Source organism: Hippopotamus amphibius, chromosome 2 (genome assembly GCF_030028045.1).
Source record: "Hippopotamus amphibius kiboko isolate mHipAmp2 chromosome 2, mHipAmp2.hap2, whole genome shotgun sequence".
Classification (NCBI taxonomy): Eukaryota; Metazoa; Chordata; class Mammalia; order Artiodactyla; family Hippopotamidae; genus Hippopotamus; species Hippopotamus amphibius.
In genome coordinates, this window is record NC_080187.1 from 25060351 (window position 1) to 25348708 (window position 288358).

Here is a 288358-nt window from a genome sequence, read left to right on the forward strand (position 1 = left end):
GTCTCAACTGGGTTGGTTAAATCAATTTGATAATTTCTCCACTGATCTTTTTATGAATTGGTAAAATTGTCTTTGTTGACATGGTTTGGAAGGTTAGCTACAGCTGGATGGTACCAGCCAGGACAGGAACCTAGACTGGATGAACAGGAGCCTAAAGGCAGGAAAGGCTATACTCCACTCAGTGAACTGGCAGGACTTGGGCTGTAACTGGGGGCATTTGTCCCAGTGCAGGAACAGGAGAGAGAAGCAGGAGTGGTCAGGCAGGGCCTGATGGTATCAGACTAGTTTACATCATTTTTTCTTTAGCCACTGAGATTAAAAAAAAAAAAAATCTCTTAGTAATTTCTCACATTCTTGCTAAACTTAGCTTCCCATACTCTTTTCTTCTAAACCACTTACTTATGTTTTTAGTCTGCCAGTTTTATCCAGTATCAGACAATGGATGGTTAGTTTAGTGTAGAAAAGGCAAATGCATTTCATCTTTTTTTTTAAGAACTTTTATTGAGATACAGTTAACAGACAATAAACAGCTCATATTTAGAGTGTACAATTTGGTATCCCAATCTCCCAATTCGTTCCCCACAACCCTCCCTGCTTTCCTCACTTGGTGTCCATATATTTGTTCTCTACATCTGTGTCTCTATTTCTGCCTTGCAAACTGGGTGATTTGTACCATTTTTCTATAATCCACATATATGTGTTAATATATATTTGTTTTTCTCTTTCTCATTTCACTCTATATGACAGTCTCTAGGTCCATCCATGTCTCTACAAATGTCCCAGTTTGACTACTAACTTTGGGTTTTGTTTGCTCTTCTTTCTCTAGTTTCTTTAGGTGTAAGTTTAGATTGTTTATTTGGGATTTTTCTTGTTTCTTGAGGTAGGATTGTATTGCTATAAACTTCCCTCTTAGAACTGCCTTTGCGGCATCCCATAGGTTTTGGATCGTTGCGTTTTCATTGTCATTTGTCTCTAGGTATTTTTTTATTTCACCTTTGATTTCTTCAGTGATCTCTTGGTTATTTAGTAGCATATCATTTAGCCTCCATGTGTTTGTGTTTTTTACAGTTTTTTTCCAGTAATTGATTTCTAATCTCATAGCGTTATGGTCAGAAAAGATGCTTGGTACGATTTCAATTTTCTTGAATTTACCAATGCTTGATTTATGACTCAAAATGTAATCCATCCTGGAGAATGTTCCATGTGCACTTGAGAAGAATGTGTAATCTGCTGTTTTTGGATATAATGTCCTATAGATATGTATTAAATCAAGCTGATTTATTGTGTCATTTAAAGCTTGTTTGCTTATTAGTTTTCTGTGTAGATGATCTGTCCATTGGTGTAAGTGGGGTGTTAAAGTCCCCCATTATGATTGTGTTACTGTCAATTTCCTCTTTCATAGTTGTTAGCATTTGCCTTATGTATTGAGGTGCTCCTATATTGGGTGCATAGATATTTGTAATTGTTATCTCCTTCTTGGATTGATCCCTCGATCTTTATGTAGTGTCCTTTCTTGTCTCTTGTAACATTTTTCATTTTAAAGTCTATTTTATCTGATAGGAGTATTGCTACTCCAGCTTTCTTTTGATTCCCATTTGCATGGAATATCTTTTTCTATCCCCTCACTTTCAGTCTGTATGTGTCCCTAGGTCTGAAGTGGGTCTCTTGTAGACAGCATATATATGGGTCTTGTTTTTGTATCCATTCAGCCAGTCTGTGTCTTTTGGTTGGTGCATTTAGTCCATTTACATTCAAGGTAATTATTGATATGTATGTTCCTATTACCATTTTCTTAATTGTTTTGTTGTTGTTTTTGTAGGTCCTTTTCTTCTCTTATGTTTCCTGCTTAGAGAAGTTCCTTTAGCATTTGTTGTAGGGCTGGTTTTGTGCTGCTGAATTCTCTTAGCTGTTGCTTGTCTGTAAAGCTTTTGATTTCTCCATTGAATCTGAATAAGATCCTTGCTGGGTAGAATATTCTTGGTTGTAGGTTCTTCCCTTTCATCACTTTAAATATATCATGCTGCTCTCTTCTGGCTTGCAGAGTTTCTGCTGAGAAATAAGCTGTTAACCTTATGGGTGTTCCCTTGTATGTTATTTGTCATTTTTTCCCTTGTTGCTTTTGATAACTTTTCTCTGTCTTTAATTTTTGTCAGCTTGATTACCACATGTCTTGGTGTGTTCCTCCTTGGATTTATCTTGCCTGGGACTCTCTGCGCTTCCTGGACTTGGCTAGCTATTTCCTTTCCCATGTAGAGAGTTTTCAACTATAATCTCTTCCAATATTTTCTCGGATCCTTTTTCTCTCTCTTCTTCTGGGACCCCTATAATGCGAATGTTGGTGCATTTAACATTGTCCCAGAGGTCTCTTAGGTTGTCTTCAGTCCTTTTCATTCTTTTTTCTTTTTTCTTTTCCACATCAGTTATTATCACCATTCTGTCTTCCAGGTCACATATTCGCCCTTCTGCCTCAGTTAATCTGCTATTGGTTCCTTCTAGTGTGTTTTTCATTTCCATTATTGTGTTGCATATCTCTGTTTGCTCTTTAGTTCTTCTAGGTCTTTGGTAAACTTTTCGATCTTTGCATCCAGTCTTTTTTCAAAGTCCTGGATCATCTTCACCATCATTATTCTGAATTCTTTTTCTGGAAGGGTGCCTATCTCCTCTTCGTTTAGTTGTTTTTCTGGGGTTTTATCCTGTCCCTTCATCTGGTACAAAGTCCTCTGCTTTTTCATTTTCTCTGTCTTTCTGTGGCTGTGGTTTTCAGTTCCACAAGATGAAATACTGCGGATACTACTTGATAATGCTGTCTGCCCTCTTGTGGAGGAAGCTGTCTAGGAGGCTCGTGTGTGCTTCCTGATGGGAGGGACTGATGGTGGGTAGGGCTGGGTGGGTGGAGCTCAGTAATACTTTAATCTGCTTGTCTGCCAATGGGTGGGGTTGTGTTCCTACCCTGTTGGTTGTTTGGCCTGAGGCCACCTAGCACTGGAGCTTACAGGCTCTTTGGTGGGGCTAATGGCAGACTCTGGGAGGGCTCATGCCAATGAGCACTTTCCAGAACCCCTGCCACCAGTGCCCCCATCTCCTCGGTGAGCCACAGCTGCCCTGCACCTCTACCAGCAACCCCCAACACCAGCAGGTAGGTCAGGTTCAGCCTTCTATGGGGTCACTGCTCCTTCCCCCTGGGTCCTGGTGAGCACACTTTTTTGTGTGCCTCCAAGAGTGGAGTCTCTGTTTCCCCCAGTCCTATGGAGGTCCTGCAATCAAATCCTGCTGGCTTTCAAAGTCTGATTCTCTGGGGATTCCTCCTCCTGTTGCTGGACTCCCAGGTTGGGAAGCCTGACGTGGGGCTCACTTTAGTGGGTGGACTTCTGTGGTATAACTGTTCTCCAGCTTGTCAGTCACCCACCCAGCATTTATGGGATTTGATTTTAATGCGATTGAGCCCCTCCTACTGTCTCATTGTGGCTTCTCCTTTGTCTCTGGTTGTGGGGTGTCTTTTTTGGTGAGTTCCAGTGTCTTTCTGTTGATGCTTGTTCAGCAGTTAGCTGTAATTCCAGTGCTCTTGCAAGAGGGAGTGAGCGCAAGTCCTCCTTCTCCGCCATCTTGATCCTATCTCTGCATTTCATCTTGTGGGCTTACTTTGTGGAGTTGGTAGTGGTTTCCTAGCATGTACTGCTGAGAAGGATTTTGAGGCTGTGGCTAGGCTCAGTAAGAAAGAGTTCAGTGATTGATTAACAATGTCTGCTATGGGCTTAGAGAAAGAGTGGTAATTCATATTTGGAATCTGAATGCATGTCTATTTGATTACATTTTCACATGGCTTCTCCTCCTTCACTGTACATACTGCTTTATATGTGATATACACACTCCACTATAAGCACCGGATTTTGTATAAAGCAGGTGCTCATTATGACTCAGTAAACACTCTAAGATAAACACAATGCCCTGGAGAATCCTCTCCCCACCTGTGTTTGTTTTGTCTCTGGGGCTGTTATCTTGATACCTTGGGAGTCTGCGACATTGACTGTTGTTTAAGGGATGCTTCCTGGCTTCTCTAGGACAAAATAGAGAGTCACCCTGAGAGCCACTATCAGATTTTCACCATGTCCCAGGCACTGTGCTGCTGCTTTAGACACACTCTCCTATTTCATCCTCATAGCAACCAGTGATTTAGGTGTTATCATTTTATCAGCCAGAAAGCTTTCTGTTGCAAGTAATGTAAAACTGAACTGAAACTGGCTTACATGGTTAAGCTCATTCGTTCATGCAACAGGAAGGCCAAAGGCAGTGTGCTCCCAGGGTCAGCTTGATCCACTCCTCTGAATCTATCTCACCTCCACTGTATCCTGGATGCTCATGGAGGCTGTTCGTCCCTGAGGTCATTGGAGTGAGTTGCTATGCGGGACCGAAAAAGAAAACCCAAGTAGCTTCACATTTTGGAGGAGTTGTCTAAAAGCATATGCCCTGTGAGGTAGAGATTTGAGTAGACTCTGTGTGTGTGTCACTCAAATTTAGTTTGCACGTCCTACATGCCAGTATTTTAATTCTTCTCTGTTCTCAACCATAGGGATACGTAACAGAAACATCCCCAGTGTTTCAATACTGTTTCTCACAGGGAGCACAGACAAGCTTTTTTGAAAGGATAGCAAATCATCCGTTCACTTGCTCAGAAAACAGTGAGCTTGTACTCTGTAGTATAAATGGACCATGCCGTGTCAGGTGCTGGGGACACAGAAATGAAGCAAACCCACGGGGATCACTGACTGTAACTGCAGTGTAGTGAGTACAATCATAGAGCGCTGAGCAAACTCCTATAGGAAACCAGTGTCACATTAGGCCATATAAATGTTAGTCCAGTGAGTTTCTGGTATTTCAGGCTTCATTTCTCTGAGTTCCATTCTTGACTAGAAATTCTGTTAGAGACCTGCCAGTTCTTTGGCCATTAGAACAGTTTTGAAATGTTCTGCAGTTTTGCCTTTCATTGAGACTCAGAAGCAGAGCACCATGACAGGGTATTTTTTAAATTAATTAATTAATTAATTGTTTTATTTATTGGCTGCACCGTATCTTCGTTGCTGCACATGGGCTTACTATAGTTGTGGAGAGTGGGGTCTACTCTTTATTGCAGTGCGTGGGTTTCTTATTCTAGTAGCTTCTCTTGTTGTGGAACATGAGCTCTAGGCGCATGGGCTTCCATAGTTACAGCACGTGGGCTCAGTAGTTGTGGTTCTCAGGCTCTAGAACACAGGCTCAGTAGTTGTGGCGCAGGGGCTTAGTTGCTCCGAGGCATGTGGGATCTTCCCTGCCCCGGGATCAAACCCGTGTCCCCTGCCTTGGCAGGTGGATTCTCAATCACTGCACCACTAGGGAAGCCCCGTGACAGGGTATTTTTGATTTGCTCATCTGGGACCCCAAACACAATTTAAGCAACATTACCCCTGTCCCCGCCTATCCAATACATAAAGTATGTCAGTTTCTCTTTGCATCCATTGATAGATGCTTTCACTTTGTTACATGGGATCTTTTGGTTTGTAACTAGAGGAAGAGAGCCAAATCTTTGGTTAGAGATGGACAGAGCAGTTGGTTTGGTCTTTGTTCCCTCACTGACCCTTTGGATGGGTTTCGGACCTCTGTGGTTGGAGGAATGAAGGTCAGACATGGAAGAAACTCTTCATGAGAGGAGTTATGATACACTGAGCACAAGAGACCTGGTTCAGGGCTTGGGTGACAACAGGGTACAGAATCCTCAAGTAAGGGAGAAGTATTTCTCCCCCGTCTCTGAGTGGAAACCAGCTTTGCTTTGGCACCCTGAGGATTAAAAGTTTGGGAATATCCAGGATCTGGGAATGATGGCACAGCTCTGACAATCTTATCATGGGTACTGAGCTCAGGGAGGTGTGTGGGCAGAGGGTGGACATAGGGGGGTTGGTGGTTAACTTATGTCTCCAGGTATATATGTGAAGCACCCCCACTGGGATTCCCTAAAAATTACTGAGGACTTTTTGGGATTGAGACTGAGGCATTGTTGTTACATAAATGGGAGTTTAAGTCAGTGTAAAATGGTAACTGAAAGCAAATGTGACCATAATTTGTAATCATGATCTCAGCTGTCCTAGACAAAGTAGTTAAGAAGCAAAGCAAAATGTAGGACAACTGAAGCAAAATATTTACAGAGTCGAAGTCCAAAGACCACTTGAAAAACAAGGACTGTGACCCAAAACCCAAAAATGAGATAGAGAGGAATTACTTTTTCTTTTACTTGAAATTTTTTTGAAAATTGAAGAGCGGTAACTTGCAGAGTTTCAATACTCTCATATTGAGTACTCAATAAAGGTTTCCTTCTTCCCTTCCTCCCTCCCTCCTTTATTTCTTCTCTTTCTCTTAGTTCTCTTCCTCCCCTTTCTCCTCCTCCTCCTCTTCTTCCCCTTCCTCCTCTTCTTGCTCTTCCTCTTCTTTCCCTTCTTCCCTGTCCTCTCCCTCTTCTTCTAAATAAAAATGCTGTTCGAGGTATTTTACAAGTAGTAGGCTTGGATCCCAGGACCTTTCCAGCAGGAAAACAGAAGTACTGTGTATTGCCCCAGAGCTTCCTTTTTCTCTTCCAACAAGAGTTTCTATTATCTCTCCCATGCGGCAGAGAGGAAATTAGGATTGGAGGATTAACTGACCTGACCTCAGGTCTCAAAGTGGAACAGTGGCAGTTTCAGACTCTGACCTAGTGCTCTTTCAGGAGGTTAGATTGCTCCCCACTGACACCTACATGGTTGTCAACAGTAGCTGTGCATTAGAGTCTTTTGAAGAGCTTTAAAAAACATGCTAAAAGGATCCCGTGTCAGACCACTTAATGAACATAGTAGGTAAGAACAGGCTTAGGAGCCAGACTCTGAGTTTGAATCTTGCCTTTGCCACTAACTAGCTGTGTACCTTGGCAAGGTAGTTAATTTTTCTGTGCCTCAGTTTTCCTCTTTGTAAAGTGGGGATAATAACACTGCCTTCTTTGTAGGGTTGTTCTAAGGATCAAATGAGTTAATGGGAGTGAGACATTTATAACAGGGTCTGCCATATGGTAAGCTATTTAAAATCCTGCCAAGCATACTGGAGCAAACACTTAAGTGTTTATTGAATAAATCAGTAAAATAGAATCTGGTGATTGGTCTTTCGTAAGTACTCCCCCACGGAATCTAATGTGCAGCCTGGGTTTTCAATCTGTGAATGTAGTGCCTCTTTTGGGGATTCTGCCTCCCCAAAAGTTGACATTAACCAATGAGTGAACGGAGTTGCTTGTTTTTTTGTTTTGTTTTGTTTTGTGTTAATGACGATTCAGGGTGTTTTTGGTAGTGACTATAATACTTTAATTGATGGGAAGGTGGGGCGTTTGTTTGGTTTTTGCCTCTTCTAAGACGTTGAGCCCAGAAACCTGTTACCTGGATTCCTCAGGGACCAATGAACAGGGAGAGCCCGAGGGCGAGGGAACGCTCTCTACGCTCTCTGGGAGTTGTAGTTCACCAAAGGTCCTGTAAGCCTTCAGTGCCCAGCTAGGAACTACGAATCCCACAATGCCGCATGCCGCACGTCCTTCCTCTCGTCCGTGCTTCTCTCCAGGCTTCCCGGTACCGCCTCACGGCGGCGTTGGCGGCAGAGGCACCATGGCCGACCACGGTGGCCCTGACGAGGCGTCCAGTCCGCGGGGCTCCCCGGGCCGGGCGCCGCGGGTTCAGCGTGCGGTCGGGCCAGGCGGCGGAGGCGACAGCGGCAGCGGCTGCGGGGAGACCCCGCGGACGCCAGCCCTGGCGCTGCGCTTCGACAAGCCCATCAAGCAGGCCTTCTACAACACCGGGGCCGTGCTGTTCGTGTGCCTGTGCTGCGGCGCCGCCGTGCTCGTCTACTTCATCCTGGAGGCCTTCCTGCGGCCGCTGCTGTGGGCCGTGCTGTGCGGCACCTTCCTGCACCCCTTCAAGAGCTCGCTGACGCGCCTGGGCCGCCACTGGCTGCAGCGCCTGCACCGCGCGCACACGCCCATCGTGCTGGCCGCGCTGCTGCTGCCGATCTGCTTCGCCGACTACGGCGTGGAGGCCCTGGGCGAGCAGGTGCTGCGGCGCCGCCGCCTGCTGCTGCTGCTCGGCGCCGGCGGCCCGCTCCTCTACGGCCTCTACAGCCTGGGCAGCTTCCTGGGCGTGCAGGTGCTGCTGGCGCACGCCGGAGTGCTCATCTGCCGCGGGCTGGACTACTTCAGCAGCCTGTGGGTGAGTGAGCCTCGGCCCGGGCCCTGGGCGGTCCTGGTGGGCGCGAAGTCCGCCCCCCGCCCCCGGCCTCAGCTAGCTGGGCTGCAGTCCTGCCGCCTCCCCCGCACGGGGCAGGGGCGGACAAAGGTCCAGAGCCGCGCGGCTGGCAGTGTTCGTCTTCACCTTCCTTCCCGTGCACTCGAGGATCTTGGCGCGCTTCCTTCCAAAGTGAGGGCGGCTGTGGTTTGAAACAATTTCCCCGTTCCCGCCCCTCATCCTAACAGACCCTCTTATGGGGATGTGTGCCCTGTGGGGAGTCGTTGTTCCGCTTTGCAGGTAGGGGCTTCAGTGCATCGGCAGGGGGACATGAATTTACTCCGGGTCAGGGAGAGGGGGTGCTCCGGCATCTTCAGTTCTGCTCACGTGGGGCTTTCCTGGAAGGGACCTTAGAGATCCCTGTCCAACCCGTCATCCTACAGATAGGAGAGGGGATTTCTTACCAGGCTAGGGCTAGTTGGGGACAAAGAGGGCACTGGTGGACTCAAGTTTTTTCAAGTCCTGGAACAAATCTTAGTAGTTCAGAGCTGCCTCTCAGGTGATTTCAGTATACTTTGTGCCAGGCACCTGGGTGCTGAGTCTCCTGGGCCTCTTTTTCGCCACATTCTATTCTTGGGAACGTTATGCAGGGAGTGTTGTGCGACATTACATCTCCTCCCGCCAGGATTACTTAAGCAGACTGGGTGAAAGAGAGGTATATTTGCGATTCTTGGATCATCCTGAGCTTATTAGAAAATCAGGGAGCTTTAGAGTTGGAAGGGGTTTCAAGGATAATCTAGTGACATTTCCTAACTCAGACCAGATTGTAGACCGGTTAATTATCCATATATTTCACTGGGGACTGTTAAAAACAAGTGGATATTTAATGCATAAGAATGCGATTTCGTCAATATGCAGTACCATTTAAAAATAAATTTATTCACTTTGTCAGTGTTCAATGCACCTTGATATCAAGTTGTAAAATAATTCCGTTTATCCGTCAAGCAAGATTTTGACTTGCCTGAGGTTATTGGTAGAGTTGGTGACTGATTCCAGAGCTCTTGTCTTCTCTTGCTCTATCAGGACAACCTCTCAGTTCAAGCTAAAAGTTGATTGAGTATATTGTTAGGTACTGGGGTTTGTGAGGGATTTGAAAGGAGTAAGATGCAGGCTCTGTGTTCAAGGTACATACAGTCATATGTGAGCATATTCTCATGGAGATGACAGGCACACAGATAAGTGTTCATTACCCACCAGTTAGGGGCCAGCAAGGTATTGCAAGGTATTGGGGAGCACCTCATCCATAATTTTGGGATGCTGCTTGCGTGTGCAGCTTGGCCTCCAAGAGGCCTGGGTTATCTCACTTGTGGTAGGAGGGAGGGATGTGGAACCACCCTCTTTCACCTCCTAGGGCTTGACAGGTTGTCAGGTGGAAGTGATCCTATTCTTTATTGCCTGCTTGCCTGCCACTCTTCAGGAGAGGTTTCTGAGATCTAGAGAATGTGATTGCCCCAAAGTCGCTCAGACTTTGAACAAATACATTGTTCATATTTATGGAGTCCCAGTTCCGTGTTATTTCTCCTTTACCTTGTTGTTTCACAGTTCAATTAAGTTGACTGAATGCCTCTTACATGGAAAGCACAATACTGTGTGTTGTTAAGAAATATAAAGATTACTATAACTTGATTCCTATCCTCAAGAAATTCAGTCTTGTCAAATTGAGACATATTTATAGATTCTGCTAACATTTTTGACTGTTTATACTGCAGTTTACTGTAAATTACTGTAGGCAAAACTAAGTAGCATATCCATCAAACTAGGCAGTTAGGAAAGAAGGCCTAACATATGTGAAACACTGTATTTTCATAGTAAAGTAAGAATTGAATACATGGTGAATTGGCATGATTAGTGGAAACTGGGGCATTTCTGCCAGTTACTGTCAGATAGTGGAAAGAGATGAGAAATTGAATAATTGTGAAAAAGTGCCCACAGCCCAGTGTATGTAGCTATGAATATCTTTTTACTGAAGATAACCTCCTCTTTCTTGTATTTTATTTACATACCCTTGAATGGGTTGTGGGTGAGCAGAAGAGAAGTAAGGGCCAATATTGATTAGCTTAGAAGAGGGGAAGGAAGGTCAAGCCAATTACTAATTTTGAAAGGGCTTGAGGACTTCCTAGGTGGCACAGTGGTTAAGAGTCTGCACCAATGCAGGGGACATGGGTTCGATCCCTGTCCCAGGAAGATACCACGTGCCTTGGAGCAGCTAAGCCCATGCACCGCAGCTGTTGAGCCTGTGCTCTAGAGCCGGTGAGCCACAACTATTGGGCCCGTGTGCTGCAGCTACTGAAACCCTCGTGCTTAGGGCCCATGCTGCACAAGAGAAGCCACCACAATGAGGCGCCCACGCACCACAATGAAGAGTAGCCCCCACTCACTTTAGAGAAAGCCCGTCAACTCAGCCAATAAGTAAATAAATAGATAAATTTATTTAAAAAAGAAAAGGCTTGAAACTCAGCTGTTTCGTTAAAGTGATGGGGGTAAGGGAGAAAGAGGTAAAAAAACCCATTGTAAAAGACATGGTATGAGTTAATTAGAAGTGAGTATGGAGTGGTAGGGGTCCTAAATTGAGGGAGTAGAGCCTGGAGGTTGATCTGAATTGGAGGGAAACTTGTGGTTGTGTTTTCTCGAAGCAGTACTTAGGGGCGGGTGGTTGGGTGGGGGTGAGCTAAAAGTGTACCTGGGAAGCAGAGACAGGGAGTCCCCAGCTCTCAGGAGTGCTGATTAAGGCCTGACATGAAGTGAAAGTAGGTCATGTGACCCGGCAAGGTGTCCGCTCTATAACTTTTCTATCATAGCTCACAGGCGGTTTGGTTTTGTGAGCCCAAGAAGGGCTGCCTGTGATAGGAAAGGTCTTTATGCTTTCTAGACAACTTGTAAATTTGAGCCTGCTGCTGTGAGAGGTATGGCTGGGGTAGGTAGAGAGAAAGGTGAATTTAAGCAAATCTACATTTTGCAGAGCTGACAGTTCATACATTTAAGATCCAACTTTTGAGCATCTACCATGTACTTTTAGGTGCTTTCATGTGTGTTATTTTATGCTCATAACAGTCATGTGAAGTAGAAGGAAGGAATTTCATAGGTGAGATTTTGAGATTGATCTGTTCATTATGTCAGTAAATGATACTTAACAGACCTATCAGCAATTGAAGGCCCTTTGTCATCAAAACCTTCGATAAAGATTTTTAAAAGTTTCCCCTGATACATTGTGTTTACATTTTTTAGTTTAATTTTTTTAGTAGAAATTGATTTTAGTTATTAGGGAAAAAATAGAAGAACGTCAGGATTGGACTAACCATACATATTCCCCCAAAGGCACCTGGATTCTAGTCATCTAGAAATCTTAGTCATCTCCTTTATGCTTGTATCTGTTCAGTTATTTCCAAGTCATATGCTCTTTTCCTTTGTGTGTCTTTAGTTCCTGTGTTTTCCTTTGTTACCAGTTCAGTTCCTAGTCACCCCACTTTGGGGTTCCTTCAGTCTCCTAGCTGTTTTCTTCTCCTAATACTCCATCCTGCTTGCAGGTGAAAGAGTAATCATTTATGATGTGAGCAATTTTTTAAAACAGTTTCAAATACATTAGAATATTGTACTGACTTAGTGATTTCTAAACACTTAAAAAAAGTCATGTGTTGCACCAAACTCACATGTAACTCAGTCCTTAGGGTCTTGGCATCTTCCCTTGGTGTAGAGCTATCAAGATAAATCTGAAAAGCTAGCCTTCCTGCTCCACCATTTTTCTTTGCTGGGAGTGTTTTGGGTCTTCCTCTCTCCTTTAGTTCAGACTTGTTGGGACATTTGAAGACATTTACAGTTTTTGTAGTAGTAATGGACTTGTTTTCTCCCTGGTCTCTGATCACATTGTTTCCATTTTACTTTATAAAGAAGCATGAAGTGAAAGGAACAGTGGCTGAAAGAAAAGAAGAGTGTAGATTCTAAACTGAACTCTTGTCAGTAGCTTGCTTTGTGACCTTGGACAGATCAGGGCCCATCTCTGGGCTACTCAGCTATAGTTGTGCGAAGTGTGGGGTTCCTGGATATTCAGTTTTATAGATCCCAAGAGTTTGGTAGTACTGCCAGCAAGACTCTTGGGAAGTGCACATTAGCCAGCCCGCCAGGCCTGTTCCATTCCACTTGTAGCTGTGTTTTACTTGCCTGTCGACAGTAAGGAGGAAAGTTTCCGGTGCTTAGGTTCTTTCTCAGTTAAAGACTTTGATTGTAAAAGATTCTTGACTCCAGGTTGCCATACCATAAAGAGAACAAAGTTTTCAAATTAGAATAAAGCTGTTTTAAAGGAGAATGAAGTGCCTGAAGCAATAGCTGATAAGGGCTATGGTTAGGGCTGTGGCTCCATAACTTGGGAAGAAATCAGTAGTTTTATTCTCTCTGTAAAAGGCTTAGGAAACTGTTTTGCAAAATCATGCAGCAGAAGCAAGCCAAGTTGTTTTTCCAGTTAATACCCAGATGACAATAAATAATAAAACAAAGACATAGTCAAGGGCAAAGTCTACTTATGTTTTATGCATTTACTATCTTATTTTTTTAAGCTCTTTATTGGAATATAATTGCCTTACACTCTTGTACCAGCTTTCGAGGTACACCAAAGTGAATCAGCTGTACTTATACATATATCCCCATATCGCCTCCCTCCCGAGACTCCCTCCCACCCTCCCTGTCCTGGCCCTCTAAGGCATCACCCATCCTCGAGTTGATCTCCCTTTGTTATACAGCAACTTCCCAGTAGCTCTCTATTTTACAGTTGGTACATTTACTATCTTATTTAATCAGAAAAGTATATGTGGTTAACAAGTCAAATGAAATAGCTAAACTGAACTCTGTCAGTAGCTGTAGTCTCACTTCCCATGTGGTCATATATCTGGGGCTTAAGATCTCTCTAATATTTTATCTTATTAGTTGCTTAAAGAAGAATATTTTAATATCCTTTTCATTATAAAAGAATTAGTGCTCATTAAAGGCAATTTGGAAAATACAGAAAAAAGGAAAAGGGAAAAACAAAATCTTATCACCCAAATACAACTTTTTAGTTCATTTCCCTCCCTCCCTTCCCCCAACAGTCAGTAGATATAATCATGTCAGGTATTTGTTTGTTTGTTTTTTGCTTTTTCCTTAATAATATCTTAGGAATATTTTAAGTTATATAGTCTTTGTTTAAAAAAGCCTATTTTAATGGTTGTGTAACATTTTATTGAGTGAATCATCCAGAGTTAACCACTTCCCAGCTATTGAACTTTGAGGTTATCAACTTTTCAGTGTTCTGAATTAGGCTATGATGAGCTTCCTTCTATTTAACCCTTTTTCAGAATTTATCATCATTTAGTAAGGTCCCAAAGCTGAATTCTCAGGTCTGAAGCTATAGACATTTTTAAGACCTGAAGAGTATTTTGACAGATATGATCAAAAGAAAGTAGGAGGTAGTTTTTTTCCTGTCTTTTGTAGTAACCATATCAGTTCCTTTTTCTTCATTCTCTGAATTACGCTTAAAGTCCTTTTTTTGTTTTAATTTGCCTATTTTTTTTTTCAAGGTTCAGGTTATTTTAATAAATTTGTGGTGCTCATGTTTGTTCTAGGTTATGTATTCTTTCCATCTTTTGTGTATGTTCTATTAAAATATGAGGTGATTAGAGAGTTTCTGTGCAGGCTACATTGATGCTTTGTGATTACTAGAGTCATTTAGTTTTATTGTAGGGAAAACTGAGGAGGGGACCCTGGCTGGTTCTTCTGTTCTCAAGTCTCGCTGCTTCTTCCCCTGGTAATATTTTTTTCAGCTACACTTCTTTAACTGCGTGTAACTCCGGACTAGGTTTTAACCATCTGTTACCTAGAGGATTTCAGCAGGGTCACATTTCAGCTGGCTGCCTTCCTTTTAGCTTCTAAAAAATTCTCTTCATGATAACAGCGGCTTGGCTTGCGGAGTTCCCCGACCAGGGATGGAACCTGGGCCCCCAGCAGTTGGAAGTGCAGAGTCCTAACCACTGGACCACCAGGGAATTAATTTCTCTTATTTTTTCTTTTCTTTTGTAAGCATTAACCTGTAGAGAAAACTTTAAGAATTCCACAAGGTGAAGCTCTTAATTTAAATCCATGGCTTAAAAATTGAATATTTTACCTTAAGTATCTTTATGCATACAATAGTTTTTGAACTTTAACATATCAAATCAAAACTATATTTATTGGTTTTTGTTAAAGATATTTAATATCACCGCATGGGGTTTCAAACATGTTTATTTCAAAACTTGATTTATCTAAGCAGAAGAGGAAAACCTATGCACACTCCTTTTAGCACCACCAGCTGTCATCTGTGTTGTATCCACAGCTCTCATGCTATGTAGATGCTTGCAAATTTTGTATAATTGTATGTTTATTTCATGTGTATATATTTTACAACTGTGTCTATATTTCATTTATTTAAGATCTGGACCTTGGTAGTTGGCTATGTGTTGACTGTTTCATTCAAGTGGAATGCAAGCACTGAACGCTACTTGAGAGCAGTTTCAATTCCTGTCTGGATTATATTGCTTTTTCATTTAGGTGGGTCCCTTTTTCTAAGAAAGTCTAGCTTAAAGTCAGCAGAGGCTGACCGTGTGAATCAGAGTGAATTTTTTGAAGTTTTATGTGTTGTATTTAAAATTCTTTAAAATAATCCTTCAACAATGTTCTGCCTTAATCTTTCATTAATCTTGAATGAAAATGTTATACTTTAAAATGTCTACTTTTAACTATATGGAATGTTCATTTTCAGAAAGGCCTTTTAAAAATAAGTATATCTTAAAAAGTAGAGCACACACGGACTGTCATGGCCGTTTCTGAGCGTCTTAGGGAGGTTATAGGTGAGCAGTCAGGGATGATAAGAGGTGCTCAAAGTCAAGAGAGAAACTGTTAAGGGAACCAGAGATGTTTACTCTCCGTAAGAGAAGAGCAGGGGGGCTGCCGGCGTGGGGAGGAGGTGGACTTGAGGAAGATACCAAATATGGAAGCCGGTTTCAAGTATCTGAAGGATTGTCTGTGAAAGCGTGGTTTAAACAGATCTCTGTAACCATTTGGGAGAGTTGTCAGAGCAGCGAGTGGCTTCAGAGACACAAGTCTCTGTTCAACATAAGGATGATCAGTGTTAGAGCTGCTCAAAGTAATGAGTTCCCCATTATCTGAAACTCTTCATTATTAGCTGAGTGGCTGCTAGGAGGATGTAGAGTGCTTTTTCAGGGACTCATTTATCTCCAAGTCTTAAGTATATGGAAACATCAAGTTCTAATTTAAAAACAAAATTCAGTAACCTAGAGCAGTGTATAGCCTATTAGAGGTAGTGTTTAGAGCTACTTATTGTTAAAATAACAACAGAGTTGATTGAAAGTGTGTCTTTGCTTAGAGTCTGATATGGAACAAAACATTACTCTCTAGCTCTGCCAGCTTGGAATGCTGAAGGAGTTTCTCAGCAGGACCCCCTAATATCTGATGGGACTCATTTTGAATTTGGGGAAAGTAGAGGAGGGAGACAGGCAGGTATGTTCATAAGGCTCTAGACCCACTCAGGGAAATGCAAGTGGCTTTTGATCCTTGGCCACTTGTTAGCATTTTCGTTCTGTACACTGAGGATACATTAAAGCTTTTTGCTGTGCTCTTGTGGGCCATTCTACCCTTTCTTGAGAGGTGGAGTTCACACCCAGTGGATATTTACAGGAAACCTAGTCAGGCACCATGACTTAAGGTTCTATGCCTGATGCAGGTCATTCTGGGGTTAAACAGGGGGTTTGGTGGTCTTAAACCCTGGATGTGCTTTAGAATGGACTTGATTGCTCAGGTGATGCAAGCCGGCACATACGCAATCCTTTAGACCAGGGCATCTGAGAGCAGGGCTGCATTTCCAGAGAACAGCCGTGAACTGAGGTTCCAGTTGTCTCGTGGCCTTTTAAAAGATTTTTTTCCCTGTGAAACAATTTTGTTATTAACTTATTTGCCAAATTGTTCTGTCAGTCTACTAAATTGAGTCTTTTAAAGACAAGTGCTAGGTTTTTATTTCACTAAAAATGTTAATTCTTAATAATTTGCAGCATCCTTGGCTGGCTCATGGAGAATTCCAGTATTCCTGGTTATTGTTTTCCTGATGTCCGTGGGCACCCTCTATGAAAAGCAGAGTGGAAAAGAGGCTTCTGGTAAGAAATAGGGCATTTATTAATATTACTCTTAAGAAGTATTTGGGAGAGTAGCTTTAATAAAAAGCATGCTGTGGTGAACTGCTTTAAATCAGTGGTATTTTCTGAACAGAAAATAAATTTGTTTAAAATATTTTAGGTGGTTAGACCATGTCCCACCCCCTACCCCCTTTTTTGCATTTTTAATTGAGGCTTAATTCATATAACATAAAATTAACCATTAACCATTTTAAAGTGGCATTTAGTACATTCACAGTGTTGTGCAACCATTACTTCCATATAGTGCCAAGACATTTTCATCACCCCAAAGAGGAACCCTGTGCCCATTAAGCAGCTGACCATAAAGTTAGGTTATTTAATTATTTCTTTTTTCTTAATGAAGGTATTTATTGCTATAAACTGCCCTCTTAGAAGTGCTTTTGCATCCCATGAGTTTTGATATGTTGTGCTTCCATTTTCTTTGGATCAAGATACTGTTTGATTTCCCTTTTGATTTCTTCTCTGATGCATTGGTTAATCAGAAGTATGTTGTTTAATATCCACATGTTGTATCCTATCTAACAAACCATTGCCAAATCCAAGGTCCTGAATATTTACTGCTGTAGATCTTGTATCCTGCAACTTTGCTGAATTTGTTTAATAGCTTCAGTAGTTTTTGTGGCATCTTTAGGATTTTGCATATATAAGATCATGTCTCTGCACATAGAGATAGTTTTACTTCTTCCTTTCTAATTTGGATGCCTTTTATTTCTTATCTTGCCTGATTGCTCTGGCTGAAACTTCCACTACAGTGTTTTTGTTTTTTTAAAACTTATTTATTTATTTATCTATTTATTGATTGATTGACTGTGTTGGGTCTTCGTTGCTGCACGCAGGCTTTCTCTAGTTGCGGTGAGCAGGGGCTACTCTTCGTTGTGGTGTTTGGGCTTCTCATTGTGGTGGCTTCTCTTGTTGTGGAGCATGGGCCCTAGGCACACGGGCTTCAGTAGTTGCACCACTTGGGCTCAATAGTTGTGGCTCTCGGGCTCTAGAGCACAGGCTCAGTAGTTGTGGCACACAGGCTTAGTTGCTCCAAGGCATGTGGGATCTTCCTGGACCAGGGCTCTAACCCGTATCCCCTGCATTGGCAGGCAGATTCTTACCCACTCTGCCACCAGGGAAGCCCCCCACTACAATGCTGAATAAAGAACAATCTTCTTTTTTTTTTTTTTTTAAGAACAATCTTCTTTAAAAGATTATTTTTTTAAAATTATTCTTTAAAAGATTTTTGTAGTCTTTTAAAATAATCTTCTTTTAAAGATTATTTTTGAGGTACCCTGGTTGCAAGTGGCCTTTATCCAGGAGTTTGTTAAGATACAAATTTCTAATGAATTGTAAGGGGGTTGGGGGTGGTGGTAGCCAGATATAATCATGGTCCCGAGATCATCAGACTGGACTTTTAGTTATTCAGCCATGTGGAAACAGCTATGACCAGAGAGGTAAATTTGAACAGCACACAGTTTCTACAGTAACTGACATTTGTCCCTTGCTTCTTTCTGATAGTTATACACAAACTGCAAGAACAAATTACTAATTGGAGCAGATTTTTTAAAGGAAAACAAATAATTTCTCAAATGCCAGTGCGTTAGAGTTGTTAGAAAGTACAGAGTAACAAAAAGAAAATAAAAATCACTAAAAATCCTGCTGCCCACAGATTATACCAAAATGTTAACTAATGACTTTTATGCCTTCGCACTTTTTAAAATACGAGAAAACTGGATCATAGTGAAATTGTTTTGTAACCCACATTTTAAACTTAATGTCATGAACACCTTTCTATGTCCATGAATTTACTTCTACAATGTTATTTTTCACATCTCCTTTTTAAGCTAATCACAAGGCTATTTGTGGCACTCTTGTATTTTATAGCTACTTTATAGAAGTTTTTTTAAATTAAGTTGCTCCTTGTTTATTATTTTATTTGGTAGATAAGTAGTATCTGACAATTGTAAGACATCTTTTATTCATAAATATTTGTTTAGAACTTTATAATAACTACCTGAAACAAAGAAACTTTTAATTACTTATCTGTCTGACCAGTGGAAAATAGAAAAGATTTTATTTCATTTTGTATTTTGCTGTCTTCTAAGTTTTCTTTGCTCAACCAGTCTTCCTGATCACAATCTGTTAGACCCTGTGGTTATATATCAAACCAGTAGATGTAAACTTCCTGTTTTGGCAACTACTATAGAAAGCTTGGTGGTTTCCGCTTGTTCCTCTGATTTTGTTCCTCTGATTAGCTTTGTCTCTTTTTTTTTTTCCCTTTTCCCCTAATAGTAATGGTTCAGTCAGCAACGCTGATCCTTCACCCCAGGACAGTTTTCTATTTTTTTGCTTCTGGCATTTCTCTCCCTTTTTTTTTCACTTTTTCTTTTTTTTTAAATTTCAGTATATTTGACATATATCATTATATTAGTTTCAGGTGTACAACATAATGGTTCCCTGTTTGTATATATCACCACAGTATCTAGTTAACATCTATCACCTTACATAGTTACCAAAAAATTTTTTTCTTGTGATGAGAACTTTCAAGATTTACTCTCTTAGCAACTTTCAAATCTACAATAAAGTGTTATTAACAGTAGTCACCATGCTACACATTACATCCCTGTGACACTTATTTTATAACTGGAAGACTCCTTTCACTCATTTTTCCCACCCCCACCGCCAGTTCTGGCAGCCACCAATCTGTTCTCTGTAGCTGTGAGCTTGCTGTTTTAAAATTCCACATATAAGTGAGATCATACAGTATTTGTCTTTTTCTGACTCATTTCACTTAGCATAACGCCCTCGAGGTCCATCCAAAACTTCCTTCTTTTTTTTATGACTGAATAGTATTCTTTGTGTGTGTGTGTGTGTTTCACACACACCACATTTTCTTTATTCATCCATCAGTGGACCCTTAGGGTGTTTCTGTATCTTGGCTATTGTAAGTAATGCTGCAGTGAACATGGGGGTGCATATGTCTTTTTGAGTTAGTGTTCATGTTTTCTTCAGGTATATATCCTGAAGTGGAATTGGCTGGATCATATGGTAGTTCTATTTTTAATATTTTGAGGACAGTTTTGTCTTTTGACTGCTTTTGTCCAGGGCCAAGTAAGTACTTTACTGCAAGTATATGAATAAAGTAGGTCTAAACCAGGGGTTTCAGAGGAGTTTTCTCTTGGGTGTAAATTCTAGTCTGCCGGTGATGTGGGAGCTGTGAGGACAGGAGTTCTAAGACCAGGTGTTGAGCCTGGGGAAAAAGAAGACTGTGTTTGATTATTATTATCTCCCATAAGCCCAGGATAGTGGTGTGTTGGCACGCAAGCCAGATTTTTGGTATTTGTATTCCATACTGTTACAAGAAAGGACATCACAGAGACACAGAATAAATGTTGAGAGCAGATTTGGAAATGTTGGTTTTCCTTGTTTTGTTTACCCCTATTCCAGCCTACTTCAGAATAGGTTAATCTTGATTTAGAATGCTTTTATGGACTTTGGGTATAGATAATCCTCATCATAAAATAAATTTGTTTACCCATTTTTTTCCTAAATTTCTGAATATTTTTTTCCTCTTGCCCCTAGACCCTCGTTTCTTTTCAGCATCGGAACTCAAGACATATTGGGACCACCTTTCCCTTTCTTGTAGCCAGTTGCCTCCTGTAGATGTCACTGTAATATAGTGAGGGGAATGCTTCCGTGTACTGCCATGGCAGCGTGTGCGTTTGTTTCTTCCCTGTCATTTCCACTGTCCCATTGTAGCACTTGCTCCTGTGTCCTAGTCACCTGTGTAGGCATCTTTCTCTATGTCTTCTGAGCTTTGAATCTTTGCTGTTTTATCATCTGTGTTCACTGGATTCACAGAATTAATCCTTTGGATACCATCAAACTTCAAAGCATGAATTTGTTTAGTTCCTAGATCCAGAAAACTCTTCTTATGTATCATTGCTGAGTTAGTATCAGCGGTTCTTTCTGAACCCAGGGACCTTACTCAGTGGCTTTTTGCGTAGACCTTGGGAGCTCTTACTGCATATTTCTTGGAGCCCCAAGATAATGTAGGGAAAAGTGTTACTACTATGCTTTTAAGTGTTCTGTCTTTTTTTAATTCACAAACAAAACATCCCCCCTCCCCCCCCCCCCACACAACCTTGTAAAATAGGTATCTCCATTTTGCAGATGAAGACACTTAATAACAGGTTAACTGACTTGCCCACAGCCCCACAGGTGACTGGTGGAGCTAAAATTTAAACCTAGGTCCTTGACTCTAACCTGCACCCAGTGTTCTTTTCTTTCACAAGGCTCTTTGACAAGCATCAGCCATCCTGAAAAAGTATGGACTGCTGATCTCTCTGGCGCTCAGTGGTGATCATTAGCTCCTTCAGGCTTCATGCTGGCCCTGGTGGCTTACGACAAGTACAGCACCTAGCTTCTCTGCCTCCTGGGTCCCAGAAGTCTCACCTGGCAGAAACCTGGAATCCAGCTTTGTTGTATTCCCTGGGCCTGCGAGAAAAGAGGAACATGAGCATTGTGGTTCTGTCCTGTGGGTGAGGCCCTGTTAGGCTCTTAGAATGTGCTGTCTCATTTAATTTTCTTAGTACACCAGTGAGATTAGTGTTATACTTGTTTTGCAGATGAATAAACTTAGGCTTAGAGAGCCGTTTACTGTGAGTATGAGAAGTGCTTCTTCCAGAGCTGGGCAAACAAGCATCAGTGTAGTTACAGCTGGGCTTGCTCCTCCTAACGTTGGTAATTGTTTCTGAGTGACCAGAAGTATCTTGGTGAGGAAGGCTTCTTATTGTCGTAATTGTTTGGGATAGCATGCGATATGAATGAGCAAATTTGGTCCAGTTAAACCCAAATTGGAAAAAGAAGAGGAGCAAACTAAATTTCTTACTGCTTATCTCTCGTTCCCCAATTCTGCTGCTGTCAATTAAATAGACCTAGAGAAACACCTAGTGGTCCATAGCCAAGCCCTTGTTACTGACCAGTAGTATAGGGAAGTGATACTACAAGCCGTTGAGAAGGAGATGTATTTTCCACATTAGGAATGGAAACAGAAGCCTTCTTCAAAGGAAACTTTACATGCTTGGGATATTTTACTTGATATAAAGGGCCTCCTTCCAGTAAGCATCTTTAGATGTATTCCTGGCAACTTCAACTATCCCTGTGAAAGAGAACAAAGTAGATCAAATATCTCCTTATTTAGACTGGCTTCAAAATATGTTTCCCTCTATTGTTAAAAAAAGATTATTCTGCCTATTGTTGATTTAGCCATATCAACAGATATTATCTCAACGTGTGATCTATTTCTTATATACCAGACTATTAGGAGTTTCTGTCCCCTGGTGCTAGGCTGCTAATGTCAGTGGTCTGCTTATTTGGACTTGTGTGGATTCCTGTTCTTTGGGCCTCCAGTTAATACTGGCCCTCTCCCTGGGTAGATTGACACTTGAAACCTTGGATACTCTTTCCTTTCTTTGTTTATAGTTCTTGGGTCCCAAGATTATGGTCCCGAGTCTGTTTGCCTATTTTTAGCTGGGGCTTTTTTCCCAGTAGCATGAGTCTGCCTAGATTCTCGGTCCTGGCGTTCTGTCTAGTTTATCATCTCTCTGCCCAAACCCTTGGGGTTTTTGAAGTGCAAAAGGATATCACTAGACAAAAGTCATTAAAGTACATATCTGTTTGATACGTAAGAGGACTTGCCAAATCTTATATCCATAATTTTCAAATACTCTGTTGATTTTCTCTGTGTGCTCTTCCTTTTGTTCCTTTGTGAAGTTTCAGGCATTCTAAAAATTTGCTGCATCATTTGTGTACTAACTAGGATGATATTGCATAGTTTTCATTGATTTAGCTAAGCTTTATTAAATATTTATTCTATATTTTAGTGACATCATCAGCAAGTTGGAGAAAGAGTTTTTTAAATCATAGTTGTGAAGATTTAATCTATTGGTCTTAACTTTTCCTGGTCTTTCAGTGCTGTGTTTTGCATAACTATGTGGGGAGAACTAAAAATGTAAGGATAAGATTTAGGGAAATGGCTATAGTATAAAGCAGGAAGGGGATGAGAGGTACAGGCAAATACTACGGGGGTGCTAGTGGCTTGTAGTTATAGTTTATCCTGTCAAAGCCAAGAGTTTTGATGAAGATGATGGTGATAATAAAATCATTTATTGAGCTGTTGAGTCCTACATACCAGGCATTGTTCTAAGCATTTTATATGTATTGTTTCACTTTAATTCTCACCTGAGATAGGAGTTTATATATGCCACAGTTTACACTTGAGGAGACTTAAGGCACCTAGATCCTAAGTAACCTGCCTTTGGTCATCCAGCTAGTAAGGAGTAGACCTGAGATTTGAACCTGGGCAGCCTTGTTTCCTCACCTGTGATCCCAACCACTGAATTGTACTGCCACTGTACATAGTAAATATATGAGCCCTTCCATTCTCTGGTCCCATTCTTCCTCTGCATCCTCTTCTCTCTCCACTCTTATCATTGTACCCTGTGTTCCATCCTTATTAGAGTTCTTTGAACAGTGTGCTCTGCTTTTTCTTGCCTTTGTGTCTTAATACCTGCTTTTTTGTCTTCCTGGAAAAGTTTTCTACCTCTATCCTCTAAGATACCAGCCTCTTCCTTTCTCCTCAAGATAAACTTGTTCTGTCTTCCTTATCTGGCTAACTTGCTTAAATGGATTTAAAGGATGGCATCTTTTACCATTCTTATCAGATAGCCCCTTTGGGGACTCTTCCCTGACCTCCCAAGCTCCCCAGTTATTCTACACTTACATCTACATTATCTCTTACCATACTGAATCATAGTGATAGTTTAAGCATTAGACTGAGCTTGAGACTAGGGTCTTACATAGTCTCTCATCCCAGCACGTATCCTAGTCCCCTGTTTGGTGAATGAACGCTCAGGGGGAGTTTAGAGGTATAAGTCAAAATGCTGCGAAACTGAAAGCCCATATTTGAGGAGCTATAAAATGATCTTACTATTTTGGAGCTACCTAACCATCAGGGGACTTCTTGTTCTGAGTCTCTTAAAGAGGAGCTACCACTTCATTAAATTACTTGTGAAGAGGTCGACTTAGTAACTGAGGACCCTGGACTAGTCTTTAATCTTATGTGAGATGAATCTTATACTTTGTTTCTTTGAAGTTTGATTGGAAGCCTCCCCCAGCTTGCTGTGCTGTCCCAGGCCATGAGTCATTAGGTGTTCCCAACCTTCGCTCTGGAGTGGAGCCCAAGAAATCTCTCTGGTCTCTGGTGTCATCAGTTTGTGTTTAAATTTCTGTTTGGAAGTCTAAAAAGAACTTCCGTATATCCAGAATCTTCATCCGTGTCCCCTACATGTTGTCTGTCTGATCATAATCCAGAAACTTGGGGGGGGGGGGGTCACTGTTGAACTGTTTATTGTTTCATCACCAGGTCTAGTCCACTTTGACTACTCCATGTCTCTTAAATGCAGCCACTTTCCCCACATCTTCCCTGTTAACTACTGCAGACCATGCTGTCATCATGGCTTGCCTGTAGTAAGGCAATAACTTATTTTCCTCTACCTACCCTTGGTCTTCTCTATTCTGTTCTTGACCAAACAGTAAGAATGATCTTTTTATATCTCAAAACTGATGATTTATTTAGAGTGGGGAAGTGTGGTCATAAAAGGAAAAGTTGAGAGATCTTTGCAGTGATGAAACTGTTCTGTATCTTGTATCCAAGCTGATACTTGGTCATGTACTACAGTTTTGAAAGATATGACCATTGCGGGGTAGGGGGGACTGGATAATAGCGACACAGGATTTCTCTGTATTATTTTTTACAATGGCATGTGATGTTATAGTTATCTCAGTAACATTTCAGTAAAAAAAAAATTCTTGTTTTATTTAAAACTCTTCAGTGCTTTCCTGCTCCTTTTGGGATAAAGGCTGAAGTCTTTAGTGTGGTCTTCTGCGGCTTGCACCATCTGGCTGACCATCTCCAGCTTTATTTATTTGGTACCAGTTTCCTACTAGCTGTCTGTTCTAAACGCACTGACCTTTCACTGTCTGTAACATGCCAGCTTCTTCACTTACAGCCTTCCTATTCGTTTCCTCTTTTGAAAATAGTATTCCTCACCTTCCTTCGGTTAATTCCTCCTCACCCTCTGTATGTCAGCTTCATTTTTACTTCTTAAAGAGAAGCCTTTCCTCATTCTCCAAACTAAGTCAGATTTCTTGTTAGGAGCTCGTAAAATACCCAGTATTTTTCCTTTATAGCAATCATCATAATTTGTATACATTCGTATATTTGTGTGATTCTTTAATTCGTATCTGTCTCTTCCACTAGACTCTGGGGCCAGGGTCTATGTTTTTATCCCCAACATTCAGTACAGTGAGTAATGGAAACATGTAAGACATGAAAGATACTGTGTTTCTCTCTCAGCCCTTGTTCTCTTACTGGCATCAAAAAAAGCACTTTAGAAACTTAGGCCAGGAGAATATGTCCCCATCCATATAGCTGACTTATGCTGTCTTCCCAGATCATGAGTTTGAGTTTCTCTTGGATTGCCTAAAAATAAACCTCTTTCAGGTTACAGAGACATTTATTAGAGGAGGGATAGGCTATGATTGAGCAAGATGAGTGTTCTTGATCCTTTTTTTTAAAAACGTTTATTTATCATTTATATATTTTATTTTACTTATTTTTGGCTGCGTTGGGTCTTAGTTGTGGCATGCTGGATCTTCGTTGAGGCACACTGGATCTTCGTTGAGGCATGAGGGATCTTTCGTTGAGGTGCACGAACTCTTCATTGTGGCCTGGGGGCTTCTCTCTAGTTGTGGAGTGCAGGTTCCAGAGAGCGTGGGCTCTGTAGTTTGTGGCAAGCAGGCTCTCTAGTTGAGGCGTGCAAGCTCAGTAGTTGTGGCATGCAGGCTTAGTTGTCCCTCGGCATGTGGGACCTTAGTTCCCTGACCAGGAATCGAACCCACGTCAGCTGCATTGGAAGGCAGATTCTTTACCATTGGACCACCAGGGAAGTCCCAGTGCTCCTTTTTTTTTTTTTTTTTTTTAATTTTATTTTATTGGCTGTGTTGGGTCTTTTATATTTTTGCTGTGCGTGGGCTTTCTTTTGTTGCAGTGAGCAGGGGCTACTCTTTGTTGTGGTGCGCAGGCTCCTCATTGCTGTGGCTTCTCTTGTTGCAGAGCACGGGCTCTGGGCACGTGGGCTTCAGTAGTTGCATCACATGGGCTCAATAGTTGTGGCTCACAGGCTCTAAAGCGCAGGCTCAATAGTTGTGGCGCACGGGCTTAGTTGCTCCACGGCATGTGGGATCTTGCTGGAGCAGGGATGGAACCCATGTCCCCTGCATTGGCAGGTGGATTCTTAACTACTGTGCCACCTAGGAAGCCCGGTCCCAGTGCTCTTGATCCTCATGGCTGAATCTACCAAAGAGGCATCTGCTTACCTCCTGGCCTGCTTACTTCCAGGAGATGGCCAGCCTTGGATTTGTTGGGTATGTGGAGTTTATCTGGAGCTGTAATTCATTGACCTTCTGAAGGTCATGGCTTTTTTCATTGGCTTGGCAGAACTTTATGTTGTCACATTGAATATTGGGCTACCAAAAGGTCCCGGCTGTATGAGTGTGGGTGTATGTATGATTTGGTGACTAAGAACGCTAGTGTTCTTAGTTGGACAGTGGAATCCATGCCAACTAGTCTAAATAGAAAGAGGCATTGGTTAACATAAAGAATTTGTACACGCAGAATTTTTGGAAAGACCAGACAGTTAAGCTTGGGTCTGACATGCAGAAGCAATGCAACCAAGAGAAATGATCAGTGACACCAGAGGACTGTTTGAGCAGAAGTGCCACAGCTGCTGCTGCTTGCCACAGAGTTGGAGATCAGACAGCAGAACCTCTGGAACTTCTGCTGAGTTCCTGCAGAAAAACCATATGCCTCCATGACTGTGTTTGACACGAGAGCTTCCAAATGACAGTGAGTCACTTGGAGCTTCCCTGTCTGCACAGGTGTGCCTGCCCAGGTGTTCCACTGCATCACATGTGGAACTGTAGCTGCAGAGAAGTCCAAGAAATAACAGTCTTTAGCTTTCCAATCTCTAGGGCACAGGAAAGCACACTAGAACCAAGTGTTACGTGAGCTAGTCTGTGTTATCTGCCATAGCAAATTAAAGCTTGACCATTACAGGCAGACCACATTGACCAGGGAATGTTCTCTTGAATCTAGTGCAAATGGTTAAGCTTGATTTACTTTCTATTAGGAACTTAACATGAGAACCTGTAATGTGAAACAGGGTAGTGATGATTTTTTAGATTTTCAAGTGGTGGATTTTGCCTGTGCTGAATTATGTACTTTATAGATAGTCAGTTGACCCTTGAACCATGTCAGGGTTAGGGGCACTGACTCCCCCATGCAGTCAAAAATCTGTGAACTCCTGTCTCTGCCTCAAAGACAAAGGAATTGATAAATGACTCACCCAGGGACAGGAACCTGAAACAGTTTGAGTAGAATCAGAATTCAAATCCTAGTTCTTTTAATTCTGCATGTCGTGATCTCTCATCGAACAAAAGCTTTTCCCCACACTTAGTTAATTTAAAGATCTGTAAAATGAAAATATAGATACTATATTTATTGAAAAAAAATATCCTCGTATAAGTGGACCTGGACAGTTCAAACCCATGTTGGTCAAGGATCGACTGTATATGGTTTTGCATGATACCCATACATTTGCACATTCAGTTGTGGAATGTTGTTATTGAGAGCAAGTATGGGCTGTTCCATACTGTGCCAGGAGCTAGTAATACAAAGGAAAGTACGTCTGCATTCAAGAAGCTCACAGACTTGTTGTGGCAGTGTTTTTTGACAGAGATGTATGTTAAAATTAACCTGTGAAGTTAAAAAAAAAATAATCGTGGCACTCCACAATTATATATCTACCATCTGCCATGTGCACCAGCATCAAGTTCCCAAATGCGAGAGATACCCAGAGAGTCCAGGAACCTGCATTTTTAGCAGACTTTCTTGTTGATTCCTAAGCACTCTCCTTTGCTGAAGAACCACTGGTCTGGTGGGTCAGTAATAACCATTTTGTTTTATTGCTGTTGAAAACTTAGGAGTGTGTTTCAGTTTGCAAGTTATTTCCCATTTCGTTCATTGCCTTTAATAAGTTTTAAAAATGCATGTTTGTTTTACAGGAGCAGAGTTACCAGGGCAAGTTATCTCCATGGCAGCTTCTACCCTAGCAAACTTGGCCATCTCTATCACAGGGTATGAATCGAGCACTGAGGACCAACCTTCTACCCAGCCTGCAGGTGACTGACCTTCTGAAGGAATGCCTTCAAAATATTCTGGAAAATGAAATATACGTAGAATATAAAATTAAGAAAGACACGAGTATCACAAAATGCTACCTACTGGTCCTTCATTTTTCTCTCTGGTTCCTATTTTCACACTTTTTTCCCTCTCATCTTTGTTCTCATATATCACTTTTTTCATACATTTAATTATTTATCTTCTTAGATTTCTTACCTTGATTCTTCATTCTTTCCTTTTTTTTTTTAAAGTGCTTTTCTCATTTTTCTTTGTAAATCTCTTCTCACTTTCCTTTCGTATTATTTTCCTTTTCTTAGTGTCGCATTTACCTTTGTCCATACTTTCCCCTTTTATTTTCCATTTCTTCTACAGCTGTCAGTTCTCCTCCATTGTTCTATTTTGCTCTGACTCTTTATGTTGCTTTTTTGGTTATTGTTCCCTTTCTCCAGCTCTTTCTTTAGTTTTTTATTTTCCATCTTCCAGTCACTCATTTCTCTGGCATTTCTTGCTTTTCTTCTCAAAGTTTGCTTTGCATACCTCATGCTGTTGGTATATTGACTGTTTCCCTTAAAATAGAGCCCTCTGGTTGTTCTGCATGCTAAGCTCCCTAAGATCCAGCTGGTAGGTTTATACCAGCTTTAAAGTCACACTATACTTGCACAGAATTCAGGAATGTAAAAGGCCTCTGTCTGTGCCAGGAGGTCCATTAGTGCCAGAGGTTTGGGAGTTAAGGAATATTTTTCATGAGCTCTTTTTGAAGAACTGACTTTAGAGAACTCTTGAAAGAAGGGATCAACTAAGAAAAAGGCATTTGGGGTAGTAGGAAAACTCATTTTTCTTGCACGTTGAATCATGTTTTCAAAGTGGAGAAGGGATAATGTTTTGGTTATGGACTTACTATTCTTCTAAATATCAGACACATCTACCAACATGAAGTTTCCAAATTAGGAAGATATTCAGAGAGCAGAGTCAAACAGAAGCATACTATAATTAGCTTGGGCTTTAGCCCCAAACCTCAGGGTAGAATGTTAGTTCTGGTGAGGTGGGCTGACTTACCATGGTGCTAGTTACATCAGAGGTAAAAATGTACTCACATCTGAGCATTTAACATTAAAAAGAAACACTAAGGAAATTATAATGTAGCACTCAGAGGGCTACTGTGTGCTTACTTATGAAAATTATGAAATAACAGGGAAGGCATTCTTAGAACAAATATTTAGTGAGTACCTTCTGTATGTCAGGTGCTATTGTATGCACTAGGAATACAGTGGAAGGGAGAGCAAGATAGACAAGGTCTTAGCTCTCCTGGAGCTGACATTCAACTGAAGGGAGAAAGTGAGAAGGGTTGTAAGTGGAACATGATACCGCTGTGTAAAACTGTGTAAAACCATGGGGCAAATAGGGTATTGCAATTAGGGGTGTTCATGGTTTTTTTTAACCTAGATTTTAAGAAATGTGGTATATTTTTATCATTAACTTTTTATGGAAGGCAAAATGCAGGTTTTAGGATCTTATTCATTTCCATCATCATGGTATATTCTGAGTAATAGTGAAATGTAACGGTAGTTGCATTGTTAGAAAACTACCTCACAAAGTATTTCTGTGTGATATCCTGTATTTGAAAATTCCTCACCCCCAGGAATCTGTCACTTTTTATATCTCATTCTAAGAGAAAGATATGCTTCAAAGCCCCAGGTTCTTCGTGTAAGAGCAGTTGGCTCCATTTCGGTAAAATGACACTGAAAAGCCATATTGTTTCAGAAATACACGTGAATACATCTACTATAAAGTTAAAAGAGGAGGAATATTTATTTATTTATTTATTTATTTATTTTATTGGCTGTGTTGGGTCTTCGTTGCTGCACACGGGCTTTCTCTAGTTGTGGCGAGCGGGGGCTACTCTTTGTTGTGGTGCGTGGGCTTCTCATCGCGGTGGCCTCTCTTGTTGTGGAGCACGGGCTCTAGGTGCATGGGCTTCAGTAGTTGTGGCACATGGGCTCAATAGTTGTGGCTTACGGGCTCTAGAGCACAGGCTCAATAGTTGTGGCGCATGGGTTTAGTTGCTCCGTGGCATGCGGTATCTTCCTGGGGCAGGGATCGAACCCATGTGCCCTGCATTGGCAGGTGGATTCTTACCCACTACGCCACCTAGGAAGTCCGGAATTTTTAAATAAAGAATTCTGTATGTTAATATTTGTTGCTTTATATGGTTTGAGTAGTTTTCATGGGCTAATTATAATTCTCAGTTACTTTATCATGTGTTTTTCTTTAATTTTTTGTCTAAATGATATAAATATAAATGATATATATGTCATAAAAAAACTTGAGCAGTGTGAAGTGTATGAAGTAAAAAGTAAAACATTTCTCATATTTAACGCTATCCCTCAACAAACTTAATTTCCTTGGATGTAAACACTATCAGCATTAATTCTCCACACCTTTTTCATTGTGTATGCAAACAGACATCTGGGTCTTTTTTTCTTTTTTAACCCAGTGAAATCATACTATCAGAATACATTTTGAAGGCTTAAACTAGGATAGCCTAGCTAATTGCTCTATTTTTTATTAATGTTTATTAATGTGGACTAATATGTGGGTGATTTTTTTTTTTCTTCCCCTCTTCAGAGACAGAAACCATGGATAGAGGAGAACCCCCTCCAACACTGTCCTCCTCTTCTTCCCCCCCCTCCCCTTCACCCACCTTGGGCAGACAAAGGCCTGAAGTTGGAACGTTTCTTAGAAAGAAGAAAACTAGTGATATCTACTTCGTGTCTCTCCTTTGGGCCATCGTTGGTGTCCAGATTTGGTTGAACCTGTGGATTGTACAGTTGCTGCCAGTGCCTGTTGCAGGTAATTGGTTAATTATGATCTTGTCTTGCCTTTAAAGACTTTTTTTTCTTTAACTTTTGGATTTTAATGTTTGAGATGATTATACTGTCTTTTTTTTTTTTTAATTTTTTTTATTTTATTTTTCTTGGGGTACATCAAGTTCAATCATCTGTTTTTATACACATATCCCCGTATTCCCTCCCTTCCTTGACTCCCCCCCCCCTCGAGTCCCCCCCACCCTCAATACTGTCTTTTTAAATTAAGAGGGAGAGCAGGCTGTGAACAAGGTGGCCCCCCAAAAGTTTTTATAACTGTAATTACCCTGGGCTTATTCTTGAGACCATAGGAGCTTTCCTAGGACCTCTCTAGAGATTTAAAAATGCTGACGAAGGTATTGTTGCACTGGTATGTAACACTGAGCTCATGGTTCAAAGTAGTAAACTGTGAACTGTTAGATTATAAGGTAAACTCCCTGGAGTTAGGGAAATGATAGTGGTTGGGATCAATTATCTAGGGTCCGAACTTCAAGGCTACCCTCACAGATAAATAGCACTTCCTTCTAGCCTCTCCACCTTCTTAGTCGGCCTTTAACAGAAGGCTTAACCCCTGTTTGCATGGCCACCACACTGTCATGTGGCTTCTGCTGAAGTTACATAGTGCACAGCTATCTGTGACAGCCCTGCTCTTACTCACCCTGCTTCACTACTGAATCCTGGTAAAAGATTCAGATGTACAGAGCATCATCAAGTAGAGAAATAGAAACACAAATGAAAATGTTACCCTGCGGTGGTATAAAATCATGATGCACGTGGAATACCTTATACTTACCTGGTTACTAAACATCAGACACCTAAGGAAAAGAATAAAATTTGGCAAGAGCAGCTCTAATAGTCAGTGAAGTTAGGACATGTCAGGGGGTAGTATTCTTTACCTTAGAAGGGTAAGGTGTGAGGGGCCAAGTTGGTAGTCACTGAGATAGAGCTTCATCATCGAAGTATCTTACGTTTATATGGGCTGTGAATCCCTGACTCCTTCAAGGATTCAGACTTCACAGAGAAAGTAGGATATAGGTGAGTGGGGATTGTGTGAAAATTGTCCCAATTACATCAATTTGGAATATTTTGAACTTTCTTTCCTCCCGCCTCCTTTTTTTCTTTTTTCTAAAAAAACCAAACAACTGTATCTTTATTTTTAACACTAAGTATACTGTTTTAGGAAGGTTATGTGAAATCGAGGAATCCTTTCATGTTATAACTTTGTAATCTCTTTTTTATGTATGTAATTCATGTCTTCTGTACAGTCTGGATACTCAAAAAGCTTATTATTCACTTTGGCGTTGTGAACTTCTTGGAGAAGCGCTGCTTCGTGTGGTGGCAGGTTATAGAGCACTTCCTGAAGGAGCGGCAGGAAGCCTTGGCACCGTGGCCAATTATCGGGCTTGGAAAATTCTTGTTAAAAGTTGATAGCAAGGTATTGTATTTTAAGAACTTGAGCCATTTTAATGGAGTTTATGTATTTCATTGTCTAAAATATTCCATTTTATGGTATAGTAGTACTTATGTTGTAATTGTTAACACATTTAATGTCTAATTCTATGATGAAATTTAAAGTTTAGAATTATGGTTTATATAAGGATGGGATAGATATAGTTTGAAGAAGTATTGTGTAAGTATTTTTATATCTTAAAAATGGGAGAAAAGGAGCATCTAGTTCAACTCTCATTTTGTAAGGACCAAGTTGAAATCTAGAGGGGTTAAGTGACTTGTCTAAAATTATATAGCCAGGTGGTGGCTCAGTTCAGTGAATATTTTTGGAATAATTCTCATGTGTCAGATATTATGCGAAGTCTTAGGGAAAATCGGATGAATCCTAGGAAACTAGATGCAGAAGCTCTGTTTAATGGGGAGACAGCAGTACATTAAAATTTAGAGGGTGCGTTAGATTCAGAGGCTTAGTAGTTAAGAGCATAGGCTCTGAATTCAAACTGGATTCAGATCCCAGTTCTGCTACTTATTAGCTATGTGTCCTTGTATGAGTTTCTTAACCTTTCTGTGCCTTGGTTTTCTTACCAGTACAATGAGTATAATAGAATGGTCGTGAGGGTTAAATGAGTTAATGCATGTACAGTTCTTAGGTCAGAATCTGGTACACAGTAAGCTCTATATAAGTGTTAAGCTGTTGTTATAATTTGGGGAGGAGAAGTGTGTATAGGATACAGTGGTAGTATTGAGCAAGAAGTGACTCACTGTTTGGTGAGCAGTGGGAGAGGGAAGGTTTTGCAGCAAAGGTGATGCCAGAGCAAATTTTGAAGCATAAAATAGGAGTTTATTAGGTCGACATGGCAAGAGGAGCAGGAGGATGGAGCAATGCAAGGGCAGAGACTCCCCTATTATGAGTTCTTCGGGACCACTAGGAAAGTGGCAGTGGCTGGAATGTGTGAAATGGTGATTAGTGGGAGGCAAGGCTGGAGAGTCAGGGGAGACTGGATTGCAAAGGCCTGTTGTGTGCCACGCTGGGTAAGCTGGGCTTCCATCACAGGGCTAGTGACTGCTTCCGTTAACAGGTCCATCCATGACTTAAGGATGAGAAACACGGTTAGATGAAACAAATGTAGATATAGATGGGAACAGTAACTAGCATTCATGTTGGCGGGAGGAAGCCGAAGGAGATGCAGGGGATACATTTTCTTACATATTGCCTGATGGTCTTCCAGAAAGTTTGACAGTTTTAATTCCCACCACTGCAACATATGAGAACGCCCATTTCCTTGAGCTCTTGCCAATACAGGATAGTATAGTGTAACAAAAAGTCCATTTTAGTTTTGCAAAAAGAAGTATCTCAGTGTTGTTTTACTTCGAAATTTTTAAAAATAAAAATTAGGTTGAACATCCTTTTATTTGCTTGTTGGCTGTTTATATTTTTCTTCTGTAATTTGCCTGTGTTCTTATTCACTTTTTTCAATTTTTTAAATAAGAAAGAATCTAGGACTTCTCACAAATTTCAGCATACTTATCACATCTCCTTGATTAAGGTGAAGCTTTATCTTATTAGAGCAGATTTTTCACTGCAACTGTTTAAAGAGGGTAACTCTTACTCCAGTTAATTTCTTTGTCTTACCACTATCGGATGGGATAGAAACTAAATTCTGTTTTCAGTGTTCCCATGAACTTGTGTTTGGAACCCTTCACTTAGGAAAACTCTACAGTTGTGTCAGTTGAAGTTCCAGGGGTGTCAAAAAATATTTGTTATGGAGTAACCTTGTGAAAATTTGTCATTTTCATTCTAATTTGTATGTCAATCTGTCCTTAAGGAAGAGAGACAGTAAAATGTATAAACCTAGCATTTTCTGTTATATATAATACACACCAGAATAAATGGCTATCAGAAACTGAATATTTGTTTAATTATAATTGATGCCAAAATTATGTTCCATGTAGTATAATAATATATCTGGGCTTCTGCTTTGGGGAATAAATCTATTTTTCTTGTTTCTATTTAATTTCAGTTGATTGGACCATTGTTTTTGAAATGATCCATCTACAGGAGATTGTTTTAAGTATGTGTCTAAACATTATTGGGTGTACGTTAGGGAAAACTCCGTAAAGAGCATTTAGTCACTGATGAAATTATACTTCTTAGTTTTTATGCTTTTTATGTCACTAATAATGCCTTAAATCTTATGTTTACTGATTTTTAGATTGTGTATCCACTAATCAGTATTAGTTATTATAGTGCTAAATATTGTGAGGTGCAGACGAGGTAATGTTTACGTGAAAAAAAGCAGGATATTATATACAGTAGGAAAATGTGTGCCTAAAAAATTGGAAATGGAAGGAAATGCACCAAATATGATCAGAATCATAGATTTGTCTGCTTTTTGGCCAGGTGTTCATTGTTCCAAATGAGCACTGAAATGTTTTACTCTAGGAAATGTGAAATCAGTAGTATTATAAAGCTGTAGCTACAAAGTTCAATGAAAATGTGGTATAGGAACATGAATTAGTTCATGCAGGGACTGAAAGTCCTTTTGGTGCCTGATAGGTGAAAAATCTGTATTATCATTTTGATCTTAGGAATTTGGTGTAAAAGTTTAAGCCTGTAAGCATTCAAATTATTTTTCTGTATTTTTAATTATTGAATTGCCCGCAAAGCTTGTGGTTATCATTTCAATCGTGTATCTTAAAGGAATACTACGTTCACTTGATTTAAAACCTTTGTTAATGCATTACAGTTTTTTTCCAGTTTTTCCTTTGTCTGAGATAATTTCCTTCTCATGCTCTCAGTGACTTTCTTTTCTTTCCTTTTCATACTGTTACTGCATTCTCTAATGATATGCCACTGTTCTTATCTTCTCTCTCTCACCTTTCCCCCCATCCTCAAGCTCTGGCACTGGCTAAATAAGAAGGTAAACAAACACCCAGATGTTGGTTTTTACTAATTGAATTCTGTAACCTCCCCCCACATCTCCGTTCTCACCCTGTTTCTGTCCATATGTCAAACTAAGTCTTTGTTTTTAAAGTTCTAACTATAAGCTATGGAAGGTCGTGAAGCATTAATATTGTCACAGTGCAGTCTGCTAAAAACTCAAAGCTGTTTATTTAGGATGTGGATGATATCTTCTTGCCCAGGTGTGTATAAGTTCTGTCTTGTAGTCCTTTTGTCCACTGTGATTTCCATTCCTTTTTAGCTCTATAATGTGGCCCAGTCTGATACTCTAGTCTCCTTTCATGTGTGAGAGCATGTTAGGCCAAAGTTACTGAAAAGGAAAGAGAACTCTTTATGGCTACTTTTTCTATAAATAACAGTTATTTTTTAAAATTATAAATTTGTGAAATATTTATATGATTCTCTTGGCTGCTAATATATGTTGCCTTTTTTATAACTAGTATTCCAAAATTTTATTTTTATCTTAAGAAAGATCATGGTCATGGCCTGTGACATCTAATCTGAAGTATGAGGTTGTATCTGTGGTAAATGCCTCACATGATCGGGATAGAATTTTCAACAACTTCAATAAAGTCTAATCCTGATATATTAGGAGTGCTATATCCCTGATATATGGTCCACATACAGTAGTTCTGACTTAATATCATCAGATCCCTAGGGCGGATAGGAAAAGATAACATCATTCATGTGTATTGTTTTTAAACACAATAAGACCTTAAAAATCTTATGTGAAAATATTCAGCAGGCCTTAAGAAAGATGTGGTACCTCTTTGAAACGGATCAAAATGAGACTCTTGGGTGTAAAGATTAGGGTTTCGTTCTTTCTGTTGAAACAGAAGAAGGGGGAGACTCTTGACAATGCTTACACTTTTAAACTTTGGATGGAAAATAAACAGTGTATAAGATAAATACGCATATCACCACCACCACACACACACACACACACACACACACACACACACACGTGGCTATGTGTACCTCCATTTTCCACAAAACTAGGATGAGTAAGTGCAATCTTTGGCGAATGATAGTGCTGCAAACATGAGTTACCTTTTCTTACTTTGATTAAAGTAGATGGTTTTATGTATTTCCCCAATTTGTGTATATTGAAATGAGATTGTCCTCAAGAGATGTGAGAAAGGAGATTTAAAGCCATTAGGCTCAGGGACTTTGCCTTCCAGTGCAGACGGTGCAGGTTCCATCCTTGGTTGGGGAGCTAAGATCCCACATGCCTCATGGCCAAAAAACCAAAACATAAAACAGAAGCAATATTGTAACAAATTCAATAAAGACTATATATAAAAAAAGTCATTAGGTTCAATCTGATTTAACCTTTGGTGACTAAAGGAGTTAGGTTACTTAATTCATAGCTGACTAGTTGTGAGTTTTAAAAGATTCCTAAGAGGTCAGGTAACTTTTTCCTTTTCTTTGATGATTCCGTGTAGCATAGGTAAAGCATTGGTGTAGAGTAGGCGTAACTGCTTTAAGTTCTGAGGAAAGCACAGTTGAAGTCTATTTTGTTACATTTCATCCAAGGTCAGAAAATTTGCACCACTGGGTATTGATATTCGAAATTCAAGTGGAGTGAATTAGAGACTAATTCAAGAGAAGTGCGGATGAGAGACACATCTGTGATTAATTGAAATGTAACTGTTTCTTAAGATAAATTGTTTTATCTCTTAGTATTTATTATTTGCACTAAAACTACTAGAATTTGGTTTAAAAAAAAAAAACAAAGCAAAATAAAAACCTGCAGGTCCAGAATAACAAAATAGAAAATTCAGTAGTGGAATGACACTTTCTTCATAGCTTGATAAATAGGGCCAGTCAGTTTACAAGTTTCAGAGTGTCTTTTGGTATAACTATAAATTTACTGATATTGCTGCATTACATTAAAAAAAATTTATGCCCTTCATTTATACTTGAAACATTCAGAATGTCATTTTAAAATTATTCCTCTTCCACTTTTAGAAAAAAAAGTTTAAAACCTAAAATAATTTCTCTTGGCGTGGAAGGCTGGGAAAGTTACTAGATGACTATGCACTTTCCACAAGCAGGGCAGGGTTTAACAGGTGGTGTGGCTCCTTTGTCCAGAGCAGAGTACAGAACAGAATGAGCCTCACGGGACAGCGCATCTGGCATTCCTTTACTGATTCTCTCCTCCTTCCCCTTCCCCATTGCTTCCTCTGACCATGTTTCTCTTTCTGTGTCTGTCAGTTACTGTTTCCTTATGAGTCATGTTCCATTCACTGTTTCAGGGGGTTCTTTTCCTCCATAAGTTTTCTATCTGCTTTTGTCCATTGGTCCTTAGTTTGCCGTTTTTTAAAAAAATTGGAGTATAGTTACAATGTTGTATTTCTGCTGTACTGCAGAGTGAATCAGGTATAGGTACACATATATCCCCTCTTTTCTGAATTTCCTTCTCCACATTTTTAAGTCTTTCCTGTCCCTCTTTCCTACTCTTTTGCTCTTTCACTTTTGCCGTCTTCCTTTTCGTTGTATTTTCTCACCTTATCTTAGCTGGCCTTAATGTGAATAGAATCCCCCCCCCCCCCACAACTTTTTTACTTATGTATTGAACATCTTAAGTGATTTGATACACAGGCACACCTCAGAGATATTGCGGGTTGGATTCCAGACGACCACAGTAAAGCGAATATTGCAAATAAAGCAAGTCACACGATTTTCTTTGGGTTCCCAGTGCATATAAAGTTTGTTTACACTACACTGTAAGTGTGCAATAGCATTATGTCTAAAAAAATGTAAATCTTAATTAAAAATACTTTATTGCTAAAAAATGCTGTCATTTAAGCCTTCAGTGAGTTGTAGTAACATCAAAGATCACGGATCACAAATCACCATAGCAAATATAATAATAATGAAAAAGTTTGAAATATTGGGAGAATTACAAAAATGTGATACAGCGGCACAAAATAAGCAAATGCTGTTGGAAAAAAATGGCGCCAATAGACTTGCTCAAGTAGGGTTGCCATAAACCTTCACTTTGTAAAAAACACATCTGCGAAGCACAATAAATTGAAGCATGATAAAACGAGGTCTGCCTGTATTTTAAATTTTGAATGAAACATCTGACTCAGTATTATCTCTTGAGAATACATTTTTATTTAGGTGCCTCTTATTCCAACCCTTAGGTATAAGCTTGTGGTAGGAAAATTCTACCCTGGTTTAAAAAGTTTGACTTTTGTAATGTTGTTGTACATAATGTGTTTGTGAATATTCTGTTTTTTATATGTTAAAAATATCCGTATCTAAATTTAGGTATTAATATTTTCCCAATAAAGCATCATTTATGGTAGTATATTTCAGGACACGACTTTTCTAAAAAAACCCTGAGGCTCCTAAATTATTTTCAGAAATTATAATTTGTGAATACAAATTTGGTCTTAATTCTGAAATTATTTTATCTTGCCTATTCAAATATGTATTAACTGAACTTTTACCACATGCCATGCACTGTTAGGTTTTGGAGGTATGAAAAGGAGTGATACAACACTAGCTCTTTCCTCAGGAAACTGTCTCAAGAACTAGATGTAGAGTTAGTTTCTGATTGTGGAACTTTTCAGTTTCATTAATTTTAGAATTTATATTCAAAGTATGACCTCTGACCTTCCATATCTTAGAAACCTGTTATTACTTTTTTTAATCTCTGCATTGTCTTTGATGCTTTGGTAGCATGCACTGAAAATTAACTCTTCTGTTTGAAGCTGTAATTGTCAAGATAAAAGATGCATTTTTTTAATCTGTGAGTTCACTATAGCATTGATCTCAGTTACAATGTGCTTCATGAAAAATAAGGAGATGCAAGCTTACAATCACTGAGTGGAAAATAGATGTTGTAGAAGTCATGTGTTAACTACTATGTTTTGCTCTTGGATGTTTAACTCTGTTTGGAGAGCATAATTCAGATTTAAATTAAGAGTAACTTATTCAGCAATGCTCATGTTGGAGTTGAGGGGTGCGATGTGTTATTTCAGTCATTAGTCTGATTGTCTTTTTGAAATGTTAAGTGGGAGCTTTGCATGGCAGGAATTCTAGAAATCTATCAGAATTACATATTCTGAAAACAAAAATTTTTTTAAAGGTAGGATTATTTGTGATTGTGAAAGATGAGTGAAGTTATACTCAGAATGTCAAGTAGCATTTAGGGGAAGCATAATTTTGATTATTGATTACAGAATAACCATTAATTTAATGATTATTCTTTATTTACAGTCAATTATAATTTGTCATAAAGCTTATGTTCTAAAAGGAACAGAAATTTCAAGTGGACTATCAGATTTTTTAAAGTATTTTATGAAATATTTCAAATATAAAAAGATAGAAGAGCACCCACATACCTGTCTTGCAGCATGACAGAATATTACCTATACAGCTGAAGCCTGTCGTGTACCCCTCCCTGCTTGTGCAGCTACGTCCCAACCCTTTTGCCCACAGGGTAACTATTATTCTGAAATTGGCATTTATCATTGGTATTTAACATTAGATTTTATTCTTACTGTTTTATAACCCTAGTGACATTAAAGGGAAAAGATATTTTGAATGTAATTCCCGTTTTAATTTGCTCCTATTTTATCTGTATAATTTAGGACATACTTGTAAGAGTCATACTTTTTCTAAAGTCATCTATATTTGCTAACTGACAGTAAAGTTTCATGAAATTTGAGGTCACTGATGGATTGTCATTATTTTGTTTAGAATATTTATCAGATTGTAAATTATAATTCAAAGTATAAATGTGCCGCAGTATGAAAATCCAAGCATAGATGTAGGTTATATTCAAATTGACTGCATTTTCTTATATATGACAGTAATAAACTATTGTAACAACAGTTGTAGTTAATACTGTTACTTAATTTTCTAAAGTGGCTTATAGCTTTCACTGCTTTAATCATTATGCCATAGTTTGCTTTGCAATGCTGAATATCCTGTTTTGTCTTCATGACGTTTGGATACATATGTGTTTTTATTAAGTTGTGCTTGAAGGATAACTAATGCTCTTTTTCGTTTCTATGCAGATGATCATCTGGTTGGAGAAGATGTTAGACAAAATAATTAGCATTTTCATCATATTCTTGTTAGTGATAGGAACCCTTCTTTTAGCGCTACTGCTGACTGCAAAGGTAGAGTACAACAATTACTGTTACCATTAGTAAACTCTTAATTTTTAGAATTTGTCATATGGATAAGAAGCTAGCAGATGCAGGCATGGGAAATGTTACTTTGCTTATAAATATGTATAGCAGTTAGTATTTACGATTTTCGTATTGCTAGTTTTGCCACGAATTTGCCTAGTATATTTTTATGTGCATTTTAATTTTATTATCATAAAAATCCTCTGAGGTCAGTGCAGATGAAAAATTGAGGTACTGAGGAAAAAGTGGCTTCTTCTGTCAATAGGAGAACCACGATGTGGTGTCTTGACTCCTAGTATAGATGCTGTTTACCAGATCAGAATGATTCCTTTCCTTCATGTCTCATTGATTTTTCTGCTGATTTACCATTAGGATGTTTCTCGCTGTCCAGATCCTTGCAGCTTGCATTTCCTCTCCCCCTTCTTAGTTTGGACTGCTATAACAGAATACCACAGACTGAGTGCCTTAAACAACAAACATTTATTTCTCACAGTTCTGGAGGCTGGAAGTCCCAGATGAAGGTGCCAGCATGGTCAAGTTCTTGGTAAAGGCCCTCTTCCTGATTTATAGATGGCTGTTTTCTTCTTGTGTCCTCACATGGTGGGGAGAAAGAACGTCTCTTTGTCTCTTCTTTTAAGGGCACTAATCCCATCATGAGAGCTCCACCCTCGTGACATAATTACTGCCCAAAGGCCCTACCCTCATGTTGGTTGTTAGGATTTTGACATACGAATTTTAGGAGGATACAAAAATTTAGTCCATATCACCCCTTTTCCATCAAAGATCATTCTCCAAAGTGCAGTTAAAATTTTCTCTATAGTGATGTCTCTTACTGGCTTTAAAAAAAAACTTTTATGATCTATCTTAATCTTTATTTTATCTGGACTCTACTGAATTCTGCATCCCAGATTTTTATGTGTTGTTCTCCAGGAATTGTGAAGCTTACATGAAATCATGGATATGAAAAATTTTCTTATAGTACTGTAGAGATATGTTAGTACCTATTATCAATAGATAATCTAATATGCAGCAATTTACTAAAGGATTACACTGTTTCCTGTTATTTGACTTCCCACTTGCAAGTCCTGTTCTCAGTCATTCTTACTTAGCCTCAATATGTCCTGATCTTGGGGCTTCCTAGGTGGCGCAGTGGTTAAGAATCCGCCTGCCAATGTGGGGGACATGGGTTCGATCCCTGCTCCAGGAAGATCTCACATGCTGCGGAGCAGCTAAGCCCATGCGCCACAACTATCGAGCCTGCGCTTTACAGCCCGTGAGCCACAACTATTGAGCCCATGTGCTGCAACTACTGAAGCCCACGCGCCCAGAGCCCGTGCTCTGCAGCAAGAGAAGCCACAGCAATGAGGAGCCCACGCACCACGATGCTGACTAGCCCCCACTCACTGCAACCAAAGAAAGCCCACGCACAGCAAAACAAGACCCAACACAGCCAATCAAATTAATTAATTAATTAATTAAAAACAAACACACACACAAAACTTAAAAAAAAAAAAAAAATGCCCGGATCTTATCAACCTGCTCTCTGCGTACCTGGTTCAGTTTCAGTGTAGTTTTTACCTGTTCTTTGGATTTTAATCATGTATAGTCACTTATTTAGACTCTACAGATTTGTTAGAGACCTTTCTTTGTTTTTGTCATATTTCATCTAAATCTGCCACTGTACATTTTTCTAGTTCTTAGAGAAACCTTTCACCAGTATGGTTTTTCATTTTCCTTTTTTCTCTTTTTCCTGTCTCTCCTTCTGTTCCACTTTCCCTTCATTGTCCATTTGAGTAGGGTTTTCTTGCCTGCTCACCTCAATTATTCATCTTTCAAGTTCTTTTTCTTTGTTCATCCCATGCTTCATTGAGCTTTTGCTCCCCTGAACTTTGATAACAGGTATTACTGAACCACTTCTTTGTGGCCTAGGACTCATGAAAACAGAGCTTTTGAAGGAAACTTACTGATTATCTAGTTCATTCTCTCAGCCAATAAAAGGATCAGTCTCAAAAACACCGTGACAGTATCCATTTGAATGTCTAATAGACATTTCAAATGTAACATGTCAAAACTGAATTTCAGACCCTCCCTTGCTTGTCTGTTTTTCTCAGTCTTCCCGTTTCAGTAAGTGACAGCTTCATTTTGCTTGCTCAGGTGAAAAGCCTCAGGGTCATTCTTGACTACTTTTTTTCTTTTATATCCACATCCAGTTTGTCAGAAAATCCTTTCTGCTTCCATTTTCCTAATATATCTTTGGGTAATAGCAGGGTGAGGATGTCAGGTAATTCCTTTCTACCTAAAGTAAGAATAAAATGGTATAAAAATTATTATAAACACCATATCAGGGCATTGGAAAATGACCAGTTAGGCAGTAATTTGAGGAGTATTTGCTCATGAAAAACTGCTGCTGCATCTGTTAAAAACACGTAGTTTGTGGCTTTCTTGCTTGGAGTTACTTATCTTCATCTGCCTGGCGTGGGCAGCAAAAATCTGCAGCTTTTCTTATGTGAGGTGGTGAATTTAGCTTGAGGCTGGCAACAGAGAAGCTGTGAATTAAAAGGGGAGATTCTGGAAGCAAGAGAGCCTTATAAGGGCTGAGATTAATAAATCGTACATTCTAGACTGGTATATGGGAGATCCTAAGGAGTCCTTTGAATATTGAAAGCTTAGGAGATTTGCAAATTTGTTGTGCCTTTGCTTGCATTTCTCAACTCTCTCACATCTCAGTCTGCAGAGGATGGAACTTCCTAGTGTGAAGTGTCTGAGTATAATTTCTGCCAAAATTATTTGCTGTCTGTTAAGCTATTCAGATTCAGGGAAAACTGTTAGGCTTTTCAAAACATAAAATACACTGAGCAGAGACATTAATGACAGGGAAGAAAGACTTTGCAGTTTGATTACAGATAAGTTATTTGCTTACTGAAACAAAATAACAGCTCTCAGAGGTACAAAACAGAATCCAGAGTTTCTACAGCACGTTTTATTTACATCCAATTTTTAACCAAAAATTTCTAGACATACAAAGAAACAGAAAAACGTGACTCAAGGGGAAAAATAAACAGTCAAAGAATTAGACACTTAAGTGGCCCAGATGTTGGATTTAGCAGACAAAGAATTAAAAGCTGCTGTTGTAAATATGTTCAAAGAATTAAAGGAAAGTATACTAATAATGAGTAAACAAATGCAGACTCAATAGAGAATTGGAGACTATAAAACAAAACCAAATAGAAATCCTAGACTGAACTGAAACTAAAAAGAACAATGACAAATGGAAAATCACTAGGTAGGCTCAACAGCAGATTTGCAATCTAGAAAAAAGAAACTAGTGAATTTGAAGAAAGATCAGTAGAAAGTATACAATCTGAAGAAGAAAAATTTAGAAAATATTGGAAGAACAGAGCCTCAGAGATCTGTGGGACAATATCAGAGTTTCTATTAGAACCTAACAGACATGTAATTGGCATCTGAGAAAGTGAGAAGAAAAAAAAAGTTGAAAAATATTGGAAGAAATAATGGTCAGAAACTTCCCAAGTTTGATGAAAAACATTAACAGATTCAAGAAGCTTGACAAACCCTGAATAGCATACACAGAAACACAAAACCACACCTAGAGACATCATAGTCAAGCTTCTAAAAGCCAAGCAGAGAGAGAAAATCTTGAAGGAAGCAAGAGGAAAATTACACATCACACGCTGGAGAACAATAAAACAGTTAATGAGTTAATTTTCATAATAAACAGTGAATCCAGGAGACGTTGGAATGACAGTATTCAAAGTCTTGGGGAAAAAAGAACTGGTCAACTAAGGATTTTATAATCACTGAAACTATTCTTTAAAAGTAAAGGCAAAATAAAAACATTTCTAGGTAAACTAAAACTGAGAATTTGTTAATAGAGACCTGCACTATAAGCAATTCCTTCAAACTGAAGAGAAGTGATTTCAGAGATAACTACCCAAAGGGAGAAGTGATGAGCGCTTGGTAAATACATAGGTATATGTAAAAGTTATATTTTCCCCTCTCCTTCAATTTATTTGGATAACATATGACTATTTAAAGGAAAATTGTTACACTCTTGTAGAGTTTGTAGTATGCATAGATAAGTTATGTACGTGTAACCACAGCATGAAGAAGAGGACTGGGAAATGGAACTGTACTGGTGTGAAGTTCCTATAGATATTTTACTTGAAGTAAGTTGTGATAAATTAAAGGTATGATAAATTTAAGATAAACAGCAACTACTGAATAACACAAATTTTAGGGGAAATAAAATAGTATACTAAAAAAATAATTGCTTAACACAAAAGAAGGCAATAAAAGAGGAACAGTAGAGATGGGAGAAATAGCAAATAGCAGGATGGCAGATCCATATCCAGTCATATCAGTGCTTATATTAAATATGAGGCAACTAAACAATGAAAAGAGATTTTCAGACCGGATATGCAAAAGTAAGTTCCAGTTAAATGGTATCTATAAGTGATGTACTTTAAATTCAGAAACAAAAAAGATTGATAGTAAAAGGATGAAAAAGGATATACCAAGCAAATTGTAAACGTAAGAGATGTGGAGTGATTATATTAATATCAGACAATGTAGTTAAAACACATATTACTGGAGACAAATAAGAACTTTGCATCATGATAAGAGTTGAGACCCAGTAAGATAGAACAGTTATAAATGTGTATCCTAACAATAGAGCTCTAAAATACATGAAGCAAGATGTTCAGAATTAAAAGGAAAAATAGATAAATCAGTGGTTATAGTTGGGGATTCATTAATACTCTTCTTGGACTAATTGGCAAAATAGTTAGATAGAAAATTAGTAAGGATATAAAAGCATTGAAAAACATTGTCAAGCCATTTGACCTAATTGACAACAGCAGAATCATGTTCTTTTCAAGTAAACATGGAATACTCACCAAGATAAACCTTGTGCTCAATACATTTAATACATTTGAAAATTGTCAAATCATATAGAACATATTCCCTGACATTGTCTTCTTCCTTTTTTATCCCCCTCACTTTGTTGATTACTGAGCAAGGTAAATTCTGAGATTCATTTTCAGATGGCTTGTTTTACTCACAAATCTTACTCAGTTGATTATTTGCCTGTATGTTTCACATTGTGGTATAATTCTAAAGCCCATGTAGTGTTGAGACACACACACACACACACACACACACACACACACACACGTATATATGTAAGCTACATTTATGTGAACTAAATATATTATATATTTATATTGTATATATTTGGAGGTATTTGTATCCATTTACATCCCCCCCCCACCCCGCCGCCCGCCCCAGTTGAAGACAGGGATCTGTTATGTACAATTTATTTCCCGTAGTGTGTGTCATAGGGCATTATGGATAGCGGCTATTCAGTGCAGGTCTCTAAGTTAATTGAAACTAAGATGTGTAATTACTTGACTCTAAAAGCATTGTTCCAATAATAGTGTCGAAAATAAATGTTACATTAGGTTTAATTTTTATTGAGATTCTTTTCTCTGCTTATCCATAATACAGGTACATCAAGAGAGTGTACACATGATTGAAGTCACAAGCAATTTGATTAATGAAACTCTAGCAAATCACCCTGAGTGGGCAAAGTAAGAAGGTGGTTTTGACAAAAATAGAGATGGATGGCCTAGGTTCTATGTTTGTGTGCATGAAATGATCTTCATTGATACAGTTACCTTGGAAGAGAAAACAAAGAGTTTACCAAAGCTTTCATAAATGTTGTCATTTTTGCATAATAATAGCATGTAATGGGCTGGTGGGGGAGGAGTGTCCTTATATTTGAATTGAGATTGTCTACCGCATGTCTGTGATTTACTTAGCTTTCACCTGCATTGTGTTGTGTGTTCCTCGGCAGATGGAAGAAATTATCCCCATTTCACAGATGAGACAGGATCAAAGGTTAAGGAAGTTGTGATAATCCCCCATGGTGCAGTCAGCAGTGTTCCCATGTTGTGTGGCAGGGTTGCAGACTATGGCTCAGGGCCCAATCCAGCCACCTGTTCTTATAAAGATTTATTGGAACAACCTGTACCCATTCATTTACGTATTGTCTGTGGTTGTTTTGGGGCTGCAAAGGCAGACAGAATTGAATGAGTTGTGATACAGATTATATGTCCCGAAAAGCCTAAAATATTTATTAACACTCTGGCCCTTTATGGAAAAAATCTGCCAACCCCTGTCCTAGCTTCATGTACTGGTTTAATTTGGCTTCTGTGAGAGGGTTTTTATGTCTTTGTGGAGCGTGTTCAGCTGGGCTATGCTGTTCACCTAATTGAACTCGATGACAAATTACATAACATCCCTTTTTTACTAACTCCAAGGTAGTCACTAATTTAAGTTAAGAAATATTCTGCCAGTTTTAGGATTGTAAATTGAGATGTAACTTGGTTCTTTCCTTTGACTTGACTTTATTTCTTTATATAAAACCTATTTAGGACATTTCTTGACATTGGTTTAGAATCATATTTGAACATTCTCAGAAGGACTTCTGTTTCTACCCACTTATCTCTTATTACCCAGCGCATACTCAGTGCTTGTTCTCAGTATTTCTGATTAGTTACAAACTGTAGTATATCCATTTAAAGGAATAATACTTAGCATTAAATAAAAATGAATTGTCAGTTCATGCAGCAACATGAATGAATCTCAGAATAATTATGGTGAATGAAAGAAGTCAAGCAAAAGAGAGTCCATATGATATGATTCCAATTATGTTAAGTTCTAGAAAACACAAACTGATCTAGTGGCAGATCAGTGATTGTCTGTGGATAGCGGTGGGTTCCAGGAGTGGAATACAAAGGGGCGCAAGGAAACTTTTGAGAGTGAAAGATATGTTCATTATCTTGGTGAAGGGTATAAGAAGTGACATTGATCAGATTTTATCCTGGAACCGTCTCCCTCTGTGCTGTGGAGAAAAGGTGGAAGGTGTTCCAAAACCAACCAGTTAAAAGCTAAAGTAAAACTAGGTGAGAGGTGGTTAAGCTCCTAATTGTGGACATTTGTTGTGGGGTGAACAGGACAGACAGATCTGTGAGATCTTAAGGGGAGGTAGTGGGTGATTAATTGGATATAGGAAAAAGAAACCTAGCACGACTCTTGTGTTTCTAGCTTTTGGAAGTTAGTGGATGATGGTGGATTCACCAAGGTAGAAAATAGAGAAGCAGATGTGGTGGGAAAAATAATCCACTTACTCTTTACCTAATGAGTCTGAGGTGTTTGCGGTTAAGTGTCAGCAGAGGTGTCCAGTAGGCTATTGATTATGTTGGTGTACAGTTCAGGAGAGTGATCCGGAGTGAAGTTAAAAAACTGGCAGCCTTAATACCTCCTTAGAAGACGGCTCTTTTTCTTTGGTGGTCATTCTTCTGTAGTGGAAATAAGTCCAAAGCCCTTCTGTACTGGTTTTCAATTGTAATAGAACTATCTCTACTGTTGTTTTGAAGGCATGCACAAACTGAGGAGCCCCAGATCAGAGTAGTTTAGAAAGTTGGTTGTTTTTGTTTTTAAAATTTGGAATAATTATAGGGCTCACAGGGAGTTGCAAAGAAATGTACAGGGAGGTCTCCTGGACTATTCACCCCACCTGTCTCTGCTGTTGTCATCTTGTATAACTGTAATACAATAACAAAACCAGGAAATTGACATTTCACTAGTTTTGCATGCACTTGTGTGTGTATATATGTGTGCATGTATATTATATGTGTTCTCTGCAAATTTATCATGCTTCTTGTCAGGTGTCAACACCATGTCAAGATACAGAACTCTTCCGTCACCACAAGTCTCCCTCATTCCACCACCCCTTTTAGCCACACCTACCCTCTACCACCTCCTTCAACATATCCCTAACCCTTGGCAACCAATATTGTGTTCTCCATCTCTATAATATTGTTGTTTGATGAATGATATATAAATCGAATCATAGAGTATGCAGCCTTGTGAGATTGGCTTTTTTTACTTAGCATAATTCCCTTGAAGTCCACTGAAGTTGTTGTATGCATTAATAGTCTGTTCCTTTTTATTGCTGAGTAATATTCTATGCAGGAAAGAATTTAAAAGCTATTTGGTAATTTGTGGGAGGTCTGATTCTTTTGCAGCAGATCAGGGGGGTGGTCATGAATTAATACTAATAGTTTCTTGCAAATCTCAGTACTCAGTGGCTTCTTGTCCTGAAGATGGCTGTTGACCTTGTGGGAAATTCATGTGGGTGCTCTTAGTGGAGGAGATACAGTTAAGAATTGATTAGAGAGACTTTCTTCCAGTGTGGTACACATTTTATGTGGCTTGTGTAGGTACCTTGACTTCCTGTGGATGTGCTTGCTGAGCTGAAGGATAAATTGGAAAGACTCAGGGTAGGATCAGCCTAGTAGAGCTTCAAAGAAAATGAAGTTGAAGTTGGAACACATCTTAATTCTTTTCTTGGACAGTATTGTTAGTCTGTAATTCATTTTCTGCTTACTACTGACTAGTCTCAGGCCTGTTGCTTCTCAGGACCTGTATTAGGCAATGGCTCTGCGATGATACTGAACGTCACTTAGCCCTGCCCTTAGTTGGGAGGAACCTAGTAAACAAAGCTGTCTTTAACTGGGGCTGTTCTCTTGGCAGGTCACACTGTGATAGAGTTAATCTTTATCCAGGAAGACGAGGGTAGGCCCGTCCTAATTGTGGGAGCTTGGCTTCTCCTGAGGGAGACCTTTTGACTGAGGCTGGGAGAGTTATTGGCTGATGTAGTAAATGTCTGAAGCAGGAAGCTCAATTTAGAGACTGTGGTTGGCATACGACCAAGGTGCATCCCAGTTCATCCCAGAGAAGTTGCTCAGGTTGTTTCTGGGCCTGTGTATCCTAGAGGGCACTGGTCATGAGGAGGTCTGGACTGAGCCAAGGCCTCTGACTTGGCCTCACGACAGCTGCTCTTTATGTATTGCTCTTAGGACATCTGCATGAGTACAGTGGCAAAGTGTTTTCACAGCAGCCAGCAAGACTTTTTTTATCAGGCCTGATAGATGTTTGTTAGTCATTAAGGATCTATCGAGGTACCTCTGTGAATTTCACACTTTAGAATAATAATACAGGCTATAATTTTCCCTAAAATGTCATAGCATGTAATTGAAAATATTCACCAGTCCCTTCAAACCACTAATGAATCTAGCAGTACTGGAGTAATTTAAAAGCTACTTAATTTCTCCCAAGTCACATCTCTATTTAGAGATCCAAATTTCCTGTTCATATTATTATACTATAAGATTATTGCATTTATAAGTGTATGATGTCAGTTAATGATTGTTTAAAAAATTAAGTTCCAAGAGTTCTGGTGCAGTACACTATATTAGGTTTCATTTTTTCTTTCTTTATTTTAAATTAGTTGGCTTCCTGAGGCTCAGGTAGTCCAAAGAGCCCTTAATTCTGCGGCTAACAACGTGTATCAGTATGGACGAGAGTGGATAACCCACAAGGTAAGAGAAGAGCCTCTTTTAGTGGCTTTCTCTTTGCAGGGTCTTCATTGGTAGTGACTTCTTGCTTTGATAAACCGAAAATGGAGATTCCATTTCTGTTTTTGAAATAGGCTTAAATCTGCAAGTCAATAAGCAATATACGATGAAAGTTAACCTTCTGGATGGTCATATTGATTAGTGCTGGTAGGCTGAACAATCTGAGAAGTTGACCATTTGCTTCATGTTCAGGATAGTTCTGATTCATCATTTGTACATTAGGACAGAATGATCACTAAGCTTCGTGGAGAAAAAAGTGTTAACATATTTTATTATCTGCTGGTAACTGTGCTTGGCAGTTTCCAATTTGTTTCATTTAATCTTTCCAAGAAACTTACAGTAGTCTGAATTATTTTATCCCCTTTATAGATGAGGAAACAGACTTAGCAAAGCTAAGTAAATTCCTGATGGTCATGTGGTACATTGCGGAGCTTGGTTTCAAACAAGACCAATTACAAATCCCTTGCTCTTTCTACTGTGGTATGCTAGCAGTGTGTGCCCGGAACTGAGTTCAGTGCTTTAATGTGGCACTTGAGATAAACCCTGAAGGAATGGAATGGTAGGTCCTGGAGGAATGAAGATAAAGAAGACTGTATTTTAAGAAGGGGTATTTGGGCTTCCTAGGTGGCGCAGTGGTTAAGAATCTGCCTGCCAATGCAGGGGTCACAGGTTCGATCCCAGCTCCAAGGAAGATCCCACATGCCGCGGAGCAACTAAGCCCGTGTGCCAAAAAAAATAAAAACAAAATAAAAAAAAAAAAAAAGAAGGGGTATTTATGTGATCCAAAGTGTAGAGGTAGAAGTGTGCTGGAGGCGATGAGTTTGAAGCTTTGTGAAGGGGAAATGAAAGACAGAGGAAAAGGCACAGTTATCACAGCTAAGGATCAGACTCCATGATGTGGATTTGGGATGTCAGCTTCCCCCCCCCCCCCCACTTTTGCTTATGGAAACAAAGGTGATTTGAAGTTTTAATATATTGAAGTAATTAGGGGAAAACGTATTAGTGTGTGATTCGTTGTTTAAAATTCCCAAAACAAAATCTCAAAAAAAAAGGTATCTTGGAAGTGACGCTGTACATACAGTAATCTGCTAACCTAAGAATGGAATCATGGTCAAGTTAAAAGTTAAGAGAAAGATGTGTTACTGATTTTTTTGGGTCCACACCAGATAACCAAATCAACTATCACATGGAAGTTTTAAAAAAATATTTATTGAATAAATGAAAGATAAGTACAGTTGACCCTTTAACAATGTGGTGGTTAGAGGTGCTGACCTTCCCTGCAGTCAAAAAGTCCCTGTATAACTTTACAGTTGGCTCTCATATACCTGGTTCCACATCTGCGGGTTCAACCACCTGCAGATCGTGTAGCACTGTAGTGTGTATTTAATGAAAAAAATCCACGTGTAAGTGGACCTGCACCGTTCAGACCTGCACTGGTCAAGGGTCCACTGTATGTGGATATACATCTCAGAACTATCATAGAAGGAAGATCCAGTCATTGCAGAAGGCTTTTAGACTTTTAGACATATGTGTGCCTGACTTATTCTACGGAAAGCATAGCATTTAATTCCTGAATTATCTGTTCAGGAGAAATCTTTATTCTGGAATTCTTACCTATTTGGGAAAAGGATAGAGAAAGGGAATTTGGATAGCTGGAGAGATGTGCCTTAGATTTTAAAGAAGTAAATTTTAACTTACTTAGAGAAAAGAAAGGTTTGAAATCTTTTGCTTAAGAGTCTAAAAGGGAAGACAGCTGAAGAGAGATGATATTGCTACGAAAAATTGTAAAATATTTGTGATCCTGATTTAGAAGACAGAGGGATAATATCTAAAAGCACCCATTGAATGTCCATTAACTGATGAATGGATAAATAAAATGTGGTATATCCATATGATGGCTATGGATTATGCTAATAAGTAAAAGAAGCAGTCATAAAAGACCACATAAATATGATTCCATTTATATAAAATGTGTGGAAGAGGCAAGCCTATAGAAACAAAATAGAGCAGTGGTTTTCAGGGGTTAAGGGGATTGGGGAAAAATGGGGGAGTGATTATTAATGAGTATGGAATTTCCTTTTGTGGGGATAAAAATGTTCCAAAATTGATTGTGGTAATGGTTTCATAACTGTGAATTTACTAAAAAACTGTTAAGTTATATAGCTGGAGCTCAGGGAATAGATCTGGGCTGTAAATGGAAGTTTGAATATCAGATAGTACCCGTATGATTGGTAGAGATGAACTGTATTACTTCTGGTAGGACTGCTATAACAAAGTACCATGGACTGGTTGCTTCAACAACATAAATTAATTTTCTTACAATTCTAGAGGCTTCAAGTCCAAGATCAAGGTGTTGGCAGGATTGGTTTCTTCTGAGGCCTCTCTCAGCTTCGCTTGTAGATGGCCTGTGTCTTCACATGGTCTTCCCTCTGCGTGTGACTGTGTCCTAATCTCCTCTTTTTATAAGGACACAGTGATATTGAATTAGGGCCTACCCTAATGATCTCATTTTAACTTGATTACCTCCTCAAAAACCCTTTCTCCAAATACAGTCATATTTTGAGATCCTGGGGGTTAGAACTTCAACATAAGAATATAGTGGCGGGGGACACAATTCAGCCCATAACATGGCCTAAGGAGAGAGTGTAGCTAGAAGAAGAGCAGTGGTACTCCTGCAGCACTTAAGCTTTTGAAGGTCAGAGAAGAGTGCCAGCAGAGAAGACCGAGGAGGTGTAGCCTGTGAGGCAGGATTAACACCTTGTGTTGCACCCTGTGTGTCATAGAGGCCTAGAGAAGAAAATGTTTCTGTTTCAAGAAAGACTTGGTCAGCTATATCAGATGCTGCCAAGATTTCAAGCAAGATGGGAACAGAGAATTGCCCTCTGAATTATCCCCATTTGTGTAGGTGAGACTATTTGTCCTAAATTACACAGCTCTCAGATGGCATTCTGACTGTTTTTAGTGCTGTATTGTCTCTCATATACAAAGAGCATCTCATACCACCAACAGTTATGTGCCTTAATGATTATTATAACAGCAGTGATGCGTCTGTTAGACTCTGTTCTGTGGCCCAGTCTTCCTTGCGACTTTTGATAATGTATTGTAATGTTGCAGACTGGTATTTGGGGTCTTTAGTGTTCTACTATGATTGATAGCACAAGTTTGAAAAGAGTGTTTTATAACGTGCTGTAAAATTATCCTGAACTCTCCTTTTCTTTAATAGTTGTAGTATTTTAGTTATTCACCGTTGTGCTAGAAATGAGACCACAAAAGGAGATGCCAATTTGAAATAGTGCTTTATTGCAATACCGGCCACTGTGCGGGCAGCCGAGACTAGAGGCTGTCTGTGACCATTTTAGGCCTCTTCTGGTCAAAGCAGATCCCAGAGGCCTAGAGAATGGGCAATAGGAAGACTGTGAGAATCTGACAGTCGTGATACATAAAAAACACATTTAAAGTAAGTAGAGAGAGTTAGAGTAGGGGCGATTGTGGTGTTTAATTATTGTGAATGATTTGCTCTGTTAGGTGTTGTTCTTTGTGCGTAGGCTATGTATGCTATAGTTGAAAGAATATTAGACAACTTTTAATCCTAACTCTGCCGCTTAGCTGAATGGCCTTGGGCCTGTCAGATTCTAAGTCTGTTTTCTCATCTTAAAAGAACAAAGGTGATAACAAAACCTTTTTCTGTCTGTCTCTTGGGGTTGTTGGAAAGATCACAGAATGTAGGTGAGAGCCATTTGTAAGCTGTAGAATTCTATGCAAGGATAAATGGCTTTTATATTCACTAATTTGTCTTTGGTTTATGAATAAATCAAATATAAGGGGAAATATTGAGCAGATATATTTGTATCAAATGTGTCTAAAAACTCGTTCAAGTATCTCTAAGGCCAGCATCAAGTGGAAAAAAGGAAATATGCATTGAAAACCAACATGGAAAATGGTCACTCTCATCATTAAAGAAACGTGTAAATAATTACCATTTCACACCTATTAAATTATCTAAACATTGATTAGTTCATAAGGTTTTGGGAAAATTGGTTCCTTCGTACAATATTGGAAAGTATTAATTGGTACAATCCTTATAGAAGACAATTTAGCAGTGCCTAGCAAGAGCCATTAAAATGCTCATTTCCTTTGATTCCTATATGTTTATCTTAATGTTAATAATAAGAAAAAAGTTGCATAAGGATGTTTATTGCAGTGTTACTTGTGACATTACAACTTGGGAACTGTCTCTATGTCCTATGATTGGGTAATTATTAAGTAATAATATCAAGACTTAACTAATATGAAACCATTAAAAATAAACATGAAGGTTCGTATTGAAGACTAAAGATGAAATACAATGCAAAAGAAAATTTAGAATTCTAAACTGTGTGTAAGCAGGCAGAAAGTTGCAGAGGAAATGGAAAAATGGCAACAGTTACATTAAGTGGAACTACAAATCACTGTTCGTCTTTTTAAAAGTGTCTTTAATATTGCCATATGGTTTTAGTAACACATAAATTGTGGGATATTATAATGAATAGCTTTCTCCAAGCTGTCTTGTCTCAGTGTTTTTATTCCCACAAATCCTGAAGCCAGTCTGATCGGTCATAACTCTGAGACCTGACATCTCTCAGCATACTCAAGGGAAGATTTGTGTTTATAGCTAATGTTCTAAAATTTTACTGAAAGTTCTGTGGTAATTCTTAATACTAGTGATAAATGTAACATGACGCTTCTGTATATTGGATGAGCCGGAAAAGATTTTTTTCTTGGAAAAGATTTTTCTCTGGGCAGATAAGATCAGAAAAGTCAGTGAGCATGGCTTCATTCTTTTAAAACCTAAAGAAGCTCTCTTAGAGACTTGAGAATAAAGGAAAGAGAAAAGAAACAAAAAAAGACAGGAGAGAGGAAATTTACTGGGAATATTGAGGAGTAGAGTTTAAGGAAAGAACATAATGTGGTTAGAGGCAATTAAATAGTCTGGAACATTTTATTTTGATTAGACACAAAGGTAAAGATCCAGCATTATTAGTTTTACTTGATTGTTGCTTGAAATATTAACCCAGATTATATCTGTATTTATTCCAGCTTCATAAAATTCTCGGAGATAAAGTGAACAATACTGCCATAATTGAAAAGCAAGTACTAGAACTTTGGGACAGACTGTATCATTCTTGGTTTGTAAAGGTAAGTTATCTTAGCTAAGGAGTTCAGTTGTAAACTAATAGTGTCCTTTTATTGTGTAGACTCATTGACTAGGTAGGATTGTGTTAACATTGGAATTTTGTTTATTGACATTTTTAAGCTGTAAGCTCTTAAACCTCAGGTCACTAAAAGTCAGCCTGAGTTGGTGGTTAATCTCCAGGGCAGAACCCACCAGTCTCTCTGTATCAGTATTCCATCCTCCCTTCCTTACCATCAACAGCATCTCATCCTCTAGAACAGATTTGTGCAGTGGAAATCTAATGCAAGCCCCAGATATAATGTTAATTTTTCTAGTGGCCACATCAAAAAAAAAAAAAAAAACTAGGACAGGTGAAATTAATTTTAATAGTGTATGAGGGTGGGTCAAAAATTATCCTCACTCTGGTTATAGTAAAACTTCTGTTAAAACTACAGCCAGAGTGTGGCTAATTTTTGAATCACCCTTGTATTTTACTTACCCCAGTATACCCAATATGTGTCATTTCCATATGGAATGAATAAAAAAATTTAATGAAATTTTATATTTTTCTCATTCTAAGTCTTAGAAATCTGGTTTATCTTTTACACTAACAGCACATCTCAGTTTTTGAGCTAGCCACATTTTAGGTACTTGGTAGCCACACGTGGGTAGTGGCTACTATTTGGGACAGTACAGCTCTAGACATTAGGAACTTTTCTCTTTGAGGAAGTGAAAATAGATCCAGAAGTTTAGAGATATTTATTTCATTTTAAATAAACCTTTAATGCTACTCTTGCTCTTCCTTCAGCATTTACGACAAAAAATAGTATCATTTTTCACTAAATATAAAAATGATGGTTTGAAAGCAGCTCGTTGTGCCAGGCCGTTCTATACACTGGGTTGGCAAGGCATCTGCGCCGTCAGGAACTGTGCTATGGAAGGTGCCCATCCAGGGGAAGGAGATAGAGTGGGTCAGAGTTGGTGGTTGGTTTTTCCCAGGGTTGAACTAAACGGAAGAGAAACAGAAATGAATCTCTTAACTTGGGGTGGGGGGTAGGAGGGCTCAATTTTAAGTTTGAATTTATTGCTTAGTGACCCGTATGCCATTGCATATGCTTGCCCCAGGAGGAGTTGATAGAACGATGATGGTTTTTGTGGGTTTCAAAAACTGGGAGTTAAAGCTAACCCGGGAATCTCTGGGTGGATATCTGTTTTAAGAGCCAGATGATTAGAAAGGTTGGATCTATTTCTCTGCTGACTCTGAGGTTCTGCATGCAAACAAGTAGTTTTTACTGTCCCTCACCCCTTTGAGCTTCATTTATGGTCCAGCGTAGGTTTGTAAGTGAGTACATGCACTGCTTTCTTTACCTCTTTTATTAGGACATAATGTCTTCATTGCGTCATGAAGATTGGCATCCCTGTGCTTTTTGAAAAAGTGTGAGAATGGAAACACATGCAGAATGTTAAGAATCTACTTCTGTTTCTAAATTTTAACCTTACCAGTCACTTTGTTTATTCATTACTCCTTCAAGTCTATTATTTCTGCATTTCTGCCAGTGTAATTCTCTTCCAAATAGACGAGTTAGATTTCCTGGACCCTTGTTTCTTTTTCACTTTCTATTTTTCCCTATCTTATTGAGATATGGTTGAAACATAACATTGTATTGGTTTTACCTGTACTTTTTCATATTCTCATTTCCCCTCTGCTCCCTTTAGCTTGTATGGAAGAGTAAAAAGGGAGATGAAGAAAGGAGGGAAAAAGCAAAAATGGGAGACCAAGAGAAAGGTTAGAGGGGCTAAAAAGGGGGAAAAATAAGATGAAAGTATATGCTGTGGGCGTGTTCAGTTGAATATACTGGCGAGTAAAGTGTGTTCATGAATACTTAGAAGGGAAGCATTTAAGCTAGGCTGAGACAGTAGCTAGAATGTAAACAGAAAAATATATTATAGATCTTTCAGTGGAGTTCTTTGTTGATTTCTTAAATAATACAAAGTTTTTCACCTTTGTGTACTTACTACACAAGGCTCAAGTGGGCCTAAAACAAAATAGGCTATTTATACCTTCTATTCTTTAGGTTAAGTTGGAGATTTCATGTCTGAACTGCTTAATTCCATAGAACGTAACGCACTCTGGAAGGCACAAAGGACACAAGATGCACATAAGTCGTCAGAATAGCTGGCTGGGAGACATTCTGGACTGGCAGGATATCGCTTCCTTTGTCCACGAGAACATTGAGACATTTCTTTCGGTAAGAAATAATATTTATAGTTAAACTGGACTCAGGAACAAAAATAGAAACTCTAATTCCCAGTTTTCTTCACACACTGAAAGGCCTTTCGTTACCCTTTTTTAATGCCATGACATTTACAGTTTTGAGTTCTAAATGCGCTAGAAAGATGTCCAAAAGCCATAGGCCTTGGGTGTAGCTCCCCGGATGCCTCCTCTGTGATTGAAGAGTAACCAAGAGATGCTGACTCAGGAAGCACACCTGATGGCTGTGGCTCTCCCAGATTCTGAGGTGGCATCCTCATCCCCTAGGCTGACCAGAATGTACCAGTTGGACCACTAGAGAGGGGGCTGCCTTTGGTGGGTAAAGAAAGCTATTTGGCGGATGGAAATATGGTTCCAGTCACATTAGAGAGACTGGATGTTTAAAGGCTTAGCTTGTTATCATCCCACCTGTCCTTGCCTCATGCACCATCCACCTCTGCCTTGTTTTCCAGAGGATGGAAGGCAGCAGGGAACAGCTTGCAGTGTTGCCAGGTTTCAAAAGCCATTCTTCAGTTCATAGCGTACTTTGTGAGGTACCTCAGCCTGTGGCTTTTCAGAGATGAAAAGACTTCTCTCGTGAATAAACGTGTAACTCTCCTCATGTTAATAAAAGTGGAGATTTGCTGTGGTAGATATTTCTTAAATTTAATTTTTATCAAAATAATAGATGACCATAGCTGAAAGGTCAAAATGTTTAAGGTTTTTAATAAAAAATAGCAGTGCCCCTGCTCTCTGCTTCCCCACTTCAGTTTCATTCTCCAGAAAGAGCTCTCCGTTCTTTTAGCTTTCTCTGTGTAGCTCTAAATTTCTAAAATAATGATTATGCTGCTCTCTCTTGGTTTTGCAGTATTATCTTCAGGCTTCCTAACATGGGAGATGAAGATACAAGTCCCTCAGTGCTTCCTTACAGCTCCCGTGGGGTTTTCTTACGACTTCTTTGGTCCCTTCACCCATGCCTGCATTCACACTTTCCCTTCCTCCCAGTCACCTAATATAGCTGCAACAGGTTGAAATTAAATCTAGAAATTCATGTCCTTCAATTCTAAGAGTGTCGTTTTTGATAATCCCCTCCCTCTGTTTTCTCTAGTCCAGTGGCTCTCAAACATTTTGGTCTGAGGACTCCAAAGAGCTTTTGCTGATGTGGGTTCTATTGATATATATTGTATTAGTAGTTAAAACTGGGAACTTTAAAAATATTTATTAATTCACTAAAAAATAATGTTACTTGTTGACATAAAGAACATGCTTTTTGTGTCTGAAAAATAACCATTTTCCAAAACAAAAAAATGATGTAGTGAGAAGAGTGGCTTTCTTTACATTTTTGCAAACCTGCTTAATGTCTGGTTTCTCATATTTGTTTCTGCATTGTCTGTTGGAATATGTTGTTTTGATTGAAGTATATGAGGAAATCTAGCCTCACAGAGATATGTGGTTGGAAAAGAGGGGAGTCTTTTAATAACCTTTCCAGAGCATTGTGACTATTCTTTACTACACCAAAACTCAACAAGTGTTATTTCCTAAAGGTTAGTTGCAGTGTGGAATTTGAAACCATATCAGTGAACTTTTTCTACTCTCTTATATTAAGGTCCATTGATCTATCTTGGCTAGGAATGGATCTTTTACCCTTAAGTGATTTTGTAATGTGCACTAGTCATTTGGAATATTGGTTCACTGATATCTAATCATAATATATATATTCTAAATATTGACATATTTTGTTATACAGTATTTAAAAAATCACATTCTTTAATATCAGAACAAATTTTAATAAACTGTCAAGGTCAGCCCTTGATTGAATTTTTTGGTTTTATAATACCCAATGTCTCTTTCTTCTTTTCTAAACCTTTCTTCGTAATCCCTTTGAGTACGTAGAAAAGTTATTGGATTGTTGGTGACTACCAGTCTACAATTAATATATTCAATTAATTTCTTAAGAATTACCGCAGAGTATTTCCTATCAGTATGACCCAGAAAGTATGTAAAAATTTTTTTTGACAAAAATTCCAAAGTGACTGAATTCCCCAAAAGAATGTTTGTCAAAATTACAAGTAAGGGCATTGTTGGTTTGTTTCTTAGAATCAGTGGCATTATTCATTCATTCTTTATCCCACAAGGTCAAACAGTCATGCATATTTTTGTAAGCATTGTGAAGCATATTCAAGATTTTATGTAAGGAGTTATTGTAAATGAAACCAGCCTGCCAAAGTCCTCTTATGAAGGCTGAGCTGAGGCTTGCAAGAAACGCCGAGGACAACAAAATATGCCTTTATAAGTGGTACATTTGAAGTAGGAAAGGAATGGATAGGCCTTTCATAGAGCAGATGGTATAACTTGAGCATACGACAAAAAACAGAACTTTTCTTTTGGAAAGGGCACCAAAATAAAACCAGACATTAGGAGTTCTGGTCCCAGCTCTAGTTCCACGTATTAGCTTCATGCCCTTGGCAAGTTTTAAAAACTCTCTGAGCTTCAGTTTGTATATCTGTAAAATAAAGATGATATCCTCCTCATTGCTTCCCTCACTGCATTGCTGTGAAGTTTATGGGAGCATTTTGAAAACTATAATGGAAGATGTTTTTCTGATCATCTTGCTTCCATGTTTTTTATGAAGAGGAAGGATAGTCCTCTTGGGGAGAATAATAGAACAACATAATCATGTGGGACTTTAAGTTCATGAAGAGATAGGAAATGAAAACATGTAGGTGTGCTGTAGATATTACACAGCTTCTTTCAGTAATATTTAACACATATTAATATCTGATTCTAGTGAATTTGCAGGTGATGGATCAAATGAACTTAGTAGGTCTTGATATAGGGTCATTATCTATCTGAGGAAAGGTTTTCACCTGCAGACCTCTGACCCCATCTGTTCATTTCTTTTATCATGACTTTAGTGAAGTCAGTGACGTGATGCTTTTGTGTTTGTTGATAGTTCTAAGTTAAAGATGGCAGGGCAGTGGGGGAGGTAGCTAATAAGACTAATGTTAGAATTTCACGGCCTGCGCTTGTGGTCCTACAAGCTACTTAAAACCACAGGTTGCATTCTGGCCTATACTTCTGTAGGTATTTTTTCTGTGTGTGCCATTTTCACATAGTTATAATCATGCTATAAATAAACATCTTGTGTCCTGTTTTTTAAACTTAGCATTATATCATAAAATATTTTTCTGTGTTATGATAGAGATGTTTTAATGGCTGCCTAATATTATTTGTAGTAGATTCACCATAATTTACTTAACCATTTTCCTTACTAAGCAATATTCAGATGTTTTCAGATGATTTGTTTTTTTCATTTAAAATAATACTCAGTCCTTGTTGTTTCAGCTTATAGCACTAAAACACTACATTAAGAGCCTACTAGATCGCTGTAGAAACTTCTTTCCTGAGGATCGGTTCTAACATGCAGCCTTCCCCCCTCACCAGATCTTAGAGTCTCTGTGGATCGTCATGAGCCGGAACGTGAGCCTGCTCTTCACCACTGTCACCACGCTCCTGACCATCCTCTTCTACAGTGGGACCGCACTCCTCAACTTTGTTCTGTCTCTGGTACGTACACACAGATGAGTACATGTCTCACCTCTTCCGCAGTAAAGCATATTCTCGGTTCCACTTGTGTTTCCTTCCTGTAGTTTCCCAATGTGATATTTTAGGAGATACTGTCCTTTGTTTTGCAGATAATTTTCCTGACCACACTATTTTATCTGTTAAGTTCCAGTGATGAGTACTACAAGCCAGTGAAGTGGGTGATAAGCCTGACACCACTGTCTCAGCCAGGTCCTTCTTCTAATATTATTGGCCAGTCTGTGGAAGAAGCTATCAGGTAGGGGTAAGATTTATGCTGTTCTTACTCCCTTCAGAAACTGCCCTCCACGAGAGGCCCATTTTTCTGTCTTGAGCCTTGCTAGTAACATTCAGTGCTAAACTAGTGAGGGACACTGGTATTTTCATATTTTTAAAATCTCCTTTGAGAGGATAATGTAATACAGTTTCAATATCTGACTCTCAAGCCTGTGATGTATAAAGGTCTAATGGGCTGTCCCCAGGCTCTTGCTCCAGCTCCTAATCGTCACGTGATTTGCTTGGGAGAAGCCCCTCCTATACCACACATACATCTCACCTTCTCTCAGAACCCTCCTTGTATTCTCAGGAATTCTAGCTTTGCTTGGGGAGGAGAGGAGATGGCCTTCCTGTTTCTTCCTCTTTCCCTCTGCAGCCAGGCTGTGCCCTCTGCAGGGGCTAGTTTAGATACTGGAAAAGCAAAATTTTTGGTTATTTCCAAGTCATGGTCTCTGTGTGTATCGCAGGTTCTGGCCAGAAATTTCTGTCATGTCTTCTGGAGTCCGTGTATTGCAGGCTTGACGTCTGAATGAGATGATTGTTCAACTTTTATGTTTTGTGTCGTTTTTCCAAGTCACTGACTCCCTGTTCTTTTTCCTCTTCGTCATGTCAGGTAGGGTGAGGCCTTTCTGCAGCCCTGTCTCAGCGCCTTCCCAAACCTTTGTCCCTCATTGCTTTTAGCTCATTCATAAGACTTTACTTCATTTCGACGTCATATGAATAGCTACTCAGATTAAATCCTCATGTTATCCATTAGAGCTCCTTTTTCTAGTGAGTTGTTAGTCAAGCAGTCTAAAGCTTCTCTTGAATAGTGAATCTTTGGCTGGCATTTCTGTTTCCACATTCTTTTAAGAAAATGGTAATTGCTTGGAACTACTCTTCCACAGAAATCTTGATTTGACCTGATAATTCTGTCTGACTGATTTTGGCTTATTTTTTCACTGTGTTCATGTCACAGCTGGTGAGGATACCACTTTGATCTTTGGAAAACCCTTGGTTACGCTCAAATAGCATGCATGCACCTAAAATATGTTTTCCCTGCAAACTTTTTTAGGTTTTCTGTTTTTCCTCCTAGACTTTATTGGACAGTAGGCGGGACTGAAAACAGAAAAGCTCTTATCCCCTTTGGTGCTCCCAGGTATCCAAGTGGAGCCATCCCTATAAAGATTCTAAGTTTGGGAGTATATTGTCTACTGTAACAGCTGTCAGGGAGAAGTTGTCTTCAGGAAAGATGCTTGCTGGCTTTAGCATCCCTCCTAAGCTTATTTGACCTTTGGTTATCATCTTTATTAATCTATCAATAGATTAACTTTAGTGTATCTAAGTGACATCTGTTTCAAAAAAGTTTATGCAAATACTCTACCAAAAAGGAAAAATAACTTTCTATCTTCCCAATAGGATAAAGCTATGGAATCAGCCATGTCAAAGGCTGATTCCATAGCTCTAGTCATAATCCTCTAGTCAGTATGACTTAAGCCAAGTCTTACAGAAAAGTATCCAGCTTGTCCAGAAAGAACTTCAAGAAAGATATTTCATTTTCCTGAAGTAACCTTTATTAGCACAGCTGACCATCCTCTAAATGTCTGTCATTGAGTCATCTTTTTTTCATACCAGATACACCACCTCCTTTGTTTTAAAATTATTCTTTGATGTCGTGGTTCCTTGGAATTGGTAAGCAGAGCTGTGATTTGCACCTAGGTCCAGCTGATTGAGGTCATGCACTCTTCTGGTATACCATGATGCTTCTTCCAGGAGGAGATGGTCGGAACAGAAGATGATGGATTAAATTTGTGGTACTGTTAAGACTTTTCAAATGGGCACATGAGGCTGGCAGCTGCAAATTTAGTTCTTTGCAGAGAAAGACAAATATATGATATCACTTATATGGGGAATCTAAAAAAATGATACAAATGAACTTATTTACAAAACAAATAGATTCACAGACATGGAAAACAAACTTATGGTTACCAGAGTGGGGGGAGGGTTAAATTAGGAGTTTGGGATTAAAATATACATACTACTATATATAAAATAGATAACAGGGACCTACTGTAAAGTACAGAGAACTGTATTCAATATCTTATAATAACCTGTAATGGAAGAGAATATAAAAAAGAATATATATATTCATATATATGTATAACTGAATCACTTTACACCTGAAAGTAACACAGCATTGTAAATCAACTGTATTTCAGTAAAAATTTAAAAAAATTTAGGTCTTTGGTTCAGGAAGGAATTTGAGGTTAGAGAGAGTACTGTCATCTACAGAGATATGAGGAAATATGTGTCTTTTTATAGGTTAGATTTGCTTTATCTTCTTGGGATTGTACACACTAATTATGTGCTGTAACAGTAGCCCATGCCTTGGTTCTAATGTATACTCATACAAAAACCATTCATTGTATTATCTTATTTTTTTAAATGTTTTTTTATTGTGGTAAAGTCACGTAGAAGACTTATTTTTAACACACAAAAAAATTTAACAACCCTCAGTACCAGCCCTAGAATCCTAATTGTTCTCAAAATTGATAAATTTCTGTGAGTCTGAAAAATATGGTACAGACGAGATAACTTGTTATAGGCTGGGCCATTTTTCTAACCACAGCTATATCAAGTTATATAAATTATAGATTATAATTCAGGATGATTTTTAGCAGTCTGAGTATTTCTTCTTTCTTACTGGTCAAGTTCAAGACCTAACATATACAGTTTTACATAGACGCCTCTGAAGAACTTTCTCATATATGTAAGATAACGAGTTCTAGTTCTATAAGCGCCTGTCAGTTTTTTTATTTTTAAGGATTGAGTTCGAGATGGAATATGTTTCTTCATGGAGAAAGATTTTGAGAGGGAAAATATTATACATATGATCATGAAAATATTATAGTGTCCTGAGACTGTAGTTTAGTCTGTAAATTATCAGTGATATCAGGTTTTATAAGCATCAATCATTAGTCATCATCAGTGTTGCAGTTAAGTGAATTATTAAAGTAATTTTATATGATCCATTAATGTTAAAAGAGGAATTGAAATTGGGAGTTAACTGCATGTTCAGACAGTGAAAGTGTCTTTGTCCTTCAAGCTTTGCCTTCTGAAATATGTGGCTACTTGATAATCGCTGTCTCATTGAATTTCTGAACGTTAGTTGTTTTTCTCCATTCTGAATAAGTATTCTTCTAAACTGAATACATTTGTGGTTGGGTTTTCATTTCATGAATTTTTGAGTTAGTGGCATGCATCCCTTACCCCCAAACATCTTCCTCCCCTTAGAGCATGTTGTGTCCTGAATGTTTGCATCACACCCTTCTCCCCCGATGCTCCATTCTGCTTGCTCTGGTGGAGATATTGCACATTACTAAGTTGCATGTTGTCACGGCCTCAGTGCAATTTAGTGTGTGTGATATTTTCACATGAGTGCATGCACACGGGTATGGCTCTTGCTTGTGGAATTACAGCTTTTCAGGGCCCATGAGTGGGAATCCTAGTGATGAATTTGATGGGAGATGTATGTACTGTGAGATTATCATTTGGAAAATGAACATGCTTCCCACCTCTACCCTCCAGTTTTGCAGAATTAAAAGTGTTTGGGTTAAAAAAAAATCAGCGTCGATCACTTAGTAAATCAGTATTTCCAGTTTTTACTGGAAATATTAAATATTCATTGGAAAGAAATTCTTGTGGATTTAAGGTTATCAACATTATTTGTTTAAATTAAAATCTATAAGGAAGAGTTTAAAGCTGTAAGAAAATATATTTTCACTTATTTGAAGAGAGCTCCTAACACTGAAATAGAGAGGCAGACTCTCTTTTGCATATTTGGGAAAACTCACTAAATAAATTTATTTAAAGTAATTATTAAAGTAAGCTGGAGTTCTTAAATAATAACAAAGTCAGTAAATCTAATGCATTTTTCACTTACTCAATTAAAGTTGAGTCTAGTAAACCTAAATCTTTGCTTCAAGTTTCCGAGGGAAATGACCTTTAAAAACCGTCTTGTGTTTAGCTCCTCTGTGGTGCTTTAAAAATTGCTAAATTCATTTTAATAGGCCTCTGAGAGAACTAGTGTTGAAATACAAATGTTTGCTCTTTGCGTATGTAATTGAAACAACTTCTTATTGATTTTTTTAGTTAGCACTAGCGTAGGTATCCATGATTGGTAGGCATTGTCAAAGACACAAAACCATGTATTAATTACATAAAAATATTGAATTGCTATTTGCTACTGCCATGGACTCCACAGGATTTCATGTGATGCCTCTGTCGTACGCCTGTGTGTGACTCACAGTTATCTCCAGTGGGAATGGAAGGCTTCCTTGGGAGCAGCTCCCCCTGAGCCCCTCACCAGCTCACTGGGTCTGCCTGCCCAGCATGACCATTTCCCTCTGGAATGGAAATCCAGTGTCAACCAAGTTTCTGTCACGTTTCTGTACATTTTACTGTGGCGCTGCGTCTCGGGGGTGGCTGGTGAATCAGGAACGGGAGGGAGTCGCAATGAAGAGATTCCCAAGTGGCTTTTTCTGTGCCACGTCTCTGCAGGTGCCTGCGACCTCCACCAGCTCACCTCTGCTTGAGGTGCGTTGTGTGGCGGTGAGGGTAGACTGCGTTCTCTGTCAGTCAATAATCGCTGTTCCGTGGGGAATGATCGTCTAGTAGTCTTCCTATCTGACCTCTAGGAAGAGAAGAGGGGAGAGCCCATGTAAGGAGATGTTGGGAGTAGGCACAGTTTGATTGTTGGCTCTTCACTCTCCTTTTCTTTCTTTTTCCTTAGACTGTGCTTCCTACTTGTTTGTGGTCCAGGGCCCTGTGTACCCTCAGGGCACAGAGCTTCTTGACTGTGGTTTTTCATTCCCCACCCACATCCTTGTTTCACATCTCACCCCATTAAAAGCAGGTCATCTGCTCGAATCCGGAGTTGTCTGGCTAGATCTCTCTCACTCAGTTTAGAAAAGTAACACAGATACTCCTTCAGTCAGAAACGAGAGGGGGCTGATAGCTGAAGTAAAAAATTAGGAAACTTGTGAAAATAACAGTTTCATCTTAGAGTTTATAAAGAATAAAGACAGCTGGTTAAGAATTAAAATTCAGTCATTTGAAATCAAGTCTCTGGTACAGAGGAGTTAGATACATAGTTGTATAAACGAGACATGGACAAACAAACCTTTATGTGTCATACAGTATAATTATACAAGTGTTTATTAGGGAAAAACTTAGACAAAAAGCTGATTGTGTATGAACTTGGAACTTTTATTCACAGACAGGTGTGCTTAGATGAGGCCTAACTGGATGGGACGCACTATGGCCTGCCTTCCAGCAGCGGGGACCCCAGCCCTGTAATGGTGTCTATATGGCATGGGGTAGGGGAACATCTATAGGACTGTCTGACAGTGGAAGGTCTCTGAGTGAGAATGTGGCTTTGTTAGAACGGGGGAGCCTCCGGCTCAGGGGCTGGTGTCAGTCTCACCCGTTGAGCTAAATCAGGCCTGCTGAGCCAGATTGACTGAGCTACCAAAAGCAGAGAGCAAAAGAGCCTCCTGAGGCTTCTGAATTTGATTCTCTCCAGCTGCTGAGTGCTAGGGAAGCCCGGAGATGTAGTTAGAGAACAACTGTCCGTCTTTAAAGAGTCACTGAAAAGAGGGGTCCCAGAAGATGGAGGACACGCAGATATTCTTCCATTCAAAAGAAAAGATTGAGAAGGAGAGTGGAGGAAAACTATATGCTACATACATATGAGACTAGTGATCTTGATACCTGATAATAGTAGCTCCAAGAATAGCTACTGTTATTGAGCACCCAGTGTGCATCAGGTCAGTTACTCATTGCTGAATCATCATTTAGCTTTTCCTGAGCTGATTTGCTCTTTCTGCCAGCATCCACCTACATAATACCGTAAGTACGACGAAGTTAAGCCTTACGCCTTGAGGAGATGTGGTGCGATGTAGCAGGCAGTAACTTCTGACTGGGTGTCCATGGACTATAGGTTGTCTCTGAATGGAGAGAGAAAAAAAATTGCTAATGTTCCTCAAAATGTTAGACACCATATGACGCAGCATTTTCACTCTAAGGCATTTACTGAAAAGCAGTGAGAGCGTGTGTCGAAATCTTGTGCTTAAACGTTCATAGCAGCATTATTCACAATAGCCCCAAACTGGAAACAACTCAAATGCCCATCAGTTGGTGAATGGATAAACAATTTGTGGTATATCCACATAGTGAAATACTACTCGACAATTAAAAAGGAACAAACTACTACGCGGGTGAACCTCAAAAGCATTGTACTAGGTTAAAGAAACCAAACACAAAAACCAAACACAATGACAGTGGGAATGTACTTGACACTCCTGAACTGTACACTTAAAAATGGTTAAATAGTAAGTGTCATGTTATGTGTATCTTACCACAGTTTTTTAAAAAGGTAGGTAGTGTGCGATTCTGTTAATATGAAATTCTAGAAATGGCAAAACTGTAGTGACAGAAAACATGTCTAGTGGCTGTCAGAGACCAGGGCTCAGGGAGGGATTCACTGTGGAAGGGCATGAGGAGACTTGCTGGGATGATGATAAGGTTCTGTATTTTAATTCTAGTGGTAGTTATGCAACTGTGTACACTTATCAGAGTTTACTGAATTACACACTTCAAGTTGGTGAGTTTTATTGTTTGTAAATTATAGTTCAATAAAACTTATACGGAAAAAAGAGAGGAGAAAAAAATGGCTAGGAAATTGAAGGAGTTAAAAAATTCTCTTAGTAAATTATTAGAAGATTTTTTTTCTGGTTTCTAAAAAGCTTTGTGCCAGATCATGAATAATAAGGTGGGGGAAATATATTGTCTTCCCTCATTAGGATACATGAAAATATTTAGTTACTGCAGACAATAGATAGTGCATTTAGAGTCTACAAAATTACTTAAAAGTTGCCTTAGTGAGAATATTACCAACAGACAATATTCCCAGAAGTAGGAGACTGTTTTCCTACAAGTGGTCCTTTATGGATTGAACTTTGCTTACTTGCCACCTAGAGGGGTGATTCAGTTGTGATTTTCCATTGCACTTTGATGTCAGCTTATTTTTGGCTTAAAATTTTTAAAGCACCAGGGGGTTGATTGAAGAATCACATCTGGATCTTTTCTCACTGGCCCCCCTTCCCCATTCTAGTCAGATTATGCACTTTTTTTCTTAGACTTTGTTCTCATTAATCTTTCCATGATATTTGATATTATTATTCCCTCATTCTCAAAAGCTTCCTTCTCCCTTGGTCTCTGGGAATAGTGTACCCAAGTGATTTTCTTCCTACTAGAGAAATGATTTCATTATCTCTTTGGCTGGTGTATCTTTGTCCTCAGGTCCCTTATGAGAACACAGCTCATTGCCCCATTTTTTCTAGGCTTGCCCCTTGGGATATCTTACCCTTTCCTATGATTAGTATTTTCTAGTGTATCTCAAATTTCTTGTCTCAAGTTCACTATTAAGCCATGTCTCTTATTTCCAGCTACCTCCAAGGCATTTATTTCCCTCATCCTTTTTTGACTTAACACTGCCCCAACTAAGCATATTCCCTTTTCTTCCATGTCCTCTCCCATTCTGGGGTCCTCCATGACTTTAAGACACTGCCATTCTTTCTCCCTCAGATTTAAAATCTGAATCTCTCATGTTCTTTTCCCTCCATGTCTTCTATTCAGTTACTATTCAGATCTTTTATATTTCCTGTGGGCTCTCTCCCTTCCTTTCAGTCTTTTCAATACCTCTTTAGTCTGTGTCCTTATTGTTAGAGGTCATATGGCACCTTTAAGACATTTTTGTGAAAGGTGCTGGTCAGTATGACAAGGGTTCATAATTTGGGGAGCCACTCTGTCACCAAATCCATGCCTCTGAATCCTATGTGAGTCACTAGATTCCAGGGTTTGACTTTACCCTCACAGTACACCTCTTGGGATGCTTTGGAAAAGCTTGTTGTGTCCTTTTGTGTGTACAGTGTCACTTTGCTGCCATGGTCTCTTTTTTCAGTTACAGACAGCTTTTCCTCCTCTCATGAGTGTATGAGTGTGCCTCCCACGCACCCCACAGATGCCTGGTTTTTGTAACTTTGTGGTACCTTGGGATAACCTAAGGTTTGCTGCCTTTGTGCTGTCTCTGAGCAGTCCCTTATTTCTCCTCCTGACACAGTACTACCTTAATCTTCCAACTGAAAAGCAAAAATGAAGTACCTGAGATTGCATATTTTCATTCCTATTAATCACCGTATATGTGTCTGTTTTTACACCTCTTGTGTTTTCCTCTCTGATTTTATTTTGGAGTTAATAAGATTTTTTTTTTTTGTAAATTCTCTCCCAGTGACCTGCATTCTTTCTTTGATAGCATTTTTACAAGTTCCTTTTGTAGGTTGGGTTGCATGGTCTAAGAAATCTGGGAACATTTTGTTAACAAGAGAAGAAGGGCTGATGAAGTACTGTTTATATTATCCCTCACTTGCTCTTCCCAAAGGGGAGGGCTGACCACAGCCCAGATGTCTCTGAATTTAACTACATCCTCAGAAATGAGATATTCGCACTTATTTTTCTTTCTCTTTATTTTGGTGGTGAGCGATCTGCTTTAGAAGTGAAGAGTTGACAAATTATTTCAGTGAATAGGGTATTTTAAGGTGTTTTATTTCAGTTATCTTTTCATTAGGGAAATTTAGTGAACAGTTTAGTAAATCTATTTCAAGGTTTCAATACAAGATTTTTATGTTTCTTTGAAATAAAATGAAGACAGCATTCTCAGGCCATTGGAAAAATTAAAGCTATTATGAGATTTGAAATAAAGTAGCCAGAAGCCTAGAAATACTGATTTTTCTGAATCACAGTATGATACTGTGTTTATTTTCTTTCCCTTTTATCTTTGGACATCCTAGAGGGGTGTTCGATGCTTCCCTCAAAATGGCCGGCTTCTATGGATTGTACACCTGGCTGACTCATACTATATTTGGCATCAATATTGTCTTCATACCAGCAGGTAACAACTGTTTCATAGCTTCTGCTGTCCTCTATTTAAGGGACATTAAGCCATTCTACACATATTTTCAGCTTCCTCAGAGTTAAAATGCTAAATTTTGAGCTCTAATCTAGTCCAGATTAGGAGCATAAATATGATTTGGAATGTTTGTTTATTGCTGTATGCCCAGTAGCTGGAACAATACCCAGCACATAGGAAGCACTGCATAAATAATACTTGTTTGTTAATTGAACATACTGTTCTGGAAAGGGATGAGTGTGAAGCAAGGGCCTCCAACTAGAGGGTTATTTTTGGTGTTTTTATTGCAATTACACTTCATTTTTATTAGAAAGAAGCAAGGTAGAGAATATACATTCTTAGCTGAGATTTAGAAACTAATTTCTGATGTGGCTTTGGAATCAGTACAAATAGTTGACCAATGCTCTAGTTATAGAACTGTACAGTCCTTTGGTAGCCCTGCGGGAGTGGTTTCGGGGCCCCCTGAGGATACCAAAATCTGTGGATGCTCAGGTCCTTTGGCCCTCTGTATCTGCAGGTTCCACATCTGAGGAGACAGGGCCAACTGCATACATATTAACTAACCATTGACTGGGAATAACAGCTGCGGGATACTAAAATTTTGTTGCTTAAGAATAGATTCATGAAGTAAACACACACTGCAGAAAGATTTTCATGGTCCAATTTTAAGATCTTGGACCTCATTCAACTGAAAAATTCAGTTAAACAGGGCATATCATTCCCCTATTTGAGTTTGTATTTATTTAACTTGTTTTGGTGGAAATTTTTAAGTAGTAGAAGCTAGTGCTTAGATTCTGCTGTTTTGTTATTGCTTTGATGATGATGTTAAGTTGCTTTTTCTTCTTTTATTAGCTTTAGCAGCAATCCTTGGAGCAGTGCCATTTCTGGGCACATATTGGGCAGCAGTACCTGCAGTTCTAGACCTGTGGCTTACACAAGGCTTAGGATGCAAAGCCATCTTACTGTTGGTTTTTCATCTCTTGCCAACATACTTTGTAGATACTGCCATCTATTCTGATATATCAGGGTAAGTATTCCACAGAACTTCTGAAGTTGATGATGAATCATCCAGGAATTTCTCTGGCCTTTTTTAAGAAGTTTTTTGGTGGTGGTTTTTTTTTTTTTCTTTTGGGCATGGGAGAAAGGACAGGTGGTAGGATTTTCAGTGGAATAATCTTTTATGATCCCACTGATATAATCAAAGTTTAATTTAATATAATTAATATCATGTACAAGGTATGCTGTTTAAGTATTATTTACAATACATGAGACCATGGGCTAAAATAAAATTGTGAATAAGCCTCTGGTTTAGTGACATTTAACCTAGGAAAAAAGTATTACTGTACATACTTCAAAATAAAAATATCTTAAGTACAATAACAAGTTAGTAGTTATTTTCAGAACTTATTTGCTTTTGGAGAAACACATTATTAGGTTGTGTGTTTAAGGATTTCCGTGTAAAATGATATCTCATCAAGTTTGTATCTGACAAGCAGTGCTTTCTTACTTTAGATGTTATAGTATGGTTCTATGCTGAGTACAGGTTAAATTTAAGGCAGAAGCCAAACTTTGGCGATGTAATAAATATGTCTGTTTTTGTAGGTTTTGATGTCTCTTTTAGAAATTGCATTCAGTAAATCAAGCTAATTCTCATTTAGTCATGTATCCAGATTAACATTGCTTATTAGAATCTAGGATGTAACCAAATATTGAATTTTATTCAGCTACTCAAATTCAGAATATGGCCTACTGAAACTATCATAACAGTTAATATATTAAATTTTCATTAAGTAAAACTCAATAAGGGTAGACAGGGTCTAAGTTTATAGGAAGAGGACTCTTCAGTTAATTTGAAATTACGAAGAGATAAGTCATATGCTACCTTGTTTTCCCTCTAGTAACTTAAAATAGAAAATAAATGATATAGAACTACTACAAAACCACAAAGTTCCAGAGCAAAAAGAAACAACTCCATAAGCAAGCCTTAGGGGAACTTTTATGCCTAAAACTTAAAGATAACAGGAGAACTTCAAAGTGTGCTTAACTAACATTTAAAACAGTAAGAGTAGTTACATGATTTATAGTTGTGTTTTCATTTCTTTGAACTTTGCTGTAAATTTTATATCAAGGTTTTTAGCTAGAATTTAACTTAAATATAGTTTTATCTTAATAATATAGTAATACCTTCTTTAACCAACATTATTAGGAAATGAAAGAATTTACATAAATTGCTTTATTTTATTTTGTAATAAATTAAGCTTTTAACAGCTCCCACACTTTTTTTAAGCTGTAAGCATTTTTTATAATTTTCCTTAAGTGTATTGTTTAGGGAAAATGATTACTTACATAGTATGACATGGAATACTGCCCTAAATCCTTTTTTAGAATGGGCAAGACAGATAAATTACAAATATAATTTATTGGTTTCCTGAAGACTGGCTCACCTTAAACGTTACTGAATTGTAATATAGTATAGGGTATCCTTCCAAGGTATTTAGTTATTTGCCCTTCACTAAAGTTTTCTAATCATCTGTGTTTAGAAACTAGAAACAAACAAACTATACTGTATTTCTAAGTCCCTCTTATGTCAGTGGTCATATGTTATTATCAGTGTGCTGTGCTGTTGTAACCTACAGGTATGCCTCATTTTATTGTGCTTCACAGATACTGCATTTTGGGGTTTTATTGTTTTTTGCTTTCTTTGTTTTTTTAACGAAGTGAAGGTTTGTGGCAACTCTGTGTTAAGCAAGTCTGTTGACTCTGTTTTTCCAACACCGTTTTTGTTTCTTTGTGTCTGTGTCGCTTTGGTAATTCTTGCAATAGTTCAGACTTTTTTATTATTATGTTTGTTATGGTGATCTGTGATCAATGATCTTTGATGTTACTATTGTAATTGTATTGGGTACTATGAACTACAGCCATATAAGGTGGCAAGCTTAAGTGTTTTATGTGTTTTGACTGCTCCAACCAACCAACCGTTCCCTTATCTTCTCCCTTTCCTTGGGTCTCCCTAGTCCCTGAGATACAGCAATATTGAAATAAGGCCAATTAATAACCCTACAGTGGCCTCTAAGTGTTCAAGTGAAGGGAAGAGTCAGACGTCTCTCACCTTAAATCAAAGGCTAGACATGATTAAACTTAGTGAAGAAGGCATGTTGAAAGCTAGGCCCCTTGAGCCAGGCAGTTAGCCAAGTTGTGAATGCAGAGGACAGGTTCTTGAAGGAAGTGAAAAGTGCTATTCCAGTGAACACACAAATGATAAGAAAGCAAAACAGCATTTTTGCGGATATGGAGAAAGTTTTGGTGTTCTGGATGGAAGATCAAACCAGCCACAAGTTCCCTTAAGCCAGAGCCTAATCTGGAGCAAGGCCCTAACACTTCTCAATTCTGTGAAGGCTGTGAGAGGTGAGGAAGCTGTACAAGAAAAGTTTAAAGCTAGCAGAGGTTGGTTCATAAGGTTTAAGGAAAGAAGCTGTCTCCAGACATAAAAGTACAAGATGTAGAAGCTGCAGCAAGTTATCCAGAAGATCTAGCTAAGATAAATAATGAAAGTGGCTACATTAAACAGATTTTCAATGTAAATGAAACAACTTTCTATTGGAAAAAGATGCCACCTAGGACTTTCAATGCCTGGTTTCAAAGCTTGAAAGGACAGGCTGGCACTGTTGCTAGGGGCTAATGCAGCTGGTAACTTTAAATTGAAGCCAGTGCTCATTTACCATTCAAGAAACCCCAGGGCCCTTAAGAATTGTGCTAAATCTACTCCGCCTGTGCTGTAGAAATGAAACAACAAAACCTCGATAACAGAGCATCTATTTACAGCCTGGTTTACTATGTATGTTGAATATTTTAAGCCTACTTTTGAGACCTACTGGTCAAAAAAAGATGATTCCTTTCAAAATAACTACTGCTCATTTGACAATACACCCAGTCACACAAGAGCTCTGATGGAGATGTGCAATGAGGTTAATGTTGTTTTCATGCCTGTAACACAACCTCCATTCTGCAGCCTGTGGATCAAGGAGTAATTTCGACTTTCAAGTCTTATTATGTAAGAAATACATTTCATAAGGCTATACCTGCTACAGATAGTGATTCCTCTCACAGATCTGGGCAAAAATCAATTGAAAACCTTCTGGAAAGCATTCACCATTCTAGATGCCATTAAGAACGCTCATATTTCATGGGAAGTGGTCAGAATATCAACATTAACAGAAGTTTGGAAAAAGTTGATTCCAACCCTCATGGATAACTTTGAGGCGTTCAAGACTTCATTGGAGGAGATAACTGCAGATGTGGTGGAAATAGCAAGAGAACTAGAAGTGGGTCTGAAGATGTAACAGAATGACTGCAATCTCATGATAAAACTTTAACGGATGAGGAGTTGCTTATGGATAAGCAAAGAAAGTGACTTCTTGGATGAAATCTACTTCTGGTAAAGATGCTGTCAAGATTGTTGAAATGGCAACAAAGGATTTAGAGGATTACATAAACTTGGTTGATAAAGCAAAAGCAGGGTTTGAAAGGATTAACTCCAATATTGAAAGAAATTCTACAGTGGTAAAATGCTCTCAAACAGCATTGCGGGGCTTCCTAGGTGGCACAGTGGTTAAGAATCTGCCTGCCACAGATGTAGAGAACAAATATATGGACACCAAGTGGGGGAAAGCAGGGAGGGTTGCAGGGGGATGAATTGGGAGATTGGGATACCAAATAGTACACTCTAAATATATGCAGTTTATTGTATGTTAACTGTATCTCAATAAAAGTTCTTAAAAAAAAAAAGAACCTGCCTGCCAGTGCAGGGGACATGGGTTCAATCCCTGCTCCAGGAAGATCCCACATGCCGCAGAGCAAGTAAGCCCACGTGCCACAACTGTTGAGCCTGTGCTTTAGAGCCCATGAGCCACAACTGTTGAGCCCATGTGCTGCAGCTACTGAAGCCCACGCGCCTAGAGCCTGTGCTCTGCAACAAGAGAAGCCACGACAATGAGGAGCCAGCACACCACAACGAAGAGTAGCCCCCACTCGCCGCAACAAAAGAAAGCCTGCGCACAGCAAAAAAGACCCAACACAGCCAATAAAATAAATAAATAAATAAAATTGAAAAATTGAAAAAAAAAGAACAAAAAAACAAAACAGCATTGCATGCTCCACAGAAATCGTCTGTCAAAGGAAGAGTCAGTGGATGCAGCAAAACTTCATTGTTGTCTTATTTTAAGAAATTGCCACAGGCACCCCGGCTTTCAGCAGCCAGTCATGCTGATCAGTCAGCAGCTGTCACGATCAAGACAAGACTCGCCACTAGCAAAAGGATTACAATTTGCTGAAGGCTCACATGATAGTTAGCATTTTTACCAATCAGGTATTTTTAAATTAAAATATGTACATTGTTTTAGACATAAGGCTATTGTACACTTAAAAGACTACAGTACAGTGTAAACATAATTTTTATATACTCTGGGAAACCAGAAATTTCATGTGAGTCACTTTATTGTGATGTTTGGCTTTATTATGGTGGTCTGGAACCAAACCTGTAATATCTCTGAGATCTGCCTGTGTCTTATTTCATTCCTGTTATGTAAGTGTTATGGTGATAAGCTGGAAGACAATTATGACTCTCCTGTGAAATAAAAATCTTCGGATTTTTAACAAATTTTTCCTCATGAGGGCTTTTATCACTGCCTGTGTTAGAATCTATATTTTAGGAGGTTGCTAGAAGTCTGACTTATGAGTAACAGGGGTGCCATTGTGTGTATTGTTATCTTTAAAAAAGCATAGTTAGTTTAATTGTGCCCACTTAATTATCCTAGATAGAGGTAAACCTAACAGGTAGTCTATATAACCAGTCCTAAGCTATCAGTAACCCACCTCAGACAGCCCAGTAATGGTACCTGTTAACATTGCTGACTTCATTCCTTCAGTTGCTGGACCTGTAAAAGGGCAAATGTCACACATGAAAACAAGAAAATGTTTGTGTCTTGATGATATTACAGTTAATATTCAGTTATCTGCATTGAGGTAATCTGAAGAAAGCTGATAATGCAGTCAAAAGGCCGGTGTATTAGAGAGTGAACATTGTGTTAGAGAATGTATTTCCGACTTACTCCAAGGTTTATGTTGGTTGAAAGTCACGAGTAACCTGTGCTCTCTGTTCCAGAGGTGGCCATCCTTACTTGACAGGCTTGGCAGTGGCCGGTGGAGCGTACTACCTGGGCCTGGAAGGAGCAATCATTGGGCCCATACTCCTCTGCACACTTGTGGTCGCTTCCAATATCTATAGTGCCATGTTAGTGAGTCCCACCAGCTCCGTGCCCACGCCAGGCCAGACCCCGTGGCCTGCTCAGACTCAGCGGTGAGTCACAGCAGAATGAGCGTAAACTGTGCGTGAAATTGAACTCACCTGTCTCGTCGTTTTCTTACCTGCATACAGTCTGATAGGATACAGAGTTTTTCAGTTTCCCTGCTCTGTTAAAGATTATAGAAGATACTAAGTAAAAAGAAATCATTTGTGTGTAGACTTTTGGGTTTCACATATCAGCAACATTTAAAAACTGGTTGGGTCAGAATTGTTAATGTCATGGAAGACCAAAAATAAATAAATTTTGAAAGACCATCTTGAGACACAGTATAATAGATTGGAGGAGACTCAGGAAGTAGGGCAACCAAATGCAGTGCACGAGTCCGTGACAGGACCCTGGACTGGGGATGGAGAGAGTCTGTAAAGAGCGTTTCTGGAGCAGTTAGAGAAATTGATTATGGACCATATACGAAATAGTACTGTATTGATGTTAAATTTATTAGGTCTGATAATGATATTTCAGTTATGTAGCAAAATATCCTTTAAGAATGAGATCGAACTGAGAGGGAAGAAGTGATTTTGTAGCAAAATGTTCACAACTGGTGAATCTAGGTAAGGGACATATGGCTGTTAATTGCACTATTCCAGGTTTTCTGTAGGTTTATTTATATACTATTCAATTTATATATATTTATTTATATACTATAGTATTCCACTGTGTGAATATACCACAATTTATCTATTTATTTTACTATCGATGGACATTTGGGTAGTTTCCAGTTTAGGATTGCTACAAATCAGAGTCCGCTATGACCTTTCTGATACATGGCTTTTGGTGAGCGTGAGTGCTTACGTAGGTGAGTATATACCAGCAGTGGAATGGCCAGGAGTACATCTGGTTTAACTTTAGTGGATACTTCCAACACAGTTTTTCTATGTGTCTGTACCAGAAATTGCACTTTAACAACAGAAAAGTAAAAAGGACTTTTAAGGAAAAACAAGTCTCAGAATACAGGATTTTAACTTTCCAGAGACTATACTGCATTGCCCTTTTTATTGTCAGTTGGAAAAGAATTTTTTTGTTGCATATTCTAGTGTAATTAAGGAGTCATTAACAAGTTGATTCTGAAAACGTATTTAATGAAACTTTTTATTTAAAATTCTTCTAAAATGTTTTGCATGTTTCATTTTAAGTGTTGTATTTTGTGAAGAAAGACAGTCCTTTAACCGAAAACGAGTAGAATAACGTTTCTGAGAAGGACCATCTTAGTTAATTTTAGACACTTAATTGATGGCAGTGAAATATCAGTTTCCTGAAGAAGAATGAAAAGAGAGGTACTTAGAGGTTTTAACAAAGGCATCACCATTTTGGGGGTGGTTACACATGATATCCTTTCCTGCCTTTGCCTCTTAAAGGCAGGCACTAGGGTCCTGAGAAGTCAGTGGACAGTGGACAGTCACTCGAAAGCAATAGAGCGTTTGCTGAGTGGATACCATATTCCTTGGGCCTACCAAACAAGAAGCAAAAAGAAAATTGGTTGATCAATATTTTGCTGTTGTTTTAGAAAAAGACTTTTGATGATTCCAAGTTGGTAGAGCAAGAGTTAGTTTCTAAGGTGAAACAAATGAAGTTAATATGAATTCTTCTAGAGGCAAGTGACCCCTTTCTCCTGGTCCCCTTCTGAAGGCAGAGTGTTGTTAATTAGGTGGTATGGGGGGGTTGAAAAAATAACGTAAGGACTGATATAGCTATAATCTTTTTTCCTTCAAAGATATGGATGTATGTAGTTTGAGTCAAAAAGTTCTATAAAGCTTGTGAAAAATAGCAGTCCTTTGCCTTCTCCCTGCCCCTTCCTTTCCTGTCTAAGAGGAACCACTTTCGACTCTATTTGATGTTTACCTCCATATCTTGAAATTACGTTTATTTCTTGATGTGTTTTTCACTTGTTGGTGCTGTCTGTTTACTTCCCACTTGGAAAGTGAGAAATTATCTCTTTTACTAACCACCCTCCCACTGTCACTAAACTGTGAGATTAGTTAGATCAGTATTCAGTGTTTACATTATTATGGCTCTGTAAATGACATTCATATTTAAGCCTTCTTGTGTATTGTCTACAGTTCCTTACCTATACAACGTTTTGCTTTCCTTTGTGTTATAAAGATACTGTTTATTATCCGCTTTGTTTTCTGTGAACTTATAATTAGTCCAGTGCCAGGCTTTGCACCAGGCATTTACATCTTCTCTCACTCAGCATGCTCAGGGGCGTCTGGTTTGCTACAGGTGTTCTCTTCCTGAAGAAGTTGCTCCTGGAGGGTTCTGATCTGCTCCACCAGAGTTGTCCTTTTGCCTGCTGTACAGATGTCACCCTGAGGATTCCCTCAGCTTTCCCCTCGGTTGGAATCCTTATTTCCCATATGATTTCCCAGTATTGTTTTCTTTCTTGATTTATTCATGCTTTTTATTGGAGCACATCCTCCTGTAGATTTTTGGTAAAGAATGCATGAGAGGTAAATTTGGTGGATGATACATGTCTGAAAAGGCTTCTTCTAAGGTCATAATTATTTAGTATCTTGCCTGGGTACAGAATTCTGTGTTTAAAATTTTTTCCCTTTAGAACTTTATTTCTTTATTGTTTTCTAGCTTTCATGGTTGTTAAAATTCTGAAGCCACTCTTGGTACCTTATTCTTTGTAATTTAACTGTTTGAAAACCTATAGTATCTTCTTTTTTGTTGTTATCTATTTTGTTGTTGTTGTTCGAATTGGCCCTTTTATCAAGTGCCTTTGTGACCTTTACAACTGGACATTTATGCTCTGCAGTTGTGAAATTTTCCTTTATTTTATTAATGAGTTCCTTCTCTCCCTTTCAGAAACTACTTTTATTTTGATGCTGACCCTCATACACTGGTCATGTCATGTTTTAGTCTTTTCTCTGATGTTCTTTTGGTTCTGTCTTTTGGGCTTCCATTTTCTGGGTGATTTCTCCAGCTTTATCTTCTTACACCCTCATAGAGGTTTCCATTTCTGCTGTCATATTTTTGGGAGTTCTGTTTATTGAGGTATTATTTGTGTAAATAAAGTTTACCTTTTTTGGCATATAGGTCTATGTTAGTTTTCTATGATACATAACAAATTTCCACTAACTTAGTGACTTAAAACAACATACATTTATATGAAAATCTATGAGTTAGGCGTTCAGGCACAGTTCAGCTGGGTCTTCTGCTTAGGATCTGCCAAGGCTGCAGTCAGGGTGTGAGCTCAGGCTGGGGTTTCATCTGCAGATCAGGGCCCTCTTCCAGGCTCGCCTGTGGTTGGCAGAATTCCTTTGCTTGCAGTTGTAGAACTGAGGCTTGTAAGCTCCTAGAGGCTGCCCCTTTCCATAGGCCTTTCATAGCATGATGCTTGCTTCTTCAAGGCCAGCAGGAGAGTATTTCTCTGACTTCTGTTTCTGACCACTAAGACCCTTTTGTAAAGGGCTCACCTGAGTAGACCTGGCCCACCGAACATATTGCCGTGTTGAGTAAAGTCGGTTGCTTAGGGACCGTAGTTCCATCTGTGAAATCCCTTCACTGAACTTCACGACGTCAACACAACATAATCACAATATCAGGTATCAGATATTTGTGACTATCGGCTTATGTTAAGAGTGAACCACTCAGGATCTGTGGGTTAGTTACCATCGTAGAATCCGCCAGGACCGTTGTCTTGTACAGCCCTTGATGCCGGTGCTTTTTGGTTTCCCTTTGGAGCTGCTAAATTCTTCAGAGCAAGATCTTCTAATCTCCTGCCCAGAGGCTGATGGCTTGGTCTTACTGCTTTTTGTTTTTTGTTTTTTTTTTTTTTTTGGCACACGGGCTTAGTTGCTCCGCAGCATGTGGGATCTTCCTGGAGCTGGGATCGAACCTGTGACCTCTGCATTGGCAGGCAGATTCTTAACCACTGCGCCACCTAGGAAGCCCGGTCTTACTGCTTTTTAAGCACACTTTAAAGCAACCCTTCTGTGTTTAGTCCCCTTCAACCCCACTTCCAAAGTACCTTGATATCACCATTTCCTGAGCCTTATGGGCAATTTTGCTGACTAACTCCTGGCTTAGGATTCAGCTTTTTAGGTTATGCTGGGTCATAGCAGTTGTTCGTCTGCTTTCCACCTTCTGAATGTTTGTTGCTCTTAACCTCTTATGGTCTCTTTTTCCTCCTCTTTTTTCAGGTTAGGTTTATGCCTTTAAAGAAAACACTTGTTACTGTCATTCTAATGGGGTTTTGAGAAGGCCTGAAGGAACTGTGTTTTCAACACAGCACTTTCTACTGGAAAGTCTAAATGACCTCTAAATAGTAACAACCACCGCTGACATTTATTGGGACTCAGTGTGCCAAGTTCTGTGATAAAATTTTACCTGCGTTGTCTTATTTTACTTAAGGTGTCCCGTGTTTTCATGTGAGGTGAGGAATGATTGTTTTCCATATTTTTTAAATGAAGAAATCAAGGCTTAAAGAGGTTAACTTGCCTGTAGTCACATAGTAATAAGCAGGTGAGCTGGTGCGTTTCAACTAAAGATCTTTCTTTTCCTTAGCCGTCCCTTCCCCTCCCAAGAAAAAACATTCTCCTCTGTCTCCTTCCTCAGTAGATGTAACCCTCCACTTACATGTGCCACTGTGGGGTCATCCTTATGACTTTACATCTCCTCAGTCACCATCTTTACCAAATCCTATCATTTTTAATCTCAAATCTGTCGTTTCCTCTTCTTCTCCAGTGCCACCTGCCCTGGGCCCAGCTGTTAGGTCTCTCACCTGGACTGCTGCGGGCGTCTCAGTCTCCCAGCCAGTCTCTCCGCGTCCACTCCTCCTGTCCTCAGTCCTCCTCCACACTGCAGCGGCTGTGCTCTTCTCAGAGTGAGGCATATCTGGTTGTGATGCTCCTTTACCAAAACTGGCGTCCCTTGTCCTTTGGAGGAAGATCAGAATCCTTCCAGCGCCCTACATGATCTGCCTGTGCCTGCCTCACAAATCCTGAAATATTTTCACCTTGTCTGAGCTGCAGCCACACTTGGCTTTCTGTCAGGGCCTCAGCGACACCAGCTGCGTTCAAACTCTAGGTCTTCAAACACGGCTGCTGTCTCTGTCTGGACACTCTCCCCCTCCCCCATCTTTCCTTGCCTGATTAACTCCTAATCATTCTTCAGATCGGAACTCAAATGGCAGTTCATCCGAGAAGCTTTTCTTAACCCTCAAGATTAGGTTGCGTCCTTCTGCTAGTTTAATGCTCTTACAGATATCCCCTTGGACCTTTCCTTTTTCATACAGCTTTCATTTATACACTCGATTCTTTGTCTTTTCCCACTTGACTGTGGTTGCTATTACTGCAGGGCTGTTGTCCATGTTAGTTACTGGTGTATCCACAGCACCTGTCAACCTTGGAAAGTGCTCTCTTCCTAGTTGAAGGAATGATTGGGCTGTGAGGGAATAATCTCCACAGAGTCATGGGCTGTGGAAGGGTTCAGCTTGTCTTAGGAACTCTCATGTTGTTTCAGTACGGTGATGGAGGGTGGACAGTTCATTCCATCAGGCAGACATACCTTCTGATTGCAGATGCAGGCGCCAGTGGCTGAGAAGACCCATTTGCAAGACTGTTGCTGTGTACTGCCATGTATCTTCAGATGGATGGACTGTCCACCTAAGGAAAGATGAAGGACGGTGGACCCCTTTTCTCTGCTTCTCACTGTTGATAGTGGTGGATGCACGCTTTCACGGGGCTGAATGTCGTAGACACAGCACAGCTTTGGTCTCCCAACTGTTTTGGCCTCGATTCGATAATCAGAACCTATTGTTTCCCCTGCTCTCTGTTAACACTGGGGCTGTTTGCGAGGTGTCGGGAAGGACCGGAGTACCCTTGCAGTCACACATTTTCAAGTACTTTCTTGACTTTTGGACAGGATAATCAGAATTGATTTGATGTACTTGTTTCACCCCTTCTAAAAACTGAGCAGCGGTCTCTGAATATTAAAGCTCAGAAAAACTTGTAAGGAGAGAGTAAGGGCATATCCCAGGAACTCCTCTGGGAATGCTGTTCTCTGTATTCATGTTTTCCTTTGCCCTCTGCCACACCTTGACATGACCAGAGGTGACAGCTGGAATGTGGCCCTTTAGGAACTCAGCTTTATCTTTTTCTAGGATAAAGTTATTAGTAACTCATTGCTGTTTTTAGAAGCATTATCTTAACTTGACTGTGATTATCTTTCATAATTTACTACCCAGAGTTCAATCACAGTTCAGTATCTTTTTATAAAAGAAATGACAAATGATCTCCAACTTTATGATTTTTCAACTTTGTGATGGCTTGAAAGCGATACATATTCAGTAGAAACTTTACTCACATTCCGAATGTCGATCTCTTCCTGGGCTAGTGACACGCTAGTGACATTATATAAATGTGTGTTGAATTGTCTTTCCAATAATTGGTAAGCTTTCTGAAGGTAGGAACTATGTCTAACTTGTTTACAGCTGTGTTACCATTCCTGGCACGGTGTTTGGCACATAGAAAGTGTTCAGTGAAAATTTGTTGAATTAATAGATTAGTGAAACCAAGAGCAGATCAGATTAAAAGATTTTTGCAGTATCACTGTGAGGCTGATGAAAAGAGGAGGGGCCATGATAAACTCCAGCCTTAGAACTTTATTCCAAATTTTTAGAAGGGAAGGAACGTACATAACAGTGATGACATGTGCTCTGTCACAAGGTGTGCTGGTGAGTGTTTAGGAAATACACGCTCGCTTTCCTGAGCCAACTAAAGTAAGTTTAATTAGTTCAAGCTTTCCATTTTTAAACATCCACAATTTACTCTGTTTCTCTTGGAGGCTGGGATTCAACAACTCTTGAGTTGTTAAATCAGAAAAGATTTAAATATTCACGTAAATGGATTTTTAAAAAATCTCATTGAAAACTTTAGGGGAAGCAGGTCCCAGAATATCTTCAAGGAGCAAGAGGATTGTAAATGAGAAATCACACCGCACGATCCCCATTGCTGTTAAAGGAACTGTGAAGTGTTAACAGCAGTCCTCTGCTCCCTGTCACACGTGGGCCCCTTCTTCGTTGCTTGTTCTTGAGAAATCCTACCATGTGGTTCCTACCAAGCAGCATAACAATACTTACGGTTTGGGAAAGAATACTGTATTTAGGTGGTTTAGGTAGGACATTTACCATTTTTAGAAATACTGTCAAGAGAATTCCCTGGTTTTCCAGTGGTTAGGACTCGGCATTTTCACTGGTCGGGGAACTAAGATCCCACAAGCCATACGGCGCAGTTAAAACAAAATAAAAATTAAAAAAAAAAAAAAGTTAAAAAAAAGTAAAAATTAAAAAGAAAAGAAATACTGTCAATGCAATGTTTATTCCTTTGTTTCTTCCTAATCTAGAGAATTACAGTTTTATGAGCCCTACGGATTAGTTAGTGCTGTGCCTTTTGATGAGGTCACAAAGAAATTATTTCTCTATCTCTAGGTTATGGAGTTTGTTTTCTTGGAGATAACTGAGGTTCAGTTAAGATCAATGTTACTTCTGTAGGGTTTTACACACACATACCCCGCACCATCACACCCTAAACATCTAGAGAAAATATACTGTTGAGTTGCAAAGGGCTTAGTAACTGTTTTCTTAGCTTGCTTCACTTTGTTTTCTTTCTTCTGAGTCCTTCTGGAGGCTTTCTTGGCCTGAAGGCAGAATTGAATAGCAGGTATGAATTTCGAGGTTACAGCTAAGCTTACTTGTCAATAGAAAGCAGTCACCAGGCCAACCACAGTCTTAATCCTGTTTCATGCATCTTTGCCCTGAGGCAGAAATTTTCATTCATAATTTAGGGGAATTGGAGAGTTAGAGATTCAGACTTGCAGATATCTTAGAAATTTGAAAAGATATCAAAGAATGAATTTACAAAGCGTTTGGGTGTTGGAAAACGCTTTGTAATATTGACCAGTTTTTGGTTTTAAAGATTTTTCAGGGCTTCCCAGAATGGAGTGCTACCTGAAATTCGTTTGGTCTGAGGCAGCTTGTAGCCAGCTTTGCCTGTACACAAATGTAAAAACACAAATTTAGGTGAGACTGTGAAAAATAGTTATGGAAATAAATGGGTAGATAGGTATGTAGAGCAGTGGTTCTGGGAGGAGGGTGTCAGTTTGGTCCCCTCAGGGGACATTTGACAATGTCTGGAGATGTGTTCATCATCACAGCTGTAGCGGGTGGAGGCAGGGATGCTGCTAAACATCTTACAGCGCACAGAATGGTCCACAGTGCTGCTATCAAGAAACCCTGATTTGATAGATACAGAGAGACATGGATATTAATACATATGAAACATTTGTGTGTGTATAAATCTTAGTTTGGGGGAATTTTTTCTCAGGGTATAAAAATATTTAAGGAAACAAATTCATTCCAGTTCTTTTGCAGACTTTTTTTTTTTTTTTCCTTTTTCTATTTTTGGCTACGCTGCATGGCTTGCAGGATCTCAGTTCCGCGACCAGGGATTGAACCCGGGCCGCAGCAGTGAAAGCCCGGAATCCTAACCACTAGGCAAGCAGGAAACTTTGTTTCAATTCTTTGACCTGTCAGCATATATTCAACATAGTGGGTTCAGTCATGTCACACATAAACTCTTTCAGAGCCACAGGAACCATAGCCAGGAAGCTTATCCCTTCCTCAAAGCTATTCCTTTAGATGTAGAGCTGCGCTAGTTAGAGGTGTGCTTCAGAGGAGTAAGAGGCTTAGAGCCCGTCCAGTGAAAGAGCCTTGAGATAACTGGGCATCCTTGAATGTAACCTTTTTTCTGTAACATTTTACCTGTGCCCCTCTTAACATTAAAGGACGTCCTACATTGTGCTAAAGGATTAGTCTTTAATTTACCTTTGCCCTGCCTGTCTAACTCTCCTAATTGGTGATATTGTTGTAAAGGAGTAAGGCAACCTCTATCTAAAAGGATGGTGATAAATTTGTGCTTCATATCTGCATCATTTAAGATTGATTTTCCTGTATTATAACCAAAAAACAAACTCAAAAAAATCCAGCATCAGTGGAACTTAAAATAACAGTGACTTAAAGGAGCTAGAAGTTTATTTCTCTCTTGGGTGTAAGAATGCAGAGGCAGGCAGATCAGGACTAGTGTGTCTGTTCCACAAACATCCATGCCAAGCTTCGCCCCACCTTGATGTTCTGCCAGCCTTGGTGTGAGGTCTTTTCATCTAAGATGGGTGCTTGAGCTCATGTTCATTGATAAACTCTGACCTGGCCATCTGACTGCCAGTACAGATGCAGACCTGGCTGGGTGACATCATCATTCTATGCTTGGGCATAGAAATTATGTAGCAAAGGCCACCTAGCTACTGTAGTCCTAAGATAGGCACCACAAAGATGCAACAGACCACCTCCATCCAACCCAGATTTTACCTGCCAATTAGCTGCATTCACTTGGCCTACTTGATGTGTATCAGAGACCGTACAACTACAAGGTCATTTGATGAAAAGAGCTACCCCATATCTCCTGCCCTGAACCACAACCCTCAGAGCTTGGACATTGCTGGGTCAGTTTTCCTATTTTGCAATAAAAATTATCCCGCTAGAGTTTAATCTTTGGTCTCTTAGTGTCTTTCTCTGTAACATCATTGTGTCTACTTTCCAGTCAGCAAGGAGGGGGAAGTGTTGAAGAAGATCACCCTTCTCTTTCAAGTACACTGCCCAGCAGTCACTAAACACTTTGACATTGGCCACATCTTAGTCACACGGTCGTTAGTTTCAAGAGAGTCTGGGGAAATAGTCTTTTGGATGGACCCTCATAAAAACTAGAGTTCTTGTTACTAAAAATTGAGAGACAGCTATCAGACATTGAAACAATATTCAGTGAGAATATTAGGAAAAAAATAGTGACTACATAACCTCATCAAGGCTCTCAAATTATAAAAATAAGATATTCTATGGCAATGAATTACTGGTTAGATGCTATTTTTCTTTCCTTTTCTTTCTTTTTTTAAAGTATCTCGATTTTGTTTTTCCCCCTTTTCCAAAAGCAAAGCTAATCATTCTGTCTTTTCTTCTTAAAGGACTTTCCACAACATTTCTGAAGATCTGAAGCCTTCAGTAGACTGACTTGGTTTCCAGCCACAGTGATTTCTCTAGGAAATTCAGCCTTGACTGTGAGTTTAGCTCAGCTGAGGCCTCCTGTCCTTTCAGCTGTGCCTGGCAAACAGAGCCCAGGAAAAGAAGCTGAAGTCTCCTGGCCTTCCATACAGAATGCCCGAACAAGAGAGGACTTGCTGTGGGCTGCTTTTGCGTTTTAAAGCACAGCTTTAGAGCTCAGAAATGTGGTTTACTCACTTAACTGTTCCTAAGATGGCTTGAAAAGTTTCAGTTTATACACTGGTACCATGGCTTGAAATTTTCCCACTTTGATTATCTATATTATAATAGGTATTTATAAAGTTTTTTTAAGAGCCCTAACCTACCTGCTGTATACAGTGTAATTTTCTCATATTTTAAGAAATCTGTCCTTAAACTTTTCTATGACAGTCACTTTTCAGGGAAGAGGGCTTTCACTTTTGAGAATGTAGTTGCTTGTGCAGGAAAAATGAGTCTTCTCCCTTCTTCCAAAATGTCTGGTCCTCTCTGTAAGAAAGAGCACACCTTCAGTGTAAGGGCAGGTGGCTTATTTGAAGTTCAGTTAGTTGTATGTTGCAACCATAGGAGACGCAGAATGACTGAAGCTCTTCCCTTCTTCCTCCATCCCCTCCTACACCATTGCCAAATTTCTAAAACTTGGCTGACCACATTGAAGTTAAATTCTTACTAAGCTGCTATTAATGGTAACAGTATGATAGAATTCATGTGATTTTTTTTCTTTCCAAATGTTTTAGGTAAAAAATCTCAGGGGCAACAGTGCTCTAATTTGTTAAATGTATCCCTGTTTCACTATTTGGAATTCAACCAATTAGTTACTTATTAGCAGTAAAATTTTGTATATGTGTAGTATTTTCCCATCACTTAGCACAGTGCCTTGCACATAGACTCTACATGAATGCTTGTTGAATTAAATTGTGACTTTTTAAATGTCTCAGATATCACAATAACGAGCATAGTGTTCTACATTTGACAAAGTCTTTTTGGCACATGTTATTTCACAACCACTTCACATCAGCTTTCATATAGCTTTAGATTATTTTACAAGTTTCACACAGTTGGGGAAGCTAAGGTTCAGAGAAGTGACCAACTCAAAGTCATGAAGTTTAGTAAAATTTGGCCTCAGATCTTTCTGACTCCACAGTCTGCCAACTCTGCTATACTATAATGTTTCTTTTAATATCTTACACAATTTTCCCGTGCTATGAGGTAGAACAGGTGTCCTGCTCTGTTGCATAGACTTGTCCTACAGTTAATGGCAGGGCTGGGACTAGAACCCAGCTCTTAGCTTTGTGCCCTTTCCACTGTGTAAAACAATCTTCAGGTTCTTTCTCTGCCCCCGTAGGAGTACGGTGTAAGGAGGAGGAAGGATTCTTAAGTAACAAACATCTCATTTTTGGAAAACGTTTAATAAAAGTAGAAATTATTTCTTCTAAAACATCTTCTCAATAAGAAGTATAGTTAATGATAATTACCTTACATTTATTCTAATATTACTTAAGAAAAACTCCATCTAGAAAAGAGGCTACCATGAGGTCTTTATCTTTACGGTAGACTACATACAGCTCTCATATATCTCCTGTGAATCCTTCAACAATTACAATTTGCTGTTCCACCAAGTGTCACATTTGGCACTAAGGAACTCATTCTTTTCTTTAATCACTTGCTCAGTCATTCATTCAGTAAAACAGTGGTTGAGAGTTTGCCAGACTCTAGGTTCCGTGCCAGCCCCTGTACAGGCTGCTGTAGGGATAACTCATAAGAAGGCCTTCTCTCACCTTAAATAGTAGCCAGATCATGTGTATTGCTAAAATTAAAAATTTTGCATTAAAAGTGTTAAGAAAGAAATCAGGTTTGTTTTTGTTAATGGTATACTAAGTTTACAGCTGTGATTAGCACATATTTATAAGAGGCAAATACTACGCACACTGAGTTAGTGTGCATATACAAATTATGTTCCTCCAAAGTGCTTTTAGCTGTATAAAGTGATATTGCAAAGATATAAATTTGAGGTAATATATGGCTCTTAGTGGTCATAATTATTAGTATGAATACCAGGTCCTTACAGGGGGACTCTGAGCCCTAAGAGAGTAGTTTAGGGCTGCCGAAATTAGCAATGATGTAATATCACCCTGAAATATCAGGAGCAGAGCTGCCCCAGAGTACTGCCCAGTCCTGTCAGGAAACTTGAACTGCCCCGGTACTCCAGCAACAGCCTACGGATTTGAAGTTCCTTATAGCTGGTGGGGGGCGGGGGGCAGTGTTCCTGGAACCCTTAAAAACAGAGATAACATGCTCCCTTAGATACAGTGAGGAGGTTTTACAGATCTTCATAAGGCATAGAGATCAAATTATATGAACAAGTAGGAGTCTCAAGCTCAAATCTCCAAGATGATTCTCAGGATTCGACCCAGAAAGAGGATGTTTGTCTAGAAACATGCATTGATGAAATAGACGTAGCTTCAGTAAAAACAGTACAGAAATCCTATCACAATGTCCTGCATTTTATAGCTTTATTAAAGATGAGTTTGAAGGTCATTATTCAGTCGTAAGCTGCATGGAGGGGATAGAAGCTTGCCACACAGTATGTGTGAAAGAGAACGAGGCTTGGGATTTTCTTACATGTCATTGTAAGTCCAGCTTCAGTTCCAAAATTCCTATCACACTCTCTGTTTCTGGAAGTGATCTCTGCCAGACTGTCTCAGATTCCAGTTTTATTTATTTTTAAGTTTGCAAGGATTCTTAACTCCCATTTCCATTAGAGGTGGTTAGCTGGCAGAGTTTTCCCTTGACTTCTGAGACTGGTGCAGATTGACTCTTGATTCCCAAGAAGTATTATTTAAACAAACAAGTAGCTTTGGAAATAGTTTATTCCAGTTAAAGGGCTTGCAGATGAGGTCCTCTGGCTAACCTTGATCTTAACAAGAACCATCGTGACCCATCAGGACTTGCTAGTACCCCTAGTTCCCACGAGGTTGTATTTAGCGCTTCAGGATGTGTCACTACAGAGCAAGAAATACTCAGAAATTGATGCCATGAGGGGTTAGATTAGAACAAAGTAATTTGAGATGAGCTATTCAGAGCTTTCAACCTCAAGGTTTATAGGAAAACCCCTGCAGTCTCCTCTAAGGGTCTTTCCAGATCCTGACAAAAGTATTAGACTAGGCATTTCGAAGTAGAACTAGCCTCTGGCAGCGTACTTCCAAATGTTAGTTCCAGCCAAGAACAGGTGTTTTTTTGTTTTTTATGTATTTCTTGTCTTTACACATTTTACCATTAAAATATATTCATTAACTTATTGAGGACTGCAAAAAATATTCATGCTATATGAAACTACTGAACAGTTCATTTTTTTGGTAGTTTTAAAAATTATCAAGAGAATTATAAATCTAGATGTCCTATCTGCCTCCTGGAGTCATAGAAATTCTGTGCTAGAATGGGCCTTATATAATTAGGTGATCCTGTCATTTTCTAGAGGAGGAAACAAATCCATAAGTTAAAATGTCTTTTCTAACACAGAGCCAGTCAGTAACAATTCAGTGTAGAGTAAGCGCTTTTTTCTCTGTCCGTTGTTCTACTTCTCTTTCCTTTCCCTTGTAGTTGAGTAGTTTTTGGAAAAATGTGTTCCTTATAGCAGTAGTTCCAAGGGATGTTATTAGATGTTACAAGAGAACAAAAGTGTAAATGGGGTGGGGGGAGGGGACTCCGTGGTCAGAGTTGAGGAATGCTGAGTTTGTTTCCTTTCTGTAGGACTTCGAAGAGTTTTTAATGTGCTATTATATATTGTGAATTTATAAGAGGGGACAAAGACTGTGTTTACGAGACTTGTTTGACCTTAAACTGCTCCGCCATCCTCCTTTTCTCCAAGCATCTCAAAGGACTCCGTGTCCTTTGGGAAACATGGCTCTCAAAAGTTTACAGGTCTTTTAGAAGACACCCCTAATGGAATTCTTAATGGTACATCTACCATGTAAACTGTAATTATCTCAAAGTTTAGTGAGATACCAGAAAGAAAACATATTTGCCATTCAGAGCTATACATCAAGTATAGAGATCCTTTTCCACCTATGGTGTGTAAAATCAGTATTTGTGTTTTAGTTTTGAAAGTTTTTCAAAGATCAATTAGTGTGCAAATACAGTGGTGATATATTGATATTACATTTTAATAATGCTTTTGTATGGCACTGTATGGTTTTCAAACTGCTTTCATAACAACCCCATGAGATAGGCAGGTATAAGTATTATCAGATGAGGCACTGGAGGCTGAGAAAGGTTTTTTGTGATTTTCCCTTAAGTTTATACCACAAAATGATGGAGCCAGAATTCAGTTGCAGAACTTCTGACTCCAAGCCCAGAGTTCTTTACTCCACACCTGGTTTCTTACTTTTTCTTCTAGTTTTGCATTCTACTATGAAAGGTGTGAAAACAAACCTTAAACATCATTTTGGCTTATTATCAAATGCTGTTTTTTATGGTAGTGACCCAGAAAGTGTAACTCCAATTATCCCAAAGAAAACCCTTCTTTTGTGCTTTGCAGTGCCACTTGTCTAGATGATTAGAGTGCATTTCAAATACCATTTGATTTTGAAACCAAGATTGGATATCTAGTTGTAATCGCTTATAACTTTAAAATGTATCATCTCTGCATTTTCAGGCAAAGTAGAGATGATTTGAAAGTAAAAAAATTCTTCAAATACAACAATACGTCTTTATTTTCACAAATGCTGTTTCTTAGCTTTAACGTGCTTTGCCAACCTACTGATGTAACATCTTTGTAAATGTAAAATATTTATATTTTGAAATAAAATTACTAGTGTTGAATGAATGAAGTGGTAAACAGTCTCATTTCTGTTAAGAAATTTGATCTTTACTGAAGTCAAACTTTCATGAATACATCAGTCTGTCTCTTAGGCCTTATATATTGTCTTTGATACCAATGCCCATACTGAATTTTTATGAAATATGGGCAGTGTACATAAGGGAGGATGTGTCTGTGGAGTGGGTGCTGGGCACTTTAAGGAGGAGAAAGGGTCCTAGGCTTAGAGCACAGGAGAAGGTGACCTTGTGGTAGATAAGGAAGTGATGAGGTGAGTGCTGGGCAGTGAGACTCAAAGGAAAAAGAAAGTTGGATAAAGGAACCACATGTTTTGAATGAAGAAAGCAGACATAAGGTATGGCTGTCTTCAACAGCAAAGCTAATCTATTGCAGCACTAGCAGATGGAGTTGAACCCCTAGTGGACGTATTTTGAAACACATCTCAACAGTGCTTAGTAAAGAGCTTTCTGACACCTCGAGCTGGTGTGGTATTCAGCTCATCCATCTGACATTATAGGTGGAGAAAATCAGATACTGGCAAAGGTGTAAGGGGTGGATTAGCCAGCCTCAGATTCAGATTGTTTTCTACTCTGATAGTTTCTTATTGGCAAGTATGCTAGTTCACAAAATATTTTTTCTTGCTTCTCAGTCTGTTGCTTAAGCCTAGGACCCTTTCACAGGGTATGTGCTTCTGACAATCTCTGGGTTTGCTTCTGGAAACTTTAGTCAGAGGAGTCTAGCTCTCCCTCCCATCTCCATCACACAGGGGCTCCTTGATTCTTAGCCTTACCCTTAAGTGAGTTTAGTCAGGAATACACACTAATGATCTTTTCAGTTACTGAACAGCAGTTGAGAAACTGCTCTGTGCTAGGCACTAGGGGAAAAGTAATTTTGAAAAGCAGTTTTAAAAAGTAATATTGTTGAGCAGAGGTGAATTTTTTCCATATGTTCTATTTAATTTCCTTTTGAAGAGTAATTCTGAACAGGAGCCTGAAGATACCCAAATCTCTGTTTTCTTGCCAAGTACCCAGATACTCCTTAAACGACTGCATTATCAAAAGTTTCATCTTCAGACCAACTCAAATTGTGAGAAAGATACGGTCGGGAAAAGAGCAGGGTGGAAGGGAGAAATGGGACCTTCCCAAGAAGCTCCAGAAAGACTATATAACCTGTAGAATTCCCGTCTTAGGGTAAAAGCCCTTCCCTACAGGCTTGACTCTGGCCCCCGTCTACCAGTTAGTTTCACTCCCAGCGCAGCTTCCAGGAGTCGTGGGGAATTCGGAGTCAGGACGAGTCACTTCTCGAGAGCACGGGAAACTTCGCTGGGCGTGGATGTCCTTGCCCTGGCAAGAGGCCACGTGGCCGTGGGAGGCCCTCCGGTGTCCTATTTTTCTGTTCCAGCCGGGGCGAGACGCGCGTGGAAGCCGCTAAGGAATAAGCTGAGCGAGGCAGGGTAGGGACCGGGGGCAGGAGGGGCGGGGCCCGGGTTAGGGGGTGGGGCTGCAGGGCGGCCCACAGGCCGGAGCGCGCGGAGGCGGGGAGTGGGCGGGGCCGGGCCGGGGCGGGCCCGGCGGGGGCGGGGCCTCGGGCGGCGCGGATGCCTCGCGGCCGAGGCGGCGGCGGCAGCGGCGCGCGGGCTGGCGGGCCCGCAGCGGCGCGGCGTCCGGGGCTGCGCGACGGGCTGAGGGCCATGGCCGCCTCTCCGGGCCCGGCCGGCGGGGGCGGCGCCGGGGCAGCGCACGGCTCCGGCCCGTCGGGGTTTGCCTTCGACTCCGGACTCGAGATCAAAACGCGCTCGGTAGAACAGACGCTGCTCCCGTTGGTTTCTCAGGTAAAGCGGCGGCGCGCGGTCCCTCGTCTCCCTGCGGCCGCGGCCCGCGATGGCGGCGGGGGCTCGCGCGGCGGGGGCCGGGCCGGGCAGGGCGGGAGGCAGCCGCGGCCCCGCGTTCCGCGCCGGGACTCCGGCGTCGCCGTCGGCCCGCCTGTCTGGGGCTTGAGGACTGGCCTCGGGCAGGGGGCGGGCGTCTGGACCATCCGAAATCCGGCTGCGGGGCCGAGTGGGCTGAGCGGCCGCCGAGGCTGCGGGGCGGGGAGCCCCGTGCGGACCTGAGCGGCGGCCGCAGGTGCGCAGCCCGGCCTCCCGGCGGGACCCGCCGCGGGACTGCGGCTCCGGTGGCCCCCGGCTCCCCGAGACCGGCTCCCCGGGGGCAGAGGGGACCCCCGCGGGGGCCCTGCCGGCGCTCAGGGACCCTCCTCGCTGCCGCTACCCGCACACCTTTGCATCCGCAGTCCAAACCCCGACTGGGGCCGGTCTGGCTGGCCTCCAAGTCCAGCGCGCTCCCCTCTCCCCCAGGCCTTTGTCCCTTTCCCCGGAGTGTGTGTCGGCTCGCCCGTCGCCCATTCACCCCGGGCCACCCTGCCCCTTCCCCCTTAACCTGCCTGCTCACTTCAGTTGGCTTTTGTCCGGCCTCGGAAGGGTGAAGTGAAGGACCGCCTGATAGTTAATCCGGGTACACATCTTTTTGCCAGATCCCCTTTGGGATGTATGCTTTATTGAATTTACTGGTCACAACAGAAGTCTGGAATCAGCTAATTGACGCGCGTAGCTTAGAAAAGTTTTTGTTACTCTAAGTCGAGTTTGCGCGGCCTCAGGGCTAGAATTCCTCACCTAGATCTGTTGTGATGTGCCAGGCACTGTGGGGAGTGCAGAATTCTGTGCCTTCAGGAGCTCTTTGGGTCTGTGACTCACAACTAGATTGTAACACATTAGTATTGCTAAAATTTTAAGAGGTAGAAAAAAGTTATCTGAACCTAAATTAAAACATTCTTTACAGCATCCTTGACACCTGGTCACCAGTCCCCTGCTTAAACATGCTCCATGAGGGGGAGCCTGTAGCTAATATTCCATAGAACTTCCAATGCTATCTCTTCTCCATTCCAACCCTGCAAATATTTGAAAACAGCAGTCAGACATGTCCCTAGATTCCTGTTATGCTGTTTAAGTAAACAGCCCTATTTTCTTCACCTGTGCTCATTTTAGCCTGGCTAACAGAACAATGCATGAGTAACATTGACACTCCCCATCCTCCATCCCTTCCTTGTCTGAAAGAAGCACTGATAGGTGGGATGAGTTGAGGCTCAGTTAGTGATGTCTGCACTGCCCCTTCCACAAAAGAATACCACTACAACCTCCAACACAACCATCACACAAAATGAGAAATACTGCAGTAGTTTTAAGAGAGTTAAGAGAGTGGTATTTTATCCCTTTTTTTTTTTTAAAACAATCCAGATATAATGCTTACTATGTGTCAGGCCATGTTCTAAGCACTTTATACATATTAATTCATTTAATTCTCATAACAATCTTCTGAGGTAGAGATATGTTTATTCTCATTATATGAATGAAGAAATTGAGGAATAGTGAGGTTAAGTGACTTGTGGGACTTTTCACCTGTGAATGTCAAACTGGGGTTTGAATCCAGGCAGCCTGGTCCCAGAGTCAGTACTCTTAGCTACACAGTATTTGTTCTCTCTAGAGATTAGAAGTGGTGATGAGGTCAGCTAGTAGTAGGTGCAGAGAAGAGAGTCCACAATGGAAAAACAAGCTGTAAGGTTGTTGTAATCTGCAGAAATGGTAACTTTTCACAGTATCATTGCTAAAAATGCATCCTACAGTTCTGCATTGTGTAATTCTGGGGTAAGAGAGGGTGGAAAGAGTAGGAGAGTGGAGGAGGAAACGTGAATTGGCTGCTGGGAGTTAACTAGAGGTCACTGCTAAAGGGGGAAACTACCAGCTCCACCCCCCCCCCCCCATCCCTGGCCATAGCTGAGGTTCTGCATCCCACACATTGTGTGTCCACAGCTGTATCTTTAGTATTATTATAACTGATATTCCTGATGATTAACTGTACTCAACAAAAAAAAGCTAAATTATGCTTAAAAATCAAGAAATATATAAAGCACTCACAAAGCAGTTAAGTGTGAAATACAATTTAGAATGACTTTTAAGTTTTAGTGAGTATTAGTAGATTAAAGTGCAGCTCTCTAGAAAACTCATGTCCAGGAGTCTCATTTTCTAAGGATGCTGCATTTTTACCCAACTTTTGTTTTACCACCATATCCACAAAAATAGTTTAAGCTTTTTAGGCAAGCATTTGTTGTAAGCTTTTTAGTTGCTGCTCTTTGAGGGACTTGTATTCTAGTTGGGAGACAGGACAGGTACAGAATAGCACATGGCAAGTGTCAAGTGAACATCATCAATAGTAAATGCTCTAAGAGCTCAGAGCAGGTGTGGGTGAGTCAGCAACAATGCCACAGAGGAGACAGGGTCTTGAGTTGAACAAGTAGGGCTAGCCTTGTACAGCTTAGTCAGTTTTAAGCAGAATTTCTACTCTGATATCACTTAACCTCTTCTGACTCTCCAAGTAAAAAGTTCTGGGTTGCTGGTGGCCTTATTCTAGGAATGCAGGGTTGCATCAATATTAGACAAATGTATATATACAACTTTCTGTATTTGCATATTAAAGATACATGCTTTTATCAATAGATGCAGAAAAGCATTCAGTTAAATTCAACTTCCAATCATGATAAAGAGCACATAGTAAACTAGTAATAGAAGAAAACTTCCTTAACCTGATAAAGAGCACCTATAGTTAACATCATAGCAACAAATTTAAAATAAACATTTCCCTTAAACTAGAAACAAGAGGAGGGATATCTGCTATCATAGCTTTATTCAACTGTACTGGAAATCGTAACCAGTGCAATAAAACAAGAAGTGAAAGGTATAAAGATAGGAAAGGAAAAATCAAAATATAATTATCTCCATAGGAAACTGGACTCTGCAAATAAATTATAAAAATTAGGAGGTTTAGTAAGTTCACTGAATGTAGGCTTCTAAAGTCAACTGCTTTCTCTCTACATTAATAACAAACAGAGGACTTCCTAGGTGGCGCAGTGGTAAAGAATCTGCCTGCCAATGCATGGGACACGGGTTCGAGCCCTGCCCTGGGAAGATTCCATATGCCATGGAGCAACTAAGCTGTGCACCTAAAAAAGAAAAAAAAAAGAGTGAATAACAAACAGAAAAGTAGTCCTAAAAAATGATGCCGATTAGAATAAAAATGATAGCAAAATATGTGTATATATATGTATAGCAAAAGAGATGCCAAAATTCATGGAGAAAATTTTAAAATTTTATGGAAAGCCAAAGTAGAGCTAAATAAATAGGAGAAAAGTACCATGTTCCTGGGTAGATTGACTTGATGTTATAGATGTATCAATTTTCCCTTTTGATATATAAATTTAATGCAGTTTCAGTGAAAATTTAAACAGGATTTTTTTTTAGTAGAATTTGATAAAAGTAAATCTAAACTTTGTATGAAAGAGCAAAGAGCCAAGAGTAGCCAGAAGAAAAACAAGGTGGGTGGACTTGCTCTACCAGATTTCAAGTCTTATTATAAAGCCAGAGTAATTAAGACAGTGTGGGTTTAAGAACAGAGATGGACAAAGACTAGTGAAACAGAATGGAGAACCTGGAAACAGATTCACATATATATGGAAACTTGATAATTTCACAGAATCGGCACTGCTCATCAGTGGGGAAAGGAAGAAATTTTTTAAAAATGGGGACAATTGGTTATCTAAATAGAAACACATGGTTTTGAATCCCAATTCTAAATGGATTAAAAATATCATTATGAAAGTAAAAACTGACAACACTTTTAGGGAAAAAAATTGAGCAATATCTCTACCGCCTCATGGTGGGAAAGGATTTCTTAATACACTGAAGTACAAACCCTAAGCAAAAATAATACATTTGCTCCAATAAAATGGAGAATCTTTGTTCATCAAAATTGAAGGATAAACTTAAAGTGGGAGAATATGATTGCAACACAAATAACTAACAAATGTTTGGTAGCACCCAGGATAAATAGAGGACTCCAATGAATCAAAAATAAGATTACCCATTAAAAACTGGTAAAATCAATACTCATCTTGTAGAAGAGGAAACAGATGTCTAAAAGATATGTGCAAAGGTGCTCAACTTTATTAGAAATCGGTAAAGTACAGGGTTAAAACGGCACTGAGAGCAAAGGGCAGTGAGGAATGTGGAGCTGATGGAAATGTCAATAGTACAGCCATTTTGGAAAACAGTTTGATGTAATATATTAAAGTTGAAGGTGGGTATTACCTATGGCCCAGGAATTTCACTCTTAAATCCATACCCTAGGGAAAATCCCCCACGTGTATTAGAGACATAGATTGGAATGTTGATAGTCTTTTTACTTCTAATGGCCTCAAACTGGAAACTACCCAAATGTCTTTTAGCAGCAGGATGTGTAAATAAAGCGTGCGAAGTTCATACAATGAGGTACTATGCAGCAGTGAAATGAATGAACCATAACTGTAATTATCAGTATGGACCAATCTCAAGAGCATAATGTTGAGAAAAAAAAATTAATGGTTCAAAACAGGCAAAACAAAACCATGTATCATTTAAGGGTATAACATGTGCAGTAGTTATAATAATGTCAAGAATGATGAACTCAAAATCAGGACAGTGGTTTCTTCTGGGGGGGTGCAGTAAGGGGGTGATGTAGAAAGGGAGAGGCCCCCTGGGCACATGGGTTGTCCGAGGTGCTGCTAATGTTTTCTTAAGCTTGGTGGTAGGTTTCTTATGTCTTCCTTTCATTTCTTTAAATGATATGTATATCTGTTATATGCACTCATTGGTCATATATTTTTTAATTCAGATAATTTTTTTTTAAAGCCCTGGGCTAAGTCCCAAACACAATTTCTGCAGAGCAGCTCCCCACCTTCTTTAATAATCACTTTATTCTTCCTGTCAAAACTCCCACTCCCAGTCTTACAATGCTTTTATCCAAGGAAAGGAAGAGCGATATCTGCCACACAGCTCCACCCTGGCGTGGAATGTTATTCTACCACCCACTAGTCTTTTCCTGTCTGTGACAGATTTACTTCACCAATATACAGACCCTTTAAATCTCTACAGTAGCTCCCCTGTCCGTCACCTTCTCCTTTCTCTCTGCTTTGTCCTGGAACCTTTTGAGGATCTTTATCTTACTAAGTTGGAGATGAATTGAGTACCTATGGGGAGCTCTGCTGATTTGTGTATGTGAATATATATGTTTTTAATTGCAAAGATAAAACACATATAGTGTATAAAATGAGTGAAAGTGCCCTTTTTCCTGGTTTTAAAGACCTCCTCATGATTTGGTGTGTTTTTTTCTATGTTGTTTTCTATAGCTGATTAGCTGATTTATATATCTAATAATTTTGAGAATTTGCTAATAAGTTGAGCCCAGAGATGAACTTCTCTGTCCCCGGCTGACTCCCTTGTCTTTCAGGTTTCAGGGAATTAAAGCTTTGTTCTTTTATCTGGCCTACTACCATTTTTTTTTCTCCCTGGGCCTTCATTTGCTTTCTTATCTTCCCACAAAATAAATAAACTAAGATAATCCATTTTAATCAAGAGATTATTGTCAGTTATTCTATAAAATACGAGTAACATCAGGAACATGAGGAAAGAACAGAGATGCTAAAAATGTAAAACAGGCAATATCTAATCATTATGTAATGTTACTAAATACCAGACACTATTCTAAGTACTTTATTTACATGTACTAATTTATTCTCCACAATGACCTTATGAGATGGGTCCTATTATTACTGCTGTTTTTATAGATGAGAACACTGAGTCACAGAAAGGTTAGATAACTTACTACATAGTCACATGACAGAGCCAGAACTCAAACCCAGATAGAGTGACAGTGAGGCCAGAGTGCATGCTCTTAACTGCTACGATATACTTTGTTGCTGATGAGTACTTCTTGACACCCTTTGTTAGAAGGTATCAAGTAAGTCCTGGTTCTTATTCTTTTATTACACAACAGAGTTCTTCAATATACCAGATCCTCTTTCTTCCCAATGGGTTACCTTCTCTGCCCTCTTTTCCCATTCATTCAGGCATTCTCTAGATTCTGGTGTTAGGGCAACTCCAGGTTGTGACTCCCAATTTAATATGCCTCCTGTTTTTGCAAAATAATAGCTAAATATTTATTTGGCACATTCAAGGCAATTTTAACAGCTGTCTTTCCCCTGATTCTGAACATAATCCTGGGAGAAAAGAGACTGTGTCGTGACTGAGAGGCAGATAACTGGCTTTGTGACCTTGGGCATATTCTTAACCTCTTCTTATTTCAGATTCTTTATCTGTAAAATGAGGGTAATAACAGTATCTACCTCATAAAGATGTAAGCATTAAATGAATCAGTACATGTTAAAGCACATCAGATAGTATCTGCTATTGTGTTTAATGTTAAATGTTAACTAGTCTATTTTTTGCTTGATAAGGATATTGAAGTTTGCTCTCACTTGTGTTAAACTGTGTTTAAGTATATCTATGTATAAAGCAACACTGCAAAGAATTATGTCAAATTGCTCACTGGGTAGTGGGATTATGGGTGACTTTTATTTCTTTAGGCTTTCCTATATTGCCCCTCCTTTTTTTAAAAAACAATCAACATGTATAATGTTTTGGACCTCCCTTTTAAAAAGTTTGAAAATAATTTTAGGACATAAGTAGACTTTTTAATAAGAAATTTTATAAATTGGCTTGGCTCCTCCAAATTCAGTTTGAAATGCATAGCTGTATTTGGATTGAATATTTTCCAGGCTGCTTCAAGTAGGAGGAAGATAGCCGTACCTAATTATGCACTGGGGAGGATGCTTGTAGTGAAAGCAAAATGTGTGTTTCAGAACTGAACAATAGTTGGTATTTTAGCCTAATTGCAGGATCTTGCCCTTACAACTGAAAATTTTAAACTTTATATATATGAAGGATTTAATAAACACAACTTAAACTTCTTCTCTCCAAGGTGGTTGTTTGACATAGTCAGTGGTGGTCAAGTTCTCTGTTCTTCAGGTGATGCTAAGCGTTCCCTTGGGTCTGTCAGGTGTGGAGAAGGACTAAGCTGGTGCTCATGGGGTTCATATTTGTGTCCCTGCTCCCCATAAGCCATAGTTATCCTCAAAACGCAACCGTAGAAGCTCTTCTTTGATTGATTACCTGGTAATTTTAGGTAATATTATATTTTGAAGAAAGTATTTTCCCCTCCAAAAACAAAAACAAAAAACAAAAAAACTTCAAATAACCCACTAAAGCTCCACTAAAGGAAAGAGTATGGGGTTGGCTTTGGTGTCATATAAGCCCGGGTTCAGATTCTAAACTAGGCCACTTCTTAGCTGTGTGAGCCAAGTACTTAATGTCAGTCAGCTTCAGTTTTCTTGTCTTGAATAGTACCTAAGGATTAAATAAGAGATCTAATGATAATATGCCTTTGAGTACTTAAACTGGGTACTATGTTAAACACGATACTTGCATCATTTTGATTAATTCTCTTGTCAATTGAGAAGTCAGAGGCAGGGAAGTCAGTCTGGCTAAGTGGTGAAGGGGCTAGGCTCTGGAGTCAGCGTATCTGGATTTAAATCTTAAATTTCCTACTTTTCTCTTTTTATTTGGCTTTTGATTTTTTTTTTTTTTTGACTGCGTCCGGGCCTCCTTTCGGCATGCGGGATCTTTCATTGTGGCATGTGGGCTCTTTGCTATGGCGTGTGGGCTTCTCTCCAGTTGTGTCACGTGGGCTTCAGGGCACATGGGCTCTGTAGTTGGGGCGTGTAGGCCCCAGAGTGTGTGACTCTGTATTATGCCACTCGCAGACTCTCTAGTTGTGGTGCATTGGCTTAGTTGCTCCATGGCATGTGGGATCTTAGGTCCCCAACCAGGGATCAAACCCGAGTACCCTGCATCACAGGACAGATTCTTTACCACTGGACCACCAGGGAAGTCCCCAAATCTCCTACTCTTCTTGATGTCCATTTTCGTTACTCTCCATGCTGTCTAGTTTTCTCATTTGTGAAATGGGAATGATGTTAGTACCTATTTCATTGGGATTTTGTGGGGCATTATAGAGTAATATTTAAAAGTATGGGACTTCCCTGATGGCGCAGTGGTTACGAATCCACCTGCCAATGCAGGGGACACCAGGTTCAATCCCTGGCCTGAGAAGATTCCACATCGCGTGGAGCAGCTAAGCCTGTGTGCTACAACTGCTGAGCCTGTGCTCTAGCACCCGTGAGCCACAACTACTTAGACTACATGCCACAACTACTGAAGCCTGCACATAGAACCTGTGCTCTGCAACAAGGGAAGCCACCGCAATGAGAAGCACGTGCACTGCAACTAGAGAAAACCTGCACGCAGCAACGAAGACTCAAAGCAGCCAAAAAAATAAATAGATTTATTAAAAAAAATAAAAACTAAAAAAAATAAAAGTATGGCCTCTACCAGTGTTATCTTGATACCAAAGCCAGGTAAGGACTCTATAAGGAAAAAAACAAAACAAAAAAGCAACAGCAAAAACCCTACAGGCTGGGACTTCCTAGGTGGTGCAGTGGTTAAGAATCTGCCTGCCAATGCGGGGGACATGGGTTCAATCCCTGCTCCAGGAGGATCCCATGTGCCATGGAGTAGCTAAGCCTGTGAGCCACAACTGTTGAGCCCGTGTGCCGCAGCTGCTGAAGGCCTGTGCCTAGAGCCCATGCTCCACAACAAGAGAAGCCATGGCAATGAGGAGCCTGCGCACCACAAGGAAGAGTAGCCCCAACTTGCTGTAACTAGAGAAAGCCTGTGTGCAGCAATGAAGACTGAATACAACCAATAAATAAATAAATAATAAAAAAAGAATTTATTAAAAAAAAAGCAAACAAAAAAACCCTGCAGGCCAATATCCCTGATGAATATAGATGTAAGAATTATTAACAAAATACTAACAAATTGAATTCAGTGGCACATTAAATGAATCATACACCATGATCAAGTGGGATTTATCCCTGGGGTGCGAGGATGGTTCAATATATGCACATCAATAAATGTGATACACCACGTTAATAAAATGAAGGAAAAATTATATAATCATCACAATAGTGCAGAAAAAACATTTGACAAAATTCAACATTCTTTCATGATTAAGTATATGAAGAATGTACCTGAACAGGATAAAGGCCATATATTATAAGCTCACAGCTAACATCATTCTCAGCTGTGAAAGGTTGAAAGCTTTTCCTCTAAAATCAGGAACAAGACAGGGGTGTCCATTCTCACCACTCCTCTTCAACATAGTCCTAGAAGTCTTATCCAGAACAAACAGGCAAGAAAAAGGCTTAAAAGGCATCAAAGTCAGAAAGGAAGAAGTAAAATTATCTCCATTTGCAGATAACATGATCTTATATATATAAGGAAATCCTAAAAATTCCACCAAAAAACTGTCAGAGCTGATAATCAAATTCATAAAGTTCCAGGATAAAAAAATCGACATGTAGAAATTGGTGTTGAGTTTCTACACACTAAAAACAAAATATCTGAAAAAGAAATAAAACAGTCCTATTTACAGTAGCATCAAAAATGATAAAATACTTAATAAATTTAACCAAGGAGATGAAAGATCAGTACACTGAAAACTCTAAGACTCTGATGAAAGAAATTGAAGAAGACACAAGTAAATGGGAAAATATCCCATGTTCATGGGTCAGAAGAATTAGTATTAAAATGTCCATACTACCCAAAGCTATCTATAGATTCAATTATATCTCAATTCCTATCAAAATTCCAATGGCATTTTTAACAGAAATAGAAAAACAATTGTAAAATTTATATGGAACATGAAAGACATCCTGAGAAAGAAGAACAAAGCTGGAGGTATCACTTCCTGATTTCAAACTGTACTACAAAGCTATAGTAACTAAACAGTGGTGCCAGCATAAAAATAGACACATAGTCCAATGGAACAAAATCCAGAGCCCAGAAATAAACCCATGCACGTATAGTAAACTAATATTTGACAAGGGAGCCAAGAGTACTTAATGGATAAAGGATAGTTTCTTCAATAAATGACTTGGGAAGACTGGATAATCATATGTAAAAGAATGAAATTGGACCCCTATCTTACACCACTCACAAAAATTAACTTGAAATAGATTAAAGACTTAAGTGTAAGATCTGAAGCCATAAAACTGCTAGACAACAACATAGGGAAAAAAATCTCCTTGACACCAGTCTTGGCAATGATTTTTGGATATGACATCAAAAGCACAAGTAACAAAAGCAAAAATGGACAAGTTGAACTACAGTAATCTAAAAAGCTTCTGTACAGCAAAAGAAACAATCAACAAAATGAAAATACAACCTACAGGATGGGGGAAAATATTTGCAAACCATCTATCTGATAAGTTAATATCCAAAAGATACAAGGAACTTGTATACAACTCAATAGCAAAAAAAAAAAAAATCTGATTTAAAAATGGGCAGAGGAACTAAATAGACATTTTTTAAAAGGTGACATACAAATGGCCAACAGGTACATGAAAAGATGCTTAAAATCACCAATCACCAGGGAAATTCAAGTCAAAACTACAGTGAGATATTACCTAATACCTGTTAAAGTTAACTGTCATCAGAAAAATGAGATAAGTGTTGGGATGTGGAGAAAAGGGAATGTTTGTACACTGTTGGTGGGAATGTAAATTGATACAGCCACTATAGAAAAGAGTACGAAGATTCCTCAAAAAATTAAAAAATAGAACTACCATATGATCCAGCAATCCCACTTCTGGGTATATATCCAAAGGAGATGAAATCAGGATCTTGAAGAGATATCTGCCCTCCTGTGTTCACTGCAGCATTATTCACAATAGTCAAGATATGGAAACAACTTAAGTGTCCTTGTGTGGGGGAATGGATGAAGATGTGGGAAAAATATAAAATGGAGTTATTATTCAGCCATGAGAAAGAAGGAAATCCTGCCATGTGCACCAACATGGATGGACCTTGAAGGCATAAATGAAATAAGACAGGGAAGGAGAATACTGTATGATCTCATATATGGAATCTAAAAAAAGCTGAACTCATAGAGAGTAGAATGGTGATTGCCAGGGGCCAGGTGGTGGGGGGATGGGGAGATATTAATCAAAGGATACAGATTTCTAGTTATGAGATGAATAAGTTCTGGGGATTTCATGTATAGCATGATGACTGTCGTTAAAAATACTATATTATGTACTTGAAAGTTTCTGAGAGAGTAGATCTTAAATGTTCTCACCACCACCACCACCAAATAAATAAATAAATAATTACGTGAGGTGATAGAAGTGTTAACTAACCCTATTGTGGTAATCAAACACAATATATTGTGGAAGCATTTGCAGTATACATGTGTATCAAATCATCACACTGTACACCATAAACTTTCACAATGTTATATGTAAATTATATCTCAGGAAAGCCAGAAAAAAAGAAGGGTGGCCTCAGAGCCAAATTATCTGACTGTGAATCTTGGCTTCACCACTTAATAACTATGAGACCTTAAATAAGCATCTTATAATGTCAGTTCCCTTATCTGTAAAAAGGGATAAAGTGGTGCCTACATCCTAAGATTATTGTGAGGATTAAATTAGGTTATTTATGCAAAACACATTTTTTTTTTTTGGTGCCTGCCACATAGAGATGTTAGTGTTATGCCAAAGCAATGTTTCTCATGCCACAAATTTAGGGGTCATCTTTGACAATATCAGTCTCATCCATCAAACAAGTCATATTCAAGACATTCCCCAATTCATCTTTTTTCCTCCATCTAATGCCACCTTATTTTAGGCCAACAGCATCTTTTACTTAGACTGTTGCAGCAGCTTCCTAACTGGTCTTCCCACTTCTACTTTTTATTATAGAAATCCACTCTTCCCCTAGAAGAGAGTATTCTTTTTAAATATATACATTTGAGATTGCATTCGTTATATACCATTGCAAAATAAGTTACCTCCAAACTTAATGCCTTAAAACAACAAACATTTATTATCTTAGTTTCTGTGTGTCAGGAATTTGAGAGTGGCTTACTTGGGTAGTTCTAGATCACTCGTGTGTCTTTTGGCAGGAGGCCTCAGACCCTTGCTAGCTGTTGGTCAGAGGCTTCAGTTCCTTGTCACGTAGCTTCTGCATCAGGCTGGTCAAATGTCTTCATGACATGGCACTGGCTTCCTCTAGAATAATTTCGGAGAGAAAGGTGGAAACCAGAGTGTCTTTATGATTTGCCCTCAAAAGCTGCATACCTGTAATAAAAAGTAACATATTTTATTAGTTAGAAGTAATTCACTAAATTTAGGCCACACTCAAGGGGAGGGGAATGAGGCTCCACCTCTTGAAGGGTGGAATGGCAAGGAATTTGTGGACGTATCTCAAGACCACCACACTCCACTGTCTGGCCAGATGTTTACATTCTTCCCATCTGCATATAACACCCCTCACCCTGCAAAACAAACAAACAAACAAACAAACAAAAAACCTCTCATGCCTTCATGGTGTCAGCTGGAAGTCCAGGATGTTGCCATTTAAATCTGATTCAAATGAGCCTTCTTGTTCTTATTATTCCTTAGGTGTAATTTCTTGACTATAGTTCCTCTTAATTTGAAGACCTGTGAACTAAAGAGATAAGTTATCTCCTTCCCACTCAACTTACAGTGGTCGGCATAGGATAACTACTATAGACATTTTTGTTAAAAAGGCAAAACAGACAGGAAAATAGGAGGCATGAGATGACTGCCATATACTTCTGTTTGCAAATGGGGAAAATAGGAGCCACTGGTTCATAGTATTCTGCAATCCACCCAGGGATAGGCTAACAGTCCCTTGACCAAGACTTAAGGCCTGGGAATAATTCTTCATGGCACTCAGCACTGTCCTCTGAGTCATCCTTTTCCATGAAAGGGAGCCCATGTTTGCAGCTGCATAGTTTTCTTAGGCTGTTCCCTTCCTGTGGAAGTATAGGGATGCAAAAGCATCTCTTCATTTTGTATTGATCCATATCTCTTTCAGTTCAAGCTGGTAGTGTTTCTGTCAACGTAATTATCTTAAATATTGTGTGGGTCTCCAGTGAATCTTATTGGATCCACTCCACTTGATAAATCATACCCACAGGTCTTTTTGCGATAAGCCCTTCTTTAACTTGGGCTTCTGCTGGGACTCCTGAAGGACAACACCTTTAAACTTCTTTAACTTATTTTTTGCCTGGAAGCCATTCTTAAGTTTAGCATTATTTGCCCTCTGGAGAAGCTGGGAATTTCAAAATCAGCAAATCCTGGCTTTTTATTTAACAGTGTTTTGTTTGTTTGTTTTTATTGTCATTTGCTTTGTTTTAAGCTTCTGTCTCACCTCTTACATTTTACCATAAGCAGGAAGAAACTGGGTGGCACCTTCAAAATCTGCCTTGAAATCTCCTTAGCTAGATCACCCAGTTCATTAGGTATACTTTTAATTTCCACATTACCGAGAGCGACTTTCTGCCACTAAATAACAAAAATCCTCTTTTCTCCAGTTTCCAGTAAGATTTTTCTTGCTTTTGTTTCAGCTTTTATCCATAGCTTCCTCAGTGATCACCACTCTTCTACAAAGTTTCTTCAGCACTCTTCTAGCTTTACTGACTCCTCAAAATCCATTCAGCTTCCACTGCCCAGTTTCCAAGCCACTTCCACATTTTCAGTTTTGTTATAGCATTGACCCAGATACCAAAATATGTATTAATTATCTACTGATGAATAACAAATTACCCCAAATTTAGTCCCTTAAAATAATAAACATTTACCACCTCATGGTTTCTGTGGGTCAAGAATTCTAAAGTGGCTTACCTCATGGTTCTGGAATGAGGTCTCACATGAGATTGAAATCAAGATATTGACAAGGCCCACCATAATCTGAGGCTTGACTGGGGCTGGAGAGTCTGTTCTCCTGTTCACTTATCTCACCATTGGCAGGAGGCCTTAGTACTTCACTACCTTTTAAAAGGCCAGAGGCCTCAGCTTCTTACCATGTGGTTCTCGCCACAGCACTGCTTTGTTGTCCTTCATGATATGGTAGCTGGTTTTCTGACACAGGGATTGATCCCGGAGAGAGAGAGAGAGAAACAGAAGTCACAGTGTGTTTTATGACCTACTCTCAGAAGTACAGCATTGCTTCCACTTTATTCTATTCATAAGAAGTGGGTCACTAATTTAATCTCACTTATGGGGAGAGAAATGAGGCTTCATTCACCCCTTGAAAGGAGAAATATTGAAGAATTTGAACACACATTTTATTTTATTTTCAGCTCTTTATTGGAGTAAAATTTCTTCACACTGTTTTGGCAGTTTCTGCTCTACTACAAAGTAAATCAACTGCATTTGTACATATATCCCCTCCCTCTTGAGCCTCCCTCCCACCCTCCCAACCCCACCCCTCTAGATCATCGAGTTGATCTCCCTGTGTTATGCAGCAGCTTCCCACTGGCTATCTGTTTTACATTTGGTAGTGTGTATAAGTCAATGCTGCTCTTTCACTTTGTCCCAGCCACCCTCCCCTCCCCCGCCCCCCGTCCCCGAGTCCATTCTCTACATCTGCATCTTTGTGCTTGCCCTGCCATTGGTGAACACACAGTTTAAAACCACTACAGACATTGTACCATTTTCCTGCTCAAAAATCCTTCAGTGGCTTTCTGTCACACCTAGTGTCAAATACAAACTCTTTAATCCAATTCATAGCTTTAGATGGCTGGTCCCTGCCCACCTGTTGGATACTGGTTTTACACTTGTCCTCTTGCCCACTGTTCTTTAACCACTTCAGGCCTTACTGTTCATTCTTTGAAAAAAACAGTCTCATTCCTAAAGGATGCCCCTCCTTTTTCTTTTCTTTCCTTTTTTTTCCCCCCAAACAATTTCTTCTCTCTAGAATACTTTATCCCCTGATGCTTGCCCGCCTGGCTACTTGATATCATTTAGATCTCAGTTTACATATCACTTCTTCCTAGAAGGAAGATCAACTAATCTCAGGTAGCTACACAGATACTTTCTATCACATCATCCTATTTTAATATTTTGCATAGCATTCACATTCATTTTTTTTAACCTATTTGTGTGATTATTGTGTCTCCTGTCACCCCACTAGACTGTAAGCTCCATGAGACTGTGGGCCTTTTCCTTCTTGTTGGTTGCTGTTTCATCACTGCCTAGAATTTTATTTGGCAGATGATAGGTGTGCAACAAATATCTTTTGTACAATTGAATTATTGTTATTTTGTTAGACTGTAAAGAGAACCAGGGCAGGATTGTGTTAGTCTTGCGCAGTGATACATCCTTACAACCTGGATTCTAGGAAATTTTCTAAATTTGAAAAGCAGTATTAGAGTTGAGGAAATTTGGAGAGATTAAGTAAATCTCCCTAGGTCATTCAGTTAGTAATGGCAGAGCCAAGACTCAAACCCAGGCCTTCCTGTTAAAAGTACTTGGTGCATAGTTTTGTCGTTACTCAAAGAGCAAGTCCCTCCCTCTTCTCTTAATTCTCTATTCTGGTCTTTGTTAATATACTTACATAAATCATTTCAAAGGTGCACACAGTAGACATGTACTATTTGGGATTTGTATTTTTCATGTAGCATTCTTTAAATATTTTTATGTGTCAGTATAGCTCACATACTAACTTTCTAGGACATTTTGAGGAGTTATGTTTGTTTCAACCAGCTTAACTTGTCACCTTTTATATTTTATTTCAGGGCCTGGAATCAAGTGTTAAAACCTTCGGTATTTCATTTCTTTTGAGTCTACAACAAAACTTAGAGAAGTGTAATGCATAGATCATAGTGGTCCTTCTAAAGTGTGTAGTTATTTCAGTAAATATGTACGGTTCACGTACCATTTTGTACGGCCTGCACACTGTGCCAGGCAGTGGAGTGGGATGCACGGTGAGAATGCTGTCTCCTCTCACAGCAGCTCAAGTCACAGGAGAGGAATCTAGACCTGAAGTGCTTTGGTTTTCTCTGGATTCTTTGAATGTAATAATCCATCCTCTCCCAGTTTTCACCTGTCTTTAAGATTTGTTGAACTATCTGGAGGGCTTATAGAACTGTATGCCCAGGATAACTACCCTCAGGTAAGCCTGGAATTGTTATTAATGGAAATGGTGTCCTCAGGAGGGATGCAAGATGATTTGCTGGTTGTCTCTGAGTTGAAGCATTAAAACTATTAATTAATTTAGTCTATTAGGCTAGTGTGGTATGCTGTACTTAATTTTCTTAGTCTTTGTGATATAGCTTTAAAAAAAAGTATTGAGTTTAAGCAGGTTGCTTTTATCTTTTATTTTTAGATCACCACACTTATTAACCATAAAGATAATACCAAAAAGTCTGATAAAACTCTGCAAGCAATTCAGCGTGTAGGACAAGCCGTCAACTTGGCGGTTGGAAGATTTGTTAAAGTAGGGGAAGCTATAGCCAATGAAAACTGGGACTTGAAAGAAGAAATAAATATTGCCTGTATTGAAGCTAAACAAGCAGGTATGTTGAAGCCTATTTATACCAATTTTATTGCTTTGACTATGATGACACATTGTCTTATTTTGAGTAAAGATGTGTATTGTGTTTTAACCCTGTGATTACAGATGCTTAGGTCATTAAAGGCCTGGATTAGCTTTCAGGAATATTGAACTTCTGTTGGATTAAGTCCTAAATCTGAAACATTGAATTCTTTCACTGGGCAGGTAGAAGTCCACCATCCTTGCCATCAGCCATCGAATGAGAGAGGTATAGAGAATGTGGGGCATGGACTCTGCTGTCAAGGAGCATATTAGCCTATTTGCCACCATGTGGGAAATGGAAATAAAAATAAGCATGTTCCTATCTCTACAACAGACACATGTGACTTCAAATTTCCTGATGTCTCACAAGTCTCTATGACTGGTGGCATAGAAGTTTGTGAGAACCTGGGGAGTTTTGATGCATACAAATAGTTCAGCTTTGTTAAAGTATCATTTATCTACTTATTCTTTAAATAAATATTTACAGAGTGCTGGCCATATGCCAGGCATTCTTCTAGACCAGAGGGATATAGCCACGTAGAAATCAATAAAAAGTCAGCCCTCATGGAGCTTGCATTCTAGAGAGGGAGACATATATAACTCTGTCTAGTGAGGGAGACCATAAACAGATGAATAAATAGGTATGTGCCTAATGGTAGCGATAGTTATCATGGAGAAAATAATAAAGCAGAGTAAGGGTTAGGAGACCAAAGGAGGTATATTTTAGGGAGGGCAGGGTTTCTCGACTTTGATGCTGTTGACATTTTGGGCTGGATAATTAGTTGTTGATATTTCTTTATTGGGGGTGGGTGCTGCCCTGTAGAATCCCTGACTTTTACCTATTAGATGCCAGTAAATCCCTTCTTCCCCCATTGTGACAACCAAAAATGTCTCGGCGTTTTACCAAATGTCCTTTGAGGAATAAAATAGTTGAGAACTACTGAAAGGCGGGGGGAGCGGTCAGGAAATCTCTCTAAGGAAGTAACATTGGAGCAGAGATTGCAATGAAGTGAGGACCCCAGCTATATGAATATCTGGAGGGAGGACATTCCTGGCAAGGAGAAGAGTGAGAACAGGTATGGTGTTTTAGGCAAAGATAGGAACTTTGGACTGTGTTCTAAGCATCACAGGGTGGCTAGTGTAAGGTTTTGTGCAGGACGATGACATAATCTCATTTATATTTTAAAAGGATCCCTGGTGGCTCCTGTATGAAGATAAATTTTAGGACGTATGAGGGTGAAATCAGAGACCAGTTTGTAGGCCGTTGCAGTGGTTCAAGTGATAGATGATGGTGACTTAGACCTGGTGATAGCATTTGGGGTGGTGAAAAGCAGTCGTATTTGGTTATATTGAAAAGGTGGAACTGGTAGAATTTGCTGGTAGTTTGAATGTGGGATGTGTTGGGAAGAAGAGTCATGGATAACGCCGAGGTTTACCGGGTGGTGCTGTTAATTGAGATGGGCGACCCTGAGAGAGGAGCTGGAGTGTTTGGAGGCTTATCATGGCAGGAAGGAAGTGGGTGCGATAAGGCCAAGTAGTATGGAGGGGCCAACCAGACAATACACGGCCCTAATGTTATGTGAATGACTTCAAGTGCCATTCTGTACTTGATAGGTTGAGGAATTTGGGGCCAGGTGAGAGACAGTAGTTCTGTGTTAGAAAGATTTCTATGGAGGAAATGAACAAATGAGGGTTGATTGAGAGAGAGTTGAGACTAAAAGCAGAGAGATTAATATGGAAGCTTTTCCAATAAACCAGGCTAAACGAAAACAGTGTTTTAGGGAGATAAAACGTGGAAAGAGTACACTAAATATTCATTAAGGTGATGAAATGATAGAACTTGGTTATTGATTAAAGCAAAGGGAGGATTCTGAGTTGACTCGGGTTTCTAGCAATCACTAGGGTATAGAATACATTTTATGTAGGGAAGGGGGATGGCCTTATTCTATTCATAATTTATGTTTTGCCTACATATTAAAAGAGACTTAAGGGAATTCCCTGGTGGTCCAGCGATTAGGACTCTGCACTCTCACTGCCGTTCAGTCCCTGGTCGAGGAGCTAAGATACTGCAAGCCCCATGGCATGGCCACAAAAAAAGAGAGAGAGATGTAAAATAGTTACAATTAAACATATGTTTAATAAACCCATTAAAATAGGAGATGATAGCACTTGTGTTTGTTTTTGTTTACTTTGTAGACAAAGACTTATAGCCAGCTGCAGAAATAAATCCTCTTTTGCAACCCGGAACTCATTATTCAGTGTGAGTTTTGATACAGATAAGAAGGAACATGGTAGTTAAAACAGAATCAAGTGATGGGGGTGTATTGATAAAACATAAAGATTACCTACAGGACTACAGAGCTGATAATCTCCCTCATATCTTAAGCTTTTAAATTATCAGCTGTGTTGATTTAAGTGACATGAAACAAAGATGGCTTCTTTTTTTAGACTTTTATCTTGAACACAGTGTGTGGATTTTAAAAAGATATTGGCATATCCCAGTGATCTGTTCTGAAGTGTGATGGCTTAGGAGTGAATATGATTTGAACTTAATACATTTTTAGAGGGTGTCAAACTCAGAACCAGGCAGATCCATCTCCTGCCCCTAAATATGGTCCTAAAGTAAATTGCTTGAAGAAATTGGATCCCCAAAGGTGGGGAATTTTGAAGTGTGTCTGTATTTCACTGGAGATGAAAGAAGCCCAACTAAAAGAATTGTGGGCTGACTCACATGACAGCTGTAGAATGAGCAAAACTTCTTTTTGAAAGGGCTGTCTTATTTTGAGGATTATGACTTTAGAGAAACTAAGGTGACTGGCAGTGGAAAGAGTCAGAACATGTGACATTCCTTCAAAATGTATTGACTTAAATAATTTTGCCCATGTTACACATAATAATAATTTTAAAAGAAACCTTTACACTTTGTGCAGAAAAAAAATAGATTAAAAAAAAGTATACTAGAAACTTTTGCCAACATTGTTACTCTAATTAAACATGAAATTTATCTTTGTACTTCCCAGAAGGCAAGACAAAAAATGTGGGAAAGAAGAGGTTATATAATTCTCATTGTTAGTTGAAAGGAAACAAACCAGCTTGTCAAGAGGAGAGCGACTTATTTTCCTGGAACTAAATTGTGTGGGCACTTATACAACAGACATTATTACATAATGCAGTGGACAATTCAACAGAAAATGTAGAGATGTTCTTCATATTATTGTTTCTTAAGCAACCCCTTAGTTAAAGCAAGAATAAGGGTTTTTAAATGAAAGGGCAGCCTGAGTCCTCACCTTATTGGCTTCATAGCATGTCACTGTGTTCAGTGTAGGGTGAGAGAAGAGGCCATGTACACCTACCCAGCTCTAGTAGACTGTGATGTCCTGCAAGTCCTGTAAGCCTAGGCGCTCCATGCAGGCATCTTTTGGAAGCTGTCTGGTGTCATGGGCTCCACATGTTGTCTCTGCTCATGTGAAGTGCCCTTTCTGTTCTTGGGAACTGCCTCTTATAGTCACTCAGGTAAGAGAATGAGAATGGTGTCTCCTGGAGTTGTATGATGTGGAAGGTCTGTTTTCTCTTAATATGTACAAATTTAAGACTTAAATCACTCCTGAAATGTTTCTAGCCCACTCAGCCCATAGAAAATCATTTTCTGGACCAATTAATATTCGTTTGAGGGAAATAATATAAAGTAATGATAAAGAACTTGAAGTCAATCCCAACTCTTCCACTTGCTAGCAGTGTGCTATTGGGCAAGCTACTGAACTTTTTTAAACCTCAGTTTTCTCGTCTATAAAATGGGGATATTGTTAGTGTTTATAGAAGTGGTTTGATGTAATGCGTGTATGCATTTGGCACATAGAAAGTGCTCAATAAATATTAGTTGTCATTATAGTTATAATTTTTAACTTTTCTTCCACTGTGTTGCACTGTGTTTTTACTTTTTCTAATAGAGGTATAATTGACATACAACATTATATTAGTTTCAGGTATACGATGTAATGATTTGATATTTGTGTATGTTGTGAAATGATCACCGAAATGGGTGTAGTTAACATTCACATAGTTACAAATTTTTTTTTTCTTGCAATGAAAACTTAAAATTTACTCTAGCAACTTTCAAAAATGCAGTGCAGTATTATTAACTATGGTGGTCAGGCTGTACATTACACCTCCATGACTTATTTATTTTCTAACTGAAAGTTTGTACCTTTTGACTACACCCATTTCGTCCACCCCCCCTCCCCCCCCACCTTTACTTGACTTCTGGTCAGGTTTTACGTTTTCTGTGGGCGCGTGATAAATATTTGCATTTGACTGACTTTGAGTTTTTACTTTAAGACAAAACACTAGTTACAAAACATTAACAAGTTAAAAAATGACAACCATAAAACTATAAGGCAGCTTTGTGACTTTCCCAGGGAACTAATTTCTGAACAGTCTATACTGGAACAACTTTGTAATGTGAAGGAAGCATTTAATTTTGTTGGTGGAGCTCACCAGATGCTACCATCCCACATACTTAGGGCTAAATGCCTGGGATTTAGTCAGAAAAAGCAAAGGGTAAATAATGCCCTATGTGCAAGCTCATATGTAATATCTTGATGAGTGAGAGCTACTGGGAAAAGTAACATTTTCCAGGGGCACAGAGGAAACGTTTTTATACTTCCTGCTATTGCAAAGTGATACTTTTCCTCCTGTTCCCTTCTCTGTACATTAAAATTTAATTCTAACCTTTTTTTGTCTTTATATTTTGCTATATAAAATTTGTATTAGTTACCTGTTGCTGTGTAACATATTAACCCAAACTTAGCAATTTAAAACCACAAATGTTTATTCCCTCACATAGTTTCTGAGGGTCAGAAATCAGGGAGTAGCTTAACCTGCTGGTTCTGGATCAGTGCCTCTCTTGAGGTTGCACTCAGGGTGTTGGCTGGGCCTGCAATTATCTGAAGGTTTGGCTGGACTGCAGGATCTGCTTTCAAGCTCCCTGTCTTGGTTATTGACAGACTTCATGTTTTTGCCAGCTGTTGACCAGAGAACTCAGTTTCTCCCCATGTGTGCCTCCCTGTAGCAGTGGGTGCGTGTACAACATGACAACTGGCTTCCCTCAGAGAGAGGGAGAGCAACCAAGATGGCAATCTCAGTGTCTTTAACAACCTAACCTTGGGTATAACATACTATCACTTCTGCCATACCAACCCCAGTGTGATGTGAATGGAGACAACACAAGGATGAAAATACCAGGAGGTGGGGACCATGGGAGCCATCTTGGGGGCTGGCTACCACAGACTTCGTCTGTTAGTAGAACTTCAGCTGTTGTTAAGATACATAACCAATCCATATGTAGTGGCTTATCTCTTGGGTTTTCCTGTGTCATTTCAAACTCCTATTGTCTGAAACTAAATTTATCGCCTCCCTTCCCATGCCCTTCTGACTTTTTAAAGTGACTTAGGTTTACAAGCTTGAAACCATTTTTTTCACTTTTCCTTTCCTTCTTATCACTGTTAAGGTCCTAATTTTATATTTTCTTCCCTCAGTATCTCCCAAATCATCTTTTTTATATTCCTATGGCTATCATCCTAGTAAGATCCTTACCATTTCATACCCACAATTAAAATTGCTGCCTGATTAGTAGCCTGGCTCTGAATCTCTCCTTTCCAGTCCATTTTATATGCTTCTATCAGACTAATCTTCCTGAATCTTGACTTCATTATGTCATACCTTGTGATATGTCCATTAAAATTCAGATACTTTTACTCAAGATCCTCAGCCTCTTGTGTGTATGTAATAATATTGACAGGAGGGCTTTTGTGAGAAAATCAATCTATAGTGTACTCAGACTTATTTAGGACTTAAAAAAAAGGTCTTGAACATTACAAGGTGATGAAAAGTTTATTTTTTTAAACTTTTAAATTTAAACAGTAAGTTTTGGGAAAACATTACAGTCTGGTTTCATTTGGGGGGGACAAGAAATATTTGAATTGTTTTGTTGATGGATAATTGCTATTACAGAAATCAAAAGATTTTCATAGCACCAGTGAAGAAGAGACTTTTTCTAGAGGGTTGAGAGTTGACTTGGTAGAATGGTTTATTCAGGGCATCGTAAGAAGCATACATTCACACAACAAGCCTGAGGGTCAGCCTGTGATTTGAGTTCTTAGGAGGAACACTTTTGTTTTGTTTTCCCAACTGGATCCCTGGCTGACCAACAGATGAACTTGCTTATTGTTTCCCTCTGCCTACAGAGGGGCAATTTTCCTAGGCCCCCTTTTCACCGAGAATGCCTCATGTTGGGGCCCAAAGCTTGTCTTCTCTCTGGGTGTCCATAAAAACCCAAGCCCCTTCAGGCTGTGGAGATGGGCAGGGACACCCACCCCCACGCCCCCCCCCCAGTGCTCCCTCTGTCTCCTCACCCCTGGCCAAAGCCTGGGCAGCTGCTTACTGCTCTGCTTTTAGATTCTTCTTTGCTTATTGGCTCCTGGGATCTCTCTTACTTAGTCTTACAGAGCAGGAGGCTTTGGGGATTGTGTAGTTTGCCATACCACTGGCAAAATACCAAAAGTTAGAATATTGTTTAAACTCGATGAAGGCAACAATTTTTCACAGTTCTTAGGAGTGTACCATTATTTTGCCATTAGAGAACCTTGTATGATAATCCTTGGGTTCATCAAGAAGAAGCTATTTCTTATTCCTGAAATAAGACTCCAAAGTCAAGTTTCTACCCATTGAGCACATTACCTGAAAGATTAGAGGAAAGTGGACTTTAATTTATGTGACTCATTCCCAATTTAAACCCCCCACCCCCTTGCCTTTTCTTCTTAGGAGAAACAATTGCAGCACTTACAGATATGAGCAGCTTGAATCATCCAGAATCTGATGGCCAGATCACAGTTTTTACAGATAAAACAGGAGTTATAAAGGCTGCAAGATTACTTCTTTCTTCAGTGACAAAAGTATTATTGCTCGCTGACCGAGTAGTCATTAAGCAGATAATAAGATCAAGAAATAAGGTACTCACCTTTCTAACGTTTCTACTTGTGTCTCTCAGGGTCATTCAAAAAGTTTTTTTGTTTGTTTTTGTTTGTTTTGTTAATTGCAGGTAATTCGGCAATGCTTGTCTTTAATTGTTTATTATTCTAATTGTGTATAGTTTAAAAGTGGCGTTTCATCTATACCCGTTATTCCTAAATGTTGTGTATACTTGGCCCAAACTTTTGAATGCAAGTAACATTTCTTCTCAGAAAACCATTATCTACTTGTTAAGGTTTGTTGAATACTTTTTGTGTATACAAATTTGGGAAGAAAAGCCAAACACCATGGCAATGTATATAGTAGAAACCTAGCTGATAAAAATACTGAATTCCTCAGTGCCCTTTTTCCTCCAAGTCAGAGCGTAACAATTTATATGCTTAAGAAAAACTCAACCACCTGAAACCACAATTATCCACACTATAAAATTTCTATATGCGAAGTCCCTAAATATTACTGAATAATCACAAAACTTAGAGAGTAGATTTTTATCTCTTCCAGTCTAGACCTCTTCCAGTCTCTCAGATAATGGCCATACTTCTCCATCAACTGGGAAGCCAGGGTGTGTACAGTCACTTCTTTCCCTGGATAATCCCCTGGGCAAGGAGGAGGGCATTCAGTCAGGGAAGGGATCCTCCCACTGGTTTGAGGACAAAACTACCTGGCTAGTATTGAGTGAATTGAAAAGTTTAAAGAGAAAAAGAAATTGGAGAGTTGGATCGGGCAGTGCTAGAGGAACAGGAGAAAAACCTTCTTCTCTTTGGAAGGTGGAGGTTCTGCCCAGTGGTGGCAATCTGCCTTATCTGCGTTAGTTGCCTGGACTTCCTGAGCTGCCAGGGCAGATTAACATGCCAAACATCCATCATATCCTCATTAAAAATAAGTAAACACAGGATATCTGTGTTTTCTTTACCTATCTGGGTCTGACTAAAGCTAATCCAGTACTGTTATTTTAGAGAAAAGTATTTGAAAATACGTTTCACATCTATTTAGTTTACTTCTATTATCAAGAAAATAACATACCATTGTCTGTTGGCTGTGTTACAAACATGCTCTCTATCCACCCCTGGCTGCCCAAAGCTTTTTGGCAGTTAACTTATTCACCACAGGCAGTTTCTGACTGATCCAAATTTTTCCTGCTCTTGAAGTCCCAAATCTCCCTTTCTACTCCTCACTCTTTGGGCGACCTTCCTTCTGCTTTCCTGAGAAGGATGGGGTTCCCCTAATTCTGGTTCACTGCACTTTAAAGCTTCTGTGTATCATCTTTTATCCTCATCCCCTTCCTAGTTCTCTGAAGATTTGAGTACTTTAGTCCTGCACATTCCTGCCTTCTTCAGACTTTGCTGCATATTTAGTCGTTTCTTTTACTTTTTCCTTTAATTTTCAAGTAAGCCCAAGACTTCCCATCCTAAGAAGAAATCATTCCATCGATGATTCTAACCTTTGGATCAGCTTCTATTTCTCTGAGCCCCTCCTTTTCTGCCTTCTCTGATTCCTCCTCAGCTTTCCCCTACAATTTAGGATTTCCCTTTTGTGCTTCTCTTGGCTCAGGCTTGATGTCTCTTTCACATCTAATCCTGGTTATAAAATATTCTCTGCTTTGCAGGTTCTTGCAACTATGGAAAGACTAGAGAAAGTGAACAGCTTTCAAGAGTTTGTCCAAATATTCAGCCAATTTGGAAATGAAATGGTGGAGTTTGCACATCTAACTGGAGATAGACAAAATGTACGTATTTACCACATTTAAAAATTTTGAGATACACGCATGCTTTTCAGTTTGGATAGAGGTGGGATCTTTGTGATCATTAGGGTTGGGTTTTTTTTGCTTATTAAATCTATGACCTTGCTTTTGAAAGCCTTTCATAAATAAGCCAGGATAAAGTAAATAGATCTGTGTGTCTTTTTTTGCTCACAGATAACAGTTAAATATTTTCCCTCCTCACACACTGGGAAAGGTCATACTTGCCCTCAAGGCCCAATTCAAGTACTTCCTCTTTTGTAGAACTTTCCTTTTGGCTCTTCTACCAGGGCTCAGGCAAATAAATGAGTTGTTATACATATCCTGATAGTATTTTGTTATGTATCTCTGTTATTATTCTTTCTGTAATTTGCTATATATTATTATTCTGTTATTATATCTTTCTATAATTGTTCTACATTAGATTAATAGTAATAACCCAAACATTGGGTTATTTGCATTGGCTATATGTTAGCTGCTTCATATTCATGGTCTCATTTAATTCTCAAAACATCCGTGTAAGAAGGATATTGTTATTACTGTTTCACACGTGAGGAAACTAAACTTGAGAGGATAGTAACCTTTCCCAAGGTCACTCTTCTAGCCGATTGAACTCAATTATGTCCGATTCTAAAGTCTGTAGTTTTCAAACTGCATCATGATATTAGTTCTTTGTAGGTCTGTTCCCCAATTCAGATTCTAAGTTCCAAAGTTTAGGGAGATGGAAGACCATGTCAAATGCAGGATTGACTTTTTTCTCGTTGGGGTACTTGTGCATGAGTTTATCTTCTCAAGTTAAATATATAATAGGCCTCTTCTCCAGATGCTTTCGTGTAGTCCCATAGGCCATAGTTTTGGGTGTGAACTTTCCTGGTTGTAGCTGGAGTTGGAAGGTGGGTATCGGCCTGGAAGGTGGCAGGCTGGATTGCATGCTTTCCTTAGTGCTTCTTGGACATCTGGATTTAATGAGGCCTCTGTTTTGTCCTTGTGGACTAGCCTTCTAAAGATTGAGACGCCATCTTTTCTGATCACTTGCTGTCACCATACAGCATAAGGTGTAATGTGTGGCTTACAAGTGCTGTGTATACACACTTGAGGTATTGTCAACTAGACCCACAAGCTTCTTTTGCCAGAAGTCCTGCCCAGTATGTTAAAGATGAGGGATGGGTGGAAATTTTAGAAGTGACCTCAACCTTTATTTTTGATAGATACTGCTAATGGATGAAAATCACAGGTAGGATACAGTCCTTTGGAATGTTACCTTGTGACCTGAATTAGCTTTGGGGTTTTGTGCAGTTTCTCATTTACTAGATGTAACTTTGTTTCTTTCTTTCCTATTAAAGGAAGCTGTATCGGGATGCAAGTGAATGAGAGTGATATTATTATAGGGATAACTTTGAATCCACTCTAATTTATTAAAACAAATACAAGGCAAATCATTTTCAAACTTTAGGTCTTTGTTATTTGTAAGAAAAGGCTTTTCATCCAACTCACAAATGAGAAAAAAATTGACTAATGTAATAGGTGAAAATTTTATGTAATCCAAATTTCAGTGCCATAAGTAAAGTTATTGGAACACAACCGTATTAATTTGTTTATGTGTTGTCTAGGGTAGCTTTCAAAATACGCTGGCAAAATTAAGTAGTTATTTCAGAGACCAAATGAACCAGAAAGCCTCAAAAATTTATTATCTGACCTTTTATTTAAAATTTTTGCTGACCTCTGAGTTAGATGGTTACCAAACTATTATGAGAGTATTTGGCTGTAGATTTAATCAGCACTATTGGGGGAGCTTCTGTGATAGCACACATTCATATCAAGGGCTCTATGAAGAGAAACCAAATTACAAAAAAAAAAAAACACAAAAACAAAAAAAACCCGAAATATAGTGCCTACTTCAGAGTATATTCTAGCTGGGGACAGTTATATACCTAAGAAACATCTTAAGAACATTTTAGAGCAGCATATTGGCTAAGTTTAGGATATATTTAAAAAAAATATTGAGATGAATAAACACGTAGATAGCATTAATCAGACATGATCCCTGAAAGAATTGACTTCTCAATGTCTATTTTGAGGGAAATAATAGTCCACAAATGCTCAATAAATAAGTCACATTTAATTAAGTAAAGCATAAGATGGTAATTTCTGGTTGGGAGTGAGGTGTGTTCACGTGGGCAGATGTGAGGTGTGCAGGCCCGCAGAATGTGAGCCACATGGCAGCCTCCTCCTAGGTCTCAGTTCCTGGCTCTGCCAACTTTAGTAAGGACAGCTGTTTCTTTCTATTCTGTTGTGTTAATGTATTTACATTGAAGTGGTGACATTTTATAAAACTCTTATTCTGTTTTTTTTTCCACCTTGTCATTTTTTAAAAACACTGTTACTTGATTGTTGAGTATTGTTATTATTGAGTAAATGATTCCTCAAGAAATTTAGTTGTTTACATGATCCTAGACTGCTGAGTGGTTTTATTCCATGTTTAGGATTTGAAAGATGAAAAGAAAAAGGCAAAAATGGCAGCAGCTAGGGCAGTTCTCGAAAAGTGTACAATGATGCTTCTCACAGCTTCAAAGGTAAGAAAATTTTTGTTTTACTGTGTTGTGAACTAATTAGAAAACCTGATTAAATGCATCTAATTTATATATTTTACACTTTAAAAAGATGAAAGTGAGGGCTTCCTAGTTGGGCAATGGTTAAGAATCCGCCTGCCAATGCAGGGGACACGGGTTCGATCCCTGCTCCAGGAAGATCCCGCATGCTGTGGAGCAACTAAGCCCGTGCGCCACAACTATTGAGCCTGCGCTTTAGAGCCCGTGAGCCACAACTGTTGAGCCCATGTGCTGCAACTACTGAAGCCCACATGCCTAGAGTCTGTGCTCCACAACAAGAGAAGCCACAGCAATGAGGAGCCCGCACACCACAATGAAGAGTAGCCCCCACTCACGACAACTAAAGAAAGCCCACGCACAGCAAAAAAAGACCCAACACAGCCAATAAAATAAATAAATAAATAAATAAATAAATAAATAAAAATTAAAAAAAAGATGAAAGTGATATATTGGAATATAGGCTATAATAGTCAAATTTCAGTTATTCTTTAACAGGAATGTTAACTTCCATCCCCAGTTTCAAACATCAGGTAATCTATGAGTCAGCTCTGATTGAGCAACTAAGCAGAAAATAGCTTATTAGGTGCTGTGAAAGGAAGCCTGTCACACACAGTCACTGCCTGCTGGGTTTTGCTAGTCTCACTGGGGAGCCAGCACACGTGCTCTAGAAAAGGCTAGGCAAGTTAGAATCCATTAAGTAACAGTGGAGTAGTAAATCAGCCCTTAGTTTGTTTATTCTGTAAATTCATACCTCTGAGTCCTTATTCTACTTTTAACAGAGTTATCAATCAAGAGCTTGTAATTTCAAACGGCAGTTGGCCAGCAAATGGGTCCAATTCAAGAATGAACTAGTAAACATCTCATTAGCAATTTGTTTAGAGTTGCCTTTTCCGCTCGGAGTGTTGCCTCTATGTGAGGATCAGTGAGTGAAGCCACAGAAACAGGGTTCACTGGAGCCTGCTTGGAAGGCTCTGTTCACAGCTAGGCCCTGGAGTAGTTTTTCCTTTACATCACTTTTTTAGAAGTCAAAGATGCATCCACAGTCATAAAACATCTGTTCATTTTTCCTCATTCTTTTTTTAGCTCTTGCATGTATTAGGCAACATTTTTAAAGTTTTAATCATGATGAAGATATAAGGGTTTTTTTTTTCCAAAAATTTTAAGTAAACATACTGAAGTGTAAAGACGTAGTTTTGCTCTCTGCCTTTTGCACTTAACCTTGCTGTTGCTTTTTACTCATCCTGCTTCCACTTTGAGGAGAAGCAGCTGGGTGAGCCAGGGACACAGGAGGTTCTGGTAAAGAACCGTTTTTATTAGCATGACATGTTCTCCTTAAGATTTTGTGTATTATAATATGGGCCAAATCTTAACGTAAAATTTTTCAATTGTTTCAAAGACATGCCTCAGGCATCCCAACTGTGAATCAGCCCATAAAAACAAAGAAGGAGTATTTGACAGAATGAAGGTGGCACTGGATAAAGTAATTGAAATTGTGACCGAGTGCAAACCAAATGGAGAGACTGACATTTCATCTATCAGTATTTTTATTGGAATTAAGGAATTCAAGGTAAGAATAGAGAGAATATATTTTGTTTTTTTCTTGCCATTTCAGAGAAGCATCATTATATGTAGTATCCATAGTGTTGTGTAATATTTTAGAGTAGGTGCTTCACAAAGGCAGATATTTGTCTTTAAAACAATGCCACAGTGTACAAACTTAATCTTCAGTAACATAAAGCATAGCGTAGTTTGTATGGAGAACACTGGTCTAGGGTTATAGTAGCTGTTCTGGCCCTGTTTAGCTGTGTGGTTTAGCTGTAGCCTCTCGTCCTCTGTCTAGAGAAGTGTTCCCTTCCCAGCTTTAGAGCAGTGCCATACCACTGTGGATGGTGGCAGACAGCAGATCGTTTCTGCTGGAATTCCTGCTCTTCCTTGTGCTATAGAATTGATACTTTGAGACTGTAGTAATAGTATTGATGGTTAAAAATTTTAAATGAACAATAATACATGCTAACATTTATTAAGCACTTACTCTGTACCAGCGAGCCCTGTGCTTTAAACGTGTGTGTGTGTATCTCAGTCTCACAAGGACTGTTATCATTATCCCCTTTATACTGTTGAGGAGACTGAGAAACAGAGATTAAGTAACTTGCCAGCTAGAAAATGCCAGACTTAGGATTTGAAAGTTGGCGGCCTGACTCCGGAATCCTCACCATTTTAGGGCAGAACTCATCACAAGTCAGAGATGATGACAGTCTCTTTAGTAAAAGTACTGTCTAGTCGGGAAGACCCTAGGAAGTTGTCTAACACAACCCCCTCATTTACTAGGTGGGAAAACTAGGGCCCTAAGAAGTTCTCTAATATGCTAGGTCACCTACCTCTCTAGTAGCCAGGGCTGTGACAGGGATAGTGTTCTTTCCATCTAAGTAGGAACATGGGGTGGAAGAAAGTAATGGAAAGAACATTTATTTTTGGGGGTCATGCTCTCAATAAGTATTTTCTCATTTAATCTCTAACTTCCCTTTTAGATGCATATTATTGTACCCATGTTTTTGAGGAGGAAAGCTAACGTGGTAGAACCCCTGATTCGAACCAGCACTCTCTGATCCCAAAGTCCATAGTCTTTCAGTTTACACCTTTGGGTTTATGTGCTGTCCGTCCTCACCCACATCTGCAGATTCTTTCCTCCTCATTCTTTCAGAGTTTTTATTACTGAAAGGAATCTTAGCGATTATTTTTCTAATCACCTCTTTTTGTTAAGGCTGAGAGGAGAGATGTCAAAGGATAATTAGGGAAACAAGTAGGGGGTAGAGCCAGATCTTTGACTTGTCAACGCTGCATTTCTGGCTCCAGGTTGGCTAGGGGCAGTGCGGTACCTGTGGCCACTGCCGAGCGCTCCAGCTGCTGGTCCTTTCACCAGCAGGCATTCTGCAGAGCAGAGCTGTTATGAATGAACGCAGTCTCACTGTCAGTGGTTATCTTTTTTGAGTCTGTAGAGGGAAACTGGATACTTTAATGTATTCATTACTTTGAATATATGGGCAGATCTTATGAAAACATGCAAATGAATGGCTTTCAAAAAAAAACTCTACTAAGTTGCTGTTTAAAAACATATATATGTTCTCTTTAAAGGAAAATAAAAAACTTTAACTTAAATGGTATGTGGACTGATTTTTATGTTATAATTCTGTTTAAATCCTCAAGTTCTTGGGGTCTTATTGTCAATTCCATACCTTACTTTTTTTTTTTTTTCTCGTACCTTCCTTTTATCCACGTTCTTTCCTAGCTTAAAAAAAACAAAAATCCAGACTCCATAGGACAGAGTGATACCTGGACATAACTCAGTCTAAAAGGAGAAGGGGAAACTATTATTTCCCTGTGGCCTCTCAACCTTCCCAAATCTTGGTGTTTTCAGGCATCATGTTAAAATGGGTCATATGTAAGGGTTAATTTGAAATAATAGTTGCGAAAGGACTTTGAAGTATGAAACAAATGTAAGTTATCCTTATCCGCATAAGAACTGTGCCCACAATCGTGATCATCACCACTTACTGCCTCCCAGGTTGTTTCTGTGACATATTTCAAGGGCTAGAGGTTAAATCAGGTGGAAGCGACATAGCACATCTTAGAACGCTGAGAGAGAGAAGACTGCACTAGTGAACATGTGTTCGTCACACTTTGAGGGAACTCTAATTTAGCACAGGATGGCTGACATGAAAGGAGGTTCGGGAACTCAAAGAGGTGGGAGAGACTGTTAGAAAGATAGGTAAAGGCAAGACCCTGGAAGGGTTTGTGCTATGCGGTTCAAGTGCGGGCTTGGCTTTACAGGTGGTGAGGAGCCAGTCAGGGGGAGGTGGCAATATCCGAAGAGGTACGTTTTAGAAAGATTATCCAGGCCCCCTGGTAGAGGATGCTTTGGTCAGGGAGGTACTGTTGGGGACATAAGACAAAATGTAGGGAGACCAGTTTTGCTGAATTAATGAAGGAAAAATTCATCCCTTTCCCAGTCCCTGCTATACCCCACACCCTCCACACCCTTCCCTCTGGGCGCAACATATTTTCGTTTTTGGCTGTAACATCTTCCAGGACTTGGTCTTGGCATTTTGTCAGATACAAATCCTTCACCTGGAGGCTGGTTCATTTTTCCTACCAGTTGCTACACGAGCATGCTCTGTCTGCCTTCGTGTTCGCTGGTCTTAGGGAGATGTTGGATTAGCAACTATAGGAGTGAAGCTCTGCACGGCCGCTGGAGGCTCCTGGGCAGCGTATCCTCCTGGGTGAGTGAACAATAAAGTCATCCCTGGAGGCTGTATTTCTCCTGAGCTTTCAGACAGGGAAAGAAATTGCCAGTGTCTTCCTGAGCCCTGGGAGAAAGTACAGCCCATCTGGTTAGGTGGGAATGTTGACTCATGTGGAGGTATATCCTTTTTGTTCTCAGATGAATATTGAAGCTCTTCGGGAGAATCTTTATTTTCAGTCAAAAGAGACTCTCTCTGCGATGTTGGAAGCCCTCTTGGAGCGCACAGAGGACTTTACTGATTGTGCCTACACCAGCCATGAGCACAGGGAACGCATCTTGGAACTGTCCGCTCAGGCGAGGATGGAACTGCAGCAGTTAATTTCTGTGTGGATTCAAGCCGTAAGAGCTTTATTTCATCAGAGTAAATCTTCTGTAATAGCTTTTCCCTAGAGTTCTGAGAGTTGTGGCAGGTACCGTAATCACCAGGAGTGTGAATGTGGTCCAGAATGGACCAAGGATGTCTCATCCCTTTCCTGCCTCCTTCTTGGCCAGAGTATCCTTCCCATCCAGCACTCACAGTATTTGACATTCCTAGGCCTGTTGTTTCTCATCCTGGCCAGTCTGGATTCTGTGCCACCCTCACATCACTAGTTCACCCTTTTGTCCCCACTCTTCCATCAAACTCACCTCTGGAAAATTCCTCCCCAAAATGCATCTTCGAAGTGAAGAGCAGAGGAGTACACCCCTACCTAGAGGTTCTTGGGACCTGTGTCTTAACTGCCAGAGCCATTCAGATGTGTATAGTTCTTAACTCTGAGGACAGCTGCTTTACAGACACAAGGATTTAGAAAACTTATCGAGGTTTAGATGCAGTGAAGACAAGGGTAGATCCAGCTGGCAGGTGAAAGATTTTTCACCCTCGCACAGATTCCTGGTCTCAGATTGGTGGGCAGCCACCTGAAGAGCCTTAAACAGGCTGCTGGTGTGCTTCAAACATGGGAGTTATTTGGGCAAGAGTGGTAAAGACTGACAGAAGTGGTATAACACAGGAAGTGTGCACCCAATCTCTTATAGAGGGTGGACTACAGATTTGAAAGGTAGAGCCCTGAGACATGTCTCTGGTACAATTTATTTGTTTCTTAGACCTGGTTTATAACATACAACATGGATAGAACAAATCTGGAAATCAGGGACAAAAGCTTAGGCAGTAAAGATGAAGGAGGGTGAGTGTGCCTGAGAGGATCCAGCAGTCAACTTCCTTGTGAAGAGATTGATTTATGAATGAAGAGTAAGATAAATCAGAGATTTCCCTCGTATTTTCTTGGCATCACAACATTGCAAATGCTTATATTAACAGGGAAACCTAACTAGGGTAAAATGGCTTCAGGGATAAAAGCAGTATTTTGTGTTTAGTTTGAATTATCTATGTGATACTGAATCTGAAGTGTAGATTGCTTCAGAATTAAATTTTAAGCCTAGCATGCAAGGTAAAGAGTTTCTGTGAGGAAATGCTCTGTGTGTTGGGAATCCATTTCTATCGATACTTAAATTTGCAGTTTGCACCTTTCACATGTTTCACGAGCACTTGGATCTCTGATTCTGCATGTCAGACATATTGTTCATTCATTCACTTTTTTCAGCAGTTGTTACTGAGTGCCTTTTATATGTCAGGCACCAGAAATCTAAAGATGAGTAAGAAAGAATCTTTGCCTACAAGAATTTTGCAATGTGGAAAATGTGGGAAGATGTGAGACAGGTACAGGAAACGTTGTTCAATGTCCTAAGAGAAGGTACAGATCATGTGTTGAGAGGGTTTGAAGGAGGGTGAATTTATATTTAGTGAGAGGAATCAAGAAGCTTCATGAAGTGACTGACATTTAACTTTGATTTATTCATTCAAAGAATTGAATACCTGCTGTCTTCCATTTGCTATGCCAGGTATTGTGCAAAATCAGTGTGATCCCAGCCCTCACAGAGCTTACCAAGGCCTAGTGAGGAAATAGGCTTTAAACAACAGCAGCAAAAATCAACAGTGCATATGTAACTGCAGACTTGGGTGATTACTTAGAGAAAAGGTTAGAGAGGATAAGAAGAGGGTCTAATCTAGATTGTGTGATCTAAGAAGGCCTTTCTGCAAAAGAGACATTTCTGTAAGGACTTGAAGATGAATAGGGTTTTAATTTTTAACTAGGGTAAGCACGAAAAGATGAGAATTCCAGGCAGAAGATAAAACAGATTAGTTGTAGACATGATAAATTTATTAAAATTAGATTTTAAAAAATTCACCTGTTTAAAGTCAGAGTCAAAAAATGCAACTAAAGAAAGTTCTCTTTTCAACTCTAACCATAAACAGGTGAATTTTTTTTTAAGCGCTTTATTGGAATATAATTGCTTTACACTCTTGTACCAGTTTTTGAGGTACACCAAAGTCAGTCAGCTGTATTTATACACATATCCCCATATTCCCTCCCTCCCACGACTTCCCCCCACCCTCCCCGTCCTGGCCCTCTAAGGCATCATCCATCATCGAGTTGATCTCCCTTTGTTATACAGCAACTTCCCACTGGCTGTTTTACAGTTGGTAGTGTATATATGTCTGTGCTACTCTCTCACTTCGTCCCAGCTTCCCCTTCGCCCCCCCGCCCCCTCAGCCTCGTGTCCTCCAGTCCATTCTCTGCATCTGCATCCTTATTCTTGTCTTGTCACTGGGTTCATCAGTACCTTTTTTTTTTTTAAGATTCCATATATATGAGTTAGCATACAATATTTATTTTTCTCTTTCTGGCTTACTTCAACAGGTGAATTTTTAAAATCTGCTTTTCTTATAGTTCACACAATGATGTTAAAAATTTATTATTTTGTAGTTTGAGTAAAATTGGAATTATAAAATGAAATTATATAATTTCTTCACATATACTTTTAAAACTTTTTAGCAAAGCAAGAAAACAAAAGACATCGATGAAGAACTGGAACTCACTATATTGAAAATCAGTCACAGCCTCAATGAACTTAAGAAAGAAGTAAGTATAGTTTGAAATCTAGCCTCTTTTAATTCTTTGTAAGTTGTCATGTTGTGTGGTATGTATAAAATGCCTTAATTTAGAATTAGTATGTTCCTGTGCCCAGAAAATATTTTTAAAATTTTCCTTTGACCTAGTTATTTTGAAGCCACTGTTTTATTAGTGCTATCATTCTCAAAGCTTGTACACAAATGTTTATAACAGCCCGAAACTGGAAAGAATCTAAAATTTCCAGGGAATTCCCTGGCGGTCCAGTGGTTAGGATTCGTTGCTTTCACTGCCGAGAGTATGGGTTCCACCCCTGGTTGGGGAACTGAGGTCCTGCAAGTGGCATGATGCAGCCAAATAAATAAATTTCCCTCAACAGGGGAACCAGTAAATGAATTTTGGCAAAACTATACCAGATGCTATTCAGCAATAAAAAGGAAATCTATCGATACAGGTGATAACATGTATGAAATGCCTAAACGTTGCACTGGGCCAAAGAAGTCAGACACAGAAGTATGTGTGTATTTGTGTGTGTGTAATTCTATTTAGAAAAAATTCTTAAAAAGGCCAAACCGATTTATAGTGACAGAAACCAGATCAGTGACTGCCTGGGGTTAGAAATAGGGGGGAATACTTACTGCTGGAACATGGGAGAACTTTTTGGGGTAATGGAAATGTCGTAAATATGATTATGGTGGTAGTTACTTGGGGGTAAATGTTTGTCAAAACTCATCAAACTGTACTCTTGATATGTTTTGTTGTATATAGATTATACCATAATAAAGTTGATTTTTAAAAATGTTCCTTTGATTGTGAAGCTTTCCCTGTTCCCTGGATGAAAACTTTATCATCTAATGACTTATTTGGTCACCCTTAGGTAATTGAAAGTCACTTTAAGTCAGGGCTTTGTGAGCTACAACCAGGCTGTTTTTATAAATACAGTTTTTGAGGACACAGTTCTGCCCATTTGAGTTGGGTAGTTGTGACTATGTGGCCTGAAAAGCCTAAACTATTTACCCTCTGGCCCTCTACAGAAAATGGTCACCAATCCCTGCTTTAGGGCATAAAACACTAATTCAGTTCAAAAGTGAGAATGTTCATTCCAGTATATTAATTAGTATCTTGATTCATTCAATTGTAGGTCTTCCCCCACCCCCTGCCGCCCCCGCCCCGCACTGTTCCCTACTCCTCTGTCCTCTCTAGGGCTTTTGGGGGTGGTGTGGTCTCTTGTCTCTTTTTCAGGCCTTCATCCCCTGCTATGTAGCTTCTGTTCCAGATCTTTGCCGGGTTGTGGCACAGGGAGAAAAGAGATGAAGTGGGGAGGTAGAAGGTTCTCAGTGACTGGTGCCTTATGAGATGCACTGGGCTCGAAGATGTTTAAAGCTGAGTTTCTCTGTCATGAATACTTGAGTGTGTTCTTCAGAGGCTCCCCTGGTGCCTCCGCCTGATCAGGCCCCTACTTTGTAACTCCTGTGCCATGTTGTTCCCTCCACTTTGGGGTGTGCCCGGAGAGGGACTCACAGTGAGCACCCGCAGGGCTCAAAACGGATCCCCCTTACCAAAGCCTTTCTTCTCACTTATCTCTAATTTGTTTATTCTTTTATATTTTTTAAGAGAGTCAAGGGCTCAAGGGAATGAAGTTGGTTTTGGGGAGTTTCATATATAAATTATCTGGTGATGTTTCATTGACCTCTGTTGAAACCTTCATTTTAACATCCTATTAAACATAGAAGGATATGGTCTTCTGTGGTTTAAAAAAAGCTTACTCATTTTTTCCAGGCTATTCAATTTTAACTAAATTATTGTTAAGACTGTGACTATCCGTAAAACATAAAATCTTTTGGTAATAGACCAAGTGGCTTTCCATGAGCTTCATTTTCCTTACCTCTGATGTGGGTATAATAACATCAACCTAGAAGAACTTTTATAAGGATTAAGGGAGAGAATGTTTATAAAGCTACTTTCAGTACCCTGCACAGAGCAGGAACTTCATGTTTATTCACGCTTCTTCCCTTGGAGGTTATAAGTTGTCTCCAGAACCATTTGTAAGATTTACGTGACCTTGAACAAGTCGCTCAGTCTCTAGGGACCTGTTTCATAGTCCGTAAAATAAAGAGCTGGCATTAGCTATTTTCTATGTCCCTGATGGTTAAACAAAATCTTTTGAATTCTTACGTGCATTTAATTTCCAAAGGAAAATGGATTTTAATGTCTTTGTTTCTGACTGTAATTATTCTCATTTGATGTCATGAATGTGGACTACCCTATTGTTAATTTTGTACAAAGTCCTGTAATTTGAATTGACATTGGATTACTTCCAGGAAAAAAAGAATCACCTCATTCAAATAGGCTTAATTAAAAATCAGATTTTCCTTAGGACAGTGTTATTAAAAATGATCTCTTTATGGTGAACCCCAGAATAACCTGTCATAAAATTTTTTTTAAAAGGCCGGATAAGGAGAAGAAAAGATTTGGGGGTTAATAGTACACAAAGATATTCAGTGAGGAGTGTGCCATGCTTAAAATCCATCCCACCTAAAGTAAAATAAAACCTTGTGGTTTTCATTATCCTTTTATCCATCGTTTCTCCTGTGACCCAAGAGTTAGTAAAGTCCTGGGTAGCAATATAGATAAACTGTGAGCCCCCTGAGGGAAGGAGTTGTGTCCTACATGACATGTGTGTCCAGCCTTTAGTCCAGTGCCTGCTGTAACGTAGGTATTAAATTTGTTGAATGTACATTTGACTGCATGTCACAATGATACTTTTTCAAATGTCTGTTTAAAAACTTATTAATGATCATAAACTGCCATTTGATTTTCCTCTTAGTACGCCGAATACCATTCTCTTCATACTATTCTGTTTCTCACTAACTTTAAGAATAGCAGAAGCATTTTTTAGGTAAGAGAGAAGCTGTGTGGGAAAAAGTTGGTTGATAGTAGGATGAAAAGCAGACCAGGCTACTCTGCCAGGATGACCAGCTCATCTTTTGCAAACAGGATTACTGCCAACACCTGGGGACTCAAAGATGTCACTATCCCTCCTGCCCTTGGGAGAAGCTGCACGCTCCCCAGGGCTAATGCAGTTCTGTTACCACAGGAAACTTTACACTTTGCTCTCAGCAGATCAAGTGGGACTCATCTGAGGTTGCTACTCTTTAATTTTTAAAGTACTCATGAGGTTTCTGGTGACAAAACCGTATTGTTTGTTGTCTTTTTTTCATTACCCTTCACCCCCCACATCTGCAGCTTCATAGTACAGCAGCTCAGCTGGCAGCAGATCTGTTAAAATACCATGCTGATCATGTGGTTCTAAAAGCATTAAAACTTACTGGAGTAGAAGGAAATTTAGAAGGTTTGGCTGAATATGCCTGCAAACTCTCTGAACAGAAAGAGCGGCTTGTTGAGGTGAGTAATAGGTTGCTTGTTAAAGAAATTGTAGTTTAATAAAAACTGTACTATCCTCAGGGAATAGTAACACAAATACAGTGTGTGGTTTACTCATAAGAGCATTTTCTCTCTTGCCTTTGGAAATCTAAAAATATCATGTTTATCTGTTCTGTTCTTACAACAGTTTATCCTCTACAATAAAACAATAAAAAAATGCTAGAACCCACAAATGCACTTCTTAATCTTCTTCCTTATTCTATCAGAGAGATTAGATCTTGGAGTAGAGCAGTGGAGATACATCGTATGACCTTATTTGTATTTGAATCTTTTGAGTCTCAATGGGAAAGAGATGGCACATTCAAAGTAGGTTAATTTTAAGAGGGTTTAATAAAGGAGCTATTTGCAATTGCACGGATAGGGTGTGGGGGAAACCATGAGAGTACAAGAATTGGGGTTGGTGATAGCAGAGCTGGTACTACTCCTGCGCCCAAATTAACAGGGGGAGTGAGTGGTTTCTGGAAACTGGAAGGGCATAGAGTCCTTCAGAGAGCCTTGAGAAGCTGTGGTTTTAGGACTAGACACAGAGACAGCCCAAGGCAACTGTGGGGAAAGCGCCTGAGGCCCTTACCCTCCTCATCCCTGCTGCTCTGTTGCTGGGCCTTCCCGCTGGCCAAACACAGCTGTAGACCACATAGGTCAGCCTCCCTCCCAAGAAGGAAGAAGAGTAGATATGGAGGGACAAAGAGAAAACTCTCAGCACAGTATTCCTTCTCTGAATCTCTCCGGTTCTGCCCAAATCTCTGTTGTGTGTTATTGATGCTTTACCTGCCCCTTTTGGTTACAATTCCAATTATTGATTGATATTGTAAGCCTTCTACCTATTAAGAATGTCAGACATCTGCTAGTAAAGAAATGTATACTTAACCCATGTACATGTGAAGAATGTATCCCCTTGTATATATGAGGTCTGTCCCAGCCAACATGTGTATGAATGCACAGATATGAGCCATCTAGCTACCTTCATGTTATCTAATGCACCCTGCTCACTGAGTCTCACATGCTAATGGTTAGAAGGAACTTTTAGGCTAACTAGACTAGCTTCCTCTCCTTTATTTGTTTACATCTAAAAACTACTAGGGAGCATTCTTAAAATGACTGCAGATACATCTCCTTTTTAAAATAGATTTGATGCTGTTTTGTTTATAAACCAAGTATTGTGACTGTAAGCAAATTTGCTAACTATAGAAATCCTGCAGCAAATCTTTTTAAAAAGTGAAAAAAAATTTTTTTTCCTCATTTTTTGTTTTAAGCCTCAAGATTTTCAATAATTTTCACTGATACAGGCTCTTTGCTCATTATATTTACTCATTATCTTTACTGTATGACATTAGTCTCGCCTGATTCAGTGTTCTCTCCGCTTAAAGGTGTGTAATGGACAGGAAGAAGTGTTATTTGTTGGCAGAAAGAAAGTGTAGCTTGTGGTAACTGACACAGTTCAGTTGAAAGACCTTGGGTAAGTCCTGCTCCGAGCCAAGTTTCTTCATACATAGAACATGGGGGCACCACAAGGTCCTTTCAGGATTCCTCTTGGTGCTAATATTCTGTGACCACCTTGCCATGATCAGATAGGAAGTATGAGGGTGAGTCAAAAATTATCCGCACTCTGGCTGTAGAATTTATAGAAATTTTAATATAACTGGAGTTCAGATAATTTTTGACTCGCCCTCATAGAAACAGTAGGGTAGATGCTAAACTCTTATTTGTTCCTGCTTTCCTCCTAGAGAATCCATTGGTAACCAAGATAAGTAATTTTCTTATTAATGTACAAATTTATTTTTATAGGCTTTAATGTTTTCTTTATTAATTATAAAATGATGCTATGTATTGTGAAGAATGAGAAAGTTGAACTATGGAAATGTTTCTTCGTAGACCTGTCGGCTGTTGAGACATGTATCTGGGACAGAACCTCTTGAAATAACCTGTATACATGCAGAGGAGACATTTCAGGTGACTGGCCAGCAGGTATGATCAACAGTAGATCGTTCCTTCTGTATTATGTTTTATCTGAGTGTCCTAACAAATTGCGCACAACGAAGACGCAAATGGTTCTGCATAACTACGGGCCAAATCTACCGAGAGAAATGAAGGCAATGCAAATTTTGTTGGTAGTGTGCCAGAACATTCCATTGGATTATCTGATCATCTGCCAAACTAGAGTCTGGCCCATTTAATCGATGCCCTAGTTTATATCTATTTAAATGAAGCTGTTTACAATGCAGGTTGTTATAACATGTTTGAAAACTAAGTTATCTTTATGTGACAAAATATAAAAATGCTCACCTGTTTTGACCCAATAATTCCTAAGGACATAGGAGATTAAAAGAAAAATTAAAACAATGTTTGTTACCTTACTTATAATCAGTTTCAGTTGGAAGCAAAATAATCTTGTTAGGCAAATAATATGTTATAATAATTATGATAACTAGAATTAACAACATCAAAAAATGTTTCACTGAAATGTGACAAAAGCAGGATACATATTTGTTTATATGTTATAATTGCTACTATATAAAATGTACATATATAAGAAAGTGACTATATAGGAATGTGTGGAAATGAAAGCTCTGCTTGTTGGGGAGAATTGTGAGTTATTTTTTTCTGAATTCTCTGTAATGTTACTTTGTTTTTATAATTTTCAAAAGCATTTTAAAAATTGATATCCCATTTAATACTGTTTCAAATTAAGGGAAAATCTAAGGGAAAAAGTGAGGGACAGAACTTCCTTTCCTTTTTAGGTCTAAGCTCTAAAATACAATTTGCCGAGTGTTCTTGTTTCACTCATCCTGGCAGCCAAAAGGACTTACTCTTTAATGCATTATTGGGTGATAGATGTCGAGCCCCTGGATTTATAGTTGCCTCTAAGCAACTTAGAGGCAAAGGTGGTGTGTGCCCTCTAGCAGAGCCATGTTGAATGCTGGAAGGATGTTTATGCTCTCCTTGGAGAACAGTGTCAAAGGTTTATCATGGAAGCAGGACTCATCTGCTGAGCATTTTATTATAACCAGAGAATCTCTGTTTATTGGGAGAAACCAAAGCTTCAATATTTACTTGTCCATTTGGGAGTCATACTGCTTGATTTGGCTATAAATGTATTTCAGTAGAACTAAAGTTTAACTCTCCTACCATATACAATTAGCTCTTGTTATCCTCAGGCCCTCCTTGCTATTTGGTTTTAATTCTCTGCTTACTGTTTTCATTGCAGCAGGATATTAGGAAGTGTATTTTCTTCCCTAGGATGGTGATAGATAGAGCCTGTTGTCAATTTCTATAACTTGAGAAGATTTTTTTACTCCCATAGCCTCAGCTTTTATTCCTAGTCTCGGCTATCTGTCTCACAAAAGGAGAATTTAAGGACATACAGCATGCCTCTAGGGTAATTTATATTATTTCTGGATATCTTTGCTTTAGTGATGTTATTTTTATATTTCCTTTACAATGTTACATCATATCCAGGGCACAGTTGAACCGTTTGCACACTGTGCAGTGGCTCCTGGTTGAGAAGGCAGCACTGCTGCTTCTAGCTTGTAGTCCACTGGTGAGCCATGTGCCCACCTTCCCTGAAGATGGGGAATCTTGTTCTACTCATAAAGCTGCCACCTGCTTGTCAAGCCTGTGCCTGTGGGACTGTGCCCACCCAGGAGGAGCACCTAGGTCTAATTCTCTCGAAGGCAGCCTGACTCTAACCAGATCGGTTTCTTTTCTTTTCTTTTCTCTTTTTTAGTTGAAGTGTAGTTGATTTACAATGTTGTGTTAGTTTCTAGTGTACAGCAAAGTGATTCAGTCATATATATATATATTTTTTCTCATGTTCTTTTCCATTACATAACAGTTTCTGAAAGCTCTTCAGTGATTTCCCATCTTCTTCAGAGTGAAGTCCATCCTTACTGTGCATGTTTCTCCATCACATGGCCATTAGTGACCTTCCTTTTTTTCATTCCAGTCCAGTCACATGGGCCTACTAGCTGTTGTTAGAACGTATCAGAAATGTTCCCACCTCAGTCCCAAACGACTGTCCCTAGGTTTCCCTGTGACTAGCTAATGCCCCCCATCTTCCTTACCCTTTGTTTTTATACATATCATTTATTATCATCTAAGATATCTCATAATTTACTTACATATTTTTAATCATCTGTTTCCCTCCCCACATTATAATATGAACCCCTTGAAGAGAGGAACCTTTATGTTTCACTCATTCACAGCTGTTTCCCCAGCACCTGAAACGTGGGTACAGTGTCTGGCACATAGCAGGTGAATGAAGAGCTGTATATTAGTTACTTGGTATCCTTGAGTCTCAGTTTCTCTAGCTGTAAAATGGGAATAATAATGCTTATCTGAGAAGGATAGTATTTTGCTTGTGTGTTTTTGAGGATTAATACTAATGTATATCAAGCACCTAACATAGTACCTCAAGGACATATCTACCATGTACTCGATAGGTGTGTGCTTATGTTACTACTATTACCATTACCACCATCATTACTGCCACCACTCCCAGTACTAATACCAGTTCTACTGCCACTGCCAGCACTAATATGAATAAGCTACTACCATCACTACTGCACCAGTACTACCACTATTACTACTACCACTACTATACCATCTCTTCTTCTGCAGTATGCAGTATACTCTTTGTAGTCTGAGTGTAACTCTGAATTAAGATATTTAATAAGGATAATTGCTCCCTGAATAAAGGCTTGTGTATAATAATGCCTACTATTTATCTGTAGGCAAGATTATAAGAAACTGCAAGTTTTGTTCTACTTTGTATGTCCATATTGCCCAGCATGGGGCTTATGTGTGGAAATTGCTTTGTAGTTGTGTCATTGAGTTGGTTTGAACAATACAGACTTAAGTTTGGTTTCCAGTATGATTCTGAGAGGTAAGATTTTGAAACTCACACCTGTGTATATTGTTTCTTTAGATAATTTCTGCTGCTGAAACTTTGACATTGCACCCATCTAGTAAAATTGCTAAAGAAAATCTAGATGTATTCTGTGAAGCCTGGGAATCCCAAATTAGTGACATGTCAACACTGCTGAGAGAAATCAATGATGTGTTTGAAGGAAGACGAGGTGAGGAATTGTCCATATATTGAAATATGTTAGTATCTTAGTGTAACTATTAGTTTTTTAATGTCAAACCTCAGATGCAAAATGAATAACTTGTTATAACCCACCTGGGTTATTTTTATAGTAAAGTATCTTTCACAAAAAAAGTATAAAAATATTATTTGTCCTTCATTTTAGTATCACAGCAGTAAAATTTGTTGTACAACAGTATAGTAGGTTTCTTTGAGTTAATATTAACATTCTAGTTTTCTTATTGAAATTAACTCTATATTTCTCGTAAATTGTTTTTTAATTTTAGTACAAAAGCTCTTCTGTAATACAGTAATTCTCTTATGTAATTCTACTAACTTCATAATGAAATGAATGTAGTTATTTGATTTTCAAATTGCTTTCCTTCCACTTGGATGGAATCTCTTTCCTTGATGACTACATAATCTTGGAATATTTCTTTTGGTGGGTAAGTTCATTGGTATTTCTACAACATGTAGAATAGCACCATACAATGTACAGAGGCATAATTTTTACTCTTATTTTAATATCAATTTGTAATTTTATTTCCCATTGTACTGTGTGTCCAGTTCTTTTTGTTTGTTTTTTATGTATTTTTTCCTTTGTACTGGCTTCTGTTAGTGTCAAGCATGCTTGTTTTTTTAATTAAAATGTCATTTAAAGTCATAATAACATAAAATTACATATTTATTTTTACTGAATATGAACATCTAAACATTTCATATTTTAAAAGATACCCATTTAGGATAATTGCTGATTTGCTTAAAAATCAGGGAATGGTAGACGTTGTAGATATAATTTGTAAAGTATAATAAATGCTTACCATGCTTCTGCATTGGAAGCTTTCTGTGCTAGCTAGTCTGAATGGCATATCATTTTGATGCTTTGATAAAGTACTTATTGCTGCATAGGTTTTTAATGTGAGGCAAATTTTGTATATTAAAAGGTAAATTGATATAATTGATCCATATTTAAAGAAGAATGATAACTTAGCCATAAGACTTGTTTAAGAAATAAAGGAAAGAAGCTTCCCGGTCTTTCTCAACACTAGACTAGTGTCCCCTACGGCTAGACCAGAATTGAAACAGCAAAATCCTATACTTTTTTTTGGACTACGTGGTCACTGTGGTTTCTTTTACTTTCAGTCTGGATATTATGTAAATGATCTCTTCTTTACGTTTAGGTAACCTGTCCCCCCAAATCAGGGTTATCTTAACTTCCTAAGTGCTGAACAGAAATTCCTCTTTACGTGGGAAACTGCTGCCTTTGATCAGTGGGACACCCATTGTTTAACTGGTAGTATCTTGCTGTTCAGAGGCATCCTTACTTATGTGGGGTTAATTGAGGTAGAGTTGCTTAATTTCTTGTATTGCCTTTTTTTTTTCCCTGACTGTTATCATGAAGCTCATAAGAACAGCTTTTTCCGCTAAGAAGTCCAACTCTGAGTTAGCCATTGTTGACTGAACTGAGTCCAGAGCCACTGTGCTCCTCTTCCTGTTCTGTATGGTTATTACGACAAGTCTGCCTGTTACCTTGAACCTGCCGGCTGCAAAGGACAGATTGTATTCTTAAGATTCTGGTCTCTCTTTGCTACTGTTACAACTCATAACTATTTTTGGAAAGCCTTTGCTCTATTTTAGCCACCTCAGTTCTGCTCTGCATATCAATTTACCTGACATGTTTGCACATATCAGTTAGCCAACCAATTAAGTAGCAAACAACATGCTAAGCAGTGAAAAAGAGCCTTCAGTGTTCCCATATTTGAAGTCCATCAGAGAGCTGGTTATTGTCCCCTCACCCAGAGACTCTTAGATTTCATAATAGGGCCTCCTGGGATTGTTTCAAGAACTTAAAAATCAATACTTGTCTTCCTGCCTCTCTGCCTTCATCTAGTTCTGCCTTCAGGGAGGCCGTGGTCTTTGTATCAGAAGGCACCAGGTCAAAAAGACTCCACCTTTCCTTAGTGATGAGTATGTATCAACATTTAGAATTTGAGATTATTTTAGACAAATAAATGTCAAAAAGATGCTCTCTCTCATAACCTGCAGCTTCTATCCCTTATTTAAGGAATCTGAATTTCCTTTGTTCTACTTGAACCATCTTGAAGTTAATCTGACTAGGCTTCAGTTTATAGGGACGTACCAGATTCCACAGCTCTGCACCTGTTTCATCACTTGGCAGACTGGACGCAGGAGGTACTGTTCACTGAAATGGGGCGAACAGGAAGAGGAGCATGCTTGTGGATAAACACGAGCTTACTTGGGGGATGTATGAGTCCAGAACAAGGGAGTGATCCATCAAGAGATGATGATGGGGCCATGATAGTAGATATGAAGATGAAAGGACTGATTTAAGAAGAATTTTATCAGTAATATTGGTAGGATTTGATGATTAATTGAATGTAGAGGTAAGAGAGAGTTGGGGGATAACAACTGGGTTTGGTCTAATCCAAATTCTAAAATACCCCAGGCCTACTCCTGAGGTTACTTAATAATCTGCCTTTCCTTCAGTGGTTAGGGATTCATTTTAAGTGGGTCTGGAGACATGAATTTTTTCCTGATTGATCATGCCATAAAAAGCCCCTTTCAGAACCAAAAAAACTACTTATAAAAACTTCTAATAAGGAGTAATATAGCGTATCTTCAGTGAAATAATGAGGCTTTCCTGTCCTTGGGGAATTAGCTTTATTTTGTAGAGCTGCAGAAAAGCTCTGGATATTGAAAATGGACAGCAATTAGGTTATCATGAGAAATCATTTTGCTGTCCGCATAAGATGAGAGGGCCTTTTGAACTTAATTCTGGACTTAATTTATCTGGAGGTGTAAACTCAGAGGTAAAGATGGCACAAGTGTCATGTTGATTTAGAAAGTATTAAACAAAGGACCTAGGGAGTATTAAACTTATAATTCCCCTGTGAAGACAGTGCTTCAAAAACAATTCTCTAAATCAATGTCTGTACCAAATATATTTTTTTCACATTCACCAACCAAATTACAGTTTTATTTCTCAGTCACATGTAATTAATAGACTAAATTATCAAAACTAATGTACTAACATTTCTGTTTATTTAATAATATTTTAAAAATTAAATGTGAATAGAAAATTTATGATAAATTATATATGTTATTTGTAGGAGAGAAGTATGGCTACCTTTCACTTCCAAAGCCAATGGTAAGTAGAAAACCCTTGTACACTTGAGAATGTTTTTATTCAGAATTCAAGTTATGCTGTTGTGGCCTATTGCTACTCCCCCCAACTTCCAATAGCTGACATTACAAAAAAAAGTTAGGACGTTAAATGTTGCCTGTTCAGAACTGTTATTCTGAGTAGCAGTCTAGATGTAGCCCGTAGTCTGGTTATTTGTGTTGGGTTTGGGGGTTGAGGGAATAGGTAACAGATTTTGTGATTAAGAAGCCATAATCTGAAGTCAGAGGGCTTTTCGTTCTTCATATCTTGGGTCTAATTCACAAGGTCATGTTGGAACCATTTTATGAATACTGAGAATTTTCTTAATGTTCTTGAAGAAAATAAGCCATTCTGTTTATATTTATAGAGACTTGTTTTCTTTAGCTTTATGCAGTTGAAACTGATGCATCAGAGTGCATTGCAAATAGTGCCCACTAGATGGCAGGCTTGGTTACATTATTAAGATGGTTTTTGTATCTTTTCAGGCAATTCCCTTTCAGTCTTCATTAAACACTTTAATAATAATAATTTGTAAAAATGAAAATAGCGAAAGCACAACTAAATTTAAAAGAATAAGTGGGGTATAAGATACTAAATAAAATAAAACCTAAAAACCTCAAGGATATTCTTAACTTTTTAAAATGCTTTATGAATTGCTTTGTAGTCTACTAGACTGAGAAGATGCAGATGATGTGACTCTACAAAGAGATCACTGGTCATCTCTATTTTCTGATGAACCTAAGAGGCAGCATGTGTGTGTGTGTGGTTTAAATGAATGTTTCCTTGAAAGAAAATAAATGGCTCCCTGCATCTCCTGGCCCTTCTGTCTCTACTAGCCCAGCCGTTCTGGAACTCCTGTCCCAACTAGGGGAGTTCTTACCACATCTCAGAATGAGAGGAATGCCCAACTTGGGCTGCCATCTCCAGAGAACTTCTGAATATATTTTTCAAAGAAACATTGCTATTGGTAGTGGTTTCTACAAGTAAGTAAGCATCTGTGGGCCAGCCTGGTAACGTAACTAGTGTACAATGTCTTCTCCTCCCCTAGGGGAAATATATTCTGAGTTCTAAATAGCCTACATAGAAACGAACTTGTTGTTTCAAAAATAGGGGGCATCACATATGCTGGTTCAAATACTAAATCCTAAATTCTTAGTATAATCTCCTATATAACCTGTATATAGGATTAGGAATCTGGATGTCAGTGAAACTAGGGTGCTGAAATTTAGCCCTCAAATGTGCAAACTGGTTGAAGGAATTGGATTCCAGAGTCATAATATTAGGAATATATTGAAATATATTAGGAATATATTGAAAGCTACATATAGTGGTTAATTTTATTATATCATTTAATAGAGGGGCCGGGGAGGTTTGGGGGTATAATAATTGGACTATGAGAAAACTGCAGAAGTCTTTAAGTGTTTCTAGGACACAGATCTGCTTTCCCTCACTCCAGATTTCCAACTAACTCCTTGTTCAAAGTTGAACCCACATATTAGTAGTGTGTAATTGCAAACAACTTTGCAATTACAGTTGACCCTTGAACAACATGGGTTTGAACTTTGGGGTCCACTTATTCCTGGATTTTTTTCAATAGTACATACTATTATATTATTAATAGTACAGTACTACACCATCTAGGGTTGGTTGAATCCACAGATACAGAACCACAGACACCAGGTAACCGCGGGTACGGAGGGCTGACTATAAGTGATACATAGCTTTTCGGCTATGGGTGGAGAATCAGTGCCCTTAACCCCCATGTTGTTCAAGGGTTAGCTGTAGTTGTTTGTTTTTACTTAAACAATTTAATATAGTTTAAGTATGTACTGAAATTTTTCAAATTAAAATTTTATTACAGGTATTTTGTTATGCTTTCTATTACTATTGCATTTCTTCACAGTTAACTCTACTGATTTTTAAGATGCCCTAATCTTTTTATTGTCACAGAAGAATAATGCAAACCTGAAATCCTTAAAGCCAGACAAGCCTGACTCTGAGGTAAGACCCTTTTCTTTGCAATAGTCTTATTTCTAATCTTCCTTTTACATAATTAATGACTATATCATTGTGATTAAAATGTGTGTTTTGTAGGAGCAAGCCAAGATAGCAAAGCTTGGACTCAAGCTGGGTTTGCTCACCTCTGATGCCAACTGCGAGATTGAGAAGTGGGAGGATCAGGAGAATGAGATTGTTCGATATGGACGGAACATGTCCAGTATGGCCTATTCTCTGTATTTATTTACCAGGTAAATGTAGTTACATTTTAATCTTTTAAGATGAATTTAATGATATCTAATGTAAAGAAAAAGTGCTATGTTACATTGTTAATAGGTTAAAGTTGGTTCCAAATATATGGTGAAAAGACCATAAGTAGTTCTTATGGCAATTAAGTGAACACAACAAGAAGACATTAATTTAACTAGGATTTAGATTTAGAAGAGATCCTTTTCTAGGTGGTGTCCCATTCCTTCTATAATTTTGAAATAATTTTGCTTTCTGCTTTTTGTCATCCCATATATTAGTGTCTCTCCCAACCGACATCAGTAAGTTTAGTGAACATGCCTTTTAAATCTTTACACAGTGACGGATTGTACACAGATCAAGGAATAGAGCCATGAGGTCTGTCACCTCAACAGGGTGCCAAACCTCCACGGATCAGTATTCATTGTGTAGCAGAGAATTTCTCTCACTTTGCACTTACCTAACCTACACTCTCTCCCTTGTTCACCTTACAAGACTGTTGGTCAAATGCCTTGTTGCAGTCCATGTCACTCACATTCATCCTCCATTATAATAACGGGAGATTATACATATGGCACAGGGTTTCCATGTTGCTAGAAATTTTTTTTTTATTGAGATACAGTTAACAGACAATAAACAGCATATATTTAGATGGACAATTTGGTACCCCAATTTCCCAATTCATTCCCCCCAACCCTCCCCGCTTTCCCCACTTGGTGTCCATGTGTTTGTTCTCTACACCTGTGTCTCTATTTCTGCCTTGCATTTCCTCTTTCATAGTTGTTAGCATTTGCCTTATGTATTGAGGTGCTCCTATATTGGGTGCATACATGTTTATAATTGTTATCTCCTCTTCTTGGATGGATCCCTTGATCTTTATGTAATGTCCTTTCTTGTCTCTTGTAACATTTTTCATTTTAAAGTCTATTTTATCTGATAGGAGTATTGCTACTCCAGCTTTCTTTTGGTTTTCATTTGCATGGAATATCTTTTTCCATCCCCTCACTTTCAGTCTGTATGTGTCCCTAGGTCTGAAGTAGGTCTCTTGTAGACAGCATATATATGGGTCCTGTGTTTGTATCCATTCAGCCAGCCTGTGTCTTTTGGTTGGTGCATTTAATCCATTTACATTCAAGGTCATTATCAATATGTATGTTCCTATTACCATTTTCTTAATTGTTTTGTTGTTGTTTTTGTAGGTCCTTTTCTTCTCTTATGTTTCCTGCTTAGAGAAGTCCCTTTCACATTTGTTGTAGGACTGGTTTGGTGGTGCTGAATTCTCTTAGTTGCCGCTTGTCTGTAAAGCTTTTGATTTCTCCATCGAATCGGAATGAGATCCTTGCTGGGTAGAATATTCTTGGTTGTAGGTTCTTCCCTTTCATCACTTGAAATATATCATGCCACTCCCTTCTGGCTTGCAGAGTTTCTGCTGAGAAATCAGCTGTTACCCTTATGGGAGTTCCCTTGTATGTTATTTGTCATTTTTCCCTTGTTGCTTTTAATAACATTTCTCTGTCTTCAATTTTTGTCAGTTTGACTGTTATGTGTCTTGGCGTGTTTCTCCTTGGGTTTATCCTGCCTGGGACTCTCTGCGCTTCCTGGACTTGGCTAGCTATTTCCTTTCCAATGTTAGGGAAGTTTTCAACTATAATCTCTTCCAGTATTTTCTCGGGTCCTTTCTCTCTCTCTTCTCCTTCTGGGACCCCTATAATGCGAATGTTGGTGCATTTAACATTGTCCCAGAGGTCTCTTAGGCTGTCTTCAGTTCTTTTCATTCTTTTTTTCCTTATTCTTTTCCACATCAGTGATTTTCACCATTCTGTCTTCCAGGTCACTTATTCGCCCTTCTGTTTCAGTTAATCTGTTGTTGGTTCCTTCTAGTGTATTTTTCATTTCTGTTATTGTGTTGCATATCTCTGTTTGTTTGCTCTTTAATTCTTCTAGGTCTTTGGTAAACTTTTCAATCTTTGCATCCAGTCTTTTTTCAAAGTCCTGGATCATCTTCACTATCATTATTCTGAATTCTTTTTTCTGTAAGGGTGCCTATCTCCTCTTCATTTAGTTGTTTTTCTGGGGTTTTATCCTGTCCCTTCATCTGGTACAAAGTCCTCTGCTTTTTCATTTTCTCTATCTTTCTGTGGCTGTGGTTTTCAGTTCCACAAGATGAAATACTGCTGATACTGCTTGATACTGCTGTCTGCCCTCTTGTTGCTAGAAATTTTATCTGTTATCCTCTCAATAGAATTTTCTCAAGGAATGACTTCAAGCTTTTCATTTTCTGATATCTTTTTCCCTTTTAGAAACTGGAAAATACTTGATCTCTTCAGTGTTATGGCTTCTCTCCTACTCCTTTTGATTTTGAAATTAGAACCAGCAGTGGCTCACACCTGCATATTGTTTCAGTATTGTGGAATGTAATCTGCTTGGACTGGAGTCTAAAGCTCAGTTAAAGTAACTGGAATCTCTGCAACTTTGTGGGCTTTCGGGCTCAATAAACAGCCCCCTTCCCCCAGCCAAGTGCTGAACAAGATGATAAATAAGCAAAAGACCAGGCAGATGGGGCCAGTGACATCTATGTGGATGAAGCTGATACTGAGTAATGTAGTGTATTGCCACAGGCAAGTAGGTTTTTAAAAATAATCCCTAGAATTAAGAAATCTTATCCATAGGAGAAGAATGTATCTCTTAAAACACTTGGAAGACCAGGTATATCCCAAAGGCACCTTTATTACCAAGAGAATAAAGAGAAAAGAAAGGGCTACCATGTCCAATTTATTTTTGCAAAGTTACCCGAAAGACTGAAAAGATCAATAAATGTTCACCCTCTTCTATGGGGTGAAATAAGTGAGAGAGCAGAGTGAAGTGAGGGATGCTGTGCTAGTGAAGATTCCTTCATATGGAGGAAAGATTAGGAGTGAGGAAGAAGCACTCTTTCTTGTCTTGATGTCTTCTACCTTTTCAAGAGAAATGATTCTTCTGGAGGGTGAAGGAGAAATGATAGGAGTTGAATAATTTTGCCTCTGATTAGCAGTCATTTGTTAATATCTTTCCATATTTTCCATCATTGGAGACCTCCCCCTCCCCTCCCCACTTTGGTGATTTCGTTCCTTTGTTCTTAAACCTTAGCAAGCTTCTCCTGGGATTGAGTTTTCCCAAAACTAATTTTGACCTCCTTTCTTAGTTCATATCATTTAAAAATCGGATGAGTCAAGTCTGCAAAAGAAAAGAAAATGGAATTCCTTTGTTTACCCACACTCAGCGTGTGGGTAACTGAAATGTGAAGATTAACTGAGGAAACAAAGACCTTTACTTTGGGCTGGACTCATGCTAGCTATCTCACGGTTGTAAAAATCAGATTAAAAAACTTTTTCTGACTGATAAAAACTGGAGAAATAAATTATTACTTATTGAATGTAGTTTGATATATAAAATCCTTCCACGTAAAAGAATTCACTAGAAATTTTTTCTGAGTTTGTGACTGGCCCTCTTATTTCATGTTTCTTATTTCAGAATATTTCAGGGTTATATGGTTAGTGATTTTTGTTTCTGAGTCAGAATAGTGGATTTTGATAAGGGATGACATGCATCTCTCAGAGACTAGGAAGCATGAGGAACAGGGATAACAAAGCTGTATGGAATGGGACTTGTCACTGGAATATGGTTATTGGATAGGAACCACTGAAGTTCAGGAAAAGAAAATGGATTTTCTTTAATTGGTAATAAATACCTTGTGCCATTTTGACAAGTCTTGGTAATATGATTGTGGTAAAATCACAAGCTGGCTTTTTGGCCCCCCCTCCGCCCCATCAGTATTCCTGTTTTTCCCCAGACAATTTTTCTGTTTCTCCTTAAGGTGATGGTTTACCAGCCTCATCTAATTGCTTTTTTCTGAGACTCATCTGTTAGTCTTCACAGTATCCAGTTTTGTAGTTTTCCTGGGCAATTTTAGAGCTTTTCTTCAGGCTAGTGTTTAAGGTTGTTTTAACGGTTTTTATAATTTCTTTATCATTTATATACAGTTACTCGTATTTCTTTATAATTTAGATATTTTAGCTTTTTTAGTACATTGTAGTTTTTAAAATTTCACACTTAACAATGCCTTATAGTTTTTAAAGTGGTTTCTGCTTCATAATTTCATTTGATCCTTATAACAGTTTATCCGATAATAAGAATATTTCGTTCACATCTCATGGTTATTAAGGGGTAGGACTGGTAACAACCAGATTTCGCATCTTCTGATCATGCCTAGGCAGCTGCTCTTCTTAACGCATTTTTTGCTCTTTGTTGTAATTTACTTTTCACTTGTAAAGTTCTTAATTCTTGGTAGTTTTCAGTGTGATGTTCCTAATCTTCTGATGAGAGTGCTAGCACAAATATTGTTATGATTATTTTATAGACTCAGAATTGAAACTTAACTGACATACCTCATCAAAAACAGCTGAATTCCTGCCACAGTTGAAATCAAGAATGAGAATTTCCTGATTTTGGTCTGATCTTTTTTCCTTTATGGAACAATGGGCTCTTAGTTAAGACATATTATCAGATCTCATATGTTTAACTTATGAAGGAAAATGAAGAAGGTTAAAAAAGAAAGATAAAACTTAAATAATAACTCCTCAGTTTTAAGTTTCTTTACATTATAAAATTAGCATATATAATGTTCACCAATTTTTTAAAGTGCCTTAAGAGGTAATAGTTAAATGTTAAAGCTGCTATAAGAATAGTCACAATATTATTAGTCTGTTCAATATTATTCTTCAAAATTTGGGATCTGTTAATACACAAAATGCTCTAAAACTTTAATCTAAAATCAATTTCCAGGCAATAACTTTTTCTTACCTCCTTAATAATTCATTTTATTTCAGGGGAGAGGGGCCAATAAAAACTTCCCAGGATTTAATTCATCAACTAGAGGTAGGTTTTATTTCCATTTTAATACCTTATTATTATTATTATTATTATTATTTTGCCTGCGCCATGCGGCTTGTGGGATCTTAGTTCTCTGACCAGGGATTGAACTCAGGGCTCTGGCAGTGAGAGTGCCGCGTCCTAAACGCTGGATCACCGGGGAATTCCCCTATGCTAATACTTTCATTCTGGGCTAAAACTTGGTGATAGCTAATTTTCTAAATGATTTACTGTATCATGTTTGTATGTTTACCTATGTATACAACACATGTACTATAAAGAATGGTAGAAAAGTAGAGGGCTTGCAGTAGCATTTTGTGGAGCTTTTTGGTATCTTACTGGAAAAAAACTTAAATATTAGGGATAAAGTAGAATGGGCTTTTGAGAGTCAATATGTGCAATATTAAGTTTTAGGTTTTCCCACGTAGGTGAAAATATCCTATCAGCGGATGCATATCTCTTATACTGTCCTGAATGCTAGGAAAGCTTTTTGGCTTCTTCATTACTGAATTGGATGAATGATATTGATTAAAGAAGATAACACATAAGAAAGCATCTGTCATGGGCTTGAGACCATTACAGGATCTCAGTACACGTTAGTTTTCCTTTTCTTCTTCCATATTCCTGATGATTTAGGGCATTCGGGAGAGACATATACTGACACTTACCCTTCAGCCCTGTGTGTCTCATGAAACTCCACATGGGCCTAGCTCTACTTCTCCTCCTTTACATTAGCTTAGATTGATAAGTGCATTACCAGAGTCCTTTCTTATTTCCCCTAACTCTCATGTTAGTCTGTATGCCTCTCTAGAACCAAGGGCATTCTTGCATTTGAAATTTCTATCACTTTATCACCTTTATGCAGTTTCCTTTGGCATTCCCATGTGCTTTCACCTGAGCCTCTTCAGGAAAGGGATTTCGGCTTGAGAGGATGCTTGTCAACTGAGTCAGAAGAATTATAGAAAATATTTCATTTGGAATTTTCTATAAAGTCGACCATAAGTGAGCTATTTCCCTTGTAAAAAGTTAGAATAAATTCTGGATTCATTCTGTTCAGTCTGACCCACATCTATTCCAGGTCACACCACCCCATAGAGGGTATTTCACTGCAAAAGATCCACTACTCACCTTCTTCCTGTGTTAGCTTATTCATTAAACCAACATCTGCTGAATTGGCGACATAAAATGTTCATCAAATATTCATTGAGATTGTACTGTGTGTCAGATCCTGGGGATAAGAGCTCTGTGGAGAAGAGTGAAGGAAAGAAAGCCCCTACCCCATGGAGCTTACATTCTAGTGGGAGCAAATAGACAATAAAAAGTTAAGTATGTAATGTCCATATATAAGTACTGAGAGAGAAAATCCTGTAGGATAAGAAGAGAGGTGGCCAGAAAAGACAGCTTTAAGGAGGTAACATTTGAGTAGAGTGTTGAGAGAGTGAGCGGATGGATCCCTTGGGGTAGAATCTTTCAGGCAGACAGAACAAGTGCAAAGGCCCTGAGGTTTAGGGATAGGCTGGAGGTGTCTGAAGAACAAAAGGAGACAAGCGTAGGTGGAATGGAGTGAGCCAGGAGCAAGGTGGTAACACATGACATCTCTGAGCCATGGGAAGAACCTTGAAATTTGTTCAAGTATGATGGAAAACCCACTGAGGGTTTTGAGGAGCAGTGGCATGACCTGACTTCTGTTTCAAAAGGTTTTTGGCTTGACCAACAGGGTAAATAGTAGTACCATTTACTGAGAGAGGGAACAGAGGGACAATACTGGATTTAGAGGGTGGAAATCAAGTATTTTGTTTTGCTGAAGTAGGATGTACAAGAGTGGTGTCAGGATAGATGAAGAATGGAGAGAGAGATTTGGGAGTCATCAGCTTTAAGGTGATTTTAAAACCATGATACTCGTAAGACAGGGATCTTGCCCCCAAGAGGTCTGCAGGCTAGAGGGGAAGAGAAGGTGGGTACAAGAGAAAGTGGGAATGTGGAATGATGAGGAACAGGTGCGTATGTGAGTCATTCTGTTCGGTTAGAAGGGAGGTGGAAAACACATTGGTTTCCCTTTAAAGGATAGGGAAGGATGCGAAGGACTATTTGACCTTGAGATCAGGTTATCCAGTGCTAGCAAGGCTATTGGCAAGGGGGTTAAATTTAACCCTGAAATTATTGCCTCCTTCTTCATATGCTTTATCTAATTTATTACCATGATCTGTTATTTTTCTTCATAGATCACTCTCAAATTTGCCCTGTTCTTTTCCTTCTTACTGCTGCCACCTGAAGCTAAGTCTTCACTTCCCTGGCATCTCTGACTTTAAAAGATTCTGTGAAAAAAAAAAAAGATTCTGTGTACCATTTAAAAATAATCATCCTGAATATTCTAAAGTATTTTTCAGTATTCTTTCCCATCATCCTATTGTCCTCACTAAATTGTACAATGTGTGGTGAATAGTAAAAAAATAATCTGAATTGGCCCCCTTAAATGGCTGGTTGAAAAATGTGTATAGGTGACAAAATCTGTCTTGCTGAGCTGGAAGCAGGAATGTTCTAAAGCTTTTGACCTCATCTGACCCTTTTGATCCCATATTCCAAGATTCATCACCCGTTTATAATTGGGGCTATTATGAGATGAGCTTTGGATCTAACCAAAAGCCGAGACATAATTTTTATGGCTAAGTATCATATGTCCGTGTGATCCTCCACGGTAGCTGGAGATGTCTTAGTGTAGAGGAGCCTCTGCAGGGACTGATTTGCATTGGGTCCGGGAAATCTGCTTCTGAATACAGTTAAACTCTAGTGTTTTCCTGGACGCAACAAAAACCTTAGGCGTTCCATGGCAGACCTTTTATGTTTAGGTTTTATTTTTTAAATTCTAAATGAAAATTATCCATGAGTATATTTCTTACCGACTGTCTATAAGACACACACCTAACATAGACATGTTTTTCCTTTCTACCAGGTTTTTGCTGAAGAGAGTTTGAAGCTTGCTTCAAGTGTGCAAGCTTTCTCAAAACAGGTAATGCATGTATCCCTGCCTGGTCCTGATGGTGATGTCATAAATACCCACTTTGAGGGTATGTAATAAAGGTATAAAGGTATTTAAGGTTTACAAGATGGAGTTTCATTACAGTTGTTATAACTTCTGTATTCACGTTTCAGCTGAAAGATGATGATAAGCTTATGCTTCTCCTGGAAATAAACAAGCTTATTCCTCTATGCCACCAGCTCCAGACAGTAACTAAGACACCTCTGCAAAATCAAGTGTTTCTAAAGGTAAAAGGGAGGGTGGGACATTCAGGAAGGCACTTGAGAAAATTTTACACTTCCTTTTTTATTAGGTGAGCTTCCAGCCCCTTTTTCTTCAAATGAAGTGTTAATACCCATAGAAGAACAATTTATTTGCACGTTTCCTGCCTTGACTGCAAGAACCATTTATCATCTGCAGTTATAACTGACCCCAGGAAGCAGCACGTTCACCAAGTAAATTAGGTTCTCGGACATGACTAATTCCATAGCACGGAGCAGCTACCTTTAAATCCCGACATCATCACCTGACAAACTAGGGCACAAACCCCTCAGAGGGAAGGGCCCCTATTGTTTGTCTTAGGGAGTTTGAATGCAACAAAGTAGAGTGCAAGGAACTGCAAGGTAGGGGGTTCACTGCCACTATTTGGTGCACTTTGAGAAGCCCTTAAACAGTCTGAAATAGAACAGGTTGATTTTCCATCCATTCTTCCTGGGGTTCTGTGAAATTGACATGAGACTTGGGCAGCAGTCCTTGCTTCTGTGTTCTGGGGCCGCAGGTCATCAAGTCAGCTCAGATGCCTTAATCTATATACCATTTGAGATCCCTTAGATTTCTATAATGGAGAAATTTTACCATTTTCAAACTAAATAAATGATAAGGTCTTTTGAAGACCCCCTTGTAAGAATTTGATTTGCTTGCTTTCTGTCACTATAGGTTGATAAGTGTATTACAAAGACAAGATCCATGATGGCTCTTTTGGTCCAACTTCTCTCACTTTGCTATAAACTGCTGAAGAAGGTGAGATAATTGCTGTCTTAAACTCACATTTAAAAAGTTAGTCTGAAGGAAAATGTGAAAGAAAATAGCTACTGTTAATTTTGCAATTTTTATTTTAAGAGTAAAGCAGAAACTAATTGTCTTAATTCTTTCCAGGTTTAGATGGAAAACAACAGATGGGTCTCAGTTACAAATAAAGATTCTGTGGATGGTAAAACTTCAGAAGCTTTTGAGGTCAGATATCTGGAACACCATGTGACAAAGCTGACATTTTTAGAAAGCAAATGATCCTTCATATTTCAGAAATTCAATAATGTTATAAGGAAAACAAACTGAAATCTTGCTTTATTTTCTGATCATGAAACCGATTGTGAGGCTTCCTGACAAATAATAAATGCCATAGTAGTTGCTATATTTCTAATTGCAGTGTGATTTTACATGGGACATGGCCATGAATAATGTTCTTTAAAAGTCAAACCAAATATCCCTACTGTCAATGACAATCTAATCCAAAGAAGCTGTTTTGAATATACACTTACCTTTGACACATTTAACCCTAACTTCCTATTTTTTTAAATTTAAGCTTATCATCTGGGACACTAATGTGCAGCAGCAGAAACACAGCAGTCGGGGTGATGCAGACTGCTGAGGAACTCACTAGCACGTGTTTTTAGTTCTTGTGTTAGCAGAGCTGGCCTGTCTGCCCTGAATAATAGCTGGAATCCGAAGCCCATCTTAGTGGCTTAAAAAGTAGTTTTTGTACTTCTGGGTAGTGGCTGATGGAACGGAAGGCAGAAGGCAGAGAATAACAGAACTAAGCTGTTTAAAATAAATTCTGAGTAGGCATACATTTTATATATGTGCTTTTGGAATGTTCATTATAAAACAAACAACTTTAGTCTTTTTAGTTTAAAGCTTTTGTTTTTGTGGGGTGGGTTTTAATTGAAGGATGTGGTTGTAAGTTCTGTCCTTATGATGTAGTCTAGTCTAGTTAACTTTGGTTTTCTGCGCTTTTATCCCAATGCTTTGAAATTTATTTTGAAATCTAATGGGACATGTCTGTTGCCAAACGGCAGTGGTTCTAGGAGCTTGTCTGATGGTCGTGATCTGGGTCGCCAAGGCCATCAGCAGGCACAAGATCCTGAAGAACCACAGTGCTACCAACTAGCTAGTCAGTATTTTATTGAAGGAAACCTGAATGTACTGTAGGCCTTGGGGAGAAAAGGGGATGCACTCATCTTGGTTATGACCGTCATAAAAATCATCAAACACGATTTTTTTTCCCCTGAAACCAAAATATTCTCTTAAATTACAATGGAATGAATGGGAGAATGATGTGAAGTAATGTTGTATGTAAAATAGATATGTAAGTCTCCTAATATCTCTAGTACCTTTGTTTTACAACATCTCTGGCAGTCATTCGTGCTTCCTGACATGGGGATTTGCTGGCTTGTGCTTACATTTTCAGCTCATCGCACTCTCAGAGGAGATGCTCACAGAGTTCCTGCATCACGTCTGCTGGGTATACTTAGGGGAGAGGTAGGGTTAAAGAAGTTCCCTTGTGAGTCAAAAATAATTTTAAAATTTTATTTACAAAATAGTTTACATACCTGAAATGAGAATAGTCTCTTATTTAAATGCAAGTGGGGATAGGAAACAGATAACTTATGACTTCAACAGCACAAGATGATGGAGAACCAAAAGAATCTACACATCAAGGATAATCGTTTTATTTAAAAACAGAAATATTTATATGTATGTATGTGTTGCAGCCCTTAAGGAAAAATAACAACTTTAAAAGTCCTTTTATTTGAAATTCAGTGTAAACAAGTATACAATCTTAAACCATAAAGTCATAGTTTTTTCTTTTTTAAATGATGTGAAAGCTTTTGTTCTGTTCAAAGGCATCCATGTCTTTGAATTACAGTAACTTCTGTGCTGGTTACCCTGTAACTAGAGTGTGAGACTGAGTGACCACAAATGCGTTACTTAACATCACATTACAATACCTCCACGTTACCAAAGCTCCTTTCAAAGCCTTTTCATGTGTACCTCATTAACAAGCCAGTGTTACACTGCTACATTGTTCAGAGATGAAGGCCAACCCAAAGGAACAGAGAAGGTACACTCTACACCCTGCCTCTTCCCTGCAACCTAAGGGGGAGGAGTTGGGAAAAAGGGTTGCGAGCAGACGTTTCGGTGGTGTCACACTGAAGCAGATTGGGTTAAGAGAGGCCAGTTGTTTCTCAAGTTCAAAGTGATGGAAAATTGAGGCAAAAACAATAACCATGCCATAACATTCGAACAGAATTGCGTCAAAACCTAGTATTTACTAGGGCTACAGGATGATGGGTAAATTATTTTTATTTTGCTGTCTTTTGTGTCTTTTTCAAATTTTCTTCAACATGCTTTGTTTATTGGTGTTTAATCAGAAAACGTCTCTTGCTTGCCAGCTGTTGCCAGAAAGAGAAAAGTGAAAGAAGAGAGTGAGTACGTGGGCAGGCAGGTCTGGGAGGTTGAAGACAAAATGGAATCAAGGCTTGTTATGCAAGACAAAGAAGGAAAACCAGATCAGGTTTTAAGATCAGGCCTCCCTGCGAATGGCCAGGTGTGAAGTATGCTTCACCTATGCTGGTTCTTCCTTAGTGCACCAGCTGGTAGTACAGGTAAGGAGAAGAATGCTGGGCTACTTTTTACTCCAGCTCAGGACTCAAGAGGTAGCTGTTGTGGCACTGACGCGTTTCACCACGACTTCATACTGTTTTTGTGTCAGTAACCCTTCTGTTATGCTTTTACTTTCTTCAAATTTGGGCAGCACAACTGCAATTAGCCTTCGGTGGATGGCTAGAAGGGAAATAGAATATTTAATACTGTCCAATGTTAAAAACTCAGATAAAAAGTATGTGGATGGGATCATACTTCCCCAGCCCCTTTTACCTTCTCTTGAAGAAGAGATGGCTTACGGAGAATGTTTTCATTCACTTCCATCAACCGTCCTCTAACACAGCTATTTAAAGAAAAAACTGCTTTGAAGAAAAATATTACCTCCTTTGTTTCTCCAAAACTGGGATGAAAAAGTAACTCACCTAGATATGGTGTATTCTTCTCCATCTGAGCAGTAAATCTTACACAGAGGTGCAAGTTCTGTTAGAAACTGTGCCCCCTGATAATAAAAGGGAAGAAAAAATTAATGGATGTACATTTTCACTTTTCTTTGTGAGGCAGCCCTCAGAGTTACAACAGGATATATTCCTGGAATTACTGTTTCAAATAAAAATGATTTAAGTACAGAGAAACCACTCATTTATTCAAATATTTATATATTAAATGCACCACACTAGGCTCTAGGGGCAAAAGAATACTAAGACATGTGACAATAGGTAGTTTAATTATGAGGGTGAGTCAAAAATTATCCACACTCTGGTTATATTAAAACTTCTGTTGGCTGCACTGTCTTATCAGCACTTTCCGTTCAAGGCTACTGTCTCCCCAGTCACTGCTGTGCAGGTGTGAACGTGTTACATCAGTTCACTTGTAACTGCCATGCGAGCAAACATGGATGCCCTACTTGTGATCTGCATGAAACAAGAGCAGCGTGCAGTGATTCGTTTTTTGTGGTCTGAGGGTGTACCTGGTGCCGTTATTTATCGAAGACTTTGTGTGCAGTATGGAGACAGTGTTTTCTCACGAAGAAGTGTATATGAATGGCTAGAGAAGTTCAAGGAAGGTCTCACAAATGTTAGCCATCAAGAAGGAGCCGGACGCCCATCCACATAAAGACGTGAAGACAGTGGTGCATTCGTGGCTCACAGCTCATCCTAAAACATTTTTTAATGAGGGAATATGAAAGCTTGTTGAGAGATGGACCAGATATATTGTAAAGCAAGGAGATTATGTCAAAAAATGTTATAGTTGTCTTTTATAAAAGTTAATTAAAATTCTACAGCCAGAGTGTGGATACTTTTTGACTCACCCGTGTATATTAAGAATATATTTTATCTTATACTTTAACTGTACATGAGAAAGCTGCACATAGCCAAGTGTAAAGACTTCACAGGGGTAGGAAAACCTTATTAATAAGCAATAATATAAAATTCAACATTATAGAGACAGCAATATTCTACAAAGTTAGTTTCATTAAGACTCCTACCGTATTTTTATATTAAATCTTAATAGATAAAAGAACTTTTTACTGGGGTCAATCACTAAGGCTTTTTGAAGAAGGGAAATTCTTCTAATTTAAAAAAATGCATTTTGAGGAAAATTTGGAAAAAAATAGAAAAGTTTTAGTAGCAGAAAAGAGTAAGTAACCATTATCTTATAACCCACTAGCAAATGCTACATTTTCACACATATCTGTTTGAAAGTTGTGGCACGGTTACAGCTTCATGTACTCCACTCTGTGGATATATCTGGAGAGGTTCTGACAAATGTCTACAAGGATGCTCATGGGAAATGGATGCAAGCATGTCTCATGTGTTGCTCTTTTTTTCCAGAATTTCTACTGCAGTGAACAGTTGAGGTCAAGATGCTGTTCTTTATGGCCTCTTTCCCACTCACATTATTAGACAGCATTCAGGTGTTACCACAGGCACTTCACTCCTCTGCCTGTGGGTACTTTGTTTCAAATACTAGGCAGTGTGACTCCCCACTTTTGGCAGGAGGGGCTGGGGATTCTGCCCAGATGGTTTGTCTTCCACTGAGTCTGTGTCAGAAAGAAGTGTTTTAACCCCTTTTTGTCACCTCCCTTGGGAGAATAAACGATGGGCAGTGCTGAGATGTGATCACAGCTTATCTACAGTGGGTTCCATATGCAGGTCCCTCTCTGTCCCTCAGTAGTAACAACAGTGTTACTATTTTGGACAAAGATTTATCACAGGAACATCACAAGCACTAAGTATTTTACTTGTAATTTGTAGACCTTTAAGAATGGTCCATGCTTTTTAAAGTCCATTTGCTTCCCCAAGTGAGGAAAAATCAATAATTACAAGGCAGGTTATTAGGGGCCTTCCGGCCTACAAAGGGGAGTATAAACAAGGTCTTCTAGAACAGTGAGGGCAATCAGCAGAAACTCTTAGTATGAACTCGGTAAATGAAGGACCTAAATCATCCACTGAAACTTTCCTATCCAGGGGGTTTGTCAGGATACTCTAGTGTGGTACTGAATTGTCCTTGGTGGGATACCCTCCTTTGATAATAAAATGTCCATCTTGCCTAGAGTTGTAGAGGGCAGAGGTAACATTTTCTATAACTGAACACTGTGTGGAGGTGGAGGGTGTAGCTACACATGTATTAAATCGGCAATGACTTAGGAATGGGAAATGATTTGAAGCAAATGCTGGATATTTTCTCAGATTGATTTTTTCCCCCTACCTCAGGACTTTTTTTTAAGTTCACATGTGAAAATATATGATAAAGAAGTATCGATCACCTAACTTTTAATAGAATTCGAAATACTGGCTTAATAAAATGAGAAGGGACAAAATATCTTGTTATATTGGTATTAGAGCTGTTCTTTCAAAGGCCCACCTCCTCCATCCTTCATCCTGGGGATGACAGGGATGGTGGTACAGAGCCTACTATGACAGGTAACATACCTTCTGAAATACCTCATTGTTTTGGTCTGAGAATTTCTTTATAAAATATACTTCACACCATCTCTAACTGCCAAGGAAGTATGCTGAGCACACCTGACTGGGTTCTAGGACTGGCTGGCTCTACCATTATGATGATAATAGAGGATTTAAGGAGAGAAATACAGGAACATACCCGCTTAAATTTCCCAGAGACTTTGTTCTGAAGTCTGCTACAGTTGGTACTGATTTGATAAGAAATGCTTTTAATTGTTTTTCCACTTTGAAGAACTGGATGAGATCCTGCCAGTGTGATGACACATATTCTACGAGGAGCAAAAATGGACCCTGTGTTATTGCCTGTTATCATTCTCCTCCGGTAACACAGTATTCCTATTGGCACGAGAATAGCTGAGCTGACATGTGTTTAGTCAGCCTATCACTTCCCACCATGTTCCTCTGGCTACTACTGGAGCTTAACTGAAGAAAATGCAATAATAAAAATGGAGAAAATGGGACTCAATTTCCTTCCTCCAAAAGGGAAGAGCACCAGAGGTGTTTAGATAGCACTGAGGCAGCAGAGAGAGAAGTAAGGCATGCCCGTATGCACAGGACACCATCTGTGCTTCTACCCTAGCCCTCTCCATGGGCTTTGGCGATTCAGTGGTCAGGCACAGCCTGGTTACTTGAGGTAGTAGCGGACTGAGGGTGTGGTCCTCCACTTGGATGTTTGGGTAATCAAGTTTCATTGTTTAGAGTAGGCACTGAAAGACTCATTCTCGTCAACCAAACTCCTATTATAAATAATACCATCACAATACACTGGAAGATATTCATTTAATACAAGACCATACCAACTTGCTTACCGGTTAGAATGCTGTAGTATACAGTGGTCCTCACAGGGTTTTCCTTTGACATCTAGAAGAAATGAAAAAGTCTGAAGGCTGTTGAGTCAATATTTACTACCACTATGTGGTACTTTCTTTGGTTCATAGAGGTGGTTAATCATGAAGACTGAACACATATGTCACTGGTATCCCTTCAAAACTCAAAAAGATACACCTAAATGCTTCCTATAAAGTATTTAAAGATATCTGGTCAGATGGAATTATTCATTCATTGTTAAAATGATGAATAACTTTTCTCCATCTTGTTTTATCCTCACTTTAAGAATACACTCGTTATTTCTGTTAGGAAAAAGTGATTAGTAGTGTGCATTCTTTATATAACATAGTAGCATGTTTTGTTGGTCAACTTTGGAGTGACTAACTGATCTTGGGTTCCCAGGACTGTCCTGACGTTAGCGGTGAAAGTAACGCATTCCGGGAAAACCCTCAGTCTCCGGTAAACCGGACAGTTGGTTACACTGTTTGGCTAATAAAATGTATGCTACTGTAAAATACTTCAATATTGTAAAAGATGAGTACACCTATTATCCCTGAGTGAAGGGGAGCAGGTATGGGCTAGAGGAGGGTCCCCAACGATGCTCTCAGCACTGATATTTGCTGGGCACACAAGGCTGTACAACACGGTACCTACCTCTAAGCAGCAAATGTGTAATACATTTAAGTAAAATTGTTCGATTCTGCTTTCTAAATGCCTGAATTCCAACCCACCCTCTTCTCTCCATCCCTGTGCCTGTACCTTAGTTTCGACCTAATTATTGAAATCATTTTATGTGTGGCCTCTTCTGGAGGACTGAGCCCCTCAGATCCCTTCAGGCACTCAAGGAGATTGCAGTCCAGCTCCTGCCTCCCTCGGGGATCTCACCTTAGTCTACCATCTTCTCGCCAGCAACCCACCCTCGTGAACTCGCACCGCACTCGCCCAACCCAGGATGCACCCTGCTGTTTTTCCACCTCTTTGCAAATGCCATTCCCTTGGCCTAGAGGGGAGCAGAGAGACCCAGTTCCTTCTGACGTGGGGAGGAAGCGCTGGGGAGGGCGCGTGTGGCTTATGATCTGTCAGCACAGTCCCTATGGTGTCAGACCAAAGGCACCCAGAGAGACTGACATCACTATGCTCTTACCCGCTTTGTACCAGCGAGTGAAGTAAGGATCTACAAGCGAAGGCACTGAGGGCTCCGCAGCCCTGGTGGCCCCCGAGGCCTCGGGCTCGGTAGCCATGGCGACCTCAGGTGCTGCAAACCCCGCCCTCCGCGGTCTGGAAGCTTCCACCCGCTCCCCCGGGAAGGAGGATATCTTTCCAGCGGGTGGGCGGGGACACGTGCGGTGCGCCCGCGCGCGGCTCCGCTGGCCGCGCAAGCTCTGCTCACTGGCGCTGATTGCTGTGCTTTGGGGTCTGACGTCAAAGCGGGAGCTCAAATACAATAGGCTGCGCAGGAGGACGTAGGGATAACGGACGGAGGCGAATGCAGCTCCTCTCTGCACTTGCCTGGGCGCGTAGATGTCCGGCCACGCCCCCTTCGCCTCGGGACGTCACGGTAGCACCGGGCGCGGGATTCCAACTTCACCTTGCTCGCGGGGTCCGTGCTGCTGGTGGCCGCTTAGTGTGGTTTCAGCCGCTTCCCCAGGAGGTGGAGCGGCCGAGCGGCCCGGCGGCCGGGAGACCCAGCGGGCGGACAGCGAGAGGTGTGTTTATTTCTCTTTATTTCTGCTTCAAATATTCTTTAGAACTGGGTAGGGTATAAAGTGAAATCAAATGTTAGACAGACTGATTTCAATTTCCACACCTGAAAATGTTAACAATCGTGTATGCACACCTTATTTTTATCATGTTTTGAAAAGCTGAGGGTAAAGCAAATGTCTTGAATGAACTGGAGGAGCTCCACAGCTGAGAAGACAGAGCGGATCCTTTTGAGTCAGGAGTCATCACCTGCGAAATTGACTTGTGTCTTAACATCAAAATTGGTTGATAATTCACTCTTCTGCGGTGTCTGCAGACACCTGAAGGAGGCCCAGGTTGCCTGAGTGGCCATGCCTCGTGGCAGTGGCATGAAAGACACAGTTTGGATTGGCAGTGACATGGAGTAGAACCAGCACGATGCCGGTGTTGTGCTTCACCCCATCCCCGACCAGTGCTGGAGCCTCGGGCTTCCGCAGCTATGGTCTTTCCTGAGGGCTGAGACGGGGACAAGGAAGAGTCACCTGGCGTGCTCGTTAAGCATTCAGCTTTTGGCTTGCTTGGAGAATCTCGTTCAGCTGGGCTCAGGCATGTGTACGGTTCATTAGCTCCCCAGGTGATTCTTATTAAGGAGGTTGTGCAGACACTGGGCTGGGTGGTCGTTTATCAGGGGTAGTGTAAAATTCCTTTTAAGCAGAACTCTGATCCCAGTTAGTGCTTTGCATACCTCAGAATCTGCAGTGGTGCTCATTAAGGCTCACGTGCCTACATTCCGTCCTGCAGATACTCTAATTATGCAGGTCTTAAAAAGGTCCCTTGTTGATTTTATGTAGGGACCGTTGGTAGAAATGAAATCCATGATGCTTCCCAAGTCTTAAGCTTGTGTGTGTATGAATCTTATTCCTGTAGGACCGGAGTACTTCCCAGAATGCTTAAACTTAATAAAGGATAAAAACTTGTATAACGAAGCTCTGAAGTTATATCCACCAAACTCGCAGCAGTACAAGGTGTGTAGCATGTGAAATGAGGCGCTCCTGAGTTTGCTCTGTGCTTTCGTTGGAAAGGGATGAGGATCCCGAGTCCCTGACCCTGTCCTTGGTTTCGGGGTTTCTCTTCAAACTAATTGGCCTTGTCTTGAACTTCTTATCTGGGAGAACTGCCGGGACCTGTTCCTCTTCTGAAGAACTTGTCCAGGCCGGAAACCTAGGCACTGTCTCTGGATCCTCCTCGGCAATACCATGGCGGCTCGCCCCCGCCCCTCCTCCAGCCCCGCCTCACTGAGCATCCTCAGTAGTGCTGATCTTTCCCATGTATTTCTGCATAAAGCTTGGTTTGATTGCTTAAACAAACATCTGTTTAGCTTTTCACATATGCCAGACACTTTGCTTATCAGCTAACTGTATTATAATTCTCACAACAAGCTGATAGATGTGGGGCACAGTTTTCAAATGAGGAAAAGCCCTTGCCTGAGGACCTGGGACCTGAAGGGGCCGACCTGGGATACGGAGCCCGTGCCGTCAGCACCACCGTTTTCAGCTTGTCCACACACTGCTCACGTCGTTCTGCGATCTGGCCCCTGCCTGCTCCTTTAGCATCAGCTGCCGCCGCCAGCCCTCCACCTCCCCTTCCTTTCGCCCTCCTGTCCTTCTAAACTCTTCAGTCGTCCCTGCCTTCTTGTCACGCCTTCCTGTGTATTCCATACCCATTCCTGCCTGATGGCCATGGTGCTTTCTGTGCTCTTGGAGTGAGATCCTGTCCTCTGACTCTTCACATGGCTTCTTCTCCTCACAGCCCTCTGAAGTAGCACTCCCATCGCTCTGTCCCTTTACCACCGTCTGCTGTTATGTCATTGACCATATTGTGTTTATAAGTCCATTCTCTTTCACACAAGAGCAGGAACTTGGTAGTGCTTCTTGTGTTTGTTTTTTTGTGGGGTTTGTGTCTTTTTTGCTTGTTTGGTTTTATTCTCTGCATTGCTGTGTTACTCCCGCTGCCCTGAACAGTACGCAGTAATTATTCGTTGGATGAATACATGGCACATCCTCAGTTAGGTTTTTTGGTTTTGTTTTGAAACAACTTATTTATTTATTTATTTATTTGGATGCATCAGGTCTTAGTTTCGGCGTGCGGGATCTTTTAGTCGCAGCACCAGGGATCTTTTCTAGTTGAGGCATGTGGGATCTAGTTCCCTGACCAGGGATGGAACCTGGGCTGCCTGCCTTGGGAGCACTGGACCACCAGGGAAGTCCCCTCAGTAAGGGTTTGAATGGTCATCCACAGGGGGTTTCTAAGTAATCCCAGGGAGTTTCAAGCATAATGACCAAGGCAGCCTACCTTGGAGATTAAAAAACAGCAGTTACCACCTTGCTCACCAACCCATGTCTCCTCCTGTCCCAGGACATCAGCATTGCTCACGGGGAACACCTGCTGCAGGAGCACCTCTGTGAGCCCGCGGGGCTCGTGTTTGCCCGCTGCGGTGCCCACGAGAAAGCTCTCAGCGCCTTTCTGGCTTGTGGCAGCTGGCAGCAAGCTCTCTGTGTGGCAGCCCAGCTTCACCTGACCAAAGACCAGCTGGCTGGCCTGGGCAGAACTCTGGCAGGTAAACACAGTCATTTAGGTTCTCCAAACTGAGAGCTCCTCCAGTGGTTCTGTGTTTCTGTGGGTTTGTTTGGCAGTTTTGCAAGTGTGTGTGAGGCAGCACGCCGCAATGCACTCTCACGGCACTGATAAAGGTTCGTTAGGAATGGCTTCTCAGGTAGAGCTGTGGCTGAGCTGCTGCAGGAGTCCCCAGACACAACAGCACGAGAAAGAAAGCAGTTCCCTCCTCTCTCTCAGCGCCGACACGCCCTCCCACGTGCGGCTCTGCTGGCTCTCAGGGGGACAGTTGCAGGCGGATTTTCTGCACATCTGCGTTCCCGTCCTTGGGAGGGGAAAAGCTGGAATCATGAGAGAACACTTAAAGTTGGAAATGACCTGGCTGGCACTTTTCTCCACCTCATTCACAGAGACTCACGTCTTACAGGTACACCCAGTACAGTGTAGCTGGGTACCCATCCATGTTCCTTGGGAGAATGTAAAGATGAATTTGGGGGTCGGGATATTCAGATATACCCGATAGATCACTTTACACACGGAAACCGTAGTGGCACTTTTCAGAAATGAGGCCAAATGTGTAAGCAGTCTGAAAGCAAAGGCAGTTTAGCTGTTCCAGGGTCTAGGGGACTCCTGTACCGGAGGTGAGGTCTTCCAGAGCCTGATTTCTTAGAGTGGATTGGCATTCCCAGAGTGCCCGGGAGAAGAGACGGGTAGGGCTCTGGCCCTCTCACCCGCGCTTGAGGTGAGTGAGTGGCTGGTACTTTTCCCCCTACCTTTTCAAGAGTCTTGTAAATGTTGTTATGATCTCCCCAGAAAAAACAGTCCTGAAAAAAATTCCAAACTATATCCTGTTAAATGTGTGTCCATATTCTCTCTAGTTATTTCACATTGGGTTTTTTTTTTCCCTTGGGATTATAAAAAATGTGTGAGATTATCACTTTTCTTTTCCTGGCATTTTCTGGTTATTAGATCTGTGGACTCTTCTATTAGCCCTTTCAGTTTCCAACCGGAACTCTTTTTACAAGTATGAGAAGTCCTTATTTGAGTCCTATTAACTCTTCATTCCGGCTCCACTGATACTTCTGCTCTAGAAACATGTTGTTTGTAGTTTATCCTTTCTAGCTCTGTTCTTGGGATCTATTATCTTCTCTTACATTCTTTTCAACTCTTAGCTTGCTGTCTGTCATGGCTTATAATGGCGTAACCTAGTTCTTCCAGATGCTTAGCAAGAAAAGATGAAGACGACAGTGGCCAAAGATTTTTGAGAAATGTTATTAGGTCGAGTGACTTCACGTGTACATTTGTGTGTGTGTGTTTGCATGTAACTAGGCAGTTTACACATGTCAACAAAAGAAAGAAGAGATAGCTCTTTAAATAGTGGTGGTGACTCTTCCTGGTTATGTCAGTGATACTATGCCCATGATAACATCGCCCATAAGATGGGAGACGTGACTCTCCCCCACCCGTTAGTTAACTCTGGGTTCTGTGTGCCTCTCATAGTGTAATTATCTCAGCTGGGCTGAGAGTGATTCTTAGATCTGAAGCTACCGCAAAACCCCTGACATAAGCCAGCGGCCCCCATCTAGTGCTAACCAAAGAAACGGCAGCCTCTTCCTATTAGAGGGAAACGTGGATTAGTGAGAGGTGCTGGGTCCGTTTCCCACATGTGCACCTTTGTAAGCATTTTTCATGGCTGATTTTGACTATATATGCTTTTCACATCCCATGCTAAATTTCGATTGTACTGCCATTTAAGATAGGGCTCCGTGGTATCCCTGCCTGTATCTCTCTCAGAAGTTCACAGGGTACATGGTTTGATGCACAGTAAAGACCTGTTAGTGAAGCATTTCACAGAAGAGTGCTTAACTCTGGCTTACCCAGTGCTTCACAAGTGTACTTGACCTCAGGATGGTTTCTCGCTCTTGCCTTTTATTATCCTTTCAACAGTCTTGGGGGACACGTTTGAAAATGCTATTTGAAAGCAGTTCATTTTGACTGTATAGTGTGTAGAGCTCAATCTCCAATTTGCAGGAGACCATTTTGGTTTAAAAAGTACCACCAAAAGTGTTTCAACTTGCGCTTTGGTAATACTGTTCCTAGTAAGCCAACTATGGTCAAATGCTTATTGTCTTTGCAGGGAAGCTAGTGGAGCAGAGGAAGCACAGTGATGCAGCCACAGTTTTGGAACAGTACGCCCAGGTACCTCAGTTCCTCCCTTCTAAACCCCCTCACCCTCCACCCTCCACTCCCCAATCAACAAGCAAGGCCTTCCCAGTTGTGCCTTAGCCATCATGAAAATGAAAGGAACTGTGGGTATTTAGGAAATCCTGAGATATTTGTATTTCCCCTAAAGTTCTTCCATCTTGCCTTCTTGACTTGGAAATCTAAATTCTAAATCTGTTTGTAAATAATTACAATTTCTGTGAGGTAGAATACCAAAGAACTCTACTATAATACGCACTAGTGGCTTGACCTTGGTAGAAAGTGTAAATTAAGTTTTTTTTTGTTTTTTTTTTTTTAACTTTTGGCTGTATTGGGTCTTCGTTGCTGCATGTAGGCTTTCTCTAGTTGTGGCTAGTTGGGGGCTACTCTTCGTTGTGGTGCATGTCTTCTTAGTCTGGTGACTTCTCTTGTTGCGGAGTATGGGATCTAGGTGAGCAGGCTTTAGTAGTTGCAGCACATGGGCTCAGTAGTTGTGGCATACAGGCTTAGTTGCTCCTCGGCATGTGGGATCAAACCTGTGTCCCCTGCATTGGCAGGAGGATTCTTAACCATTGTGCCAACAGGAATGTCCCTTAAGGTAGTTTTTATATTAACTAACCAAAGTAGAAATGAGAAAAGACCATTCTAAACCAAAGTGATGGTGCTTTACACCCTTTTTCAGCTTTCACTCCCATTCTCTCCATTGGGAATGTCTCTTTTTATGTCAGGCAGCTTGATGGGTTCCAAGTTTCCAGCCGGTTTAAAGATTAGTACCTGTACCAGCTTTTGATAGAATTAAAGGATTTATTATGAAAATAATAAAACTATGCAGTGTCATGGGCCACAGATTAACAGGACAGGGGCACATAATCGACACCAGGGATTCCTGCCTTCTAGAGTTTTGGTTTTTGATGATAAAGTGTTTATCACAGTTGTCACTAGTGGCATATTTGCATAACAAGGTTGTGCTTTTAAAATACTTCACTCTCTGTCATGTAATAAGGGTGATTGAAAGAAGGTAACTAAAATGTGACATCATTAGATCCTGGAAAGAAAATATATTGGGTTGATTGAGCTGAGACCATTGAGATATATCCCACCTAAGATGGTTAATTAAATGAATAAGCTGCCTGCTTTTGATTTCTAACATTTCTTTTTGATTCTTTCTTGGAATTCCCATCTGCTTACATTACTCGTCTGTTCTTGCATGTTGTGTGTTTTTCCGTTAGAGGTATCAGATTTATCATACTAATTTTTTTTACTTTTTATAAATTAATTTTTATTTTTGGCTGCATTGGATCTTCACTGCGGTGTGCGGGCTTCTCAGTGCCATGGCTCCTCTTGTTGCAGAGCACGGGCTCTAGGCACACGGGCTTCAGTAGTTGTGGCTCATGCGCTAAAGAGTGGGGCTTTAGAGCGCAAGCTCAGCAGTTGTGGTGCACAGGCTTAGGTGCTCCTCGGCATGTGGGATCTTCCCGGACCAAGGATTGAACCTGTGTCCCCTGCATTGGCAGGTGGATTCTTAAATCACTGCAGCACCAGGGGAGTCCCTATTGTACCCATTTTAAATTCCCAGCCTCATAATCTCAACATCCCTGCCATATCAAAGTCTGGTTGATACTTGTTCTCTCTTCAAACTCTCTTTTCAGCCCTTTTGTGTGCCTTGTAATTTTTTGTCAAAAGCCTAACATGTTATAAAACGATATTTGATGAATAGGCCTTTAGTGATATGGTGATGAGGCTGGGGATTGGGTAGAAGTGTTGTGTGTTCCTGTGATTAGGTCTCGGTCTTTGAGCATGTGCCTCCACTGTGAACTTCACCAGTGCTTCTCATTTTTTTTCACTCCTTAGGTAGGACAGGAAGGTTAGAGGGGGCTGGAGCTGGGTATTTCCCTGCCACCACATTGGTTAGGCCCTGGTAAAACCCACTTTGATTAGGCTTTGCCAAAATCATGTCTCTTGAGAGTAGGTCTTGTTAAGATCAGCATGCTTTGGGTGTATTTTCAAATGTCTGCTTTTTCCTTCCCTCTGCTTAAAGTACATATTCACTGTGAGAAGTTCTGGTAGCGCTCCTGGAGGTAAAAACTCACAAATGTGTAGGAATCTCCCTACGTATGGGCCACTAGTTTTTAACTCTTGGCCTTGTCTACAGTGAGTGATTTTAGCAGGAGAACTTCAGTCTTTCACCCTTAAGTGTGATGTTTGCTAGTTTGGGGTGAGTTTTAAGAGATGTGAGAACCTGGTAGGGCTGTTGTTGGAGTTGGCAAACTATAGCCTGTAGGCCAAATCTAGCTCGCCACCTGTTTTGTAAATAAAGTTTTATTGGAACATAGCTCCACCATTTGTTTACACATTGTCTGTGGCTGCTTTTGCACTGAAAACCAGAGTTTGAGGAGTTGTGACAAAGACAGTCTTCCCAAAAAGCCTAAAATATTACCTGTCTAGCCTTTTATGGCAAAAATTTGCCAGTCCTTACCCTCTTGGATTGAGGAAATTCCTTTTTTTTTTGTGGTTCTGAGAGTTTTTATCATGAAGCGGTATTGAATTTTGCTGAATGCCTCTTAAATTAAGATGTTTTCTGTTTTGTTTTTAGACCAGTGATAAGATGAATTGCATTAAGTTTTTTAATTGAAGGATAATAGTTCATTTACAATGTGTTAATTTTTGCTATAAAGCAAAGTGATTTAGTTATACATATATATAATTTTTTAATAATTTTCCATTATGGTTTATCTTAAGATACTGAATATAGTTCTCTGTGCTGTATACAGTAGGACCTTGTTGTTTATCCATTCCATACATAATAGCTCACATCTGCTAACCCCAACCTCCTCCAGCCCCCTCCCCCTTGGAAACCATAAGTCTGTGCTCTGAACATGAGTCTATTTCTGCTTCATAGATGGGTTCATTTGTGTCATGCTATGTCTTTTTCTTTGTGTGATAATCTCTAGTTGCATCCATGTTGTTACTAATGGCATTGTTTTTTTTTACGGCTGAGTAGTATTCCATTGTATATATGTACCACATCTTCTTTATGTATTCATCTGCGGATGGACATTTAGATTTTTCCATGCCTTGGCTATTGTGAGTAGTGCTGCTATGAACATAGGGGTGCATGTATCCTTTTGGATTAGAGTTTTGTCTGGATATATGTCCAGGAGTGGGACTGCTGGCTCATATGGTAATTCTATTTTTAGTTTTCTGAGGAACCTCCCATACTGTTTTCCATAGTGGCTGCACCAACTTACATTCCCACCAGTGGTGTAGGAGGGTTCCCTTTCCTCCACATCCTCTCCAGCATGTTATTTGTAGAGTTTTTAGTGATGGCCATTCTCACCTGTGTGACATGGTACCTCATTGTAGTTTTCATTTGCATTTCTCTAATGGTTAGCATGTTGAGCATCTTTTCATGTGCCTATTGGCCATCTGTATGTGTTCTTTGAAAAAATGTCTATTTAGATCTTATGCCTATCTTTTGATTTGGTTCTTTTTGTTGTTGAGTTGTATGAGCTGTTTGTATATTTTGGAAATTAAGCCCCTGTCACATTGTCTGCAAATATTTTCTGCCATTTCTGTAGGTTGTCTTTTCATTTTGTTTATGGTTTCCTTCACTGTGCGAAAGCTTGTATGTTTGACAAAGTCCCATTTGTTTATTTTTATTTCTATTACCTTGGAAGATTGACCTAAGACAACATTGGTATGATTTATATCAGAGGACGCTTTGCCTATGATCTCTTCTAGAGATACAATAGAAAAGATACAATGATACATTAGAACAGTTAGAATTAATTGGTATTTTCAGGACATTACATCCAAAAATCCAGAATTTACATTATTTCCAAGCACACATGGGACATTGTCTAGGATTGACCACATACCAAGGCATAAAACAAACCTCAACAAACTTAAGAGTACAGAAATTATTTCTAGCATCTTCTCTGACCACAGTGCCATGAAACTAGAAATCAACCTTAGAAAAAGAAATGAGAAAAAAAAGATTACATGGACTTACAAAGACTAAACAACATGCCATGAAAAACCAGTGGGTCAGTGAGGAATCAAAAGGAAATTAAAAATTACCTTGAGACAAATGACAATGAAAACACAACCATACAGAATCTATGGGATGCACAAAATGGATGAAAGACTTGAATATGACTGGACACTATAAAACTCTTAGAGGAAAACATAGGCAGAACACTCGATGACATAAACCATAGCAAGAACCTTTATGACCCACCTCCCAGAATGGAAATAAAAACAAAAATTAAAAAATGGGACCTAATGAAACTTGAAAGCTTTTGCACAGCAAAGAAAACCATAAATAAGACAAAAAGACAACCCTCAGAATGGGAGGAACTATTTGTAAACGAAGCAACTGACAAAAGGATTAATCTCTAAATACACAAGCAGCTCATGTAGCTCAATATCAAAAAAAATAACCCAATCCAAAAATGGGCGGAAGACCTAAACAGACATTTCTCCAAGGAAAGCATACTGATTGCCAACAAACACATGAAAAGATGCTCAGCATCACTAATCATTACAGAAATGCACATCTAAACCACAATGAGGTATCGCCTAACACTGGTCAGAATGGCCATCATCAAAAAGTCTAAAAACAATAAATGCTGGAGAGGGTGTGGAGAAAAGGGAACCCTCTTGCACTGCTGGTGGGAATGTAAATTGACACAGCCACTATGGAGAACAGTATTGGAGGTTCCTTGAAAAACTAAAAATAGAATTACCATATGACCTAGCACTTCCACTACTGGGCATATACCCAGAGAAAACCATAATTCAAAAAGACACATGCACCCCAATGTTCATTGCAGTACTGTTTACAATAGCCAGGTCATGGAAGCAATCTAAATGTCCATCAACAGATGAATGGATAAAGAAGATGTGGTACATATATACAATGGAATATTAGCCATAAAAAGGAATGAAATTGGGACCTAGAGACTATCATACAGAGTGAAGTAAGTCCGAAAGAGAAAAACAAATACCATGTGCTAATGCATATATTTGGAATCTATAAAAATGCTGCCGATGAACCTAGTGCCAGGGGAGGAATTGAGATGCAGACATAGAGAATGGACTTGAGGACACAGTGGGGGAGGGGAGGCTGGGACATAGTGAGAGAGTAGCACTGACATATACACACTACCAAATGTAAAACAGATAGCTAGTGGGAAGCTGCTACAGAGCACAGGGAGATCAGCTTGATGCTTTGTGAAGACCTAAAGGGGTGGGATAGGGAGGGTGGGAGGGAGGCTCAAGAGGGAGGGGATATATATACATAGAGCTGATTCACTTTGTTGTCCAGCAGAAACTAACACAATACTGTAAAGCAATTATACTCCAATAAAGATTAAAAAAACCAAAAAACAATCTATGGGGTGCATAAAACCAGTTCTTAGAGGTAAGTTTACACAATACAGGCCTTCCTTAACAAACAAGAAAAATCTCAAGCAACCACTTAAAAGAATTACAAAAAGAAGAACAAACAAAACAAAGTAGGCAGAAGAAAGGAAAGAATGAAGATCAGAGAGGAAGTAAAGATTAAAAAAACGAATCAATAAAATCAAGAGCTGGTTCTTTGAAAGGGTAAACAGAGTTGGCAAACGTCTCCAGGGACACCAAGAAGAGAAAAAAGAAGGGAGAGAACCCAAATAAAATAAGAAATGAAAAAGAATAAATATCAACTGATAACACAAGAATTAAAAAACCATAAGGGAATATAAACAATTACATGCCAACAAATTCAACAGCCTAGAAGAAACAGACAAGTTTCTAGAAACATAGAACCCACCAAAATTGAATCAAGAAGAAATAATTTGAAAAAAAAACAATCACTAGACATGAAATAGAATCTGTAATTTTAAAAAACTCCCTACAAACAAAAGAACTGGATGTCTTCACAGGTAAATTCTGCCAAACATACAAAGAACTTATACTAATCCTCCTCAAACTCTTCCAAAACACTGAAGAGGAGGGAACACTACATTCTATGAAGGCATCATCACCCTGATAGCAAAACTGGACAAAGAGACCACCAAACAGAAAACTGTAAGCCAATATCTTTGATGAACACAAATGTAGAAATTCTCAACAACATATCAGCAAACTAAATACGACAACACATAGAAAGGATCCTTCACCGTGACCAAGTGGGATTCATCCCAAGTTCACAAGGATGGTTCAACATATGAAAATCAATCAGCGTGATACACCACATCAACGAAGGACAAAAACCACATGATCATCTCAATAGATGCAGAAAAAAACACTTGACAAAACTGAACATCCATTCATGATAAAAACTCCTTCCAAAGTGGATGTAGAGGGAACATATCTCAATATAATAAAAGTTGTTTATGACAAACCCACAGCCAATATGATACTTAATGGTGAAAAGCTGAAAGCCTTCCCACTAAAATCTGGAACAAGACAAGGATGCTCACTTTCACCACTTGTATTCAACACAGAATTGGAAGTCCCAGCCACAACAGACTAGAAAAAGAAAGAAGAGGTATCCAACTGGAAGGAAAAAGGTAAAATTGTCCTTATATGCAGATGACATCATCCTATAAATAGAAAACCTTAAAGACTCCACACAAAAAGTATTAGAACTGATAAACGAATTCAGCAGGGTAGCAGTATACAAAATTAACACACGGGAATCGGTTACAATGAAATTATCAGAAAGGGAATGTAAAAAAACAGTACCTTTTAAAATCGCAGCCTCCAAATGAAAATACTTAGAAATAAACTTGACCAAGGAGGTGAAAGACTTATATGCTGAGAACTATGAAACATTAATAAGGGAAATTAAAGATGATTCACAGAAATGGAAAGATATCCCATGCTCTTGAACTGGAATAATTTTTTTTTAATAAATTTTTATTGTCTGTATTGGGTCTTCGTTGCTGCACACTGGCTTTCTCTAGCTGCAGTGAGCAGGGGCTACCTCTTCATTGTGGTGTGCAGGCTCCTCATTGCTGTGGCTTCTCTTGTGGCGGATCACAGGCTCTAGGCGCATGGGGTTCAGTAGTTGTGGCACGTGGGTTCAATAGTTGTGGTGCACAGGCTTATCTGCTCCATGGCATGTGGGATCTTCCTGGAGCAGGGATCAAACCTGTGTCCCCTGAATTGGCAGGTGGATTCTTAACCACTGCACCTCCTAGGAAGTCCCCTGAACTGGAATAGTTAATGTTAAAATGGCTATACTACCAAAAGCTATCTACATATTTAATATAGTACCTATCAACTTACCTATGACATTTTTCACAGAACTAGAACAAATAATCCTAAAATTTACATGGAACCATAAAAGACCCAGGATTGCCAAAGCAATCCTGAGGAAAAGGACAAAGCAGAAGGCAGAAGTCTCCCAGACTTCAGATGATACTACCAAGTTACAATAATCAAAACAGTGTGATAAAGCCACAAAAACAGACATATGCTCAATGGAACAAAATAGAGAGCCCAGAAATAAACCCACACACCTATGGGCAATTAACCTTAATGGAGGCAAGAATATAAAATGGGAAAAAAATAATCTCTTAAGCAAGTGGTGCTGAGAAGGTTGGACGGCTGCATGTGAATTGAAGTGAGAACACACCTTTTACATCATGCACAAAAATAACCTTAAAATTCCTTAACGTTTTATTTTTAAAAAACCCTCTTCAATTATGACTATGAAATATCCCTCATATGTATGCATGTGTGTGTATATACACACAAATATGTGTGTATATATGTAGATATATATGGAAAATATATTTTAAAATATGCAGCAATGATAAATTACACCAAGCTATACTCATAAAGACTGCCTCAGTTTTTAAAAAAGTCAATTTAAAATGCACTCTGATTACAGGAGACAACCTCTAGAAGTTTCCTCTTGATATCTGGAGCATCTGAACAAAGCTGATTCAATGGAACCAACTAAATAATGGAGGCTTTTAGCTTCTTGCATGAATTTGCTTTGGGAAGAGGCCAAAACTGAGAGAAGATTTATATACTCTTCTCTAGAACTTCACAGAATCTTTCCCCCAAATTAAGCATTCATTACTCCCAGGAGTTTCTCCTTTGCCCATACACAGCATCTTCCCCCAGGAATTCGCCCTTGACTTTGCCTTCAATTTGGAAGGCCTGTTCCCATCTGCTACTTCTCCAAGTGAATAAAAATCTTAGATGAGAAAGTAATTGATAGTCATTTGTATTCACACAAATTTTGTTGCCGCTTTAGTACATTAGTTCCAGGAAAGTGAACATCCATGCAAAGTCACACCAATATCAACACATTTACTTCTATTTCCAACCCATCAGCCTGGGTCCCTTTACTAACATCCGTAGCAAGAGCGCTGTGATATATTAAAATGTCATGTAAGTTACCATGTTCATTAATCCACACCAAAGAACAGTCACAAAGCACTTGCAGCCTTTCAATGTTGGGCGCTTAACTGTAGATCTTCCTCTTTTTCTATTATTTTGTAAAAAATTTCAGACACACAGAAAAGTTATACAGTGAGCACACCTTGATTCTGCAGTTTACATTTTGCTATATTAGGGAAAGCCTTCCTTAGTTACACAATTCTGGATATATCTATACTCTGACTTTCTGTTAGTTTACATAGAGTAATAAAGATCTAGTTCTGGTATTAAAAGCATGAAAGAGGTCGTTAACCTTACCCAAGAGTCAGACACAAAACCTGTCAAAATGAACTGAGATTTTTTCTAGACTCACCAAAAAGAAATAACATTCTCATTTCTTCCAAAGAAAATAACTAAAAGACAGAGGTCAACTAAGCACCATAAAGAAAAATAAAGTGGCCTAGATACTGACAAAAACATTATGTTAAAAGAAGCAATATCTGGCCAAAAAGGAGTAACTTACAACTGTGCATGGCTACCATGCACACAGCTCGCCATCCCAAACATGCAGGATACTGTTTCAGAAACGCTAGTCTGTTCCAGCTCTGACACTGCTAACTCTAGCAGAATGTTCACAGGCAGTAAAAATAGTCCCTGTGGACACTAGTGATAGGAGGCTCAAACCAGCTATAACTGCAGGCACATGACCTGGTTAAGATACTACAGAATAACCAGTCAGCATAGGAAAGCTTAGAATATTAAAGGATAGATTTTGCTTTTCATAGTTCAAGGTGAAGAAGTCATTTAAATGATTAAATCTGACCTATTGTTGCAAGCACTAATGGCCATGTGGTTTATATATAATGCTTTCCCCAAGGAACATAAAACAAGTTGAAAACATTATTTTACTTTTCTTCACACTTGAGGTAGAAGCCACAAAACATTATTCCCAATTAACGGAGGCACAAGTCAATTCTGTGATTTGTCTACAGTCCCAGTATGATTCAGACCTGTTTCTGTGAATGAAAGCCAATGTCCTGATTACAATAAATGCCAGAAATATGCTCTCAATCAGCAATAAATAAAAGAGTAATTTTTACAAAATGGTGCTATGTGGGTTAAAGCTTAAAGTCTTGCTTAATGATTACAGTTATATGCAGAATAAATCAGTGTCTGCTGCAGAGCAGCTCTCCGCAATGCTAAGGTAGATGGCCTCACTCTTCCCAGTTCCCAACAGCCAGGCCTTGAGGAGTGAGGAGCGGAAGGAAAACAGTCTTCCCTGCCAGAGCCCTCCTAACTGGGGTCAGAGTCACTCTAGAAGGCTCAGTTTCCACTGGGTTCTCCTGTTGATCTTTGGTGGTATGAAAAGCTCAGCATCTGAAAGAAAGGAGAGGGAAACTGTGATAGACACACTCTTTCTTCTTGGTGGGAGCTGAGGCAGTAACTCTAAGCTAAAATTGGGCAACTGGCCTTTGTACCTACAAGACCTTCAGAACCAGAGTTCATGTTTCTGTTACCCTAACAACCTCCCCGGCCAGAGCAAACAGCCTGGAGGCCCTGCCCCAAGAAAAGGAATTCCACTTCAACTTTAGGCACGTGGGAGGGTTGAAGAAAAAACGCCCACTGAGTGATTCAAAGTGGAAGAATGTTCTATATTTCAAATGGGAGGGGGTGGTGGTTACAAGGCCGTATACATGTATTAAATTTCATCAAACTATATGTAAAATTTACCTCAATTATAAGAGTAAAAAAAGTGGTGGCATGTATTTGGAAGTAAGGCTAATGGGCAGAAAATACGATAAAAATTTCTGCAAACACACTGATCAATAAAAAAAAAATAATTGGAAGAGGTGGGCGATGGCTGGGGGAAATTTGTCACTGTTAGATAAAACTTCCAGGCCCTCTTTCAGTTAGATTTATGGAGTTTCTTATTTAAGCAGGAATCATATACAGGAAGTAGAGACATGAGAAAACATGTATGTATAAAGATGTTCTTTCTCAGTACTATTTATGGTACATCTGTATATATGACCCATACAGACATAAAAAATTATCTACAAGAATATTTTAAAATGTGAGAAAAACATTCAAAATAAAATGTTTTAAAAACATGATTTTCATTGTACACACGTATGATTTGAAGTTATTAAATCTTAACTTTCGTTACCATACTTTTCTGTACAGTCCAGATTTTCTCTACTAGTCATATCAGTTTTATAATTTCACATACAATTACTACTCTTTACATCCCCAAACAAAAATCTATACAGACAAAAAGATTGCAAAAGGATTTGCTTATTTACGATATTGGAAAACGCTCCTTAAACTCATTGTCAACAAGCCCCATAATTTCATGTTAAACAGTGACTAAACTTTGAATGAGACTTCATCTTTTTTTTTAAAAAGTAATGTAATGAAAATAATGTATCTTATTTTTTAAAATTAGGTATAACTACAATTATATTTGATTCTTAGACTTAAGTAAAAATAAATACCAAATATTGACTTACTGGAAGGAAAGAAATTATTCTGACAGACTGTATAACAACAGGACATGGCATCTTTCACATTTCCATGTTAGAATTCATAGCACAAAGAGTCATTTAACAAAAATACTTTGAGGGCTTTATCAATTTTTCCAAGGACTTCTCTTAATCCTTTGATAGTCAAATCATTACTCATTTCGAGCAATTTTGTTATCAATTGTAACAAGTCCAATTCAGCTATGATTTAAGCACTACTCTGATAAAACATTAATCCATTTTATGAAATGGATTACATTTTTACAAGACTTGCAGTCAACTTGCATGGTACTATATTGCATCTTAACATGAAATAATCAGAAAATGCCCCATCAAGTCACTGACCCCCTACTACTGTTAGCTGGGAAGGGACAGGTGAGGAATATCTGAGCAGAACGGATTTTGTGAGTAGCTCATCTGCCTCTTTTTGGATTCTGAGAACTTCTCCCTTCCTACACAAGCTACACCAGCGTTCCTACACACAGACACTGATAATAAATACGCTGAAAATGAGGAGCCTCAAAATTTTAAAGTCTTCAAGGCTCAGCTCGGAAATGGAAGTGCTCTTCGATAAAGCCAACTAGACCCCCCTAGGGAAAGGTGCAGCTGGACTTGACCAGAAGGTCAGCATCATGCCAGCCATGAGGAAAATGGGGGACAGAAATCACAACTGGATTAGACACATTACAAACTAAACAATTACCCAACAGCCTCTGGTCTGAGATGAACTGTTAGCGTCTCAGAAATAGGTGTACATTTTGGGACTGATACCAGAGGCAGCTTGCCAGCCTCCAGGAAGAAGGGGATCCCTATATCTAGGGGATACAGCAGTTAACTGTCTGGACAGATGAGCTTAGCTGGAATGGAAGGGGGTGGATTTATTCCTGGTAGCAACATAAGCCATGAAAGTTGAACTTGTCATGGCTCCCACAAAGGCTACTTCAAATGTCATCAAAATGCTCTCACAGTATAGCATTTAAATGAAAAAAATTTCAGAAGGTTGCCTGTCACAGGCCAGAAATGCAGACAGCAGCTGTAAAAATCTCCATGTTTTCAAAGCTAGAAAGAAGCTGCTATGCTTGATTGATCCACGTGAAGGGCAAATACTCTGGCACCAAATTGATCTGTCAAAAGTTTTTTAACCAGCTTTTAAAAGAAAGCCTTTAAGGCTTTTAACTTTGAGGAATATGTGACCTAATTGATGGAAATCATCTCCCCTGACAAATAAAACATTTTAGGTATAGTTCAATAGGAAATGCAGATGAAATGCTAATGTTCTTTAGATTTGTTTTCAAATTATACTGTCAATCCTAAGGATGACTAAAAAGGTCCAGCTCATAAGCAAAGAATATGAAAATGTCCCCAAGACACAATGTAAATCTGCCAATAGCCAAAAATGATGATTCAGATGAATCCTGAAAATGTGCATGCAAATTAGACTGCTTAGATTCTAACTTCAACTGTAATGTGCCTGTGTGGACGAGTATATGCCACTGCACTGACAAGTGTGTATGTCGGAACAATTTTTTTAAAATTATGCATGTAATGTCATGTTGGATTTCTTACACCCCCCCCCCCAACACTAAAGGCATTAAACTGATTTTTACTAAAGATAAGAGTCTTAGAACTGAGGGAAAATTGTAGTGACTCCCCAATCTCTCCTTATATTACTGACCTTTTCAGCACTTACAAAATGATATTTCTTCTGCTTAGTACTGTAATAATTTAGAGAGAGAAAAAATACCAACCAGGAACAGGAACAGAAGTTTTCTGTTGTTGATAAGAGGCCATGATACTATTTGCAGTAGAATTGGGACCTAGCACCTAAGAAGAAAGTAGACTGAATCAGCAAAGATTATATTTTTGATGACTGCAAATACCAAATCTCTACCAACAATAAATAGCCTTTCTTTTTCTTTTCTTTTTTGGCACATGGGCTTAGTTGCTCCGCGGCATGTGGGATCTTCCTGGAGCTGGGATCGAACCCGTGACCTCTGCATTGGCAGGCGGATTCTTAACCACTGCGCCACCTAGGAAGCCCTCTTTTTCATTACAGTATCAAACACATGTGAATTTAATTAGCCAGTATCTCCAGTCTCAATTCAGACCTCTACATCTTGTGTCTACCAGAAGAACAAGATAATGATGGGGGAAAAACAGAAAAAGAAAATCTCAATGACATATGCCTGGTCCTTTCCAAATAAGTGAGCCATACTCTGGGGTTATAATAAGAGGTTATAGAATACACACAGCATCAGATTGTACTCAATGATTTGTGAGATTTTTTACATTAAAACAATTATGTGCATATCATGAAGGAGAATGCAAACTCTACACACGTGTTTATGGTAAAACAAGAGACTTTGCAGGAATTCCACGCCTGCACGAGCCTCAGCAGGCACTCGCCAGGCCCTCCACCTCGCCTTCACTCAGGTCTGTGTGTTCCCTCCTGGCACACTGTCAGCAGTGATGTCACGTGCTCAGAGCACTGCCACATGACTATACCATGTGGTATCCTGCATATATGACATTACCATGCTTTACCAACCAAAGCAAAAACAATTTTCCAGGTCATTCTCCCTAGAAGGCTCATAAGGTGGAATCTTAGACATTAACATGATCTGAATAGAAGAGGGTAAGGGAGGGTGTGGGGAGGCATTATAAATTGTTTGCTATGAAACCACTAGTTTTGAAGGTGATCACAGTTCTTCTAGGAAATACCTATTATAGTAAATTCAAGTATTTATGGGGGACTAATTCTCAGTTGCTTTTTTTTTATGGTTTGGAAAATGCTCTTATATCTACCCTCTCATCTAAACTTCAAAAGATTCAGTGACATATACAGGGGAGTATAAGCCCCATTTATAACTGAGGAAATCGAGACCCAGTAAGCTTGTGTGTTTCATAAGTTTATGAGCTGATTTCCAGCCTCTCTCTCAGCTCCAAACCCACCCTTCTATACACTGTTCGTGATGCTGGGACTGGGGTCCCGAGAAAACACCCCTCTATCGTCAGCGGTGATGCTCCCCCAACAGCAGACACCAGAGGGACAGGGCAAGCTGGTTGGAGGAAGAAGGAATTTGTTCCTTCGTTCGCTTGCTTTCACTCAACAGTAGCTCTATACCTGCAGCAGCTGTTGTTCCAGATTCTGTTTATTTCTGTACACTTCGAACCCGCCTCATCCTGCCCCCTCAGAAGTATCAGCACCAGCTGGCTGCCACCCCTTCTTAGAGGTTCAAGAATCAGCTCTGCAGGGGCCTCACCTCCAAGCGTCTCAATTCTAAGAATCCAAACCCTTCCTTCTGTTCCTTCAGCCTTGGGAGTAGGAGCTGCTGCCCCCAGTTACCATCTCAGTGTTCCTCCTCTGTGCTCCCCTTCTGCCTTTTCAGTCCTCTAGTGCTTGGTTAACCAGTTCCAGGTATTAAACTCTCTCTGATAAAATAACAGCTGTGGTTTTTGTTTTTCTAATTGGACCCTGACTGATACATGAGTCTTTCTGAATCAAAATCGAAACTTTGAACAATAGGCCTGAGGTGTAAGAGACTGAGCAGATATACACAATAAACAGATGACAATACATTAGAATTCTTGATGGGATACAAACAGCTTTAACATAATCAGCAAGCTTGTGATAACAACATGTAAGTGACAAGTCCAATTTATCATAAAACAAGAGGAAAAGCAAGTGTCTGGGCTTCCTTTAAAGAACTCAGATCCCATCCATAAGTCTGAACAGAGAAGTGAGAAGCCAATTCTGGTCCTAGCTTGCCCCCTACCCTTACCAATCTCACTGAAGGTCAGGGGCAAGCATCTGACTTTCCCATCTCCTCCATGACAGCAGTTTCATGCAGAAAGGAGAAATAAAAGCAAACTTAACCTAGGCCAAAGTGTACTATGAACTATACAGTCAAACATAAAATCTTCTTACTGACAGCTTAAACATAAGCCGAAGGTAATGTAACTATGGTATAGTATGTTTTAAGAACAGGAAAGTCTTTTGCTTTCACATTAAGAGATTGTGTGAATAATAACCTGTCAAAGTAATTAAAAAAACCACCACCACCACCACATATTCTGTCTTTGAGGAAAACTTACAGGTGTAGCTGAACTCTGCTGGGGGGTGAGAGTCCAAATTTCTGGAAGTGACCTTTCCATCAGCTGTAGAGTATCTTCAAAGGCCTTCTGTAATTCCCGTCCTTGCTCATCAAACTCAAAGAGAAAGAGCATCTTTAAAATATGGTATATTTCATCTAGAGAGAAAAAATTTGAGAGTGGTAAGTTGTATCACCAGTTCCATTGCCAGAATCCTAGCAGAGTTTCTTTCCCAAGCAAAAGATATCTAATATCATACTACAATATATCCCACATTTTCTTCTTTCTCCCCAAAAGCTGGAATAATTCAACATACATACTACAAAAAGAAAACAAACACACTTGGAGCCCAAGCAGGAAAGCAGTGTCTCCTCCATCCTTGTCCCGGTTTCAGTGACAGTCTCTCACAGCTCAGGGAGGGGGATGCCAATGAGGAAGACCTCTTGGCTACTGGCTGAGAAGGTTTGTTTTAGGAATGCGCCCTGAAGTGATGCATTTATTATGTTTTCTGTGGGCAAGAATCATCAGTATTGAGAATATACCTTTCAATTTTTCAGTGCCCTGCACCACTTCACTCAATGCCTCCAAAAGGGCCAGATCTTCCAGTGGACTCCCTTCCTTGAGGCTGTGCTTCTTCCGTTCTGCTTTGCGTCGATTCTTAGATGATCGCCTGTTAGAAATTAGAGATGTTTAAAAGGGGGCTCTCCTTGTGCTGAACAGATTAAAATGAATGTAACTATTGGCCACCAACTTCCTGGGAAACCAGAGTATATACAGATGGTATTTGTATTTCAGGGAAAATGGTGAAGGTGTTAAAATGATATGTAAAATTAAATTGGGAGACAGAAGGCAGGAATAAAGAAAACCCTAAAAAGTGATGCCTGGCCTTGAAGTTTTGATTAAAATACAGAATAAAATGAGATTACATTTGATAATAAGAGCTGGAACAATGAAAAGAAGAACACCTGGCTTCAATTTTGTACTGAAAACCAAATACATTTAAAGGCAACAAAATTAAATTTAAGTAAGAAGATATAGACATAACAGATTGGAATTTGAATATCATAAAATGTCTATGAATCCCACATTCTTTCCTGCCTCAGAGGTCTTTATGCCCTTTGTTTTTTGTCTGGGACTTTCACCCCAACTCTTAAAAGCCCAGTTCTAGGCGGCTTTCTTGAAGTTTGTGATTGCCCCCAGACAACCTCACTGATCTCCATTCTGAATTCCTAAAGCGGGATTTGGTTTAAATATATAATCTTGCATTGTTTTATGTTTCCCAAACAAGACTACAAGCTCTTATATCTCCTTAAAAGGTTTTGGTAACATGCACTACAAGTAGCTTAATAAATACTTCTGACCAACTGAATTTTGAATTGAAAGAAGCATGAGATTTTTTTCTTTATAATCTATTTTTGCGGTGCCTATATAGCCACTTACTGTTTAGTAAATGCATAAAATCAGGTGTTATATATAAACTGAGTAGCCAGTGTAAGTGTCACGTGGGCAATGGGCAAACACATAGGCTGTGAAGCTGCAGCAGAAAACATGTCAAAGCTGAGTCTAACCTCTTAGGTGAGCTGGGAAGGTCCTTGCACAACTTCCACAGGGCCTTGAAGAACATTCTCCCCCTCCTGCTGCACTGTCCTGGTGAAAACTGACCTATGTACTTGTACTTTCTCCATATACACAGGGCATAATCAATGTGCTTAACAAACATGGTACATACGCTGATATCCTGGAGTTACTATGGGAATATTTGCCACTCATGTCACTGCCACTCATGATGCTGCTAGTTTCAGAGAAGAGATCTGCCTCTCGACCATGGGGTGCCTCATCATCTAGAAAAGAAGAACCAGACACAGAATGAAAACTCCCCGCAAATGAGGGTTTTACCATCAGTGGGGTAAGTGGACTATAGTTAACCAGGTCACATCTAAGGATGAATGAAAACTAGGACAAAGTTGACCTCAAAATGAAATAGTAAATAATTTTATTACTATAAACTAGTACTTTACCAAACTTTATTTTTTTATTTTTATTTTTTTTAATTTTTTTTAAAGCACAGGAACTTGTGGAAATGAGATTCATTCTGTAAATACAGTAGTCAGCTGTTGTGGTTGGGGTGTGGGGGGAACGTCTGACAGAGCCCTTCCCATTAATGCTTGGTCCTGCCCTCAGGCTCTCCTAATACCCACCACAAAGACATACACAGACCCTTCACAGAGGCCTCAGACTTCTACTTGGTACAGTAATCACATTGCAGGAGGCACAATAAGCAGCTAAAACGAAGGGTGATGTTGCCCCCTCACCACCCCAGAGGCTTCACTGTGTTCAGGCAGGCACTCACCCAGAGTCACCTGCTGTGCTTGCTCCTTGAGCTCTCGCACCACCAACAGACGTTTTTTATGGCGATTGAATGTGACTGTCTGAGACTCCAGAAATGCCATATAATTTTTCTGGGCTGAGGATGCAGATTGAAAAATAATTTGAGCATGTTTAAGCAAAGAGAAAAAACCACAGTGGGGGCTTAGTGAGGGAGTTGGAGCTTAACAAAAAGAAAACAAGTTACCAAGTTTTTCAAGCAAAGATTTCTTTTCTTTAATGAGAACTAACCAACATTGCTTTAGGAGACTGAACTAGAGATTGAGATTCCAGATCTTAAAGTTCATCAGCAACATCCTAGAAGACGCTCTACCACTAAACTCATAAAAATCACCTGAACAGAGACTTGGTATCTAACCCAAGAGAGGACTGGTAAATAAAAGGAGTGCACAGGAAGCTGTTAACAAAAATAGGAGGAAAGTCACGGAAATGCTTCCTAAACATACAAGTATTAGGTCTTTGCAGATGAACTGTCAGCATTTTTCTAGGTGCTCATCAGTGGAGAAAAATCCAAGTAAGAATGGGCTAGATGGATTGTTCTGGGGCCAGGAAGGATGCTTCTAGTATTCAGGAGTACACTACAGTGAATGGTACAGAAAGAGTCCTCCCAGTTTTAAGTAGGACAGGGTAGCAGAGAGAGGCAGGGTAAGAGTGTGAATACATGTCAATGTCAGCAGGGCTAGACATTACTTACAGGGCAGACTGTGTGGAGCTTAAAATCAACCTCTACTCTCAAGGATTTTTATAAGTCAAACTGATGTCCTTCTTTTTCACTTTGCTTTTAAGGGATTACAGTGAACACCAGAGTATTGTAGAAATGATTTTTAACACTCGTCTGTTATCAAGGAACCGTCTGCAAAGGTTCTTCTTTTTATTTTTATTATTATTATTTATTTTTTGGCGCACCACACGGCATGCAGAATCTTAGTACCCCAACCAGGGATTGAACCCATGCCGCCTCCAGTGGAGTCTTAACCACTGACTGCCAGGGAGGTCCCTTCTTTTTATTTTGAAGGTTTCATTTTGAAAAAGTTTCAAACCTACATAAAAGTTGCAATAATTCAATGTATGTACATATACCCTTTACTTAAATTTTTCAATTATTAACATTTTGCCATATTTTTGCCTTCCTCCGTTTCTCTCTACACACATACACACTTATTTTTGTGGAACTCTGAGAGGAAGTTGCAGATATGATAATTCTCTCTCTTAAGAATCAGCATATTATCTATATAACCACAATACAATTATTAAGTGCAGGAAATTAACCATTTGATGCAGTATTATCCAATATACAGTTCATATTCAAGTTTACCAACTATTCCCAAATACAAAGATTCTTAATTGTATCTTATCACAGGTTTTTAACATGCAAATATTTTATGTGTTACTGTTTTTAACAGCTTAGCATATTTAAAAACGCTGGTCAGAATTAAACGTCGCACTCAATGGAGAACTGATTGACTCGATATAATGAGTCCTTTCATCACTGATGTGATTAAAGGATGTAACAGCAAAGGCAGTACTCTCCCATCTCTTCCCTATCTCTGTACTTCCAAATCAAGAATTCTATCTAAAACGTAACCCTCACCTTCTAAAATGGAAGGCTTTATGTTGGTTTCTATAATATCTGGTCTGTTGTATTTGTGTACCTGAAAGGAAAAATAATAATACTTTTAGGCAGGAAAACTTGAAGATCCTGGAAAGTTAAGATACTTGGAAATGGATCAGTTTCAGAGGTGACCAGGATATCTTTCAGAGGAGAAGGCCTCCTATGAGGCAGCCAATGAAAACTCAATTCATTTCAGTAAAAAATAGTAATATTTCACATTTAGAGGACTAATTCCAAACATCAAGAATAAGTTTTTTAAATGCTTTAAAAATCACTGCTTATCCCTAGACCAGGAACCTAAACTATTTCTACGGAATTTCAGCAGCCGCAGAAGACAAGGGACTCCAGCTGACACTGTCTCCCCTGTGCAGGCTCTCACTCTGCTTAGCGCTTCACGCAGGGAGGAGTTCTGAAGTTCTCTTACCAGTCTCAGAGCTTCTTCCCAGGCACCTCCTTCTAACAGCAAGAGCACAGCTTCCTCATAATCCTGACAAGGGAACATCAAGGAAGATAACAGGCTAGAGGAGCAAGCGTGTCAGATGCCACCATAACAAACTACAAAACTGCCCACAGAGCTGCCTCCATCTCCCTTTCCAGCCTATAGCTCACAATGCCAGTTCTTAGCATGGTGTCTGGCCTAGACTGCATGCTCGATAAATATTGATGCAAAAGACAAAGGAGGGGTGTCAGTTCTGGAAATGATCACGAAACACAAGGTAAGCATCATCTCTCTATATCCCTGAGCATCAAAACCACGAGAGAGACTGTTAGAAATGCCCATTTCCCCAGCTGCACCTCCAAATCTGATTCAGGAGGTTTAAGTGGGCTCCTGATTTAACAAGTCCACACTTTGAAAAAATCGTAGGCTAGAATAGTAATCTTCTAAACCTTTTTTTTGTCTTTTAATGTTTTTTCTTTTTATTTTGAACTTCAAACCTACAAAAAAATGAAAAATGAGTGTAATAAACATGAGTGCAATAAACACCTGCATACGCTGCAGTCTTTAACTATCTGTGATGCTTATACCACTAGAAACTTCTCATGATGTACCCCAATACAGAATTACTTAATGCACTTAAAAAGCGTGTAAAACAAAACACATTTTTAAAAGATGAAATATATGAGACAACTGGCTGGGTTTCTTCAAGTAATCTTTGTCATAAAAAGGGGGATGTATACATTAGATTAAAAGGGATTTAAAGGACATAAGATAATGAAATGCAACACATGGCCCTAGACTGGAACCTAATTTGGCATCAATCTACTGTAAACAATTTTGAAATATTGAGGGAATTTAAATTTTAATTATTAAATAAATTATGTCAGCATAGAGAGATGAAGGTCAATAACCAAACAAAGCAAATTTACAAACAGAACAAACAGCATAATTTCATTTTAATTAAAAATATGTATGGGAGGGTGTGTGTAGAGAGGGGGTGGGGAAGAGAGAGGAGAGAAAAATCTAGAAAGAAATAGGAGGTACTAATAATAGCAACCTGAGTGGTAGGAATGAGATGTTTTTATTTTCTTGTATTTACTTTCAGCATTTTAAACAATTTATAATACATATATACTACTTTACATAAGTTATTTTTAATTAAAAATATTAAATAAACATTTTCTTCCCAGACCCCAAAGGATCATTGCAGGCCTATACCACATGTCCCAAAGAAACACAGAATGTGTTCTGCTTGACCAGCAGTGTGTGAATGTGTGTGTGTGTGTTGAGATAAAATTCACATAACAAACAATGAATAATTTTAAAGTGTATAATTTGATGGTGTTTACTACATCACAATGTTGGTAACCACAAGCTCTCCCTACTTTCGAAAATTTTTTATCATCACGTAAAAACACTCCATATCCATTATCCAATCCCTCCTTATTTCCTGTTCCTCTCACCCCCGGTAGCTTCTAACCTGCTTTCTGTCTCTCTGGATTTTCCTAGTCTGGATGTATTATATAAAAGCAACCATACAATGGGTGACTTTTTGTGTCTCACTTCTTTCACGTAGCATATGTTTTTAAGATTCATCCAAGGTGTATCAATACCATGTATCAGTTCTTTGTTCCTTTCTTTCCCCTTCATTTATTTTTTTGATTGTAGTAAAATTTAACATAAAATTTACTCTTTTAACCATTTATAGTGTACAGTTCAGTGGCATTAAGCAAATTCATACTGTTGTGAAACCACCACCACTATCCATCTTCAAAAACTTTTTTTATCTTGCAAAACTGAAATTCTATATCCATTAAACAATAAATCCCCTTGTTCTGCTACCCCCAGCCTCTAGCAACATCATTCTTTCTGTCTCTGTGATTTGACTTCTCCACGCACCTCATATAAGTAGAATAATCATACAATATTTGCCCTTTTATATCTGACTTTATTTCACTCAGCATGATGTTTTCAAGTTTCATCTAAGTTGCAGCATGTATCAATTTTTCATTCTTTTTTATTATTGAATAATATTCCCATGCGTGTGTACATATATCACTATTTATCTGTTCCTCTGTCATTGATGGATATTTGAGTTGTTTCTACCTTTTGGCTATTATAATGCTCTATAAATGTAAACATTTATGTACAAGTTTCTTCATGGACATGTTTCCATTTCTCTTGAGTATACACTTACAGGTGGAATTGCTGAGTTATATGGTAATGCTATGCTAAACTTTTTGAGGAACAACCAAATTCTTTTCCATAGAAGCTGCACCATTTTACATTCCCACTAGTGATATACAAGTGTTCCTATTTCTCCACATCTTTGACAACACTTATTTTTTTTTCATTCATTTGATTAAAATAATTCTAGTGGATATGAAGTGAGAACTCACGGTTTCAATTTGCATTTCCTTAACAAACAACAATGTTGAACATCTCTTCATGTGCTTAATGGTCATCTGTATATCTTTGGAGAAATATCTATTCAAGTCTTTTGGCCATTTTTTAATTGAATTGTTTGTCCTTTTGTTGTTGAGTTGTAAGAGTTCTTTACACATTCTGAACATAACAAGGAAACTATAAACCAATATTCCTCATGAACAAACACAAAAGCCTCAAGTAAACTGAATCCATCAATATAGGTCATACATTATGACCAACTTGGGTTTAACTCAGGGACGCAAGATTGGTTTAACACTCAAAAGTCAATGCAGAGAAGTGATCAAGATGGTGGAATAGTAGAATGTGAAGTTCACCCCGTCCCACAAATACACCGAAAATACACGTACATGTGGAATGATTCTCACAGAATATCTAGTGAACACTGGCAGAAGACCTCAGACCTCTGAAAGAGCAAGAAAATCTCCACGTAACTGGGTAGGACAAAGGAAAAAAAAAAGTGAGAAAGGAATTTGAAGGGGACCTGCGCCCTTGGGGGGAATCTGTGAAAGAGGAAAGGTTCTTGCACCATGGGAACAGGGAGATCAGCTGGGACAGATGGAGCTGGGAGGAGAATGCAGCAACTGGTTTGCAGCAGCTAGAATAGAGAGAGACCTGCACAGACAGTGTCACCGCCCTGCACTCCCCAGCCTGAGATGCATGTACACCGGTGTAGGCAGGGGCTCCCTGTGGAAGCTTAGGCTTCGGAGATCAGACCCAGGGGGAGGACTGGGGTGGGCTGCACGGAAACAGCCTGAAGGGGCTAGAGTCTGGCGCAACCGCACCTGAGTGTGTATGCGGAGGAAGCCTGGGCTGCTTTAGAGGCCAGGTGCCATTGTGTGGGCAGTGCGCAAGGAGAAGGGTGAGACCTGTCATTACAGCCTTTTTCCCTGCACAAGCTCTCAGGCGGCAGAACACTGCCTACACGAGCTCCAGAAGTGGTCACGAGCTGCAGCCACCCCCTGGCTTTAGAAGCAGTTGTGAGCTGCCACCACAGCTGTCCCGGACTCCAGCAGTGGTCATGAGGCACCTCTACTCCCGTCACATGCTCCAGGGGTGCACGCGAGTCACCACTGCCACTGAGAACCCCAAGACCAGGCACCTGCTGCCGCATCTGCACACCCTCTCTATCAAGGGGATAACAGGCAGCACACGCTGAGGAAAGAGGCTACAAGGCATTAATACTAAAAACAGCCCTCGCACCAAAAATACTAAATCCACACAAGATACACAGGAATGGTCCCACATATAAATAGCCCTCCAAGACCACACGAGATAACTGTTTCTTCTAAACTCACAGAATAAGAGAAATATAAGTAAAATGAAGAAGCAGAGGAACTACTCACATTTAAAAGACCAAGAAAATTTCCCTGAAAGAACAGTGAAACAGACCTCTTCAGTCAAACAGACATCAGTTTCAAAAAGGAGATAATGAAAATACTGAAGGAATTAAGAAAGGTTATCAACAGAAATGCAGAGTGTTTGTAAAAACAGGAACTAGAAACTATAAAGAGTAACCAAGAAAAATTAGAAAACTCATTTGCTGAGATGACAACAGAACTAAAGGCAATGAAGAGCAGAATAAATAATGTAGAAGAATGAATAAGTGACCTGGAAGATAGAATAATGGAAATCACCCAATCAGGACAGCAGACAAAAAGGCAAATTTGGGGGAAAAAAAAAAGAAAAGAAAGTAATATAAGAGGCCTATGGGATAATATAAAGCCTGCCAATCTATGCATAATAGGGATTCCAGAAAGGGAGAAAAGAGAAACGGGGATCGAAAATGTACTTGAAATTATGGCTGAAAACTTCCCAAATCTAAAGAAGGAAACAGATATCCAGGTACAGGAAACACAGAGGGTCCCAAATGAGGTAAGCCCAAATAGACCTATACCAAGACATACTACAATACTAACAGCAAAAGTTTGAGAGGATTCTAAAGGCAGCAAAGAGAAAAACAAAGAGTTAATTACAAGTGAACCCCCATAAGGCTATCAGCTGACTTCTCTACAGGAACACTGCAAGGCCAGAAAGGAGGGGGGCAAGATACATTCAAAGTCCTAAAAGGGAAAAATCTGCAACCTATGATATTCTACCCAGCAAGACTATCATTTAGAATAGGAGAGAGAAAGAATTTCTCAAACAAGCAAAAACTAAAAGAATACAGCGATACTAAACAAAATATTGAAAGGTCTTCTCTAAACAGAAAATAAGTTATAAGGAAGAGAAAATCACAATTGGAAAGCAAATCATCTAAATAAGCCAGTACAGAGATTTAAAAAAAATTTTTTTTTTCTGTGAAAGTGATAAAAACCACAAAACAGCAAAAGGATGAACATGAAGATGTAAAAGAGGACATCAAAATAAAATGTTGGGGAGAAGATTAAAGAAAATGTAGATTTTTTTTTTTTTTCATTTCCTAGATGTGTTTGAGCTTGTATGGACTACCAGTCTAAGGCAAGTAGATATAGGATGGGGTTAACATGAAAAACGGGGTAACCACTAATCAAAGACATACTATAGATTCACAAGACCAAAAAGAAGAGAACGTAAGTATAATACAAAAGAAAATCATCGAACTACAAAAGATAAAAAGAAAAAGGGACAAAGAAGAAATATAAAATCAACAGGAAAACGAGGTTAAAATGGCAATAAATACATATCTATCAATAATTACCTTAAATGTCAATGGACTAAATGCTCAAATCAAAAGGCAGAGTGACAGACTGAACAAAAAAAAAACAAGAGCCTACAATATGCTGCCTACAAGAGACCCACTTTAGGGCAAAGGACTCACAGATTGAAAGGGCTGGAAAAAGATATTTCATGCAAACAGAAATGACAAGAAAGCGGGAGTTGCTTTCTTGGAGCACTCAAATACACAAAACAAATACTAACAGACATAAAGGGAGAAACTGACAGGAATACAATAATACTAGGAGACTTCACATCACATCAATAGACAGATCTTCTAGAAAGAAAATCAATAAGGCAATAGAGATCCTAAATGATACAAAAGAACAGTTAGACTTGATATTTTCAGAACATTACATCCAATAAAAACCATAATGCAGATTCTTTTCAAATACACATGAAACATTGTTTAGGACTGACCACATACCAGGGCACAAAACAATCCTCAACAAATTTCAGAGTATAGAAATTATCTCAAGGATCTTTTCTGACCACAATGGCATGAAACTAAAAATCAATCAAAGAAAAAGAAATGAGACAAAAAATGATTACATGGAGACTAGACAACATGCTACTAAAAAAAAAAATGGGTCAATGATAAAATCAAAGAGGAAATAAAAAAAATACCTTGAGACAAATGACAATGAAAATACAACCATGCAAAATCTATGGGATGCAGCAAAACCAGTTCTTAGAGGAAAGTTCATAGTGATACAGGCCCTATTCAAAAAACAGGACTAATCTCAAACAACCTAACCAACTACTTAAAAGAATTACAAAAGGAACAACTAAAACATGAAGTCAGCACAAGGAGGGAAATAATAAAAATCAGGGAGGAAATAAAGCAGAGACTTAAAAAATAGGAAAAAAAAATCAATAGAACTGGTTCTTTTAAAGGGTAAACAAGATTGACAAACCTCTGTCAAGGCTCACCAAGAAGAAAAGAGAGAGAACCCAATAAACAAAATGAGAAATGAAAAAGGAGGAACATCAACTGGTAACACAGAAATAAAAAAAACCATAAGGGAATGCTATGAACAATTATGTGCCAACAAATTCGACAACCTAGAAGAAATGGACAAGTTTCTACAAACAAAGCACACCAAAATGGAATCAAGAAATAGATAATTTGAAAAAACTGATCACTAGAGGTGAAACAGAATCTGTAATATAAAAAAATTCCCTACAAATGAAAGTCCAGGACCAGATGGCTTCACAGGTGAATTCTACCAAACATACAAAGAAAAACTTATACTGATCCTTCTCAAGCTCTTCCAAAAAAAAAAAAATGGAAGTGGAGGGAACACTCTCAAAGGCATTCTATGAAGTTACCATCACCCTGATACCAAAACCGGACAAAGACACCACCAAAAAAGAAAATTTCAGGCCAATACCTTTGATGAATATAGATGCAGAAATTCTCAACAAAGTACTAGCAAACCAAATCCAACAACACATAAAAAATATCATACACCATGACCAAATGGGATTCATCTCAAGTTCCCATGGATGGTTCCACATACTCAAATCAATCAATGTGATACACCACGTTAACAAAAAACAAGACAAAAACCACATGATCAACTCAAAAGATGTAGAAAAAGCATTGGATAAAATTCAACATCCATTCATGATAAAAACTTTCCAAAGTGGAACATATCTCAATATAATAAAAGCTATTTATGACAAACTCACAGCCAATATAATACTCAATGGTGAAGAGTGGAAAGCCTTCCCACTAAAATCTGGAACAAGACAAAGATGCCCACTCTCATCACTTCTATTCAACATAGTAGTCAAAGTCCTAGCCACAGCAATCAGACAAGAAAAAGAAATGAGGTATCAAAATTGGAAGGGAAGAGGTAAAACTGTCATTACATGCAGATGGTCCTATTCATAGAAAACCCTAAATATGCCACACAAAAAAACTACTAGAACTGATAAACAAATTCAGCAAGGTAGCAAGATACAAGATTAATATACAGAAATCGGTTGCATTTCTTTACACTAACAATGAAATATCAGAAAGGGAATGTAAAAAAAAAAAAAAAAACCTTTCAAAATCGCAGCCCCCAAAATAAAATACTTAGGAATAAACAGGTGGCGAGCTAGATTTGGCCCACAGGCTATAGTTTGTGAACTCCAACAACAGCCCTACCAGGTTCTCACATCTATTAAGGGTGAAAGACTGAATTTCTCCAGTCAATATCATTCACTGTAGACAAGGCCAAGAGTCAAAAACTCTATAGGGGCCCATACTCAGGGAGATTCCTACACTTTTGCGAGTTGTTACCTCCAGGAGCCCTACCAGAACTTGTCACAGTGAATACGTACTTCAAGCAGTTGAAAAGCAAATATTTGAAAATACACTCAAAGCATGCTGATCTTAACAAGACCTGGTCTCAAGAGAAATGATTTTGGCAGAGCCTAATCAAAGTGGGTTTTATTAAGGCCTAACTAATATGGGGGCAGAGAAATACCCCACTCCCAGCCCCCTCTAACCTTTCTGTCCTACCTAAGGAGTGAAAAAAAATGAGAAGCACTAATGATATCACATTTTAGTTACCTTCTTTCACTCACAGTTGAAGCACATGGTCACTTAAAGACGGAGACCTAATCACAGGAACACAGAACACTTCTACCCAATCCCCAGCCTCATCACCATATCACTAAAGACCTATTTATCAACTTTCCTTTTATCCAGTACATCATGTTAGGCTTCTGACAAAAAAATTACAAGGCACACAAAAGGGATAAAAAAAGTTTGAACAGTTAGAACAAGCATCAGAACCAGACTCTGATATGGCAGGGATGTTGAGATTATGAGGCTGGGAATTTACAACTACAATAAATATCATAACACCGCTAATGGGAAAAAGACAACATGCAAGAACAGATGGGTAGGGCTTCCTAGGTGGCGCAGTGGTTGAGAGACTGCCTGCCAATGCAGGGGACACAGGTTCGATCCCTGTTCCAAGAAGATCCCACATGCCTCAGAGCAACTAAGCCCGTGCACCACAACTGTTGAGCTTGTGCTTTAGAGCCCGTGAGCCACAACTATTGAGCCCATGTGCTGCAACTACTGAAGCCCACGCACCTAGAGCCTGTGCTCTGCAACCAGAGAAGCCACAGCAATGAGGAGCCCATGCACCACAATGAAGAGCAGCCCCCACTCACTGGAACTAAAAAGCCTGCACACAGCAAAAAAGACCCATCACAGTCAATTAAAAAAAAAAAAAAAATGGGTTTAATGTAAGCAGAGACATGGAAATTCTAAGAACCAAAAAGAAATGTTAGAAATCAAAAGCAGGCATCTTATGCATTTAATTAACCATCTTAGGTGGGATACATCTTAATGGTCTCAGCTCAATCAACCCAATATATTTGCTTTCCAGGACCTAATGATGTAACACTTTAGTTATCTTCTTTCACTCACCCTTTTTATTTATTTATTTATTTATTTATTTATTTTTTGGGGGGGGTACACCAGGTTCAATCATCCGTTTTTATACATTCACTCACCCTTAATACATGACAGACAATGAAGTATTTTAAAAGTACAATCTTGTTATGCAAATATGCCCACTAGTGACAACTGTGGTAAACAATTTATCATCAAACCAAAACTCTAGAAGGCAGGAATCCCTGGTGTCGATTATGTACCTGTGTCCTGTTAATCTGTGGTTCGTGACAGTGCATAATTTTATTACTTTCATAATAAATCCTTTAATTCTATCAAAAGCTGGTACAGGTACTAATCTTTAAACCGGCTGGAAACTTGGAACCCATCAAGCTGCCTGACATAAAATAGACATTCCCAACAGAGAGAATGGGACTGAAAGCTGACAAAGGGTGTAAAGCACCATCACTTTGGTTTACAATGGTCTTTTCTCATACTTTCTACTTTGGCAAGTTAATATAAAAAGCATAACTACCTTAAGATTTAAATTATTCTTTCTACCAAGATCAAGCCACTAGTGCATATTATAGTAGAGTTCTTTGGTATTCTACCTCACAGAAATTGTAATTATTTACAAACAGATTTAGAATTTAGATTTCCAAGTCAAGAAGGCAAGACGGAAGAACTTTAGGGGAAATACAAATATCTCAGGATTTCCTAAATACCCACAGTTCCTTTCATTTTCATGATGGCTAAGGCACAACTGGGAAGGCCTTGCTTGTTGATTGGGGAGTGGAGGGTGGAGGGTGAGGGGGTTTAGAAGGGAGGAACTGAGGTACCTGGGCGTACTGTTCCAAAACTGTGGCTGCATCACTGTGCTTCCTCTGCTCCACTAGCTTCCCTGCAAAGACAATAAGCATTTGACCATAGTTGGCTTACTAGGAACAGTATTACCAAAGCGCAAGTTGAAACACTTTTGGCGGTACTTTTTAAACCAAAATGGTCTCCTGCAAATTGGAGATTGAGCTCTACACACTATACAGTCAAAATGAACTGCTTTCAAATAGCATTTTCAAACGTGTCCCCCAAGACTGTTAAAAGGATAATAAAAGGCAAGAGCGAGAAACCATCCTGAGGTCAAGTACACTTGTGAAGCACTGGGTAAGCGAGTTAAGCACTCTTCTGTGAAATGCTTCACTAACAGGTCTTTACTGTGCATCAAACCATGTACCCTGTGAATTTCTCAGAGATACAGGCAGGGATACCATGGAGCCCTATCTTAAATGGCAGTACAATCGAAATTTAGCATGGGATGTGAAAAGCATATATAGTCAAAATCAGCCATGAAAAATGCTCACAAAGGTGCACATGTGGGAAACGGACCCAGCACCTCTCACTAATCCACGTTTTCCTCTAATAGGAAGAGGCTGCCGTTTCTTTGGTTAGCACTAGATGGGGGCCATTGGCTTATGTCAGGGGTCTTGCGGTAGCTTCAGATCTAAGAATCACTCTCAGCCCAGCTGAGATAATTACACTATGAGAGGCACACAGAACCCAGAGTTAACTAACGGGTGGGGGAGAGTCACGTCTCCCATCTTATGGGAGATGTTATCATGGGCATAGTATCACTGACATACTATCCAGGGCATAGTATCACTGACATAACCAGGAAGAGTCACCGCCACTATTTAAAGAGCTATCTCTTCTTTCTTTTGTTGACATGTGTAAACTGCCTAGTTAAATGCAAACACACACACACAAATGTACACGTGAAGTCACTCGACCTAATAACATTTCTCAAAAATCTTTGGCCACTGTCGTCTTCATCTTTTCTTGCTAAGCATCTGGAAGAACTAGGTTACGCCCTTATAAGCCACGACAGACAGCAAGCTAAGAGTTGAAAAGAATGTAAGAGAAGATAATAGATCCCAAGAACAGAACTAGAAAGGATAAACTACAAACAACATGTTTCTAGAGCAGAAGTATCAGTGGAGCCGGAATGAAGAGTTAATAGGACTCAAATAAGGACTTCTCATACTTGTAAAAAGAGTTCCGGTTGGAAACTGAAAGGGCTAATAGAAGAGTCCACAGATCTAATAACCAGAAAATGCCAGGAAAAGAAAAGTGATAATCTCACACATTTTTATAATCCCAAGGGAAAAAAAAAACCCAATGTGAAATAACTAGAGAGAATATGGACACACATTTAACAGGATATAGTTTGGAATTTTTTTCAGGACTGTTTTTTCTGGGGAGATCATAACAACATTTACAAGACTCTTGAAAAGGTAGGGGGAAAAGTACCAGCCACTCACTCACCTCAAGTGCGGGTGAGAGGCCCAGAGCCCTACCCGTCTCTTCTCCCGGGCACTCTGGGAATGCCAATCCACTCTAAGAAATCAGGCTCTGGAAGACCTCACCTCCGGTACAGGAGTCCCCTAGACCCTGGAACAGCTAAACTGCCTTTGCTTTCAGACTGCTTACACATTTGGCCTCATTTCTGAAAAGTGCCACTACGGTTTCCGTGTATAAAGTGATCTATCGGGTATATCTGAATATCCCGACCCCCAAATTCATCTTTACATTCTCCCAAGGAACATGGATGGGTACCCAGCTACACTGTACTGGGTGTACCTGTAAGACGTGAGTCTCTGTGAATGAGGTGGAGAAAAGTGCCAGCCAGGTCATTTCCAACTTTAAGTGTTCTCTCATGATTCCAGCTTTTCCCCTCCCAAGGACGGGAACGCAGATGTGCAGAAAATCCGCCTTCAACTGTCCCCCTGAGAGCCAGCAGAGCCGCACGTGGGAGGGCGTGTCGGCGCTGAGAGAGAGGAGTGAACTGCTTTCTTTCTCATGCTGTTGTGTCTGGGGACTCCTGCAGCAGCTCAGCCACAGCTCTACCTGAGAAGCCATTCCTAACGAACCTTTATCAGTGCCGTGAGAGTGCATCGCGGCGTGCTGCCTCACACACACTTGCAAAACTGCCAAACAAACCCACAGAAACACAGAACCACTGGAGGAGCTCTCAGTTTGGAGAACCTAAATGACCGTGTTTACCTGCCAGAGTTCTGCCCAGGCCAGCCAGCTGGTCTTTGGTCAGGTGAAGCTGGGCTGCCACACAGAGAGCTTGCTGCCAGCTGCCACAAGCCAGAAAGGCGCTGAGAGCTTTCTCGTGGGCACCGCAGCGGGCAAACACGAGCCCCGCGGGCTCACAGAGGTGCTCCTGCAGCAGGTGTTCCCCGTGAGCAATGCTGATGTCCTGGGATAGGAGGAGACATGGGTTGGTGAGCAAGGTGGTAACTGCTGTTTTTTAATCTCCAAGGTAGGCTGCCTTAGTCATTATGCTTGAAACTCCCTGGGATTACTTAGAAACCCCCTGTGGATGACCATTCAAACCCTTACTGAGGGGACTTCCCTGGTGGTCCAGTGCTCCCAAGGCAGGCAGCCCGGGTTCCATCCCTGGTCAGGGAACTAGATCCCACATGCCTCAACTAGAAAAGATCCCTGGTGCTGCGACTAAAAGATCCCGCACGCCGAAACTAAGACCTGATGCATCCAAATAAATAAATAAATAAATAAGTTGTTTCAAAACAAAACCAAAAAACCTAACTGAGGATGTGCCATGTATTCATCCAACGAATAATTACTGCGTACTGTTCAGGGCAGCGGGAGTAACACAGCAATGCAGAGAATAAAACCAAACAAGCAAAAAAGACACAAACCCCACAAAAAAACAAACACAAGAAGCACTACCAAGTTCCTGCTCTTGTGTGAAAGAGAATGGACTTATAAACACAATATGGTCAATGACATAACAGCAGACGGTGGTAAAGGGACAGAGCGATGGGAGTGCTACTTCAGAGGGCTGTGAGGAGAAGAAGCCATGTGAAGAGTCAGAGGACAGGATCTCACTCCAAGAGCACAGAAAGCACCATGGCCATCAGGCAGGAATGGGTATGGAATACACAGGAAGGCGTGACAAGAAGGCAGGGACGACTGAAGAGTTTAGAAGGACAGGAGGGCGAAAGGAAGGGGAGGTGGAGGGCTGGCGGCGGCAGCTGATGCTAAAGGAGCAGGCAGGGGCCAGATCGCAGAACGACGTGAGCAGTGTGTGGACAAGCTGAAAACGGTGGTGCTGACGGCACGGGCTCCGTATCCCAGGTCGGCCCCTTCAGGTCCCAGGTCCTCAGGCAAGGGCTTTTCCTCATTTGAAAACTGTGCCCCACATCTATCAGCTTGTTGTGAGAATTATAATACAGTTAGCTGATAAGCAAAGTGTCTGGCATATGTGAAAAGCTAAACAGATGTTTGTTTAAGCAATCAAACCAAGCTTTATGCAGAAATACATGGGAAAGATCAGCACTACTGAGGATGCTCAGTGAGGCGGGGCTGGAGGAGGGGCGGGGGCGAGCCGCCATGGTATTGCCGAGGAGGATCCAGAGACAGTGCCTAGGTTTCCGGCCTGGACAAGTTCTTCAGAAGAGGAACAGGTCCCGGCAGTTCTCCCAGATAAGAAGTTCAAGACAAGGCCAATTAGTTTGAAGAGAAACCCCGAAACCAAGGACAGGGTCAGGGACTCGGGATCCTCATCCCTTTCCAACGAAAGCACAGAGCAAACTCAGGAGCGCCTCATTTCACATGCTACACACCTTGTACTGCTGCGAGTTTGGTGGATATAACTTCAGAGCTTCGTTATACAAGTTTTTATCCTTTATTAAGTTTAAGCATTCTGGGAAGTACTCCGGTCCTACAGGAATAAGATTCATACACACACAAGCTTAAGACTTGGGAAGCATCATGGATTTCATTTCTACCAACGGTCCCTACATAAAATCAACAAGGGACCTTTTTAAGACCTGCATAATTAGAGTATCTGCAGGACGGAATGTAGGCACGTGAGCCTTAATGAGCACCACTGCAGATTCTGAGGTATGCAAAGCACTAACTGGGATCAGAGTTCTGCTTAAAAGGAATTTTACACTACCCCTGATAAACGACCACCCAGCCCAGTGTCTGCACAACCTCCTTAATAAGAATCACCTGGGGAGCTAATGAACCGTACACATGCCTGAGCCCAGCTGAACGAGATTCTCCAAGCAAGCCAAAAGCTGAATGCTTAACGAGCACGCCAGGTGACTCTTCCTTGTCCCCGTCTCAGCCCTCAGGAAAGACCATAGCTGCGGAAGCCCGAGGCTCCAGCACTGGTCGGGGATGGGGTGAAGCACAACACCGGCATCGTGCTGGTTCTACTCCATGTCACTGCCAATCCAAACTGTGTCTTTCATGCCACTGCCACGAGGCATGGCCACTCAGGCAACCTGGGCCTCCTTCAGGTGTCTGCAGACACCGCAGAAGAGTGAATTATCAACCAATTTTGATGTTAAGACACAAGTCAATTTCGCAGGTGATGACTCCTGACTCAAAAGGATCCGCTCTGTCTTCTCAGCTGTGGAGCTCCTCCAGTTCATTCAAGACATTTGCTTTACCCTCAGCTTTTCAAAACATGATAAAAATAAGGTGTGCATACACGATTGTTAACATTTTCAGGTGTGGAAATTGAAATCAGTCTGTCTAACATTTGATTTCACTTTATACCCTACCCAGTTCCAAAGAATATTTGAAGCAGAAATAAACATACTAACCCTCACACTTACCACATTTGCTGAGGTGGCCAATGGCTTTTTCATACCGTTTCAAGTATTTGTCTATAGTGAACCGCTGATAATTCGTTTCCATTTTCTTAAGTGTATTTAGAAATGGAAGGTATTCTTTGGGATCCTAAAAATTTTAAAAAAATTTTTTAAGGATAATTTTATTGCTTGTGATTATATTACCTATAAAAATAAAAATATATAATTATAGCAATAAAACCAAAGCTACATCATTTTAAAAATATGTAGTGTATTAATATATTAATTATATATAAAATCAAACTACATAAAACCACTTTTGGTAAAAATGCCTTAAGTTATGGGCATTATTAGTTTTCACTCCGGATAATAATAACTATTAGCTAAACTGCACAATAGCCACTTGTTTCATAGGCTAATAAGGAAAATAAGGTTCCAATGTAGAAAATATTCAACAAATGCATCTAAGTTTCTCCTAAAAGTGCAAGGCATTGTGCTTAGAGCTGTTTTCATGAAACTTCATGCAGTCTGTTTGCAAAGACCAAGTGTTAAAACAAAGGTAAAATTATATTGAGTTGGACACAAAACTTTGAGGCCCTGACAACCAAGTTTTTACTGGCACTGATCATCTCTCCAGCTCTGTGCCATGCTGTGCAAAGAAAAGTTTTCTTCCTGAAGAAGAGCTGCTTCCAGTCCTTAATTCAATTTCAATGAGCAGACTGTATGAATACACATAATAACAATATGGGAAAAAAATCCAAGAGTAAATAATTAAATTTTCATGCGTGTGATGTAGAGGATAACTACAGGCCAAAACATTCAATCAACATGTAGTAAGAATCCGTTATTGTCAAAGAATTCAGTATAACCCTTATCCTCAGGAAATTTACAATCCAGCAGAGGAGACAGACTGGTATGCAAGGTAGGCACTGGATGCCACAGAAGCGCATAGAAGGGCCATCTCATCCAGTCCCTGGGTGGTGGGCAGGGAGGCAAGAATGGCTCACTGAAGAAATGCCACTTGGGCATCCTTCAACCAAGATGAGTGAGAATCAGGTGAACAGAGAGGGTGAATGGTGGAAGCGCATGGACCCATGGGAGATGGAAGTAATGCTACCTGCAAAGGTATGTGGCAGTTGGGAGACAACTCTATCCACTGCAGAGAAAAAGGGATAACATCAAGAGATGAGAAGAGAGATTCACAAAGACCAGATCATGGAAGAGATTTTAGTCATAAGGCCTCTGAATGTCACCCTAGGACAAAGGGGAGCCCGTGAAGGATTTTAAGCAGAGGTATGAGGAACAAATTTTCCTCTTTGGGAGGGTCATTCTGCCAAGAGCAAAGAAAGGAATGATAGGATGAAACTGAGGCTGCAAAAAAACAGATAAAAAAATGTGTAAGCCAGGGGTGCTCAAACTTTTTGACCGTAGCATGCTAAGGTGGGACAAGAGGCCTCGAACCCTTCTATTCTCCAGGTTCCTAATTTCACTGGAAAAAGAAGGTACATGATAGAACTGGGATAGAATATGAATCTTTTGTTATATTTCCTTTATAAGAGGAGAATTTGTTCACACCTATGCATGTAAGCTTAAAAATAACCAAGTAATTTTATTTCAATGGCTCAACCTAGCAATCAAAACACTTTGATAAGCCCAGAACAGCAACAGAGAATGAGCTTGGAAGTATGGGCCCTGTAGACTCACAGATCTGCCTCAAGGCCTGTACTCACAGCCTTAACATCAGACCAAACACTGTACTGTCAGGAATACTGTTTCATACTACCATGTTCACCTAAACAAAAATGAGAAATATGTCTAAGTAGTAACGTAGTAACTCCACATACCTTCTGCGACTTCTCGGCTACCATGAGGACCAAATCAAAGTCATAGGTCCCAAGAGAATGATCATATAATTCATTAACATCTACCAGAAGCAGCAAATACTTCAGGGCCTCTTCAGCACTTACAGCATCAGGAACAGGTGGAGCATTTCCTGTCAGTGTGTAAGAACACGAAACAGAACACAAAACCATTTGGGGAAAACCCCACACATCTAGCAACATAACCAAAAAGACAAAGTAATAAATTTTCCTGACAGAACTGGACATCAGATGAATATATTCTTTTGACTCTTCTGTATAAGCTTTACAGAGAACCACTCAAAAAAAATGACGCAGGTCTTAAAATGGAGACCAAAAGGCCACATGCTAAATCGGTGATGTGGCCCTGGTCTTGGTCAGTGTGATCTCCAAAGACCAAAGACCCAATGTCTGTAGAGGTCCTAATACACACACTCTGTCAACATGTCTCTACCTTGAAGCTCGTGTACCTTCTGCAGCACAATTTCCAGTTCTGGCGTCGCTTTCTTCACATGAGAGGTGAGTATTGATAGGCAGTACCTGAAGTAATAAGTGAAATACACAATGAACAAGCTGAAGAAAAACAACTACACGCTTCTGTTATTCAACTAAGGACAGCACACGTACTTGTGAGGATTTATGTTCTCCATGGCTGCTCTCATAGCATCACAGATAAGGTCTACTTTTTTCCCATCAGGATCGCTGGACAGCTGGACAGTGCCGATAACTGGTGGAGGGTACATGGTCTTTGTAACATCTTCTTCCCTAAGAACAAGTGTGTATTAAAAGGTCATTAACCGAACACATGTCCCAGCTATCAAACTACTAACATATACGTTGAAGTGCTGGTGAGATAATAAAAATGGCTTTTGGAAGACAGTTTAATTTTAAAAATATTCATATACAGTGAAAAATGGAAAAACTTACTAAGAAACAAAAACATGTCCACAGGAGACTTGTATAGTAATGTTTATAGATGTTACATTCATATAGTTCCAAACCAGGTACAGTCCAGGTATCCACGCACAGGGGAATGAAGAAATAAACTGTAGTATACTTACATACTACATAACTGTAGTATATTTACTATGGCATACTACTGAGCAAGAAAAAAGAATAAACTAGTAATACATGTAAAAACATGGATGAATCTCAATATGCTGAATGAAAGAAGCTGTATTTATACAGAAGTGTAAATATCACATGATCCACTTAATATAAAGTTCTTTTTTTTTTTTTTTTAATATAAAGTTCTTGAACAGGCAAAACTGATCTACAGTGAAAAACTCAAAAAAGCAGTTGCCTGCGGACAAAGAATAAATGAGAAACGATCTGGGGGAACTTTCTGAGATGAAGGAAATGTTCTCTCTCTTGATGGGGTCAGGATTACATGGAAGTATACATTTGTTAAAACTCAGTGAATAGTACATTTGTAATCTGTGCAGTTCGCTATAGATAAATTTGACATGCAGGGGGACCTCGTACACAAAGAATACACTCTAGTTAATGTTATACAACATGAAGTACTGACAGGTAAAGTGGACTGATGTCTACAATTATCTTGAAATTTGTCTACAACAAAGCTGAATGGTGACGGACAGATGGTAGACAGTGATAAAGCGAATATAGGAAAATACGAACTGAAGATTCCAAGTCACCAGTGGTAGGGGATGCTCACTGGATAATTCTCTCAACTTTTCTATATGTTTAAAATTTTTCATTAAAAAGTCAGAAAAAAAGTCATTGCAGAAAAAGACACCACTTATTACAATTAATAGTTTTATATGTACACCTAAAATTAAAGTCAACTAATAATTCTACATGACATGTTTTAAAGTCTTGGTTTTAAAAAGGGAAGAGTGAAAATCCAGTATATGTGGCATCTAAGAGTTACAGAGATTAAAAAAAATATATTGAAGAGTAAGTAATTTTTCTCCTCTGATTTCCTTAACGAGAAGAGAGAAGATTATGGATATAATACTCATGAATTGTTCAAAATACTTACTTCAATTCTGTGAAAAACAAATTAATATGATTTACAGAATCTATCTGTCTTATGAAGGTTTCCACATTTTCAAGAAACACCTACCCAAAAAAAGAAAAAAAAAGGACAAAACATTTTAGTTCAGATATTAGTCTGAGCCTAAAGTAAGCTCTGATAAATATCAGATTTAGAATGTTACCTTGGGGTTATGATCATGAATCAAGTTGAGATTAATTCTCAGTTTTCTCATGCATTCAAATGCTTCTTTAAACATAAGTCTGTGAACAGACAGAAAATGGAGAGAGAGGGCATTTCACAAAAACTAAGCTCCCTGGATTCAGCACATTTTCATAATGATATAAACCAGTTAAAATTAGACCATAGCCCAACTACTACTGGATTTCTACTCTGAAATCACAGAATGAAAAAAATCAGGTACCAGATTCCCTTACCTTCCTAAAAGGTATGATTTAGTCATCATGGCCAGCTAAGGACTATATCCACACCGCACCACCCCCCCCAAAAAAATCATTATGGAACTTAGGGCTACTTTCTTTTTTAACAAAATGTTAGTAAACATCTTTCCAGTATAAAGTTTCCCCCAAATTCAAAGGTTCAAACAACGGATCATTTCCTTCACAACAGCTCAGGCATTTTTGGGTCATAGGCCTTTTTATAAGTCTGTTGAAAGCCTTGAGGCTTCAGCTTGGATAAATACACATAGACATGGTGTGGTGCAAAATTTCCCTGGGTTCACAGGCCATCTAAAGCCCATGTGGATCCCCTTAGGCTAGGAAGCCCTGTTTCATACGATGAGCCTCATGATTCCTTCCGCTAGGAAGGTCTGCTACACCATATGATATAAGAATCAAAGTGTGAAAAAAGGAGAGCCTCTGAGAATCTGACTGAAGACATCTGTAATGAAAGATTTAAAGACTTTTAAGTTTTAAAAATCATAACAGAATACCTGCTGTCTTCACACATAAGTCATAACAATAAGCTAACTAATCATATACATGGTACTTACTTGTCCAACCACTTACGAATCTGAGCTAAAACAAGGGCTCGATGATGAACAACTTCTAAGTTTCCCCTTGGCATCTTAAAATGAATAAATCAAATCAATAACATTTTTAATTAAAGAGAAAAAATTTAATAGCCAGGATACATAACTTTACCTAACTCTTCTTAGAGAATTAACACAACACTGTACAATGAGCACATTTTTGGCAAAATCTAGTTGTGCTCAAAATTTACTTTGACTTTTAAGAGAAGTCTCCCACTTAGCCTTACTGGGCAAAGCCTGTTATTAACACTCCTTTGTATAAAGCTAACAAAGAACTTAAGAAGGAAAGGCATATAATTAATACAACAATTAAGAGAGCTTAAAATATAATCCACAAGAATTCTGTTTGGTATTTATGCCAAATGACAATCAGAAACATAGCCTGAAAAATCAGCTTACCTGTAGTATAAGCTTTGTGTCCTGGGGGACAACAGTGACAATGCGTGAACCCCTCTCCACCTTCCTCAGAGATTCCTCATTAGACACGTGGCTGCTGCTCAGACCTGCCTGTAATGCTAAAGATACCATAGGCTACGCCTTAGAATCACTGTCACGTCACGCCACTCCCCATTAACTGCAGCTGAAACATTATCTGAAGTAGAAGAAAGCAATTAACAACTAGGCCACATTGCTCTCTCGCTCAGCCTCAAGACCATCAGCCTTTCTGATAAACAATTTCTTCTCAGAATCTTGCCCTCTCTCAGAGCCCTCGTGTATATATGCACATACACAACTTCTCGACTGATATGGAAAACACAGGGAGGGCTGGGCAGCTTCTCTCCGTCAGCTTTATCTGTACACTACGATCGTATCAGTGAGAGTCCCAGTTTCCAAGGTAGAAGCAAAGAAAATAAGTGGGCTTTTTAAAAGAAAAAATAAGAAAACTGCACACATACACACTGGCTGGGGGGTGGGCATGGAGTAGAGAAAAAAATGCAGCCAACTTCCTACACACCACAATGTGGAGTCCTTCAGATGTACAATGGAGGGTGGCCACAGGGAGAAAAGGAAGATTGAGCATATTGCCAGTTTGGTATCTACATGATAACTTAAAGTAAAATATTAGTTATGTTAAAAAATTTCCTGAAAAATTTTTGTTTACCTTAGGACGTGCTGCTTAAGGAAGGACCTCCTTTTCCTTGCTAACTAGTGTGGAGTGATTTAACTGCGATATTATGTTGAGATTGGGGCTAAGTAAATGAACTTGAAAACTTTTCTCCAGTCTAGGACTGCAGGATAAAAAGCCAAAGTACGCGACAAACTTAAGTCATCAAGAGTTCAAAGGAAACAATATTAGAAGAGGGACTATTTTTTATTTTATACACTGAAAACTTACTTTTCAATGAAGCATCTCTCAGGCAAAAACACTGGCAAGTATGGGAATGAGTTGTCACCAATAAAAACTCATCATATACTGCAAATGATGTGATATTTGAAGCAACCTACAAAAGGTTGGGAAGGCAAGGGGGAGAGTTAGCTGTATTACTTGGAGCCAAGACTGAAAAAGATCCAGGGTCAAAATAAGCCTTGATACCTCAGTGTCATTGATGAAAAAGCGACATCTGTCAGTCAGACCAAGGACACATTCCTGCAAAGAAATAAAATATGAAATTACAAACAATTCTAACCAAACTTTTCTATTACATAATTCTATTGCCCTATGATTTCACGTCTAAGTCCTTGCAATGGGAACTGAAGATGTCCACGATGTGGCTGGTCCAGTGCAAAGTGGACTATGAGGCCATCCAATCCATCAGCAAGCCCTGCCATTTCTGTCTCCTACACGTCTCACATCTATCACCCTTCGGCCCCTCACTGCTTCCACTCACAGTCACTCCCACTCTCGTCCCTTCAACCTACTCTCTACTGGGCAGCCAGAATAACCTTTCAAACCATGAAGCACATCACATTAATCCCTGATTAAAATCATCGATTTCCCAATCTTTGTTAAATGAGCAAATCCACACTCCTTCCCATGGCCTATCACTAACGTCTAGCCGTTGCTTCCACTAGGTTCCTTGAATAAGCTGAGCTTTAAGTTCACAGTATGTACAGCTTCTCCTCCCTGGAACACTCTCCCTTTCTCAGAGATAGGGCTTTTTCTTTACATCTCAGCACATACACCACCACCTCCTAGCGGCTTTCCCAGACCACCAAAAGTGATCTCCCCAACCTCACAGCTACCGTCCTCTAATTAGCCTCAAACACCTCTCTAGTCTCTACCATTGCACCTGCTCATTTACTTCATTCCCCAATCAGAAGGAAGCCATACCCATATTGATAGATTAAAAATTCCAGGAGGGCAGGAATTAGTCAGCTGTTGGGTTTTGTAACCACTGTATCCTACCACCTGCCACAATTATAGGCATTCTAATATTTGATGAATGATTACCTACTGAACACTAGTTTCAAGATTACACTTCTATTGTCCCCAAAAGTTACTTATAAAACTAACTTTGACTGTTCTGTACAACTGGGGATAAAAGTCTGCCAATTGCATTTTTCTGTTTTTGAATTTATACCTCCAAGGAAAGGAATCAACTAACTACTACATACCAGGCAATCTCTTAATCCCATTTCATAGATTGAGAAATTGAGGCTCAGGAAAGTAAGTAACGTCTCATTGTTGCCTTGAGATTTAGTGGACACTCAGGTCCACCTCCAAAGCACACACTCTTTATACTTAATGCTATCAGTTTCTGGGTCATTGCTCTTAAGTGGTTAATTTTTCTGCCTTATGTTCACTTACTTCTCCTCCAATCATGGCCAATTCAGTCTGTGTGCATGGATAAGGAAATCGAACAGGAACTCCACCGGAGTTTTTCCAAGGCTCAACAGCCAGAGAGGGTGACTCTGAAGGATTGGTAGATGAGGTTTATCAAGAGCTGATCTGCTCTTTGTAAAAAAAAAACTGTCAAATCAATACTTACTAAAACACTTAACATGAAATTTAAATCACTTTCCAAATGTGTTTTGGAAACGCACTAGAATACTCCAGTCCATTACAAGAGAAAATATAGGTAGAAAACACATGCTCATTACACTCTACAGATTAGGGTTTTCCAGGGTAGTTAAAAGACCTGTAATCAGTGTGGCACTGTAAAGACACAAGTACACATTCTCAAGAATTAAATATCTATCTATATAAGTCATAAACATGCTTTCCTAACATTTGGATACGCACCCCAAAGGTACTTAAGTATCGGGCCACCAGCCACCTGCAGCGCTACTGACTTGGTCTTGGAGTTGCAACACAGACTGATTACGACCCCATCCACTGTCACAGATGAACTGACGAGTAAAAAAAGATGAAGCAGGCATGAACAGACCATTCTTCTCAAAAGTAGTAACATTTCATTGATTTTGCAAAACAGAAAAGAAGCAATTTCCCTTTGGTGCTACACTGCACATTTCAATACAACATAAACATAATAAACACACACATATGCATATACATACTAATAGATAAACTACTGCAAGCACAAGCCTAGATAAAGCAATTACCTATCACATGGCATTATTTTCCACGATGTCAATAAGCTAGGTGTCTACATTGTGAGGTCATCACTCCTATTCTGGCAGTAGCTTTAAACAACTTACTGCAAATTACAATTTACTGCCTTCGGTAGACAATATGGTGCCATATATCATTTCTGTCTTCTAATACAAACTGCGTTAAATGAAGCAGTGAATCTGTAGGAAAGTGAGCATACTCAACATCTCTATTGTTATTACATTCATTCATAGAAATCTGTGGGTCTTCATTAATGGGAAGAGGGCAATCTGTTATTGCCATTATATTTTTTCCTACATCAATGAACCAAGAGCAGACATGTCTTAAAGGAAGTGGAAGAGGTAGTGATAAAAGCAAATGGTGCCAATGCTAACATTTATTCAGTTTTTAACCAATCTACAAAAAAACCCAAAATGTCACAAATTTGGGGAGAATAAATTATCCGTGAAGAAGTTAAGGGAATAGACTCTGGAGGTGCACTGGCTGGGACTGGATCCTGGCTCCACCTGCGTTATCTCAGGCAAGTTACTTAAACTGCTCTGTGCCTCAGCTGTCAAATGAGGGCACCAACAGTACACACTTCAGACAGGTGTTGTGAGAAACAAGTGAGTTAATATGGTAAAAGCACCTAAAAGAATACCTTTTACAAAGCACGAGCTATAGTAAATGTAGGCCACTAAGAGCCAGAAGCTGATTCAGGGACTTTATAGTCATCAAAGACATTAATATTTTGTATGAACAAAATACTCTTTTTTAAGAAACAAAAGTCAAAGCAGCAGAAATGTATTTTAAACGACTTCTCACTTCCCTTACAGCAAATGAGATGATGGCATTTACAAGATAATGATAAAAAATTTTAAATCTGGAGTAGTAGAAACATGCATAATTTAGGCATTTCTAATGTAAATTGCTCTGTTTTCCACAGGAAGCCCCTGTTAAGTCTGCATGCAGCTAGAATAGATTCTGCATCCAGACATATTCACAAAAAGCTTTTTAAAAGTATGAAGCATTGTTCAAAGAAGCTGATGACTGCATTGGAATATGTTTTGTGTATACGATAAAGAAAGGTTCCTAATTTTGCAACAACAGTTTTTAGAATTTAGAGCTCACCAGTACCTTTAATTACATTTGAATCTGGGGATTACGATCAGTGTATGCCTAAGGTGCCAAGTTTTGACAGTGGAAACGTAAGGATTTCTCAGCGCTGTACAGACAACACTATACACTGCACAATAGGGCTTGCAATACGGAAAACAGCATTCATTAATGAAACCTGTGATGTGACAAAGATGCAGTCAGGAATTAAAATGAAACTCAGGGCCAGGGAGCTGTGAAATTTTAATAAAGAAAAATAGAAGAGACGTTCTAGTAGTAAATGCAATCAAGTGCCAAACAAAATGTGTATAAGATGAGGCTGGAAGAAGTACTTTTAAGTCACTACATCAAAATGAAGTGCACATATATAGATCTTATAATTGATTTTAATAACTAATAAGGGTAATTAGAGTGGCTAATTCTCATAGCCTAATAATTACTCTGCTGGAATTAAAACTTTTAACATACTTTAAAAATGTTTTGCCTTATCTACTGGCATTTGTGTTATTTTTCACCACTTCTTGATGCATATTTTTTTTTTTTGGCCACGCAGCACAGCATGTGGGATCTTAGTTTCCCGACCAGAGATCAAACCCGTGCCCCTTGCATTGGAAGTGAGTAGTCTTAACCACTGGACCGCCAGGAAAGTCCCTTGATACATTTTAGTCTATATTTTGACATGACTATAAACGAGACAATCCTCTTGCTAAGTGTGTCTAACAAGGAAGCGACTGCCCCTCAACCCTGCTCACTGGAAGTTAAAAAAAAAAAAAAAAAAGTCCTATGCTCATAAAAGACAAAAGCCTACTCTTTCTGCTTATTAACACGTGAAATACAGAGAACTGCTGCGATACCTAACATCGAGCTGTCCCTGCTCATCGTCCGCCTCAGAAGGGGCCACGGTCAGATGGTGAATGACAGACTGCGGGCTGGACTGACTGTAGCTCACGGCCAAGAAAACGTCCTCCTGAACCCAGGTGAGAAGGCTGAGCTTCAGTGGGTTCACGTCTTCATCTTCACTGTTCTCAAACTGAATTCTGTTTTAAATATTGAAGAATTTTCAAAATATGAATAAAACCTTAATGTCACTGAGATTTTCCTGAATGAAGGAAGAATGAACCACTTTATATACAGTTGATTCCTGTTATTTGGAGGGACAAAACCTGAGGTAATGCCCAATACCAGAAAATCCAAAAATGTCTGTCTGGCTTAAGACTGTTTCTCAAGTATTTAAAATTAAGTTTCTTGTAACTCTGAGATCTTCAGATTTGAAGAGAACATTTCAAGAAACTGACTACACAAGAAAAACTGACTGCCCCAGGCCCTACACTAATAAACCCCTGCAGTTTTCCATTATCACCATTACCAGCATTCAAACCAGGCTCTAGCAGATACTTAGGTCTCAACTGAATGGATCCTTTCTTAAGCATCTCATATCAAAATGACTAAGCAGCTTGGGAGATGGTTTCTTCTTCGCTTATGCCTTCCTCCTCTAGCATCCATACACTGGAGGGGGGCTGTTTCTGCTACTTCACACGGGAACTCACAATGGCTACTCTCTGCCTTTCAGCTCCAGCAGCAGGTCCACAGCATGCACTGAAGAAGCTGCGTCACTGGCCTGATCTTCCCACTCAAGCAGCTCTGCCTGGACTCAGTCTCTCCACTGCACTCAGCCCCAGGCAGGAGCATTCCCGCCTCGGGTTCTCACTGACGCTCTTCTGCCCACCATCCCCAACATTCTCAATCCCGCTTTGGCAATCCTAAACCTATCTCTTTTTCAAGGTTCAAGATAAGCATTCATGCCCTTTGTGGAATCTTCTCTAAATCACTTAGAGCTATCCTTCTCACAATTTTTAAAAAACGAGACTATCAATATATTCTCAATTGCCTCACACTTTCTAGTCTGCCTTAAATCTGTACTCTAATGCTTTCAGTCTGTGAAGTGAAATAATCCATGTAAATGTTCCCTGAGAACTACTAACCGTTATATAGACAGCTCCCAAATCATACACAGGTTGGAAACATATTTATGTGTTAAATATACTGCATATATTTAAGAAAACTATTACTTATTAAATTCAGTTATTTCTTCAATTCATTATTCCCATTTATTTAGGAACAAATGCTCCCTGGAGTCAAAGTAGTGCAGTAATTAATTAAGAACATGGGCTCATTACACAGAATAGAATAAAATCCTGTATTCTCGCACAAGTGGACTTACAATTAATAATTTGACTTCTGGGTCATTTTACAATGTGTACCTGAGGTAGTCAATTATACCCAACTGTTTATAATATCATTTTGATAGGAAAATGCATTCTAATTTCCAACCTGAGAGCCTCCGAACACAGCAACCAAAAGTTCTGCACTGTAGGCTGAGACAAAGATAGAGACTGCGTTAGGTCAGCCACACATGAACAATGTACGCATCCTCATTTGTGTAAGCAAATGCACTGTGCTCTATCATCTTCATCTCCATCTCTCCCATGGGATTTTCCCTGGAGAAAATCCCCCCAGGGATGTTGGGGGGAATGGGTTCTGGGTCAGCTTAAGACTTATGCTCCATCGCCACCCATCAGCATATATGATATTCAGATACACAGGTTGGCTTCCCCAACCAGGCTGAAAAACCAGGGCTCAGGTGTTGTATCTACTTCTTGTTTCCCTAAGCAGTAGGCACAGGATAATGTAATAACAGTTGGCTGTATTTAAGACTAAATGCTGGCTGCTTCTATTCCCAGAGGTCCAAGATAACTAAGAACAACCTACTTGTATCTCTTTTCCAGATGAGGTGTTCTAAGGGAAATTTTAAATCCATTTCCCCCCACAGCTCCCAGTTTCACCGTAGGATCTACGTTTGGACTATCACCTAGAAAACAAAATGCAAATACTTTCATAGTAAAGTACAAACATTTTTCCTGATACTAAGGGTATGGATTCCTGCATTTAATGGGTTCTAGAAAATAATCCACTTTACAAATATCGAAAATAACCACATCTCAACCGCTTTTTTTTTTTTTGGCTGCGTTGCCTGTGGGATCTTAGTTCTCCGACCAGCGATCAAACCTGTGCCCCCTGCATTGGAAGCACAGTGTCTTAATCACTGGACAGCCAGAGAAGTCCCTCAACCTCTTTCTTAAATTTCTCCCTACCTTTCAGGCTGAGAATTCAAAACTTATTTGAAAACAAGGCTACCAGTGCCATGTGCCAGTATAACTTATGACATGACCACAGAATTCACAAATTTCAGGTTCTTCCAATACATCAGGAAAGCAACTAGAAACTGTCAGCAATGGGATTGTGGAAAAAGAACTCGATTAGAAGCTAAAACACCTAAGTTGAGATCCTTGTCCATTCTTGCTCAAGCAAACTGCAAACCCTCTGGCACTCTGTTCCCTCACCTATAAAACAGTAACACTCCATCTCTGACACAGCTCCTAGGAAAACTGTGAGATCAACTGAAAATATGTGCAATGGCAATGAAAATTAAAACGTTACAGATATGAAATACTATATTATTTCTAGGGTTGAGTATTATTCTTAAATGACTGACTCTTCAAGTTCAGTAAAGCAAAAAGAATTGCTCTTATTAGCCAGAGTAGGATTGAACCCCCCTCCCCACCAAAAACCCTACTAGTCAATTAAATATCCCAGTAAGAATGACAAATCATAAACTTCAAAATTTGGGGGAACACTAGAGCTAAGGCAACACCAAACTATAATTTGCTTTTGTGTAGGAGCGGTTTGATTCAGAACATCCTGGTAACAGTTTTTGAACATACCACATTTATACACAGAAATCTGGTTACTGGCATCTAGGACAGCGAGGTCGTTACTCTTTTCAGGGTGTGCGGAGAACATGATTTGATTTACAGGGTGTGGGAGCAGCAGTCGGTAGGTGCACATGGGAGGTGGAACCACACTCTGCCGGAAGACTGTCACCAGTACCCTGTCTGCACGTGAGAGAGAAAGAGGATTAGACACATGGATACTCAATTTGTAAAACAAGAGATTTGAACAGCACAATAACACTAATAATGGTGCTAGAAAATATACAGCAATTCTTGAAAGTAATTGTTGGTGTTATTATCATGAATAAGCTTAAACACAGTGCAGGGGAGGAAAGTAAATGTCAGGGCTCTGTCTATATCTGGCTATTGTCACCTCCAGGCCTACAGCAGTCCATCTCTAGGCTTGGAGTTTCAGGTGCCAGGGACTAGGGCAAGAAGGCCAAAAGGTCAGAGTTCCAGCTTTAAACCTGGGCCTGCAGCCAAGCCAGAGTAAACCAAAATCCTTAAAGCACTTCTCTGTGCATGGATCTGGTAATAAGGCATATCTGCTTAAGTCCTTCACACAGAACATATGATTGTAAAATCAGTCTTATGATCACTACATAGAACTTACAAATTAGTACACCAACTCACATTACAATCTCAGAAGCAAGTTTTCTTTTATGTCCTCAGCAATAAATAAACTGTCTATTTAGGTGACTATGTCTTTCCAAGTTTCTTCCTCCTCACCAAACAAAAACTCTCAACCAAATTAAACAAAACCAACCCAAACCTCACACGAGGCAGATGTCTGTGACTTGAACTGAACACACTGGAAAGTTATGTAATTGACAAGCATTCTATCAAAAAACAAAGCCACACAACAGAGTTGTGCGAGGGTCAACGTAACCCTATGGCACGGCACAAAGACAAGGCTGACACACCAATGCCACAAGCCTACTGCTGTCTTCCTCTCAACCCACGGTCAGCAATGTCAATGTCCTCAAAGCCCAGATAAGTAAATATGTGAATGTGAAGGCATGGTTGTAGTACAACAGGGAGTTGGGGGAGGTGGGTAAAAAGGAGAGACTATGGTTCTCAGAAGAGTACATGCCTCACTTAAGGGCGTTCCCATCCAACTCAAACCGAAACAAAAATAAGTACAAACAAACCAAACAACCAGAATGGTCAATCAAATAAAAATTCCCCACTGTTTCAGTCAAGCCACCACATCTGCAGGCCCACGGACACACTTTCCAGCTCCTTACTTCCATCAACAACAGCCACATTTGCCATGTCACTCAAATTATCCCCCAAGCTTCGGTCAGTTGTCCAGTGCCAGTCATAGCAGAGGTAATGCCAGCCTTGACAGAGAACATGCAGCCGGTACGGGGTCACTGGGTCCCACATCAGAGACACAATCTTGCTCTTCCCACAGGTGCCGAAGGGCAGACTTTGCTTGAGATACCAGTGATAGTTTCCAACAGTCCAGAGCTGAACTGCAGGAGGAAATGAGAGGAAGGCCATCAGAGGCAGAGGCCAGACGACCAGACTTCATACCACTTGCTAGAGAGGGATGAAGACACACTTTTCTTTTTCAAATGCCGCTTTCTGCTCAGCCTCTTCATTAAGATATTATTAACAATAATTGCTAAAGTACAGTTTTTCATGAGGATAAAATCATGAAAAGCATCAATAAGGTCAGAAGCACACATGTTCATTTTTGCCTCTACCTTCAACCTTTATGATCATGAGGATAGAAGGCCATAGCATAGCATAGTGCTTTAGTGAGTTGTTTTTTCATAAAGACTTGGAAAGAACAAAAGTTGGCAATTAGATTAAAAGTGTTAAAACAACCCAATCCAAGAGCACTAGACTAGCATCACTATGTTATATTACACTTAAGATGCTTATTATTTTCTTCCAGGTGTTTCGCATGCAGTTATGTCCAAAGGAGATTACCCTGTAGTTACCCTTTCCAATGTCTATTAAAAGAAAAAGACCTAAACCCGGAGCGTGCAGGAAATAGGAAGAAGTTAGTCAAACAGTACAGACTTTCAGTTATAAGTTCCAGGGATCTAATGTATAGCATGGTGACTATAGTTAATAATACTGTATTATATACTTGAAAGTTGCTATGAGAGTAGATCCTAAAACATTCTCACCATAACAACAAAAACAATAATTATAGGAAGTGAAGGATGAATTAACCTTATTGTGGTAAACATTTCACAGTATATGCATGTATTGGATCATCACATTGTACCTCCTGAAGGTACACATTACATGTCAATTATATTTCAATAAAGCTGGGGAAAAAAAAGACCTAACCATGTCAAAGCCAAACTTTATTAAACAGATGACACACAGAAATGAAAATTTTAATTGTATTAAGGAACTTCTTTTCTTTAAACATCTCCCTGATCACTAATTCTTAACTCAGCAATCACAGCAAATCGAACCTAGTTCTCAAACCAGGCTATTACAATACTTCTACCTAGCTCTGGGTTAAGTCAGACCACACGCTCATGCTCTGTGAGGAGAGATGTTGTGGCTATTCTTGCACCAACACTTTTATCCTGAGCATATCACGGGGCCAGCCCTTGACACCTGGTTAGTCAGTGGTTCTCAACTCTGGCTGCACATTGAAAATAACCCGGAAGTTTAAAAAAAAAAAATTAAATACTGATGCATAGTCCCCACCAAAACACACTGAAAGCAAATCTGAGATGAGGCCTGGATAGCATTTTTTTATTCTAAAGGTACAGCCAGGGTTGAGAACTACTGTGTTGAATGAATGAATGAATGAATAAATAAATAAATAAAGCTTCTTAATAACATTTCAGTTAAAGTTCTATTGGTTAAAAAGTTTGAAAGCCATTCAGAAAATAATCAAGTGAAAAGATTATTAAAAAAAAAATGTTCAGTGCACTGCTATTGATAGTGAAAAATTACAAAAGTTTAAATGTCTAACACCATAGGATTTAATAAATTGTGGCATATATGAATATACAGCAAGTTAAAATGATATCTGAAATGTGAATAGTTTGTGACACGTTGTAAAAGCAAGTTACAAAACTGCAGATATCATACCTACATATTTAACAAAAATGAGATCATAACTCTACTGAGATGTATACATAAAACCTGGAAGAAGAAAATTTTAATAGTGATTTTTACTAGATGATAGAATTATGGAAGAACTTTTTTCTTCCCATCTTTATTTTCTAATGTTTTCACATGTTATATATACACTGAAAAATACATATTTATAATTTGATTTATAATTTAAAAGCTATAGAAGATTCTTACTTATATCTAATCTCACTTCTCTTTCACTTCCACAGTATTCCTTTGGCTAGCATTTTGATTTGCTACAGTAATACCATCCATGAAGAGAAAGCATGGATGACTTATGATGGTTAATTTATATGTCAACTTGGCTAGGCTATGGTGTCCAGTTGTTTGAGCAAACACTACTCTCGATGTTGCTGGGAAGGTATCCTACAGATGTGATTAACCTTCCTAATCAGTTGCCTTTAAGTACAGAAGATTATCCTCCATAATGCAGATGGATCTCCTGCAAAGAATGTATGGCCTTAAGAGCAAACATTGAAGTTTCCCAGAGAAAAAGGAATTTTATCTCAAGACTGTAACAGAGAATCTTGGCCGAGTTTCCAGACTGTGGGCCTGTCCCACAGATTTTGGATTCAAGAGCGTGGAGCTGCAACATCAGCTCTTAACTGAGTTTCCAACCAGCCAGCCTACCCTGATCCTATTTTTCTAGAGAACCCCGCCTGACACATAATATACATAACCCTGCTTGAAATCCAGCCCACCAAAAGCTAACCACTCCCTCACCTCACCTACCTCCTGCCCGTTATCTTTGATTCCATTACAGGATTAAGTAGAAGGGATAAAGGAAGCTCTACAGCCTACTACTTTCATTACATTTTATGGGACATAAAGCTGAGATACTAGAGCTGTCTTACCATAGGTTTTTAGAGCGGAATTTTCTTCCCTCTGAAGGTCTTCCAGCCAAACTGCAAGCACAGTGGAATCTGCATTCCAGAGAAGGTCATTAACCTAGTAGGGGAAAAAAAAAAAAACCTGTCACTGGCCTTTATTTATTTACCTCAAAATCTTTATGATAGCTAAATTCCCTGCCCTCACAAGCCAAATAATCCTACACTTGCGTTGATCCCTAGCTGTACATTACTAACCTATGGAGTTACTAAACAAACCTCTGTCATCATATGTAGAAGACTTTTAAAAAATGCATTATGTTTAAATAGCCAAATGCAAGGTGATGTGTAGGCCAGAGAGTAAAGAACAGATGAAAATAATTTTGCAAAATGCTGCTACATATCTGTTGAAAGTAAGTAACAGGTACATGGAAGTTCAATAAACTCTTCTCTCAACTTTTAGTATATTTAAATTTTCACATAGCTAAAAATTACCAAGATTTGTTTCTGCTCCAGCAAAGATCCCAATGGTATATAATCTCCTCAATGTTTAAATGTTATAAATGACAAGTATCTTTATAATTGGAAGAATTATGGTTTTGTCAAAATAAACAATAAAAACTAGCATTCCTATTTCCTTTCTGTGTTTTATCTAGCGTGCAGAAGAAATGCCCTTTCTTCTCTGCAAAATCTTAAGAAAAACAATTTCTCTTTTACAAAAAAAAGAAAAAATTCAGTCATAAGAAGCCACTATTTTTATTACTGTCTACTCTGGGGCTTCTATTTACACACCCATATCAAATACAAACCTCTATAGCTGTGGAAAGTCCTCTAAATTTGATGGTGACACAACTCAGGCACCTACCTTAACCTCATCTTTGAGGAAAGGAAGTGTAAAATGTCCATGGAGAAGTCCATTTTTCTCAAAAAATACAACATCCTGCTGATTGGGTTTATCTTGCGTAGATGCAATTAAACTGCCTGAGGGCCTTAAAGCAAACCCAGAGTGTTAGAACATCCAAAAGCTCATCCAGCTGGCTAAGAACAAGATGAAATTCAGAGAAACAATTTTTTTCAGCGAAAACAAAAAGGCTCCATCCAAGGAAGTTTTAAATCCCACGTTTCCTGGCAAGCAGTCACCCTAGTGGCTCTGTCCTAGAGGACAGAGTGCCTTTCCCTGATTTGCACAAGGGCTCTATTGCCCAGAAAGCCTCACAGATTGAGACTGCACTTGGATGACTTTTTAAAAAACTAACAAATTATTTAACCCATTCCCAGTAGTATGTCCTATAAAACCATAACCTATTTCTCTTTCAATTATATGACTTCAGCAACATTCCATGCTCTGGTAGGTATTTTTAAAGACTTCTCAATCTACTGAAAACACCTCAATAGCCCCTCTTGTTTATATTTGTCTCTGGATTTTTAATTCAAATACATTTCTCTCTTTATCACCCAACTGCCACTCAAATACCGGTGGGAAACAGATGTCTAAAACCTAGAGCCCTAGGTTTTGCCTGTAACAGATGCTTCTGAGGCAGGAGATATTTCTTCTGTCTATAATCAGCGCAGCCACATATCACAAGCAGGTTGTGACCTGCACAAGGGTACTGGGCCAACAGGTGAATTGGGCCTGAATCCAGCCTGCATGTTCTTCAGCAAACAGGTCCCCTAGTGTGGGAATCTGTGCAGAGAAAGGAAGCCCTCTTTCTAGTTTTCACCAAAGCTCAGCTACTCCAAAGATCTTCCCAGACTGCAACTTCCCTCTTAAGCACCAGTTTCTGTTTGACACAGTGGCTTCATGTAGGCCCTGCCTACAACCTATAAAATGTGGGCCTTGGAATGATGAGGTCTGTGAAGCTCAGAATCTACTATTCAAACCACATTCAGGCTTCAGGGAAGTAAAAAAAAGAGATACAGGCTTACAGTCAAATAAGAGAAAGTAATTATCTTTTTCTGTTTTATAAACACGTACATTCAATAGGTGCCACCCGCCACCCCCTCTCAGTTCCAAGTAATTCTCTGGGGAAGTTACAAAGTTTCTTCTTCTACTCACTTCCAAGCCAGAGCAGGTCCCAGTCCTGCCACAGGCTCACTGGTTGACTGTAAAACAAACTCCCGGCTCCACACTCTGACCTTTCGAGCTCCTGTGCAGTAGATAGAAGGGAAAAAAATGATGACAAAACTTAAAGCACTGTGATAAACATTGTCAAGTCAGAACTTCCAAACACCTTCCTTATTAATAAAAACTGTTATGGTTTTACAAAGCCAACTAAGTTAATCTTGTTAAAAATTTGTATCCAACAGGTAGGAGGCTGGACCACACAGCCTCAAAGAACTCTTCTAATTCTTAGCTCTATATTCGTTTAACATCTAAAGTAGTATAATCGTTATCTCATATGTGGAATGAAAGAAAACCTTCAATGCAAAAGGAAGAAAAATTGCCTCAACTTAGTAAGATTAAAAAAAATTTTGTTTAACTGCAGTTTATTTCCATACCTGTCTCTGGGCAAACAACACTCACAGCAAAAAACTGTCCATCACCACGCCAGGTGACTTGTGGTCTATGGTCATCCCAGGGCAAAGCAGACTCATGCTTAAGAGAGGAAAACAACACAAACGTTACTGGAGGCCTTAAATGGCCCAGAATCAAACAAGCTGCAGGCTATTAAAGTTGAATCATTTATATAGGGTTTAAGCTATCTAGAAAACAAGTTTCACAGAATCCTCAGGAACGCTTCCAGAAGGGCCCTGAGACCCAGAAATCATCAAGAAAAGAACTTAAAACAAAGTCCTTCTCTGGGCATTAAAAAGTGGCCTCCAAGCACAGCAACACAGAAAAAGAGCTACAGATCTAGATATTAAAAATAATGAGCTGAGGAATCCATCAAGTAACTATACAAAGAAATAAATGTTCATCTAAATTTAAGAGGGTAGAGTTTTATTTACTGAGTAAGCTTCACAATGATGCAAAGAAGAGTTAAGAAGATGAGAAGAAGGCGGACAGGGAAGAGCCAGAGGAGATAAAGCCAGCAGCAATGCTGAAAACAAGGACAAGCTCCATGTTCTGCAGCACAAAAAGAAGAAAGGTTTCCAGTGCCACTTGCATCTCAGTCCTGAAGATCTTGAAGACAGAAACCAATTCTGTGGGTTTGGGGACAAATGACCACCTGAGCATCCATCATCACATTCCAGTGACAGGCTAAGTCGGAATGGTGCTGGTGCCACGATCTGCACAGTAGGGAATTCAGAGCAGCCTAACAAGATTTATTCTCAATGAAACTGCCCTGTGGTATAGAACACAAACTTCCTCCAATAAAGGGTTAAGAGACAAAATATGAGTTACAGGGAATGTAGCTGGAAATAAATTAAGGATGGAAAACGTAAATGGCAGGCAGTGTATTCTCACCTATCCTAGAAGGTCAGCTCAGGGAAATTTCCACTTACAATAAAGACAAAATGATTCCATTTGCTCAGGCCCACATCTTGGGATTATCCTCAATTCCTCTCTCTCACCCCACATCTGATCTATTATCAATAAATCCTGTAGCTCTATCTTCAAAATGCATCCAGAAAGAAGGAAAACGTATAGTTTCATCCAGGAAGAGAAATCAGGAAAAACAAATCTAATATATACATATGCAGGAAAAGTATAAAAACATGCATGTAAATGATCAACAGTGAATGCAGGACAGCAGCTCCTTCTGGGGAGGAAGAAGCAGGGCATCAGGAAGGGATACGATGTTTCATCTCTGTTTGTGATATTGGTTATAATCAAATGAATACTGGTTATAATTATTCTCTATATGAAAAAAACAAAACAAAGCAACTTGGCAATAAAAAAGAGAAAAGACTCTTTCTAGGATGACTCATTCCCTACGGTCTCTAAACAGCTTCAGTTTTACTAGAGCAGATGAGATCTGTCCATTACCACCCTCTACCTGTGAAATGGAGCAGGACCCTATGGTCCTGCCCCCTAGCCCCCCACTATGTCCTCAGCCTGCCTTTTGTCTGCGGAAAAACTTTAGCCAAAAAATAAATCTAATCAGAGAAGTGAGGAAAATGCAGAAACAAAGGCAAACAGTCCAACAAGACTAAATAATAATAGTTTAGTCATTAAGCATAGCCAAGGACCTTTAGTTCCTCCTCAAGGGCTATAGATAATATTCTGAGCCAGATCCTTTGAGCTGTCTTATAGATACTGAAACCCTCACCAGGTGGAAGAAGTTAACAACATGACAACCAGATTATTGCATGACATACGCTGCCACAATTCTAAGAATTGGCCTCAAAGAAATGGGAACAAACAGACCCTGGACCTAAGACTAACTGTACTTAATAATCAAGATGCTGGTCAGACCACCGCATGACCAATTTCAAGATGACTGTCAGAGCTGCCTGTACCGTTTCTGCATGTAGCCCTCTCCCTCAGCCTATAAAAGCTCTTGCCCACTGTCAGGGGTGGGGAGTTGGCCTTTGCACAAAAATTCCCCCCCGCCGCCCCCCCCACCCCAAACCCCCAGTTGCCAGCATCCGGCAGAATAAAGCAAACTTTTCTTTCTACCAACCTTGCCTCTTTACTGGCTTTACAGCAGCAAGAAGCTGGACCCCACTTTTGGTAACACGTGGATACCTAAGATTTCCTGGTGGGTAGCAGAACTTCTATTTGTTCCAAACAAGGTTCTTTATCCATCAGACCAACCTTACCATTTGCATCTGAAAGGCTGCTTGCCTGCCTTCTGATCCATGGAACTGCGTTTCCTTCCTGCCCCAGCCAACAGTGATGAACTTGCCTAGAGAACAGTTGAGTGAGAACATGCAAGACAACCAATAAACTAAATAAAATAAAAGCAGTTTCATAGCTATTCTTCATGAAGTTGGGTCCTCTGAGAGCTCTCAATAAATTGACCAGCAGTCAATATTTTAAAAACCTATATTCCATACTATATGCCGAAGTGATTTTGAAGACTTTGAAATGCCTTTATTTTGGAAAGTGCTTTACTGCCATCATATATAAATTCCCTTGATGGCAGTCAGCAATCCATCCCCACTTTACAAGTAAGGAGAATGAAACATGAAAAATCTATGTAATATGCCCACGGATAACAAAACATAAAACTCAAGAAGACAAGAGCTGGGAATAAAATTCCGATTGAAAGTGTTCAATCCACTAAATGTATCCAACCTCCCTGCTAGTGATGGAGAAGACCACAGATTATGGAATTCAATCCCTCGCAGAGACAGAGACCCCCTAGTGATAGAGGCCAAAATTAGAAGACAGGGCTTCTGCCTTCCAGGCTGGGCTTCTTTCTAAATCATAATGCTGATCTTAGATAAAACATAAAGTCAGAGTTGCTGAAATAATACAGCCTTCTGTTCCTGAAGGTACGATCTGGCATCTACCTGTAAGAGGTGCTACAGAGATGTCCCTGAAAGCATCAGTCAGATCCAGGACCCGATACTTCCCTCCTACAACGGATGCTGATTCTGACGAAGCAGGGCTGTTTATAATTTCTATAAATTATGGTCAGCACAACCATTTCCTGTCTGTTCTGCTGGCACATCCAGTATTGCAGCACCTCAAAGCATACTGTGCTGTTGTATACAAATAGTAGTGCCTATCCTGGGGCACACCCCTGGGCGTCTATCCAAAAGTTTCCCCAGAGAGGGTCGGGGAGAGAAGCAAGACAACTTTTCCAGTGGGATCAGATAATAAGTGATGGAGTTTACAGCAGGAATCAGCAAACTACAGGCTGCATCTGCTTTTACAAGTAAACTTGTGCTGGAACACAGCCACAGCCACTTCTTCATGCACTGTCTTTAAGCACATTCACACTACATCAGCAGAGCTGAGTCGCTGCGACAGAGACCATATGGCCTGAAAGCTGAAAACAGTTACTATCTAGCTCCTTTACAGAACATGTTTGTTGACACCTCGGTTAGAAGAAAAATATCTATTCAACACTTCACAGAGTGACTTTTTGTACTGACAAATACATTTCTAAGACCTCAGACCCTGACTTGGACTCCCTCTCCTCTCCTCTGATTTACTCTATTAGACTTATGAAAAAGCTGGTGGGATAAGCCAGGACCAGAGCACTTTCCCATGCAAAGATGTGTTGGTCACTACCTCTGTGACTATCCTCAAAGCTGGATGCCCCAACGTCCCACCCTGGACCCTAGACTCAGCACCATACCTGCTTCCTGAGCAAGCACATCTACTCCCAAGATTATAAAGACTCCCCACATGCCAATGACTCCAGTCCACAACTCTGGCCTCTCCTGAGCTTCAGCCCCTTCTATCTGCCTGCTTCACATGGTGATCCCACATGGCCCTTAAATCCAAAACAGAACTCACCACCCCACGCCTTACAGACCTTCCCTGTCAGATAACGGCATCTTTATTTCCACTACCTGAGCTTCTGGCTAGAGTCCTACTAAACTTTCTTCTTCACCTTAAGTACCCAAAGCCTATTTATTTCACTTTCTAAACTGGTATTTCTCAAAGTAGCTAGGGCAAGAGGGGAACCATGCAAATATATTCCAAAAAAGTTTCTCATAATTCTGAAAAATGTACTCCTATCCTTTTTGAGAATCAAAAATTTCCCAGCATTTTTCCCTTTTCTAGTCCCACACCCACCTTCTTTATCTCTCACCTGGATTCCTGTAGCAACCTCCTACCAGATCGCCCTGTTTCCAGTCTATTCTCTCTCCACCAACCAATCTTGCATCATCAAAACCTTTAATGACTCATCTCCTATAACTCAGTGTCCAAATTCCGTATCAAACTTAATCAAAATCCCACCCCTTTATTTCATTCCACATCCATGCCCTGTCACTAAGCAATGCTGAAGTACTCACAGTTGCCTGAATAAGCCATGACGTGTCAAAGGCTTCTATGAAACAACCCTGCCTTGGAATGAACTAATTTGCTTGCTTGTACCGCTCCCCTACCCTCAACCCTCACCTACCGAACACCGTTATCAGCCAAAACTCAGCTCAAGTCGGCCTCCTCTGGGAAGCCTTCCCTCCCCATTACTCCCTTCCTCTCCTTATGCTACCCTGATACCTGCACATCCTGTTAGTACTGAAGTAATAGGACTCCTTAAGGGAAAAGCTGAATTAGCCATAGCACCAAACACAATGCCTGGTTCATAGTACCTACTCAAACATTATTCTGAACAAATATTTTTGAATGAATCAATGAGTAGCAGTTTTCTAAATGACTTCTTAGTTGGTGGAACAAGAAGGCATGAAGTCAGACCTCGCAAAAGTTAAAACTCCATCTCCCCCCCCCACTCCTCAATCAGTCCAGCTACTCCCCCATCCCTCTCCTCAATCAGTCCAGCTACCTGGTGCCCTCAAGTTGGCCAGAGCTTCTTATACTCAATAAGCATCTCCACTCTTCTCCTCTTCAATACTTTCACAGCCTAATGCCCATATCACTTCAGCAAGATCTTAGCAAGAAAACAATCTGGTGGTTCCCATGAAAATTCAGGTCTAAATCAGTAGGAACAAAAATCAGCTTTCTATCCCGCCTCTCTTGTCTTCTCCCCCAAATTATACCTCAGAAATGCTCTCCTAATTCTAGCTAGTACATTTCTTTTTCATCATACACCTCCCCTCTACCCCCCCAAACTAAGCCTGTCCTGGGGTTTGGGTCACTATAAGCACAGATTCCTATGCCCCAGGTTATTGACAAACAAATTCTCAGACCTGGAGAGGCCCCAGAGGTATGCCTTTTAAGATCTGTAAAGAACTGAAGCAACTGGGCTATCAGACATTGAATTAAGTCAGGGTTTAAGCTTCATAGTTCTTTGGGCTTAGGACGTGGCTATTAGTGTGCAAGACAAGTTACAAAATGTTTCAAACAAAGCTATACTTACTTTCACCAAAATCATCCTGGTGGATTTGCTGTTCCATGATTGGTTCAAAGTCTTTTGTCATCATAATTAGGGTCTGTTGACCTTGGAAGAGCACAAATAAGAATGATTCTGTTCTCACTTAGCAAATCTGCCATTCTGTAAGTATCTACAGCACTGGAAGCTACGGAGCTAGAGTGGAGGAGTTTATAATCAAAATAGGGAAGACAAAATTCATTCAAAATGTTCTGACTCTCATTAAAAAAAAAAAAGTTTTGCCTGGATGAGTCACCTAGTGCTCATTCTCAGCTACACAGCCCTCCTCCACTAACTTCAACAATGCTATCACCAAGATATCTCTTCAAATGTATATACCTCATCAGGGTGCTAGTTTACAGAAACTCATCTGGAATGAAAAGACTTAAAGGAAAAAAAATAGGACTGGGAGAGCAGTTCTTAGAATCAGTTTATTTTACGCAGCAACTCTTCTTCTTAGAGTAGGTTAAAATAAATATTGCTGACATTTTTAACCATAACTATGGACTTAGCAGCAACTTCTTAAAACAATATGTTAAGAAGTAAAACTTAACTCAAAAATACCACATTCCCTATAGATTACCACGTTAGTATCCTTGTTCCAAGAAATATTTTTTTGAAACCTAAGCACCCTAAAACTTAAGCCTGTGAGATATTAAGAGTCAGGTTTTATAAGAGTCAAGAGTTAGGGACCAGTGACATGCTTACCTGTGGCAAGAAGCACCAGTTCTTGGTCAGGACTCCAACTTATGACAGAGATACCACTGGCTACACTCCCAACACATTCCAGCTGAGAGAGACATTTAAAATGTTAAGGGAGATATGAAAATATAAGTGTCTCAGTAAATATTTACCATGACCTTAATCAAAACAATTAAACACACAAAGGTGAAATTATTCAGTAAACATTTATTCAGTAACAGGTATTAAGAGACCAGGCATGACACAGACCATAGGGACTGGAAATGACTACGGCCACTCCATTCCTCCCATTACAGAGATAAAAGTTGCCTCTATAGCAGCATTAGGGCTGTAACTGAGGTCTCTGGGAATTAATTGGGGGCTCAGAGCAGAGAATGACAAATGGCCCAGGAAAAGTCCAGGAAAGCTTCTCTGAGGAGGTGCTTTGAAGGGTAGGAACAGGGCCAGGAGGAAGAGGCTGGAGGAAAAATGTTCAGTTAAAAAGAGCAGTTAAAAATCAGCTGCAACTAGAGCATAAGATATACATACACACAGGAATGATGTGGGTGTGAGGTGAGGCTAAAAAGGAATTTGGGGAACAGTGAAAGGTCTCATAAGGCACAATAAAGAACATGGATTCTGTCCTGCAGACACTGATGCCACAAATAGGGAGGATCAGCTCCAACTGATGGAGACCAATGGATTGGAGGAACTCAGTAATTAGGAAAAAATTCTACAAAATGTTTTGAAAGTAAAAGCATACATTTTAAATGTGAGAAATACTAATTAAGCTACACTTGATGGCTTTGACATTTCTCACCATGAACAGAGAGTAAGATTTATTGTTGTACTAAATGGAACCATTAAAAGCAAAGGTGCCAGCTTTAGACTGCCAGGGTTCAAATCCCACCTGATAACTGACCTTGGCCTAGTCATTTAAGCTCTCTGTGCCTCAATTTCCTCTTCTGAAGAAAGGAAAAACAATCTACTTCATAAGGTTGCAGTGAAGATTAAATACAATTTTGCATGAAAAACACTTGAAAAAGTGCCTGGCACATTGTAAACGTTTAATAAACGTCAGGAGCTATTATTATCCTATGACGAGTAATGTGACTCTTGTGACACATCAGTGTTAGAAAAGATCACAACTAGGAGAGTAATCAACAAAGTTTAAAAAGCTGTCAAGAAGGTGAGGTTAGGAATCCAGAAACTCAACCGTACGCTGAGTACAGAAGGAGGCAAATGGTTGAAATCTACCTCCTCTGGTAGTTATTAAACGTGCACTTAATGATAGCGTATCACTTTAGCACCTGTAGTTCAGGGACTCTAAAGTTAGCCATCAAGGACAGGCTTACTCAGCATTCATAAAAGAAAACATAAGCTATATAAACATTTCAAAGACTTCACAAATTGAGAAATAAAGGTTACAACTCAGGATCAGATTCTAGTAAGAGGTGAGCTATACCACACAAGAATGGCCAGGTTTGGGTTTTTGTTAAGTTCTTATCTGGAATGTTCTGATTGTTCTATTTAATAAATGCAGTAGACAAAACTGAGTTCTAGAAGAATCCTGAAATATAGCTAAAGGCATGTCAACAGTTTTATGTAAAGATGTATATAATGCAAAGACTCTAAACTTGCAAGATGCTTAAATATTATGGCTCTTGATATTTTAAACTTCTATGAAAAACTAGTGATGTGAGAAAAAAAAAAGCGTTTGAGGATGCCTGAGATTTCCTCCTCACTGGTCTCTTCCACTTACCTGGTGTGTGTTGAGATTGCAAAGTAGGACATCTCCAGAGGCTGTGGCCACACACACAGACTCGTGATCCAGCAAGTCCTGAACACCAACAATGCAGCCGCTTCCATCCTCTGGGAGAAAGCCTTCTGCCACCAAAGGAATTTCATTTTTCACCTTTCACCGAAACAAACAAATAAGCAAATTAAGTCAATCTATTTTCAAGAACATTTCATAACATTTCCAGAAATACTTTTTAATGCTTCTTTTATATTATAAAAGCTTTCAAAAATGTTTTTTCCTAGGTTAAAGTCCAAACTTTCATTTGAGAAGTATCACACACTACCACATTTAACACGTGAAACAGTTAATGTGACCTTTGTGCCAAACAAACATAAAACAAAAGCCTGGTATCTTTGAAAATATACAATAAAACATGAAGCTAACAACTATGATTTTCTAAAATTTACACAGTATGGGGAAAAGTGACTAAGAATGTAATCACCTAAAATACATTAGTAGCAAAATATAATTAAAGGAAGATATCAGAATCGACCCCAAAAGCATTTAAATATACATATGCTCAAGCTCCAGCTGAAGATTCTGATTTAGCTGGTATGGGACGGAGACCAAAACAGTTTAAAAAGCCCTACAAGCAATTTGCATTTGCATTTCCACTTGAGAACTGTTATAAATAGTATTTACGTGATAGAAAGGTTAAAAAGTAGGGCACCCCCACAAAATATAATGTCAGAGTTTTGCCAGCTTAGATTAAAATAGAAGCAGACTAAAAGACAGGGTACTATTTAAGTGATGTCTAATATGATATCAGTATAAAGCAAAGGGAGTATTTATTTGGGGGGACGTGAATTCAGAGAGATTTAAAGGAAAGACTACTTGGGGAAGTTTGGAAAAAGATAAGTCAAGAGTCATGCCAGGGACTACCCTGGTGGCACAGTGGTTAAGAATCCACCTGTCAATGCAGGGGACACGAGTTTGATCCCTGGTCAGGGAAGATCCCACATGCCTCGGAGCAACTAAGCCCGTGCACCACAACTACTGAGCCCACGTGCCACAACCACTGAAGCCTGAGCACCTAGAGCAAGTGCTCTGCAACAAGAGAAGCCACCAAAAAGAGAAGCCTGTGCACAACGAAGAGTAGCCCCCACTCGCCACAATTTAGAGGAAGCCCGCGTGCAGCAACAAAGACCCAATGCAGGCGATAAATAAATAATTAATTAAAAAAAAAAAAAGCCATGCCAAGTGCTAGCATCCTCCATCAAAAACTTACCGCTCTTGTGACAGGGTCTACTTCTATTAGTCCATGTTCTGAGCCAATGAGCACTGTGCCCTGTTCAGTTCGGAGACAGAAGCACTGAGGTTTCCCTGAAGCCTGAATATCCCTGAACTCCAGGCTCCGAAATAACTTTAGATTTCTCATGATGAAGCAACTGCTGAAAGGAAAGCACAAATATCCCTTTACGAAGCTTTAATTTCCCTGAGCAACAGAAATAGCTTAAGACCAATAAATGACACTCCAATATAATCAAAGTGATTCAGGGAGCTGAGAAGTTAGAATAACTAACAAAACACAGAGACGAGTGGTAGCAACCTAACCAATTGTGTAAATCTATGGTTATACAATTGAGGCTGTGAAATCTATTTTACGTCGCACTCTTTGGAAGAGGCAAGATTCTCAACTTCAGAGTTTTTTCTTCAAAAAAGATTTAACATCAGTTATTCTTCAGGAAAGTTGAGAAAAACACAATGAATGAGAAAACAGTTTATTTCTGCATATGAGGATATTTTTATAACTTGACAAATTTATAAAACCATATAAAAATCCACATATATATACTGGCAGTTGAAGAAAATAAAATTCCTTTAATATCACCAACTACATTTATTTACAAACTAGCTTTACATCTTCATTAAAAAAATTAAAACTGAAATCAAACAGAGAAATAAAGAAAAGCATTTATTGTTCTCAAGGAGAAAAGAAGACACTATGAAATTACAACAGTATACTTCAAAATGATGACCAACAATTCGAGGAGCTTGATAACCTGATATAACTATTTCATATAACTCCACTTTCCTGGCCTGGTTTTCACTAGGGCAATAGAAAAGCTTAGAAAAGAAGGATCAATAGGAAATCTACTTTGGTCTGGCAAAATCAGACTTGTTTTAGTGCATAACATTATCTAAGAGGAAAAAAATTTAATGTGCTATATATTTATATCCAGATGCCTTTAAGGTTTATACTGTAACTGGAAGTCCCTAAATTATGTTGGGGGGACAATTACACAGACCACACTGGGCTTACTGTCACCTTAATCCAAGGTGAAATCTCTCATCCTGCATTTCATACATATGACAATGAAAGAATAAACATGAGTTAATCCTTATACTACAGAGCAGGTAAAATGTTAAGTGTAGTATGAGTGAGACAACACAAAATGTGGGTTAAGAGGAAGGCAAGACCACACATGGTGGAAGTGAGGAAGAGAATCAAGGCAGATAACAATTTTGTAAGCTTTTGTGACATGTATATTCAAGACCTTCTGGAAATTAGTTGAACCTGTATTGTACCACACAGACTTTTAATTTAGATCGAATTCTATATAGAAAGCTTGGGTTTTTTAAAGCATATAAAAATTACATTATCTTTCATCTTTAAACAACATAAAGATGACCACTGACAGATCTGAAAGAATGGGTAGATTTGAGATGAGAGGATGTCTGGCTAGAGGAGAGTAAACAAGGGGTAGAGTAGCAAGAGATGAAAACAGGCAACAGAGGACTAGATGTATTTCATGCTGGTTTAGCTAATGGTAATTATGCTGTTATTGTTGCCATGATCAGATGATCAAAATGTCTACCTGTGAACTTGGATTCTATTCACCAATAACCTGTGGAGCTCTGGGGTCCATGGACCCCAGCATAAGAATTTGGAAGGTAAAGGCAAAAGAAGCCAAGGAGGACTCCTTTTTTCCTGTTACCTTGCTGTTTCAGTCAATGTCACCCCAGCAATGGGCCTTCATCCTTCCAGGGGCCATTGGTCTCAGTCTCTAGCACTCCCAGGACCAGCCTGATAACCACCCCCACAGAGGTACCAGCGCTAATCAGGCAGGTGCCCCCTCCAGGTTCCTGAAATCCAGTAACATGGAGCGTCTCCTCTGAATTCCAGAGTTATCAACACCAGCTTTACAATGCCTCTCCTCCAAGGTTAGATCATGATAACCCCAATGACTTCCCTTCTTTTGATCCTCAGACCTAGTTAAGTGTTGCAACTTTTTCCATCAGTTTTAGTTACTTCACTGCTCCCTTTTGCTTTTTGTTCCTCCAGCAGCTATTTAACCAATTCTTTGTATTAAATTGTTGAAATACTGTGTGGTTTCTACTTTCCTAACTGCACCCTCACTGACAAACACAGTGAACAATCCACTGAGCTCAAACCACTGAGCTCTCAAAATCACTGGCTAAGTGTAATAGGGAAGGACCTTTTGTACTCTATTACAAGTTAATTACTAAAGGGATGTAGCCTATAAGCTTAAATTATACAAAATGACCTAACTCTCACAACTCTGCCTCCCAGGTAGTGAGCATTAAACTAAAATACTTTGTTTCGCCAAGAAACATCCTGACCAGGACCACCCTTGAATGACTGCAGGGAGGAAAAAATTAACACATCCCCTCTGGAGGCTTTTTGGAACCAGGAAATGTTTGACTTTACTCCCTCCCCTTTTAGTAAAGAAGCCTGAATTCTAACTCAGGCAAGATGGTTCTTTGGGGCACAAGCCCACCATCTTCTTGGTTTGCTGGCTTTCCGAATAAAGTTGTTATTCCTTGCCCCAACAACTTGTCTCTCGATTATTGGCCAGTCGTGCGGCGTGCAGTATGAGCTTAGACTGGGTAACACAAGGGCCACTCATCATTCACCTCCCTCCTCCCCAACCCTTCCAGCCTTAAAACGAACTCTCTAAATTTTCACACCTGTTATCCTTATTCCCTTATCTTCTCAGAAGTGTCCGACTCCCTTTCAAGACCAGGAAAGGAGACCCCCCTCCAAATTCCCCCAGGACCTCGGCTTATCAGTACCCTTTTTAAAAAAAATAAATAAATTTGTTTATTTTTGGCTGAGTGGGTCTTAGTTGCTGCGCCTGGTCTTCCTCTACTGCCGCTAGTTGGGGCTACCCTTCCTTGCAGTGCTCGGGCTTCTCATTGTGGTGGCTTCTCTTGTTGCAGAGCACCAGCTCTAAGCGCACACTTCAGCAGTTGTGGCACGAGGGCTTCAGCAGTTGTGACTCGTGGGCTCTAGAGCTCAGGCTTAGTAGTTGTGGTACACGGGCTTTGCTTTGCAGCATGTAGTATCTTCCCCGACCAGGGCTCAAACTCGTGCCCCCTGCATTGACAGGCGGATTCTTAACCACTGCACCACCAGGGAAGTCCCAGTACTCTTTTACACCTGCAATCTCCAACTCCCCTGCCCTTAATGACTCATCCTTTCTCAGCCCTTACATGTGCTAAAGATCTGTCCACACAACAGATCAATCGTGGATCCTTTCTAAAATTTCTGACAACTTCTCTATTTTCTTCCCTTGCTTCTTCATCCATCCACCTCTTGGCTAATTACAATGCCCATGACCACAAGTACCAAATGGATCACTAATATGCTTACTACATCTAAACGTCTAGCCCTGACCTCCAAACTGAACACTAAACTCACATTTTCAACCTCCCGCTGTTATCACGAGTACTTCTCAAAAGCATATCAAATGCAACCTGTTAAATGAAGTAGCTGCTATTCTCCACCAAACTAGTTTCCCCTCTGGCACATGGCACGTCTACTTTCTCTGTCCTCCAAGCTAAAACAGTGTCTGCTTGCCTCTTGTCCACCCCTTCACAGTAAACTACTCACTGGTTACTGTCCTGCCTGTCAATGTACAGTTTGAATCCTTTACATAGTACCGTAATCCTACGATCCGGTTTGCTAAGTGCTAGTTCTGGACAAGAGATGCCTGACAGTCACTGCCTGCACGGCGGTCACAGCTTAACGGAGAAGAGGGGCACATAAAATACCACACTATATGGAGAAGCACAGGGAAAACATCTCTAAGAAAAAACTGCAGATGCGAGAAGTGACTCGCAGCACAGCACCTGAACTCCTACTACGGTCACCTTCTACCATGCATCGTTTCGCTTTAACTGGTGCATCAATTGGTTTAGCGGTGTGCTCCGCACCTGCAAGGAATCCGGAGGCTGGGTGAGCGCGCCGCTGGGGGAGCAGCACGTCACTCCCCCGCCTGCCGCGCCGCGCAGAACCCGCTGACGGCCGCGGGTGCAGCAGGCGGCAGGTCTGCAGAAGAGAACTCGAGGGCCGAGGGCGGAGGTGGTCACGCCGCACTCCACTCCCTAGCCTGCAGCAAGCAGAAGCTGGGCGCTGGGCGGTTCCCTTCATGCAGGACACCCTCTGACGGACAAAACCCACTGCCGGGCCCCTCACCCCAGCTAGGCCGCGCGGATGCTCACCTGCGCCGCGCTCTGAGGACCCCCACACAGCGACGCGTCGGCCCACGGCTGCGCACGCGCCTCTCTCTATCCGCTGCTGCTAAACTCTCGCGATACGCACTGGGTATCCAGGCCGCCCGGCCTGTAACGGCCGAAGCGGGGCGGAGGGGCGGCCGGCAGGACACTGACTCGCGAGCGAGGCGAAGCGAACACGCGCCGAGCGGCGCGGGAGTGACGTCACGAGGCGGAGGGGGCGAGCCCTGCCTCCCTCTTCGCCCTGCACGGAACCAGGAGGAGCTGCGCGGGCCACCGCCCCCTACCCCTACATCCTACTGCCCAGCCTATTGTATTCGGCCCCCGCTTTGACGTCAGACCCCAAAGCTCAGTAATTGGCGCCGGTGGGTGGAGCCTACGGGGCGTGGTGGGGGGGGCAGCGCGCGTGCGCATAACGCGTGTTCCCAGCCACACGCCGGAACGACGCCCTTCTCGGTGGCGAGCGGGAGGAAGAGTCCCGGTCCCGGAGGGCGGGGTTTGCAGCAGCCGGGGTCGTCATGGCTACCGAGCCCGAGACCCCTGTGGCAGCCTTGGCTGCGAAGCCCGCGGTGCCATCGCTTGTGGATCGTTACTTCACTCGCTGGTACAAAGCGGGTAAGTGGAGAATGATTGTCAGTCTCTTCTGGGCCCAATTTGTCTGACACCATAGGGACTGTGCTGACAGATCATAAGCCACACGCGCCCTCCCCAGCGCTTCCTCCCCACGTCAGAAGGAACGGGGTCTCCCTGTTCCCCTCTAGGCCAAGGGAATGGCATTTGCAAAGACGTGGAAAAACAGGGTGCATCCTGGGTTGGGCGAGTGCCGTGCGAGTTCACGAGGGTGGGTTGCTGGCGAGAAGATGGTAGACTAAGGTGAGATCCCCAAGGGAGGCAGGAGCTGGACTGCAATCTCCTTGAGTGCCTGAAGGGATCTGAGGGGCTCAGTCCTCCCAGAAGAGGCCATACATAAAATGATTTAAATAATTAGGTCGAAACTAAGGTACAGGCACAGGGATGGAGAGAAGAAGGTGGGTTAGAATACAGGCATTTAGGAAGCAGAATCTAACAGTTTTACTTAAATGTATTACACATTTGCTGCTTAGAGGTAGGTATCCTGTTGTACAGCTTTGTGTATCCAGCAAATATGAGTGATGGGAGCATCGCTGGGGACTCTCCTCTAGCCCGTACTTGCTCCTGTTCATTCAGGGATAGTAAGTGTACCCATTTTCTACAATATTGAAGTATTTTATAAAAGCATACGTTTTATTAGCCAAAATTAGTGTAGCCAACTGTCTGGTTTACCCTGAATTGAGGGGTTTTCCAGAATGTGTGACTTTCATTCACTAACATCAGGACAGTCCTGGGCAAACCAGGATGAGTTAGTCACTCCAAAATTGACAAACAAAACATGCTACTCTATTATATAAAGAAGGCATTACGCATCACTTTTTCTAGTAGAAATAATGAATGTACTCATTTTAAAGTGAGGATAAAATAAGACGGAGCAAAGAGTTAATTACCACTTTAACACTGAATGAGTGATTCCATCTGGGCCAAATTTCTTTAACTATGTTAGGAAGCCTTTAGGTATATCTTTTTGAGTTTTGAAGGGATACCAGTGACATATGTGTCCAGTCTTCATGATTAACCAGACCTGCAGCAGGCAGAGATTGGGCGCTAGGGGGACCCCCACTATGAACCAAAGAAAGTACCACACAGTGGTAATAGCTGTTGACTCAACAGCCTTCAGACTTTTTCATTTCTTCTAGATGTCAAAGGAAAACCCTGTGAGGACCACTGTATACTACAGCATTCTAACCGGTAAGCAAGTTGGGAATTTTAAATTATCAAAAAAAATTTTTTTATGGTATTGTAGCCTGGTGTGGTCTTGTATTGAATAAATATTCATTAAATGAATATCTTCCAGTGTATTGTGATGGTATTATTTATAATAGGAGTTTGGTTGACAAGAATGAGTCTTTCAATGCCTACTCTAAACAATGAAACTTGATTACCCAAACATCCAAGTGGAGGACCACACCCTCAGTCCGCTACTACCTCAAGTCACCAGGCTGTGCCTGACCACTGAATCGCCAAAGCCCATGGAGAGGGCTAGGGTAGAAGCGCAGATGGTGTCCTGTGCATACGGGCATGCCTTACTTCTCTCTCTGCTGCCTCAATGCTATCTAAACACCTCTGGTGCTCTTCCCTTTTGGAGGAAGGAAATTGAATCCCATTTTCTCCATTTTTATTATTGCATTCTTTTCTTCAGTTAAGCTCCAGTAGTAGCCAGAGGAACATGGCGGGAAGTGATAGGTTGACTAAACAAATGTCAGCTCAGCTATTCTTGTGCCAATAGGAATACTGTGTTACCGGAGGAGAATGATACCAGGCAATAACACAGGGTCCATTTTTGCTCCTCGTAGAATATGTGTCATCACACTGGCAGGATCTCATCCAGTTCTTCAAAGTGGAAAAACAATTAAAAGCATTTCTTATCAAATCAGTACCAACTGTAGCAGACTTCAGAACAAAGTCTCTGGGAAATTTAAGCGGGTATGTTCCTGTATTTCTCTCCTTAAATCCTCTATTATCATCATAATGGTAGAGCCAGCCAATCCTAGAACCCAGTCAGGTGTGCTCAGCATACTTCCCTGGCAGTTAGAGATGGTGTGAAGTATATTTTATAAAGAAATTCTCAGACCAAAACAATGAGGTATTTCAGAAGGTATGTTACCTGTCATAGTAGGCTCTGTACCACCATCCCTGTCATCCCCAGGATGAAGGATGGAGGAGGTGGGCCTTTGAAAGAACAGCTCTAATACCAATATAACAAGATATTTTGTCCCTTCTCATTTTATTAAGCCAGTATTTCGAATTCTATAAAAGTTAGGTGATCGATACTTTATCATATATTTTCACATGTGAACATGTGAACTTAAAAGAAAAAAAAGTCCTGAGGTAGGGGGGAAAAAAATCAATGAGAAAATATCCAGCATTTGCTTCATATCATTTCCCATTCCTAAGTGATTGCCGATTTAATACACATGTAGCTACACCCTCCACCTCCACACAGTGTTCAATTATAGAAAGTTACCTCTGCCCTCTACAACTCTAGGCAAGATGGACATTTTATTATCAAAGGAGGGTATCCCACCAAGGACAATTCAGTACCACACTAGAGTATCCTGACAAACCCCGTGGATAGGAAAGTTTCAGTGGATGATTTAGGTCCTTCATTTACGGAGTTCATACTAAGAGTTTCTGCTGATTGCCCTCACTGTTCTAGAAGACCTTGTTTATACTCCCCTTTGTAGGCCCTAAGGCCCCTAATAACCTGCCTTGTAATTATTGATTTTTCCTCACTGGGGAAGCAAATGGACTTTAAAAAGCATGGACCATTCTTAAAGGTCTACAAATTACAAGTAAAATACTTAGTGCTTGTGATGTTCCTGTGATAAATCTTTGTCCAAAATAGTAACACTGTTGTTACTACTGAGGGACAGAGAGGGACCTGCATATGGAACCCATTGTAGATAAGCTGTGATCACATCTCAGCACTGCCCATCGTTTATTCTCCCAAGGGAGGTGACAAAAAGGGGTTAAAACACTTCTTTCTGACACAGACCCAGTGGAAGACAAACCATCTGGGCAGAATCCCCAGCCCCTCCTGCCAAAAGTGGGGAGTCACACTGCCTAGTATTTGAAACAAAGTACCCACAGGCAGAGGAGTGAAGTGCCTGTGGTAACACCTGAATGCTGTCTAATAATGTGAGTGGGAAAGAGGCCATAAAGAACAGCATCTTGACCTCAACTGTTCACTGCAGTAGAAATTCTGGAAAAAAAGAGCAACGCATGAGACATGCTTGCATCCATTTCCCATGAGCATCCTTGTAGATATTTGTCAGAACCTCTCCAGATATATCCACAGAGTGGAGTACATGAAGCTGTAACCATGCCACAACTTTCAAACAGATATGTGTGAAAATGTAGCATTTGCTAGTGGGTTATAAGATAATGGGTAACTTACTCTTTTCTGCTACTAAAACTTTTTTATTTTTTCCAAACTTTCCTCAAAGTACACTTTTTTAAATTAGAAAAATATCCCTTCTTCAGAAAGTCTTAGAGATTGATCTAATAAAGAAGTTCCCTTACCTATTAAGTTCTAATATAAAAATAAGGTAGGAACGTTAATGAAACTAACCTTGTACAATATTGCTGTCATTCTCTATAATGTTGAATTTTATATTATTGCTTATTGATAAGATTTTCCTACCTTTTTGAAATCTTTGCAATTGGCTATATGTAGCTTTCTCATGTATAATTAAAGTATAATAAGTTAAGATAAAATATATCCTTATAACTAAACTACCTATTATCACATGTGTCTTAGTATTCTTTTGCCCCTAGAGCCTAGTGTGGTGCCTGGCCCATAGAGGCATTTAATATATAAATATTTGAACAACGAGTGGTTTCTCGTACTTAAGTCATTTTTATTTGAAAGAGTAATTGCAGGAATATATCCTGTTGTAACTCTGAGGGCTGCCTCACAAAGAAAAGTGAAAATGTACATCCATTAATTTTTTCTTCCCTTTTATTATCAGGGGGCACAGTTTCTAACAGAACTTGCACCTCTGTGTAAGATTTACTGCTCAGATGGAGAAGAATACACCATATCTAGGTGAGTTACTTTTTCACCGCAGTTTTGGAGAAACAAAGGAAGTAATATTTTTCTTCAAAGCAGTTTTTTCTTTAAATAGCTGTGTTAGAGGACGGTTGATGGAAGTGAATGAAAACATTCTCCATAAGCCATCTCTTCTTCAAGAGAAGGTAAAAGGGGCTGGGGAAGTATGATCCCATCCACATACTTTTTGTCTGAGTTTTTATCATTAGACAGTATTAAATATTCTATTTCCCTTCTAGCCATCCACTGAAGGCTACATTGCAGTTGTGCTGCCCAAATTTGAAGAAAGTAAAAGCATAACAGAAGGGTTACTGACACAAAAACAGTATGAAGAAGTCGTGTTGAAACGCATCAGTGCCACAACAGCTACCTCTTGAGTCCTGAGCTGGAGTAAAAAGCAGCCCAGCATTCTTCTCCTTACCTGTACTACCAGCTGGTGCACTAAGGAAGAATCAGCATAGGTGAAGCATACTTCACACCCGGCCATTCGCAGGGAGGCCTGATCTTAAAACCTGATCTAGTTTTCTTCTTTGTCTTGCATAAGAACCTTGATTCCATATTGTCTTCAACCTCCCAGATCTACCTGCCTGTGTACTCACTCTGTTCTTGTTTTGCTTTTTCTCTTTTTATCATCCTGTAACCCATTAGTAAATACTAGGTTTTGACATAATTCTGTTTGAATGTTATGGCATGGTTATTGTTTTTGCCTCAATTTTCCATCACTTTGAACTTGAGAAACAACTGGCCTCTCTTACCCAATCTGCTTCAGTGTGACACCACCGAAACATCTGGTCACAACCCTTTGTCCCAACTCCTCCCCCTTAGGTTGCCGGGAAGAGGCAGGGTGTAGAGTGTACCTTCTCTGTTCCTATGGGTTGGCCTTCATCTCTAAACAATGTAGCAGTGTAACACTGTGGCTTCTTAATGAGGTACACATGAAAAGGCTTTGAAAGGGGCTTTGCTAACATGAAAGTATTATAATGTGAGGTTAAGTAACATATGCATTTGTGGCCACTTAGCCTCACACTCTAGTTACAGGGTAACCAGCACAGAAGTTACTGTAATTCAAAGACACAGATGCCTTTGAACAGAACAAAAGCTTTCACATTATTTAAAAAAGAAAAAACTATGACTTTATGGTTTAAGATTGTATACTTGTTTACATTGAATTTCAAATAAAAGGACTTTTAAAGTTGTTATTTTTCCTTAAGGGCTGCAACACATACATACATATAAATATTTCTGTTTTTAAATAAAACGATTATCCTTGATGTGTAGATTCTTTTGGTTCTCCATCATCTTGTGCTGTTGAAGTCATAAGTTATCTGTTTCCTATCCCCACTTGCATTTAAATAAGAGACTATTCTCATTTCAGGTATGTAAACTATTTTGTAAATAAAATTTTAAAATTATTTTTGACTCACAAGGGAACTTCTTTAACCCTACCTCTCCCCTAAGTATACCCAGCAGACGTGATGCAGGAACTCTGTGAGCATCTCCTCTGAGAGTGCGATGAGCTGAAAATGTAAGCACAAGCCAGCAAATCCCCATGTCAGGAAGCACGAATGACTGCCAGAGATGTTGTAAAACAAAGGTACTAGAGATATTAGGAGACTTACATATCTATTTTACATACAACATTACTTCACATCATTCTCCCATTCATTCCATTGTAATTTAAGAGAATATTTTGGTTTCAGGGGAAAAAAAATCGTGTTTGATGATTTTTATGACGGTCATAATCAAGATGAGTGCATCCCCTTTTCTCCCCAAGGCCTACAGTACATTCAGGTTTCCTTCAATAAAATACTGACTAGCTAGTTGGTAGCACTGTGGTTCTTCAGGATCTTGTGCCTGCTGATGGCCTTGGCGACCCAGATCACGACCATCAGACAAGCTCCTAGAACCACTGCCGTTTGGCAACAGACATGTCCCATTAGATTTCAAAATAAATTTCAAAGCATTGGGATAAAAGCGCACAAAAACAAAGTTAACTAGACTGCATCATAAGGACAAAACTTATAACCAGATCCTTTAATCAAAACCCACCCCACAAAAATAAAAGCTTTAAATCCTAAAACTAAAAAGACTAAAGTTGTTTGTTTTATAATGAACATTCCAAAAGCACATATATAAAATGTATGCCTACTCAGAATTTATTTTAAACAGCTTAGTTCAGTTATTCTCTGTCTTCTGCCTTCTGTTCCATCAGCCACTACTCAGAAGTACAAAAACTACTTTTTTTTTTTCTTTTTCTTTTTTTTTTTTTATTTATTTTTGCATTGGGTCTACATTGCTGCACACAGGCTTGCCCTAGTTGTAGAGAGGGAGTGCTACTCTTCATTGCAGTGTGTAGGCTTCTTATTGTGGTGGCTTCTCTTGTTGCGTAGCACGGGCTCTAGGCACGCGGGCTTCAGTAGCTGTGGCTCACGGGCTCTAGAGCACAGGCTTAGTAGTTGTGGCACACAGGCTTAGCTGTTCCACAGCATGTGGGATCTTCCTGGACCAGGGCTCGAACCCGTGTCCTCTGTACTGGCAGGCGGATTCTTAACCACTGCGCCACCAGGGAAGTCCCAAAAACTACTTTTTAAGCCACTAAAATGCGCTTCGGATTCCAGCTATTATTCCGGGCAGGCAGGCCAGCTCTGCTAACACAAGAACTAAAACCACGTGCTAGTGAGTTCCTCAGGATCCCGTGAGTGAGCTCCATGCCCCTGCTCTTGGGAAGGGAGAGGCACATGCATCACCACAGACTGTGCTCTGAGAAACCCTCACTGGAGAACAAACGTGTGCTCCTAGGATGGGTGATCTGTGACAGAGGGGACAGCAGAGGCCCAGGCATACTCAGTGGACAGGGGGATGGAAGGAAAGTCCACAGGTTTAAGGAAAACCCTGCATCACCCAGACTGCTGTGTTTCTGCTGCTGCACATTAGTGTCCCGGATGATAAGCTTAAATTTAAAAAAATAGGAAGTTAGGGTTAAATGTGTCAAAGGTGAGTGGATATTCAAAACAGCTTCTTTGGATTAGATTGTCATTGACAATAGGGATATTTGGTTTGACTTTTAAAGAACATTATTCATGGCCTTGTCCCATTTGAAACCACGCTGCGATTAGAAATATAGCAACTACTATGGCATTTATTATTTGTCAGGAAGCCTCACAGTCGGTTTCATGATCAGAAAATAAAGCAAGATTTCAGTTTGTTTTCCTTACAACATTATTGAATTTCTGAAATATGAAGGATCATTTGCTTTCTAAAAATGTCAGCTTTGTCACATGGTGTTCCAGAGATCTGACCTCAAAACCTTCTGAAGTCTTACCATCCACAGAATCTTTATTTGTAACTGAGACCCATCTGTTGTTTTCCATCTAAAGCTGCAAAGAATTAAGACAATTAGTTTCTGCTTTACTCTTAAAATAAAAATTGCAATATTAACAGTAGCTATTTTCTTTCGCATTTTCCTTTAGACTAATTTTTTAAATGTGAGTTTAAGATACAGCAATTATCTCACCTTCTTCAGCAGTTTATAGCAAAGTGAGAGAAGTTGGACCAAAAGAGCCGTCATGGATCTTGTCTTTGTAATACACTTATCAACCTATAGTGACAGAAAGCAAGCAAATCAAATTCTTACAAATGGGCCTACAAAAGACTTTATCATTTATTTAGTTTGCAAATGGCACAACTTCTCCATTATAGAAATCTAAGGGATCTCAAATGGTATATAGATTAAGGCATCTCCGCTGACTTGATGACCTGTGGCCCCAGAACACAGAAGCAAGGACTGCTGCCCAAGTCTCATGTCAATTTCACAGAACTCCAGGAAGAATGGATGGAAAATCAACCTGTTCTATTTCAGACTGTTTAAGGGCTTCTCAAAGTGCACCAAATAGTGGCAGTGAACCCCCTACCTTGCAGTTCCTTGCACTCTACTTTGTTGCATTCAAACTCCCTAAGACAAACAATAGGGGCCCTTCCCTCTGAGGGGTTTGTGCCCTGGTTAGTCAGGTGATGATGTCGGGATTTAAAGGTAGCTGCTCCGTGCTATGGAATTAGTCATGTCCAAGAACCTAATTTACTTGGTGAACGTGCTGCTTCCTGGGGTCAGTTATAACTGCAGATGATAAATGGTTCTTGCAGTCAAGGCAGGAAAAATGCAAATAAATTGTTCTTCTATGGGTATTAACACTTCATTTGATGAAAAAGGGGCTGGAAGCTCACCTAATAAAAAAGGAAGTGTAAAATTTTCTCAAGTGCCTTCCTGAATGTCCCACCCTCCCTTTTACCTTTAGAAACACTTGATTTTGCAGAGGTGTCTTAGTTACTGTCTGGAGCTGGTGGCATAGAAGAACAAGTGTTTATTTCCAGGAGAAGCATAAACTTATCATCATCTTTCAGCTGAAATGTGAATACAGAAGTTATAACAACTGTAATGAAACTCCATCTTGTAAACCTTAAATACCTTTATTACATACCCTCAAAGTGGGTATTTATGACATCACCATCGGGACCAGGCAGGGATACATGCATTACCTGTTTTGAGAAAGCTTGCACACTTGAAGCAAGCTTCAAACTCTCTTCAGCAAAAGCCTGGTAGAAAGGAAAAACATCCCTACGTTAGGTGTGTGTCTTATAGATAGTTGGTAAGAAATACACTCATGGATAATTTTCATATACAATTTTAAAACTTAAACCTAAACATAAAAGGTTTGTCATGAAACGCCTAAGGTTTTTATTGCTTCCAGGAAAACACTGTTTAACTGTATTCAGAAGCAGATTTCCCAGACCTGATGCAGAATCAGTCCCTGGAGAGGCTCCTCTACACCAGGACACCTCCAGTTACTATGGAGGATACAGACATGATACCCAGCCATAAAAATCATGTCTGGGCTTGTGAATGGATCCAGAGCTCATTTCATAATATCCCTAATTATAAAAGGGTGATGAATCTTGGAACATCAGTTCAAAAGTATTAGATGAGGTCAAAAGTATTAGATCGTTGGTTCCTGCTTCCAGCTCAGCAAGATAGAATTTGTCACCCATACATATTCTTCAACCAACCATTTGAGGGGACCAATTCAGATTGTCTTTTCACTATTCACCACACATTTTACAATTTAGTGAGGAGAACAGGATTTTGGGAATGCATATTGAAAAGTAAGGTTGTACAGTTTAGACAGGAATATTCAGGATAATTATTTTTAAATGGTACACAGAATCTTTTAGAATGAGAGATACTGTTGCAGAAATCAGTCCGTCAAGAAACCAAGCACCACACTCGGAGGGTTGGAGAACTCAGGTTTATTAAGCCGGCGGCCCCAGATGAGCTAACACTCCAAAGTTCTGGGCCCCGAACTCAGGGTGAACTTTACTTTTATAATACACATGTTTACAGATCACGGAAGTTTCCAAACAGAAACTTACAAGAGCAGGTGTAGAACATTCCATTTTTTTAGTAAAACATCTTAAAGTTACATTGGATTGCTAGGTCATCCTGTTTTTTATCTCTGTGCAGAAAGCATATTTCACAAAAGCAGAACAAGCATGGAGTTATTTTTAGCTGAGTGCAAGTTTCTAATTTTCCTCTTTAATACCAGGGAAATGAACACTTAGCTTCAGGTGGCAGCAGTAGGAATGAAAAGAACAGGGCAAATTTGAGAGTGATCTGTGCAGAAAAATAATAGATCTTGGTAATAAATTAGATAAAGCATATGAAGAAGAAGAAAACAATAATTTTAAGGTTAACTTTAACCCTCTTTCCAATAGCCTTGCTAGCACTGGATAACCTGATCTCAAGGTCAAATAGTCCTTCACATTCTTCCCTGTCCTTTAAAAGGGAAACCAGGGACTTCCCTGGTAGTGCAGTGGTTGGGAATCCACCTGCCAATGCAGGGGACATGGGGTTGATCCCCGGTCCAGGAAGATCCCACATGCCACGGAGCAGCTAAGCCCGTGCGCCACAACTACTGAGCCCTCGTGTTGCAACTACTGAAGCCTGCGTGCCACAACTACTGAAGCCCTTGTACCTGGAGCCTGTGCTCCACAACAAGAGAATCTACCACACTTAGAAGCCCACACACCACAACGAAGAGTAGCCCCGCATGCCGCAACTAAAGAAAGCCCGCGTGCAGCAACAAACCCCAATGCAGCCTTAATTAATTAGTTAATTATTTTAAAAGGGTTTATTGTTTTAAAAAAGGGAAACTAATGTGTTCTACACCTACCTTCTAAACAAACGAAGTGACTCACATACCCACCTGTTCCTCATCATTCCACATTCCCACTTTCTCTTGTACCCACCTTCTCTTCCCCTCTAGCCTGCAGACCTCTTGGGGGCAAGATCCCTGTCTTACGAGTATCATGGTTTTAAAATCACCTTAAAGCTGATGACTCCCAAATCTCTCTCTCCATTCTTCATCTATCCTGACACCACTCTTGTACATCCTACTTCAGCAAAACAAAATACTTGATTTCCACCCTCTAAATCCAGTATTGTCCCTCTGTTCCCTCTCTCAGTAAATGGTACTACTATTTACCCTGTTGGTCAAGCCAAAAACCTTTTGAAACAGAAGTCAGGTCATGCCACTGCTCCTCAAAACCCTCAGTGGGTTTTCCATCATACTTGAACAAATTTCAAGGTTCTTCCCATGGCTCAGAGATGTCATGTGTTACCACCTTGCTCCTGGCTCACTCCATTCCACCTACGCTTGTCTCCTTTTGTTCTTCAGACACCTCCAGCCTATCCCTAAACCTCAGGGCCTTTGCACTTGTTCTGTCTGCCTGAAAGATTCTACCCCAAGGGATCCATCCGCTCACTCTCTCAACACTCTACTCAAATGTTACCTCCTTAAAGCTGTCTTTTCTGGCCACCTCTCTTCTTATCCTACAGGATTTTCTCTCTCAGTACTTATATATGGACATTACATACTTAACTTTTTATTGTCTATTTGCTCCCACTAGAATGTAAGCTCCATGGGGTAGGGGCTTTCTTTCCTTCACTCTTCTCCACAGAGCTCTTATCCCCAGGATCTGACACACAGTACAATCTCAATGAATATTTGATGAACATTTTATGTCGCCAATTCAGCAGATGTTGGTTTAATGAATAAGCTAACACAGGAAGAAGGTGAGTAGTGGATCTTTTGCAGTGAAATACCCTCTATGGGGTGGTGTGACCTGGAATAGATGTGGGTCAGACTGAACAGAATGAATCCAGAATTTATTCTAACTTTTTACAAGGGAAATAGCTCACTTATGGTCGACTTTATAGAAAATTCCAAATGAAATATTTTCTATAATTCTTCTGACTCTGTTGACAAGCATCCTCTCAAGCTGAAATCCCTTTCCTGAAGAGGCTCAGGTGAAAGCACATGGGAATGCCAAAGGAAACTGCATAAAGGCGATAAAGTGATAGAAATTTCAAATGCAAGAATGCCCTTGGTTCTAGAGAGGCATACAGGCTAACATGAGAGTTAGGGGAAATAAGAAAAGACTCTTGTAATGCACTTATCAATCTAAGCTAATGTAAGGGAGAAGAAGTAGAGTTAGGCCCATGTGGAGTTTCATGAGACACACAGGGCTGAAGGGTGAGTGTCAGTATATCTGTCTCTCCCGAATGTCCTAAGTCATCAGGAATATGGAAGAAGAAAAGGAAACTAACATGTACTGAGAACCTGTAATGGTCTCAAGCCTATGACAGATGCTTTCTTATGTGTTATCTTCTTTAATCAATATCATTCATCCAATTCAGTAACAAAGAAGCCAAAAAGCTTTCGTAGCATTCAGGACAGTGTAAGAGATACGCATCTGCTGATAGGATATTTTCACCTATTCGGGAAAGCCTGAAACTTAATATTGCACATATTGACTCTCAAAAGCCCATTCTACTTTACCCCTATATTTGTCTTTTTTTTTCCAGTAAGATACCAAAAAGCTCCAAAAAATGCTACAGCAAGTCCTTCTCTTTTCTACCACTGTCTATAGTACACATGTGCTGTGTGCACAGGTAAACACACAATTACAGTAAATCATTTACAAAACTAGCAATTAGCAACTTTTAGCCTAGAATTAAAGTATTAGCCTAAAATGGAAATAAAATCTACCTCTAGTTAATGAATTAAATCCTGGGAAGTTTTTAGTGGCCCATCTCCCCTGAAATAAAATGAATTATTAAGGAAGTGAGAAAAAGTTATTGCCTGGAAATTGATTTTATACTAATGTTTCAGACCATTTTATGTATTAACAGATCTCAAGTTTTGAAGAATAAGATTGAATAGACTAAAAATATTGTGAGTATTCTTAAAGCAACTCTAATGTTTAACTATTACTTCTTAAGGCATTTTAAAAAATTTCAGGTAAACATTATATATATTAATTTTATAATATAAAGAAACAAAACTGACAAATTATATTTGTTTTATTTTTCCTTTTTAACCTTTTTTATTTTGCTTCATAAGTTAAAGATGTGAGATCTGATAATATACCCTAACTAAAAGGCCTTTGTTCCATAATGGAAAAAAGATCAGACCAAAAATCAGGAAATTCTCATTTTTGATTCAAATTTCAGCTCTGGCAGGAATTCAGTTGTTTTTGATGAGCCATGTCAGTTAAGTTTTTATTCTGAATCTATAAAATAATGATAATAATATTTGTGCTAGCACTCTCATCAGAAGATTAGGGAACATTACCCTGAAAACTACCAAGAAGAATTAAGAACTTTACAAGTGAAAAGTAAATTACAACAAAGCAACAGAATGTGTTAAGAAGAGCAGCTGCCTAGGCGTGATCAGAAGATCTGAAATCTAGTTGTTACCAGTTCTACCCCTTAATAACCATGAGATGTGAACAAAATATTCTTATTATATGGTAAACTTTTGTAAGGATCAAATGAAATTATGAAGCAGAAACCACTTTAAAAACTATAAGGCACTGGTAAGTGTGAAATATTTTAAAACTATAATGCACTAGAAAATCTAAAGTATATAAATTATAAAGAAATATTAGTGACTATAAATGATAAAGAAATTATATAAATTGTTAAGACAACCTTAAACAATAGCCTAAAGAAAAGCAGTAATATTGCCCTGGAAAACTACAAAACTAGATACTGTGAACACTAACAGATGAGTCTCAGAAAAAAGCAATTAGGTAAGGCTGGTGAACCGTTAACTTAAGGGAAAACAGAAAAGTTGTTTGGGGAAAAACAGGTATACTGACAGGGTTGGTAGAAAACAAAGCCTGCTTGCGATTTTACCACAGTTATATTACCAAGACTTGTCAAAATGGCACAAGGTGTTATTCATTACCATCCTTCATTGTCCATTCCCATCAAGAATTCTAATGTATTGTCATCTGTTTATTGTGTATATCTGCCCAGTCTCTTACACCTCAGGCCTAGTGTTCAAAGTTTCGATTTTGATTCAGACTCATGTACCAGTCAGGGTCCAATTAGAAAAACAAAAACCACAGCTGTTATTTTATCAGAGAGAGTTTAATACCTGGAACTGGTTAACCAAGCACTAGAGGACTGAAAAGGCAGAAGGGGAGCACAGAGGAGGAACGCTGAGATGGTAACTGGGGGCAGCAGCTCCTACTCCCAAGGCTGAAGGAACAGAAGGAAGGGTTTGGATTCTTAGAATTGAGACGCTTGGAGGTGAGGCCCCTGCAGAGCTGGTTCTTGAACCTCTGAGAAGGGGTGGCAGCCAGCTGGTGCTGATACTTCTGAGGGGGCAGGATGAGGCGGGTTCGAAGTGTACAAAAAAACCCAGAAACTGGAACAACAGCTGCTGTGGGTACAGAGCTACTGTTGAATGAAAGCAAATGAACGAAGGAACAAATTCCTTCTTCCTCCAACCAGCTTGCCCTGTCCCTCTGGTGTCTGCTGTTGGGGGAGCAACACCGCTGACGATAGAGGGGTGTTTTCTCGGGACCCCGGTCCCAGCATCACGAACAGTGTATAGAAGGGTGAGTTTGGAGCTGAGAGAGAGGCTGGAAATCAGCTCATAAACTTATGAAACACACAAGCTTACTGGGTCTCGATTTCCTCAGTTATAAATGGGGCTTATACTCCCCTGTATATGTCACTGAATCTTTTGAAGTTTAGATGAGAGGGTAGATATAAAACCATTTTACAAACCATAGAAAAAAAAGCAACTGAGAATTAGTCCCCCATAAATACTTGAATTTACTATAATAGGTATTTCCTAGAAGAACTGTGATCACCTTCAAAACTAGTGGTTTCAAAGCAAACAATTTATATTGCCTCCCCACACCCTCCCTTACCCTCTTCTATTCAGATCATGTTAATGTCTAAGATTCCACCTTATGAGCCTTCTAGGGAAAATGACCTGGAAAATTGTTTTTGCTTTGGTTGGTAAAGCATGGTAATGTCACATGTGCAGGATACCACATGGTATAGTCACGTGGCAGTAGTTTGAGCAGATGACAACACTGCTGACAGTGCTCCAGAACATGCAGACCTGAGTGAAGGTGAGGCAGAGGGCCTGGCGAATGCCTGCTGAGGCTCATGCAGGCGTGGAATTCCTGCAAAGTCTCGTTTTACCATAAACACATATGCGGAGTTTGCATTCTCCTCCATGATATACACATAATTGTTCTAATGTAAAAATTCTCACAAATCTTTGAGTACAATCTGATGCTGTGTGTATTCTATAACCTCTTGTTATAACCACTCCCAGGTTATGGCTCGCTCATTTGAAAACGACAAGGTGTATATCATTGAGATTTTCTTTTTCTGTTTTTCCCCCATGATTACCTTGTTCTTCTGGTAGACACAAGATGTAGAGGTCTGAATTGAGACTGCAGAAACTAGCTAATTAAAATCACATATGTGTTTGATACTGTAATGAAAAAGAAAGGCTATTTATTACTGGTAGAGATTGGGTATTTGAAGCCATCAGAAGTACAAAATAATCTTTGCTGATTCAGTCTACTTTTTTTTTTTAGCTCTTTATTGGAATATAATTGCTTTACACTCTTGTACCAGGTTTTGAGATACACCAAAGTGAATCAGCTGTATTTATACATATATCCCCATATCCCCTCCCTCCCTCAACTCCCTCCAACTCTCCCTGTCCCGGCCCTCTAAGGCATCACCCATCATCGAGTTGATCTCCCTTTGTTATGTAGCAACTTCCCACTGGCTATCTATTTTACAGTTGGTAATGTATATATGTCTATGCTACTCTCTCAGTTCATCCCAGCTTCCCCTTTGCCCCGCCCCCAACCCTGTGTCCTGCAGTCCATTCTCTGCATCTGCATTCTTATTCTTGCCCTGTCACTGGGTTCATCAGTACCTTTTTTTTTAGATTCCATATATATGAGTTAGCATACGGTATTTGTTTTTCTCTTCCTGGCTTACATCACTCTGTATGACAGTCTTTAGGTCTATCCACCTCATTACATATAGCTCCATTTCATCCCTTTTCATGGCTAAGTAATATTCCATTGTATATATGTGCCACATCTTCTTTTTATTTATTTATTTATTTATTTATTTATTTATTTTGGGGGGGCACACCAAGTTCAATCACCTGTTTTTATACACATATCCCCGTATTCCCTCCCTCCCTTGACTCCCCCCCCACCCTCCCCATCCCAGTCCTCTAGGGCATCTTCCATCCTCGAGTTGAACTCCCTTTGTTATACAACAACTTGCCACTGGCTATCTGTTTTACAGTTGGTAGTATATATATGTCTGTGCTACTTTCTTGCTTCGTCTCAGCTTCCCCTTCACCCCCCGCCCCCTCCCAAACCTTGAGTTCTCCAGTCCATTCTCTGCACCTGCGTCCTTGTTCTTGTCACTGAGTTCATCAGTACCATTTTTAGATTCCGTATATGTGAGTTAGCATACAATATTTGTCTTTCTCTTTCTGACTTACTTCACTCTGTATGACAGACTGTAGGTCTATCCACCTCATGACATATAGCTCCATCTCATCCCTTTTTATAGCTGAGTAATATTCCATTGTATATATGTGCCACATCTTCTGTATCCATTCATTTGTTGATGGGCATTTAGGTTGCTTCCATGTCCTGGCTATTGTAAATAATGCTGCAATAAACATTATGGTACATGTTTCTTTTTGGATTATGGTTTTCTCTGGGTATATGCCCAGTAGTGGGATTATTGGATCATATTTTAGTTCCATTCTTAGTTTTTTAAGGAACCTCCAAACTGTTTTCCATAGTGGCTGTACTAACTTACATTCCCACCAACAGTGCAAGAGGGTTCCCTTTTCTGCACACCCTCTCCAACATTTATTGTTTCTAGATGTTTTGATGATGGCCATTCTGACCGGTGTGAGGTGATACCTTATTGTGGCTTTGACTTTCATTTCTCTAATGATGAGTGATGTTGAGCATCTTTTCATGTGTTTGTTGGCCATCTGTATGTCTTCTTTGGAGAAATGTCTATTTAGGTCTTCTGCCCATTTGTGGATTGGGTTATTTGCTTTTTTGGTATTAAGTTGCATGAGCTTCTTGTATATTTTGGAGATTAATCCTTTGTCCATTGCTTCATTGGCAAGTATTTTCTCCCATTCTGAGGGTTGTCTTCTTGTCTTGTTTATGGTTTCTTTCATTGTGCAAAAACTTTTAAGTTTCATTAGGTCCCATTTGTTTATTCTTGATTTTATTTCCATTTTTCTAGGAGGTGGATCAAAAAGGATCTTGCTTTGCTGTATATCATAGAGTGTTCTGCCTGTGTTTTCCTCTAGGAGTTTTATAGTGTCTGGCCTTACATTTAGGTCTTTAATCCATTTGGAGTTTATTTTTGTGTATGGTGTTAGGAAGTGTTCTAATTTCATTCTTTTACGTGCTGCTGTCCAATTTTCCCAGCACCACTTATTGAAGAGGCTGTCTTTTTTCTATTGTATATTCTTGCCTCCTTTGTCAAAGAGAAGGTGCCCATATGTGCTTGGGTTTACCTCTGGATTCTCTACTCTGTTCCATTGATCTACCTTTCTATTTTTGTGCCAGTACCATACTGTCTTGATCACTGTGGCCTTGTAGTATAGTTTGAGGTCAGGAAGCCTAATTCCCCCAACTCCATCTTTCCTTCTCAAGATTGCTTTGGCTATTTGGGGTCTTTTGCATTTCCATACAAATCGTAAAATTCTTTGTTCTAGTTCTGTGAAAAATGTCATTGGTAATTTGATAGAGATTGCATTGAATCTGTAAATTGCTTTGGGTAGGATAGTCATTTTCACAATGTTAATTCTTCCAATCCAAGAACATGGTATGTCTCTCCATCTGTTTGTATCGTCTTTGATTTCTTCCATCAGTGTCTTATAGTTTTCTGCATAAAGGTCTTTTGCCTCCTTAGGCAGGTTTATTCCTAGGTATTTTATTCTTTTGGTTGCAATGGTGAATGGGAGAGTTTCCTTAATTTCTCTTTGTGCTTTTTCGTTGTTAGTGTATAGAAATGCAAGAGATTTCTGTGCATTAATTTTGTATCCTGCTACTTTACTAAATTCATCGATTAGTGCTAGCAGTTTTCTGGTAGAATCTTTAGGGTTTTCTATGTATAATATCATGTCATCTGCAAAGAGTGACAATTTTACTTCTTCTTTTCCAATTTGGATTCCTTTTATTTCATGTTCTTCTCTGATGGCTGTGACTAAAACTTCCAAAAGTATGTTGAATAATAATGGTGAGAGTGGACACCCTTGTCTTGTTCCTGTCCTTAGAGGGAATTCTTTCAGTTTTTCACCATTGAGAATTATGTTGGCTTTTGGTTTTTCATATATGGCTTTTATTATGTTGAGGTAACTTCCTTCTATGCCCACTTTCTGGAGAGTTTTTATCATAAATGGACGTTGAATTTTGTCAAAAGCTTTTCCTGCATCTATTGAGATGATCATATGGTTTTAATCCTTCAGTTTGTTAATATGATATATCACATTAATTGATTTGCACACATTGAAGAATCCTTGCATCCCAGGGATAAACCCCACTTGATCATGGTGTATGATATTTTTAGTGTGCTGTTGGATTCTGTTTGCTGGTGTTTTGTTGAGGATTTTTGCATCTATATTCATCAGTGATATTGGCCTATAATTTTCTTTTTTCATAATATCTTTGTCTGATTTTGGTATCAGGGTGATGGTGACCTTGTAGAATGAGTTTGGGAGTGTTCTTCCTTCTGCTATATTTTGGAAGACTTTGAGAAGGATAGGTGTTAGTTCTTCTCTAAATGTTTGATAGAATTCGCCTGTGAATCCATCTGACCCTGGGCTTTTGTTTGTTGGGAGGTTTTTAATCACAGTCTCAATTTCTGTACTTGTGATTGGTCTGTTCATAGTTTTTATTTCTTCCTGGTTCAGTCTTGGAAGATTGTACTTTTCTAAGAATTTATCCCTTTCTTCCGGTTATCCAATGTATTGGCATATAGTTGCTTGTAGTAGTCTCTCATGATCTTTTGTATTTCTGTGGTGTCTGTTGTTACTTCTCCTTTTTCATTTCTAATTCTGTTGATTTGCATCTTCTCCCTTTTTTTCCTGATGAGTCTGGCTAATGGTTTATCAATTTTGTTAATCTTCTCAAAGAACCAGCTTTTAGTTTTATTGATCTTTGCTATTGTTTCCTTCCTTTCCTTTTCATTTATTTCTGATCTGATCTTTATGATTTCTTTCCTTCTGCTCACTTTAGGGTTTTTTTGTTCTTCTTTCTCCAATTGTTTTAGGTGTAAGGTTATGTTGTTTATTCAATATTTTTCTTGTTTCTTGAGGTAGGACTGTATTGCTATGAACTTCCCTCTTAGAACTGCTTTTGCTGTGTCCCATAGGTTTTGGGTTGTTGTGTTTTCATTGTCATTTGTTTCTAGGTACTTTTTGATTTCCTCTTTGATTTCTTCAGTAGTTTCTTGGTTGTTCAATAGTATATTGTTTAGCCTCCATGTGTTTGTATTTTTTGCAGTTTTTTTCAGGTAGTTGATATCTAGTCTCATGGCATTGTGGTCTGAGAAGATGCTTGATATGATTTCAACTTTCTTGAATTTACCAAGGCTTGATTTGTGACCCAAGATGTGGTCTCTCCTGCAAAATGTTCCATGTGCACTTGAGAAGAAAGCGTATTCTGTCGTTTTTGGATGGATTGTCCTATAAATATCAATTTAGTCGAGATGGTCTAATGTGTCATTTAAAGCTTGTGTGTCTTTATTTATTTTCTGTTTGGATGATCTGTCCATTGATGTAAGTGGGGTGTTCAAGTCTCCTACTATTATTGTGTTACTGTTGATTTCCCCTTTTATGGCTGTTAGCATTTGCCTTATGTATTGAGGTGCTCCTATGTTGGGGGCATAGATATTTACCATTGTGATATGTTCTTCTTGAATGGATCCCTTGATCATTATGTAGTCTTCTTCCTTGTCTCTTGTAATACTCTTTAAAGTCTAATTTGTCTGATATGAGTATTGCTACTCCAGCTTTCTTTTGACTTCCATTTGCATGGAATGTCTTTTTCCATCCCCTTACTTTCAGTTTATATGTGTCCCTTGGTTTGAAGTGGGTTTCTTGTAGGCAGCATATAGAAGGGTCTTGTTTTTGTATCCATTCAGCCAGTCTATGTCTTTTGGTTGGAGCATTTAATCCATTTACATTTAAGGTGATTATTGACATGTATGTTCCTGTTACCATTTTCTTAATTGTTTTGGGTTTGTTTTTGTAGGTCTTTTCCTTCTCTTGTGTTTCCTACTTAGAGAAGTTCCTTTCACACTTGTTGTAAGGCTGGTTTGGTGGTGCTGAATTCTCTTAACTTTTGCTTGTCTGTAAAGCTTTTGATTTCTCCGTCAAATCTGAATGAGATTCTTGCTGGGTAGAGTATTCTTGGCTGTAGGTTTTTCTCTTTCAGGACTTTCAGTATATCCTGTCATTCCCTTCTGGCCTGCAGAGTTTCTGCAGAAAGATCAGCTGTTATCCTTATGGGTTTTCCCTTATATGTTATTTGTTGCTTTTCTCTTGCTGCCTTTAACACTTTTCTTTGTGTTTAATTTTCATTAGTTTGATTAATATGTGCCTCAGTGTATTTCTCCTTGGGTTTATTCTGTATGGGACTCTCTGTGCTTCTTGGACTTGATTAATTATTTCCTTTCCCATGTTGGGGAAGTTTTCCACTATAACCTCTTCAAATATTTTCTCAGACCCTTTCTTTTTTTCTTCTTCTTCTGGGATGCCTATGATTTGAATGTTGGTACGCTTAATGTTGTCACCCAGGTCTCTGAGACTGTCTTCCATTCTTTTTATTCTTTTTTCTTCTTCCTGCTCTGTGGCAGTTATTTCCCCCATTCTATCTTCCAACTCACTTACTCATTCTTCTGCCTCAGTTATTCTGCTGGTTATACCATCTAGAGTATTTTTAATTTCAGTTATTTTGTTGTCCATTACTGTTTGTTTGCCCTTTAGTTCTTCTAATTCCTTATTAACTGTTTCTTGCATTTTCTCTATTTTGTTGTCGAGATTTTGGATCATCTTTACTATCATTACTCTGAATTCTTTTTCAGGCAATTTTCCTATTTCCTCTTCATTTATTTGGTCTTGTGGGTTTTTTTCCTGCTCCTTTGCCTGCATGGTGTTTTTTGTTTTCTCATTTTGTCTAATTTATAGGATTTGCTGTCTCCTTTCCCTATGCTGCCTAGTAGTAATTCCTCTTGTTTCTGCCCTCTGTCCCATGTGGTGGGGTTTGTCCAGTGTCTTGAGCAGGCTTCCTGGTTGGGGGGGTCTGGTGCCTACTTTCTGGTATGTGAGGCTGTGTCTTTTCTCTCTGATGAGCAGGGTTGTGTCAGGAGATGTGTTTTAGGGTATCTGTGAAGTTAATATGGCTTTAGGTAGTCTATGTGCTGATAGGTGGGTTTGTGTTCCTGTCTTGTTTGTAGTTTGGTGTGAGGTGTCTAGCACTGGCAGTTGCAGACAGTCGGACAAAGACGGATCTGATACAGAGCTCCATGAAAGTTCTCTGCAGTTAATCTTCCCTGTGTCTGAGGACGCCCCAGTAGTCTAGCATCCTGGATTCAGTGCTCCCTCCCCAGAGCCTCCTACTTGACTTCTGATGGAGTAGTCCAGACCTCAGAGGTTGCTTGTCCCAGCTATAAAGGGGTTTAAAGAAGACTGTCTAAGCCCCAGACTAATGGCAGAGTGTTGAGTCAAACAAATATTAAATCAAGGAAACACATACATGTACAAGACACACAAATACTGAATCCAATAGAACATAAGGCACTAGAAAGACATGACAGATGAACCCCTGTATGTAATCAATCAAAGAGAAAACCAGCAGAAATTCAAAACCAAAAAACAGCAACAACAACAACAAAAAACCCACACACAAACACAAGTCCAGGGAAGTTTTGAAAGCTAGGATCAATTATAATAAAGAGCAAGAGTACCACCAGACAGACTGAAGATTCCCAAAACAAAATCAGGTAATTATAATCAGAACTAAGCTAAATACCAAACCTAATAACAAAAACCAATGCAGTGTGTCATCTGGAGAATAAAGCAAGGAAACAGAGCAGACGATAATATTGATTATAAGTATATTAAGATAAAATAAACTAAAAAAGATAGAAGACAGGGCAACAGAAGAGCATAGTGTTACTAGAAATATGAAAAGAAAAAGAAAAAAATAGAAATGTATAAAAGAGAAGAAAAGAAGGTAGATGAGATACAGTCAGCACTACAAAAAACTTAGCTAGAAATAGAAATATATAAAAAGGCTAAAAATAAAAGTAGAAGAAAAAATAGAATTAAAAAAAAACATGTTATAAAACATGTAGATCCCTTAAGACTAAGATCGTAATTATTAAAAAAAAAAAAGAGAGAGGAAAAAAAAAAAAGCTAGAACTGACCCCAGAATGGACCAGATCAGTAAAATTAATAATCATATTTCTGTAAAATAGTCAGTGGGAAGTTGTTGTATAACAAAGGGAGTCCAACTCGAGGATGGAAGATGCCTTAGAGGACTGGGGCAGGGAGGGTGGGGGGGACTTGAGGGGGGGGCGTCAAGGAAGGGAGGGAATATGGGGATATGTGTATAAAAACAGTTGATTGAACCTGGTGTACCCCCAAAAAAAATAAAAAAATAAAAATAGAAATGTCAAAAAAAAAAAATCATATTTCTGTTTCCTTGGGGTCTCAGCTGTAAGTGTCCTTCTACCTGCCTTGGCCTTTTTGTATTTCTCTGTGACCAGCAGAGCTTCCTTTATTGTTCGTCTGTAAGCGCTGGTGTGTGGGGAGAGAGAGGGTACAACAGTGGCTCCTTCCCCTGGGAGTGAGTGAGCAGTGGCGCCCTGCCTGAGTTGCGGTGGCTCCGGCAGCAGTGGCGGTTCCTGTTGCAGAGGGACACCGGTGGCTCAGGCCGAGAGAGTGCGACTACCCAGTCTACTTTCTACTTGGGTTCTAGGTCCCAATTCTATTGCAAGTAGTATCTTGGCCTCTTATCAACAATAGAAGATTTCAGTTCCTGTTCTTGGTTATTATTTTTTTTTCACTCTAAATTATTACAGTGCTAAGCAGAAAGATTATCATTTTGTAAGTGTTGAGAAGGTTAGTAGTATAAGGAGAGATTGGGGAGTCACTACAATTTTCCCTCAGTTCTAAGACTCAATTATTTTCTTAAATACGTATTTATTTATTTGACTGTGCTGGGTCTTCGTTGCGGCACGCGGGATCTAGTTCCCAGACAAGGGGTTGAACCTTGGCCTCCTGCATTGGGAGCATGGAGTCTTAACCATTGGACAACCAGGGAAGTCCCTGAGATGATATCTTTATTAAAATCAGTTTGATATCTTTAGCTTTGGGATCCCGGGTCGGGGTGTGGGAAATCCAAGATGACATTAAATCTATAATTTAAAAAATAGAAAAATTGTTCTGACATACACACTTGTCAGTGCAGTGGCATATGCTCGTCCGCACAGGCACATTACAGTTGAAGTTAGAGTCTAAGCAGTCTAATTTACATATACATTTTAAGGATTCATCTGAATCATTTTTGGCTATTGGAAGTTTTGCATTGTGTCTTGGGGACATTTTCATATTCTTTGCTTATGAGCTGGACCTTTTTAGTCATCCTTAGGATTGACAGTATAATTTGAAAACAAATCTAAAGAAGATTAGCATTTCATCTGCATTTCCTATTGAACTATACCTAAAATGTTTTATTTGTCAGGGGAGATGATTTCCATCAATTAGGTCATATATTCCTCAAAGTTAAAAGCCCTAAAGGCTTTCTTTTAAAAGCTGGTTAAAAAACTTTTGACAGATCAATTTGGTGCCAGAGTATTTGCCCTTCATGTGGATCAATCAAGCATAGCAGCTTCTTTCTAGCTTTGAAAACATGGAGATTTTTACAGCTGCTGTCTGCATTTCTGGCCTGTGACAGGCAACCTTCTGAAATTTTTTCATTTAAATGCTATACTGTGAGAGCATTTTGATGACATTTGAAGTAGCCTTTGTGGGAGCCGTGACAAGTTCAACTTTCATGGCTTATGTTGCTACCAGGAATAAATCCACCCCCTTCCATTCCAGCTAAGCTCATCTGTCCAGACAGTTAACTGCTGTATCCCCTAGATATAGGGATCCCCTTCTTCCTGGAGGCTGGCAAGCTGCCTCTGGTATCAGTCCCAAAACGTACACCTATTTCTGAGACGCTAACAGTTCATGTCAGACCAGAGGCTGTTTGGTAATTGTTTAGTTTGTAATGTGTCTAATCCAGTTGTGATTTCTGTCCCCCATTTTCCTCATGGCTGGCTTGATGCTGACCTTCTGGTTAAGTCCAGCTGCACCTTTCCCTAGGGGGGTCTAGTTGGCTTTATCAAAGAGCACTTCCATTTCTGAGCTGAGCCTTGAAGACTTTAAAATTTTGAGGCTCCTCATTTTCAGCGTATTTATTATCAGTGTCTGTGTGTAGGAACGCTGGTGTAGATTGTGTAGGAAGGGAGAAGTTCTCAGAATCCAAAAAGAGGCAGATGAGCTACTCACAAAATCCGTTCTGCTCAAATATTCCTCACCTGTCCCTTCCCAACTAACAGTAGTAGGGGGTCAGTGACTTGATGGGGCATTTTCTGATTATTTCATGTTAAGATGCAATATAGTACCATGCAAGTTGACTGCAAGTCTTGTAAAAATGTAATCCATTTCATAAAATGGATTGTTTTATCAGAGTAGTGCTTAAATCATAGCTGAATTGGACTTGTTACAATTGATAACAAAATTGCTCGAAATGAGTAATGATTTGGCTATCGAAGGATTAAGAGAAGTCCTTGGAAAAATTGATAAAGCCCTCAAAGTATTTTTGTTAAACGACTCTTTGTGCTATGAATTCTAACATGGAAATGTGAAAGATGCCATGTCCTGTTGTTATACAGTCTGTCAGAATAATTTCTTTCCTTCCAGTAAGTCAATATTTGGTATTTATTTTTACTTGTCTAAGAATCAAATATAATTGTAGTTATACCTAATTTTAAAAAATAAGATACATTATTTTCATTACATTACTTTTTAAAAAAAAAGATGAAGTCTCATTCAAAGTTTAGTCACTGTTTAACATGAAATTATGGGGCTTGTTGACAATGAGTTTAAGGAGCGTTTTCCAATATCGTAAATAAGCAAATCCTTTTGCAATCTTTTTGTCTGTATGGATTTTTGTTTGGGGATGTAAAGAGTAGTAATTGTATGTGAAATTATAAAACTGATATGACTAGTAGAGAAAATCTGGACTGTACAGAAAAGTATGGTAACGAAAGTTAAGATTTAATAACTTCAAATCATACGTGTGTACAATGAAAATCATGTTTTTAAAACATTTTATTTTGAATGTTTTTCTCACATTTTAAAATATTCTTGTAGATAATTTTTTATGTCTGTATGGGTCATATATACAGATGTACCATGAATAGTACTGAGAAAGAACATCTTTATACACACATATTTTCTCATGTCTCTACTTTCTGTATATGATTCCTGCTTAAATAAGAAACTCCATAAATCTAACTGAAAGAGGGCCTGGAAGTTTTATCTAACAGTGACAAATTTCCCCCAACCATCGCCCACCTCTTCCAATTATTTTTCTTTTTTTTATTGATCAGTGTGTTTGCAGAAATTTTTATCGTATTTTCTGCCCATTAGCCTTACTTCCAAATACATGCCACCACTTTTTTTACTCTTATAGTTGAGGTAAATTTTACATATAGTTTGATGAAATTTAATACATGTATACGGCCTTGTAACCACCACCCCCTCCCATTTGAAATATAGAACATTCTTCCACTTTGAATCACTCAGTGGGCGTTTTTTCTTCAACCCTCCCACGTGCCTAAAGTTGAAGTGGAATTCCTCTTCTTGGGGCAGGGCCTCCAGGCTGTTTGCTCTGGCCGGGGCGGTTGTTAGGGTAACAGAAACATTAACTCTGGTTCTGAAGGTCTTGTAGGTACAAAGGCCAGTCGCCCAATTTTAGCTTAGAGTTACTGCCTCAGCTCCCACCAAGAAGAAAGAGTGTGTCTATCACAGTTTCCCTCTCCTTTCTTTCAGATGCTGAGCTTTTCATACCACCAAAGATCAACAGGAGAACCCAGTGGAAACTGAGCCTTCTAGAGTGACTCTGACCCCAGTTAGGAGGGCTCTGGCAGGGAAGACTGTTTTCCTTCCACTCCTCACTCCTCGAGGCCTGGCTGTTGGGAACTGGGAAGAGTGAGGCCATCTACCTTAGCATTGCGGAGAGCTGCTCTGCAGCAGACACTGATTTATTCTGCATATAACTGTAATCATTAAGCAAAAGTTTAAGCTTTAACCCACATAGCACCATTTTGTAAAAATTACTCTTCTTTAGTGCTGATTGAGAGCATATTTCTGGCGTTTATGGTAATCAGGACATTGGCTTTCATTCACAGCGACAGGTCTGAATCATACTGGGACTGTAGACAAATCACAGAATTGACTTGCGCCTCCGTTAATTGGGAATAATGTTTTGTGGCTTCTACCTCAAGTGTGAAGAAAAGTAAAATAATGTTTTCAACTTGTTTTATGTCCCTTGGGGAAAGCATTATATATAAACCACATGGCCATTAGTGCTCCCAACAATAGGTTAGATTTAATCATTTAAATGACTTCTTCACCTTGAACTATGAAAAGCAAAATCTATCCTTTAATATTCTAAGCTTTCCTATGCTGACTGGTTATTCTGCAGTATCTTAACCAGGTCATGTGCCTGCAGTTATAGCTGGTTTGAGCCTCCTATCACTAGTGTCCACAGGGACTATTTTTACTGCCTGTGAACGTTCTGCTAGAGTTAGCAGTGTCAGAGCTGGAACAGACTAGCGTTTCTGAAACAGTATCCTGCACATTTGGGATGGTGAGCTGTGTGCATGGTAGCCATGCACAGTTGTAAGTTACTCCTTTTTGGCCAGATATTGCTTCTTTTAACATAATGTTTTTGTCAGTATCTAGGCTATTTCATTTATTTTTCTTTATGGTGCTTAGTCGACCTCTGTCTTTTAGCTATTTTCTTTGGAAGAAATGAAAATGTTTTCTCTTTTTGGTGAGTTTAGAAAAAAGCTCAGTTCATTTTGACAACAGGTTTTTTTTGTTTGTTTGTTTTTAAAACCTTTTATAGAGATATAATTGACATACAATAAACTGCATATTTAAAGTGTACAATGTGATATTTTCTTTCATATTAGTAATGTGTATATGGCAATCCCCATCTCCCAGTTCATCCCCCGCCATGGTTGACAACAGTTTTATGGCTGACTCTGGTAAGGTTAACAATCTCTTTCGTGCTTTTAATACCAGAACCAGAACTTTATTGCTCTATGTAAACTAACAGAAAGTCAGAGTATAGGTATACCCAGAATTATGTAACTAGAGAAGACTTTCCCTAATATAGCAAAATGTAAACTGTAGAATATAGGTATGTTCACTGTATAATTCAACTTTTATATGTGTCTGAAAATTTTCACAGGATAATAGAAAAAGAAGATCTGTAATTAAGTCCCCAACATTGAAAGGCTGCAAGTGCTTTGTGACTGTTCTTTGGTGTGGATTAATGAACACGGTAACTTACATGACATTTTAATATATCACAGCGCTCTTGCTACAGATGTTAGTAAAGGGACCCAGGCTGATGGGCTGGAAATAGAAGTAGATGTGTTGATATTGCTGTGACTTTGCATGGATGTTCACTTTCCTTGAACTAATATACGGAAGCAGCAAAAAAGAATTTGTGTGAATACAAATTACTATCAATTACTTTCTCATCTAAGATGAAATTTTATTCACTTGGAGAAGTAGCAGGTGGGAGCAGACCTTGCAAATTGAAGGCAAAGTCAAGGGCGAATTCCTGGGGGAGAATGCTGTATATGGGCAAAGGAGAAACTCCTGGGAGCGATGAATGCTTAATTGGGGGAAAGAGTCTGTCAAGTTCTAGAAAAGAGTATATAATTCTACTTTCAATTTGGGCTCTTCCCGAAGGAAATTCATGTTGCAGGAAGCTAAAAGCCTCTGTTACTTAGCTGGCTCCATTGAATCAGCTTTGTTCAGATGCTCCAGACATCGAGAGGAAACTTCTAGAGGATTGTCTCCTATAATCAAAGTGCACTTTAAATTTATTATTATTATTATTGTTATTTTTACAATAAACTGCATATATTTAGTGTATAATTTTGTATCCCAATCTCCCAGTTCATTCCCCCCCAATGCTCCCCACTTTCCCCACTTAAAGTGCACTTTAAAATTAGACTTTTAAAAGAAAACTGAGGCAGGACCAATGTTTTTATTATGTCTCTGAGTGTAGTTTGGTGTAATTTCTTTGCACTGCTGCATGTTTTAAAATAAATTTATTTTCCATATATATCTACATATATACACATTTGTGTGTATATACACACACGTGCACACATCGGAGGGATTTTTCATAACTGTAATTGAAGGGGATGTTTTTAAAAATAAATTAAACTGATGATTCTTAGCAATTTAGGGTGACTACAAGTTTGGGAAGCAAAATTAGCTTTTTTTCCTCCTCCTGTAAAGAAGGCCCATAACCTTCTTTAGGTCACTAGAAGCACCACCTGGACAATCCCTTGGGAGTCTTTAGTTGTCCTTCCTTGCCTGGCATATTTAGTGGTAACTGGAGTGAGGATGAACATCTTAGAAGCTAGATAACCGTAAGTGTTCCAGATCTGTAGATAAGCCAGAGTTAGTAGTGGTGTTGTTTGGCAACCCTGAAGGCCTGCTCTCGATTCCTGTGTCCTCTGTGCTCCCTAAGCCATTGCTTGTCTTGCCTACAGTAGGCTGTTCCACCAGTACTCCTGCTGGCTCTGAAGTCCCGGGAACGTCAAGACCAACAGATGTCCTCTTGGCATACGGAAGCAACAAAGTCATGGGTCCACTCATCTTAGTGTCCTTGGACAAAGTCGTTTAATCTCACTGAATCTTGCTTTTCTCTAACCTTGTATGCCCATTAGGCTAACCTGGGTTTCTCAATCTCAGCACTGTTGATATTTTGGGTTATATCATTCTTTGTTATAGGGGGCTGTCCTGTGCATTGTAGGATGTTAGCAATATCCCTGGCCTCTACCCACTAGACGCCAGTGCTACATACCCTCTACTCCTGTTATGATACCCAAAAATACCTTTAGACATTGCCAAATGTCCCCTTGGGGTCAAAATTGTCCCCTGTTGAGAACCATTGGGCTAAGATGACTTCCAAATACATACTAAAAACTATTCACCTTTTTTTATGTGTGAGAGTTTTTTTCCTGTAAGGGCGATTTATATGGATGTGAGAGAATACTTAAAAGTGCTTTGAAAGAGATTATGCAATTGTTCGGCCTTCTATTGGTATTTTTCATTTTAAAATGCAGTATGGCATTTAGTCCTAGGAGTTCCCATCCTCCAGAACCACCTCCCATGCCTTCTCTTTAACAAGATCCTCACTTTTTGGGGGGTTCTTGGCTGGGGGTTCATAGACCCTTAAGGGCTCTAAAGATAGTATATTTCTATAATCCTATGTATTTTATTTGATGTATTTCAAAATATTATTCTGAGGGGTCCATAGGCTTTACCCTGCCGAAGAGGTCCAAAGGTTAAGAATTAACCAAACTTCAGCCTGCCCATCAGTGAATGTTCGTAGAGTGTTGACGGTAGCGGTACGGGCAGAAGCTGCGGTGAACAAGGCCTGCCTCTCTCAAGTCAATGTACCCAGCTCCTAGCTGGTTCCCTGATCCTCCGCGGTAAGGCTTAGTCCTGCTGACTAAGCCCTTCTGTGGCCGTGTATGCTTCTCTGCTCTAGCTTGCTGCTGCCAGCTCAGCTCCACTTACTCACCAGGCCTCCAGGGGCAGGGATTTAGGTCTTTCAGTGCTGTCTAGGCAAACCTGGAGGCTATCAGTGTGGGGCTGTAGGGCTTCTCCCTGGGGACAGTAGAGATGCCATAGCTCTGCTACGAGTGCTTGAATGTGTGTGCCCTTGGGTGTATGTGTGGCTCAGGACTACAGTAATACAGGGCTCCTGTATTTAAGGAGATAACACGAGCTAACAACACTTGTGATCACCTCCGGGAGGGCCACACACTAGCATTCAGAGATTTGCCTCTGATATTTACATCAGCTGTGTGAGGTAGGCATTTGAATTCAATTTTATAGGTGAGCAGACTCAGGTCACACAACTAGTTGGTAGCGAAACAGTTTCAAATCACAGAGTCCAAAGCCCATATTCTTTCCAGTATTTTATGCTCCTGCCAGTGTTGGAGACAAGGCAGAGAATGTATTGGGGACTATTCTAAAAAATCAAAGGTCCAAATATAAACTGCCTCGCAGGAATACCACAGAACATGCTGGGCCCTGGAAGGGCTTCCCAGGCCATGAGGGTCTTTATGTTTCTTCGGTTCCTCCGTTGGGTTAGAATGACCAGCATGGACCAGCCTCCCACAGACCCACACCATCAGCTGCAGAACTGGCAGCCTTTGTCCTGCACCCATTCCAAACTCCAGATGTATACCTTGCGGGTTGATGGAGAATTCAGTCTGGCCGGAGATGAGCATCTGCTGCTTGAAGTGTCTGGAGAATGGCTGTGGGTTGCATTGTCATGACGTTGGTGCTGATAACCCAAGATAAATCTGCCCCCAATTTTTAAAAGGGGGAAATCTATATAGCACCTATTCCCTGAGGAATTTTTCCCTTAAGACACACATATCTTGCTCATAATATGTCAGGTTTCAGCAGCCAGTCACCATGATGGCTTGGTAAGAACTGGTATTGAGACATAAATGACTACTGGAACTAAAAGAAAGTACAGTTAAAGCAGGTGTCAGACATCTTCATCAGCTTTTTCCAAGCCTTCAGAGTTGCTGATCCAGTGTGAAATGTACTCTGCTGCTTTGTGGGGGACTGAACCATTACAGTATACTTCCTGTTGGTGTTTATTAAAAGGGATTTTCTTATATGTCACAACAGCATTTACTCTAACCTATCTTTATCACACTCCCCCTTCCAAGCAGAGTTTAACAATACCATAGTACCTAAAATGGGGAATATACAAATTAGGGGACAGAATAATTTTAGAAGTAGTTTCTCCCCCAAATACTTAAGCAATCAACATGTGACGCATGTCTTTTCGGTCCATAGTCATTCCCCCTTCCTCCCCTCCCCTCCCACCGCCCGTCTGCCTCACCCAACCCCTGCTGTTGTTTTGGCAAATGTATATTTTAAGCACAGATTCTGCATGTATGAAGTTCTCAGTGCGTGAGGAAATAGAGAAACACGCTGTGGAGGGAAACATGAGGATCGTTTAATATGGCAGGAGTGAACGGGATGGCTCAGCTCCCTACGTTCGGGATGGGTGCTTACTCAGCAAAGCTGATGCATGGCAACCACACTGACCATGCTTCATTGGAGTTCAGAAGCACCTTCTGTAGAGGAAGAAAGGCCCGTGTTCCTCGTACTCAAAGCGGTGGACCCACAGTGGTTGGAAGCCCTGAAGCGATGCCAGGATGGAGCCACCCGTCCACACTGCAGTGTCTCTTTCGGGCAACACATTTACCTGGGGGGTGTCATTGGGACACATGCTGCTCAGCTCTTTCTGCAGACGGTTAGGGAAACCGCTGAGCATAGTACTCCCCCCGCAGAGCAGGATATTCCCCATGAGGTCTCGTTTGAGGGCGATGTCACACTTGTTAAGGCAGGACACTGTCTGGGTGTGGAGGCCCAGCTGCATGGACTTGATCAGAGAAGGCTTGAAGAACATCTCTGAGCAGAGGAACCTTTCCTGGTACAGGTGTATCTCCTTCCCATCCGGCAGGGTGTACTGGATCGCATGCTGAGAAGCTGGGACTTTCTCCTCTTCAATAGGATCCAGGGCCACAAAGCAGCATTTCTTCTTGATGTCCTCCACGATGCCCAGCTGGTCCTCGGTGAAGTGTTTCCCCGAATTGTTCATCAGGCACATCAAGTAGCTTGTCAGATCAGAACCCGCATAGTCCAGCCGTCCGGTGATGCTGGGCAAAGGATAGCCCTCGTAGATGGGAACGACGTAGGACACACCGTGCCCGACCTCCACAACCAGTCCGGAGGTCCTTCCGTAGGAGTACATGGACAGGCGGGACTGGTAGGCGATGTGCATCGCGGGAGTTTTGAAGGTCTCAAACAGCATTTCAGCGTACTTCTCTCTATTGGTGTGCGGGCTCAGGGGTGGGTCTGAAACCAAGACGGCATGCTCCTCTGGCGCGATCTTCATCTCTTGATGGAAGAGATATTCCCAGATATCCTGCACTGTATCCCAGTCCACAATGATGCCATGTCGCAGAGGATTAATTAGCTTGAGACGAACCTCTGGGTTGACAAGCTCATGGCCCACAAATGTCTCCTTGCGATTGTCCCCAGTTTTGGCAGTCTCCATGTAGGGTTTGCCCACTGTCGATGAGATCCTGTGGGTGGGCTTTGGCAGCCCAGCAAAGCCACATTTACAGTAGCCTGTGCCAAGGTCCACGACCACTGCTTTGGTCACCTCTAGCTTGGGCTTCTCTTTGACCCCCGTTGATTTTGTAGGTTCTTCTGGTTCTGAATGGTTACGGCGAACCCACACTGCCCGCTTCGCTGGGCCGTCCTTTAAGGAGGCAGTCTGGAGGGCCTGTGTTGGCAGGGAGGCCTGTTCACCCACTCCTTTGGAAGGCCCATCCCCTATGATTGCCGCCTGTGGAGCCCACACGCTCTCAAGAGCCATCTTGCTCTCAGAAAGTTCCTCAATCCCACCGGCCTCAAGGCCTGAAAGGCTTAAATCAGAGGGCAGCTTGAGAATTTCCCCAATGATGACATCACTGATTGTGACATAATCCAGTGTCCCAGGGCTTTCTACCTCCTGGGAACCTTTGTCCTGTGTTAGGGTAGATTTGAGATAGTGTTTTTGAGGTGACTTACTTTTTTCTAAATTTCATAATAAACCTGTTTTTTTCAATTAATTTTTATTGAGTGCTTGCTATGCGCAAGGCAGGCAGGCAGGAGTGAAAAAAAAAAAAGACAAAAAAATCTCTGTCCTTGTAGAGTTTAGCTTGAGACCCCCAGTTGGTGGGGGTTGGGGAGAGACAGACAATAACCAAAATAAAGATACACGAGATGTTAATGGCAAAAGGGAAAAGCTAAGCAGAGAAGGGGGAAGGGGAGGGTGGCCATGTGAATGTGCCTGGGCAGGGCTCCCTGAGACAGTGACACTTGAGTCAAGACCTGAAGGAGGTCAGGGAGCGTGCCACGTGTGCCTCGGGAAGCAGCAGGTGCAGACGACTGTGGGTTAGAGCAGGGTCTGCAAACTCAGGCCTGCGGCCTGTTTTCATAATAAAGTTTTATTGGATCACAGCCATGCTCATTTGTTTACATACTGTCTCTGCTTTTGTGCTATAACTGCAGAGTTGAGTCATTGCAATAAATACTGTATGGCCTAGAAAGCTGAAAAGGAGTATTGACTATCTGACCCTTTACAGTAAAAGTTTGCCCGTCCCCAAGTTAGAGGATCCCAAGGAGACCAGTGTGGCTGCAGTGGAGAGAGCAAGGGCAAGTACAGGAGATGGGAGGAGGGGTGGGAGAGGGAGAGCAGTTCACATCAGCCCTCACAGGCCATTGCTAGGACTTCAGCTCTGATTCTGTGAGGTCAGAAAGCATTAGAGAATTTTGAGCAGAGAGTTGACACCATCTGATTTAGATTTTAGCAGGACCAATTGCTGCTATGGTGACCGTGCCAAGTATTTCTGTTCAACTTCTTCCTTAGGACAACCTGCAGAGGAATTATTTTTGGACACATATTTGCACACATTCTCCTCCTTCATACAGGTCATTGGATTGGCAATGAAATTAGACTCTACAGTCCCATTGATGAAAACATCGAGGCTCTCGGGTACATAGCTCACCCACGGATATCCAGCTAGCAGTGCCAGGCTCTGCTGACTACAACTTCTTCCCACAGGTGTCCTGTGGATACACCTCGATGGCACCCGACATGTGTCTCTGAGGCTGCTTAGCCACTGTATCCCATGCCATCTCTGAAGCTGGGCACGTTGGTGCTGACATCTGCCCCTCTCAAGGCGCCAGCCTTATGTAGCACCGTGCTCTTAATAAAAGAGACAGTCACCACTGGGCTTTCTCCTTTAAGGAAGTTACTGGGGATGCTCTTTACACCTTTTGGGGTGTGAGAGAAGAGAAGGACAAAGTCCAGTTTCATGAGCCTTGTGACTTGTCTGATGGGGGCAGCTTCTTGGTTCAATGGGTAGAGGAGGGGATGGTATTGAATTTTGAAAGAAGGATAGGAAAGTACTTTTCTCTATGCCTGGCTGCCTGAGAAATGGCTTACTTACCTCTGCTTTTCAGGGGTTTGCATGGCCAACTTGGATTGCTTGACTTTATTTCAAGAGAACTTGTATGATAACCAAAGGTGTATTTAGTTTAGAATCAACCATTTTTGTTCTCCTCAACCCACCTTTTGAATTCTGAGAAATCTGCAGCTGCTTAGTACGTTTTTACTGCCCTGGAGTCCTGTAAGAACCTATATTAGTTTCATATTGATGCTGTAACAAATTGCCACAGGTTTACTGGCTTAAAACACAAATTTATTATCTTGCAGTTCCAGAGGTTAGAAGCCTACAATCAGTTTTAGTGGGCTAAAGTCAAGGTGTCAGCAGGGCCAAGTTCCTTCCAGAGGCTCTAAGGGATAATCTTTTTCCACTGCTAGATGCTGCCTGCCTTCCTTGGCTTGTGGCCCCTTCCCTCATCTTCAAAGACCTCTCAGACTTCTGCTTCCACTGTTGTATCTCCTCATCTGAACTTCACCCTCCTGTCTCCCTCTTCTTAAGATACTTCTGATTAATTTGGGCCCACCTGGATAATCGAGGGTTGTTAATCTCCCCATTGCAAACTCCTTAGTTCACATCTACATGAAAGGTAACATATTCACAGGTTCCAAGGATTCAGATGAGGGCATCTTTGGGGGGCCATTATTCACCCTCTGTCACTCGACCTGTGTATCCCTCTTCACTAAGACACTCAAAGCCTGACTTGCTGTTTCATAGGCCCCTCCCCAATGCCCACGCTTGCTGTCCTTAGCCCTTTCTGTCATCATAGGTGGGAGAGGTGCTGTGCTGGCTTTAGGCCAATAGCTCCATTCTAGTCTGTATGGTCCATGAGCACAGGGACGCTTAGGGTCCATCCCCACATCCTTCAGGCTAAGCCAATGGACACGTTTCACTCCTTTTACTTCATCTCTCAGGATTACGCATACTTGGACGCTCTCTCCTAATGGAAACCCTTTTCCTCTTAGCTTTCATGTCACCCTTTGTGACCCTTCTTTCTGGGTCAGCACACAGTGGTCAATGATGGAAGGATATAGAGACTGTTGGCACACTGCACCCCAAACCTCCACTACCTGGCACACGCAACCCTGCACGCTTGTCACTAGCCATCTAAGGTGCATGTGGGATCCTGGGGTCTCTGGTGAGGTCCCTCTAGGTAGAAACACTCTATATTGTTCATGCTTTCTTGGGCTATATTTTCTCATGGGATAAACACCTACTTTTGCTCCTCTGGACCAAGACCAAAAAAACCATGAGGTGGTTCTTCTTGAAAACAACCCTGAGGCCCTCCCCTATTGTGGAGAAATAAAACATGAAAAGATTAGATCAAGAAACATGTTTCTCCCTGAGGTGGTATCCTTGCTCCTAGCTTTGTTTTTTTGGGACACCACCCACCCTTGGCCTTTAGAGGAAAGGTGAACCAGGCCCTGTAATTTTAGCAGCTATGGAGGCAAGAAAGAGAACCTAGTAAGGAAAAAGCCAAAGTACAACGTTTCTTTTCATGAACGCGGATTCCTAGATCCCACTCCCACCTTACTGAACCTGAATGTTTCGAGCCTAGGACAACTGAGACCTAGGATTCCACTCTCCAATATGTAGACCTTTGAGAATCTCTGAGTCAAGCTCTCAGCAAAGAAAATAATTCCTTGTCAGATAGTGAGCCTCATTCCCAAAGCTCACCCCTCAGTGTGGTAACCCAAATACTAAGACTAATCAGTTTCCCTGAGGTGGAAGGGAAAGGAACTGTCTTCAGAAGGTGGAGATACTCTATTTAGGACTAAATCTAGATCATTTCTCTTTCCTGAACTCCATAATCCACAGCCTAGTGGCCTCTAGACATCTCTAAGTTAGCATGCCCAAATGGAACTCATTGCCTTCCCCTGTGTAACCGCTCTTGCCCCTGCATCCTTTGTCTATATATGAGGAGCCCCACCATCCATCTAGATGCTCAGGACTGAAACCTGGAGGCAGTGGGTAGAGATGAAACTGACGAGGGGATATAGCACTATCAAAATCAGATTCAACTAACATTTTGAGTCTTTTGCCCAAGCTCATACAGATTATAATCACGAAGCTAGATTTGAACTCAGGTCATTTGAGTCCAGTTCCTTACTCCTCTTTCTATTCTGTACTGTCTTTCCGTAAGGAGTGAAAGAAGAGGAGGCTCAGGGGGTCCACGAGCATTGCTTTTAAATAGCCTGAGTGTTGTCACATGGGAGACGTAGCTTGCCTTGCATAACCTCAAAACTAGGCCCAAGGCCAATTAATGGCTTATCTTCAGAGAGGTACAGATGTCAATCCAAGATGAGGAAAAGTGTGTCACTCACAGCTGTCCACGCCAGACCAAGGGTCCAAGCCTCAGGTTCTGTGATTTTGAGAGAGTACCAATGGAGCTTGGTGGCGCTCGTAACTGTAATCCTTATAAAAGTGTGGCCCACATGATCCGGTCCCTTGTGCCACATTCCAAGTAACAATTCAGCAAACAGAAATTCCCACGAGCTCTTCAGTAACGTTCTTACACGTTCCTCAGCAGTATTTCTTACGTCTTAAAAATCCCTCTTTTTCTCCCTACCCATGTCACCTAAGCCTTCAACTACTTCTGCTCTTATTAATTTTCCCAGAAAACTTCCTTAGCCCCAGTTATTTCCCTTCCCGTTTCCTCCCGTTTCTTTACTAAAGCCGTAATCTGTCCTTTTTTTAGAGGGGGGAACAGTTTGGCACGGAGGACCCTACGGGAACCTGCTGAATTTGTTCATTCCGGATGACAGGCCATCTTTGCTTGGGCAGAGGAAAGGGATTCATCTTTCCCTTTCCCTCACTCCTCACATCTAATCTAATCATCTAGTGTGAACGCAATGCTTGAGGCTAGAGATGTCACAGGAGCCTATGAGAGAGGGTCTCCAATTCTAGACTAAAAGCTTGGTTTGAATTGAGGACAGTTGAGAAACAACCAATTAGATTAGATTCTACCTTCTGAATTTCTTTAGAACCTGTCCCTTCCTTTTTTCCACACTATCACAGCCCTAGCTTAGGCTACCTTCAAGTCTTACAAGAATTTCTTCAATATCCTCCTTTCAGATCTGAGAGTCTTGTCCCTCTATATTACAGCGAAACACGAATTTTTCTAAGATTTGGACCTAGAAGCCAAATCTGACCACTACCCTGCTTAAAGTCTTCATTGGCTCCCCATCTATTATCAATTTAATCCAAGCCCTTACCTCTAGCACCTGAGGTCCTCCCTTGTTACTCCATGACCTCCTTATCCTCATCTATTTTTCCAAACACCTTAACTACTGGAAGCTCCCCACCATGCCTCCCTCTGAGTGTTTGCTCAGGCTGTGCTCTCTGCTTGGGATGGCTTTCCCTCCTATTAGCTACCTGACAAATACCCACTTATCTTTCAGTACTCTACGTAGGCATCATCTCTCTGGAGAAATTTCTGACTCCTTCCCTCCTTTGTGCACCTCTGTTCTCCAAATAGACATCCACCTGTAGACTCCTCTGCATCCATTCATCTTCTTCCCGACTAGACTGGACGCTGCTTGTGGCCAGGTTTCTATCATGAGGGCCCTCACACTCTTTAGTGAGACCTGGTACATTGGAGTTGGAGGAACTTGGGTAAAGTACAAACAATCCAAGAACTGTTTGCTCTTGGGCGAGTTATTTGCATTCTGAACCTTGATTTCCTCAGCTCTGGCTACCTCCTAGGATTCTGTGAAGTGTCATGTGAGGTGCCTGCTACAGTGTTCGGCTTACTGTAGGGGCTCGAATATTTATCACCATCTCAGCCAAGAAGCTGAGGAGGAAGAGGTGTTCAGCTAGTGAATGAGGGGTTGGGAGTGAAGTTAGAAGGAGAGGGAGCAGAAGCCTCTGAGACCCAAGTGTGCTTGGATTTCTAAAACTGTGCTGACCACCTGCTCTGTCCTGGCCACCTGCTCTGTCCTGGAGCAAAGTCAAGTTACGCTGATACGGGTGGGGATGATAGGTCAAGGGCTTGCCAAGGCCAAGGCCAAGCCCTCCCTGGACTGCCAGAATGGACTAGCCCGCGGTGACCTCACAATCCTGAGGGGTTGCCAAGGCACTGCTGGAGGTGGACCCTCATTTCTCCCCACGGAGCTCTAGGATGTGGATGTGAGAAAGGTGAGCAAGGAAGGCAGATGGCGACAAGGAACAGCCCTAGCCCCAAGCCCGTGGGCACGGCTCAGGGGGACCCTGGAGAGGCAGGCACACTGCCAGGTCCTGATGCTGGCATCCGGGACACAAGTTCAGCCACTCAGCTGAAGATGAAGCCCAAGAAGGTGCGCGAGATCAAGGCACTCATCATTGACCTGGGCTCCCAGTACTGTAAGTGTGGCTATGCTGGTGAGCCGAGGCCCACCTACTTCATCTCCTCCACTGTGGGCAAGCGCTACTCCGAGGCGGCTGACGCCGGTGACACCCGCAAAGAGACCTACGTGGGCCACGAGCTGCTCGACATGGAGGCACCTCTGAAGCTGATTAACCCACTAAAATACGGCATCGTGGTGGACTGGGACTGCGTCCAGAACATCTGGGAGTACATCTTCCACACGGCCATGAAGATCCTCCCAGAAGAGCATGCTGTGCTGGTCTCCGACCCCCCACTCAGCCCCATCAGCAATCGGGAGAAGTATGCGGAGCTCATGTTCGAGACCTTTGGCATCCCTGCCATGCATGTGACATCCCAATCGTTGCTGTCCATCTACTCCTATGGCAAGACCTCCGGGCTGGTGGTGGAGAGCGGGCACGGTGTCTCACACGTGGTGCCCATCTCCGAGGGCAATGTGCTCCCGGGCCTGACGAGTCGCGCGGACTATGCCGGCAGTGATCTCACCAACTACCTGCTGCAGCTGCTCAACGAGGCTGGCCACAAGTTCACAGACGACCACCTGCACATCATCGAGCACATCAAGAAGAAGTGCTGCTACTCAGCTCTCAAGCCCGAAGAGGAGCTTGGCTTGTGCCTGGAGGATCTGCGTGTGGACTATGAGCTCCCCGATGGCAAGCTCATCACCATTGGCCAGGAGCGCTTCCAGTGCGCCGAGATGCTCTTCAAGCCCACCCTGGTGGGCAGCAACCAGCTCGGCCTCCCCGAGCTCACGGCCGCCTGCCTGAACCGCTGCCAGGAGGCAGGCTTCAAGGAGGAGATGGCCGCCAATGTGCTGCTATGTGGCGGCTGCACCATGCTGGACGGCTTCCCCAAGCGCTTCCAGAGGGAGCTCAGCCTCCTCTGCCCCGGGGACAGCCCCGCAGTGGCTGCTGCTCCCGAGAGGAAGACCTCCGTGTGGACCGGCGGCTCCATCCTGGCCTCCCTGCAGGCCTTCCAGCAGCTCTGGGTCAGCAAGGAAGAGTTTGAGGAGCGGGGCAGTACAGCCATCTACAGCAAGTGCTGAGCCGTGGTGTCCCTGCAGTCCAGGCCTGTGGGCAGGTGGCCTCAGGCCACTCTATATACATTTACAGAACTTCACATAAAATTTTAAGGTGCAATGGCTCTTGTCTGGTCTGAATTTCTTGCTCTAGTCTGACAGCTGAAGGTGGGGAGCTGGGCTTAGATGTATCAGCACCTTGTGCTCTGCTGGGTGGGGAGCAGCAGTGGGGTGGGGGAGGCTCACCGGCCCCTCCCCCTCTGCCCTCCCCACGAGGGCGACATCATCACAGGGCCCAGAATGTGGCTCCCTGTTCCATTAGCTCTTCAGGGTTCAAAACCCAATCCAACAGACACAACTGTTTGCTCACCCATGGACAAAGGGGAAACAAAGACTCAAATTAAGGGACTAGCTCGGGTCACATAGTTAAGTGGTGGGTGGGAGACTCACAATTAGGTGTCTGATTTCCGTCTCCTGTTTCTGTCCCTGATGGTCACCTGCCCATGGCTTTATCACTGCTTGACCTCCTCACTAACCAACCCTCACTGCCCGCCCCCTTCAAAGGTACAGCCCATGGGAGTCTCCTGAGTGGGAGGGGCCATTCCTACCCTCAGCAGCCCTCTCCCTTTAGGAACCCCTGCCCCCCAAATTGTGGCTATTTTTACAGAATCACAAAGAGACACTGAATCTGGAGGGTGTTAGAGAATCTAGGAGGCCATTTAGAAATCATGTGGTTCTCTCCCTCCTGTAGAGATGGGGAAACTGAGGACCAGGATGGAGGGGGCCATGTCTGTGGTTGAGCCTAGGTCTCCTGGCCCAGGTCATGATTATTTCCAGGAGGGCAAACATGGTTGCTTTAGTTTGTGCTGCAATAGCAAAATACCACGTATGGGATGGCTTATAAACAACAGAAATCTATTTCCTGCAGTTCTGGAGGCTGGAAGTCCAAGATCAGGTTGCCAGCATGTCCGGGTTCTGGTGAAGGTCTTCTTCCAGGCTGCAAACTCCTGACATCTGGCTGTGTTCTCCCTCGGTGGATGGGATGAGGGGTATCCCTGGGGCCTCTTCTATATAGGCACTAATCCTATTCATGAAGGCTCTGCCTTCCCAAAGGTCACCTTCCAAAGGGCTCCCCTAATACCATTACTTTGGGCATTAGGTTTTCAACATATGAATTTGGAGGCAGGGAATGGGGGATTGGGAGGGTGGAAGCAAACATTGAATCTATAGCAGTAGTTCTCAATGGCTAGCAACCATTAAGGCCTTACGAAGCATCTACTATGGCTGAGGCCCAGAGCTGGAGACAGAAATGCCCAGAATGTGGCCCTTCCCTTGGGATCACACACAGCTGGTGGGGGATCCGGGGGACAGCCCTGTTGGTAAGGACACAAGCCTGAGCTCAGTGTTGCCAGGGGTGGGAAGGTGGAGGTGGTGTATTGGACAGCTGCAGATGGAGAAAGAATTGCTAGGCGTGGTAACCATTTAGTAGCTTTAGGGTTCGGGAAGGAGCATCGAGTCTTATGAGATTTCAGCTGGTGAATGACTGTCTGACTAGAAGAGGGAGGTTCCTGCTTCTTCTCCGACGCCCAGCTTCCGACAGGGCCCATGACTAGGGTCCACGAACAGTAGTTTATGAAATCAGACATTGGTGAATAATGTAATCTGATGGGCTGTCAAATATCCCTGAGCCACCTCTTACCTTAGATCAAGAGTCCTGATTTGGGGGCACTCTGTGAGGCTACCTTTGTCCCTGGCCTTGTGCTGGGGGCTGCAGCTTTGCAAAAGAACCAGACAAGGTCTTTATCACCTAACACCTTGCCATCTAGGCCTTCCTTGTTGCCTAGAATTGGGTTTCTAGCCTAGAGTTTGGGTTCCTCTGGGACTGACAGGGCCTTGGTTCTATGTAAGAACCTGGGCTTTTTCTTGTAGAGAGAGTTGCAAACTGGAGACCTGGAGGCTGATGGTGCCAGTAGACACATTTTATTTGGCCAGAACAGTAAATAAATTTTTTTCTGGAATGTGAATTATTTCAGTGGGACCTATATTCCTATATTGCCAAAGTCTCTACCACTATGATGTCCTTATATATACCTGCTGCTTTACCATAACCTTTGCTGTATTAGCCAGCATTCATTTCTGTTGCTGGAAACCCAAGAACCCTTGCTTAATACTTATCCTAAAAACTTGATGAGATACAGAGAGGGAAATGGAGACTTACAGAGGGGAAAGTGATGTGCCCCAAATCACACAGGCAGTAGGCTAGTGCTGCATGTGAATGCTCTTCCACATGCTGGTTTTGTTTTGTTTTTTGTTTTAAATTAATTATCTATTTATTTATTTTGGCTGTGTTGGGTCTTTGTTGCTGCACATGGGCTTTCTCTAGTCGCAGCCAGCAGTGCACAGGCTTCCCATTGTGGTGGCTTCTCTTTGTTGTGGAGCACGGGCTCTAGGTGTGAGGGCTTCGGTAGCTTCCCTCGTGGTGCAGTAGTAAGCACTGCACCACGAGGGAAGTCCCCACATGCTGCTCTTTACGATCTCTGAAAACCATGTCTGTGTCTACCTCCCCACCTCCACAGTCTTTTCTTCCTCACTCCCCACATTCTCAGCAACTTCTCCTGTCTCCACACTCATAGCTTCAGTGCCCTCATCTCCTGGTCATCTCCTCTAAAAGCATCCCTGTGTGGCAGATTCTATGAAAACAATCACTTAATCTCTTAATCTCTGGAGACTCTTATACTTGAAATATTAAGGACTTCCTAGGTGGTGAGGTGGTTAAGAATCTGCCTGCCAAAGCAGGGGACACAGGTTTGATCCTTGCTCCAGGAAGATCCCACATGCCAGGGAGCAACTAAGCCTGTGAGCCACAACTATTGAGCCTGTGTGCTGCAACTACTGTAGCCCACATGCCTAGAGCCTGTGCTCTGCAACAAGAGAAGCCACCACAATGAGGAGCCCACACACCACAATGAAGAGTAGCTCCCGCTTGCTGCAACTGGAGAAAGCCCACGTGCAGCGATGAAGACCTAACACAGCCAATAAAATAAATAAATAAATTTAAAAAAAGAATGAGAAAAATAAATGTCTAAAAACAAAAGAAATATTAAGACCAAGACCATTTATTTCCCAGCAAAAAAGCTACTACACATGAAGAATTTTTGTCACAGTATTAGAGAATGTCGGGTAACATATTCACACTTTAGAATGGAAACCTAAACATGTCTACTGGCCGTTGTTCCATATTCTCTTGTTTAGGTATTTGTCCCCGAGGTTAAACTTGAGCTTCTTAAGGGCAGGAACTTGGACTTCCTCATCTTGGTTTTCTCTGGGCCCTGTGCAGAGCCTGGCATGGGGTGGGTGTTTAGTACATGCCAACGGAAATGACTTACTCTTAGTCAGTGAGGTAGAAGTTACAAGTATCTTTCCGTGTTTTACAGGTGAGGATCCTGAAGCTTGGAGAGGGTAAACTCTTGTCCAAGTTTACCCGCCTGGTAAATCAAAGTATTCTGCTAAATCAAAGTTTTGTGATTCCAAAAGCCCTCTCTGCCTTTATCTCCTTTCTGCAAATTTTCAATCTCTTTTACAAGAAAAAAAATACATATAAAAGATTCCTTTCAAGTAATGAAGAACAAATAGGATGTGATTTCATAATCATTCCAAGGTATAAAATTTCAAAATGCCAGACCCTTAGCAAAGGAGAGACAATTTGCCTGAGATTTCCAGAGACATGAATAAGCAAGTATTAGAGTGACAGCATGTGGTGAAGTCCTACTGTTTAGACATGGCAAGAGGCCTGTTATTCTCACTGCCTGGCTGGGCAGCCTGATCTCTCTCCCCCGAGTGTATTACCAAGTTTGTCCTAAGAGTTATCTGCATAAGGTAGGTTTAAGCAATTCATTTTATGACAATGCAAACCATTAATGATGTTCTATTTGACAAGTGTTTTTTTGTTTTTGTTTTAAATCCACATTTTCTTGTAATGTAGTGGTTCTTAACCAGCGAGGAGAGGGAGTGTGGGGTATTGATGATGCTGGAGTTAGCTCTTAATGGCTTGTGAGAGCCCATGTTAATTATTCAGGAATTTTGCAAGCCAGTTAAATGTGTCAGTAGCTTGAAACTGGCCATGGTAGAAGTATTGCCTTTTTTTTTTTCTTTTTTGTCAGGTAGGCATTCCTGTGTCTTCTAAGGGATTTCGTTAATGTATAATGCAGATGCACATTGCACACTAAAGATTTGGGGGTAGTCGCTCAAACGGCAGAAAAAACTTTTATGTTAAATTTTTCTTGTCCTGCCTTAAAAATAACTTTGCCTTATCATGAAGATATAGCTCTATAAGGTCAGAATGCCTTTTACCACCTGTCCAAGCTCCACTTACCTTCAAGGCCCTGCACAATGCCCTTCCCACCACTGTGGCCTTGCACACCTGCTTTGGCTTTAACACCTGCCCAGCTCAGCAGGAAGGACAGACTGTTGCTTTTCCATCTCTGCGCCTTGGCCCAGGGTAGGTGCCCTGGGGAAAGAATGCTGTGTGTATTGCTCAGAGGCTCCTTAATTTGTATTTGCTAGTCTTGGACTTTTTGCTCTTTCCTCCCAGAACTCTGCAGAATTTCTAGGATTCTCAGCCCTTCAACCTTGGCTGCCTGTCAGAATCACCTGGGGAGCTTTTAAAATAATACCTATGCCCAACTTCAGTCCCAATTAAATCAGAATGTGTGGGGTGGAGTGGAAGCACCACTGTGATCTCACAGGCCCCAGTGATTCTGATGTGGAAACCACTGCTCCAGGGAAGCCTCAGGGCCCACCTACTCTTTCATTTTCAAGGCCAGAAATGCCAAACCTTTCAGGCAACACTCAGTCTAGAAAAATGTTCTTTTCCTGCCATGGAGCTGGAGAATCTGCCAATTTTCTGAGCCCGAAACGTTCCAGAGACCACTGCATGTCTTCTGAAAGGAGTTTCACTCCTCCTGGCTTCTGTATTTGCATAAATACTTAGAATAACAAGTAGGATCAAAATGAGTCATAGAAGAATCAATAGGACCATGCTTAGTGCGTTCTGGGAAAGTCAGACCAGAAAGCAGTGCTTTAAGGATGACCCTTGAGCAATTGCAGAGATTGAGAGCCACTTCCGTGGTTTCAGGCAGGAAGTGTCCAGCAGAGAAAATCATGATAGGAACTGGGTCAGCAAGACCTAGCATGAATGTGACCCTTCAACCACAACCTTGAGAAGCACCCCTCCCTCATTTTTATGGCCAAATAAATGGATAGAGGGTTGAGTTCTGTCACTATCCCTTTTTCCCTTGCATTAAAACAAAGGCAACTTGGTACATTTCCATAGCTCTAGGCACTTTCTTCATCTTCTTGTTGCTTGAAAGGACAAGGCCTCTTCTCTACCTCCCTCCCTGGTGTGTGCTTGCATGTGTGCATAAACACATACAGGTACACATACTTGTGTACACACATGTACACATACACAGAGCATGCAGTCTCCTTAGAGGAATTTATTTCTCTGTAAAGGGAGCATTAAAACGGAAGGCAAAGTTCTTGTCTTGGTCTTGTGGTTCTCAAATTTTGTTGCTTATTAGAGTCACCTGAGGTGCTTTCAGAACTCCTAGTGCTGAAGACTTCCAGCTTATGGAGTCATCTTATTCTCTCAGGTCCTCCCTCTTACAACTAAAGCCCTCTAAACATTGACAGAGATTCTCTCCTTGACCACACTCTAGCCAGGGTCCCCTGAGCCCTTTCTTAATTAAGCCTCAACCTTTGCCCATAAAGACTGGAAAAAACTTTAAAATACTTTCTAACAGCTCAAGGCTGCATCCATAGGATGACCCTATGCCCCCTTAGACTGTCTGTCTGAGAAAACTCAAGGATGCCCCAAGAATTTACCCTTTGTTCCAGATAACACCTGCAGGAAGATAGGCTCCCTGTCTCCCAGCCTCTGTGGAAGAGTAGGAGTCTAACTTCAATACGTGCCAGCTGGAAAACCCAGATGGGTTTCACAGAGACCAACCCCTGCTTCCTGCTTTTTTGTCTTTTTTCACTTCTCTGACTCTCCTAAGCCCCTGCTTGACTCCCTCCCTATGCCTTCGTTCTCCCTTTAAAATGCACAGCCACTTCTGTATAAATCAAAGTGGAACTCTTTTCTCTCCTATAATAGTATTTTACTGATTTAAATCTGTTCTTACCACTGAAACTAGTGTTTGGCTTTGTTTAACTCTGACAACATAACACACCAAATAAACATAGCAAGACTCCAAAAAGTGAAAGATGTACATAAGTTGTTATTATCTTTAGAAATTACTTATATTTTCTTACTTTTTCTAAGGTCCCCAAATGCCAGAGCATCACAACTACGGAAGAGTAGCCCCTGCTCTTTGCAAGTAGAGAAAGCCCGTGCAGCAGCAAAGAACCAATGCAGCCAATTAATTAATTAATTAATTTTTAAAAAAGGGAATCACAAGAAGTAAAAAAAAAATTGCTTTGGCTTTTCGTGGTCTTTTGTGTTTTCATATAAATTGTAAAATTTTTTGTTCTAATTCTGTGAAAAAATGGCATTTGTAATTTGATAGGGATTGCATTGAATCACACAAATGGCTAAAAAACATATGAAAAGATGCTCAATATCACTAATTATTAGAGAAATGCAAATCAAAACTACAATGAGGTATCACCTCACACTGGTCAGAATGGCCGTCATTAAAAAAAAAAATCTGTAAACAATAAGTGCTGGAGAGGGTGTGGAGAAAAGGGAACCCTTCTACACTGTTGGTGGGAATGTACATTGGTACAGCCACTATGGATAACAGTGTGGGGGTTCCTTAAAAAACTAAAAATAGAACTACCATATGATCCAACAATCCCACTTCTGGGCATATGTCCAGAGAAAACTGTAGTTGGAAAAGATACATGTACCCCAATGTTCATTGTAGCACTATTTACAATAGCCAGGACATGGACACAACCTAAATGTTCATCAACAGAGGAATGGATAAAGAAGATGTGGTACATATATACAATGGAATATTACTCAACCATAAAAAGGAATGAAATAATTCCATTTGCAGCAACATGGATGGATCTAGAGATTGCCATACTGAGTGAAGTAAGTCAAACAGAGAAAGACAAATATCATATGACATCACTTATATGTGGAATCTAAGAAAAGGGTACAAATAAACTTACCTACAAAACAGGAATAGAGTCACAGATGTAGAAAACAAACATGATTATCAGGGGATAAGGAGAGGGGAGGGATAAATTGGGAAATTGAGATTGACATATACACAGTACTATATATAAAATAGATAAGTAATAGGGACCTACACAATATTTTGTAATAACCTATAAGGGAAAAGAATCTGAAAAAGAGTAGACAAATGTATATGTGTAACTGATTCACTTTGCTGTACACCTGAAACTAACACATTGTAAGTCAACTACACTCCAATAAAATTTTTTTAAAAAGGATATATAGTTGGCAGATAAGCGCATGAAAAAATATTCAACATCACTAGTCATTAGAGAAATAAATGCAGATTAAAACCACAAGAACTCTCACACATCAGAATGGCTTTTAAGAAAAAATGGTGACAACACCATAGCTTGTGAGGATGAGAAAGTAGATCACTCACACATTGCTCATGGGAAGGTAAAATGATATAGTCACTCTAGAAAACAGTTTGGTAGTTTCTTACAAAACTAAACATGTAACTACAACACCACCCAGCAATTGAACTCAGACATTTATCCCAGAGAAACTAAAACTTCTTTTCACACAAATACCTGTACACAAATATTCATAACAGCTTTATTTATAATAACCCCAAACTGGAGACAACTCAGATGCCCTTCAATGGTTGTCAGCTAATACATTCATACCAGGAAATACTAGTCAGCAATGAAAAGGAATGAATTATTGAAACACACAACAATTTTGATAAATCTCCAGGGAATTATGCTGAGTGAAAAAAGCCAATCCAGAAAGGTCACATACTCCATGATTCCATTTATGTAACATTTTTGAAATGACAAAAATTATAGAAATGGATTAATGGTTGCTAGGGTTAGGGATGGGTAGGTAGGGGGAGCTGGGTTGCCATGGTGAAACTGTTCTGCATCTTGACTGTATAAGTGTCAGTATTATGGTTGTGACATTATGCTATAGCTTTGCAAGGTGTTACTAATGGGGGAAAATGGGATCTCTTTATGTTATTTCTTACAAGTGCCCATGAATCTACCATTATCTCACAATAAAAGTTTAATTGAAAATGTAGAGATAGACTGAAAAAAAAAATCCTAATGCCCAGGCCACACTTTAGAGTGGTTAAATCAAAATCTCTGGGGGTGGGACCAGGTTTTAGTATTTATTTTTAAGTACTCCATATGGTTCCAATGTGAAGCCAAATTCAAGAACCAATTTTTAGACACCTGTGTGGAGCATGTGGCATCAGTGTAGAGGTGGTGGAGAGCTTCAGGGTGTGTTCAGATCAACTCAGACCAGCTGTGTGGTCTTGGGAACGCCATGTAACCTCACTTAACCTCAGGCTTTTCATTTGTAAAAATGGTGACTACCTGTCCTTACACTTCCCAGTGTTTTTCTGAAGATCAAAGAGAGAATGTAGGTGAGTGTTTCATAAATTGTAAGGTGCAATATAAATGTTCTAATCAGTGTATAATATGTTGTATATATGCACAAGAATGTTTTAAAATATGTACAGGATACCTACTGCATGCAGAAACCTTCATATTTATCTCATTTAATTTCATCAACAACCTGGCAATGTAAGAATTGTGATTCTGATTTCACAGAGAGGAGGAGCAAGGGGCTAAATAATAACACCCCTGGTGTTAGGAGTATAAGTAGACTCTGTTCCAGCAAAACTCTACTCACTGGCTATGGGTTTCCCCGCAAGCAGTGGATGCCAAGTCATTTAGATTTAAAGGTAAGCCCCTACTTTCACTTCTAAGACACACAAACAAATGAAATTCCTGTAAGGACAATTTTTGTTGAATTATTTGGGTAGTAGTCTGAATTCTTCACTTCATTTGCCAAAATAGATGAAACTAGGTGTAAGAGAGGAAAATAGAAAAAGAGTTGAGAATAAGAAAGCACCTGCTTTCCAAACAATTTATTCCCAGCATGAAGTCAGAAGAGAGGCCATCTGGGGTAAGAACAAGCTAGGGCTTGTGGCATCCCGTTAGCAAGTGTTAAACCCCTCTTAATGCCCTTGTTTGATTACTAAGGTAGTTAAAAATGCGTTAAGTATGGAAAAGGTGATTCTGGCTGGCATCAGACTTCCACAAAATGAACACCAATGTAGAGAAGGAAGCTCTCACCTTTTTATGTGCTTCTGTTATAAATTAATTACTGGAACATTTGTAAAAATAAAGTCTAAGAGGGATCAGTTCCAAATAGATCAGAGAACTGAGTCCACACATGCACCTGAAAAGATCTTGGTCACTGGTATGCTTTTCAGATTAAGACAATTACTTTATTTACCAGCTCTGTGTGTGTGTGTGTGTGTGTGTGTGTGTGTGTAAATAGAGACCAAGTAATTCAAGGTCTTCTACCTTTCAGATGGAGCTGGAACAGGGGATCAGCCTCAATGTTGGCCACCTGGCAATGTTTTTCTAATGATCTTCCAAGAATTTGGAGCTTTGCATGAACTAGCCACCATCTTTCCAGCTCTGAATGATGTTTTTCCATCCACTGTAATCCCTGGTTATGTGTGCAGATTCCCAAATAAATTAGATCCTTAAAGTTGTAACTCAACTTCAATTGAATTGGCAGCAACTCATGGGGTGAATTTTAAGAGATTGGGGAAGAGGAAGGTAAAGACATGAGGAGGCTATTTTTGCAGCTTTTTCCTTTTCCTTTTTCCCTTTGAAGCAAACTTCCTACTGACCCAGGTCTTGGGGGAAGTGGCGGGATTCAGTCCTAACTTGAGGATGTCTAAGACTTGAAGAAATCGGACATAGAATTTTACTGTTCTTGTTTTCCTAAACTGGTGAAATGGTAATAAGAAACATGGTATGGAACACCATTTGGCAGTCTTGGGTGATCTTCTTGGCATTGGCCTGAGTCACTGGGCACTGAAGTTTCTGGAGGGGCACCTATCCGGGCAGTACTGCTCCAGTCTCCAATGGGGACTTCCCCTCTGCTCTTCTTTTTTACCCTCTTCTTAGCTGCCAGGGAACACCTGGATTTTCTGTCTCAATTCCTTTGACATGCTGTATCTTAGCAAGCAATTAGTAGCTTTCAATACTTAAAACTACTGAAAAATCAGATTAGATATAGGTTGTATATTGCCCTATTATTAAGTTCAAAATGCTAATGTTGGTAATCATAGTCATCTTTCAAAAACTGGGCAGCTTTTCTCAAAACACCATTGCACCTCACCTGTGGCATTTGATCCTTATAAGTAGCCTAGAAGAAAGTGTGGGGAAGTGGGTGTTGAAAAGTATTCTTATTTTATAGATGAGAAGAGTGAGGCTTCAAGATACATCGAATTTACTTACTGTGCACATAGCACTGTGTCTGCTGCATTGGGGAGGACATAAGGGCCATATCATTCCCCATGCAAAGCATAGTAAAAGCTAACATGGCAAACAGTTACCATTCACTGAGCACCTGACTTTTAATTCAATACAGTAAACTGAATTGAGCACCCACCTGATCCAGGCTCTGTTCTAGTCCCTGAGGGTGGGTGGGTGGAACACGAAGATTAAGTAGACTTACTGTCAAGTTGTTTATTGTTTTGTGGGGGTAGAGTTGTCAGATTTAGCAAGTAATGATAAGGATGCTCAGTTAAATTGCAATTTCGATAAACAAGGAGTAATTTTTCAGTATAAACACGTCCCATACAATTTTATCTGGCAGTGTTTTACATGGAGGAATATAGCCTAAAAGTCTGAAACTATTGTGACAATAGTGGGTACTCTGGGAAGATTTCCTAGAATAAGTAACAGCTGAGTTGGATCTTGAAGGCAGAAGAGGCCATAGAAAATCTAGTCAACGGAGGCACAGTAGAGTCAGGTGAGCTTAGGAACGGAGTTATTTATCATTTCGGTCTCAGTTTCCTCATCTGTAAAATGGGAATAATAATAGCATGTCTGTTGTAAGACTATTGTGAGGATAAAATGAGTTTATATGTATGAGGCACTTAGGATAGTGCCTGGCACAGAGTAAGCATTATGTATGTATCTGCTCCAGGGAGAGGTAACAATAAAATTAACTAGGGCAGGGAAAAGGTGAGGAAGAGGAAGGGACTTTCCAGAGGGTCACGTTACTGGACTCAACTGACCGGAGGAGTAGAGCAGTGAAACAGAAGGTGGAAGGAAAGAGAAGTGGCATATGTTCCTTACAGGCATGAGTGGGAAAAGCTGGAGCCTGGCAAAAGGTGAAGAGGAGCGGGTTTGGGCGATAGTGATCAATTCCACTGGCACCTGAGTTTGGGGTGCCCACTCCAGGTGGAGAGATATGGCAGGGATCCAAATACAGGCTTGGGAAGGAAAGCAGGGCTAGGGGTAAAGGCCTGGGGAGCTTCAGGCTGGAGGTTGAGGAAAGCCAAAGGCATGAATGAAGTCACCTAAGGACTGAATGAGGAGTGAATAAGAATGCTAACGTCATACCTTGCCAATGTTCTGCTTGCAACTCATAGCTATTCTTAGTATTTAATGTAGTTTACACTCAGTAAGGCAGTTTCATAAAAACCAGGGCAACCATGGAGGTCCCCCAAAGTTATAGACCTGTACTTATGGATGTGTAGATGTGGGCCCTCTCTAAAAGGCAGGCTCTGCTGAGAACTGAGAGTTCTGGAAATGGTGGGAGGAAAACTTACTTTTTAATTTATATCCTTTTAAGCTTTTTGATTTTTCCTCCAAGTAAATGTGCTATTCAAATGAAATTTATTTTTAAGAAAAGGAGAAAACACTAGGAATTTTGGTAACGTAGTGTAAGAGCCTGAAAAAGGTGTTCTCATCTACATTTCATTCTTTTTTCAGTCATCCTGGAGTGGGTTTTGTGGAGATCTATAGTTCTGGTCACTTTCACACTTAGAAACAAAGATTTATTCCTCAGGATGTGTCATGCCTTGGGTGTGTCCATAGAGTCTTAGCTTAAGGAGAAAATATTGCTCTACACTTTGCACACATTTTTCATTTCTCTCAGTGCCTACTGTCTACCTCAGTCTCTCTGCAGACTTGGATTGTGGGGACCAATAGTGAACACTATTAAAATTCATTTGACACCTGTTTGAGACTGGCCCAAAGTGCCAGCCCAAGGTCCTGGTCCCCAGGAGTTGCACAGGAGTGGGTCATTTTGGGGACCTTGGATTTTCCCACATCTGGTCATGAATATAGGAGAAACAGGTGAGAAGGAAAAAATTGTCTTTCTCCTATAGTTACTGCTGACATGTTCCAAACAAGAAATAGATAAGAAAATGTCATGGACAACTGGGGAACTGAAACAGAAATGATCTGGTCAGATTTTTTTAGATGAGAAAACAGAGGTTTGGGGCTTGGAAGCAGCTTACCCAAGGACACATCACTGGCAAAGGAAGGAGCTGGGACCATTGTGAGATTTCCCAGGGTCTGGTCCTGCACTCTCTCTACAGCATTGGAGATTCTGGTGCAGCTACACATAGCTTGGCACATCCAAAGCCATCGCATTGCCTTTTTTTTTTTAATTAAATAATTAATTAATTTATTTAATTTTTGGCTGCATTGGGTCTCTTTTGCTGCACAGGGGCTTTCTCTGGTTGCGGTGAGTGGGGGCTACTCTCCATTGTGGTGCATGGGCTTCTCATTGCTGTGGCTTCTCTTGTTGAGGAGCTCAGGCTCTAGGCATGCAGGCTTCAGTAGTTGTGGCACTTGGTCTCAATAGTTGTGGCTCATGGGCTCTAGAGTGCAGGCTCAGTAGTTGTGGCACACGGGCTTAGTTGCTTCACTTCATGTGGGATCTTCCTGGACCAGGGATCGAACCCGTGTCCCCTGCATTGGCAGGCAGATTCTTAACCACTGTGCCACCAGGGAAGCCCCTGTACTGCTTTTTAATCCTTTAAGAATCACTTAAATAAGAACAGACTTGTCTGCAGGTGCAAGTGACCTGGCAGGAGTGCAGTCTCTGCAGGAACAATGTGATTGTGCCCCCTCTACAGAGAGCAGGAAAGAGTCACCTCCAGTAACAGCCAAGCCAGTTTCTCTCACAATACTGGGAGGAAAGACTCCATAGAGCAAAACTATATCTTCAGAAGACAGTGGGGTGGTGCTCTGGCCTGAGTTCCCAGGCACCCTCTTTGGGCCCCAGCTTTTCCATCGGTGTTAGGGAGCTCACATGGCCAATTGTATCTCACCAGGAGGTGTGATAGCATTAAAGAGATTTCCCCCAACCAAGGCCAAATTTAGCAAATGGCAAAGGCTCACAGCTAGATCAAGAACAAGCCAAGCTGCCTTCTTCCTCTTCCTCTCCCTCGCCTCCTCCTCCCCCTTCCCCTCCCCCTTTTTTAAGATAGACAATCCTCTCAAGAGAGGTTTTTTCTTTTTTTTCTTTTTTAAATATTTATTTATTTATTTATTTGGCTGTGCTGGGTCTTAGTTGTGGCACATGGGATTTTTTTTAGTTGTGACATGTGGGCTCTTAGTTGTGGAGTATGGAGTTCTTTGACAGGGATTGAACCCGGACCCCCTGCATTGGGAACGTGGAGTCTTAACCACTGGAACACCAGAGAAGTCCTAAGCCAAGCCTTCTTGTTGAAGCAGAAAAGAAGGCATGACAGAGAATAATAAGCTGTTTAGCAAAACATTCCTCTTCTTCAATAGGATTTTTAGCTGGACACGTGGCTGCCCAGTTGGAGACAGCATGTACCAGCCTCCTTTGCAGCTAAGTGTGGTGTAGCCACAGGACTAAATTCAGGCCAATGAGGTGTGAATGGAAATGCTGGTACATGCAACTTCTGAGTCATTTTCAATTTAAAAGAAGATATCCTGGAACAGCTCTCCCATTCCTCTTTCCTTGAGCTGGAACATGAATGTGCTGTAACCTAGCCTTGACCATGCAGACAAGAATAACACCTTTGTTGATGGCAGAGCTATAGGATGGAAGGAACCTGAATTCCTGAATGGCTACATGGAGGAAAACCACTCGCTAATCTAGACCTTCAGACCATTAGTGACAGAAAAACAAATCTCCATCTCCTTTATTTTATTTTTTTATTTTTTGAGAGTTTGCGAGTTAAATTTTATTTGGGGCAAAATGAGGACTGCAGCCCCGGAGGCAGCATCTCAGATAGCTCTGGAAAGACTGCTCTGAGGATGCGAGGGTAGGAGCCAGGATATATAGGAGTTTTGCAACAAAGGACAGGTAGTCAAGGATGTCAAGAGATTATTGTTAATTAAAGGAAACCAGATATCTCAAGTTAAGGAATTTAGCGCTATTTTATGTAATAGAAGATGCAAGAGTCTGGACTTACCAAAATTTTTCCTTTGATATGCACCTCAGCTGTCTGGGACTGTATCCTGATACATCCTAAGTTTCCTCAGGGCTGACCACAGGGAGTAGCTGCAGTCTGATGGCAGGTATTCTCTTCAGCAAGGGCTGCAATCCTTGATGACTGTGACATCCTTTGTTTATTGATATGGCAGGAAATAGTCCATTTATAAATATTCCATTTATCAGTCCCTCCTCTTGGTTGGATATTTATCCAATGTTTGGGAGACACTTCTTGACCAAATTTTGTCCCAAGGCTCTGGAAGGCTCATCCCAAATCGGGTGATATTTCTTGTTGATATACCACTCCAGGTGTTAATTTTGGGATTAGGCCCTGTTTAATCAACAGATTAAAGATTCTCTGGATCCTCTGTCTTACTAATCTATTATGATCCAGGATATGTTTTCCCTTATTGCATCTTCCCTTTAAACTACAATATTTTGGGGGACTTTTGGATCTAGAAGCTTACCCTTTACTTTGAATTTGATGAACATAGCACAATAGGAAGTGAGTGACATTTTGAACAAAACTTTTGGAAAATTACTGGATTTGCACAGAGATTTTCTGTAGAACTATTCCCTATCCCTTTTCTTTTTCTGACAGTTTCCTAATTGAGCAAATCAGCTTTCTTATGTGAGCTTTATAATAATCCTGTGAACAGGGTTTTCTTCCATTTTATAGTTGAGAGAACTGACTCAAAATGGGGAGGTAATTTCCCCAAGATCACACAGTTAATAAATGATGGGACTATGATACGAGTTCAGGTCTCTGTGATTCCAGAGTCCAGGCTTTCTGCTCGGCGAGATGCTGCCCGTTCCAATAAGCCAGAATGTGCTTCTGAATATAGTTGCACACTATACCTTGGTGATTTTAAAGCCTTAAGATCATAAATAGAAAGGGCTTGGTTGTTTCATAGAAGTTGGCAGGAAGCTGTGAATTCAGGATGTACCCAATTTATAAATTACCAGTGCTCTGACAGTTCATTTGTATTCCTGTTGTTTGGAAATTAGATCATGTTTTTCCATAGAATCAATGTGATTCATGGTGACACACGCCCATGTTAGCTCCCAGTTACGTCTATCACTCATAGTCTAGGTGTGGGTCTAGGGAGCAAGGAAAGAGAGTCATGGTAGAGATTATGATTCTCCAAAGACCGGATGCCTCAGGTCCATTCCGCCCTATGCTTCTGTCCTGCCTTGTCTCCACATTGCCACTTCCCCTACATTTCAGTTGAATCTCTCAACTCCTTAGTCTAGCTCATTTCATGTACGAATAAATAAGAAAGCAATGTGGTTGATCTAATTTACACTAACATGATTGTTATCTAGGAAAATCTATGCCATTCAGTATGGTAGACTTAGAAAAATTTGCTGTTTAGTGTATTTAATTACAGTGCAATTGTCTACAAGCATACTTGGATCAGACCAGGGAATTATTTTATCGAGTACATTTAATTTTTGCAAACAGACTGAGCTTCATATGGAAGGGTATACGTAGTATCTTAAAAGAGAGTGAGGTGGGGAATTAATTTCAGAACGCAATCAGATATACAGCTACCTCGTTCAATTGCTAGAAGACTAGATTGCATTTACAGAGTTTGGAAAGCAAACGAATGATTTGGGAACACAAGAGCTCTGTTGGAAGACTACTTTCTACCGTATCAATCAGAATTTGGTTCAGGAAATAGCATTCATCCTGAATATTTTAAGCAGGAAGAGATTTTAATGCATGAAATCTTACCAAATTTTGCTTACCAAAATCGTGGTGAGTGTTGGGGGAGCTGGCTCTGGTTCTGGGCCTCTGGGTATGCAGAACACTATAGAAATGACCCACTAGGAAAACACCCACCTCTTAGGCCATCTGAGGTGGCCTACTGAATAGTTCGATAGCTTTGATAAGGAAGTAGGAATCATGAAGCTGCTGCCGCTGTAGCAAGGGCAGTGCCACAGCTGCCTTTTTAAAAATAATTAATTAATTAATTTATTTTTGGCTGCATTGGGTCTTCGTTGCTGCGCATAGGCTTTCTGTAGTTGCAGTGAGCGGGGGCTACTCTTCATTGCAGTGCACTGGCTTCTCATTGGGCTGGCTTCTCTTGTTGCAGAGCATGGACTCTAGGCATGTGGGCTTCAGTAGTTGCTGCACTTGGGCTCAGTACTTGTGGCTTGTGGGCTCTAGAGCACAGGCTCAGTAGTTGTGGCGCATGGGCTTAGTTGCTCCACAGCATGTGGGATCTTCCCGGCCCAGGGCTCGAACCCACGTCTCCTGCACTGGCAGGCAGATTCTTAACAACTGCACCACCAGGGAAGTCTGCCAGAGCTGCCTTTGACACACAGGAAGCTGGACAGACACTGTTGTCTGCTGCAGAAAAGTCTGCTACCTATGGTCATGCTTATCTTGTTTTTACCTCACCAAACTCAGACAAGCATTATCTAATTGCATCCAAACAAAATTTGCATCCAGAACCTGCAGAAGAGTGTGGGAAGTGTAGTTTTAACTTTCTAACCTCTGCCACACAGGAAGGCCCTCTAGATCTACCCTGTCCAATACAACTTTCCGTGATGTGGGAAATCTTCTTTCTCTGCACTGTCCAGTGGAGTAGCCTCTACCCAGATGTGGCAATTGAATACTTGAAAAGTGGCTAGTACAATTGAGGAACTAACTTTTAGATTTTATTTAATTTTTTTTAAGTATTTAATTTTGAATCGCCACATATGGCTAGTAGCTAGGGTATTGATTAACATAGCTCCAGAAGGAAGGTGGAATGGAGGTTGAATGAGCCAACCCATAGTATCTGTAACACTGATTATAATCCTTGCAAATCACTGTGGAGGATAACCCTCATGGCCTCTATTTCTGTAACAGTAAAGTGAGGATAACTACTTCCAAGGGTAGTGGTATAATAAAGTAGCTGGGAAACAGCTTACGATTAGCAATAAATTCAGAACCATGAATAATACCAGAGGGCTGGGATTAGGATGTAGTAGGGAAGATAACCCCAGAGGACAACTCATTTTATCCCAGATAAATTCACTTGAAACTAGGGTCTGGCACAGTACCCTTAATAACTCAAGGGCTTT

General features: G+C 40.1%; 7 protein-coding genes, 1 non-coding gene and 1 pseudogene across 17 annotated transcripts; 6 read left to right on the plus strand and 3 right to left on the minus strand.

The window, feature by feature from the left end:
* Window positions 1–7613: 7613 nt before the first annotated feature.
* On the plus strand, window positions 7614–91247 carry TMEM245 (transmembrane protein 245). Of its 4 annotated transcripts, XM_057721068.1 has the most exons (17): window positions 7614–8240; window positions 14747–14864; window positions 16382–16483; window positions 27695–27811; window positions 30438–30662; window positions 31942–32111; window positions 40124–40228; window positions 45767–45849; window positions 49617–49707; window positions 54820–54918; window positions 57013–57144; window positions 60591–60713; window positions 60842–60987; window positions 69893–69993; window positions 70864–71038; window positions 76172–76366; window positions 86391–91247. In XM_057721068.1, exons 1-17 carry the CDS (start codon window positions 7644–7646, stop codon window positions 86434–86436), a joined length of 2625 nt encoding a protein of 874 aa, XP_057577051.1. In that variant the 5' UTR covers window positions 7614–7643; the 3' UTR covers window positions 86437–91247. The 4 variants fall into 4 exon arrangements, with proteins under 4 accessions (XP_057577051.1, XP_057577052.1, XP_057577054.1 ...); XM_057721069.1 differs by lacking the exon at window positions 76172–76366 and having other exon boundaries at window positions 7621–8240; XM_057721071.1 differs by lacking the exons at window positions 70864–71038; window positions 76172–76366; window positions 86391–91247 and having other exon boundaries at window positions 7621–8240; window positions 60842–60993.
* Window positions 91248–92857: 1610 nt separating this feature from the next.
* CTNNAL1 (catenin alpha like 1) lies at window positions 92858–151640 on the plus strand. Of its 3 annotated transcripts, XM_057724387.1 has the most exons (19): window positions 92858–93110; window positions 109518–109707; window positions 116547–116734; window positions 118360–118479; window positions 120975–121064; window positions 122497–122667; window positions 125539–125739; window positions 128274–128360; window positions 131595–131753; window positions 133665–133757; window positions 136717–136867; window positions 140007–140044; window positions 142010–142060; window positions 142154–142308; window positions 147169–147217; window positions 150162–150218; window positions 150362–150475; window positions 151164–151247; window positions 151383–151640. In XM_057724387.1, the coding sequence occupies exons 1-19, from the start codon at window positions 92877–92879 to the stop codon at window positions 151386–151388; spliced, it is 2238 nt and encodes a 745-aa protein (XP_057580370.1). In that variant the 5' UTR covers window positions 92858–92876; the 3' UTR covers window positions 151389–151640. The 3 variants fall into 3 exon arrangements, 2 of the variants coding, with proteins under 2 accessions (XP_057580370.1, XP_057580371.1); XR_009051538.1 differs by lacking the exon at window positions 151383–151640 and having other exon boundaries at window positions 92911–93110; window positions 150162–150276; window positions 151164–151196; XM_057724388.1 differs by lacking the exons at window positions 150162–150218; window positions 150362–150475; window positions 151164–151247; window positions 151383–151640 and adding an exon at window positions 148077–149247 and having other exon boundaries at window positions 92911–93110.
* LOC130847251 (small nucleolar RNA SNORA40) lies at window positions 111892–112018 on the plus strand. The gene has a single exon (XR_009052034.1). It is a non-coding gene; the product is annotated as a small nucleolar RNA SNORA40 (small nucleolar RNA).
* A 1778-nt stretch (window positions 151641–153418) lies between the features above and the next one.
* Window positions 153419–158925, minus strand: LOC130846098 (protein Abitram-like; annotated as a pseudogene).
* Window positions 158926–159456: 531 nt separating this feature from the next.
* On the plus strand, window positions 159457–172183 carry LOC130844231 (elongator complex protein 1-like). The gene is made up of 4 exons (XM_057720498.1): window positions 159457–160389; window positions 161780–161981; window positions 164115–164176; window positions 172065–172183. Exons 1-4 carry the CDS (start codon window positions 160273–160275, stop codon window positions 172116–172118), a joined length of 435 nt encoding a protein of 144 aa, XP_057576481.1. The 5' UTR covers window positions 159457–160272; the 3' UTR covers window positions 172119–172183.
* A 15-nt stretch (window positions 172184–172198) lies between these two features.
* Window positions 172199–231144, minus strand: LOC130844230 (elongator complex protein 1). Of its 5 annotated transcripts, none has more exons than XM_057720496.1 (37): window positions 230886–231144; window positions 226645–226807; window positions 225378–225530; window positions 223643–223724; window positions 222923–223003; window positions 219744–219829; window positions 217536–217632; window positions 217093–217183; window positions 215902–216025; window positions 215064–215157; window positions 212340–212570; window positions 211084–211254; window positions 210071–210170; window positions 208156–208338; window positions 205877–205983; window positions 205442–205545; window positions 204227–204280; window positions 204029–204134; window positions 203092–203207; window positions 202654–202727; window positions 201826–201904; window positions 201648–201727; window positions 200270–200407; window positions 200097–200182; window positions 199628–199776; window positions 197808–197931; window positions 196803–196900; window positions 195211–195412; window positions 192993–193054; window positions 183597–183659; window positions 183152–183212; window positions 181526–181639; window positions 180905–181016; window positions 179718–179845; window positions 179179–179333; window positions 176832–176907; window positions 172199–173938 (listed from the first exon to the last, which is right to left on the minus strand). In XM_057720496.1, exons 2-37 carry the CDS (start codon window positions 226792–226794, stop codon window positions 173871–173873), a joined length of 3999 nt encoding a protein of 1332 aa, XP_057576479.1. In that variant the 5' UTR covers window positions 226795–226807; window positions 230886–231144; the 3' UTR covers window positions 172199–173870. The 5 variants fall into 5 exon arrangements, 4 of the variants coding, with proteins under 4 accessions (XP_057576479.1, XP_057576477.1, XP_057576478.1 ...); XM_057720494.1 differs by having other exon boundaries at window positions 226645–226804; window positions 230886–230998; XM_057720495.1 differs by lacking the exon at window positions 230886–231144 and adding an exon at window positions 230514–230546 and having other exon boundaries at window positions 226645–226804.
* A 185-nt stretch (window positions 231145–231329) lies between these two features.
* Window positions 231330–236979, plus strand: LOC130843915 (protein Abitram). The gene is made up of 6 exons (XM_057719833.1): window positions 231330–231512; window positions 232667–232718; window positions 233324–233453; window positions 235502–235578; window positions 235658–235727; window positions 235821–236979. The coding sequence occupies exons 1-6, from the start codon at window positions 231416–231418 to the stop codon at window positions 235956–235958; spliced, it is 564 nt and encodes a 187-aa protein (XP_057575816.1). The 5' UTR covers window positions 231330–231415; the 3' UTR covers window positions 235959–236979.
* A 25373-nt stretch (window positions 236980–262352) lies between these two features.
* ACTL7A (actin like 7A) lies at window positions 262353–263877 on the minus strand. Its single transcript, XM_057724726.1, has one exon. It carries the CDS (start codon window positions 263803–263805, stop codon window positions 262483–262485), a length of 1323 nt encoding a protein of 440 aa, XP_057580709.1. The 5' UTR covers window positions 263806–263877; the 3' UTR covers window positions 262353–262482.
* Window positions 263878–269520: 5643 nt separating this feature from the next.
* On the plus strand, window positions 269521–270917 carry ACTL7B (actin like 7B). Its single transcript, XM_057724718.1, has one exon. It carries the CDS (start codon window positions 269572–269574, stop codon window positions 270823–270825), a length of 1254 nt encoding a protein of 417 aa, XP_057580701.1. The 5' UTR covers window positions 269521–269571; the 3' UTR covers window positions 270826–270917.
* The last annotated feature ends 17441 nt before the right edge of the window (window positions 270918–288358 follow it).

Bases quoted from the DNA above. Each gene is read 5' to 3' on its own strand.
- TMEM245 (XM_057721068.1), top strand. From the start codon at position 7,644: ATGGCCGACCACGGTGGCCCTGACGAGGCGTCCAGTCCGCGGGGCTCC. The intron at 54,919-57,012 runs GTAAGTTATCTT...TTAATTCCATAG, and splicing joins ATCATTCTTGGTTTGTAAAG to AACGTAACGCACTCTGGAAG. The intron at 71,039-76,171 runs GTAAGTATTCCA...TCTCTGTTCCAG, and splicing joins ATCTATTCTGATATATCAGG to AGGTGGCCATCCTTACTTGA.
- CTNNAL1 (XM_057724387.1), top strand. From the start codon at position 92,877: ATGCCTCGCGGCCGAGGCGGCGGCGGCAGCGGCGCGCGGGCTGGCGGG. The intron at 147,218-150,161 runs GTAGGTTTTATT...CCTTTCTACCAG, and splicing joins ATTTAATTCATCAACTAGAG to GTTTTTGCTGAAGAGAGTTT. The intron at 150,219-150,361 runs GTAATGCATGTA...TTCACGTTTCAG, and splicing joins TGCAAGCTTTCTCAAAACAG to CTGAAAGATGATGATAAGCT.
- LOC130844231 (XM_057720498.1), top strand. From the start codon at position 160,273: ATGAATCTTATTCCTGTAGGACCGGAGTACTTCCCAGAATGCTTAAAC. The intron at 160,390-161,779 runs GTGTGTAGCATG...CTCCTGTCCCAG, and splicing joins CAAACTCGCAGCAGTACAAG to GACATCAGCATTGCTCACGG. The intron at 164,177-172,064 runs GTACCTCAGTTC...CTCTGATTACAG, and splicing joins TTTTGGAACAGTACGCCCAG to GAGACAACCTCTAGAAGTTT.
- LOC130844230 (XM_057720496.1), bottom strand. From the start codon at position 226,794: ATGAGAAATCTAAAGTTATTTCGGAGCCTGGAGTTCAGGGATATTCAG. The intron at 217,184-217,535 runs GTATGGAAATAA...TCTACTGCACAG, and splicing joins TGTTGTTTGCCCAGAGACAG to GAGCTCGAAAGGTCAGAGTG. The intron at 200,408-201,647 runs GTAAGTATTTTG...ACTTGTTCTTAG, and splicing joins TTGTTTTTCACAGAATTGAA to GGAAGAAGATGTTACAAAGA.
- LOC130843915 (XM_057719833.1), top strand. From the start codon at position 231,416: ATGGCTACCGAGCCCGAGACCCCTGTGGCAGCCTTGGCTGCGAAGCCC. The intron at 235,579-235,657 runs GTGAGTTACTTT...TTCTTTAAATAG, and splicing joins GAAGAATACACCATATCTAG to CTGTGTTAGAGGACGGTTGA. The intron at 235,728-235,820 runs GTAAAAGGGGCT...TTTCCCTTCTAG, and splicing joins CATCTCTTCTTCAAGAGAAG to CCATCCACTGAAGGCTACAT.
- ACTL7A (XM_057724726.1), bottom strand. From the start codon at position 263,805: ATGGCTCTTGAGAGCGTGTGGGCTCCACAGGCGGCAATCATAGGGGAT.
- ACTL7B (XM_057724718.1), top strand. From the start codon at position 269,572: ATGGCGACAAGGAACAGCCCTAGCCCCAAGCCCGTGGGCACGGCTCAG.